The 275,431-nt window shown below is 42.4% G+C and overlaps 9 protein-coding genes and 2 long non-coding RNA genes across 31 annotated transcripts; 7 read left to right on the top strand and 4 right to left on the bottom strand.

Annotated features, from left to right (window-relative positions):
- The first annotated feature begins 24,455 nt into the window (after positions 1-24,455).
- On the top strand, positions 24,456-32,991 carry GCM1 (glial cells missing transcription factor 1). Its single transcript, XM_075049854.1, has 6 exons — positions 24,456-24,557; positions 26,356-26,608; positions 27,554-27,666; positions 28,661-28,789; positions 32,407-32,616; positions 32,704-32,991. The coding sequence occupies exons 1-6, from the start codon at positions 24,456-24,458 to the stop codon at positions 32,989-32,991; spliced, it is 1,095 nt and encodes a 364-aa protein (XP_074905955.1).
- A 16,854-nt stretch (positions 32,992-49,845) lies between these two features.
- Positions 49,846-73,303, bottom strand: FBXO9 (F-box protein 9). The gene is made up of 13 exons (XM_075049294.1): positions 73,039-73,303; positions 68,417-68,494; positions 67,286-67,444; positions 66,793-66,850; positions 61,756-61,855; positions 58,794-58,924; positions 55,815-55,929; positions 55,000-55,118; positions 54,621-54,711; positions 53,508-53,603; positions 52,649-52,742; positions 51,744-51,898; positions 49,846-50,419 (listed from the first exon to the last, which is right to left on the bottom strand). Exons 1-13 carry the CDS (start codon positions 73,039-73,041, stop codon positions 50,311-50,313), a joined length of 1,308 nt encoding a protein of 435 aa, XP_074905395.1. The 5' UTR covers positions 73,042-73,303; the 3' UTR covers positions 49,846-50,310.
- A 259-nt stretch (positions 73,304-73,562) lies between these two features.
- Positions 73,563-97,206, top strand: CILK1 (ciliogenesis associated kinase 1). Of its 9 annotated transcripts, XM_075049286.1 has the most exons (15): positions 73,563-73,810; positions 74,036-74,148; positions 79,128-79,376; positions 81,252-81,306; positions 82,834-82,955; positions 84,954-85,033; positions 85,149-85,281; positions 85,741-85,912; positions 86,472-86,639; positions 88,909-89,205; positions 90,292-90,482; positions 91,112-91,263; positions 92,679-92,807; positions 94,560-94,673; positions 94,810-97,206. In XM_075049286.1, exons 3-15 carry the CDS (start codon positions 79,276-79,278, stop codon positions 94,962-94,964), a joined length of 1,869 nt encoding a protein of 622 aa, XP_074905387.1. In that variant the 5' UTR covers positions 73,563-73,810; positions 74,036-74,148; positions 79,128-79,275; the 3' UTR covers positions 94,965-97,206. The 9 variants fall into 9 exon arrangements, with proteins under 9 accessions (XP_074905387.1, XP_074905392.1, XP_074905388.1 ...); XM_075049291.1 differs by having other exon boundaries at positions 73,563-74,148; positions 79,207-79,376; XM_075049287.1 differs by having other exon boundaries at positions 73,563-74,148.
- Positions 97,207-99,855: 2,649 nt separating this feature from the next.
- LOC142040901 (glutathione S-transferase 3) lies at positions 99,856-111,118 on the top strand. Of its 5 annotated transcripts, none has more exons than XM_075049283.1 (8): positions 99,909-100,093; positions 102,105-102,195; positions 102,671-102,777; positions 104,638-104,689; positions 105,444-105,576; positions 107,350-107,491; positions 109,635-109,766; positions 110,316-111,118. In XM_075049283.1, exons 3-8 carry the CDS (start codon positions 102,691-102,693, stop codon positions 110,457-110,459), a joined length of 690 nt encoding a protein of 229 aa, XP_074905384.1. In that variant the 5' UTR covers positions 99,909-100,093; positions 102,105-102,195; positions 102,671-102,690; the 3' UTR covers positions 110,460-111,118. The 5 variants fall into 5 exon arrangements, with proteins under 5 accessions (XP_074905381.1, XP_074905384.1, XP_074905383.1 ...); XM_075049282.1 differs by lacking the exon at positions 102,105-102,195 and adding an exon at positions 101,466-101,549; XM_075049281.1 differs by lacking the exon at positions 102,105-102,195 and adding an exon at positions 101,436-101,549.
- Positions 111,119-113,049: 1,931 nt separating this feature from the next.
- Positions 113,050-117,219, top strand: LOC142040806 (uncharacterized). The gene is made up of 3 exons (XR_012653302.1): positions 113,050-113,130; positions 114,867-114,918; positions 117,031-117,219. It is a non-coding gene; the product is annotated as an uncharacterized LOC142040806 (long non-coding RNA).
- A 7,570-nt stretch (positions 117,220-124,789) lies between these two features.
- Positions 124,790-137,217, top strand: LOC142041225 (glutathione S-transferase 3-like). Of its 2 annotated transcripts, XM_075049878.1 has the most exons (8): positions 124,790-124,858; positions 125,702-125,818; positions 128,423-128,529; positions 129,243-129,294; positions 132,979-133,111; positions 133,463-133,604; positions 134,656-134,787; positions 137,003-137,217. In XM_075049878.1, exons 3-8 carry the CDS (start codon positions 128,443-128,445, stop codon positions 137,123-137,125), a joined length of 669 nt encoding a protein of 222 aa, XP_074905979.1. In that variant the 5' UTR covers positions 124,790-124,858; positions 125,702-125,818; positions 128,423-128,442; the 3' UTR covers positions 137,126-137,217. The 2 variants fall into 2 exon arrangements, with proteins under 2 accessions (XP_074905979.1, XP_074905981.1); XM_075049880.1 differs by lacking the exon at positions 125,702-125,818 and having other exon boundaries at positions 124,805-124,858.
- A 5,199-nt stretch (positions 137,218-142,416) lies between these two features.
- Positions 142,417-149,444, top strand: LOC142041224 (glutathione S-transferase-like). Its single transcript, XM_075049877.1, has 7 exons — positions 142,417-142,588; positions 143,666-143,775; positions 144,740-144,791; positions 146,551-146,683; positions 147,556-147,697; positions 148,574-148,705; positions 149,032-149,444. The coding sequence occupies exons 2-7, from the start codon at positions 143,689-143,691 to the stop codon at positions 149,149-149,151; spliced, it is 666 nt and encodes a 221-aa protein (XP_074905978.1). The 5' UTR covers positions 142,417-142,588; positions 143,666-143,688; the 3' UTR covers positions 149,152-149,444.
- A 2,522-nt stretch (positions 149,445-151,966) lies between these two features.
- Positions 151,967-161,949, top strand: LOC142040899 (glutathione S-transferase). Its single transcript, XM_075049271.1, has 7 exons — positions 151,967-152,033; positions 155,188-155,294; positions 156,409-156,460; positions 156,713-156,845; positions 157,957-158,098; positions 160,641-160,772; positions 161,595-161,949. Exons 2-7 carry the CDS (start codon positions 155,208-155,210, stop codon positions 161,715-161,717), a joined length of 669 nt encoding a protein of 222 aa, XP_074905372.1. The 5' UTR covers positions 151,967-152,033; positions 155,188-155,207; the 3' UTR covers positions 161,718-161,949.
- On the bottom strand, positions 158,867-173,158 carry TMEM14A (transmembrane protein 14A). 7 transcript variants are annotated; one of them, XR_012653318.1, is made up of 6 exons: positions 172,222-172,540; positions 171,582-171,667; positions 169,711-169,812; positions 165,765-165,852; positions 165,490-165,589; positions 164,151-164,768 (listed from the first exon to the last, which is right to left on the bottom strand). XR_012653318.1 is itself a non-coding variant. In XM_075049273.1 (5 exons), the coding sequence occupies exons 3-5, from the start codon at positions 171,655-171,657 to the stop codon at positions 159,016-159,018; spliced, it is 390 nt and encodes a 129-aa protein (XP_074905374.1). In that variant the 5' UTR covers positions 171,658-171,667; positions 172,051-172,127; positions 172,222-172,540; the 3' UTR covers positions 158,867-159,015. The 7 variants fall into 7 exon arrangements, 6 of the variants coding, with proteins under 6 accessions (XP_074905374.1, XP_074905375.1, XP_074905373.1 ...); XM_075049273.1 differs by lacking the exons at positions 164,151-164,768; positions 165,490-165,589; positions 165,765-165,852 and adding exons at positions 158,867-159,227; positions 172,051-172,127; XM_075049278.1 differs by lacking the exons at positions 165,490-165,589; positions 172,222-172,540 and adding an exon at positions 173,007-173,158.
- Positions 173,159-205,247: 32,089 nt separating this feature from the next.
- Positions 205,248-206,170, bottom strand: LOC142040676 (uncharacterized). Its single transcript, XR_012653267.1, has 3 exons — positions 206,110-206,170; positions 205,948-206,021; positions 205,248-205,539 (listed from the first exon to the last, which is right to left on the bottom strand). It is a non-coding gene; the product is annotated as an uncharacterized LOC142040676 (long non-coding RNA).
- Positions 206,171-213,401: 7,231 nt separating this feature from the next.
- On the bottom strand, positions 213,402-274,505 carry AGPAT5 (1-acylglycerol-3-phosphate O-acyltransferase 5). Of its 2 annotated transcripts, none has more exons than XM_075049269.1 (8): positions 274,027-274,505; positions 257,213-257,282; positions 256,884-256,999; positions 251,166-251,255; positions 243,370-243,460; positions 232,829-232,990; positions 217,728-217,851; positions 213,402-215,964 (listed from the first exon to the last, which is right to left on the bottom strand). In XM_075049269.1, the coding sequence occupies exons 1-8, from the start codon at positions 274,243-274,245 to the stop codon at positions 215,739-215,741; spliced, it is 1,098 nt and encodes a 365-aa protein (XP_074905370.1). In that variant the 5' UTR covers positions 274,246-274,505; the 3' UTR covers positions 213,402-215,738. The 2 variants fall into 2 exon arrangements, with proteins under 2 accessions (XP_074905370.1, XP_074905371.1); XM_075049270.1 differs by lacking the exon at positions 274,027-274,505 and adding an exon at positions 268,172-268,371.
- Positions 274,506-275,431: the final 926 nt, after the last annotated feature.

Below are 275,431 nucleotides of genomic sequence, written 5' to 3'. Positions count from 1 at the left end.
CCAGTGAGCCGGCGGAGACCGGGCTGCTGCGCTCCAAACCCAGCCTTCAAGGTCAGTAGCATACGGTGACAAAATGTGGTGGCTTTATCATTGTTTGGCACCATGTAGATCCAGTGACTTTGTCCAAAACTGGCAGGAGATGTGGTCTTGGGAAGAGGTATAGCACCAGTAGCATTCATACCTGCAGGTAGAAGATTGTGGCTCCTGGGTACTCATACAGTCTCAGCAGCAACTCAAAAATGTCTGAGAGCTGTAGGGGTTAGATCAGACATCACTTTACCATAACTGACAACCAGACTGACGGACCGAGGCAGGAGCCTTGGGTCTGCCTACCTGGGTTGGCTTCCAACACGTTACCTGGCCTGGGGCAAGGAACAGCCTTTGGATTGCCTCAATTCCCCAAGCACCTGCAGTTTTCCTAATAGACAGAACTGTGGTTGGTGCTTGGGATTATAAAAGAGTCCTCCGAAAGGACTTTTTGAGTTGTAAAGGCTGGAGAGATGGAAAAAAGACCAATTGCTGCCAAGGGGATGGAGAGGTTTCATGTAAAGTCGGCTGAGGAAAATGAAACACTTCAGTACCTACTTGCAGAGTGAATGACCTTAAAGCTTCCAGCTGTTAAGATCTTGCACAGCTCATGAGCTGACCAAGTCCCTTCCTGTACTCAGGCCCTACAGCCTGAGTGATGGAGAGGGAGGTGAATACTTTTGTCAAGCTGTGGATGCGATAGGTAAGCTCAAGTGCCCAGAACGTAGCTTTTCTTACAGCGGTCCTGGCGTGAAGACCCTGAGTGCTGTGTCATGGATATGCAAAGCCACCCCTGGGGCTGGGGTCACTCGGGCGCTGGGATTCCTGAGTTGGCAGAGGGTAGTGGAAAAGCAGAGAACAGTTCTGGACATCCGGGATATCTTTGTGGTTGATTGTGTATTTTACTTAATGTAAGGCAGGTATTAAGTAAGTGCTGGAGCTTCTGATAGGACTTCTGCCACCAAAACTGGGGCAAAGAAATCCCCAAAGCCCCAAACCTAATGGAGAGCTGTTCCGGGGGTTGATTCTGCCTTTGATATTTGGTAGCTGTCTTGAGGTGTAATTTGATAGAAATGTATGAGACTGGAATATATGTTGCTAAAAGGTACACATTATTCAAAAAAGAGATGGAAAAGTAAGCTAGATGCAGAAGAAAAATATAAATAAAATCAGAGGCCACATTAACAGTGTGGGTACTGCTGGGAATCCCCTTGAAGTAATGCAGGGGGTGATTAAAATATGGATAGAGATCTCATGTTAGAGAAATGTTGCTGAGAGTTACGTTGGTACAGAAGATTAACCTTACATTGGCACTGTCATCCTCTTGCCAAGAATTACTGAACCTACAAAGGTGATTGTTGTAATCATCAGGATGTTGCAAGAACTGGTTTAAAAAGCAAATCTGAATTCAATTTTCAACTTTCAATCCATTTAATTTAAATAGATGGATATACAAAACAAGATCTGCATGTTTCTCAACTTTGGTAGAGCCAATTTGGATGAGCAGGGGAAGCTAGAGTCCCCAGGGGCTCCAGTGACATGACTGAAGCAGAGGTGTTATATTTTAAGTCAAAGGTGCTAAAATCATCTCAAACAGAAAGGCAGAAAATGAGTAACAAAGGTCCAGGTAAAAAAAAAAAAAAAAGTGTGTTTTGTTTAAGTCAGTCAAGCTGGGATGTGGAGGAGGAGGAAAAAGGATTACGCATCTTGTGTTTCAAGGATATATAATGTAGATACTGTATTTTCTATAGGAAAAATGTAAAAAGTAGTCACTGGTAGGCTTGATAGTCTGATTTCATTATGATGAAAGGTTTCAGAATAAATTAGAAGAATGGCTGAGTACAAAGTAGCAAACAGAAAATGGGAGAAAATGTAACAGCTTTTCTGGAAGTGATCATACCTGACTTTACCCATACTGTTGTTCAATAAAAAATACTGTGTAGACAAAGGAAATACACCTTCCATCCATCTGGAATAGGTACTATTTTTCATCTTGGAAATTATTATCTAAAGTAGAGGGTGTCGTGACCAGCAACAGGTTCTATGGACAAGCAAGGGTCAAACTGATGAGAAGATGGTTTGTCTCAATGCTTTCAGCCTGAACGGAGCCCATTAATAATGTTTTTAGTAATGACCTTGGTATAAAAAGTAGGAATATTTGCAGTGATGTTTGCAGATGACAGCATTAGGAAGCACTGTCAGTGCCAAGAAAGATTATGTATCCTACAGCAACAACCAGATGACCTTAATGGCTGGAGTAAGAGAGATGGGATTAGTGTAAATCCCCCTTAGGGGCCAGTAACAGAATTTCAGCTGTTTCCATGGGTATTTTAGTTGAAATGACTGAAGAGGAGAGAAGAAAAGATATGTGAGAATCATCTGTTCAACAGCTTGGAGCCGCTACTATGAGAAAAGAGGGGAAAAAATCTTTCTATTTTTGACTAGTTTGCTAATTAATCTGGTTTTAGTAGCAAGAGGAATGTGCAGGAGGGTGAGGCTGAGGTGCTGGTGGGACTTCCTTTTGATGAATACATGTTTTTCCCCCACTGTGGTCACCAGCTCTCAAGAGAACTGATTTGAAAAGATCAGCCATACAGAAGTTACTGGGATGGTCAGAGAAATGGAGAAATCTTGCAAAATGGGAGTGTAGCAAGACCAAGGTTGAGAAGCAATGTAATCGCAGCCTACACAGATATCATGACAGTAGACAGCGTGAAAGAAAACAAGCTATTTTAGTTGTATTGACACAAAACAAATGAGTATAAGCTAGCCAAGAGTAAACTTAGGCTAGAAATTGGAAGTGGGCCTTTGTTAGTGGAATATGGCTCTGGAGCAGTTTTCCTGTAAGAGCAGCGTGAAGGTCAGAGGGATTGCTTGAAGACAGGGCACTGGCTACTTTTACAGTTTGTAGGACCAGGGGATGGGACTCCCTGGTGTCCCGCTCTGTGTTCTGGCAAAAAAAAGCAGCTGTTGGTGCCTCTGTGAAAGTATATTTAAGATAGGCAAAACACTGCCCAGCAGAGAGAGGAGCGAGGATGAAGCGTGAGAAATGACCCTGCAGACACCGAGGTGAGAGGAGGAGGAGGAGGAGGAGGAAGAGGTGCTCCAGGTGCCAGAGCATGTGGAGAGGACCACAGCGGAGCAGAAATCCACCCTGCAGCCCATGGAGAACCACATGGTGGAGCAAGCGGCCCTGAAGGAACCGCAGCTTGTGGAGAGCCCACGCTGGAGCAGGTTTATCCTGAGGGACCGCAGCCCACGGGAAGGACCCACGCTGGAGCAGGTTTATCCTGAGGGACCGCAGCCCACGGGAAGGACCCACGCTGGAGCGGCGGAGAGGAGCTGCTATGGACTGACCACAACCCCCCCACCGCTTGGAGCAGGGAGGAGGTAGAGGGGTCAGGAATGATGGAGGGAAGCTGAGCCTTGGAGGAAGGGGGTAAGGGGAAGGTGGTTTACTTTTTGTCTTTGTTTCTCACCATTCAGGTTTATTTTAGGTGGTAATAAATTAAATTCTTTTTTCCCCAGATCTGTTTTCCTGTGACAATTACTGGCGAGTGACCTCCTTGTCTTTATCTCAACCCACAAGCTTTTCATCTTATTCCCCCCCCACCATCCCAATCCTGTTGAGGAGGGGGAGAGTAGCTGGGTGGGCAGCTGGCCAAGGTCACCCCACCCCACCTGGGCACTTTTTCTTCTTACAAATCCAACCGTTTGGGCAGAAGGCAGCTTCCTCCATTGTAAGGAAGATCTATCAAAGGCCATGAGGTACCAGAAAGCACAGCCCAAAGGGAATCGGCCATTCTGGTACAGCTGGAGCTCTTGGAGTCTGGGAAAACATGTTCCCTGGAGTGAAGCAATTGCTTTTTTTCTTTTACCTTGTTTCTTCCAAGTCTAATTCATGTTAAAGCAATACCTTTTGCAGGAATCTGGCCCATAATTCGTGGAAAGTTTTTAAAGGCAGTGGAGGAACATCCTGTTCGCTGAGGGAAGGTGCCGCAGTGGCACCGTGTGGAGGAAGCCCGTGGTCAGCAGAAAGGTCCTAAATTTCCTCGCGAGAGGAATTGCCTCACATCCATCAGAGGCAGCTGGAGCTCATGCTTTTCAAACAGGGATGGTCCGGCTGTGTGACAGCAAGAAATGCAAAATCGTTCTGGTTGCATTTCACTTGGGAACGGGTAAAACTTCAAGGGAACTGAATCTGTTGACATAAAAATGTCATCCTATATGAGTTGTCTCCACCTGTGCATCTGCTGCTCCTGAGCTGGTGTAATGGAGAATGCACAACCCCTATGGCACAACTGCACTATTACTGCCTTAGATTTGTCTAAGTGGATATTCCCACTGTTCCCTCTAGGATTAGCCAGCACCAGAGATAATGCTACATGGTGATAAATTACCTGGTAAAAGTATTTAAAGTGAAACCAAGTGGAATTTCTTCCATGCATACTGAAGCACGGTATTGTGGTATTTGTGTAGTGGATTAGACATATGGTGTCTCATCCCATCTAGTAAATGGGAGACATGCCTTCATAAACTGTTCTGTCAGCCACTAGATGCCAAATGTTTACTAAATGCTACTAATTCAATTTTACCAGCTGTTATAGGAAATCAGAATCTCAGCTCACATAGCAGAAATAGGAGCTTTTTGAAAAGAAAAAAATCTGTAGCCTATGCAGTTACCCAAGTACCTTGCTGCCTTTAAAATCAGTAGGATCTCGGTGCTTCGGGGTCTTTCTAGGTCTGAGTTCCTAACGTGTTTCTGTACCTTTAGGAAAGATTGCCTTTCTGAAAAATCTTCTGTTGATTTATCAGTTTCCTTTGCTTTCCACAGTGCTCGGGGTTGGGAGAGAGAGCGAGAGCAGCTCTCAGTGTGCTGAGCTATTAGGGAGTTGAGACATCTTGGATGCAAATGCACTTTTGCTCAGTAGAATAGTGATGAGTTTGCAGAAAAGACCAGGAAATACCTCCCATGCATACAGATGGCATAACTATTATCGGCTAACTATTATCAGCTTTGTTTTCTTTTTAAATTTTTTGCACAGATTTTTGCAAATCATCATGAAGAAGACCCCTCTGTCCTCAGAGGTTTAAATAAAGAGCTATAAGAAGTCATCGTTACATCTGACTCTTGTTTCAAAGCGAAGTAAATGGGAAGAATTGCTGCCCATTGCTGCTGTTACAGAGCTGTACGGGAAGATTTTGAAATGAGTGGGAACTCTTGAAACCAGACCAGACAATTTGGTGATGGATGCTCTGCGTGGTTGTCATCATTTTTCCAATATGCAATATTTACCTAAAGTTCCTTTGCAACACAGGAAAATAGAATAATTAACAACCAACTCTCATTTGGTCAGAAAGGAGCGAGATGCAAGGTTTTCAGAAATCTCCAGTAGTGTAGGGCCAACTACCTGGCTCCAGCTGGCCGGACCACTTCGAAAAAATGATAGTCAATGTGAGATTTTACTTTATGAAGTAGAAGTAAAAACTAGGCCCAAACCCAACCAAACAATTACGCCCCCCCCACCCTCTCACAACCAAACCCCATCCATCCCACCCTCCCCAAACAAACGAACAAAAATCCCCCGAACACAACTAAGTTAAATTTTGCCTTCTGGCCTCAAAACTGGAGCGAGCAGCTCTAAGCAGCATCTGTAGAGGTGCTTTGTCTGTTATGCAGACGATTTTAAGGAGGTTAAGGGGGGGCAGCTGAGGGGTGTGCACCCGAGGGGCTGTGCTATGAACCGATGCCTTCTCCTGGCAGCACCTCTGAGGGGACACCTGGGGACAGGCTGGTGCCTGCCTGCACGCTGGGACCAGAAGGATTTCATGAAAAGCTGGACCTGACACCAGTGACAAATATGCCAGCAGTTAGTACCGGCAAGGATGGCGTATAAATATTTACATTGTGACACAAGTTTCACAGCCAGCGACTTCTTCCTCGCAGTTGCACTGTAGTATGTTCTTCAAAGACCACGTTTAGCCCCTTTTAAAAAGAGGAGGACTGGACAAAAAGGTAAGTATTAGGTAAACAGAGCTCCTGTCCTATATTGGAAACATCTGCACAGTAGTTCCTGGGAGTACGGATGATCAGAGTATAATTAATTTTGCATAACGGAGACAAAAATAAAATAGCATGTTGCCCTTTATTTCACCGCTGCAAAGACTTTGTAATCAAGAGCATTTCCTAGTGTGGAAACGGGGGTCGTAAAGGAAGAGGAGATTAAAAGCAAGCGTATCCTATGTAATGGCTTTCACAATGCATCTGACCTTGATTACACAAATAACCTTGGGAGCACTGGCTTTCGGGGAAAAACAGGAGCTGTTTTGATTAAAATGATCAGAATGCAGATCTATGTATCCTGATACCCAGGACTATTTCAGAGCATTTTATAGGTAGAGGTGAATGAATGCGTTTAAGCAGGGAAGAAAAAAAGAACGTGCTCATTAAACTCAGCCCAAATCTCAAATCAAATGTATTTTTACATTAAAGCTTAACCTGTAATGGTTATTAACATAATACATCACCAGCTGTCCAGCAAAGACAAATGGCTGGTAATTATTTAATAGCATTCAGTATTTATCAGGCTTTATACTAGATGAAGTTGGGTGAGCAAAACCGAAAATGCCTGGCCTTGGAAGAGGACCAGGAAGGATGGTGTAAGGGCAGCAGCTCCTCTCTATTCTGGAACGAAGCATCCTCCCTGCTCTGACACCTCAGAGTTGTGTGGATCAGACTGACTCACCTGTGAGCAAACGTGAAAATGTACAGAATTATGGGAGTATGGCAAGAGTGCGCTTATAAAACAGCATGGTGAGCAATGGATGGAGGGATTTGGTTATGTTAATTCGAATTAATGATAATCAAGGTCCTGCAGTTGTCCAGAGATCACAGCTGGAGCACTGGGGAAAGACACTGCTGGCTCCTTCTGTTGAGCAAAGCAGGAGGCTATTTAGGAAAGAATGGGGGGAACACAGTTCCGTGCAAAATGTTCAGAGGAAGCAGAAGACACATAAACTGCCAGAAGAAAAAGCTAATGAGGAGAGAGGCACCAGCAGACAAGAAAGAAGGATGCCCTGGTGGCAGTTTTGAGAAGAGGGACAGGAAGAGAAACTGGAGAGTATGAACTGAATTGCTCTCATTTTCAGCAAGGTGAAAGAGATTCTGCATAGATGTGAACACGACACCAGATCGGTATTCTGATCAGCTGCATTTACTGTCTCTCTCAGCAGTAGGTGCTTAATGAACACCCAAAACCATCGCTGCTGAGCAGCTGCCGCTGAGGCTTGATGCAGGGGTAGGTTTCCTTCGAGCAGCACTAAGACACGTGCTCTCTGTCTTTACTCCTTTCTTCCTTTGACCTTATGTCAACCGTCTAGGCACGGTTTTGCTTCTCGGGGCGTTAGGCAGGGTCAAATGATTACCAGGTCAGCTGGCAATCATGCTGCCTCTCTTCCTCTTCTGTACAGAAACCTGGTGCTGGGCTTCAACTGCATATACTGATGTTGCTCTTTGCTGGTAGCACCTTCTGGAGTAGGCTACCTGGTAATGGTTTGCTTACTGAAAGCTCTTCTGCATCTTGTAACTCTTGTCTCCAGTCTTGACGGCTCTTGCTGAGTAGAATAATTTAAAATATCTATAGGTTGACATTCAGAGTAGCATGAATAGCATCCCAATACTGATGTTGAAACAAGTGCCACAACTCTTGGTGGTCAAGGGTTTCTTGACACCTTTCAGACAGAGCAGTTTGGCGAGCTGTGAGCTGGGGGGGGACACCTCTCCCCTGGGCAATGGGAGCTCAGCACGAGCTGAGACCCATCCTGGGGGAAAATTGAAATACAGTGGAGTACGGGGCAATGGGAGAGGAAGGAAAATGGTTGCTGGTCTTTCTCCTCTCCTCGGTCCCACTGACCTCCCCGGGCCCATCCTTAGCACCATGCTTTGCTGGAGCAGCCCCGGGGCAGCGAGGATGGCCAGCGGCTGGGAGCGAGTTTTCCTTCTCTCCCCCCAGTGATGCTCCTGCATCAAAATACTGTCCCTTCAGCTGCACTCCCTCCCGTGGTCTGGGAAGTGCCTGGGAACTCTCCCCTGGGGAATACTGTGTCCACTACCTGAACACTAGGTGCCAGTGAGGTCCTTTGACAACATTTCCTTGCTATTTATTTTAGCTGATATTTTTCAGTTATTTTGTTGAAAATATCATGGGGGTTTTCCCTGTGGAAAAAAATGCATGTCTCCATTTCTGTTGAAGTGATCTATGGAGAAACACAACACAAAAATACTCTCTTACAAGCAGTACTAAAACATAAACTGAAAGAGGACGTACTGTGTTAGGTGCCCAGGAGCCTGCTTGATGTTTACCATACCAAAGCAGCCACCTGTAAAACAAGCTTTGTCCCATCAGCTGCTGAAAGATCAATTTGCTTCAGTGCAGCAACTTTCTCTCAAAATAATAATAACAAACATATTTGATGATTGGACCAGAAGTGTGCTTGAGTTGCAGAACTGTAATAACTTTGCTGGCTGTTGAGATGCGAGTTCCTCCTGAGGGAAAGGTTAAACGTTAATCACTCATCGTATAATGTGAAGAAACCAGGTTATAAGGAGACTGAACACATTGTAAAAATAATGTAATCAGCTGGTGGGGAAATGAAGAGGTCTGCAAGATGCAAACTTAGAGGACACTCTGGCTTGACTCTTTTGTCCTTTGAAACTGAAGATCCCAGATCAAATCCTACCTGGGCCTGTAGCAGCATAAGAACTGAACAAGTAAAGGCAGCGTCCCATGTTTCACTTCTAATTGAGTGAGGTTGGATACCCAGCCCACTAATGTTCCCTTTTCCCCTGACTACACTGGGCTTTTAGGCAACTTGAGATATTTTGAAGTGGTTTGTCTGTACTTAAGATGGCTGGTTGTCCTCACTTTTCGAGGATGCCTATTGGCAAAGCATCTGTGTTTCCAGGTCCTCTGTCTACCAGAGAGCATTGACATTCAGGGAGCTGCAGAGTAAAGGGGGGGACACCTCATCGCTCTCCTCAGCTGCCTGGAGGGTGACACAGAGGAGGAAGAGTGGGCTCTTCTTTGAGGGGCACAGCAGAAGATCAAGAGGTACGATGAAAGGACAAAGGCGTAAGTTGCAGCAAGGGAGAGTCATATTAAGTATAAGGAAAAATCCTTCATGGTGAGAGAGGTCGAAGACTGGCACGGGCTTCCCAGAGAGGCTGTGGGATCTCCATCCTTGGAGATGTTCAGCTTTCAACTGGGCGCTGAGCAGCCTGCTGCACCTCTGAAGTTAGCCTTGCTTTGAGGTGGGTGATCTCCAGAGGGCCCCTCTAACCCAAATTATTCTGTGATTGTGGCAGTGCAGACAGCAAGAGGAGACAGACATTTGAGATCTTGTTTACAGGGGGAAGCAACTGCGATAGCTTCACTCCTCCGAAAAAGTGGAGCGAAGTACCTTGGGCTCAGCCCAAGCCAAGGATGCCTGCACAGGAGCTGCTGCAGTGGAAAGCCGGTGACAAGTTTGTGGCATATGAACTTCTTTGCATAGATGAACTCTAAGAGTCATTAAGAGATGGATGTAAATGTCAGCCTAAAGCAAACAGTTTGAAACCTGAACTTTTAAAAAAGAGCTTTGCAATAACAGGACAAATTGCACAACCTTGTCCTCGTCCTCCCCCTCCCCCAGCTGAGCAGCACTGAAACACAAAGGCTGGCACCAAAAGGTTCCTGCTTTTCTTTTCTCTGGAGTTAATGCTCCGTGGGCTGTCCTGCTCCAGGACCACCAACTCTTCTCCAGAACTAGGCCTTCTCTTCCTGAATGTTTCAGCAGAGTACAGTCCAGGAGGGCTAAATCACAATTTTCAAAATAGCTGAAACTTAGCTTGATTTTTACTAGCCTAAGTGGGTGTTCTGTAGTTTTGGGAGTTTCTACCCTGGGTCTTCCCCACTGGGCACAGCATAACTTTCACCTTTTCTCTGGAACTCAGGAAAGATGCTATCAGGAGAATATGATGGTCATAGCTCATGCTTTGCGCCCATCTGTCTTGAGTGGTTTGTTTATGTCAGGCTCCGCCACTCAGACTTCCACATTTCTTGCACAGGCATTGCTAAATTAACTTGGTTTTCATCTGTCTTATTAAACAACAAGTAAACAAATAATTAAAACTCAACTTCCTGGACAAGCAGACCATATTCATTTTGAGATGTTATATGTTCCATATTTTTTAATATCTATTGTTAGAAAAATTCACCCCCGCTTCCTAAGTCCTTTACTCTTCGTCCTGTCTCTGTTCAGCTACCTTAACATTTTACCAAAGTTTCAGGTTCTTAGTCCGTTTGCTCCTTTGATCCTTTTTTCTGCACTCTGCTTCCTACCAGTAAGGAAACACTTCCCCATTCAAAGCCACTTTGCCTCCCAAGGACCACATCAAGCTCATCTATGCTATAATGCATAGAAGAATAAAAGTGACAGTGGCCTGGTTTGTAACCAGTGCTACTGAACTTCCCTATTAGTAACAGTGGGCTGCTTCCTTGTACCTGTCTTCTGCAAGGATTCGGTCAAATAGGGAACTGAGCTTTAAAGAAAAGATGAAATAGAAAACAAAGCTGGAAGAGAAATGCCTTGCACACTTGGGGATAAGGAGACAAACTATTACTGAGCTCTTGCAGGTGATGTTTTTGGAATTTGTTTCACCAAGGGAACAGCCTGTTATCTTCTCTCAAGAGAAATAAGGGCATTTGTCAAGGATACATTGGTTTGCTTCATCCACGCTCTGCTGGATCACAGCGTGGAGATGCCGCCGCCCTCGGTGCCAGAGTTGTGGCTGATGGGACCTCCTATTCCTTCTGTTACTGATTACATGGTGTGCCAAACCATGCGTGTCACCTACTCTCAAACAGGCACGCCTTTCAAGGTCCTGACTGTCAATACTTGCTGCCTCCAAGCTTCAAGCGGTGCGGAAGGCAGCTTTGTTCCTGCCCCGGGACACTTTGTCCTCCTGCTCTGTGAGGGCCCCGCGGGAACATCGCTGACTCCTTCCTCTAATTGCCTACAAGTGGCAAAGCCAAAGACTCCCAAGAGCAGGGAGGCTGAATCATGCTTGGTGGGGTTTTGCCTTTTTTTTTTTTTTTTTTTTTTTATCTCTAGTCTCATTCTGTCCACAGACTGTAAACACCACAAATCTCTATTGGTTTAATGCTGTTAGGAAAGTAAAAGAACATGAAGGACGACAAAGAAAACAACACGGATGGGGCAGCGGGCAGGTTAGGTGCGGTGCATTCTCACCCATGAGCGCAGGGATTAAAGTGACTCAACACCGAGGCACGGGGAGCCTCTCCAACATTTCCAGCTAGCGAGTTCATTTATTGTAGTGAAATGATTCAGTGACCTTAAGAAGCAGCCAGAGGCGCTCTCTGGAGACTGCTAGAGAGGCAGAGTAATCTAATAGATGGGAAACTGCACTGAGTACATCTTTTCTTGGTCTTGTTAATGATCTCAGCACGCACAGCTCATTTCAGCTCTCTGAAAATAGTTGGCAAGTTGTTCTTGAGATTTTAAAATAATTTTATGGTTGGTACTCAGTTGCCACTGAAAAGTATAAAGCATATTTTAGCTGCGTAGTGTTTACTTTCCAATGTAATTTTTGAGATCTTTCATAACATAGGTGTCCATTTCTTATTTATTAAGATCATGACAGAATACTTCCCCCTAAAAAAAATCAACTCTAAGGCAAAACGTTGGGCATTTGGGCACAAACTGCATACAGCCTGGGGCAGAAAGAAGCAATTCAGCCAAGCAGTGGGTTTAGGTGACTGTCAAATTTTGTTACTCCCAGCTTTTACAATTCTGGAACATTTTTTAAATTTCATGTAGCTGCGCTAAATTTGAAGGCACGGAAACGGGAGCTAGTACTACCCAGAACAAGCAGATAATGTCTGCCCCCAGAACAGCCTGAGCACCTTATAAATGCCCCTTTCAAACTTGTACTTGGAAATTGCTGCTTCCAGTTCCCACCTGAGTGAAACAGGAATTTGCGCGTTGCACAGCTCAGGTGACATGGCGATTCCCGAAGTCATGCTGGAGCACCTGCAGCACTGTGGGGCCCTCCGTGCCATCTCTGTGGATACTGCTGATTTCTCAAGATCCTGAAAGTCAGGCCAGGTCTTCTCTTGTCTGTAGGCGATGGCAAAGCTCTGGTTTGCATACTAACAAAGAGCTGGTATCAAGGAAGAAAGGGAAGCAGGAGAACTGAAGCTGGCAGCTGGCTGTGCCACAGCATTTCGGAGGTACTTACTGGGCCTGTTTAGCCAAGGAAGGGTTTGAAGGTGGTTGGAAGTCATTTTACCTTGTGAACTTTCTCCACAGGTTGTCAAAGACAGTGACAGAACATGGACCAGAGCAATGTGTAGTGGCATATTGTGCATCCTGCACCTGCCCAGAGCCCTTTCCCATCATGTCCTCTGTTTTCCCTCCATGCTGCATAACATGGTGGGTACAATCTTAACTGTAGATGTTTATCCCAAATCCAGCCATCGTTTTGATTATTTTCCCCGAGAAGATGTTTGTTCTGAATGACTGATTCAACATTTTTTTCCTTTTGAAGAATTTGGTGAATGTGAGTGACAGCTTTCCCTGAATGAGTAACCACTTAAACTTTGCATTCCAAGTAGTTTAATGTTTCTGCTTTTTTTTTTCAGTTATGTGACTAATAGATTTTGTAGTGGTTGCTGTAGTCATGGCTGAAAAGTCCCTTTGCACAAGTCCTTTATATACAAATACGTGAGTTTTATGGCTTAAAAAAAAAAGCCCTAGTGAGCTCAGCTGTTGCCTGACAGCAGCAGTCTCCACCTTTGGGGTGGTTACTCATTAAAGGCCTGATAACCCAATCCTAATCATCACGTTCCACGTGCCCCTCTGAAAAGCTGCAGGAGTAGGTCTTCATGCCAGCAGACAGTATTGCCCCTTTTCTTGATGTTGCTTTTCTCTTTTTCTGTACAAAAACTTCTAGGGATTCATTTCAGTGATTTGACTGCCTTAAGGGACAATACATATTAGAATCTTGGGTGCTCCAAATATGCACAGTAACAGCAAGATTAGATGTCATCTTTATATGCAAGGTAATTTATAAGAGCATCTCTTGCTTATACCTATTTAAAACTTAGATAATTAAAGGATTTTACATTTTAAATGAGGAGGAGGAGGATCAGCAAAATGAAGTGGGTGAACAGCAGCTAAGAATGGATTCATCACTTGCAAAGCCATAGGACTTAGTGATGGCCAGTCCCTGTGGAAAGGAGAGAGGGCTCCTGTGGTGAGGAGCGGGTAGTGGGAATTTGTGTCTGAGCAGGGTGCAGGCAGCATGCTTTCAAAGAAGGTAGGAAAACTGCTGCCAGTTAGAAGCGCTAGGACACCACTATTTTAGCAGCCCTCCTGAAGATGTAATTCCTCATATGGAGCTTTCCAGATCAATTTGCTGCCTTTGCCAAGGTGAACTGGAGTCATGCACATACTGTGGAAGGAATAGACAAGAACATCCTGACTTTCTCTGTCTTTCTCATTTTGCAAGAACTTCTGCTTAGCAGCCTTGAAGTTATTCAGGAAGGGGTGGTGGTGCTAAAAGCAATTTTCACTGGTGTATCAGCAACAATAAAAAAGGCACTTTTGCCACAAAATTAGACTATCTCCAAAGAAGCAACTAGCTAAAATGCAGCTAGAAGAAAGGTAATTGAGAAACCGGCAGTAAAATTATTTTGGTCTCAGTGCTTTGGAGCGAGCTGTACAGCACTACAGGTACAGTTTCCGTAAGGTTAAGATGTATAAATAACACCACGCAGTCAGCTGGAGTTCCTGCCGTCCGCAGGCTGTGGGTGTCCCTGCGGGCTCCTGCCCAAACGAACACACAGTTCCGTGTCCGCTGCCGCTCCTCATTCACTGTCCCTGTTCCTGGTGGCCCCACAGAGGGAAACTGGTGTCATGGTCTGAGGTTTCAGGACAGTCAATGCTCTGCTTTTCCGTGTCAATGCTGACAGCAAGGTCCCTAGATGTGTGGGGCCAGGACGGTGCTGCACGGTGCCCTTCCTCGCTGCTGTCACAGCTGCAAGTCTGGAGGCTTTAGTTCGGTAACAGCCTGTGCAGAAAAAGCTGTTGGGATTCGTCTTTGTGAAGGACAAATGGACAAGTGAAATGCAGAGAAAACAAAAAGACAGGCTTGTCCTTCTGTGCTGATAGGAGCACAAGGTGTAAGGCAACCCAGTGATACTTACTGAGCTCCCACTGCAGTTCGTGCTGCAGCGTGACAGCGGAGAGGTAGGCAATCACTGGAGTGTGTCATCAGATTATCAGAAAATTGCTGCGCCATGTTATTAGATATGCTGAAGAGTGTACTGTATTTGGTTTCAAACGCAGGGTCCATCTTCTGAAAGGGCAGTGGTTTGTTCGGAGCAGACTCAGAACAACCTGCAATACCATGCCATGCATGTGGACGGGCTTCTATAGCAAGGCTGGTCTGACATCCATTGAACTGAGCAGAAAGGCAGAAAGAAATTCTCCATGTCATGATGTAGAGCAAGACAGAAAAAGTACAGCCAGCAGAGCTAAGTAAGCTTGGCAGAGCAACCTGGTAATCCAGGTGTACAGCTTCCAGTACCTAACCAACTACATTGCTTTATAGAGACATACTCAGCTTTCAGTGAACTTGGGGTTCAGGTTGCGTGAGTGCTTGACAAGGTGTTCAATCATTCTGCAAACATGACTCAATCAAGGCAAAATAGAGGAGGTCAGCCTGAGAGCTAAAGAACAAACCAGGCATGCTGGGCTACTAGTTTTGCTGCCTATTATTCTATAAGGAAAAACACTCTGGAAAAGCTGTAGGTATTGTAGACACTGTATTGTGCACTCTCCAGTTAGCTGGGGGATAGGTGAGTGTGAGTGGAGAAAGAAAACAGGGCAAGGGACGTGACATGGGGAGCAATGCTGCTGTCATCACTTTTGGGAAATTCATCTGTTAGCATGTGAGGACTTCAGCTGCAGTAGAGTCCATTGGATTTTTAGAGAACAAGGCATTATCTTGTGCCACTGGATTATTTTATCCGAGTTACAGGTGTCCTGATATGAATCCATGTTGCCAGTGAAACAAGGTCTGCAAAGTGGTTACCACAGCTAGGACCAGGAAGGGCCAGGAGAAAATAGAGGGAGGGTGCACAGGCCTTTTGTAGAGGAAAGCGAACCTATGGGTGTCCTCCTGCCCATGGGGATATCGCGGGCATCAGACACCAGCTCAGAAGCCTGAGAAACTCAGTTGTACACCCTGCTCCTATGTGAGATACGATAGCAAGGACAGGGAAAACTCATAAGAAGGTAGATCTTTTCAAGTCAGTCTTGAGAAAGAGAGAAGCTTAGAAATTCACTAATGTGATTGATAGATGGACAGCCAATGAGAGAAGAGCATGTCGGTCATAATTTTGACAAAAAAAGAGGCAATAATTACCACCTCATCGTTACAAGCAGTGACTGCCCATGCAGCTGGACATATCTGTCGGGGTTTGGCTTGTTTCCAGTTCCCATAAGGCAGAAGTGCAGCTGGGCTTCACCGAGTTTTGCTGGGGACCTACAGAAAGACATGCTGGGGACTGCTATGAAAGCTGAGGAGAAAATGTTTCAGTAGAGGATAATGGAGCAGCTTTTTGTGGGCTGGCTTAGATGAGGCCAATGGCATGGAGGGAGCTGAGGGATTATCACAAAATGGAGCGGTTTGGACCACTTAAAGAATCACCATCAAAGGTATTGGCAAAAGTTATTTAATAGGAATTTATAAAAGTGCAACTTCACAGAATCCGATGGCAAGGTTCACTCTGTTACTTAATACATGGATGAAACATACAAAGGAAAATTAAGTTAGAATCAAACTAAAATTATTTATACAGAGGCTGAAGACACAAAAGGGTAAGTGAGAAACATACAAAGGAAAATTGAGTTAGAATTGATTTCTCATGATTTGCACAGAGATCGAGAATATAAAAAGGTAAGGGAGACCCTCCCATTGAGTCAAGAGGTTCGGAGAAGACCCCCTTGCTTTCCAAACTCCTGATGGACCTTAGGTGTGGCTGGATCCACTCCTAGTCCCAGACTTGGTCAACTGTTTATCTCTAATGGAAGGGATACAAAAGGGTAAGGAAGACCCTCCCGTTGAGTTACAAGGTTCAGAGAAGCCCCCCTTGCTTTCTAAACTCCTGTCAGAGCTTAGGTGCAGCTGGATTGGTCAACGGTTTATGTCTAAAAGGATTACGAGTATAACAGCAGCCTGAGATTTATACACAGTTGAATAGAATTTACTATAATCACAAGAGTGACTTAGGCAAAGATTTGAAAAGCAATATTTGTAATATACTTGCTATAGGGTATTCAGGTTCATTTACATATGCATGCACACAGACACTAAGAGATATACATATAAGCAAACAGAAGAGGTATACCTGTTAAAAATTCCCCTCGAGCTCAGTGAAAATATTCAAGTCAAATGCTTCAGCATTTTTCTCAATGGGTGAAGGGTTGAGCCTCAAGGAGCGAAAAGTGTCAGCCCAGGTCCTGTCACTGGCTTTCAGTGATGGACCTCTGATTTTTGTGAACTCTGGAGTTCGCAAACTCTGAGAAGTGTCCCACTCAGGGATATACTGGTTGCAGTCTGCTGCGGTCCAGGAGAGCTCAAAGGGCCTCACTTTTAGTACTGCTTTTTATAGATTCGCGAGATGATTGGGTTCAGTCATCAGCAAATTACTAGGATTCCAGTAGCACTGCTACTGTTTCACATGAGTTACAATTCAGATAAGGAAGACTCCAAGGCTGTCAGAGAATGACTTAAGATTCAGATACGGGATGCTCCAAGGCTGTCAGGAGAGGACCGAGAGATGTCCCAAGGTTGTCAGGAAATTACTATTCTTACTCCCATCCCCAGCTTCTGCCAGGCAACAGGAGTCCTTGGTACAGTCAATGCAGCTCCCTGCCTTAGCCATGCAAGAGTTCCTGGTACGGTCAAGGGACGCTTAACTGCCCAACTCATTACACTTATGCTAAGGTCTAGCAAGACTCCCTGAGTTCATGGAGCGACCCAGAGGGGGGGCGGGCGGAATGCAAGACCACAGAGGCTCCAAGGAGTGACAGAAACTATCTCTGGATGCTATACCAGACTGCCAAGCCTATGCTTATAGCTGGGATTCCTCTCTCCTAAGAGCAGCAGAGATAGGACCTGGAATCAAATAGATAATCAAGTGTAATCTGGCACTCCCCAAACTGAAAAAGACCTGCACCTGTGTCACTGTTATAATTTCCATCAATCCCTTGGATACTGAGCCCAGCCCAGTTGGCAGAGTAGCTATGCTTTCTCATGACTAAAGCAAGCTATGCCCTGTTGCAAAGCAAGCGACAGCAATGAAACTCAGTTTCTCCCACAAGGTGCTCCTTTCACTTACCCAGGCTATGGAAAAGCTCCTCTCATTCATGAATGTATAGCAGACCAAATTAGTTAAAGCTTTATAATTCTACCTGAACACTTGAATCTGTGAGGGGATGTAGTCTGTAGAAAGGGGAACATGGTGTGCATATAGGGTCACCTCAGCAGCTGTTTATACCAGAAACAGTGGCTCTGCTGAAGTTAGGGCATGATTAACTGATAGGAATTTATTTTGGAATTACCTACAGCTGAGGATGGATTCAGTAGATATGATACTCCACCTGACCCTGGAGAAAAGCAGACAGTGCTGTCAGACACCAGAAATGAATCAGTTCCTACAACACAAAAATTAGAATGCATATTGCGACAACGGAGAGGGAACAAGGAAAACAATAATCATAGCAACATACCAAATTCCTGTTCTGAAGCAGACGGACATGAAAGACAACTCATTTAGCAATTAGACATTCTTTAAATCACAAAAGGGAAAATTACAGAATTGCAAGGAAGAGAAAAGCACCACGTTCAATAAGCAAGTGTCAATCCATGAGATGAGATTTTGGATGCATGTGATGTTCATGACAGGCAGAACAACAAAATGAAATGTATTTGCACCAGATGCAAACGCAAGATGAGAAATTGAATGTCCACCACAGCATTCCAATATTAATGCTGTTATGATATTACCATGATGGTTTTGTGTCTGTGGAATAACTACCATGAATTTTACCCCAGGAAGTAAATAGGATATCTAGAACATCACATACTTTGCAGAGTGTCTGATATGTTAAGAGGAAAAATTAAAGAGATCAATAAACTGAATAGAAAGCTCAACTTCACTGCCAAAGTATTAGAGCTCACAGCTTTATATAAAAAGCTAGCAAGAAATAAAGTGAAACATCTATTTGCATACATGCAAGCAACTCGAACAGATGATTAAAAAGAGCTCAGGCCCCAAACCTTTCAGTTGGAGCTATGTTCTTCACATGGCAGAGGAAGATATATTCTTAGCATTTGATGCTAAAACACTGCCCTGGGGAAAAAAAAAAGTCTTAATAGATTATTCATACTATTCTGTTCAATAGTAAGTCATACAACAACGAGGCTATCAGCTGAGAACACTGCTTGGGAGCTAATCCACAAGTGGATGAGTATCAGTCTCCTCAAAAAGAAGGACTGAGTAGCCTGGCAGAGATATTTACTATATGTGATACGAGCATGAGGACATGAAGCTCATGTGGCAGAGCCTCTGGCAAAACATGCCCACAACTGCATCTGTCTGCTGGAAACAGCCAGGAAAGTAAATAGGAAATGAAAAATGAAAATATTGCAGCTGGCTGAAGTATCATTCAATTGGCACAGAGGAAAAACCGAGATGATTGCAAGCTGTTGAGTTAGAGCAGTTGAAGAAATTACCATCCCATCAGCAGGATTTTAATAGCCCCCAAGAAAGGTGCTACGATGGTCTGTCTGCGTGTGCACCTCTGTTCTGTGCAATACAGACAGTACACAGGACCTCCCGACGGACTGACACAGCCACCCTGAGAGTCTGTACTGAGCAGTGACCTAACCCCAGGAGGGCAAAAGGAATGTGAACTACATATTTGTAGTCTGACAAAAAAAAAGAATCCAAGACATTCATCAGTGTTTGAGCTCTGAGGTGAATTCCAGGCTAATCTGCCTGGTTTATAATCTATGATGTAGACGTGTCTGTCTTATATGATGTGACCATCAGAGAACCTTGCAGGATATCTCATTTCAGGCAGCACTTCTAGAAAGAGGATGTCTGGACAAGGGTAGGAAATCAAACTTTTAAATTAAAAAAAAAGAAAGTGTTCAATGAATGTGACTGAAGCAGCAAAGCTAGAACTACACTACCCACAACTGACTTCTTATCCAGAGCGGTCCAGAATTCAGAAATATGGTAACTGAACAAAAATATAAGATCATCAGCTGGTTCTAATATCAAGGGCATTAACAAGACCAGTTTCAAGAGAAGTATTGAAGAGGAGCAAAGGACAAAAAAAACAACCAAGGATTTAAAAATATTTCCATCTCAAAATGCATCCATCTTTCTTTCAAAGAGCTGAACCACAGGGGAGAAGCTTTCACTTTTGGACACTGGGCAGTGCAGATAGTGTAAGCATTTCAAGTGACGTTGAATATAAAGGCAGCCAACTTGAGGATATGTCAGGGCCATCTGGGAACAAATGCTTGTCTCCAGAAAATGAACAGCATCCCCAGTGCACTTTTGCACCAGCTGAAACAGTCTTCTCATTACAAATGACATGTCTATTTGTAGTGAGTTTATGCTCTGCGTCTGGGAGTTTAATCATAGAATAGAATCATAGAATCATTTAGGTTGGAAAAGACCTTCAAGATCATCAAGTCCAACCATCAAGCATGCCCACTAAACCATGTCCTGAAGCGCCTTGTCTAATCATATTACTTCATCCTGCCGCCACAGTTGATTAAATAGCAAGGCTGAACTGGAAGATAAAATTGTTATTTTTAAGTCTATAGAATGTATCTGATAAAAAAACTTGTCGGGCCGATCCAGAGAAATATTCCACAAGGAGCACCAGAAGCATGTTGGTGTAACAGAGCTGTCATCCAAACATGTGTGTTCCTTGGTTCTTGCAGTGCAGCGCCATGAAACTCTGCAGTAATAAAAAGGGACCGAAGAAGGACAAGAGGCATGCAAAGGCCAACGCCGGCAGTGGAGGAGAGGCAGGAGAGCTCCCATCAGCAGGGAGAACCTTTCGGTGTCGGGGAAATCAGGCACTTGAAGGCAAGGCACAAGGGCAGCCACGGAAGACGGTGAAACACATACTGCTGGCAGGACGGGTAACTCCGCCGATGCAAAGGGCCACCGACCGCACCTGAGATCAGTTCAGGGTTGTCACTGTTGAAAGGTGACACCAAAGAGAGAAACAGTAAGACTGATGGGAGCACTGACAAAAGCACCTTCTTCGTGTGGGGGTAAAACAAGACAAGAAAGGAGCCTGATGGGGTGACCGCTGTGTGATCACCCCAACCTGATGGGGTGACCACCCCAACCTGATGGGGTGACCGCCTACCCCCACGCATTCCTGCCACCAGCTACCGTCCTTCAGCAGAGCCTGGCAGGCAAAGACAGCGGTGGGCAACCTCTGCAGCGACGGCTGCTTTCCCCAGGCGCCGCTCTGCAGAGTTGCACAGCCCTCTGAGCCTGAAAGCAAGAAGCTTTTTAGGGCTCCAGGGCTTTTTCCAGTCCTTGATCTCTTGTAGTAGATGACTGCTGAAGAACTGACATCTGTCTGCGGTTATCGTCTGCGAGGCTGTCCTTCCAAATCAGAGCTGGCAGATTATATTGAATTAATTTAACCTGTAGGCTCATGTAAATTGGTAATATCCATAATCCTCTTTAAAAATTCATAATACTTTTCCTAAGTGGTCAGCACCAAGTACTTCTAAGGAAAACAGAAGAAACCTTTCTAATCCTCGCTAGTTAAAAATTTCCATAAGTCATAAAATATGAGGCTTAGTATCTCTTTCTAAATGTACTATATTTCAGATGTTACACAGCTGTAAGTATTAAATAGCAGATCTTCAAATATTATTTCTTTCCTATGTTTTTGATCTCTTTTTCAGTCTTGCCTAGTGATCAATCTTCATGACATACTACAGCAATACTAGTAGTAATGCTGTAGCACAAGAGCCTAAAGAAATAAGTGGGGCAAGGTTTGTAGGGAGAGGAAATAGCTTTCATTAGACAAACTGATACTAATTATATAGTGAATGAAAAATGCATTTCTTTGCCTCACTTTTGAATTTGCCAGTTGTTTTCACTCTGTGCCCCTGGGCTCTCGGGCAGTTAAATGAGAAGCACCCCCTGCTTCCTCTACACGCTTCTGTATTTTAGATCATTTTTATAGTGCCTTTGCTTACATGTCTTTTTTCTAGAGTGAACAACCCCAGCTTTTATGGATTTCCTATGCCCTGAGCCTTTTCTCTTTCTGGGAAGGACTGGTCTTTTTGCACAGTACCATAAGTGAAAAATCAATGATGGTCTGTGAATTGGCAATACCACAGTTTATTGTATGGCTCTTCACTACAGTGTTTTTCTATTCCAACAGCCTGGTCGTTTTTTTCTGACACCTTGTGTTTGTGGAACTGCCCATATGGATCCCTCAGTCACTTCCATGAGTTGATTGAGACCAGTTCTGTAAGATAAATAAATACTTCAAATATTACCCTTCTAAACATGAATTCTTTTGTCAGGGTGAAATATAAGTAAATTCTTCTAAAGGATTAATTCAGATACATTTTCGTAATCTGTGCATTTTTTTCTCCCCTTCTGTTTTCTTCACTTCCAGATCATCAACAGATACATTAAACATTGGACCAAAACCAGAACCTTGATACGCCCTGCTGTTTACCTTCTGTATCAATAAGCATTTACAAGGAATAAGAAAACAAAAATAAACCAAAGGGCAAGAGAAGAACTACATTACTTTCAGTGTTTTACGAGCACAATGAATCACACCACATTCCAGTGCCAAACAGAGGTGCTACTTACATCGTTCCTTCTTAATAAAAGAATACCCATTTTTTCTTACATGTATTTTTCCAAATCAAAATAATTCAGTGTTGACATCTAAATTTTCACTTTTTTTTCTAAGAGGAGCAGAACAGTTTGTTCTGGGGAAGGGAAGGGAAGGGAAGGGAAGGGAAGGGAAGGGAAGGGAAGGGAAGGGAAGGGAAGGGAAGGGAAGGGAAGGGAAGGGAAGGGAAGGGAAGGGAAGGGAAGGGAAGGGAAGGGAAGGGAAGGGAAGGGAAGGGAAGGGAAGGGAAGGGAAGGGAAGGGAAGGGAAGGGAAGGGAAGGGGAGGGGAGGGGATGGAAGGGAAGGGAAGGGAAGGGAAGGGAAGGGAAGGGAAGGGAAGGGAAGGGAAGGGAAGGGGAGGGGAAGAGAGGAGAGGAGAGGAGAGGAGAGGAGAGGAGAGAAAAAAGAAAGAAAAAATATTTCAGAACTTACAATTTATAAAGCTGCTACACTTTAGTAATAATTAAAGCTATACAAACAACAATCATAAATTTAATATGCCACATCATCCTGTAATTATCACTCAGAGTTTTTGCTACTATTGCAGCCTTTGCCTGCAAGTAGCTAAATATGTATGATTCTCTGTAACTTCATTTTTTTGTGTGTATTATCATGAAATGGTCTGTGTCTTTCATTAAACTTTAAGGTAATATTTAATTATTGGTTTATCTCTATCAGTGTAACATAAAAGAAGAAATATTCCGTTTTCTGTAAGAAGGAAATTAAAAATCAATTTCTAAGCCATGTCATTTTGAAAAGTAATTTTAAAAGCAATGAGACTCTAATTTTGAATTATATAACAAAACATTTCATGTTTTAGCGCACACAATAGTCAAAGGTCATGTGTTTAGTAAATTCCACTTAGTTTTCCAATGCAGCTCATATTTCGTTTGTCCTGCCTTTACTACCTCCACCTTCATGGTAGTGCAATATGAATATATATGAAGACTTGATGTTTCTTACAGCTGCTTGTATTTCTGAGCAGTGACGTTCCCTTCTTCTCTGGTCTAGTATCTTATTTGAACCTGTGATGGGTGAGTTGCCCTCCAAGAACCAGCCTCTGTTCAAATTCCTGAGCACACTGGTGCTGACTACCAGGCATCCTTCTGTGGGGTCTTTTTCCACGGGGGATGCTCCGCCGTAGCCTTCTTTCTCCTTCCCCCCCCAAGCCTGAGCCACAGAGTGGGGCAGTGGGGCTCTGACTACACTGCCAGAGAACCATACAGCCAAACATCTCACGTGCTCTGCAAATATCCACAAACTCTTGCTTTAGAGATGATAATATAAAACAAGAAATTAAGATCACAGGTATTTTATAAATGGGTAAACTAAGGACATGAAGGCTAAGTCACTTTCCAAGGGCTGTGCATATGCAGGGCCAAAAATAACAATAAAATCAATTATGCTTAATGAAGTCTATGAAATAGAATCTCATCAAGTAGATTTTACTTCTCCCACTACTCAGTAGTCTTATACAAATCCTTAATTGGCATAAATTACAGTGACTTTCCTGAAACCATTGAAGCTTTTCCACTTCCCAGAAAGAGAAAACTGGCCTGTCCATGTTCTGAATTGCCTTTTCTCTCCTTGCCAGAGGAAACAAACCCCAAAACTTTTTCATGCCTGGGATCCCTGAGGATATGGTATTAAGCTTGGCTGGTACTGAAATTTGGAGTAGGGCAACCACCTGCTTTACAAGATTTCAGGCAAAACCTGTTGGTTTTAACAAACATACCTTGGTGGTTTTTTTTTATTTCAGTCTGCTGTTGAGATAGGAAAATGCAAGTAGCCCAACATCTTTTTCTACACTTCCCTCATGCAATTGGTAAGCTCTCAGAGATGCCAACGATATTTGAAATGTTTGAGCGCCATTTCATCTGAAATGATGTAGCAGTCCCCTCTTGTTGCTCGCCTTCGTCATGTGCAGCATGTGAAATATCTACTGGGTAAGCAGCGATTCAAAGACCCCTTAGCAGCCGCTGAGCTGCTCATTCAGTTTGGCTCTGGAAATATTGAGCCAGAGTCAGATCAGATGTTCAAAGAGCCTGTGAGCAGGGTTACGTGACTATAAACTTGGTATGAGAGGAGACCGAGCAAAACAAAACAGATGACAAAGGCACGATTTGCTTGCTGTTAACGATGCCTCTCTAACATCACAGGCTATCTTTAAGCTATATTTTCCACTGCATTGCTGGCTTGCAAAACTTTTAATGGAACAAGTTTTTCTGGCAGAAGAACACTGATTTTTATCTTTAATGAGCAGCCTCTCTATCATTTAGCTTCAGGAAAGAGCTTCCTGGTTGTAAACTGCTTGAGAGTACTGACAGTCAGTCAACTTCAAAAGCAGCCAGGAGAAACTTCTTTCTCGCTAACTTTGGGAGGGAATTAAAAAATGCTGAAAGGCACAGATGATGTTGTGATGGAGCAGGAGGACTCTGCTTCCCGACATGGAGAAATGACAAGTTGGGATATCAATGACATCAAACTTCCCCAGGTATGTGTCTATGTCTTAGAAATTTATCCAGTTCTGACCAGTTGTCACCATTTCACCGCTGATCTCACACTTTCTCAGTCATCTATGCCTCATTGCCTTTATTCTCTTTGCACCTCGAGGTATGGGACAGTGTTTTACTGAAAAGCTAGAACATATTAAACAAATTCTGAAGTTTCTATGTATTTTTCCTTAATCGTATTATTGAAAGACCTGCTGATACATGAAAAATAGCAATGCCGCAGATGCGTTGCCTTTGTAGTCTACTGGTGGATGAGGTGCAAAGAAAGAGAGAAAAAAAAATATCTCCTGCTGTGGGTGCTCAATTAGAGATGTCCAGGACCTGCTTTTTGTCCCAGGTAGTGTTTTATGAGGAGTGAGCACAGCACCCATGACTGCCTTGCAACTCTGGCTGCTCAGCCTAGCTGCAGATCGGGCTCCAGGCAGGTGGGCTGCCTTTCCACACAGAGGCAACACTCCTTTCAGGAGCAGCTAGGAAAAGCTTGCTTCGCGTTTGGGGAGATTTGCTGAAAAGCAGAATAATGATCTTTCCTTCCCTTGGTCCTTTTCTAGTCCTCTTACCTAAAAATTTCAACCATGCTCTCCACTGAAAGCCCACAGCACCCCGCACGCCAATGTCATCTCCCTGTCCCTCACCTCAGCATATTTGTGCCAGGTTCCTCCTGCTGCAGTCCTTCAGCATCCAGCTCTGCCTTTCACCTCCCAACCCTGTCTTCTTACCAGATCCCAGGCTCTTCCCTACTATCCCACTGCTCTTCACCCAAACCCTCCATGTCCCAGGCCGCCTCCTTCCCTGCCCTCCGCCCCAAGGTCACCTTCACCTGCATTTCAGCCCGGAGGCTTCCTCCACACCCTTCCCTACACTATCCGACGGCTCTGGGGGAGCGCAGGACTCTTCCTCATCTCAGCTGATGTTCTTGCTGCTGTAATAGCTCTCAGTGTCTGGTATCAGCAATTTCAAGGCAATTCCTACTAAGTTTTTGTACCCCTACAAGACATTTTCCCTCAAAACCATCAGCGGATATGTTAGATGCTTTACACTTACTGCAATTTACCTGCTGAGGTGATGGGTGTTTGGTCCTTTCTTTGGTTTTTTTTTTCATTGAGTTTTATTTTTATTGTTCCTTACAGTGTTGGCCTGGTTGTTTTTTTTTGCTTAGTCAGTAGCAGTGAAAAAAACCCTGATGAGGATGTCAGGTTTCTTTGTTTTGGACTTCAGAAAAATCACTGTGGAAGTCTTTCACGGTGTTTAGACCAAAGCAAACTAAAGCCCAGAACTAAAGATCTACAAACATGGGCATAGTCTCAGTGTGATGCAGTATTTGCCCTTTTTCCAGTAAGTTGAGCCAAATCAAGCTAAATGATTCAGTGTAACGCTGCTGTGAATAGCCTGAAAGGCAAAGCAGGATCTCTGCCATGAAAGCTAACAGAAGTTAGTCAGGCGGTGACTGCTGCCTGCAAGGAAAATATCTGCTATTTTATGTCAGGCGCCCTATCTTCTTCTCCTGGGAGGTCCTGCACTAGAGCTGGACCCATGAGTGAGTGAGAGGAACCTCCTGGCCAGGCTTTCCTGATGTTTTGGGGCTTGTGGGGATCCACGGGGAGCTGTGGGTTTTCTGCCTTCTCTCCACTGCTCCCTCCTGCCAACCAGCATCACCGGCCAGGGTGCTGGAGTCACCCGGGCTAGAGAACACCCAGCAGAGGACCAGGTCTTCCGGGCTCTTGCACAAGCTTTTCTCTTCCCCAGCCTAAAACATGGCTTGCTTTGGTCTCTCCACAGGACGTAAGACAGATAGACTGGTTTCAAGAATGGCCAGATTCCTATGTAAAACGTATCTACAGCTCAGAGGATAAAAATGCTCAGAGGCACCACAGCAGCTGGGCCATGAGAAACACCAACAACCACAACTCTCGCATCTTAAAAAAGTCCTGCCTCGGGGTGGTGGTCTGCGGCAACGACTGCTTGACTTTGGATGGGAAGAAGATCTACCTAAGACCAGCCATATGTGATAAAGCTAGGCAGAAACAACAGCGTGAGTATGAACATGGCTGTTTATTAAATGGCACTTCAGAAGTGAACACAACATGAAAGAAATCAAAGTAGAGGATACCCTTTGGATTATCCAACCTTCCTGCTGCCATTCCTTGTATTCAAATGCAAGTTGATTTTGCAACAATGCGTTTTACATTTCTTACTGTTTGGGGAGGAGTTGTTTGTTTTCTTTTTTTTTTTTTCTTTTTTAATTCCTGTTTCTGATGGTTAGAGATTGATTCCCAGCCTTCTCAGGCCCATGAGTGAGGCTACTGAGAAAGCTGTTCAGTGCAGACAGCTTCCTGCTGTGCTGTGCCTGCTGACCTGAGAGTTGGCTTCATTATTACACAGGCCCAAGAGTAACTTGGGAGGCAAGCCTTGCAGGAAAGAAGCTGCTCATAAACTATGATGACTGGAAAATAGGCCTCTTAGTCATGTCACCGGAGCAAGACAATGCAAATAGAGAATGCACGCACATTTTTAACGAGATCATTCCAAACAACTGTTCATTGCTCAGGAGAGCTAGCACATGCTGATTTCTGGATCTGATGAACATTTTGGCTAAAGAAAGGTATTACTCAAGCACTCAGTGAGGACAGAATGATGTCCTCCAGAAAAATTGGACAAGAACCTGTATGATATTCCAGACACCGCCAAGTTAAAAACAACTAAAACTGATGATGATAATAAATGATAAAATAATAAAGCTATAATAGAAACAATTTTTGCCAGTTATATTTAATAATTTAATAGTGAATGGGACAGAATAAAGGCAATTATAGTTTGATTTTTGCTTACATTTGAAAGTTTTTTGCATAGTTTTTCTCAGTGTAGTTTCTGGGCCCCAAACAAGAAGTGGCAATCCACCACCAGTGAACTGTTGTATCACGTGGGATTCATCTGATTAGTGTTGTACAGGAAATATTTCTCACCATCTTTGCTCCAGGGAAATGCTGTCCAAACTGCAGTGGACCCCTGCGGCTCCTTTCCTGCCGAGGCCATGGTGGTTACCCAGTTACCAACTTCTGGAGGCACGAAGGCCAATTCATATTTTTTCAGGTTGGTATAAAATTACCTTACATTATGCAAGGTAATTTTAAAGACTGTTTTTTAAGATTGTTTAAGGACACTTTTTGTTCCAATAAATAATGATCATTGAATATGAAAAGGTCAAATGACTGTAAGGAGAAAAACTTTCACAATGAGTGGGCAAGGCCCTACGCAACCTGCTCTAACTCTGAAGTTAGTCTTGCCTGAGCAGGAGGTTGAGCTAGACATCCAGAGGTCCCTTCCAACCTAAATTAGCCTACGTTACTATGATTTTACAACATATTATATTTTTGATTTAGGATCCCATGAAAACCTGTTGATTTTGAAGCTGTTTGCCTCAGATACATAGGAACCAATGAATCTTCAAAAAGTCAGAAATGTTATCTCAGCCTCTTCTCCAAGGCACCACACGTAAGCATGAGGCTATCTTAGAGCAGAAAATGGTTGCACCCAAGGAACTGTCTATGGAAAATGCCAGCTGTGCATTATATGTAACTTATATCTGGAAAATAGTGTGTGCAAGTGTTTAAATAATGGGCAGTAGTTCTGGAAGCTGTAGACCTAGTTTAGTACCATAACCACTGGCCCGTCTCCTATTTTCCAGTCTTTCACTTATATGCAGGTTAAAATTAATTGTCTGTGGAAGTTAATGGAAATTAATGTTCTGATACACGTCTAAAGTGTGAGAAGAATGGAAATGACTGCAGGGACACTGTAGCCAGGCTGCAGAAGACCTTGTTGCTTCAACTGGGACTCTAGTGTAGGGAGGCTCTTCTGCACATAAATGTGGTGCACTGGTTTCATGATATCAGAGTATTTCTACCCCGTCACACTTCATCTGAGATGTGTTTGTTACTTGAGCTCACATTAAATAAGCCTTATTAAATACAAAGCATTAAATCAGGCCATATGTGTGGTTTTGGCCTGTGCTACAAATTCTGGTCCCTTAAGATTAATAACAAGGTTGTTTCTAACTTTAACACATCATAATTCCTTTCTAAAGTCCAAAGGAGCTCATGACCATCCACGTCCAGAAACAAAGGTAGAAGCAGAAGCAAGAAGATCAATCCAAAAAGCACAGATGGCTTTTTCTCCATCTTCTCCAAGATTAAAAAGAATCCGGGAGATTGAGGTAACTCTTATCATCAATCAATGAAATGGTGGGCTCAGTGATCCATGGTTCAAGGCACAGTGGAAGCTATCTGGGCTTTGGGTCTGGGTGGGAGCAGGCTTTACATCTCCACATTCTGCCTCCCCGTGATCAGGCCAAGAAGGAGCAGGGCTGTCCTGAGCATCCTGCTCTGCTCAGCACTGTCATCCACTGCCAGCACCCCCCATCTGGAGCCTCTCGGGGCCTGGTGGCAGCAGGGGATTACATCTATACGGGTAAACAAAGCAGGGCTGGAGGGCAGGCTCAGTTATGTCACTATTCACATGGTCCCTGCCATGGTTTTGGCCAGTGCTAGCTCGTGCTCACAGACAAAATACCCTGGCACGGGTCAGGGGGACAGCATGTGCCAGGGACCATTCCCTAGCAGGATTTTGGGCAAGGTTGCATCACATTTGGGTCCCTTCACTGTACACAGCTGCCTTTGAACCTACCTGTGCCCCTATGTGCCACCATGGTACAAGCCATAGGCAATAAGAATCTTAAGCTGATGCTGCCCAAATTAGCCCTTGGTGGGCTGCAACACAGCCCTTGCATCATTTCACTTCAGGTCCAGAGGTCGTCCAAGGCCAGGATGCAGTGCGGACACCGCCAGGCCATGCCTTTTGGTCCCTGTTACCAACGACGGTCTTTAGCCTCATTTTATTTAGCAGCATGGACATAGCTTTAGAGCCCCAGTACTCTCCTTTTTTAAATGCAGGAAGTGTCTTAGAAAAAATTCCTGCAAGTTCTTTGTTAGTGCTTCTCCAGAAATTAAATTATTTACAAAGAAATCTGGGAATAATTAGATATTTAGTCTAATCAGTATTGACATTGAAAGAGAATATTAGAAGGTTTAAATTGGATTTAACTTATAGTATTGATTGCACCACCCCATGAGAAAATTTTGACAAATGAATGCTTGAAAACTGGGAAATACTTTTGGCAATAACTGAACTCAGGAGGAAGATTTGTGTATGTGTGTACACATACACACACACACTGTATACTATTTTTCTACAGAATACAATATATAACATCACCTCTATGATATGTCTATTATATACTGTGTATGGTATCTTGACAAAACAAACTTGTCATTAACAAGGCAAATCCAGAAATCCTTACTCCTTTTTCCTCCAGTCCCCCAACCTTTACTTAAGAAAACCCAGTTACTTCAGTAGCAGGCCTGGATTGCTTTATTCACAGACTTAATGCCCACCAGGGACAGAGATGCTCTCCTGCAGGGCAGCTGCCCCTGAGCAGGATTTGGCCACCTGCAGACCCTCAAGGGCTGTGCGGGCACCTTCACATGCAGGAGGCGCTGCCTCGCCTTTGGAAAGACAAGGGCAGGTCATGTTTTCTCCACATTGACGTGTGTCTGGAGGTCCTCCCCTGACATGGAGAAGGTGCCACAGAAAAGCAAAGGCACCCTCCACCTCTGCTTGTCCCTCCTGGGTTTTGCCAGGGTTGATAAGGGGAAGGTGCCTCACCTCTGCCTGGCGTGCCCTGCTTGCTCTGTGGATCTCCAGGAGGGCTTTGAAGGTAGAAGAGTGCTTTGAAGGACTTACAGAAGCACTGGCATTAACACATCAGCTGTGCTGGGTGTGCAGACACTTGTGAAAACATTTAGAGAGATCCCATGGACTGCCACGTGCCTGATGGAGGGAACCAGGCAGAGCAGTGAGGCTGTCTCCAGTGGCCTTCCTTGCAAAGGCTGTGTTATACACGACTGTACACCACCGGTCTTCTCATGCAGTTTGTCTTTTGAAGTGCTAGAGGTGGTGCATCCTCCCCAGCCTGGTGTTGGGGATAGTAATCAGTGCCCCTTCAGCTACAGACAAGAGGGATAATTGGGCTGGCTGGCGACAGACTTCTTAAATGGATGATGTGGGGAAGCAGAGGGATCCAGGAGGCCAAGAAGTAGATGAAAAGAGTGAACAGAGGAAGTTAAACCCATTTCAGTGGAATATGAATTTAGGAGCTGCAGCTATTTGTACTGGAAATACTCAGGAGGATACTAAAAACCAGAGATCAGGAGTGGCTCTCATGGAGACACACTGACTTGGGATGGGACAGTCAGAGAGTACAGGACGAACTGGTGGTGGCCTCTTGACACAAGTGCCTGGGAACATGAGCATAAGAAAAAGCAGCTGAGCCACTGTGTAAATCTCTAACAAATACTGAAACAACGATTTTCATATCACTGGTTTAATTCTGTCCCCATGAGCGCTAAAATAGTCCTCACCTAGGAAATGTTACTGAGCCACGTGGCTTTTTTTCTTTTATACCTGAGCCTACTGGTCTTACTGAGGTCAAGTTCCCTCTAGACGTGTCTTCGTCTTTCCCTTCCTACAACATCTTCCTGGTGTTTTCACTTTGAATTGTGTGGGAATAGGAACAGACCAAAAATGTCATAAATAGCTAATTGTAGATCCAGCTCTTCAGCTGGTCTGACTCTGTGCTGTCGCAGTGATACCATTTACCCTCAGCAGGCTTTCCAGTTTATGGCTCTCCAGCAGGTTTTTCTTGGGAATAACCCATCATATTCGAGTTCCACCAAGACTGGCTGTGATACAACTAACTCAGGAGTCTGATCTGACATGCAGAACCTGTGTCACTGAATCTGCAAAAAGTCTTCTGAAAAGATTCAATTTAATATGCTTACAAGAGACCAGGGAGGAGAACTTTAGAAAAATGTATGAGCCCAAAATAGAACAAGGGATAGATAGGATGTTTTCTCTACGGTGTCAGCGGGTCTTTAGCTGAAGGTGGGCTGGGTTCTGCATCAGGTTGTTGGAATTTCTTCTCACAGTGAGTGGAAAACAGCTGAAAGGAGCTTTGCTGCTCTGGCAGTCGGCAAAATCACTATAATTAAATGGATGCAAAAGCAGAATTTCAAAGAAGACAGACCTGTAAGTACTCATCAGAAATGATAGCACAAAATTAGTATCCTGAAAGGAATTCTGAAAGTTTGCAAAATTATAATCCAATAATTAGGGCAATTGAAGAAGTTGTGAAATATCCAGAACAAAAGACCCAGAAGAATAATTTTTGTGTGCAACTCCCTCCCTGAATTAAATTTCTGTTTGTGGGGTAAAAAAAATTGCAAAGATAGGAAAATCTATGAGTCAGAAATAGAAGCAGAGTCTTGAAAAGCTGAAGCACAATATTATTGTAGTGACCAGATCACTTCAAACCAATCAGTTTAAAAAAATCATACTTAGCTTTTCCAAATGCCACAGAAAAAAAAAATAAATGGTGTGTTAAATGTATTAGCATAATTTCATTTTCAGGTGCTTCTTCAGTATATGCTGGCAGTGGACCTCAAGGGCTGTGAATGTGAGGTCTAACAATTCATTCGGTGCAAGACTGGCTTTGGGCAAAATCTGGCGAAACAAACCCAGACCCATGATCTGGGAGCCCTGTTTGGTTTGCCCCTAAAACCCGCTGGCGCTACCCTGCAAGGAGGCTCTGCTACAGCATCTGCTTCTTTACCTGTATTGATCGAATGCCTTGGTGAGGGTCTCACACGGGACAGCTTTTATTTCGTGCTGCTGGACTACACCTTGTTTTACTAAACCACCCCTTGCTTTCCCAAGTCTCTGACAGGTGCAATGCCGATGCGGGAGGCTTTGCCTTCGCTTCTTTCTGAGCCGGATGCTTCCATGCCGCCTGCTCATTTCGGGAGACATTTAAGCAAAAACTCCCAGGAGCTGACACCGGGCAGCCACTCCCGGCAGCCGCCGTACCCAAGAGCATGTGGGGAGGACGGGGGCTGCGGAGAGGAGCCCACCTGGAGCAGGATCCCGGCCCTCGGGAGGACCCCCGGCCCCAGGAGGCCTCACAGTGGCCCTGCTGTCCCCGCGGCCCACCCGCCTTGCGCAGCCCCTTCCCAGCACGTCCTGCCCGTGACAGAGGGCGGCCATAACGACTTCAGGCCTAACACTGGCCCTTCGGGGGATGACTCCTGTGAGGAGAAGCCCCCGCCGGCCTACGGCGGCCGCTGCCTCCCTCCGCCGCCCTACCCAGCACCTCAGGGCGGGCCCTGCCCCACAGCGAGCGGGGCACACCACCTCCGCCAGCTTTTGGCTCCTCCGAGGAGAAGCGAAGGAGACGGAGGGCGCCATATGGGTCTCGGCTGCTGCAGTGACGACATGGTTTTTAACCTGTACCCCTTACGGTGACCGGGTTCAAATGTTCTCTCTCCCCCCTCCTCTGGCAATGGGCTGAATGCTCCGTGTCTGTTGCAATGCAGATGTGGAAGTGCTACCACACCAATTCCTCCTTAGCTCCTCTTGCAGGCCTCAGGAGGGGCTTTCATACCTAAAGACTTGTCTCTGTTCTTTTTTTTTTTAACTGTTATATTTTCCCTCACTATTTCATTGATCTAATAAAAGGTATCAGCTCTCCTTACAGACTACCTCGCTGCCATACTGGTTTGGTGGCATTTCAATCCCTCTTGAAACACAGTTTGTTCAAGCCCGTGGGACTTGTGGAAGGTGCAGATGGATGACCTCAAGGACCACAACTCTCCTGTGCGACCCTTTGCACTCTTCCAACTTCTGGCAAGAATCTGGGATCTAAGTCCCTCCACTGCACCAGCCCTATGAACACATTGTATAGAATCATCACAGAACAGTTTGGGTTGGAGAGGACTTTAAAAAATCATCTAGTCCAACCCCCCCTGCCATGGGCAGGGACATCCTTCACTAGATCGGGTTGCTCAAAGACCCAGCCAACCTGACCTTGAACATTTCCAGGGATGGAGCATCCACAACTTCTCTGGGCAACCTATTCCAGCACCCCTCTACCCTTGTAAAAAAATTTCCTCCATAAGTCCGATCTAAACCTACCCTCTTTCAGTTTAAAACCATTGCACCATTGTCACTACAGGCCTTGGTTAAAAGTCTTTCTCTGACTTTCTTATAATCCCCTTTCGTATATTGAAAGGCTGCAATACGGTCTCCCCAGAGCCTTCTCTTCTCCAGGCTGAAAAAGCCCAACTCTCTCAGCCTTTCTTCACCAGAGAGGTGCTCCAGCCCCCTGATCATCTTCATGTCCCTCCGCTGGACCCGCTCTAGCAGGTCCATGCCTTTCTTGTGCTGGGGGCCCCAGAGCTGGATCTGGTACTCCAGGTGGGGTCTCACCAAGCGGAGCAGAAACACTTCCTTCAACCTGCTGGCCATGCTTCTTTTGATGCAGCCCAAGATTCAATGGACTTTCTGGGCTGCAAGTGCACGCTGTTGGCTCATGTCCAATTTTTCATCCACCAGTATCCCTAAGTCCTTCTCTGCAGGGCTTAACCCAGCTTCATACATGTATATATTCAAGGTCCCTTGCTGCTTTTTCCAGCCACGTTTCATTTCTTTCATTGTAGACTGTAATGAATCCTTCAGCACCCTTTCCATACATCACCCCCCCTTTCTGACCACTACTGTAAGCTCTGTTTCAGCAGGAGCTACCAGTTCCTGACATTTATTAAAAAAGTAGGGTGCCAAATATGAATTTTCTTGCCTGAACTTAGTGGCCAGCTCAGAGACCTTTGGCAAAGATTCCTTTCTCTTTTCCCACAATTCACATCCCCACGATTTTCCTGCATGACTAGCCTCTGCTGCTCTCTGGACAGGGTTTCAGGGGCCGCTGGCCCTCACCCTGCAGAGGGAGGCACTGACACACGTCCCCGCTGCCACCTCTGCAAGGAAGAGCTGAGGGGTGTCATGTCTGGAGCCACATTTCATGGCTGGTTCCTTTAACCACCAAGAAGGTAGAAAGCCTCGGCTCCATGGGCTGCCCAGCTGGCGGTCCTAATCCTAAGCCTGCCCTGCCTGCGGAGCAAGCCGTGCCCTGGTGGTCTGAGGCAAAATAAACCTTTTATTGGGATGAGTCTGAGAGAATAGTATTACGAAACAAGTAGCAATAAAAACTTCACACTACCTCAGACTGTGGTGTATCTTGTGTCCATCAAACAGGTTCAGTCTTATCATTTGTCTTTTTTTTTGTTTGTTTTCATCTTTTTAGATTCCCTCTTTTTTTAAAAAAGACTTTGGAATGTATTAGTTGCTAAGGAAACCACTTTCATTGCAAAGGGTGGAGTTCAGAGACATTTACAAGACAAGAACAAATTATATTTATAGAGTGCTTCAAAATGTTTATTGCAATTTGTAAAAGAGGGGACGCGCAGTGATTTGTTTTATGTGGAAAAAATCTAAACGTAGATCACAAAATGACAGTCTGCTGTTGTATGTAAAGGTCAGTTCATCAAACTTTTATTTTAGTCTGTGAGTTACTCCCACGTTAATACCAAACTTTGTGTGTTTTATGATGATTGTTTGGATCAGTAACTTGGAGAAGGAAACTTTGATCATGGATAATAACAAGCTCCACCTCTGAGACAGAAAAAGGGAAATCAATAGGAGCCGTAAACACCTGTGCTTCAGGAGGTGAGCTGCAGGACGAGGGACAGACAGGTCCCCCAGGACTGCGTGTCCCATAGCCAAGATTCCTTTGCCACCGCCAAACCAGTCGCACCAGCAAGGGACAGCGCAGGGCATGGACCCTGCCCGCTGCCATGCTGCTCTGCCTCGTCTTGCCTCTCCCCTGAATTCCTTACCTCTCTGCTGCACCGCTGCCAGCATCACCTTTCATACAGACGTGTGGCTGGAAGACTCCTCAGACGTTGTTCCTGCACTGCTGTACCCTCAGTTCGCTTTACACACACCACCCCCTTCCTCTGTTTTTAAAAACTTCCAGCAAAGGGGATTTGATAACCCATCCCGTAACCTGCTCCGTGGCTTCACTGTCCCAGTCCCCACTGTTAGTATTTTTTTCCTCATGTCTGATATGCTTTCCTGCAGAGCAACCATTTCTTCAAGTCTTTGAAGATGGGCAGTGTCCAGTTACTGAGTTTCTCAGGTTTCCTACAGGACTATTACTACCAAACCTCTCTAAAAGACATTTAGTGCCAAACCTGTCTTCCTGCCTGAGATGCAGGAAGCTTTTTGTTGGTTTGCCTTTAAGTCTGAACCAAAAGGTTTCCAAAACGAAACCTATTCCTGCGAGCACAGCTCCACTCAGCAGCTACCTGCCATAGCAGGGCCGTGCCTTCTTGCAGCTCCCATGCTCGTAATTCTGTGCACCCGGGACTGTCTCACAGTTTGGGGGGACTCCCAGCCCCCATTCATGCAGTGTTCATCACACCCAGTACATTTCCGAGTGGAACACATTTCGTGCTCAAGGAGAACAGGTTATTCCTTTTTAAAAAGGAGGAAACTGAGACTTCATGATTTTTCTAAGGTTAAATGCAGAAAGGCTTTCTAGATTTACAAGCTGCCGGGGTCAGTTTGACCTTTCCATGTTCTTGCAGTGACTTCTGTGCTGGCAGCAACTCCCTCCACTTTTGGTGCAATCAGCACAGTGGGTCAATATAGTGCCAAATTTATATCCGTTTGGCTCAAAAGATGAAGATACCAAACTCAGCTCTGACCTTCACAAAAAAGACTTTTTGCAACATATTTGGGATATGTGAAAAGAAACATATGTATGTCGCTGCTTTAAGCCTCTTTTAACCAGCTCTAAGGTATTGTGCCCAATTGGGCGGTGATAAGAATCAGAGGTGAAAGATGGCACTAGATGCATCATCCTCTGTAATTTTAAGAAAATATACTGAACATTGAGGTTATTCAGGGTAGCTTCATGAAGAAACACTAATTGATATGTGAGAATCCACCCATAGGTAACTCTGTAACCTTACTTTCCGCTGCAGAAAATGGTTTTCTGTAAGGCACAGCTGCAGTAAAATGTTAGGAAGGCAGCAGAATGCAAGGAGGTCAGGATGTGGATGATTACACAGACAAAATGTTTTGTTCTGGCTTATCGGTGTTTCAGATGGCTGTAGCTACTGCCAAAGCTTATGCAAATATCCCTGCATGGCATGGATGGTCTACACTTGCTGCTTTCCCTAGGTCTTAGCTCTGAAAGAACTGGCCTCAATATTTAAGGGGTAATTCTTTGGGAGTAATCCCTGCACTTGCTCCGAAGCAAATATTTTTATATATAAGGGCTCTTCTGAGGCCATCAGACAACCACAGCAATGTTGCTCAGATTGATACATTAGCCAGACTGTATCTTACAGAAACACTGCTTTTTTTTTTTTGGGGGGGGGGGGGGGGGTGACTCATACAACATTTAAAGATGAAATCTAGACATATAATCAGAAGGAGTTATCTTAATAATACAAGGCAGCAGCTGGACAACTCGATTTTTTAGTGTATTTATCCTCAGAATATCTTTGTGAGAAAGGGAAATGCCTCTGTATCAGTCATACCAATAGTGAGATGAGAAGGAAGAACAGGGATTTGACTCGCATCTCTCCAGCCTGGGCATGTACCCTGCTTTTCTTCTGGCCTCCCTCTCCCCAGGGCCTCTACCTTTGCACATGAAAAGAATTGCAGGTCAGACTGAGCACAGCCAGGTGTTTTCATTTTCAACCCTTTGTACAAAGCCCCTGCCCTTTGGCAGATTGAGGCTACAAACCGTTTTATATAAACTGCAAGGTTATGGACTATTTTCTAAAATATGGTTCTAAATGCATTCTCTATATTTTTAAATGAAACAAGTGTGTCAAACTGCTGGTGGTAGAAAGGACTCCAGCTGAGGAAGCTTTAGTGGATACACTCCGGGTAATTGTATAAAGCTTTTCTTTCCTCATGGCCTTTAGGAGGTTTACTAATCCATGTGTCTGGTACTCCTGGAAATTTTGCTCCGCTTCCCCTCAATGTAGTCATTTGGGGTTTTTTAAGTAATTATGGTCAAAGAGTTAGAATGTGACCGTCTAATGTGTTTTGCTTTATTGCAAACAAAATGTAGAAGTGACCCCTGTGGTGGATCTCAGCAGGGATATGGCCTGTGTGTGCCAGGAACAGGCTTTACATGGCAGGGCAGCGACTGGCGTGGGGACCCAAGGGGGGCAGAGGAGGATGGGAAGGTGGCGTAGTTTATTTAAGAAGAAAAAATGAAGGAAGTCTGCTGGTGTCAGAGTAAAAATAGATGCAATCACTAATCAAAGCAGAGCGTGAATAGGGTATTAACATTGCACATCTGAACACCCTAAGCAATTTGGACCTGGCTCTTGTGCAAGCTCTGCAGACTGGCCCTGATTCAATACAGTGTGCCTTTCTCCCTGAGCTGCTGCAGTTCCCAGGCACTATGGGGTTTTTGACTTTCACGAGGTAAACTTCACCAACACTGCTCACCTCCTGGAGCAAGGAGGATTCAACATCCATGCAGGAGAACCAGGTTAGGGAGCACTTAAACAAACCTGACACAGGTAAGTCCATGGGCCGTTGAAAGGTCATGGTGATATGGAGAATTTCCTGAAGACTGGAAGAAATCAATGTCACTCCTCTCTTCAAGGAGAACAAGAAGGAAGATCTGGGGAACTACAGCCCGGCCAGCCCCACCTCAAAAATCTGCGAAGGTGATGGAGAAAATCCTCCTGGAAACTGTTTGCAAACACATGAAAGGCTAAAAAGTGACCGGGAGCAGTCAGCATGGATTTATGAAGGGGAAATTGTGCTTAGCCAACCCGATAGCCTTCTACAAGGAGATGAATGGCGTGGTGGATGAGGGGAGAGCAGTGGGTGGTTTTTTTTATCTTGACTTTAGCCAGGCTTTCAGCACTGTCTTCTATAACATCCTCACAGACAGGCTGATGAAGTATGGGCTTGCTAAGTGGACAAGGCTGAAATCTCAGCTATTCTGTGATTCTGGGAACATTTTGGATCAGCCATAGCTGTTCTCATACCAGACAGTTGCAGTGTCCAGATGCTTCTGCTTGAATTAGCTGTGTACTGCGTGGCACATCCAGAAAGTCATCCAGAGGCCTGACATACTGGGAACACCCTGGGGCAGCAGGACACGGCTTTTGTGGCCCTGCAGACAGCAGCATCAGCAATCTGAGTGCCACAAGCATCCTTTGCTCTCCTTGTTGGATTATTTGATTTGTGAGCAACGCAAGATGATCTCCTGTACAGCAAGTAGTTCCTGAGGCACAAATAGCCTCTTCAGAGGACAGGGCAAGCCAGGAAGGTCTTTGGCCAGCTTTTCACTCTGAGCTCATTCCTTCTGTTTCCAGTTAGTAACTGAGGAAGTAAAACCGCCTTGGAGGGCTTGTCTCAGATGAGTGTTTTTCATTTCTCAAAACCAGTTATGCCAAGATTCAAACTTCACATCATTTGGTAATTGTATCATCAGTGATATGGTTTAAGTCTTCTGTTACCAAGGGTTGCCCAATCTATTTGCTCTTCTAAAGACAGATAGTCATGAATAATACAAACCACAGCACGAGAGTGTCCTTTTTGCTCATTGCTTTCTGTGCCTAGTGGAAGCTGTTGAGCAAAGGCCAAAGCCATACGGCAACTGGGCATCCATCTCCTTTTTGCTTCCAGAGGAGACAGCAAATGCCTGTGGCAGGATCAGGTCCCTCGCCCCTTTGCCCCCAGCAGAATGTCCCCACCAGGGCACAGTGGGGACCGGCTGGTGAGGCCTTCTCCTGCCCCAAACATCAGGTGAGGACTGGGGGGGCAACGACATGCTGCTCTCCCCATGTCTGCAGCCTCTCCCCTGGCACCTGAGGGTGGCAAAAAGAGCTGGTGGCATCCCAACCTTACACGGGACTCGGGCACCTAAAGTAGCAAGTAACGGCTGCCACGTGAACAGCTGTGGTCAACCTAATGTCTGTGGATAGTGTAAACATTGGGTGTTGTGAAGAGCTGTTTGCCAAACATCTGGATTTCCTCTGCTCAAGTCACAGCAAAGACAGGAGGAAACCATCATCTTCAGCCCAGCCAGCAATGGTCCTGGGCAGAGCAGGATCCCTGGAAGCAGGGCCCTCCAAGCTGACAGCAAAAGCAGCAATATGTTTCGGGGGGAGAAGGGGTAGTTTGCGTTCATTGCCTCTGGACTTCCCTGATTCCCCACAAAGAGCAATGGGATTCCCTGTCTGAGAGGCCGGGGATGTAGGACAAGGTGGAACACGTGTAAATGGCATGACTGGAGACCCACTCACCCCTGCACTCAGAGGACAGCCTGGGGGCAGGAGGAAAAAGAACAAGTCTCCAGCCTTGGGGTGGGTGAAATACAGGATGAACAAACAGACCTTGGCCAAAGTGAGTTAAAATAAAAAGCAAATTGATGTTGTCTTGGGGGTTTGCTCCACTGGAGTCAGTGATCCTTACTGGTCTTTGTATGTGCTTAGGAGAAAACTTCAGGCCAGACTGTAAAGCTGCCCCGACCTTACCGCACTTTCATCCACTAAATCACCCCACCAAGAAGGACTGAACTTCCCAGAGGCCCCACTTAAGAGCCACCCCCAGAGAAATGAAAACCCAAAGCTGTTCCTCTTCATACAGCTGGGTTAGGGAATGCACCAGCCCTGTCCAGGCAGGGGGATGCTGTCTGCATCGGGGGCTGCTGCTCACTTTCCTTTGTGAAACACACAAAGCTCACCTGAAGAGCATCACCCAGCAGGCTATCGAGCTGCCGGGAACCTGCTCTCCTCTCCTCCTCTTGGCCAACAGGACAATCCACCACTGGGAATGGGCAGAGGGAGGGGTTTTCCCATCAGTTCAAGTGAGGTATGTTCTGGTTTTATTTCTATTTTATAGCTCATTAGTTAAGAATAGTTGTACAGCTAATTTAACAGGGGGTTCTGGCGTGACTTGACAAGCTCGAACTTAACTGAAGCGCTCGGACAAGGCACTCACCGAGTACTTCATAGCAATGATACTAAAACTCCTGCCATGCACCAGCCTCCTATCACAAACTTCCAGAAAATGCTCCTTGGAAGATACTATCTCATGTACAGCTTAACACTGCTCCCTCCCAGTGCCTTGTGGAGCCTTTCTTTTGGGAGCAGAGGAGGTTTGCCTGACTTTGTTAAATTACCACGTTCACTGTTAACTCCTTTATACACAGCAGTACTGCCGAATGTAAGGAAGAAAGGCTTATCTTCAGCCAGATCAAACTATCGTCCATAACCATGATTTGCATGAGGAGCCCGCTCAAAAACGTGTCTGTGGCCCTCCTGCAGTGTGGCTGTGAGCTCCAGCGCTCAGGGCGCCCGGTCCCAGCGCTGGCTGCAGGAGGGAGAGCTGGGCTGCTCCGTGGCACGCAGCGGCTGGGCTGCGGGGGCTTCAGCTGCTGGGTGAGGCTGCAGACTCCCCATACAGCGGAGATGAGGCATCTTGCTGTCGATAGACAGCACTCAGCCTCCCCTCTGGGTTCTCCTTCTGTGTTCCCTGATCTCACTCAACCCCGTGATAAAGCGTGGGATTTGCTCTTTGCTGTAAAACCAATGCTTTCTCAAAAGGTCCCTCACAGGCACCAAGGGAGTGCTTCAGTATTTTTAAATGGTTGGTCTCTCGGAAGCCCTATTCCAGTAAAAGAAGAAAACCTCATTTATGCAGCAAGAAGCTTAAAGTTTTTCTGAGTAGATCCTTTTAACACTGTCAATGGGTTTTTCTTGGCGCCCCCGCCCTCCCCAGGCAGCATATGGCTACTCTCCTCCAAGCCTGAGCACCCCTTCATCCTGGGAATATGGTGTCCCAAACTCCAGACAGCCTCCTCCCTCCCTCCTGTCAATGCAGAGTGGGTTTACATTTTTCCACACTTACTCTCAGAGGTTAATTTCACTTAAAAAACTCATTCAGAACTTCTACCTACTTGATTAAAACCACGGTCTTACAAGGCAGAAATTGTGAAGCTGGGGCTTGGCTGTCTCTGCCACTCTCCCTCGTGAATTCTTTGAGGTCTAATAATGGAACGGTATAAAAAACTATTAAAGTACTATAAAGATCATGTGTGATGATATAAAAACAGAAAATAGACATCATATGGCAGGCTTTCTCTCCATGGTGATACTAGCAGTGTCTCCTTCCGCCTATCGCCTACTTTCACCAAACCCGTTGGAACTTGGTGTAATTGAATCGTTGGTCCCTTTATCAAATTTATTTGGAAACTGGTCAGTGAGTTCAAAAGTTATTGGTGGAAACTGTTAGGCTGACAAGATGACTGCTTAATACTTCATTTCGTTAGGGAACTGGCTGAAAATCAACCTGCAGCAGTCATAAGGCTTGGAATCCAGGCAGGCTTTGATGACAGTTCACTGGAGGGTGAGGGCAGCACAGGCGTATTTGCTGCTGCAGGTAACTGTTATTATCCAGGTAAGCCATATAATGTGGACTTTTTTTCATCAAAATAGTCTCTTCGTCTTCATGATGACTGTAACTTTACCAGCTGTTACCCATCCTAGTCCTGGTGATAAATGCAGATTTATAGCAAGGGAGTGAAAGTCCTGTTTTACCTTATCCTAACCATGCAGGCTGGCTGTGTGTATTTAGTAGATGCAGACTTGTGGAAACTTGGAACTACCTCCACGGAGCTCAGTTCCTACACGTGATCGGCTCTACCTGTGTAACCACAAGACAACTCTTCCTCCAATTCGGGAATGAAAGTCTTTCTCCCTGTCTGGCTCTTGCCCGTTCAAGGAATCAAGCCGCCAGGCCTGGGCTTCAGGAAAGCTTCAGAGCAAAATGAGGGAAAGCTTAAGCTCATACACAGCTTCGTGCAGGCCAAGATCACTCCTATGTGAGATGTAGGTGGTTTGGGCATAGCTACAGTTAGGATTGCCTGGCCAGGTTCTCCATCATTAACCCCAAATGCCTCATGATGAAGGCATACCGCCAGTGCCAGGGAAACAGGTCAGCCAGTGTCCTCCCAAGAACGGCCCGGACTCTTGCACAGCAAGAGTGAGCCCCACCATTTGGGCTGTCCTCACAACTGCACGGCCTCTCCGTCCCCAGGGCAAGTGACGGAGAAAGATGGAGTTTGCATCACCACGCTTCAGCCCACCCTGCATTTAGCCATACAGATGCTGTCAAACCAGTAGGCGTGCTCTGTACATTTCTGAAACACAAGCATCCCGAAAAACTTGCAGACTCCCACTTTTATCCACATTTTCTCTAATACATCTGTGTTTTAGTAGTCCTGAAGTACTACAGCAGGGCAAAAAGCACAAAACTGAAGGACAGCACAGCGACTAGTTCTCTTAGATCTTTTGGAAAACTTTAACTCAGGCTTGACTGTAAAACTGGGGTAACTGATCTTTTCTCTGTTAATATGCCACAAGTTTAAACTTTGTTTAGGTTACAATTATTCTACAGCAAACCATTTTCCAGGACTGATGAGAAGCAGAAATGCAACTTTAGCATAAGATGATCAGGTACGCTGCTGTGCTGAAGCTCAGTGAACACCAGCTGATCAACAGTGCGCCCCATCGTTATTTTTTTTATTCCTGTGAACAACAGTAACCACACGCTGATGATACACCGTATGATTTTGGTCTCATAAAAGACTCTAAATTAGTGTCCTTCAAGAGGAAAGAAGAAAAACTTGATTCACTGCGTTGCACATACCCGGACAATTATTTATCTTATCATCAGATTACTTTTTGTGGTAGTTTTTCAGGTTCTACAGACTTTGGTGGGTTTTTATGTGAAATGTTTAAAAAGGCACACTTCTTAAAAAGGGAACAGTTTCCAAACAAAACTGCTGGCAACTGTTTTGTCGGCTGCTATGAAAGTTAACTGCCCCCAATCTTCCCACTTTATTACCACTGGGAAATGCAGCTGACTTTAATATCTGTAAGTGTATTTTTCCCAGACTTTACTTTCCAGATCACCATCTGTCTAGACACTGTCAATTACTAATATGTGTACTCAAGGTGAGTTTAAGGGTACTCAATATTTTCTTCTCCATGTGATTAAACTCCCAGGCAGCATTGAACCAACCCACTATATTCACATTTGTCATTTAAGGCAGACACCACATTATCCAAAACAAATTAAAGATCTTTTCACTGATTTTTACTGAAACCAAAGTACAGAAGTTGTGGAACATACCCTGAATTTCAGAGCTCTTCTTGAAAGTTTTGTAATAGGAACAATCTTTTACTTGTGTATCCCCCACACACCCCAAAAAACCCAGCAAGGTGTGGGAAGGATTCAGCTGAAATGAGTTGTGAGTTAACATTGCTGTGCTGCTTTTAGCTGGGATAGAGTTAATTTTCTTCAGGGTAGCTAGTATGGGGCTCTGTTTTGGATTTGTGCTGAAAACAGTGTTGATAACACAGGGATATTTTAGTTACCCCTGAGCAGTGCTTAACCAGAAACAAGACCTTTTCTGCTTCTCACCCCACCCACCAGTGAGCAGGCTGGGGGGGCACAAGGAGTTGGGAGGGGACACAGCCGGTACAGCTGACCCCGACTGACCCAAGGGATATTCCAGACCATAGGACATCATGCCTAGCATATAAAGCTGCGAGAAGGAGGAAGGGGGGGACGTTCAGAGTGACAGCATTTGTCCTCCCAAGTCCCCGTTAGGCGTGATGGAGCCGTGCTTTCCCAGAGATGGCTGAACACCTGCCTGCTGATGGGAAGTGGTGAATGAATTCCTTGTTTTGCTTTGCTTGCGTGCGCAGCTTCTGCTTTACCTAGTAAACTGTCTTTACCTCAGCCCACGAGCTTTCTCATTTTTACTCTTCCAATTCTCTCCTCCATCCCACCAGAGGGGAGTGAGCGAGCGGCTGCGTGGGGCTTAATTGCCAGCTGTGGTTAAACCACAACACACTGCTTACTAGAAAGAGAAAATGGAAAAGCTTTTGAGGAGCAATCACATTGATGACACCCATGCCTGTATTAATCTGTACAGAGAATGATTTGGCTGTGCCTGCAAAAGAACACTTACATTTAGCTTAAATACAGTTTCCCCTAAGTAGCTTTCGGTGCAGCTGCCCCTTTCTGTACACGCCAGTTACAGAGCAGAGGTCAGCAATTGCCAGCAGGTGCAGAGCCAGCTCTGCGTGCGTCGGTGCAGACGTCAGGTAGCCCAGGACTGAGCATTTTCATTCTGCACATTGTGACAGGCACGGTGGCCAAAAGATTAAGCTCTGTCGATGTTTTGATCTCCAGCACTGCTGCCCTTGGAGAAGATGCCAGAGCCATTGGGATAGATCAGCTAGAAAAACAAACCCTAAAACCCCTGATACATATACCCTTAATGAAAACTGATTGTAATTGATTATTACTTTCACACGTTTATCAAATTTCCTTTATAATATGAAGAGATTTGTGCCTTTTCCTCTACTGAATCCCATTCTCCACCAGCCCCAAGGTGTCTGCTCCCCCAGTTGTCTTAAAAACAAAGTCAGCTGTTTGTGTGACCACAGTTCAAGTCAGGAGACGAGGACACTAGGCTTTAGGGGGAAAGAGGAGAAAAAGGACCAGTATTTTGTACTTTTATATCTTCTTCAAATGTGCAACTGTGAGCTGATAAAAATTAATGTCCCTATAAACACATCTGAGTTGGCCACCCAGGTTAATAAACACTGAAGTGTGAAGTACTAGACCTGAACCCAATTTCTTAGCAGTGTAGGAAGGAGCTTCCTCAATTCCCCTTGCAGTGAGACACCTTCATGCAGTATCTTCCTAAAAACATGAGAAAGGATTGCTTCTTTTTGCTTCCCAAAGATAGCAGGTGATGCAACATCCAAGTTTGGGGGAGATCCTCATAGAAGGTAAACACACTTTCAGCTCATGGGTTCACCTCTCTCCTCTAGCTGAGGTACTCCATTCACATCCATGTTTACCAGTTCTATAGGGTTTCTGGGGAGACGTTGTCTTCCTTATTAAAGCTATTCTACAACAAATAGATTCACTGTACATACTGCAGGATAGGATGCCCAAAACCCCCCAGAAGATGTCTGCCTGGCCCTGGCTAGGGCCAACAACCTTGCCCTAGCAAACCTGGACTCTGAACAGAAACATTCAGAGCAGGGCAGGGACTGAAACGATGACCACTGCTTTGGGAACATATGCCCTCCAAGTGGCAGTGGTTAAGACACACTTCTTTTCAGCACACCATCCTTTGTCATATAAGGATGCTCCTGCTTCGCATATTGGCTGCTTCAGATCCCATTTGGAGGCCAGCCTCCTGGAGTCTGGGAAGCAAACTCAGGACTGAAGGCTCCACTCTGAGATTCAGATACTTAAAATCCCTTTGAAGAACTGGCCTTTCGGTCTATTGCCATTCAGTTGTGTTATCATGGACATCTTACTAGTGCAGAAACCGAAGGAGCTGAATGCTTGGCAGGCTAAATGTAATGATAAACTATTGCTTGTTGCATTTTCTCTATTTTTCCTGTAATGTTCTCAAACTTTAAATAAGCTGTAGGGAAAAATAAATATACTTGGTTTATTAAGTACAGAAGAAAACTTCAAACTGTGGCATGCCACCTAACGGCAGAACAGCAACATTGTGTATTGGTACCAGTAAACCCATCAGAAAACCCCATCCCAAAGCTCTTGTTTATTACTAAGCTGCAACAACCTGCAGGGGTATTGCTACTTTGGGGGGGGGGGGGGAATCGAGCAAGCAAATTCCTTTGAAAAAAAAAGTTTGCAAACTTAACCAGGCAGAACTTCTGTTTTAGCAACTTTAGCAATTTCTTACCATTATGAAGTAGAATTAATGACAAGAAATTTACTTCAGTTGTAAATTTAGCATGGAAACATGTAGGGGTCACAGTGCTTATACATATCTTCTCAAGGGAAAACGCATTCATTCGGAAATAAAATGTGTGGAATAAATGTCTACTCATCTTGGCTTTCCACATTAAAGAGTAATTTAATTTGGCAGGATTTACTAGTCTTACTTTTCTTAGCTTTGCATTATATCCAGTTATTTCTCATAGAGCATTCTGAGGTTAAACTAATAAATGTGCTACAGACAACTTCAGAAGATGTCAGAATACCTGCAGTTGCCAAGGTACGAAGGATGACAATCCTAAAAGATGCAGGAATATTGTCTTCACAGGCAGTCATGTTTCATGGGTTTTTTTTCTATTCATACTCTGAATAAGTGTTCCATAAAATCACACTATACTGTAATTTTAACACCTGTCTCTTACTGCCTTGAATGATAGGTACACATCAGCGTGGTGCATCTGGACTCTTTCAGATGGGCTATGCTACCAGAGCTGAAAGCAGTTTTAGCTAAAAGAGAATGCCACTTTTATACATCCCAAGAAGTTCCATTCAGTAACAGACTCTAGTTTCTCTTCCAAATCCTTTGATTCAGCCAACATTATCTAGGACTTGTGGTTTTAAGAATTATTTTAAGGACTCAGGAACTATACTCTGGACAAGACAGAGGTAAGGCAAAGCACTAACTGTTCCTTTTAAGCAAAAAATTATGCAAGTCATTTTACTAAGAAAGCTGCTAGTCTTAGCATAAAGGACAAAGCTTGAATCCAGACTGACTATCAAATGGAAGGCTTTGATTTCTTTACAGGTGTTATTGATACTAAATAACATATGTAACATTAATTTCTGAAATCCAAACTGTTTCACAAATGTATATCAGCTTTTACATTTTTCTCATCTTGGACAGTAGAAAAGACAAAATGGAGAAGCACCTCAATAGTTCAGCCATTTTAACGTCAACAGAAGTTTCCAAATACACTGGGACCCATTCCAGGGGAATTTTCTTGGATTAAAAAAATCAAAACGGACTCTATTGTTTTCTTTCTTTAAACAAAAAACCTTGTGTAAACACCACGTGTTTTTGAAATTCTGACCAGCTTGGCTCACGATTACTGAGTGAATCAGCAGCTGAACTTAGCAGTTGGAAAGTGTCTACTGCTGGCCCTTTGCTCAGAGCGCTGAATCACACCATCTCTACTTCCTCCCCTCATCTACAGCCCAGCATTACACACAAAGGTTTAACTGGTGCTTATCTCCAATCAGACTGAGTCAAATCGGCATAACATTTGATGATCTGAGCATCTTCTCTCCACAAAACTGTCCACTCTCCTGTCTTTAATCCAATGCATAAGAGATCTACAGCTCCGAGAACCATCTTTCTGTCACCTCTTGTAGCCCTCTTCCCATTTTTCTAAATGAACTTGTCTCAACTCATACAATAAAATCTTGGGAAAAAGGACTGCATAGGTGTATACCTTATTTTTTAATTCAAGTTACTTATATAATTAGTAAAGGATAATTTCCCAGCAGTAAACTAGTTATACCAACTAATGTCTCTATATGGTAATTAAAAGGGCTATAAAACTAAATTATAGGAACACAGAGCCTCTAGCAATTAAAGCCTTGGACTATTGAAAATCACCAGATAGAATGAAGGAAGAACAACTAGTCACCCATTTCTTTGCTGTAACAAGTACTATTTTAATAGATGCACGTTAAGACAGTATCTGCTGATAAACCATTTCAATAGACAAAACTAGCTCAACTTTCTTATATTGCTAAATGCAGAGGAACAAGCGTATTAATCACAGCTCAGTCTGAGAGAGAAGGCTCACATGATTTTCTTGGTGAAGGAATATTTCATACAATCTTAAAATAATCATTGCCTGAGACTTCTGTTGAATCAACATCTCAATTTATAACAGGACTTTAACTAGCTTTTCCTTTACATCCAGAGTGTATTTCAAACACATGGCCAAGACAAGATAAAACAAAAGCTCAGAAGCAGGTGAGTCTTGGTATGAAAAGAGCTTTGAATTGAAAGGCTCTTCTATTACATCCAACTTGGTTACTGGACAAAACTATACCTAAACAAATCATCTTCTGATTCTTGTGACAAAAACATCTGAAGTTTCTCAGCAGGCAGAATCAGATCTTTATCTTTCACCCTCAACAAAAGTGTAGGTAACTGACATCCTTCCCTGTTTACAAACTTGGCAATATTGCAAAACATGAAGCTGATATTCTAAGCAATCATTTTTCCCTTCAGCAATGAGAACACAATACACTCCTTATTAAACGTTCTGTTGTATGAAGTAATAGTGCAACTCCAGCCTAAGGACATAGGCCAATGAAAAGTTGCAGGCAGAGTCTCATTAGACAAGCTAGAAAAAGCTCAAAGTTTCCAATATACCCATCCTTACTCAGAACTCATGTACCTGAAAACTTCTCTACTTTTCTCACACAACCTGTAAGTAGTATAATAAAAAGTCATTAAGATGTTAATTCTACCTGTCAATCTTGCCTAGCATGTAGTTTATGCATGGTAACTCCTAACTAATAATCTTTAGCTGTATGAAAATAATGATTTCTTGGCAAAATAAGAAATTGCAAGGGATTGCATGTTCAAAATCATGATTTATTGATGTATTTTTAATCATGTAGCTCCTTGCAAAGATACACTTTATAGATTATGGAACAAGTATAGTACTTTCCACAGCTTTCACATTTTAGTCCTCAAGTCCAGGTCAGTATTTTGAAACAAGATGTTAAAAGGTAAAATACGCAAAATGGCTTTAAAAAAACTACACTAAAAAGCTTCAGTTCTTTCAGAATCCAAGATACATATATAATAAGCGGCAATACAGTGTCTGCACTACACCCCCAAGCGATATATGCAGGAGAAGCAACGTACAGTACCTGCACCAAACCTCAAGGTACACTTGATGATTAGCAGTACACAGCACCTGAACATCTACAGCAGCCTCAAAATTTATCTTAGTACAACAAATGCTCAAAGAGTTTACAGCATCTGTAGCAAGGTTAGATGAAGGGTTATAACACATTACAATCATGTCCAAGTGAGCCCTGCTTACCTGTGCATTCAGACCTGGCCAATGCACAAGCAGTACACACCAGCATTTCACCATTGCACTGTGACACTTCCCAAGCAGAGCCACGTACCCCGCAAACTCATCCTACGGTACAGGAGAACAACTCGCTGCCCATATCCCTCTCCCCTTCATGCCCATCCTGTCGAGAAGGAAGGCTCTACTGAATGTCTATCAAGATCCAATTACATTTATGATCAACTGACATCACTGCATTGGTGGGGATGTACCTCTGCGGTTAAATTTTATATTCATGCTTGCTTGCCCTCGATTGTTTTCTCTTAAGGTTGATGTTGACAAAATGCCAGATCTTAAAGGCAAACAAAGTAAGTTTAATTTAAAGAAAACATTTATTTGAAGTTCTTTTAAGTCACACAGTTTAACAGATAAAAGACAACTTTCTCCCCTTCACATTTCAAGCCTTCACCAGAGACCACACACACTGTCCCACGGACAGTGAGACTTTCCTATAACAATTCCTTTTGGACAAACCAGTGTCCAGACAGATGAAGACTCACATTTTAAGCAGACTGATTTATAAAATCTGTTTAAAAAAACCAACCAAATAAAACAAACAACAAAACTTTGTTATCAAATTCTTGTCACAAAGGTGTTTAATACTTATAAGCTTGATCTCAAAACAAAACCCCAGCCATTCATAATCAAATAAACATACTGCCTTCAAAAAATTCCCCAGAATTTTAAGATGTTCCAAATATGTACACATTTATAACTTAAGTGCTCATTAGCTACAACCTTTTATTCATGCAAGAGTTGTGGGAGGAAAAGGTGTTTCTTAGAGCGGCTTTTCTGAAAATGCAGTGAAACTCTTCACTCGTGCAAAGAACAAAGGGGTGTACATTTTGTCAATGTCGAAAGTAGTAACAGCTGTCTCACCAGTTGATCTGCAGAGAGTATCGTAAAAGTAAAATTAGACAGAAGTTGCTGTTTAAGTCCCTCAATAATGCAGTCACATCCCACAGTACAGTGTGTGCACCAAACTACAGCTGGAATATAAGCATCTTTCATACTGCCTCGTTCTGAAGGCATTTGAATGTTGGCTGAGTCACACTACATAGAATACAATTCTGTTTTAATATCAAAGAAACCACTTTCCCCTTTCATTCTTCTTATTAGCTCCAAGACTTGTAACAGCACAGAATGTCACTCAAGTCACCGTATCAATGTTGAAATAAAAAATCCCCTTTCATTTGTTTCACTTAGAACCCTGAATTCAGAACACAGAGTGACAGCAAAAACTTGTTTACAAAATGTTAAAAAGAAGAAACCCAAGTATTTCTGAACATCAGTAACAAAATGCATACGTTCTCCTGTGTTTTATACTCATTTTTATTCTAGTTTCAAAAGGACACCACCATACTGAGAGGTAGAGCAGAACCTGAGCAGTACCGAAACTTCATGCTGAAAAGAATGTCTGTGATACTGCCACTTCTTCATAAATTAGGTATGAAAATAGTTTTTATAAAAGCAATTTTTCTGTTTATGGAAGTTACCTATACTCCCAACCACCAGTAGTTTACTTCCTATTTTATATACTTACAGCTCAATAGCTGAGCTATGTCCCTATAAAAACACTGAATATAGAGATTAAGATGACTGGAAGACAAGGCCTAAATCCAGCCTACATGCCAACACCAAACATCTGGACAGCCAACTTGCCAGTAATTTAGAGTGTCAGGTGCAAGAACAGTGGCCATGGCTCTTGCTTGGTTAGTAGTCAGAACAGCTGGTCGCATGCCTGTATTTTGCACTGCTGGATTATATAGTTTGTAAGTATTACATTTCTCACATGATGGGTGCAGACATTTCTAGCTTGCACATCCACAGCGGAAAAGAAATATACCTTAATGAATATATGTTTTCCACACCTCTTTACTAGCACCACACAAAGTCATTCAACTCCGATTCAATTCTGAAATCATTCAAACACCATGCATAAATCCTTTAAATGGCTAAAATACTGCAGTTCTACTACTTAGGAAACCTCCCATACCATTATAAATAGTTACTAAAATCTTGGGATTTCTTTAAGTAAAAGTTCATTAAAATGTATCAAATCAGGACCAGTTACTGTTTTCAGGACATTTTGTTAAGGCCTCATAAGTCTCACAGTCTTTACATCTTCTGTACTTAGTACTGGACAAATTAACGTCACCCGTGTTTCTATAGTTAAGTATCCTTCTTTGATCTTATTCTCCATTTACTTACTTGTAAGTTATGTGACAAGAATGATGTATCCAGACAAGTTTGTTGAACCTCTGGCGCCCACTGGAGCACAACTGTAGTCCTACATGAAAACTGTGATCTGTTTCTTGTGCAGGAACACGGAGGAAATACCTGTACTTGTGGTAGTCCATTGGTTTCTGTACAAAGAGAAAAGAAGTTTCATGACCTACAAAGAACACATTGTGTAACTATTTATCCTGAGGCCTAGGTAACTGTGATGACAGACTGTTAAACTCTCCTACTTAAAAGCAACTACTGGTATTCCTTGAAAATACATCAATTTAGATGTTAATTATGGAAGAAGTTTTCACAGAAAGTAAGATAAGCATGGAGGACACCACCCAAACTATGCAAACTCACTGTAAAATAATGTAACACTTCTAACTCTTCACAAATTTCGCTTGACAGACACTTTGTTAATCAGAAAATTTTGTGATGTAAGTAAGTTGACCAAATCTTTCAGAGTTCAATTAATGAATACTGCTTATTTTGTTCTATTTAATGCTGTGGAACATAACTGCACACAGTCAAAACTAATCTCAGAAAATTACCTCTTCATCCTTCCCTTCTGTTTGTTAACAAGGTTAACAAACTACCTAATAGCACCACACATGGCAATTAAGCTTAAGGGGCAGAACTGTTGCTCAAATGTGAACCAGGTATTTATCTGTCTTAAAAAGATTATTACAGATTTGGGGGAAAAAAGGTAAGATAAATCATCATGCCTATTTATATTGTATTTTTAAACCAGTTAAAAAATGAAATTAGTTTTTTAATCCTCTGGTGTAATGCAAATCTTCAGGTGCCTTAAAATACTCAGTCTGAGGAAAAACATTAAAAAGCCCACTCTTTACACTGTTTTTCCTCTATTCTATTTTGCTACCTACCTCTTCCTTTTTCTTCATTATTACAGCAAATACTTTGGTTTGATTGTCTGTTTCCTGGGAAAGGCGATAATGGCCAAGCAAGATTGCATCCGTTCTGGAAGGTTAAGAGGAGGACAGTGTCAAGGACATAAAAATATTCTCTGTCTCAAAAGACTGATGTACTTATCAGCAATGAAAAGAAGACTGACTGCTTATCATAACAAAGGAAACCATTTATTTATTTCCATTTAGTAAAGTACCAGGCTAACTGATGATACGGAATGATGAAAACATTTTGGAAGGCTGCTTTTAAGTTTCCCAGACAGGACAGTAAACATAAGTTACTCAGTCCTACCTAGCCTACTGCTAAATATTTTCAGACTTATGGTGAACAGCTTACACCTGTTCTGAAGTCACAAATCATTTTCTATGTTTTTAACAAGTCTGTACAAACACCAAGAAGAAATCAAGCAATAATTCAGTCACATCCCACCAAAATCTTCACTTTCCTTCAAACAGTCAAGGAAGTGTGAGAAGGTAGTCAGTAACAAAATAGTATCTTTAAAAGGATTCTAAACCCACCAAGCTAATAGCATGTATTCTTCCATCAACTTCCTTTATAAGTTTAAAATCACATAACCCGCAAAGGAGATCTAATTACAATATCAGGACCTTAAAATGAAAGATATCTTTGCATAAAGACCAAAATTTTTTGAAGTTCTCAGAAGAGAACTATAAACATCTATAACACAATATAAATAACATTGTAATTTTACTCATTTTGCTAAGCCAGGATATAGAATATGAGACAAAAGTAAATAGAAATTGCCAGGTAAAACCAAGATGAAAACTGTAAAGCCAAATATTTCATTTCAACAACCTTGTATTTTTAGTCCGTAAGCGAGGAACTATAGATTGAGGATCCTCAGGAGTTGTTAGCATCATAACTTGACCATCTGGAAAGAATCTCAAATACCTGCAAAAATATAATTACACAATACAAACCTAGAAAACATAACCTTTTTCTGTTGTGTGTTTTTTGTTGGTGTTTTTTTTAAATCACAGGATGTTTCCCAGAAGGATATTGAACTTGATAGGTAATAGGATTTGAAAACACATTTCTTCACACATGATATAACAGAAAAAAAAGATTAGAAATCAAAAGTTTTGAAGATTAAAAGACCAAGTTATGAAGAGTTATGAAAGAGAGCAGGAGTTTCGCCACCTCTAATCAAAGCAAGAAGGCTACCGTGGAATCAAAACTGACCTCAAGTAAGTTTCTCCATTCCCAGCATCGATTGAGACAAATGCAACAAAAATCTTAATTACAGTATCAGTACAGAATGGACAATGTCATATGGATGTGTTCAGGTTCTGGGATCTGATCAATTTTTACAGTACTCGGATACTGTGCTGATGTTTGTGAGACTATAGAAAGAGCTATGAGATTCAATGATGTCTAGTAACAGTTTCCAGCCTCAAAAGGGACAACAGAATAGAACAATAAATGCTGCGAACAGCAAGACGAGGAACAGCAGAAAAACAGGCTGAGGAAACAAATGGCAAGGTATTTACAGCAAGTTGAGAAAGCCCAGCCTCTTTATTATTTACAATTGCTTACAAATAAGTTAAAAGACAATTCTTGTATAATCACTTGTTTGCCCTTTGCTGAAAGCAATTATTCTATCAGAAATGTAAAGCAGAAGTGATTTGGGAAAAGAAATCTGTGGACAAGTATTACTGTTGTTACTGTTTAAGTTTCACCCACATGAAATGGTGTAACTGAGGATGAAATGTGTTTCTAAGCCCACCTGTAATTATCATAATAAATCCTATTTCTTAAGACCTATTCTCAAAAAATATACATAGCTTTACACACTGTAGTAGTTCCACTGCGTTTTACAGAATGATTAATGTTTGTGATATCAAGCGCTGGATTTAAAGAATTTAGGAGAGAGAAACATTTCACTCACTCATTGTACTACAGTTCTACCTGTAATATTCCACTTGGTGCCACGCTCTATAGAAACCATCAAGAGATTGTTCTCCTTGACGTATGTATTTTGTCTTGCTGATATATACACCTACAGGAAAGGAATATATGAACAAAAAAATTAAATACATAAAATATTTAAGATTAAAAAACCAGTAATCTAAAACTTTTGAGTTTACTTTTGTTACTTAAATACATTAAAGTTTTTATTTTCACCCCTTGCACCCTTCCCTTCTCTTTACAGATACTCTACAGATTAAAAGTCCAAACAAATTCAGATTGTTATAAACAACGTTATAAACATCAAACCCACCTGCTGGCTTCTGTCATGGTTACATGCAGTAAAAAAACCCAAAACTATTTCCAAAATACACTTTACCATCAAATCGAACGCGAGGCCTTTCCAAAAACATTTCCCTCCAAGAAGCATATGGAACAAGTTTATTGCAGCTCCTGCCCCATATTTTCAAACAGACTTGATGCCAGATTTCAGGATCTCTAGTGAAAATGAGAAAAAAACAAATCCCATAACTTTCCTGCAAACCTTGTTTAGCTTTTATATATCAAAGTAACAAACTCCATTATTGAGTCTGGATGCAACTGAAAGAAACTTTCTTGAACAACAACAGCTCAACAACAGCTCATAATTTAAAATCATTGACTAATTTACTTAAGCCTGGAGCATTTGAAAGCCACTTCTTCCTCCCAGTGAAATTCAAGAACACAATGCCATTTTCAGCCAAGTACAGACCAACAACATTGCAGCAGCCTGGTACTTCTCTGTGTGGCCATATGAGGATGACAACACAACAGACATTATTTTGGAGACCTTGAAACTTGTGACTTTCAAAGAAGGTAGGGCAAGTAAGACTTTCAGCAACATTTTTTATTACAGAGAAGTCATCTACCTAACATACCATTTAGTGGTGTATTCAAAAGCTGATTAGCACTGCGAGGAGCATAACATGAAAATTGCTGTGGGAAGAAAAAGCAGGACATAGTCCTACATGTACGATTTAGCAGCCTAAAAGCAAAAAAAACCCCACAAACCCACCTTTCCAACACAGACAATTTTGCTCTATGGATTTATTATCCACCTCTATATACTGTTTACATATGCTTGAGCGTAAAAAAGCTCTTTTTGATTCTTTAGAGCAGAGAGAAGCTTCACTCTAAATAACTTATCTACAATACCTGGCGCAGATGTAAAATCCTCGACAAACAAGAGATAATTGCTCTAATGATCTTAGGTCCAAGTCACTCGAAACCACCCATCGGAAAATGTACATTAGTACTTCCATAGGCAACACTGCAAAGACGAAAGAAATCTTTGTTAGATGGTAACCTGTAAATCAATAGGTTACCTGTAATTCCAGATTTGACCATTAGTAAAGTTCTGACTTTCCATAAAAAATCCTACTTTTTCACATTGTAGCCAAACATCAGGTAACAAAAAAATTATCTTTAATTAAAAAAGTCACATAACAAAAGAATAAAAATCAAGAGCTGAAAGTGCATTATGATGATAGGACAAAGCGTAGTTTTAGACTACAAATATCCACAACTCTAAGGTGTTACACCAAAAATTCCACATGCACATTGCATATCCACAGTGCCTATGAAGCAGTATTTTCTTGAAACTGACCTAGTGTGTAACATTACCTCAAAGCATACTGCTTTTGCATGACAAGCTAAATAAGCTCAGGTCAGGGTCAGTATTGGATAGGAGGTGCTAAGAACAACCTATCCACTATGAAATTGATATGATATCACTCTATATTTTGTGGTACAGGTCCAATGATTGAAAATGGTATCACACAACATTGTTGTGTTGAAAGACTTTTTCTAATGTAATACAAGATTATGACAGAATCCTCATCAAAGCACCACAAGATTGTATGATAATTTTCCTAGCATTAAAAGTCAGCGATAAAGCCCTGCGAAATTAAGTCAGAATTCTTTCTAGTAACTTTCTGCCTCCCTAAGTTTTCTCTGTTGTTTCAGTTGGGTATAATCTTGTATACTAATCTTATACCATCAGGAATTACACTTCATTTATTTTCAACTACTGCTGCTTTCCAGAGCCTATGGCTCAAACCGTATCACTGCAGGCAACGAAGACTTGATGGTTTTAATCAGTGTAACTGCTTTGAGATCAAATGGAGGAAAGAGCTGAGCAGCGCAAAGGTACATTAAACAGTAACTCGCTCTAAATACTGTGGTAGAGACCGCATTTTAACAGAACTCTGATTTTTAGTGAAAAAACATGCTTCTCAAAAAAACTGCATTGCTGCACTCCACAAATCCAACAAGACTGTTTTTGCTATAAAATATGATGAAACTTAAGTTTCACCTTTCAGAATACTAGCATGATAAAAAGTACATACACCTCATTGGGCACCAGTTTCTGTATTCATTAAACACACATCCTGTCTCATGAATCTGACTTAATTCTATGTTTTATTGTTGAGAAGTCATAAATTTGCTATATTGCCTGTATTTGCAACCATTAATGTTCCAGTATAAACAAAAGTTGTGCCTATTATTGCTACAAGGTACAAAACAGTCTCTGGCAAATTATGAGCTCTTCAGTATGTGAACTCTTAGTGCCTTGGAGAATGGGAGATATAAAGGCTTAAAAATCTCTTACTAAGTGCTAACAGGTATATATCATCCATTCTGATAGTCACCAGTCAGCCAAAGCCTTTGGTTATCTATCTTATCAACCATGTTTCTAAGTTTCTAGTAAACTAGGGATTGTTAAAACACTTTGCTTCAGATACTGGGCACACCCGCTAGGAAAAATATTATAGTATTTCTGGTGGAGATTGCTATCTTGGTCTTAAGCTTTACTTGTGTAAAAGAAGAAAAAAAAACTACTATGAAATTGCTCATATACTAGGGAGGGGAAGTAAATATATTCAGTATGTCAGTTACACAGCATAGGTCTGATCCTATCCTGTACTAAGGGTTAACCAGTATTCTAAGATTATGAATGTCAATAAAATGTAAAATGGAACACAGGAAATCAGTTCAGCCAAATCCATTGCTTCACATTGTTTGAGTTCTCCTTCAGCTGCTGAGGTCTGCGACTACTGTTCTACTGTGATGACCCAGAGGGATCCTTTCCAGCCAACTAACTTCTGAAGCAGACATGATTTTAACAGTTTTCATTCTGCTATAAAACAGTTGGTAAGCAAGATACTGTAACACAGGACTAGCCAGAAGGCAGAAAATAAAACCAGAAAGAGACTAAGATTGCTGCTCAAAAGAGACATCTCCTGAGATCACTTTATAGTAATGTCTACAACACCTTGACTTTACTGGCAAAAAAAAGATGCTTTCCCAAGTGTACAATGCCACAGTTGTTTAAAAAAAAAAAAAACACAAAAAAATCCTGTTTTCTTTATGTTTTGACTTGAACAGCTTGCTACATTTACTTTATCTTCCTTCCTTGAGTAGAACAGAGGCGATCAGGCCAAGATTTCCAAGAGCAACTGATAATTTGGGATGCAAAACACACATGATTTAGAGGCATCTGATTTTAAGGGAGTTCATAACTTATATACACTCTCTACAACTCAGATCTCATAAGGAAGTCTCAGGATAACTGTCCTAGAACTGAATCACTGAAAATCATTAACCTTCAGAAGCCTTTCTAGCTATGTTATATAGTCTTGCTGAACCTGAAGACATATTTGTTGTAAAAATCTGATGCAGAATCAGATAAAAACAGGACATGCAAAGATGCATATTCTTCACAGAACAATTGTCTCTTATTCACACTTAAGAATTGTAACAAATATTTGCAAACCAAAACAAAAAAAATACACGTTTCACTTTTTCAAACATTAACTGGAAGGAAAACTGGAATACACTTACTTCAGCAAGTCCGCTCCTGGAAGTTCCTACTTTTGACTTTGATCCTGAAAAATTCTACTTAGTAGTACTACTACATGGAAAAGCTTGTGCGATAAAGGCAAACTCATGTATGAGAAAAAGATCTGTTTAGCTAGTTGATGATCTTTTTTCCTTCACATCTAACTAAATAAAGAGATACTGTGTACATTTCTTTAAAGGTGGCTTTAGAATGAAGGTGAAAAATGTTTTAATAGAGTGAAACATCTCTATAAATTCTGCCTCTGAACTCTTGCAGTGCATCTTAACTCATACCTGAGATATGGGTCTGGCTGACTTCAACCTCAGGCTGACAAAGTTTGACTGAAGATTCCTGAAGAGTTAACTGCTGCTGGAAATCGGACAGGAGATCAGCCATTTTGTCATCCTCTTTGTTGTCCTCAACACTACAAAAGGGGGAATGCCAACACTGTGATATTGGACAAAACTTACCAACAGATGTCCTTATCTTGGCATCAATCCACTGTCTTACCCTCATTCAATATAGCTGTTTCCTGTATGTTTTTAAAGCAATCTCATTTCATCATACGATAAACCAACTACTGCAATCTTATCAAGTTCATTTAGATTTTGCTGGAATCCATCTGACAGTAGCAACTTTTTCTTTTTTTTTTCATTTAATTCCAATTCCAGTTTCTTTTTGGATTTGAGAGTTCACTGTTCACTGTTTTCAGTGAAGTCACTGAAGAATTGCCTGACCCCATGAAAAGACAAATCTCATCTTTTACTTTGTCTAAGATAAGCCATATGCAGGAAATAAATTATCACTGACAGAAAGTTTTTTCTCATCCTTGTCACAATGTAAGCTTCTGAAAACAACTAAGGATATTTTTTTTTTTTACTCTTGTGTTATTCAGTGAAGAGTGATCCTCAGTGGGTTTATTCATCAATAATGAAGGAAAACTTTCCTTTAGGAAAACTACTTTTCACCAATTCCGTAAATAAACAGACATAAAAAATTTCAGGAGCAAGAACAAGATAGCAGAACAGAAACAATATGCTTGCTACTTGTCAGTAAACTTGAAGGATTACCAAGTGATAAAAAAACATTACCACACTCAAAAAAAAATCTAAATTTAAGTTGTATGTCCTAATATGATCCTTTAATAGGTGCATATTTCCTTGCACCAAGTAACCACAATCTACAGAACTCTTCCTGATTTCATCACAAAACACTTTCTTTCCCCTGACTTAGTATACAAGCTAGCTAAGAGATCTTCTTTTAATATTATTCAATTTTACTCTAAACAAGCTTAACAGAATGAGCTGAGAATATAAACGAGCAGCTAGTAGACCTACCAATGGGTTTTAAAGTATTATAGAGAAGACAATTATGTTTGGGCCAGTCATAACTAAGACTATAGTAAGATGTTGCACTGAACATACCTTCCTTTATTTTGATTAATATCGTGGCCAGTCCCAGTACCTACAGGCCACGCTGTAAATTGTTTTTTCAAATGTAATTGTGTAATTTGTTTTTTTTCACCAAGACTGTATGAAACACCTACAACAGTAATTCAGAAAGCAAAAATACCACAACTAGAATCTCTTGAAAGAACACACCGCTACAAATACTGCTTTTAAACAACAATTAAGAGTATTGGCTGGTTTCCCCTCACTGTCATGTAATGCTGGGGACAGTACAGCAACATTTACAAAACTGAATGAAAATTCATAGAATGAAAGAATCATTTAGGTTGGAAAAGACCTTTAAGATCACTGAGTCCAACCGTAAACCTAACACTGCCAAGTCCACCACTAAACCGTGTTCTTAAATGCCACATCTACACGTCTTTTAAATAACCCCCAGGGATGGTGACTCGACCACTTCCCTGGGTAGCCTGTTCCAATGCTTGACAACCCTTTTGATTAAGTAATTTTTCCTAATATCCAATCTGAAATTCCCCTGGCACAACCTGAGGCACCACCAGGTCTTTTTCTGCCAGACAGCTTTCCAGCCACTCTTCCCAAGCCTGTAGCGCTCCATGGGGTTGTTGTGACCCAAGTGCAGGACCCGGCACTTGGCCTTGTTGAACCCCGTACAATTGGCCTTGGCACATTGATCCAGCCTGTCCAGATCCCTCTATAGAGCCTTCCTACCCTCAAGCAGATCAACACTCCCATCCAAACTGGTGTCAGTGAGACTTACGAAGGGAGTAGACAAAATGATGCTAAAATGAGAAAATAATCCTAAGAAAACCAAGATTTTTACGTGACTGTATTTGATCACCCAGTATTTTTCCTAGGGCACAAATACACAGCAAAGATTTCATGCTAGCAATGCGTTCAGAAACTGAAGTAATGGATGTAAATAAAGCACTTATCTCATCTTACTCTCTTTTATATTGAGTCAACTACTGCACTGAAGCTATACTGCCCTGGGGCAAAAAGAGTCAGCTAGTAATACTACGGGGACATGGCTGTACTTTCCTCTTTTATTCTCAGTTTTAGAACTCTTGATTTCTTGTAACTATCAGCAGCATCTATGGCTGCTACTAGTAAGCAGTGAATTGGGAAGCTCTGTTTCATAAGCTTGTCTTCACTATGCTATCTAAGCTATGACAGAGGTTTTGGCCCTAACCTGAATCCTGTCCTCAAACATAAATCTTGGCCTCAAATTAGGCCATCTTAACCCACTACATATCTAGTGTGTTGAGGCTAGGGGTATTCTGATGCTTGTAATGATGGAAGACTAGACTACTCAGTCTACAATCTATGAGCTTCTAAATGTATTGCTCTACTTACTGGAAAAGCTCCCATTCGGCTGTGTTAGTCAGCATAAGAACAGTAGTATATTCCCTTGCTTAATTAAGAAGCGTATTCCATGGTACAAAGCTTTTAATAATTGATCTTTTTGCCATCTACAATTTTGTAGATGATCCTAAATGTATAACTTATAAATCTGAAAATCAGAAATCAAAAGTAATAAAGTGACTGATGCTTTTTTCTTTTTTTCAAGTAACATCCTTCCACTTGAATTTAACTAGCTCCAAACAAGCCTGCTACCTTCTTTGAACTACAGTATAGAAAAGTCCTCCTTAGACTAATGCATCTGTAAACTTTCTATGAAGCAGTCTATTCAGATGAAAGTAGACAAGTTTTCCAAATGTTAAGAGACTTACAACTGCATATCACAGTAGAGCATTCATATGCTTTAGAAAAAAAATTTCAGGTTTCAGTATGCCTATGCACTTAATTAGTAAATTTTCACACTTACCACCTCTTTCCAACTCCATCACCATCTGGGGACCGTGTATAGGTGATCTTAAACTCTATGTCAGGTACAAGCTGCATGGCTAGGCGATAAAACTTGATGGCTGAAAATAAAGGTTTAATGTTTAAATATGTCTGATGCTTATACTAGCTTATCAAAGCAAAGATTTTTTTCAGAGAGATAGCTTCAGCTAAAGAACTAAAAAGGTGTAAAATGCCTTCGTCTAATAAATCTTATTTAGTCTAAACTGATGTTGTAGTTTAAGCCCAGCCAGCAACTAAGCACCATGCAGCCCCTCTATCAATCCCCCTCCTCAACTGGACAGGGGAGAGAAAATATAACAAAAGGCTTGTGGGTCGAGATAAGGACAGGGAGAGATCGCTCAACCAATTACTGTCACGGGCAAAATGACTTGACTAGGCGAAAACTACCTTAATTTATTGCCAATCAAACCAGAGTAGGGTAATGAGAACTAAAACCAAATCTTAAAAACACCCTCCCCCCACCCCTCCCTCCTTCCTGGGCTCAACTCCACTCCCGATTTTCTTCACCTCCTCCCTCCAGTGGCGCAGGGGGACAGGGAATGGGGGTTGGGGTCAGTTCATCACATGTCTCTGCCGCTCCTTCCTCCTCAGGGGGAGGACTCCTCACTCGTCCCCTGCTCCACCATGGGGTCCCTCCCACAGGAGACAGTCCTCCATGAACTTCTCCACCATGGGTCCTTCCCACGGGCTGCAGTTCTTCAGAAACTGCTCCAGCATGGGTCCCCTCCACGGGCTGCAGTCCTTCAGGCACAGACTGCTCCAGCGTGGGCTCCTCTCTCCACGGGGCCACAGGTCCTGCCAGGAGCCTGCTCCAGCGCGGGCTTCCCACAGGTTCACAGCCTCCTTTGGGTATCCCCCTGTTCCGGTGTGGGGTCCTCCCCAGGCTGCAGGTGGAGATCTGCTCCACTGTGGACCTCCCTGGGCTGCGGGGGGACAGCCTGCCTCACCATGGTCTTCATCACCACGGGCTGCAGGGGAATCTCTGCTCCGGCGCCTGGAGCATCTCCTCCCCCTCCTTCTGCACTGACCTGGGGGTCTGCAGGGCTGTTTCTCTTACATGTTCTCACTTCTCTCTCCAGCTGCAGTTTCTGTGCCCCAGCAACTTTTTTTTTCCCTTCTTAAATATGTTCTCCCAGAGGCGCTATCACCATCACTGATGGGCTTGGCCAGCGGCGTTCCATCTTGGAGCTAGCTGGTATTGGCTGTATTGGACATGGGGGAAGCTTCTAGCAGCTTCTCACAGAAGCCAGCCCTCTAGGCCCCCTGCTACCAAAACTTTGCCATGGAAACCCAATACAACTGATTAGGTTTAAGTTCAATACTTAAAGAAGAGAGGCGCATTAAGCACCTGTTTTCAAAGCTAAAAACTTCATGTACTCTTTCAGAATAAAGAGTTCTCTCAGATGTGTTTCAGCTTTTACAGATTTACCTTAACTGCTACAAATTCAATTATGGAGTACAAAATTTTACATTCAAACATTACAAAGTCCTGATTTCATTTGTTGCCCTTACATTTGTTTGCACTTACAAAGCTTTCTCAACAAGCTGTAAAGATTTTAGGCATTATATTCATAAGTAACCCTGAGGATCATGAAAAAGAATTTGAAAGATAATGCAGGTACCTTAAATCCTCCATATAGTATAGTCATTCAGACATAAACAACATTATAAAGGTGAGAAAGATCAACAAAATATATTGCTGTAGTTTTAAAACTTCAGCAACAGACACAAAACAAGTAAATTTTATGGTGGCAAAACCCTGGAAATGACAGAAGGCACAGAAATAAGCCACTCAAAACACTGAGGGTGAGGAACCTGTCTAGAGGAAAACAGCCTTTTCAAAAAGCTATGTAGCAAGCACAAGACTACGGGGCATGAAGGAAAAACTGACAGATCAAGTTTCTTCTAGCACACAAAGTACTTCTGCCTTTAACAGTCCAAAGTGTTAAACAAGCACTAAGCAGAGAAATAGGTCCAGGAAAATCACCCTGTGCGAACAAACTGTTATTTAAGCTGCACAATGTCCTTCTTCTGAGTTAACTCTGCAGATCCTTCTTAATTTAAGTGGCTTCATTGTATGTACATTCAGTCTGTTTTAATACTGATATTAAGATCATATATGTATTTATATGTCTCTCTGTATTCCCACACGGTGATACCAAGATCAGAGGGCAACTCTCCCTCAGTTTGGACCCTTGAAAACAAAACCCAAAATAAAAGAAACATCAGTGAGCGTGGAGCTCAGAATTTGACACACTAATGAGTCTGAGAAGCCTAAGTTTGGGGCAAGTAAGTGTTCCTACTTCCTTGAGTTCATGTCAGGGCCGATGACTGACAAGTAGTATCCTTTAGCTGGTGAGGATGAGGAAGACCAGCAGCCAGCTAGACAGAGATCGGTCTCAACTTTAGCATTTGATCTTGCAGCAAGGTCTGTACTGTACTTAAACATGAACAAGCTGCTGCGCATAACTGTCTCACAATGTCAGGTATCAGCAAATTTCAGCAGCAGGCTGAAATGCCACTTGGATTCTGGTGACCTGGACCAGGTCAGCAGATAAAAGTGTGGCCTGAAAACAGATGTCCCAACATGTGGTCAGTAATATATCTGTGTCTGGTGTAGGACCTTGTCTCTAAGGTCTCATACAGATGTATGTGTAGAAACAGTTTAGTTTCTTTACGTCTCAAATCAAATTCAACCGAGAAATAATGGATGCATATTCATGCAATCCAGATGCCTAAAACACCTTTGTGAATGCACCTCTGTTAGATGTAGCTACTTCTCCGCTGCTATGTTTAACATACAAGGTGTACGCTCAAGCAGATGAAGCTATAGCTTTCATTTTATATACACAATGTTTAAGTAGACTGCTTTCCTCGCATGTTTTTTTTTAATTTACTTGGAAACTGTTGGTATGAAAGAACCTTTGCAATCTACTGCATGATTTCCTAAATGGTAGATGTGAGAGACTGAAAGAGTTTATGTCTCAAACATTGTGCTGAGGCAAGTTCTGCATAACGACGAACTCTACATAACAACGAACCCTGCATAGCAAGGAACCACAGGTGAAAAGAAGCCGATCAGCACAGATCAGCACAGGACATCAGCAACAGGACAGGGAGGACACACAGTTCCCTGTTCTGATATGCTGAGCAGGGCAGCTCACCATGCATGGCCAAAGATCAAACAATGGTCACGTCTGCAGGGAAGGGGCAGTTACTCCCCAAACGACCCCCAAGCCCACCAATCCATTTCCTGAAGGTTCTGAAAACACAAACTGTGCATGACACCTAATTAGCCTAATGAGTTCAAGTGCCAACCCGAAGGAGATGATAAAAGGACACAACCTGAAGGCCCATGTGTGCGTGACCTCTGGGACTGAACCCTTAGGCTGGTGGGACCAACACCGAACCCAGGGCCACTGAAATCTTTCTCTTTTCCTCTTTCTCCCTCTGTCTCACTTTCTTTCTCCCTCCTTTTCCATAATCCCTACACCTCACCCCTTTAAGACATAAACCGCTGATCACGTTTGGGACTAGCAGTGGATCCAGCTGCCCCTAGTCTCCTCTCTGAGAAGGAGCCTAGAAAGCAAGGGGGTCTGCTCTGAACATCCCGACCCAACAGGAGGGCTCTCCTTATTTTCTTCCCTGAATTGATATATATGTGGTTATGGTTTATGGAAGTAGTCTCATGCCAGTTCCTGTTGAGAGAAACCCCACCACCTACTGTTACACCTTCCAAGTTCAGGCTGCTTCTGCCATAAATAAAATGTTTAACTGATCATTTGGTGTCATTTCACCTTAATTTAGCCCATGGGGATTCTGAACTCAACAGGACTCCCTGGTCTGTCCAGCCTGGGTCGTGACAGTAGATTACATATCAGATTTAGTTCTGACATCTTTTTTTACTGTGTATTTAATTCTACACCAAATACACAAAATACATTAGCCTAAAGTTAATTTTGCCCCATAAAAACATGTAATAAATAAGAAATCAAACTAACTAATTTTATTACCTACTGGGGACCCATATTTCTCTCAGTTCATTTGAGATCTGGAACAACAACCAGAAATCCCTTGCAAGGGAAGGAAATCTCCCATGGTGGAGAGGAAATTTTGTATTCAACAGGTGGCTGAGTTCAGGAGCTTCCAGAGTACTCTCAGTTTTGCCTATCTTGACATTACTTTGCACCTGCACTTTAAGCAAGGTGGCCAAAACCTCTAGTGGATGAGCAGGATGGCACATATGTTCTGTGCTCCTTTTTTTTTTTTTTCATAAAAGAAATGGAACACTGGTATCTCCACTACTGACGTACAGGACTTGAAGTCAGGATGGGCTTCTTACTCTATATATTCTGATAACTAAATATGAGGAAGAAGACTTTGAATTTCCATTTTTACTAGTGCTGACAGCAAGAGGCCAAGCAAGCTAAGCATCTTAAATATTTATGGCAAACCTCATAAAATAAGACTTAAATAAGATTTAAACATTCCTTTCAGGAATTCTTAAAGAAGCTATCTTAGTATGCTGTGTAATTTAAAAAACAAAAACAAACAAACAAAAAAAACCCAAACCCAAAACATTCCATGGGTTAAGTAGTTTTGTTCAAAGTGGAATGAAGAAAACTGTGAGCACAGGAAATACAGTATATTGCCTTGATTAATTACTACGCTTACTTCATGTTACAAAAGCCATATAAAGAAGCATGCTCTATGAAGATGCAATCCAGTGCTTCATTAAATTGCTAGATTTCAAAATACTGTTGTTTTGTCTGAGAGGTAGAAACTCCTTCCTTGATCTCACCTTAGCTTCATCTCAACCTTACAACTGTGATATGATGGTTCCTTTTATAGCAAGTTTGTTTGCTTATCTGAATAACTGAGCTCTCAAATTACTATTAGCCTGCAGTTTAAGTTCACTGGTATCATGCAATTTTGCACATAAATCAGTGTTAGAGTCCTCTGCAATAAAGGTGTTCATTCTAGACTCCCATATTACCTTCGTAAAGGGCCCCATTTTGTTCTTCTTCCACTGCCTTCAGGAAAAGTTCTTTTGCCTGCATGATAAATTATACAGACACTTCTTAAATTCCTGACAAATACAAGCACATTGTTACTTGACTTAGAATTATTTTTCATCTTACCTACCCTATGAAGGAGATGAATAAAATAATTCTATAAATAGAATGAGAAGACATATTCGTGTGCTACAAACCATAACTGAAATTCCCAATCAACAAACTATCCAGGTTCCTGCTGCTCGCCCCTTACCTACAGTCTTTCAGAAAGCAGACTAGGAAGGTAACACAAAGCCAAGCATTAAAACTAGAAAAATCAGTGTAGGATTATAGAAAGACATCAGCATGAAGACAACGGGTTAATCACCTCTGTTGTTTCTCTAGATTTAATTCAGCATTAGCTTTTAGGATAGTTATACTGCAATACTAACATAGACAAAAAAATCCCCCAAATATACATCTATTTTTTTTTACCTTTTCCTCTTTTGCTATCTCCTGTTTTCCTCTGGCATCTACAGACTTTACTCCAGGTCCTCTTGAAGATGCTCTGCATGGCAGAGGTTCCAACCCACTAGAACTCATACCCGGGGCAAGCTCAAACATCCACTGAGCTCTGAACATCTGGAGCTCTGCCTAAAAAATCCGATTAATTCTGATTTAGTATCACATATTCAGACAGTATATCTTCTGAGGAGAAATTATAAAGTACAAACACAAAACAGAATTTCAAAATTATGCTTTACAATTCCTAGTCTTAAATGGTTTCAGTGAGTTTAGACACAGACAGTTAGCTATTGTTTTACAGTAAATTTTTTTTTAAAAGTGCGGAAGTACTTGTTCAATCTCATTGAATAACATAAGTGCTTTTACCTGGACTGTTCACCTCAGAAGAAAACCTGATGTTTCAAGAAGTGGTTGTTAGTACTATGGTTATGATCTAAGACTCTGTAGACAAGTATTATTTCTAGACATGATGTTTGTTCTTGTTTATGCAGAGTTACCTTAAGCAAGAAGTCAATTAGCTCTTAAAATTAAAATTTAGAAAACCTATTTTTTTGTAAACAAGCATACTAAGCTTTATGACAATCACAGCTGTCATTTATATAGTATACAAACAAGACCTTACACTCCTTTCTGTGAAGCAAGACAAGTCATAATTCTTGCCACACATTTTTTTTCAGTATCTTTGAAGTTACACTTTACATGTCTCTTGCAATCATCATGACTTCTGGGGAGCAACCTCACAGAAATCTAGTGGTGTAAGAGAACAAACACACTTTTCTATTAGACTGCTTTTATCAACTTTCTGCTCCGTAAGAGAGTGACAACTTAAACTGGAATTTGATCCATACAGAAACTGCTGTCCGATTCCTACAGTTCTTTAAAGAAATTCCAAATCTGCACAAACTTTCTTTTCGTCTACACAGATAACTGAAGACTGAATTTGACACCTGAACACAATGCAAAATCTATCTATTTCACATTTGGAGGGGCAGACAGATTAAGCATTTGTCAGATCAACAAATGTGTGGTAATTAAATGAGCATAAGTAATAAGTGCAGCAGTACTATGTTTTTAAAGAAAACACTAGCATGAGAGACATACCTGAAGATTTGCGTCACCGGCTCTTTCATTGTCATCGGTTCTTACCAAATCAGAGTGACAATCTTCTTCAGCTTCTGCCTAGTAGAGAGCAGTCAGACATGATTAGAATCTGCATAAGTCCCTGCAGCACATTCACAAAGCACAATTGTCTTGGATACGTATTAAAAAAATTTTAAGCATACTCCTTTTTCCCCCATCCTACCCACCTACCCCACAGATCAATCTTAACTGATGATAAAAATTAACCTTAAAATTACTGGTATTGTTTGAACTTCCCTATTAACCCAATGAAGTTGGGTTTTCAATCCAACATAGATTAGTTATGTATCACTTGAAGGCTTACATGCATCGGTACACTGCTATAATACCTGAATAAATACACTCAGTGTCTCAGTCAAAGCATAGAACCAAAGCTTCAGTATTAAACAGTAGTGTGCTTCATATAAGAAATTAAAATTTAATCACTATCTTCTCACTGTAAAGATAACCATAGTTTTGGGGTTTTTAATAGATACAAAAGCACAAAAAGACTAGTGCTTTGAGTAACAATAGATACTTTATGAAAATTATGAGACAATATGGGCAATCTCAAAAACTACATGTGAAACTAAACAAGAAAAGTATTGTAAAAGAAAATAAAAAGCTAGCATGAGAGCTTGACAGTTGGTTTAATTTACAGCACTGCTGTGAGACAACTTGAACAAGACCTTAAATAAGTCCTTTAACTAAACTTAACAGGGCTCTACATAGGAGTTAGATAGTTTAAGAACAAAATTTAAAGACACAAAAAAATTCTCATTGTGAAATATGTTGAGTTTTACAGAATCTATACTAAAACAAAGGAAAACTAATTCTGAGCATCGGTGACAAGCCACTACAATGACAACAGCAGCAAGATGCCAGTAAGGAAAAAAAAAACCCAAAGACTAAAACATTTGTTTGAAGTTCCTCCTGCAGCTGAAGCATCCCAGTTTTTCTACCATTCTGTGCTGAAATTCACATCTGTAGTTCTGCAAGTACATAATGCAAACAGAGAGTCTAAGAAGGTAAACTTGGCATTAAGATTACCACAACTACTTATAGAAGTTTTGTTTCCCACTACTTCCTATTGTAGATATTGCTCAAAGACTTCAAGTGACATTCTGTCAGTGAGATTCTTCCAAGTTCTCATAAAGAAATCTCTATCTCCTGCACAATTGAAGTGCAGAAATCAAAGCATTCTTGTATTCAGAAAATTTGTAAAATTTTTATAGCATCTGGAAGTTCAAGATCAAACTACAGAATACTGGCAAACCTCATGGGAAGGCAATGTTTAATCTCTTTGTCTTGGCGACAAGCACCTCCTAGCACTCATCTCCAGTTCCCCACAGGTCCCCCAAAGGACCACAGACTTGCTGGCTTGTCATCTGTAAATGTGTTTTCACTGATGTCTCAGTCAATTTATCTTTTACAATTGATGGTGTAGACAGTGTTAGTTGGTTAAAGTAAACAGATACTGCATCTGGTTCTACACTCTGATTTTAAGGCTGTACATTTTTAATTTCTCGGTGCAGAAAACAGGTAAGCCAGAACTAGCCAAAGCACTAACAGCATTAAATCTGAGCAAGGAGTAAATAACTTAGAAATGTCATGGGTTTTGATTCCAGAATTTGACTGCAGACAGTTAATATCCTATGAATTACAGCAGTCCTATCACATTATTTTAGCATCTGGGGATTACGTCTATGCTGGCCAAATGGAGATAGAGTCGGAATGAGCTAGCACTGAAATGGATGTCTGTAAGTGCATTATTATGGCACTGGGCTGACACAAATAAGGCCTACCTCTGCCTGCGCAGAGCACAGGGCTTCTGGTTTGCAGCTGAATTACGTCCAGTCAGCTCTCGGTCTGGGCAGAATAAGCCCGTTTTTATCTGCAAAATGCAGAAACCAGTAATTTCTAAACTAAATCAACACACTATCTTCTTGTGCGTAAAGGCACGCCCATTAAAACCTTTAACTCATGAAGTCTGTAGATAAACTAATTTAAGAGTTAAAATTATTTAGAAGGTCATGAAGCTAGCTGAAGTTTACCTCATGTTCAAAACCTTTTTGTTTCAGTAATCTGTTCAAGAGTCTTGATTTTCCTCCCCTCATCTCTGTTCAACTGCCCTACTTCTCCTTCATTTCTTAATCAGAGTCAGTCACGGTTCTGGACCAACTGCTTCCAAAATGTCATTCAATGCTCTTTATAACTTAAATGTGCTCTCAATCCAAACAAAAAATAAACCATACTATGAAGACCTAGTCCACAGCCTAAGAGCTGTCAAAAAACATCATGAAGTTGACTACAACTGTCCTGGTTTCAGCTGGGATAGAGTTAATTTTCTTTCTAGTATAGTGTTATGTCTTGGGTTCAGTATGAGAAGACTGTTGATAACACACTGATGTTTTCAGTTGCTTCTAAGTAGTGTTTAGACTGAGTCAAGGATTTTTCAGCTTCTCATGCCCAGCCAGCAAGAAGGCTGGAGGGGCACAAGGAGTTGGGAGGGGACACAGCCAGGGCAGCTGACCCCAACTAACCAAAGGGATATTCCATACCATGTGATGTCATGCCCAGTATATAAACTGGGGGGAGTTGGCCTGAGGGGATCACTGCTTGGGAACAAACTTGCCATCAGTCAGCAAGTGGTGAGCAATTGCACTGCGCATCACTTGTTTTGTGTATTCCAATTCTTTCATTATTATTATTGTCATTTTATTACTGTTATTATTATCATTATTATTTCCTTCCTTTCTGTTCCATTAATACTTTTCTTCCTGATTCTCTCCCCCATCCCCCTGGGTGGGGGGGAAGTGAGTGAGCGGCTGTGTGGTGCTTAGTTGCTGGCTGGGGTTAAACCACACAAAACCGAAGTTTTGACTTCCATCATTACCTCCTCTACCCTGAGTGCATGTGTGATCTCGAGTCTCTCATATCAAAGGTTTATCTTCTGGCAGCAGTGGCATCATAAGTGACTATCCCTCTGAATTTACCCGTAAAGCAATTCATTCACATTGCTACTGCATAGTGGACTGGACTGGAAAACCAATCTCTATTAACAGCCTTTCCGCTATTTTCTGATCTGCTGAAACCCTACAGTTTTGCTAGAACAAATGAGGATCTTCACCAGCAGACAGCTCATGAGAGCACACCTAAAGCAGGCTGTAACTTGTAAAAATTGGGTCCTTGCCCCCACTCTGACAATACTTAAATTGTAGTTATAGTTTCTGAAGCTCACAGAACATTGTACTTTAATCGCTACTTAGTGGATAAATCTAGCCTGTTCACCTTCACGCTGCTGGTCTTCCTCCTGCTACAAGCCAGCTGTCATATGGAACAGTGACTTTATCCTGCTTGAACATGAGACATCCTTAGTGTGTACTGATCAGCTCAAATAATTTTGCATGAGAAAAGTGCTAGCCAGTCAAGCCACTAAAAGGTCAGCATGTCAACAGTAAACATCTGAATTAGACTGCGACCTGTAAAAAGAAGTCAGCTGAGTAGATTTCTGATTTGTTTGCAAAGCTTTAGAAATTATTTGCCAAATGCAAAACTAGTTTATTTGCACAGCTTAAATTGTTTTGCAATCCATAATTGCACGTGGATTTCCTCAGAGCACAACAATCACTTACTAAACTAACTGCAATGTCAAGTCCTTTAATAGTTTGGATCTTTGTTTCAGCAAAATAAAACCAAGATCAGAAACAGTTCAAAGTTGACTGTGTCACCAGCGGAACAGGGCTATGTGTGAACTGTACAGAACTAAAGGAGAAGCAAGCACGACATAGCGACCCAGTGACCGACAGCTAATGTTCTTCTTGGTTTTCTAAGTAAATGAGGAAGTCGCTCCATTTTTCTGTCAATGGGGTAGAAGCAACACTGTGTTCAAAAATAAGAGTTTTAATCCCGGTGGTAAGGCATCTTAAGAGCTCCTGAATGATAACAAATGGTTTAACTTTGAACGATCAGGATCTCATCATGGATACTTGAATCCATGTTGAGATGCAGTCAGGAAAGCAATACTGAACCAAACAGTAGTTCTTGATACCTTAAATCACAAAGCGAAATAAGCAGCGTGCCCGGCCCACGGAGCCGTTTAAATTACCAACTGACTTTATGCCATCTGTTTTTTGAGCGAAGAAGGAGAAAGGTAGGGCACGCGCATCTGTAAGGACACAGCGATTTGTCCAGGTGGCTCTACGGAGAGCTAGATCGGTCCTGAATCAAGCAGCCCCCTCCTCAGCCCAAAACCCTCTGCGGAAGGCGGGGCCGTGTCTGCTTGCGGCGCAGTTACCCGGGTGGGATCGCGGCCAGGATCACGGCACACCTCCCTCGCTGCCCGGCCACAGGCACACAGGGCAGGGCTGCCGGGCAGCGGCACGGCTCGGGGGGGGGCCGCTCCTCCCGCCCCCGGGCACACGCACCCCTTGCCGCTGCCACCCCCCGGTCCCGTCCCGTCCCCCCCCTCCGCCCGCACCTGCCGCGGCGGCCGAACCGCCACCGCCTCCCCGCGGGGCGCCCGGTGCCTCGCCACCCCCCCTCCCCGCCCCAGGCCGCGCTGCAAACGGGGAGCAGGGCACGGCCGGCCCGGGGCCGCTCACCATGCTGCCAACGCTCGGGCGGCGCTGTCCCGTCCCGGGGGTCTCTGCCCCCCCCGCTCGGTCCGTGTGTCCTCCCCGCGGGGGGAAATTAGCAGAGTTCTCGGTCGGAGAAGCGCACCACGCAGCGGGAGTAACTGCGGGCCCTGCGTACGGCAGCCATCTTCCCGGCGAGTGAGGGGCAGGCGGACCGGGAGCAGCGGAGACACGCGACCAGACAAACCCGCAAGGTCAGAGCGCCGCCTGACGCGCGGGCCGCTCTGAGGCGCGGGCGCCGGCCGCGCGGACTACCCGTCCCAGCGCGCACCGCAGCCCCGCCGCGGCTCTCCCGCCTGGAGCGACGCGGCGCGCTGCCTGCTGGGAGATGTAGTCCCCGGCCGACGCCCCCGTGGGCCGCGGCCGCGCCGGCTGGGAAGCGGCGCTTTCCCAGGCCGGTCCCGCCCGGCGGCGGAGCAGAGGCTGCCGGGAAATGTAGTCGTTTCCCCCCACCCCGGGCGGCGAGCCCGGCGGACGGTCCGGGCGCGCCGGGGGTCGCTGCTCCGCCCGGCCTCCGCCGCTGCGCTTGAGGCCCGGCCCAGCCCTCCCGCGGTGCGGGAGCCGGGGGAAAGCGGCGATGTCCGGGCTGCCGGGGCGACCTCCTGCCCCCTCGGTGCGGCCCCTCAGCCCGGTGTCGGCAAGGCGCGGGGCTCAGTGCGGGAGCCGCCATTTCCGCGGTGACTGCGGTCAGGCCGGGGCCTTGTTCCAGAGAGATTAAAACCCGGGTGGCAAAGGAGTGGTTAGTACTGCGGCTGTAGAGATAATAATGTTGCCGAGGTCATCTGAATGTCATGGCCCCCTGCCCTTTGCCCATCCAGTTCCCTCAACAGTTGTTCCGTGCTCTCTGTACACCTCACCCCAGTTCCCTCAACAGTTGTTCCGTGCTCTCTGTACGCCTCACCGGCTTTTACAAAACTAAACCCATTCTTCTAATCTGTATTACCATCTCTTTTTTTTTCTGGAGGAGAACCACGTGTGTGGGCCTTCACGTGTGACCTGTGAACCCTTCCCCATAGCTACAGCCCTGAACGTTTTTAGGAGCAAAAGGAGGCGTGGGTCCGTTCTGGAGATGGGCAGGTGAGAGCTCACGGGTGGGCAGCAGGAGCAGGCCGCAGGGAAGGTGGCTGCGGCCAGGGGGGATGCCAGGGGTGTGGGAGCCGGCACCAGCAGCGGGTTTCACATCCAGGTGGGTGCAGAGCCCCTCTGCGGGGAGGAGAGTGCGGGCGGGCGGTGAGGGTGCCGATCCCTGGCTGGGTGGTTGGAGGTGGTGGGGGGGCTGGCGGACCCTGTGTGAACAATTGAGATGACAGCAGCGCAGGTGAGGTGTTGAGATGGGTGATGGTGAATACAACTGGTTATCTTTAATGCTGCTTCTCGTTTGGGGTTGGAGTCAAAGCTGTCAGGCTTTTCTCCTGCCTGGGTGTGTGTCTCTCCTTTTGGGAACGAAGCAGCCCTGCCTCTAACAACAGAAAACCAGGGTACTACGGCTGTCACTGGGCTGTATGTGTTTATGTACGTGAGATGTAACAGGGATGATTTAAAGCAGCAGTTTCTTCTGATGAAGTGTGCACTGCTCCTGCTGGCTTCACTGAGAGGCGTGCATGTCCCTAGGAGGGAATTTAACTCTTTTTTTTTTTTTTTTTTTAAATTTAAGAAATGTAAGTGTTCCAAAGACTGGCCTCTATTTAGATGTGGTGGCCCGGAGCATCCAGAGCTTTCTGGAGTTCCCTCATACCTTTTTTTAACAAATGCATGTCTTGTTAAATAAGTGTATTTCACTGTAGGATTGACTGATGTAAAATGCTCCCCGAGGGGAGGAGCTGGGTGCGCCATGCTCCTGAATTAGACCGCCAGCTCACCGTGTCTTACAAAACGCTGGGAAGTAACTCTGTGCTTTACTTTTAAAACCTAAATGAAGTAGCTTGAAAAGAAGCTAAGACTTACTGAATCATTCTTACAGTCGGATCTGATGATCAGTTAATTGCTCGAGGCCAGTTTTTTGTTCCTCGTTTACCTTTTTCTGCCTCTCCCCCCTCCCTTTCTTAGCTGGACCCTGCTAGAGCCGGGGAGAGCTGCTGGTGCCCAGGTGAGGAAGGCTCCGGCCCCCCGGGCAGCGCTTAAAATGTCGGTATTCTTGCTGCGTGTTCCCAATTTGGCGTTTCTGCGTTCAGTTCTGTTATTTAAACTCCTCTGGGGGAATGTGAGAGAAGCCAGTCGTCGGGGGGATTTTTATTATTTATTTTTTATGACGTTAAAACCCAGCTCAGCCGTAATCCCCTCTGGCAACGGTAATCAGGCCGAGCTGCTCCACCGTCTCTCGCCTCTCCCCCGACAGCCGCCGGCTTTTGGGGGGACCCCAAACCCCTCCCCGCCGCTGAGGCTCCCCCGCGGGCCCTCGCTGCTCTCCCTCCTGCCAGGGGGAGCGGCCGGGCGGCGCCGTGAGGGGAACCCCCTCTGTCGTGGGGCGTTATCCCCCCGCGGGGTGCCCCGCTACCGCCGGCGGGCGGGGAGCGCAGGAGGCCGGGGCGGAGGGGGGGGCGCGGCGGGCCGCGCCATGGGCTCGGCGGCCGGCGGCGCCCTGAGGGAGGCCGGCGGCCGCCGTGGGCCGCAGCTCGTCCGGGGCGGCGCAGGCTGCGGGAAGGGGCCGCGGTGGCAGCCGCCGGGGGCGGCGGAGCCGCAGCGCCGCCATTAGCGGCCTCTGGCGCGGCTTCCCGCAGGCCGGGGCTCGGCCGGAGGAGGGAAAACGCGTCCGCCGTGAGTACCGCTGGGCACGCTGGCGGCGGGGGGGGGGGGACCCGCGCTGGGGAGAGCGGTGTTTCGGTACGACAGAGGGCTGGAGCGGGGTTACTCGCCTGTCCCGGGGCCGAGCCCGGGAAGCGGCCGCCGCCTCAGCGTGAAGGGCCGGGCGGGAGCCGCGAACGGGGCTGTCGCGGGGGCCCGCGGGTCGCCTCCCCGCCCCGCCGTCGGCCAGGCGCCGCGGGTGGGTCGTCCTGCTGCCCAGGGCGATGCCTCCCCCTGCTCCCGCCCTTGGTTTGCAGCTCCCGGGGCACCCCCGCGGCCTTCACGAACGAACACGAGCAGTAGCGTCGGCTGAACCCCGCGGCTTTAGGCCACGCCTTGCCCTGGGCATCCCGCTAGTTACACCTTCAGGTTACGGCCACAGCACAGACCGAACGGGAAAAGGCGCTCGCTGGTTGTTTACTGTTGGCGTTTCTCAGTTTTGGCAGTTTCGCTTTCAGTTCTCGGCGCCGCAGCCCTTCAGACGGGAGCGGGTACTCGTTTGACGCGTACATAAGCGAAGTAGTATGTTTGAGTTATGCTAAACAGTCAGGAAGCAGTCTCGATGCATTAAATTGGGTTTGCTCTTGAAGGGGCTTTGCTGGTTAATTTCTGTGGGGAAGAACCGTTTGTGGGTGAGGTAGAGCCTGAACACGGTGTTACAATATGGTGAAAAGAAGGCTTTTACTTTTTTCTATTTAGCGTCAACACACTGTTTCACTCCAAGGCAGTTTTGCAGTTTGTATTTACATCCTCTAACGATGTCAGTTTGCCTAGATTGTAGTTGTAGACTAGAATCTAGACTAGATTATACATGTTGTGGCTCTGCAAACTGCTTGTCAGAGGCTCGGGCTCTTTTCAGCGATTTCAGTGGGACTCCACCGAGGTGAAACAGTCTGCAGACTAAGGTTTAGTTTATTCCCATAGTTGAAGGTGAGAGAGGGCAGAAGGTGGTAAAGACAGAACATAAATCTTGCAAAGTAAACCAGATGTTTAAAAACAACTTCACTGTTAAGCTCAACAAGAAATGGTACTGATTTAATTAACCAAAGAAGGCTTTATTTAGGTTTTGTTCAGTGGATTTGCATACGGGTGGATTTGTGCTTCCATAGGAGCTGTGTTAACTTCTGTGCATTCTGGCTTGTTTTTTAACATGCCTTCCTCACTGAAATCTGTATTTTCTGACAGCTTTTTCCTCTCTAGGTTCTTTGCCTTCCCTTTATGCCTCAAAATTTTTTCAATTCATTTGTCTGTTTTGGTCACATTTGACAGCCGAGCTGGAATCGCAAAGATAATTTCTTATAAGTTTTGTGAAGATCAGTGGCTGTGGAAAGGAGAAGGCCTGAAATTAGTATCCTCGGTAAGGAACAGGCAGATATGTTTGCCACATCGTCTTATTTAAGAGACATCAGGCAAACGATCTATCCATGTTAGCCATTGGTGATTATTACTAGCAGTGCCATGTGCTGGCAGCGTTATGCATCTTTTGGTTTGCTGTGGTTATCGAACAGGAGGCAAAGATGCTCCTCCATTCTGCAGTCACAGTATTCTGGAAAGGGATATGTGAATGGTAAGCCAGGGGTGACATAATGGTCCATGAATTGTAAGCCATTGCATCTGTTACAATTTCAGAACTCTGTCATTAGGGGAGTCCACAAGTCCCATCTGTTTCCATTTGAAGTTAGTGTATAAAATTATTTATTTGTTTGGATGCTAATAAATATTACATTTTCAGACTAGGAGACCATGCAAGGCTTTGTTGTTGTTTGATATTTTCACCAAGGATCTGAATAAAGGCCTGGGAGCCAAGGCTTCTGAGTTGCCGTCCAGTCATTGACCAGCTGGAGTAGCCAAAGCTTTTTAACCTAGATGCAGAACATTGCCTAAACATAGCTTTATGCTACGCAGGTGCACAGCCTTAAAACCAGCCAAAAAGAAACTGGTACTCCAAAGTGCCGTTCTTACGGACAGGCTCTGTGTTTCTTGGCAAGTAGTACAAAATGTGGGATTAGGTCTCTAATTTAAGATGCTCTGTCATGGTTCTCTGTAGTAGTGTGCGGAGAGAAACGAATACTGCCAGAGGGCAATTCCTCCTGCCTGAGACACTATCTGGTGTCTAAGATAGTGTTAGAGATGTGCTGTTTCTTTTTCATACACGATGTGTAAAATTGTCAAAAGGTGTATTAACATCATATTTCCTAATTTTTGTTTGTTCCTGTATCAGTATTAGTGGGGCTAATAGGCTTAGAAGACTGAAAACAAAAGATCTTTATAACATCTTGAATCTACAGGATTGTGGCTCTGCATTGATTTCAGTTCAGAGTTCAAGCAACATAATCCCATTACTTTTAAAATCATAATTTGGCTTTCTGAAATAAGGCAAGATGGAGGAGAGATTTAAGGCTGCTACAAAAGAAAATTGTGGAAGTGTAGTTTAAATGCAGGCTACAGAAGGCAAAAGTCGCCAGCCATGAATATCGCTGTCCTCTTAGGGTTGGATGAAAAGAGAATGCAGGGACCGAGCCCTCATTGCAGGGGAATTCTGTTTTATTCCAAATGCATGGTTAAATTACATAGAATAGATCACATTTGTTTTAAACTAAAGTGTAGGAAATACTAGCAACAATTAGATTAAATGAAGGCATAAGAACTTTTTTGCTTTATCAGCTGGCATTCTGTTGTTCATGCAGTGTCAGGACAAAAGGTTGGATAGATAATCTAGAGGCTACTAATTCTAGAGGCTGATTTGCGCTTAGGGCTATTGTAGTGAAGTGCTTTTGGTCTTACCTGACATGAGTATAATGTTCTTCCTCTGAAGACTTTGTTTAAAGGAATACATACAGATATATCTCTAGCATAGGACCTTATGGAAAGTCAGGAAATTAGTTTAACTGACAGCAGTACGACTTGTGAGATGGTGAATTACATGTTTGATAATTTGGCTAGAACAGATTCCCTCCTATCTTACTGTAATGCTTGATTTTTCTGATAGCAAACTATTTTCTGCAAGCTATGGGACTTTATACTCTGCTTTGAGTAATAGTTTCTCCCATTAGGGCTGCCTGCAAGGTTGCTGTAAAGTACGTCTATCTTTAAGAGTGGATTTGGGGAACATACCCAGTTACGTCCAGATACAGGGTGGCCCTTTCTGGTGAGAAACCCAAGACAAGTGTTTGCATATAGCTTACAAGGAATATCTCTTGGAGGAGAATGGAGTCTGCAAACAAACAATCTTGGAAGGGTACAGAAATCAAACGGATTATGTTCTGTGCTTTCAGACCAAAGGCTAAGTCTTGAAAACATGATTCCTGCAACTGTTCACACTGTCCTGAGTGCTCTATATTTATGCTGCCACAGAAAGAACTGGTTACACTCGGAGGAGAAACACTAAGGATGAAATGCGCTTGCAGCTAAAGTATCCTCATCATGAATAGGTACACAACTATCAGACAGCTTGGTGATGGGACCTACGGCTCTGTCCTCCTAGGGAGAAGCATTGAATCTGGAGAACTAATAGCCATTAAAAAGTAAGTATTTTCTTCTGTTACTTAATAGTGGATGGTCCAGGTTTTTCCATTCTATGGTCCGCATCACTTGGTCCTGCTGGTTTGAGTACTTAACATTCCATGCAACAATTATATTTGAAGTTGTGTTGGGGCAGCCTGCAAAGCTCAAGTTCCCTGTATCCTCCAAAGCCCCAGCAGAAGATAAAGAGGGTGAGATCTATAGGCTTATAGTGCCAGTGCTCTGCTACTATGTGCAGTCAAACATGTATTATGTATATTATTTAGAGTATTCTGCGATTGGAATCTGCAATCCCTTCCCTGCTGCTTACATGGAACATAACATTTCATGGTCTAATTTCCAGTGTAATGTTAATACTGCAGTGATAATTAACACAATGGATCTCATTGTCCATTGTCTGTATCTTTATAAGCTATTACATCTTGGTCTTTTCAGCTTAAGATTTTCTTAAAATTCCTTGAGAAATCCACTTGATTTTCTCTGCTGCTTCAGCAGTGACCTCAGTTTGTAAATGGCTTATTTGTCCTAGTCATGGTAAGAGACAGCTGTAAAGCATTGCAGGCACCTTCCTGAAATGCCGACCATGACCCAGGGACAGACTTGTCAAAAGAGCTTTCAGTACAATGCTGTTTTGTATGAACCATCAATAGCTGGCTTTAGGAACTTTCTAAATCCTCTGTGCTGAGAGTATTTTTCCTTTATCAAACCTTGCCAGAGGCACCTTTGATTTGAATTTTGCAACATGGTAGAAACTCAAAAATTTCAGAACAAACCGGAAGATGCTACTCTCTTAGCTTACACGTTAATGCCAGTCCATTATTAAGAACAGAAATGGCCTGGTGGCTGAAGGCACAAGACAGTAACTGCAAAAACACTGCTTAAACAAAAAAAATAATCCAGACCCCTTCACGAAATGAAGGGCTTGTAGTTCTTAAACTATTCTAATTATAAGAGCTGATTTCAAACTGGAAAGTTCCTACAGTAATAAATAATACTGAATTATTACTAAAAGTCTGACAGACTCAGATCTTCAAAGGGTCCCTAACTCCCTGTGAAATCCAGACTCTAAGCAGTTGGGTATTTTTGTAAGTTTAATATGTGCTCTTCATGTGTGCGTGTACGTATTAGCCTTTTTCCTGTTTGTCCTAAAGCAGTTATGTGTGAAAGAACTGAGTCATAATCAAAATGCATATGAACAAATAGGACCATACGTTACACACAAATATTATGTTCAGAACTGTATTCTGCCTTAGGAGAAAACAGATCTGCCACTCAGTTTGCTTCTGTTAGAGCAGAGCTGCTTATAAGGTTGAAAGGAAAGGCAGAATTTGAAAAGCAGTTGGCATGATAAATGCGACTCTCAAGGAGAAACATGAGGAGCAGTGAAAAATGAAGAAATACAACTTAGAGGGGAAAGGTATTGAAATTACAGAGACCAAAATATAGAGAAGAGGAGCAAGAAGAATATGATAAAACCGGAGACCCAGTGAAGTGATTTAGTTTGGTCTTCCTTAGATCCATTTCAAAACCTAGTCTGAGTTGTTCATAACTGTCGTAACCCTTGTTCTTTTTACAATTAGACTTAACTCCACCACATCGTATACTGGAAGGAAAAATAGCATACCCTGACTTGGTGAAGGCTCTGAAATTTTTGCAGCAAGATATATACACGAAAAAAGGCAATCCTGTGTAATAGTAATGCTTTTAAGTTCTACTAGAGTGTACCTTATCTAGAGATGTGAAGTTTTTTGACAAAGGAGATTACACCTTATATTTTGTTGGAAGAACTGAATTGTTAAGATGTAATGAGACTTATGGGTTTAAGACCAGCTGATGTTAACCATGTATTAATCATTTTTTCCCCTCTACTATTGCAGAATGAAGAGAAAGTTTTATTCCTGGGAGGAATGCATGAACCTTCGAGAGGTTAAGGTACTTGTTTAATTCAGTGGTTGACTTTAAATTAGACGATCCCTGTTGCATTTTGAGGTAGCATCAAATTCTTTCCACCCCTTTTATCAAAAACTCCCCCTAACTTGAGCTGTGCCATATGGCATTACAGTTCTGTTTCTTGGCTCTGCATTTGAACGGGGTATCTGTAGTCTTACTAAAATTCTGTAGTCTTACAAAAAATCATTTGGTTGTAGAGAGCTGCTTCCTGCTTGCTGTGAGTGGTGTGTAAGTGAGAGAGCTTTCCTATCACAAAACCTGGAGTTGATTGGTGTTTGTTTTTCAGAGCTTGAGAACACATGCCCTTTGCACAGCAGTAACCTTTGTGCATGCAGTTGTTTCTGGATAGTTGGTCTGTGGGCAGACATTTAGCATGAAATTCTGACACCAGCAAAGCTTTAGGGCTGTGTTCTAAGGACTCCCTTAATTTCTAGTCCTTGCTATCACTGTTGCAAACATGCAGAAAACCTAGGTCACTTTTCTTACAGTGCCACATACTGGTACTATGTTGCTACAGCAAGAATGAATGTAGAATACACTGAAAATCTAAAAGGGAGAACGAAGACCCAAGTATGCTGATTATGGCTGGGATAGAGTTAATTTTCTTCATAGCAGCTTGTATGGGTCTATGTTTTGGATTTGTGACCAAAACAGTATAGGTAACACAGGGATGTTTTAATTATTGCTGAGCAGTTCTTGCACAACCTCAAGTCTTCTCTGTTTTTCACACTTCCCTGCCAGCAAGTAGGTTGAGGCTGGGCAAGAGGCTGGGAGGGGACACAGCCAGGACAGCTGACCCCAGCTGACCAAAGGGAAATCCCATACAACATCATGCTTGGGGATTAAAGCTAGGGGAAGGAGGAGGAAGGGGGGGACATTTGGAGTGATGGCGTTTGTCTTCCCAAGTCACCGTTACACATGACAAAGCCCTGCTTTCCTGGGGATGGCTGAACACCTGCCTGCTGATAGGAGGCAGTGAATGAATTCCTTATTTTGCTTTGCTTGCAAGCGCAGCCCTTGCTTTGCCTATTAAACTGTCTTTATCTCAACCCACAAGTTTTCTCACTTTCTGCCCTTGCAATTCTCTCCCCCATTGCACTGGGGGGGGGGGGGGGGGTGCAGGGATGAGTGAGCTCAGCTGCCCACCAGGGTTAATCCACAACACTAAGGAAGAATTTGCAGGGTTATATTTAATCGTAAGTCTAACCTGACTATTGCCAGTGCAAGTACAAGGAGAGTGTGAATTCTGCTAGTTGGAAGTTACTTATAGAGAAAATGCAGTTGTTTTGGTGCCTACTGTGATGCCAGATAGCTGGCTTTTGAATCACCAGTACTGTACATGTAACTGGTAATACTTGGGAGATCTGGTCTTTGTTCTCAGAGCTGCCTGATTATTTAAAATACTGAAGAGTTTTGGAAGCCAAGTCTTTTGCATCAGTGAAATAGGTTTTTTTCTTTTTCATTAGAATAAGACCCTTGTGAAATCCTGTTTGTATTTTCTGTTTCTAGTCTTTGAAGAAATTAAACCATGCCAATGTAGTAAAGCTGAAAGAAGTTATCAGGGAAAATGATCATCTGTATTTTGTGTTTGAATACATGAAGGAAAATCTTTATCAGTTAATGAAAGAAAGGTATGTAACGGCATCACCCATTCCCGAGATAAAATAATTACTTGCGTAATGTGCTTTTAACACCCGTGTTACTTTTCAAAGAACTTTGGATTGTTTGTTTAGGCTTAGATCACTATGGCTTAAAGCTGTGTGTTGCAGTAAGAGCTGTGGCTGTCACCTTTGAGCATATCCCAGACAGTTTAGTGAGACTTTCCAGTGCCTCTTCCCAGATTAGCCTGGCAGATAAGTAGGGTACTATTTTGAGAGTTAGGAACTGTGGGCTTTTAACAGCCCTCACCCTGAAGAGGCATTGATTTCTAGGTAAGTACTCCAACTAGCAATGCTTTTTCTATTAGAAGGTGGTGTCACCACCTCTTCTGTTATGGCTTCCTCAAATAAACGATTAAATAAAAAGTGGTTGAAATGATAATCATGAAGGGTCAAATTCTGTATTGGTTCTAGGAATTTTTTTTCCTTGCAATTTGAACTGACGTGTCCCAAGACTGCTTATTTTATTTGTCAGCATTCTCAATAAAATCTAGCATTTTATATTTGCTGTAGCATTAATAAAGTCTTAATTTTAGCCTTTGGGCTATGATAGCATCCTCCAGAGGATAATTTGGGGCAAAATAGCTCCCTGCTTTGAATTGTTCTCTGAGGAGGCCATTTTCTCTCTATGGACCATAGAATCAGCCTGGGAGATGTCAGTAATTTCACTTGATTTAACAAAGTGAAGTTACTGTTATAACATATCTCTGTGAATACTACATAAAATACCTTTTTAAGCATAAAAATACTTATTATGCATGCACAGGTATAGAACAGTAACTAAATTGGGCACATATATGTGGATGCTGATATTTAATTATATGGAGTGATGAACCTTGAGAAAATGGTTCAAGTACATAACATACACACCAATTATCTTTAGGAATTTCTTAGAAATGCTTGATATATTACACCTCCTTATGAAAACAAAAAGGGCAGATGTCTGTAAAAGTGTGCTCCACATCATGTTCTCTACGGTTTAGCCAGACCTTGGACTGGTTAGACATTGTATAAATCGAACCTTTAAGGATGTGATTTATTTGCTTAAGTCTTATTTGAAATTGCCAGTCTTGCTGGAAGGGACTGTAGAGGAAACATGATCCTCTTTCTGCTGTAATTAAAAAAATAAGCAAGCAAATATGTAAAGCTGACTCTAGTAGCTGAGCTCACTTCTGAAATATGTGATGGTCAGGTTTTTTGAGAGGAATTGAGCTCAGGAAATTGAGTAAGGCCCAGGCCATCTTCTTCATTCACTGTTAGGCTTTTTCTGAATAAAATTGTCACTGATTGCCACCCCAGCCCATCTCTACTGTGGTTTGGCATGTGCAGAGGCAGCTGGTACAGAGCTGTATGATCAGAATCCTCTCCTGGTAAGAGGGGCTATCATTAAACCGGCTGCCATGGCTGATCTTGCTGGAATATTATGAGAAGAGCCTCTTGTTTTCAGTGGTAGCAGATGAGACTGTTCTTTCTGATAACAGAAGAGAAAGAAGTAGCACATCAGCTGTTAGGTAGTAACAAGGGAAAGTCAAAAGTATGGCTTGTATATGCTGTAGAAGAGAGGCCAAAAGAAACTGTGCATGAAAAGCACTAAATTAACATGAACCCTTGCTATCTTGAGGAGTGTGCCTCATGACCTGAACATGTTAAGATTTGTTCAGTTTGGCCAATTTTATTTTTTCTTTCCCCCTGCCTTTCTTTCCCCCCCCTTTCTTTCCTCCCCTTCTTTTCTTCTCTACCCCACATAGTCTTAACTTGATGTCATATACTCTTAATGTAATGTAATACAGCAGTTCTGCAAATACTGTGTAAATTTTATTGGAGAAATAAACTACATGAGAGCGCTTAAAATATATCTAGCAGTTTTATTGTCATTGTTACCTTTTATCTTTTGTTCATTAGATAGTAGCATAAGCTAATGTGTGAACTTAATCATGAATATTTATTTCTTCCCCTTTCTTTTATCCACAGAAACAAACTATTTCCTGAGTCTACAGTTAGGAATATTATGTATCAGATTCTGCAAGGGCTTGCGTTTATCCATAAGCATGGTAGGTTATGTTTTAGCTGTAAACATTTTGAATTAGAGTAAGATAGCGTCTGTGTAATTTTTTTAATGAGTACACTGGCATTGCAATGCACGTCAATATTTCATTTGAATTTTAGGGTTCTTTCACAGAGACTTGAAACCTGAAAACCTCCTTTGCATGGGACCAGAACTTGTGAAAATAGCAGACTTTGGCTTAGCCCGAGAAATCCGATCTAGACCTCCTTACACTGATTATGTATCCACAAGATGGTAAGTGCTAGTATTTGTGTACATTGTATGAAAATTACAGTCAAGCCTTTGAAAAAGTATTAAATTTGTGCTGCATGTAATACCACTTTTGATGCCTCCTATTTATGAAACTTTTATTTAAGCTTGGCATAATTCGAAAAGCTACAGTTAGTGCAAGACACTTTACAGATGGCAGCAGCAGAGGAACAAAGAGGGAGCCTGATAAGGCAGGTGGGACATGCTGGGGTTGCTGCATGTCAGAAAGGCATAAGAGAGCTTACAAGAGCTTATGTAGGTTTTAATTCTTCATTCTAGAAAAAAAATGAAGTCTTATGTATAGGATGGGAGAGGATAGGAGCTTTTTAAGGGATGTTTGCTCCTAACAGCAAAGAATGAATAGCTGAATGGTTTCATGTATGCCTATTTGAATCGTGTTGTTTGTTGGGATTTGTTTTTTCTTTTTTTCCTCTCTTTTTACAGGTACAGGGCTCCTGAAGTCCTTCTAAGATCCACCAGCTATAGTTCTCCAATAGATATTTGGGCTGTTGGTTGTATAATGGCAGAAGTTTACACACTGAGGCCTCTCTTCCCAGGCGCCAGTGAAATTGATACTATATTCAAAATTTGCCAAGTCTTGGGGACACCAAAGAAGGTAGCTAAAGTGACGTTCCACACTGCAGTAATACTAGAGGTGTTTTACAATACAGAATGGCACAATAGCAGTAAGCATAAAAATAATCAATTTTCACTCTTACTGCTATTGTATGGTATTGATCTCTGATATAGTAAACTAAATTAAAACTTATTTTCTGTGAAATAAGCATTATGTAATTATGCTATAAAACCTGACATTTAGAGCAGGAGAAATAGACCCCGAACGGCAAAGGAAGTCATTAGACTGTGATTTCGTTAGGCAGATATTTCATTTTCTCTTGCATATTGTGTATAAATCTATGGTTTAAGGGGCTAGAATTTAGAATCATGGCAAGACTCCTATCTCCTGATTCAATTTGTGCCTTTGACTTGGATGTAAAGCAAGACTTACCTCTCACCAGAGGCTTGAGGTGAAAATTTCTAGTGAAATTTTTAATATAGCCTAGGGTAAGCTGGAGACAGTCTATTACTGATAGAAGAATATATGCTAGTGTACTTAGGCACTATGATGTTTTATAGCTGAACTTTCTTTGTGATTGGAAATCTCATTCTTCCAGAACGACTGGCCTGAAGGCTACCAACTTTCAGCCTCCATGAACTTTCGCTGGCCTCAGTGTGTACCTAACAACCTAAAAACTCTCGTACCTAATGCTAGCAGTGAAGCGGTGCAGCTCATGAGAGACATGCTGCAGTGGGACCCCAAAAAGCGGCCAACAGCTAGTCAGGTTTGGGTTTGTCTTCTTATCTCACATCTGCATACGATGCTTCCTTTCACTGCAAGACACCTTTTATAGACAGTCATTTAACGGTTGCTCAGGGGTACAGTTCTAACAAGGGAGAAGAGCAGAAGCCAAGAACAATTTGCAGGACAAAGGGGAGTAATTAAAAGAGAGTAATCAATCTTGTACATGCAACATCAACTGCATGGGGTGTGTGCTCAATGATCAAATGTGTGACTGCATTGTGTATATGTACACCTGAATTACGTGTAGTCCAGTCACTGTAAATAGCAGGAGAGTGAAGGTAGGATGTATGACTGAAGGCTGTAATGCTGCTCTTTCATTGCTATTGATACGTGCCACAGAATCACAGAATCATTGAGGTTGAGAGTGGCCTCTGGAGGTCATCTGGTGCAACCCCCCTGCCCTAGGCAACATGTGCCGGTGTTCTGTCACCCTCACAGTAAAAAAGCGTTTCCTGATGTTCAGAGTGAACCTCCTGTGTTTTGGTTTGTGCCCATTGCCTGTTTTCCTGTCACTGGGCACCACTGAAAAGAGCTTGGCTCCGTCCTCTTTGCACCTTCCCTTTGGGTGTTTGCGTACTTTGATAAGAACCTTAGCTTCTCCAGGCTGAACAGTCCCAGCTCTCTTAGTGTTTCCTCATAGGAGAAATGCTCCAGTCCCTTAATCATCTTCACGGCCCTTCACTGGACTCTCTCCATTATGTCCATCTCTCTCTTCTGCTGGGGAGCCCAAAACTGGACATAGCACTCCAGGTGTGGCCTCACCAGTGCTAAGCAGAGGGGAAGGGTCACTGCCCTCGACCTGCTGGCAGCACTCCTGCTCATGCAGCCCAGGATACCATTAGCCTTATTTACAGCAAGGGCATATTAGTAGCTCATGTTTAGCTTGGCGTCTACCAAGTCCTTATCTGCAAAACTGCTTTCCAGGTGGTTGACCCCAGCATGTACTGGTGCATGGGGTTGTTCCTTCCCGTGTGCAGGACTTGGTATTTCCCTTTGCTAAACTTGAGGTTCCTGTCAGCCCGTTTCTCCAGCCTGTCCAGGTCCCTCTGAATGGCAGCATGACCCTCTGGCGTATCAGCCACTCCTTCCAGTTTTGTGTGGAGGTGTTGAACAGTGTTTGTCCCAATATTGACCTCTGGGGTACACCGATACCTATTGGCCTCCAGCCAGACTTTGTTCCACTGATCACCACCCTCTGGGCCTGGCCATTCAACCAGCTTTTAGTTCACCTCACTGTCTGCTCATCCAGCCCAGTGTTGCCTGGATAAAGCTAGCTTATGCAAGGCAATTTGCAAGCCAGTTTCAGCTCAGTTGCACTGTAGATACATCCCAACATCCTGTACATAAGCATAGCCCAAGTGGTCCAGCTGATGTTGATGGTAGCCACTGATTGCAGAGATCAGTACTGTAGTGGTTCAAATCTGACTTCATATCAATAGGACCATAGCTGAACCTTTGTGATTATATCAGACCTTCAGTACAAATTGTAATAAAAAGCTTTAAAGCAGTTAAAAAGTAAAATAGGTGAAGAACTCTCAAAGGTAATGAAAAGCAGAAAATACTAACTATAACTTGGTGTTAAGAGCCATTAAAAAATGTTTTACAGTAAGGTGCAAATATGGTGAGGAATCTGAGCAGTGAGAGGTCTTTGGGAAGGGAAGATAAGTATACCTGAAAAAGCAAGATGGGCAGAGATGAATCACATTTACTGACAACTCCTTAATTACTTGTAAGGCAGGATAAAGATACTTCTACCAACATATCTTCCAAAAAAGAGAGGCTAATTTTCATAAGGGTTATATTTCTTTCACTTGATTCAGTCCTGGAACTGGAGAATGGAAAGGCTGGGATGCCTCTGGGGTCATTCAAGTCTTGATGGCCGAATCTGTGATGACAGGTGTGCATGTGTTTGCACATGCACATGCATACACACACATGAAGAGACAGCACATAAGGAAATGTGCTAAATGCCATATACCTGGTTAAGTATCTTTACTTCTGCCTAACCTTTTCCTTTTGTGCAAGTCCACAGAGGATTTGATAACTTGGTATCTGTTCAAACTTTTCTACTATTGTGGCATTATTCTGAAGTGGATTGTGCTCACTAGAATCTGGTGTTGAGAGATGGGTCTTCTGCTGTTTCCCACCCCAGATAAAAGGAAATTAAATTTGTACCGTCACATAGGGCTAGAATAAGTTTAAAACTTTGGTGCCTTAAGTTGGATCCTAACATCTTCATTATGTTTTAGGCACTTCGATATCCCTACTTCCAGGTTGGGCATGCCCTGGGTGTTCAGGAGCTGGGGAAACAAAAGGAACTGCATAATAAATCGTGTCTGCATATTAAGCCTATCCCTCCAGCACAACCGCCTCCGAAACCTCACACCCGCATTTCGTCAAGGCCTTTTCAACAAAGCCAGTCTTCTCAGCACTTGGTGTACCCGTATAAGACAGACAACTCTGGGGCTGAGCATAGTAACTACTTACAGGAGGACAAGTCTAACCAGGTTCTTCTGCCTGCAATTCACAATAAGGTTCCTCAGCAGGTAAAGGTCCATCTAGCATAAGGTACACTTTGTGGTGTACGACTGCCTGATTTTCCCTTAATTGTGTTTGTTTTTCTTGTTCTCTTTCAAGGTTCTTGTACTTTACTGAAAGGACAGGAATTGGGAATAAAGAATAGTTACAACTTTCTGCTAGAAACTGGAAGTGACTCTATTGAAATCTAAATCCAATTGCTATAAAACAAGCAAGTCGATTTCTCATTTGAAAGCCATTTTATGCTTCCCTTTGTTGTAAAGCACCACTTAAAGGATGACACTGTGAATTCATATGAGTAAAAAAGATGTACAGTGGTCAGAATATTAATGGAATTGATGCCAGAGAGAAAAGTATTAAGCTAAATAGTATTGAAATGAGGGGGATGCGGCTATTGCCTTCATCCATTTAAGGCATCCAGTTTATGTGACTGAGAATAATACTGCCTTTGGGCTTCTATACTGGCCATGGAAAACAAGAGAGTCTTCTTTCAGCATAAGAACCTACCATTTCTGTTGATTATACAAGGAGACTGGATTCATAAGATAGATGACGAGAGCAGACAGTGTGAATTCTGCTGCTAAGAGATCAGTCTTAAGTAGGGTCTGTACTGGCCATATACAGAGTAGCACAAGGTTGAAATGTACTGATGAGCTTAAATGGCTGAAGAGACACAAATTTGTACCTGTGCTGTCCTGCAAGAAAAATAGATTGTATAAATGTCTGGGCACAGGCTTGTGGAAACATGAATGTGCGTGCAGTTTGTACTCCCAGGTCAAGAAATAAAAACTGAGTGTGAGGTAATTGTTTGGGAGGCGTATAGTGAAATGTAAATAGAATTGGACTTGAGACCTAAGAAATCTATTCTTCTGTCAGGGCAAGATACTTTATTACAGGATGAAATGCAGAAGATATGTAATAATGTCTACAGGCTACAGATTGTGTTAGCATGTTTAATGAAAGATTAGGATTCTGTTATTACAGCTCTGCTACCACTATTACTCTTTCAGACAGGAAAAAGAAGTCCTCTTTGTTATGTCACCTGGTTTATGGTGTAAGCGCATGGTTTTGTTTCTTTCCAATCTTTATAACAGAAAACATCTACTGGGACTGAGCATATAAATGGTGAACTTAAACAAAAAACTAGGCGAAGATGGGGACATCTTGCTAGAACAGTGAAGAGTTCTGAAGACTGGGATGACTTGGAAGACCTTGATTTCAGCTCTTCTGTCACGAGGATGGACTTGAAAAACAAGAAAAGGCAGGGTGATGAAACTCTTTGTAGGTAAGTTGGTTTCTTTTATGTCCATGTGCTATTTGGTCTTACTTCCTTAGGCTTTGCCTCTTTTTTCGTGATGTTGCTCTGTATGCTTTCTGTGGATCTAGAAACATATATCCAGGCGGGTAAAGGACAATGCAGCTTGTCTCTCTCCTGCTTTGCCTTGGCTGCTTGTTGAATGCTGACCTCCAAATTGCAACACGTTTTTTGATGCACAGTGCATACAATTCCGTGTTCATTTTTCCCCACTGAAAATGATGCTTAGCTTAAGTCTTCCCAAGTTAATCATTGAATATGTACTTTCTATTTCACAAATGAACCATTTTGACGTATTCCACACATATAAACTGTTTTGGGTGACTCTGCAGTTTCCATCGTTCATACACAGTAGAGAAAAACTTACTGATTTATAAAAACTTTAAAAGCAATATATAAGGGAACTAGAAGTGCAGATCTGATTTTCAGGGGCACTATGGCTTCAGGCTGAAAATATTCACTGTTGTCTGTGTGTTTATACTGTAGCAAATGCAGCATGAGGAAATGATTCCTGGAGATGGGATGGAGATGAGAAGGCCAACTGTGGATAAACATACACTGTAAGAATTGGACTAAGTGTGGCAATTTTTGGTTTATAGATTTGAAAGCATTTTGGACCTGAAGCCTTCAGATGCTGTAGGCTCTGGCAGCAGTGCACCTTCCCATGCGACCTTTCCCCGGCAGGACACTCCCACGTTGCGAGTTTCTGCAGCAAAGCAACACTACTTGAGACATTCTAGGTATCTGCCTGGTTAGTAAAAAATACTTCCTTGTTTTTCTTCCTGTAATTCCAACAGCAGTATGAAATAGCCATTGGTACATTAGGCTTTATCCTTTGAGCTTGTGGAGTGGGGCTACTGCTTAAAGAAAATGAGGAGAGCAAGAGCTCTGCTAATGTAGATGGCCATGATACAAACTACATTCTAGCAGTCTAGCAACTGAGATGAACCCTGCTTACAAGAAGGGGACAGGATTGTTGGTGGTACTTCCTCCTGCTGGATACTCTCTTATACCTTAAAGTGTGTTAGAAAATGTCTGTTGATGTGCCAGGCTATTCACTGTTTCCCTGAGAAGGGTAAGACTGGTCTTCTAGACTGGAAAAGAAAGTGTCCTATGTTTACCTCATGAGTATATAATACCATGAACAACAGAAGCTAACTAATAGTGGGAATATACTTTGCTGTAGCTTGGAGTTAAATAGAATGCAAATCCATGTCTCTGTAGAGGAATTACATGCCTGTCTTCATGTTAACCTCTGCTATACTGAGACCAGCACTGGGGCAGGATGAAGTACAGGAAGCGGACAGCATGTCTGCCTGTATTTAAAATGAGCTGAGTATAAATGTATCCCGTTTCATAATTTGTGTTTACAAAGGCAGTGTTAGGTGTTCATGCACTTGTAGTACTAATACTTCAAAATTAATTAAGTAAACTAGAAGGTATTGTGATGGTAAACTCAGTCTTTTTTCCTGAAACAATTAATTGCAATGACTTTCAAATTGGATCACTTAAGTAGAGTTTTGGTAGCTAAAAGTTGTGTTACTAGAGGAGGTTGTAAAACACATTGATCCCAAGCCTGCTTTTGCTTTACCGTAAATTGTGAGCACATCCTTGCATGTTAGGTACCCTGCTTAAATATGTGATGTTGATTAAATACAAATAATATGTGACATATGAACGAACTTTACTGCAAACTGTTTGCACAGTCTGTGGTTTCAGTAGATACACCAAAGAAGGGTACAGTACTATGAGAAACATAATGTACCATTATTTACTCTCAGGTTATCTTGTCACTGTTAGGCTAAAGGCTGTAAAATGCCATGTTTGATATGAAGCATAGATTTCATTTACGTTGCAAGGTTCACCTTCTGTGACTTGAGAATATTTGCGGCCTTGATGTCAGGATCCTGTTCCTTGACATAAGCAGCCACTGATGCTAGTGGAACTATTTACACTATTATCTTTGAGGATTAGGGCCTATGACTAGTCATAGCATTGCCATATGAGAGGATGGGAAGTAACCCAGAGGCAGCTTAAATGCAAAAAGGTTTTGGTTTAGTTCACTGAACTGGACATTTGCTCTAAGATTGTGCATCACGTGGAATGAATGCAAGCCTGTGTAAGAACAGAGATTTCAGGGCAGTAATTTTTGCATTTTTGCAATAGGAATAAGCACAAGGAATAGCATAGTCTCCACTTCCAACAAAGAGTCTGTTCCGTCTAATCCCTGGCCCAGTTCTGGTTTGCCTGGAAAAGCTTCCGCTTTGGGAGGAAGTATTAACAGGATGAATTCAGGTAAGAAGCTGTGCTTAACACTCTGAGAAAAGATAATAGGTGATGTCTCTGCAATTCCAGACAGCTGTACTTTGGGGTCACCCATTTCTAATACATTGTCAGCTCCGAAGATATTTGCTACCATGTCTGTTCTGTCTGTCAAAATCAGTTATGAGCACTGTTCCTTGGATTTGGAGACTACCTTAAACTGAAACCTAGTAATTTCTTCTAATGAATCCCCGAAAGTCTGGTTTGAAGTACCATGTGCATAGAAGGTTGGACAGCTTAGGTCTGTTCAACCTGAAATACTTCATCTTGCCTTCAGTTTCCCGCATCAGTTTTTCTAAGTCATATTTTCAAGTTTACAAATTATTTTAGCCCAGCTGGTGCATAAATGACTGTCTGGAAGCTGGTCTAAATTCAACTAGCTGTACACACCATTCTTCTCTCTCGTTATGTGAATAAAGCAAATAAAATCTATCATCATGTCTTTTAAGTGATGCTGTTTAAAATAGTGAAATAATTGTAGCTTTAAAAAATTCAGACAAAAAGCAAAACTCTTCAATTTTTCTTCTTCAGGTTTTTGGGGCATTTGGTATTTCAGGTATTTAATCCCTATTATTTGATTTGAAGTAATTAATTTGTAGATTTTTACATTAGATTTTACCAGATATACTTAAACATGTTGATGTTTCTAGATTGTATCTATGTATTTCCTCTCTAAATCTTTCTTGGCTTCAGGTTTTCATGTGTTGTTACAGTTTGCAGTGCGGTACTTGTTTTGCATATGGTGTTATGAAAACATTTGATTGAGAAAATTTCTGTTGAATCTTGGCCCAAAGAAACATTTTTGGCCTTTAGAAATTCTGGTTTAAAAAATAAAAAACTTAAAATTTTGGATGTAATTTCATCAGAAAATTGTTCTTTAAAGATTCAAGGTGGGAGGATGTTGTAAGTGGCTAAACTACATGAGAACCTTTACGTATGTAGCATATGTCTCCTTCCTGGCTCTTCTACAAGTTTTTGCTTCTTTTGTAGCTGCATAGGATATCATTAGATTTTTCCCTTTTTTACTTGCTATCATCATTTCCCACAATATGCTTTGCCACTGCTCTGCTGCTCTAGTACATTACAGCATATGCGTGATGGATCTGATCTGTGCATGTTAATTTGTTTAGAGTCCATCTGTGCTATGACTCTAGACTGTTTTATTTATAACTATTTTTGTTCCAATTTCTATGGCTGATCCAGGTCAGTCAGATCTGTTCCTGCTCATCTTAGGGACAAGTTTTGTAGGTGACTTTCCAAATTTGGAACATGAATCTGTCCCAATTTATGAAGTTGTACTCTTAACTGGCTTCAGTAGGAGCTTTGTGTAGCACCAGAGTCCCAGTCTCACTGCACAGAAATCAAGAGTGAGTATATTCATAGGACCCAGTTGCTGAAAGTTAAACAAAATAATTCCAACTGAAATGCTAAGTTTTGAAAGCTTTGAGAAACCTTGAAAAAGCTGAGATGTCAGAAGGGCAATTTCTGCTTCTTCCTAAGAGTACAATTTGTACCTGTTTTCTGTTCCTGATGCTGGCAGTCTCCTGAATGCAGCTATGTGTAGGATCTGTGGATTTCTAGTGTCTTCAGTGAAGTTCTTGTTTTCATCAGTCCGTGATCAGGCTTGATCTTGAATATGACCCGTCAGTGCACACCTCTGTCATCTGTTGATAATGTGGGAGATCCATTGTGTTAAGCTCAAGTGTTGCTTGCCATTTCTTTCAGGGCCTGTAGGATCAAGCGGTCTAACTAGTGGTTATATCCCTTCATTTCTGAAGAAGGAAGTAGGCTCTGCTGGGCAGAGGGTTCAGTTAGCACCCGTTGTGGATCCATCTTCTAGTAAGTATCGAATTCTATTAAAAAAGGAGGCTTATTTCCTGAAGAAATAAGGATCTGAACCTGCATCCAGTTGCTGTTCTATGTGGACAGCTACTCACTGAACCTTTATCTCATGGCATTTTCTTTTGTCCCTTAGATTATGCTTCTCTGAAGTCAGTAAGACCCCATCTTGGACGGCCATCATTCAATTCACCTACAAAAAGCACACCAAGGTTAATGCCTCTCCCACCACCAGCTCAGCCGATCCACGGGCGTGTTGACTGGTCTGCAAAGTATGGTGCTCACCGGTGACGTGTGGAAATACTCTCTGAACCAGTGCGTGTTTCCCATGAAATGGTGGCTCACATGAGACAATTTCATACTGCTTTATATACCTGTAAATTTAAAAGAAACAGATCTTCTATGAACGAGACGTTTTGAAGGGGTTTTTTACTTTCATTTGTATTACTTTGAATGCAATCCTGTACCTTTTTGTATAAAATTGTTTTGTTATATAATTGGGTCCAGTTATTTTCATAAATCGGATACATTTTGTATATATGGCTTTTAGGGGGTTTGGCATTTTTATACGATAAATTTTTATAACAAACTTTTGTAAAATTTAACTTTTCCTTTATTAGATTCAACTTTTTATAAAAAGTGGATAAAAAAAGCAAAGTGGTGCAATATTGCAGTGGAAGAGAAATACTGAGGAAGGGGCATTCATTAGACATTTTCTGAAGTTTATGTGCTAAATGAGGCTTTATAATTTCAGTGATGCCACATCTTGATGCCACGCTTCTGTTGTCCTATACTCATTTGCTTTGTAATGACATCAAAGGAATGAGTGACTAACAGTCTAAACTCTCCTTTTTAGTCACTGAGAGACTGCTGAAAGTCAGTGGGAGGCTTTTTTTTTAATTTATTTTTGCCTTTAAAAGGTTTTTGTTGGACTGCTGTCCAGCTTTCCAGCTTTTTTTTTTTTTCTTCTACCAAATTTGGGGAATCTTCTTGTTTGATGAAGGGTGAATACCCTTCTGTAGATCTGTTTTCTGACACAGCGCTCTTTTGTCCTGCTTCAAAGTTGCTTCTTGGCACTCTTCAGTATGAAACAGAATGTGGACCTACCTCCATTAAATTCATTTAAATGTTCTAATGATTTCTAAGGAGAAAAATCAGATTCAGTTTCTTCTTTACTTGTTGTTGTTTGGAATATAAGATCTGAAGACATATTTAAGACAGTATTAACGTTATAAAGCTGGTTTCAGAGTAACAAAGTATTAGTGACACGCCAGCAGCAGAGTTTAAGGAAACAGTATCTATGCAGCTGACTTCTTAATTTTCACAACTGTTTTAAATCACTTATGGAAAAAAAAATCCAGAGGAAATGAGTCAGTTTAAGCTCACTTCAGTTCTTTGTCACTTACTTACTTCATTACATCTTCACTTACAATGTGAAGAATATGTCAGCTTCTGTAAATAAGGCCCCCAGGCTCTACTGGATAAAATGGGACCTTACCTGGTCCTGCTAAAAAATGTTCTAAAATTGTGGCTAGTTTCACAGAAACTGATTCAGCTCTTTGAAGAGCAGTTTAACTCAGTTTGTAAGAGAAAAAGAGTTATCAGGTTATAGAGAAAAGAAAATAGCCCCACAGTCTGGTTTAATTCTGCACTGGAAAGGAGTGCCAGAGTCTAGCCATCAGCAAAAGATTCATTTAGATCACAGCCAGCATTTGGCTGTTCCTGCACCTCCTTCCACAGAAGGAAGATAAAACAGTACAGTGCTGTGGGAGAACATATTTTATAGCTGCACTTTGGAACAGCACCACCAAAGCTGAAGTGTGCTGTGAAAATGCATCTTCCTGCAGAAGTGTACAGAAATACTTACCTTTCTGAGCTCCTTTGATGAACAGATCAGACAAATCGTATATTTATGAGACTTAAATCCAGTCTAAAGGGATCAGAGCAGTTCTCAGTATCTGGCCATTTCGAAGGAGCCGAATGGCTGGTGTGTCAGTGAGATCCTGTCTGGGGGATCTGCTGGCACCCACAAGGGGCAGCCGCTGTGGACTGGAGACTGACAATGCATGCTGGCCTCTTCAGTACTTCCCATGGAGAATGTGTGGGACTTTGAGGAAACTGTACCCTAGAGTAGGCTGCTGGCTCAGTGCTACCAGGGGAGCTATGAGGAGCACTGGTCAGTGTTTGCTTTTATGGACTCAGTCCACTGTGAGACAGTACAAGACAAAAAGGGAGCAAAAGGGTCTATGCATTAAAAAAAAGTATACGTGTAAGACTTACACATGCCAAGGACATGTTCTGTGTCCAGCTACTCCGTTTTTTGTTCATAGCAAGTACTAACTCCAAACCATATCTAACTGCTTCCAAAGCAGTAATGCCAATGCCTAGCAGTAAAATAAAGCAGCCATTCGATTTCTAAAGCACACACTGATGGTGTCTTTGGCTAAGTGGAAAGGGAAGTATGTATATTTGTGTTAGAACTGGAAAGATAGTTGTTTCTCTTGGTGGAAATAAATATCTGTATTTATGTCTAGATATCATTTAATTTATTTTATCAGTGAATAATTGGTCTCAAGAGGGAACACCCTGAACCTCTCCTAAGTATCCCTAGACCTAAGTAGGCAATTTAACTAGTCTGTGCCATACGCTTAATTCCTACTAGTGGAAGCAGGAGACGAACAAGTCACGACAACGGGCTGCTGAGGCTTGGATTCATCCTACCTAACTGCAGGCACCTAAGTGTGAGCTCCTTTGTTGCAAGCCAACTCTTTAAACCGGTGGTGAGTGAGAATCATCTCAAGAGAAATTCAGCTCACCCAAGAACTTAGTAGCCCTCTGGAGACGCCTGGGTCCCTCCACTAAGGATGGGGACTACTCCACGTGTTTAAACTAACACAGAATGAATCTGAACCTGGCCTGTAATCTCTGAGCCTTTATCAGCCCTGCAGTGATTTTCTTGACTATGGCATTCAGGTTTTGGTCAGTCCAGCAAAAAGATTAGAAAAAGAAGTAGTACATTTTTTTGGCATATCTCCTCTTTCCAAAAGTAAAGCCTTTATTTTGGAAAAAAGCTAATAATCTTGATATTCAGAATCACTTCTGCTAATTTTAACTCAGTGGGACAGAAAATCAGCGAAGTATAATGGCAGCACTTGTAGCTTTTACTCAAGCAAATTCTTACTGAAGTTGGAAAAAAGTTCTTTTTGAGTAAGGACTGAGTTGACTGAGCTATGTATTTTACTGTGCTGTCTCGGTACACAATACAGATACGGAAAAGATGTAGGTCTTTTTTACACTGAAATATGGACAAGCAGCATTATCTTGAGAATTTATCATACGTAACCTACTACTATGTGTTTTAATATGTACCAGCATCTTCATGCAAAATGTTTTTAGAATTCTACTGTTTACATTTTCTCAGGCTTATGCATAACATGTTATAATGACTGTTGGAAATAAAGGAGCCTGACAGTGGACTCGTTCACCTCTGTAATCCAGATTTTCGTAAAGTATTGTGTAAGTGCCATGATGTTAGCAAAAAAAACCCCAAACCAGAAAACCGACTTCCATGGTATTTCTGTATCTAATGAGGCTGTTGATATGAGTAGGATGTTCCGTAATGTGAGGAGGAAAACATATCTCGAAAGAACATTTTTGAACTTATGTGGAAGGAGAAGGTGGAATTGTCAGAGTGAGTAAAGACATATCGGTTCTTGTTTATTCAGTGTTTTTGTTCAAAAACGTTACAAATGTTTGTTTCACTCCTGTGTCTCCTGCCCAGAATAAAGTTACTCTTGAAATACTGCCTGACTAGAGTCTTGATGTTCTATTCATTTTTTAATAAAAGCACTTTAGTTTGGCTTTTGTTTGTTTAGTCATGAGGGGTTTTTTTAAGTAAGCGTTACATTTGGTGCCTTCTCGGAGGGGTGCTGCCTCCTGGTAGCTGTGCTTTTACACGCAGGTTCATTGGCCACGTGATTTGAGTCTAAGCATGAAATTTCTGTAGTATACCGTGAGCTTCGTGTAAAGCTAATAGTTTAGTCCTTGGATGTCAACTCCTCTGAAACTAACTGCAATGCTGAATTAAACCAGAAGATGTATAACACCTTGGAAGGACAGGCAGTTGGACTGGGTAATCACTGGGTCCCTTCCAGCTAAAATACTCTATTCTGTTTTGGTTTGTTCTATAATTGTTCTGAGTGTCTTGTGTCACCTCAGCCTTCTCCCCCCGCTTTCAAGGCAGGAGAAGCTGAAGACAGTTGATAACTCACAAAGCCAGTCCTTTTGCTAACTGTTCACGTGGGCTTAAAATGAATTGTACAGGTGATGAACTAGGTGAAAAATAACATTTACAAGTTCAAGGATGGTAGATTGTAACTGGCGTGTGTGTAAGGTGGGGAGCTCAAGGATTCGTAAGGTGGGTAGGGGATGGAAGTGGGAGGAGTGATAAATGGAGGATGGCCTTAGGGATGCAAATAAAAGTTAATTGGAATTCCTCATTGCACACATACACACGCCCATGTAGTGTGAATAAGGTAATACGGTTAGAGGGACTGTCCGAGGGGAAATAACTGTTTCTGGTGTGGTACAAAACAATGGCAGACTGCCCCATGCAGTGCCTCACTTGGATGTGTCTGCAGTCTTGGAAGCTTGACTACCCTACGTTCTCCTACAAATGGACCTTGAGCTTGTTTGGAGGTTCTAGCAGGGGAGCGCAGCTACCGTATACCCTTGACCGATGAACGGTACGTCTCTATCGGGGAAGGTCGTCCTCTTCGACCGAGCGCGCAGCTTCGGGAGGGACGCACATGGAGCGGTGAGGGAGGAAGGGGACACCCGCCTAGCCAGCCAGATCAGCCGAATCAACCCTGGCGATCAATGGGGTGACAGATGTCGCAGCCAGATCGCCCTCACATCCGAAGCAATACTGCGACCGTAACGGTATATAAGGGCCAGGAAATCGACCCCTCCGCGGTCACGGCGACACGCCGACGCGCAAAGCCCAGCGACACACACGGCGGAAACGCCTCTCTCTAACACCGTACGCTCCGGGCTACGGAGTTCAAACTCTTTAACCGTTCGAATTCTTTGGTTTTTTATTACGTTTTTCACGCAGAAGCCTTTGGGAAATATGTAGATTACCGGCTTCCTATTGGCGGTTATCCCTCTGGTCGCCGCTACGTAGCGCTGAGGCTGGGGGCGGGGTGGTGGCGTCTGCTGGCAGGAGAGGTGGGTGTGCGCCGGCCTTCGGCTCGGCTCGCTCGGCTCGGCTCGGGCGGGTTCGGCTCGGCTCGGCTCGGCTCGGGCGGGCTCGGCTCGGCTCGGGTTCTCCTCACGGGGTGGCCGCCAGCCCGCCCGCAGCTGGCGGCCTGTGGGGCTCTGCGGCGGGAAGCGCTACTGCCTCGCTGGTTAAAAGCTCTGTATGTTCGCTTGTTTTTATTATTTTTTTTTTTTAATTCTCTGTGCGAATAGCGTGGGTTTCTGTGATTTCTCTTTTCCCATCACCACCCTGCTATCCTCTGGCTCGCTTGCCTCTGGTGGTATGTGGCTGGGGGGGGGCCGTGCTGGGTTCAGGTTGGCATTCGGGTGTCCGGTGAGGGGATAACCGCCCGGGTCAGGGCCGGCTCGCCCTGGACTTACCGGGCACTTGTACAAGGAGCGTGTACTCCAGCGTTACTCATCTCTTATGTGAGAGCTTGCTCCGTTCTGCTCTTTGCCTCCAAGCCCTCCCCCCACCGCCAGCTGTCAGCGCGATGGACCCCCATTTCGTAACGTGAACCACTCTTCGTCTCGTGTCTGCGAAGGACTTGTCACGGAAGGGGTTGGAGTTGATGGCCCAGGAGGGTATGGCCTGTCGTAGCCTGAGTAGGGGGCTTTCCCCCACAGGTTGGCCTTACGTGACGCAGGGTAGAAAAGAGCGTCCGCCGTTGGGCTGAGGGCTGCAGTGAAAATCAGGTCCTGGAGTCTTGGATCCGCAGGACATGCCAGGCGGAGCTGGTCATCTGGGTCTTTTCACCAGTGTTCTTCTGGTCTGTGTGGCTAGGATGCGAGCGATGACTTCTTGTGCAGATATTTGTGTTCCTTCTTTCCCCCTGTTAGCCCAGGTGGCCTTCGTAAATCACGACAAGGGAGTAAATTCAGATCCTTTTTTTCCCCAAAGTCCCCTTTGTTGTTGAGATACCAGGCTGAGCAGAATGGCCAGCAACCTACCTGCGATTGCGGCTCTGGGCTGCAAATTGCCATTTTTCCTCCTTTACGTCTGGTGAGAAGAACGGGCAAGGGAGAAGATCTTTGCCCGTTCCCAGGGTGCTCTCTTTCCATCAGATTTCAGTTGACAAATTGGACTTTCTCTTCCAATGTTGCATGGCAGGCTCAGTCTTAGGAACCAGAATGCTACAGCTTGCTTCAAAGCTTGTTGATCCCCCTGTATTTACGAGACGAGCATCCGCCATGTCTTTACCTTCCGTTTGCCTTTGCTGCATTGATGTGTGCTTGGCGACAGTGACTTGCTTATCTCCTGTGACATGTCAGTTGGCCTGCTAGCAGCATGTCTGAGGAAGGTGCACTGAAGAAAAGTGACTCTTCTGTTTCCTTAATTTTTTAAACTTCAAGTTAAAAATTACCTTTGGCTTTTTTTTCTTCTTCTGTGAATTTAGCTGTATTACAAGCAACTCCTGTTTCATTCTGTTCTTGCATGTAGTTCACACTGGTAGTTTTCTTTAGTCTTTTTTGCTGTTTCTCATGCACTGTTATATTTATTAGCAGTATAGATACTACTCAGCAATGTTTTAGTTCCCAGTGACTTCTCTGGGAAGAAATGGACGCCCCTAAGCAGGCATGAAAGGCGGAATAGCCTGACTCATTTGAATTCCCATGGTAAGATGCAGTCCTGTATTTTATGTTCTGTTGTCATGCCTCTTGGCTAACAAGTGGATTGCTTGCCTCGCATATGCTCAAGGTCCTTCAGAGGTCACTTTTCCCCTCCGCTTATGAAGGAGCTCTTGCAACATTGGGAACTGGAGGTTATTCACATGCCAACAGCCTCTTTTCCAGGATTACATGAATTGTGGACTGGAGTGAGAAGAAATCTCCCTACAGAGGGAAAACAGCTCTCAGTTGCAGCGAGGAGTTGCTATTATGGAGTTCTGCATATGAAATGCCAGTATGATGAAATTTGATGCTCCTTTGGCTTATGGCTCTACAGTGGAATCCAATTCCTGCTGAGACCTAAACACTAGTCTGTTCAAAAAATAACAATTAATAGCCTCGTTTATAAAGCCATTCAAGAACTAAAATGCTGCTTGCAAAGCATGGTGTATTTGGTCAACTGAAAAGTCTGTAAAGTTTTGCTTAGCAACAGGGTTTATTAATAGAAAAAAGTGCCACCAGTAGAAGTGGTGCAAAAGTCTGAATCTTTGTATTTTAATCTAGATTATTACAGAAGAAACTGGTCATTCTTTTAAAAGTTTCTACTGATTCCAGATCACATACTTACCCTGGATCACCACAGCTAGAAAGAAAAGTGAGAAGCTTTGAAAATACATTCCCATACTTCACCTAAGTATGCATAGAATTAATGTTTACGTACTTCAGCATTCTTTGATACAAGAACTGTCAGATTTGAAAAACCTGTCTAGTGCCTCTTCTCCCCTTTGATTGAAACTTGGCTTTCAGTGGTGATTGAGTAACTCCAGTGCTAAAACTTACATTTTCTAAAAGTTTTAAGGATTTCCTTAGTGGTGACTTTATTTTTTTCTGTTATCTCCTACTTCCTTGATGCTTACTTTTCCTGAATTTCAGGGGAATGAAAAGACTATGAAATACTGTGACTTGACTGTGCAGCAGTAAAACCAAATCAGTTTAGACAAACTTGACTGAAATGTTTTGTCAAAAATTAACTTAAATTTTTGTCATGTGAGTGACCTGTTAACCGTTATTCCAGCTGCCATCAGATTTTTGTATCACTATTCACTTATTATCTTTTATTACTATTTTAGGTAACAGGAAGTTTGAAGTCATGGCCGGAAAACCAAAACTTTACTACTTTGATGGAAGAGGCAAGATGGAGTCAATTCGCTGGTTGTTAGCTGCAGCTGGGGTCGAGGTTTGTTTTAGTGTTTTTAACTTGAAGCTGAACATTGGTAAGTTTGTCTTTGAGGCAGATCACACGTTATTAACCAAAAAAGAAAAGGCATCCCAAGACACAATAGTAAAAGAGCATTGGCTAGTCAGTATAATTAAACACTCTTACTTTAGGCACACAAAAGTATGGCATCAAGTTACATGTCTTCTGAGCAATGACACTGTAAACCAGTTTCTTGCTTAATGCAAGAATGCGTAATGCTTAATTAAGCATTCGATTACTGACCCAGAGCTGTTGAGCTGAATGATAGATGTGTTCCTGGCATAACAAGTATTATCTGTGCCAAGTAAAACAGCAATAATTTACTTTCTCTAGTCTTTCTGTTTTCAGTTGGATGCTCGTACAGATTTTTATTTTATTTTTCACTCCACTGGCTGCATCCTCCACAATAAGCTATAGCACAAAATAGTTTTTGTTTTACTTGCATCATTTAGATGAGGCTTAACAGGGTGAAGTGAGCAAACTGACCCACATGTGTAGGGAAATTAGAAGTCTCAGAGCAGGAAGAAAAATATTTGGGTAAACCAGAGAAGCAAGACACCACTTTAAAATTGTTCTTTTTAATGGGATATAGTTTACTTATTCATTTGCTATCTATCTTGGTGATAAACTGATAATTCAGTTTGAGGACAGAAAGGACTAGTAGTTGCTCCAAGCGTCCTCTTTAGGACTGCAGGCTGTTACACTTCATGTGGTTACCCCTGTACTGAGCCAAGGAATATGAGTGTTTCAAAAAGACTGCCAGTCTTTATCTGAAGGCCTTACAGCAGACACAACTGACTGCTTCCTGCATCATTTGTTCCTGTGTTTTAATTCTCTCTCTCTTCTATTTTTTTCTAAATTAAAAAAAAATATTGACAGGTATCAATTATTACATTTTTCCTTGAGATATTCTTTTCCCAGCTTTTCATCAGCAGAAACCTGGGTTCTGAATTTTTGACTCAGTGATCACACTTGGTATGCTTGAACATTGGCACTGTTTTAGTATGCCTAATCTTCTGGGGTTTCCCTAGTATAGCAAGTCTTAATTATTAACATAAGTTGCACAGAATTTCTGAGAGAAGTTGACTGAGGAAGGATCCTTGGGAGTCCATAGCTAGGCATCTAGGGGTTGGTAAGCTCAATCATTTTCTAGTCTGCATGGTCTACATTGACTATAGACATGTATGGAACGTGCAAACATGTACATGTAGACATCTAACTTTGGTGTTTTAATCTTGAACTGAATTCCTCCGTAAGTGGCACTGATTGGACCAGCCATCCTCAACCATGTTGAATATAACTACATCATTCTGATCACGGGCAATTCTGTATCTTTTTGTTTCTCATCTAGTGAATAATTCATCTTTAGGTATCCTAAACATGCTTCTGTACTAAACTTCCTCCTGGGCGTACTGCTTTTACATTATTTTGTAAAAGCTTCATTTTAACTTTCTAAGTCCTGTCTAGCTCCCAAATCAAAATATCCCACAGCAGAGCTTTTTTCCCACATACTAGAAAGAATTTTAAGGACAGCCTAGTCTGTATTGTTGACTGTCTCATGTTAAATTGCCCGTTCAATACCATACAAACCATCCTCACTCCAGTTCTTATTGCCTGTTTTTCTGTTAGGGTTGCCTTTAGCAGCGTTTGTCAAAGATGACAGTCCAAGAAGTTTTGACAGTGCTTCTGCCCTTAGTATTTTCTTCCTTAGAGCCATATCTGGAATGGAAGGAACCATGATGTGTATATTCTCTTCCTTTTATGATGCTTAAAAAGTTTATCTGTTCTAGAAATGTGAGAAGATGCTAATTTCCTTTTCTTCCTCATTCTCTTTGTCAGTTTGAAGAAGAGTTTTTGGAAACTCGAGAGCAGTATGAGAAGCTCCTGCAAGGTGAGTCAACGCGAAACTTCAAGAAAAGGGTGGCCAGACTTTACTTAGTCTCTGAGAAGACTTTGAAGACACTGTGGGACTTTCTTTCCACACAGCAGAGAGGGGAGTAAAACTGAGAGCTGTGAACAGCTGCAGAGGCTGATTTTTTCCCCATATGTGGACAGATGCAATGGAAAATTTAATTTCTTTCCAACCTGTAGAATTCCCCAGGCTGGCCTCTGGGTTGTTCTGTTCTCTGTTTGTCTACGTGTCCTACCTGGTCCCACAAACTTACCCTGGGCTTCAGTAACTTGAAAAAACGTATCCTAAAAGTTCATTGAATGTCCTGATTTAGCTTAAGATACTGGTTTTAAGAGAGAAATTTTGGAATCTGACATTTGCTTCAACTGTGTTTTAAATAATGGAACAGAATTTTTTAACTGTATTTAGAATTAGTCACTTTTTACTCAGCTGATATGTTCAGTGTGATTGTCTCCACTGTATTTCAATTTCAGCGTAAAAGCTGCTGTACACAGTCCTGACTGCAACTTCAGTGAAATTTTTTAAAAGCAAGCCTGTTAATCCACAATAATTGTGTTCCGCAGTTTAATTTGTCTTCACCACTGTAACTTATTGTTTGTGTGGAAGAACTCCAGTTTAATATAATGACTACCCACAGCAAGCTCACCATAAAAGTAATGATATTCTGAAGACAGCAAGAAATCTGATGTGGAGTTACTAGATCCAGTAGAATAATGTTTGGCTTTCCCTTTAGGTGGATCCCTGCTGTTTCAGCAAGTGCCCATGGTGGAGATCGATGGGATGAAGATGGTGCAGACTAGAGCCATTCTCAGCTACATAGCAGCAAAGTACAACCTCTATGGGAAGGACCTGATGGAGAGAGCCCTGTACTGTAACAGTACTACTCTTGTTGAATTTATTATAGTAGCTTAGATACATCTAGAATTAATTGCATACTTGGACACCCAGAGAAGCACCTGCGTGCCTCAGTGACACACAACTTGCAGTAAGCCTGACAGGCCACAGTTAGATGCAGGCCAACTGATCTGTTCTAATTTGATTATTTTTACATAAAAAATTTTTGAGGCAGGGGTTTATTGTGCTTTAATACAGCTTGACACAGGTATTTGAGAGGTGACTAGCATGTAAATGTTGAACTACTTTTGTAAACAGAGAACTTTTTGGAAAGCAGTGGTTAGTTTTTAACTTTTGGCTGCAAAATAAGATCTGTCATTGATGCTATCTGCGATTGCATGATGTTCCACAGCACTGTGAAAAGTGCATGGTTTAGGTCTTTGAAAGTTGGGGAAAGAACAGCTAATTTTGAAAAACTTCTGGTTTCATGTGAAATTAAATCCCGGTCTTGATGTGTCTGTGTGAAGGAAAAAAAATGTGATTGGGCTATCTCAATATGTAGCCTTTAAATGTCTATTTGCTATTGTTTTTCAAAAGAAGGAAAACTAAAGGTCAACTAGTAAGGCATCTAACTTTAATAGATACTTTAAAATAAACTGCCATTAAACAATGCAAATGGTTGGAAGAATTGGCTGAAGCAGGTTCAGGGAAGTAACAAAAAGAATTAATATTCAGGCAGGAGCCTCAGTCATAGTTTATCAGCTTCTTTACGTTGTTAATAAGCCATCATTTCCTGTAGCTTGCATTCCTTGCATACCTTTTGCTTCAAACAGAATTCTCTTACATCAAGTTTCAGATTTAGCCTGGAAGCTATTCCTGCTGTTTTACCAGCAAATATAAATGAAGTGTATTTGTTGATTTGTTCTTGGGCAGGGGGAAGGAAGCATCAGTGTTTCGAGGAAGGCTTGCTGTTATTAGCTCCAGGCTTAAGTACTTTGGATAGCTGGTCTTGTATAGTATGGAAGTGCAGTTTTGGAAGACTAGATTAGATGCAGGTGAGAAGCTGGCATACATTAAGGCTTGCAGGAATATCTGATAGCTTCTTATTGCATGTAACTTGTTTAATCCTTACAGAGGCTTTTTTGAGAAGCTGTTGCCTGACAACAAAAACTGCAGTTAGTCTTATTACACAGCAGGAACTCAAATCTCTTACCACATAGGATCGTTAGAAGACTTTGTTAGACTATTTTACCAGACACTTTATTCATATTCGTGAGGACTTAATTTAAATTTGAGTCTTGTCTACGGTACAAAACCTACTGTCAGAGCTATGGAAAAATGGATAAAAGGAATGATCTGAAGGACTGCTGTACTAATAATTAAGCTAGATGTGGAACCTGGTACAGTTCAGGTTTCCAACCCCATAATTAATCTATTTGGTACCACTTGGACTTTGGATGAAGCCCTGAAGGCAGGATACATCCAGACAACTAAACCAGTTGGGGATGACTTCTTGTGGTATTGTGTGTTTCTTTGGTGATTCTAAAGTGATCTATAACACCAAAGTTAAACTTTTTTAACCTCTGTACAATCCTGTCTAATCCTGCACAATGAAGCAAGTAAAGTGCTGACAACACTATAATTATGAGTGAGACTCAGACTGTGACATATTTTCTTTTAACTCCAAAAATAATTTTCATGAGGAGGGTGGGAAGTTCAACTTCTACTATCACAATGAAAATCTAAGAAACTCTGCTTATGAAGGTGCCTTCTTATTTAAGGTTTTTGTTTGCTTTTGTTTTAAGGATTGATATGTATGTTGGAGGAACTGATGACCTTATGGGCTTCATTTTGATATTCCCATTCTTGTCGGCTGAGGATAAAGAGAAACAACATGCTGTTATAGTCCAAAAGGCAACAAGCAGGTATTTCCCAGCATATGAAAAGGTATGTAGAAGGATCATTTCCTTCCATTGTTCTGGAAGCATAGCAATGGGAACACCGGGTATTGTACCAAAAGCAGAAGAAACAGAAAAGTATCAGTGCAGTATTTTAAACCAGGACATCACACTGTCTGCAGGCTGGAGAGATGAGAGGGAGGACAGAGCAGGTTAAATGCAGAAATTCCTAAATGAGATTTCATGGTCTGAGCAGCATCAACATTCAGACTGAAGGGTCCAAATATCCCCTTTGGCTCAAAACTGTTATGATCCAATGAATGTGTAAACCTAGCTATATACAGTTAAAAAAGCAATTCCTGGTTTTAGGAAAAATGAAACTGTGTAACTATTTGGTTTGTGTGGCAAGGTTTCGGTAGCAGGGGGGCTGCAGGAGTGGCTTCTCTGAGAAGCTGCTAGAGGCTTCCCCCATGTCTGATAGAGCCAATGCCAGCTGGCTCCAAGTCGGACCCACCACTGGCCAAGGCCAAGCCCATCAGTGATAGTGGTAGTGCCTCTGGGAGAACAGATTGAAAAAGGGGAAAAACCTGTGCAACAAGCTGCAGCTGGAGAGAGCAGTGGGAATATGTGAGACAAACAACCCTGCACACCCCCAGGTCAGTGAAGAAGGAGGTGCTCCAGGTGCCAGAGCAGAGATTCCCCTGCAGCACCATGGGGAAGACCATGGTGAGGCAGGCTGTCCCCCTGCAGCCCAGGGAGGTCCACAGCGAAGCAGATATCCACCTGCAGCCTGGGGATGACCCCACGCCAGAGCAGGTGGATGCCCAAAGGAGGCTGTGACCCCATGGGAAGCCTGCGCTGGAGCAGGCTCCTGGCAGGACCTGTGGCCCTGTGGAGAGAGGAGCCCATGCTGGAGCAGTCTATGCCTGAAGGACTGCAGCCCGTGAGAAGGACTCACATTGGAGAAGTTTGTGAAGGACTGTCTCCTGTGGGAGGGACCCCATGGTGGAGCAGGGGACGAGTGAGGAGTCCTCCCCCTGAGGAGGAAGGAGCGGTAGAGACAAGGTGTGAGGAACTGACTCCAACCCCATTCCCCGTCCGCCTCTGCCACTCAGGGGCAGGAGGTAGAGAATTAGGGAGTGAAGCTGAGCCCAGGAAGGAGGGAGGGGTGGAGGGAAGGTGTTCTTAAGATTTGGTTTTATTTCTCATTATCCTGCTCTGATTTGATTGGTAACAAATTAAACTAATTTCCCCACGTGGAGTCTGTTTTGCCTGTGACAGCAATTGATGAGTATCCCTCCCTGTCCTTATCTCGACTCATGAGCCTTTCATTATATTTTCTCTCTCCTGTCCAGCTGAGGAGACAAGTGATAGAGTGGCTTTGGTGGGCACCTGGCGTCCAGCCAGGGTCAACTCACCACAGTAACTTGCATTGCAAAGGCAATGCCATTTTAGAATAGCAAACTGTCAGCTTTATTTAAATTTCAAATACATCTACTTTTTTTTTAACCACAGTAATAGATGGCTATCATTGCTGTCTTCCAGTCTGAGTGGTCTGCTGCTTAAGCCATACTGGAATCTTGGTCTTTCTCTAACTGATCTTAGAGAGGACCTAAGAGGTGCTCTCAATGGAAATTAACATACATAGGCAGGATGATCTGGCAGAAATAGCTGCTTTTCTGTTTTAAAGACTAAAGGGAAGACAGTTTCCAACCTAAATACCAGCTCTCCTATAGATGGCTGCCAGAGTTCATTCTACCCTAGATTCCATTTGTTGCATCCTAGCCCCAATGCTTTAGGCTGATCACCTCTCTTTTACATTCTCTATTTTCCCACTGAAGCTGTTACATACAGAAAAATTCAAGATTGATTACACTGGAAAGGAGTGAATACCAAGGAGGTATCTAACCCTGTAGTCCAGTCTGTGGGGTTACCTAGGGCTATAGGAGAAACCCTGGGATTCTAGACTGCCGCTGTGAGGACTGCTCATAGATATCCCGTAAAATGGTCAGTGATCGCAGGCTCTGGGCCCACATTCCCCACACTATTACTATCCCTACTTGCATAGGAGAAAAAGGTGAAAAGAAGAGGAGGCAGTAAGTATTGTCAAAGAAGGTGTGCTTGTGCATTTTGAAAACATCAACCCCAGCTGGCTATCCACATCTGAACATTTTTATTTATGACACTTCTAGGTTTTGAAAGACCATGGGCAGGACTTTCTTGTTGGCAACAGTTTTAGCTGGGCAGATGTTCATCTTCTTGAAGCCATTTTAATGGTAGAAGAGAAGAAGTCAGATGTGCTCTTAGGCTTTCCTCAGTTACAGGTACCTTACACTAACAATACACTCATGGCTGGAAATGTGATAAATGATATTTCAAAATCTGTTGTGTGTAGATAATTCCACAAAACAAGAGCATTTGTCACTCCTCTTTCCTTGTAGTCTTGTTCTTCTTGCTTTAGGAAGAACCTCGTAATATGTTTCATCTAGAGAACCTATTTTCTGGAGTAATTCCTGTACAGATCTGAAGAATTCCACCCTCCTTTTTTTTTTCCATCCCCTCACCAGTTCTGTGATACCTTTAAGCAGAAGATATTTTCTGGATCACAAGAAGTGATCTGTGTAAAGTACACATCTGAAACCACAGATAACTGTTTCCACTTCATCCCATATCAATACAAGACAGAGGGCTGTTTTATTACTCTTTAACAAGGTTGGGGGGGGGAGTAAAATTCATCCATGGCTAAAACTGTATTTCCTGTCTTGCCTTCACATACAACTTTTTGAAGGATGTTACACAAATCAGTAAAATTGTTTTTTCTTGTGTTACTTCCTGTTCTTTAAATACCATGTACTTACTGTTTACCTTTTTAGGCATTTAAAGCAAGGATAAGCAGCATCCCCACAATCAAGAAATTTCTAGAGCCAGGAAGCCAGAGAAAACCTGTTCCTGATGATAAATACGTGGAGACGGTGAGGAGAGTTCTCCACATGTATCATGACATGAAAGCGAATTAGTGTGCCTGGCTAAAACAGCAGTTGTGCTCAGTTTAAGAGAACTATCAGATTGCACATGTACAATTATACTGCAGAGAGAAGGTGAAGGGCTGTTTGAAAGGAGTTTCAATGGGCAGTATCTTATGTTCTTTCATACAAAATACAGTAGGTGGTATCTTTTATAACACTTTACTACTAGCCTATTTTTTCCTTCATTCTTCTTGAGATTTTTTTTGGTAACTTTAAGCAAGTGAAGTGGCGGCAAGCGTGCTGTCTTCCTGGAGACTTTGGAAGAGCGAAAAAGAAGGAAATGTGAGTTGCTGACTGGCAGCTTCAGCATATTCTGCTACTTCTGAGAACTTTCTTCTGAGATCCAGATCAGATTTTTGTATGATGATTGCTTCCAAATCAGGCCTTTATTATTTTTAATATCACTGTAGGCAAATGAAACAAGTGGGTTTTAAAGAAAGTATGAGGAAGGTGTTTCTCTTGCCAGTTCTATTGGACATCAGTGACTTGTCTGAAATATCAGCATTGTGCCTTTATAACTAAGCTGCACTTTTCTCTCATTACTGAATTAGGAAACAAATTGACTGCCAAATGGCATTTTTTGTGTAACTAAACTTTTGTATCTAGAGGATCTGTTCTAATCAAATAAACTTTTTACTTTTATGTGGTCATGTTGTCGTGTTGTGTCATGAATGAAAGTTGGGGCTTGCAAACTCCATTTTTACTTTTCTTGGAGGATAAAGTCTTTATACTTCATATGAAGAGGATCCTTGTTAATCCATATGCCTCATGCAAAGGCATTTCATTTGCATTTATAAACCAGAGAAGGGACATGTGAAGGAGAGGTAGTAAACCGTCACACAAACCTGGTATAGTTCCTAAGGTTTAATACCTTCCAAACTTAAAATGTTATTTATTTTCCTCCCTTTTTTTTTTTTTTTTAAAATCTATGGTTTCAGCAGATGACTTGACAAAGGAATTTCAAATACTTTTAATCACTTCAATAAATTGCACTGATGCTTTGAAAAGCTGCTCTGTAGGATGTTGTCTTGGGGTTTCACATCTGTTATTTTTAGTTCTATATTAATGATACAGTTTACAAGAAAAGACTTGTGTGCAATCCCTAATGGCATTGTTTAATTCCTGTGTTAGCTATGGGTTGAGAAATAAGATGCTGCTTGACCTTGGAATGCTGTGAGTACACTTGTCTGATATTTGATGAATGAGTTGCCCACTTGAGAGCTCATCAATCTCCCCAGCTTCAGCGTGACTGAAGTTCTCAGCACCATAAATACTTTTCCTTCATTGCCAGGAATTACAAGGTTTATATTGACCTACAGTGTCTTATCTGTCACCTGCCTTCTTAATGTCAATTGTAATTACAGTTTAGTCCTTGGTTTAATCCCAGATTAGTTTTATATGAAAGTTTGGAAAACCCTGTGGTTGATCTCAATTCCTTTGCTAAGTGAACTTTTTCACCAGAATATGAGGAAAGTTGTGGTGCAATGCTGTTCAAACAAATGTTCCACGAGCAAAGATGCAGAAGACATAGGAGGTGACTGTCTGCCGGTACTGGTCGGTGATAAGCCTAATAGCTGATGGTCATGTATGGTGGGTTGATCCTGGCTGGATGCCAGGTGCCCACCAAAGCCATTCTATCACTCCCCTTCTAAGCTGGACAGGGGAGAGAAAATAGAAAAAAAGGCTCATGGGTCGAGCTAAGGACTGGCAGAGATCACTCCCCAATTACTGTCATGGGCAAAACAGACTTGACGTGGGCAAATTAGTTTAATTTGTTACCAATCAAATCAGAGTAGGATAATGAGAAATAAAACCAAACCTTACAACACCTTCCCCCCACCCCTCCCTCCTTCCTAGCTCAACCCCACTCCTGGTTTTCTCTCCCTCCTCCCCCCGGCGGCGCAGGGGGACGGGGAATGGGGGTTGGGGTCAGTTCCTCACACCTTGTCTCTGCTGCTCCTTCCTCCTCAGGGGGAGGACTCCTCACTCGGCCCCTGCTCCACCGGGGGGTCCCTCCCACGGGAGACAGTCCTTCACAAACTTCTCCACCGTGGGTCCTTCCCACAGGCTGCAGTCCTTCAGGCACAGACTGCTCCAGCGTGGGTCCCCTGCGGGGTCACAAGTCCTGCCAGAAAACCTGCTCCAGCGTGGTGCTCCTCTCTCCACGGGGCCACAGGTCCTGCCAGGAGCCTGCTCCAGCGCGGGCTTCCCACAGGGTCACAGCCTCCTTCGGGCATCCACCTGCTCCGGTGTGGGGTCCTCCCTGGGCTGCAGGTGGAGATCTGCTTTGCTGTGGACCTCCCTGGGCTGCAGGGGGACAGCCTGCCTCACCAGGGTCTTCCCCACGGGCTGCAGGGGAATCTCTGCTCTGGCAACCCTGTACTGCTCCAGGTCTGGCCCAACTGATGGGTCATTTCCTGATATTTCAGTAAATAGTTGATGAGAACTTGTATTCTGTTTGTTTATTTTTTATTTATCTTCTTGATTTGGTTTGAGGTGAAGACACCTAAACTTGTTTATGTATGACCTAGTGTGTACTTCTTCTAACATGTACAGCCATTTTTGCTTATGCTATCATTGCAGGCCTACATGGTGTGACACAGTCCTGTGGGTTAACCCTGTCTAAGGATGCAGCATTTCTTATGTGGATATTCCGACACAGGTTTGTCAGTTAGTTTCTAACCTGTACGGAGTGTGATCTTTCAAATTTTGGGCAAACGAGGGAGGAAATCAGCTTACATCTAAGTCTTTTGTAAAAGATCCCCATACTGAGTATCCTTGAGTCCTGGTACAGCTCTCTAGCAGTAATTATTACAGTCTTTAGCTGACTTTGGTAAAGCTTTTAAGACACATCAGAGCACCTGAGTTCTGTTACCAGCCTTCAAGACAGTAGTGAGCAAAGAAGATATACAGACGTTTGTTGCCGTTTCTCCTATGTGTCTCGATGTTGTTGGCCCAATAATTCCTGGCTCAAAAATAGTTAAGAATGCATGATAACCTCATGAATTCACTCTTAACTGTGAGGTTCACTCTTAACTGTCCAAAGCATTTAGGTGTTAGACAGGCAGTTTTGATGCATTTTCCAAGAAGGACTTGGGTTTGTCTTCAACCCTTGCTCTGGTAAGACCTATTTAGGTACAAATCAGCCTGCAGCATTATTCCAATAGCCAGGCAAAAGTTATGCTTAGTGGGAGTAAGGATTGTGGTCCTACACAACCTGTTTTTGTTTAAAACATTCGCTGTCAATGAAGTTGCAAGTCCATTCCCATTGAAAGCACTGGGAGAATTCTCATTGATTTAACAGTGAGTCCAGAATATAGGCTTTAGTACAAGTTAGGGTTTCTGGTGACGGTATGGGATCTTTATAAATTACTCTGCATTGTATTTTGGTAGGCTGCAGTTAATTCCAATGGATCTTTAGTATTTGGGTGAGCACTTCTGAAGGGGCAAAAGAAGTGCCAGGTATTCACAGGGATTTTGCAGATCTCCTGCATGCTTCTTGTGGCAGTTCTTCATACCCGAGTATAGCAACACTAACCAAAAAAAAAGCAAGATGCCAAATTCAGGCAAAACTATTAGGATAAACTGACTGGAGGGTTCCTAACCCTTACAGCAGGCATTCAACAGATTTTTCTATGCTTAGTAGAGAGATACAAAATCCCCTGCAAGAGCTATACTTTATTTCTGATGTCTTTACTGTGTACCCTATTCATAGTGAATAGTTCAGGCTGTGGTTTTACAGCCAACTCTCTCACCAAAAAAAACAGGCCTTCCTTGTCTATACCATCTCCTTCCCTGCTTTTCTTGTCTTCCAACATAAGCTGAACCAGTTGAAAACTCTAGACTATTTATTTTAAGGGTGATTTTTTACTGGATCAGACATTTAATCACACAGTCAGCTAGATTGCTGGTGCCAGCACAAGTCAGGCATTAAGAGCAAGTGTCTGCGAGCCACAGAGGGGCTATGACCACTCCCTTAATTGCACTCTTTTCAGTTGTGTAGGTCAGCTTAAGCATTTCTAAAACTACTGCCAAAACATACTGGATACATGAGTACAGCAGTCAACATGGTCCTACAAAATAACTTTTTGTAAGTAATTTTCACTTAGTGAATCACTTTCCTGATCCCTGAGAGGATCATCACTATGCTTCCTATACAATGCAGTTACCACTATTGCTGTACTTAGGCACAGAAATGCACATTTTTAAAAAGATGTATTTTATGGTGAGAATTTTTTGGTTTTACCTCAGTAAAAATCACCTTTCAACACTAAAATGTCTTTGTTCCTGGCCCATATTTAACAGCATGCTGTGTCTTTTTCCCGCTGTTTAGGGCCATAGGAAAGTGGCTGCAGCCTGAGGTCCTTTCCTAACACACTTACCTTGTTACCTTTCCAGTTTAAAGGAGAATTTCTGGAAAGCAGAGACCAGTCTAGGAAGTTACTGCAAGGTAGGATGTTTGACAGTCTTGAATGACTTCTACCAAATTTTGTTACCTTGCGTACTACCATGCAAACCAGTCTCCAGCTTTCCCAGCCTGAGTGAACATTAGCTCAAAATGATCAAAGGAGTGTGCATTTAGTGCTTAGGCTCAGGCTGCTACCTGCCATCTTTTTCCTTCTGTCAGTAGTTGTGATGGGGTGACCTTGGTGGGCTGCCAGATGCCCCCCCAGATGCTCTCTCACTGCCCCTCCTCAACAGGATGGGAAGAGAAAATAAGATAAAAAAGCTTGTGGGCTGAGATAAAAACAGGGAGATCACTTACCAATTACTATCATAGGCAAAACAGACTTGATTTGGGGAAAATTAGTTTTCATTTATTGCCAATTAATAGAGTTGGATGGTAAAAAACTAAGACAAAAGCTTAAACACCTTCTTCCCAGGCTCAACTTCCCTCTTTTGTTCCCGACTCCTCTACCTCCTCCCCTCCTTCTCCTCTTGTGTTCACAGGGCTGTTTCTCACAGCTTTTCCCTCACACACTACCGTGCAGTGTTTTGCCCCTTATTAAATATATTTACGCCAAGGCACCCCCACCTTGTCTGTGGGGCTGAGCGGTGCCCTGGGGTGGGTGGGTTGGAACCGGCTGGAACCGGCTGTGTCCGGCTTGGGGCAGCCCCGGCCTCTCCTCACAGAAGCTGCCCTGCAGCCCTTGCTGCCAGTAGCTGGGTGCCTACACCCCATACATAAGTATCTGTTTTTATGTGGTACAAATAAGCTTGCCCCTTGGCTGGTGTTATGGGTTTGTGTGGTGGGGTTTTGGTCGCGGGGCAGGGGCTGCAGGGCCGGCTCCTGTGAGAAGCTGCCAGAAGCTTCCCCGGCTCCGAGTCGGACCCGCCGCTGGCCCAGGCCGAGCCCGTCAGTGACGGCGGTAGCGCCTCTGGGAGAACAGAGTTCAGAAGGGGAAAAAACCTGCCGGGAGTGAGGGGATGGGAATGGGAGAGGAACCCCTGTGCAGATCCCGAGGGGAGTGAGGAAGGAGGGGAGGAGGAGCGGGGGAGGAGGGGATGCCCCTGCAGCCCGTGGGGAGACCAGACGGCAGGCTGTCCCCCCCCAGCCCAGGGAGCGGAGCGGGGGAGCAGATGCCCACCTGCAGCCCGGGGAGAGAGGAGCCCACGCCGGAGCAGGGGGGTGGATGCCCCCCAAGATGGCCGGGACGCCAGGGGGAAGCCCGTGCTGGAGCAGGCTGTGCCTGGAGGACTGCAGCCCGCAGAAAGGACCTACGCTGGAGCAGTTCGTGAAGGACTATCTCCCGTGGGAGGGACCCCCCGGTGGAGCAGGGGCCGAGTGAGGAGTCCTCCCCCTGAGGAGGAAGGAGCGGCAGAGACAAGGTGTGAGGAACTGACCCCAACCCCCATTCCCCGTCCCCCTGCGCCGCCGGAGGGAGGAGGGAGAGAAAACCGGGAGTGGGGTTGAGCTGGGAAGGAAGGAGGGTGGGGGGAAGGTGTTCCAAGGTTTGGTTTTACTTCACATTATCCTTGTTTTGATTTGATTGGTAGTAAATTAAATTGATTTTGTTTATTCCCCAAGTTGAGCCTGTGACCATAAGTGGTGAGTGATCCCTCCCTGTCCTTGTCTCGACCCACAAGCTTTTCTTTGTATTTTCTCCTCCTCATCCCAGTGGGGCTGTGGGGGAGGAGTGAGCGAGCGGCTTCTTGGTGCTTTGTTCTGGCTGGGCTTAAACCACGACAGCTGGTTTCCAAACAGGCCGTGGGGATTACTGAAACCTGCTGGTGGTCTTGGAGCTAGTTCTTATGTGCGTTGACCACTGCTTTGAGGTTCAAGAGAGGGAAGTTTGCATTTCAGAGGAGATGCGTAGGAGCTGGACATCGGGTCCCTGCCTGTGTGCTGCTGGTGCAGAGTAGTCCTCGGCACCCAAAATTCAGAGTTGCATTAAACCCCAGTCTTGCTCCTAGGAAAGGCTTTTCTATATCATTTTTGCTGTGGGGGGAAATGTCAGCTGCAGGCAACTACTAGGCACGTTTCATTTCATTCAGCTCCATTTCAACAATGCAAGAGCTGTGGGCACTGAATTAGGCTGATGTTACTTTTTTCTGTCCCCAGATGGGGCCCTGCTCTTTCAGAAGGGCCCATGGTGGGGACTGGTGGGACGAAGACAGTGCAGCCCAGAGTCATCCTCAGCCATACAGCCTGAAAAGTACAACCGCTATGGGAAGGACCTGAAGGACAGAGCCTGCTACAGTAACTTTAAACCTCTAAGCGCTAGATATCAGCTTTTGAACTGTGACTGCTTTTGTAGTCAATGAGAAGAAATAAATATCACCAGATGCCAATTTATCTGGTTAGGTTAAGGCATCGTTAACCTCTTAGTTTATAACTGGAAGCATGTCTGCCAGCCACCTAGGAGTGCAGGGCAGAGATCAGGCATATATATATACATACATATATATATATATATATATACACATCTCCAGCAGCCCCTTCCAGGCTTTGACCTGTAAAACTTTCTTTGTTAGTGTTTGTTGGAATTTCTCATGCTGCAACCTTTGCCTGTTGCCTCTCCTCCTTTCACTATGCTCCTCTGAGCAGAGTCTGGACCTGGCCCCTCTGTAACTATGTATTAGGTGGGTGAAGACAGCAATTAGATCTTTGGCACTTTCCTGTTTAACATTTTTATCAAGGGGCTAAAAGAAAAATTAGCACAGTTCACAGAAGATAAAAAAAATAAAGTGACAATAGGGAGAAAAGGTGAAATTCAGTGATCTGAATCAGTATGCATACTGGGAATGAATAAACAAGATGCATCTAGTGTAGCTAAATTCAGTTTACCTGATTTCCCATTGATGTGAGAAGCAGGAACTCAGAGGAGAGAAGCTGAAGGACATGGTGGATAATCAGCCATATATGAGCTCCCAATGTGGTACTGTCATCCAAAAAACCTAACATGACCTTGGCGTATAGCGGAAACTTTCAAATAGCATGGTTGTATAACTCCGTGTCCAACTCTGACATTGACCCATGAAGTACCTAGCTATAGACATCAGTTCTTAATCCTAATGCAGAACTGGGGACAATTTTCTGGTTATGCTTCAGGTACCAACTCATTTATGTTTCTTGCCCTACAACTGCTACTTTCCATTTCAGACCAGTTCCTACACTGCAGCAGAACCTCTCATTTCTCACATTTGGAAACATCATCCAAGAGAAGATGGAATGGAAATGTTATCCTTTCCGGCAAGAGAAAACCAGCTTCACCTCATCCTTCAGCCTTAGATGCCATAGCTTAGCACATATGACCCCAGCTGTGCCAGCCCACTCGGATACACATTAGTTCAAGCATAGATCATGCCTCCACTAGCTTTCTCAAGGAAGTAGCTACCTTACTTAACTCTTGCCATTATTCAGCAGACAGTTTTGCTGTAGGAGAACTTTACTCAAGGGACGATCTGGGAGAGAACTGTTTGTTCTGGATTCCTTTGAAAACCTGCTCCAAACGAGTATTTCTCTAAGAAGGGGTTGCACAGAGACAGCTTTGAAATGAACAGCGTAACTCTCACTTTGCAGAGTATCTCACTGCTTACGTTCTCACAAAGTATGCCCATACAACAAAACAAAGGTATAATAGGAGCATGTGTATCTTAACCTTAATTAAACAAGCACACTGTTTATTTTTCTAGTGCCATGGTACCTTCTTGCTAATAGTAACAGGCGCTAATATGAAGCGGTGCAGGGTTGAGGCTAGAGAACATTCATCTCCAGGATCCAGGGATCATTTTTGCCCTACAAAAGGGACAGAGTAAGACTTCACTAGTTGGAGAGTGTTCTTCACCTCTTCAAGCCTGAATACTGAAGACAAGCATATGGGTTTGGGCCCCAAAGATTGATCTGTCTTTTCTGCTCATTCCTGTGTAGAAGACTAGGAATCTCCACATTCAGCAGTGAAACATGGCCCCATCAACACTTTCCTAACATGAGTTTATTTACTTTTCACAACTTTATTACCTTGTACATAAAGACCATACACAGTTTCAGTGTGGTTCTCAAGCACACCAAAGCTGCCTTTCAATATTCCTGCTATGGCAAGGGCAGCTCAGTTCTATGTATACATACATTCAGTTTAACCTCCCACTGTGCAGGCTAATGAAGAGAGGCTTATGTATGTGTAAGTGAGATATTGCCCTTGTGAAGTGAGCACTGAGGTCTATAGCACTGCTAACTAGCTGGGAAAGAAGAGCCAGATTCCTATTCCCTTACCAAAAATTGCATTGAAAACCTCTCCTTGAGGGCAAAGGAACAAAAGCAAGTGGAGATTTTTATCTATCTGACCCAGTGCACAGATGACTAACCATGTATCTTTCCCTCCAGTTTTAATATATCTTATACCATACCTACAGTTTCTTCTGATCATTTTTTATTCATAGTTTTTATGGAAATGTAGCAACTGTTGTACATGTGCAATTTATAAAACTGTCCAGGGTTGCAGAAATAAACCTGAAATGTAGGTTTAGGTCATGAATATCTCCATCAACTCTGTACTGGAGCAAAACTGAGAAAAGTAATTAGGTTTTTAATTCCTGTAAACATTTTTCCTCTTGAATCAAGCTAATTACAATCTTTCATGTCTGTCAAACTTCTGTGGGTAGAAGTCCAGCAACTGATTGACGCTATCCTAATGGTAGAAGAGAAAGTGCCCTCCATTCTTTCCCAGTTTCCTTTTCTGCAGGTAATTAAATCAAATAGTATTCATTCAAAGTTTTGAGGAAGACAAGTTAAAATGCTTGGCAGTTTCTTGCACTCTCACAGAACGCAGAAGCAATCAAGTGAGGACCAGGAAATAGAGCCAACAAAGTAAAATACAAAGGAATAGAAAATGAAAAAGCAGAGCTGAGAAATGCACGAGAAGTGAATTACAGTCCAATTTGTTTAAAAAATTATTAGATAAATTATTTTTTATGCATGTGGTCCCAGTAAGAGAGACAGAGAAGGGCTTTCATCTCCCCTATCTTATAACAGAAGTGGAATAAGACACTCAATGAAATTAAAAGCAGCAAAATACAAGCAATGAAGGCAACATTTTCACACTAAGATGGTGGAAATCATTGTTAGAGGATATCATTGAGGCCAGGAATTTAAAAGGATGGAACTGCTATCAAGGGTATAATAATAAATGCTGTGAAATCTTGAAAGATATTGAACATTCAGGTGTTAAGCAGCTCTCTAGTGCTGAAAGATTAAATTATGAAAGGCAGTGTCGTGGTTTCAGCCCAGCTGGTAACAAAGAACCACGCGGCTGCTCGCTCACTCCTCCCGCCCCGCTCCGGTGGGATGGGGGGAAGACGGAGGAGTGAAAAGAAAAAAAACCTGGAACCTCGAGGGTTGAGATAAAGGCAGTTTACTGGGACAACACAAAGGAATTACAACAACAACAACGGTACTAATGAACGAGTATACAACAAGAGTGATGCACAGTGCAACTGCTCACCACCCGGGACCCGACGCTCCGCCACTTCCCCCACCGAAAGAAGAGACCACCCCCCGGCCCGCTCCCTATATATATATACTGAGCATGATGTCACATGGTATGGAATAGTTCCTTGGCTAGTTCAGGTCAGCTGTCCCGGCTATGCCCCCCACCTCCCAGGTTCCTGTAAAAACTAACTCTATCCCAGCTGAACCCAGGACAGGCAGATTATCCCACTACTGATCATTGCATAGTTTTATACCTGGCCTTGTAGACTGGTACCATCTGACTTGCACCTACTTTTCTCTGAGATTGTACTGTCTGCTCCTAGGAAACGGCCTCCTCCCTCATCATGAGCCCTGAGCCAGCATCTGATGAAGCTGATTTCGCAGGCTTGTGTACGCTTGTCATTAGAACTTTTCCCACCCCTATTCTTAGAAGTTGCATTGTTTTCAATTTTAGGCTTTTAAAGCAAGAGTAAGCAACATTGCCAGAAATAAGAAGTTCCTCCAGCCTGGCACCCAACAAAAGCCAGCACCAGATGAAGAAGCTATAGCATTAACAAACAGATTCTTTACCAGGAAATGAAGCCAGGTTCCATCTGTTGTCATTTTTCAACCCCTTTTCCTACTTAAACCTTGATTTTTGTTCTTCTAGATTTGTACAATCTTGCACATGCAACATTAACAAATGAATCTCATGCTGAAAACATTGTTAGAGAGCAAGCCAAGTTACATTTCACAAACTGTTACATTACCTGCAAGAAAAGTAAATGCAGAGTTAGAATGTTACTCATAAATGTCAGTAAAACCCATACATTTTACAATTTTGACCATGATACCAAACAGTGAATAAAGAGTATCTTAAAAGTGGGATAGTTCTAGATTGTATAAATAATGTGTTACTAATTTTGTTTCATTGAATCTTTTTATGCTGACAGATCTGTGTAAGAGGTTTTAAGGGAAGTAGAGAATATTTGCCTTTTGAAGATAAATTAATGCTGAAATCTGTATTAGGGTTATGGGGTCTTATGAAAATTCTGATGAACTCCAGGGAAACACGAACTTCAGTGAAAACAAAAGTGTTTTATGAGAGAAGTGGGCTTGTGGTCAATAAAACTTATTTCTCCTTGTGTGAGAAGTATAAATAAATCTGGTTTTATTTTAAAAAGGACCAAAACAAACAAAAAATGTTTTACAAGATGAGAGCTGTTTTTAGATTTTTTCAGCTGATCAATTTTTATCTTTCTTTTATTGCAAACCCCCCCTTGTTTTATTGGGAAAAAAAACCCAAATTGTTGTCCAGATTTATAATTGGTTAACATCAGATAAAAATAGGATTGAAATTTCTGCTCTACTTCTTTACACCTTCTTCTGAAAATAAAAAGATTCTTTAAACCTAATCTTAGTTTATTATTAGTTTTAGTTGTAACAATGCACATAAACTGAAAGTCTTAGAAAGTTTCACAGCAGACACCAGAGACTAAACGGAGGAAACATACACTTACACAAGTTTCTATCAAAATAGGATATCATTATAATACATGAGTTATTTAAGGTAAATATTTCACAATGAAATTCGTACTGCTAAGGTTATTTTTCATATGCCTTTGAAGCCTTGATCTTGCCTATCTTGTGCCTATATAAATCAGCCTTTTGACCGTGTTAGGATACTTAGATCAATAAAGACTAAACGATCCGAATAACATTCTGTAAACTGGCTCTCCATTTAAGCTCTCCTCGCCAGCAGCACAATGACTATAAATCAGAATTAGGATTACTCTTTTCAGACTTTTCTGTGCTGGTGGTCCGGCAAAGTGGCAAACAGCTTACAGAAATATGTGTAAGGGTGAATACAGGCTTGGTTAACCTTGCCCTCAGGCAGTCAGTAAAGCTTCCAGGACAGAATCAGAGCAGTCGCTGAAGGTTTGCAGCAAGTCTACGCTTGAGTGATGGATGACTTGTTCTGACTATTCATGTGGACTCTTTTTATCACAGTGGTGGTGTGCTTGAGTTTAGGAGCTCGATAAGCAGCATGGGGAGAATCCTCCTAACCCCCCCGTTTAATTCTCTGGTGGCCGTTAGTTGCATAACCTGTCCCCACCTCTAAGAGGATGCTGCTGGAAGCTGGAATTGGGCACGGTCCCCGAAGCCAGCTGCTTAGTGGTTTGTGAGGATTGCAGGCAGGTACGTTTCAAGAAGACTTTGGAGTTGTCTAACCTACAGCATGATGAAGCGTGTCCACAGAGCACAGTGGGAACTCGACAGGCCAGACCATGGTATATGCACTATTTAAAATCCACCTGTGCCCAACCCAAGATCACTTAAGTGGTACCTGGGCTCCATGCCAGCTGCCTGAATACTCACGGGCATGGCTTAACAAATTATTTATAAAAGAAACTTATTTTATTTTCTACTCTAGAGGTTTACTGAACAGCTATTCAAGTTATAGATAACAGTAACCTCATTGATATAATACCTTTAGATGTCAAAGGAGCTTTATAATTACATTATGAAAAGCTGTGCTGGAAGCAAAATAAAAAGAGAACAAGGGGGAAAGTCTTTCTGGCAAACAGGAATGTGTGGAAGTGGAAAAACAGTCAAAGTTGGATGTGGCCACATTCAGCAAATCCAAAAAGCATCAGAATGCTTTGCTTGCCCCCTCATCCCTAAGCCTCAAATCAGAGACCTCTTCCTCCCCTTCTTTGCCATCAAGCCTATTGCTGCCATCGGCAGCATTTAAGATTGCAGAAAGGACAAGGAGACAATAGTTACTTGCATGCTCTTCTGGGTCACTGTTCCTGAACCAACTCTTGCACTCGGGTACATGCTGATATCAAAGACCTCAAAAAGCAGGAATAGATTAATCTTGTTTCAATGCTGCCATCATGGACAGGTATGAACAAACACTCCTTTCTTACTCAGCTATCCCTTCCTGCTTGTGCCGCACTGCTATTGTAGCCACATCTACATTAGTGGTTTAGGCATACGGGGACCATTGGCTGGCACTGCTGCCTGCTAGCATGGTAAAGCATGCATTTAGACCACACTCCTAGCTTCCAAAATAGGGTGCCATACCCACGCTGCCCGCTGGGAACAGTTCTGGGCTGATGTTGGACTTCCGACCCATACTTGGGAATTTTCAGGGGGGTGGTAACTGGGTTTGACATAGAAACAATACAGAAGTTTGTATTTATTGCTCTGCTTTATTCACTAAATGATGAACCCAAGGAGAGTTAGAATTAGGCAAAGTGTAAAGAAGCACCATACAGTTGTTTTTTGCTGACACCATCAACCTTTGAAGCACCTAAATTACAAATTTGCAAGAAGCCTCTAGTGGAAGTGCATTCTCTAGAAGAGACTGCCAGCAATTGCCAGGCAGAGAAACCATAACGAAACTCCAACTGTGAGGAAAAAAGAAAGTAGCAGCTTTGGGGGGATTTCCTCAAGATAGTTACCTAGAGATTTTTGTCCTGAGATTCCCCATCTTGAGGTGCTGTGTTAGTACAGCCACAGCTTTAGTCTGATAAATACAATTTTGATAACAGTGTGGGTTCTGTGAACAGATCTTCAGATTAGCTGTACTGACATCTGCTGCAGGGATGGAAAGTGATGCCCAACATCACATGTGGGTCTATGAGATGAGAATCTGACAGAGAGGTGAGAATCTGATCTTTGGCACCCAAATCCCATTTCCCGTCTGCTATGCCATCCTTGTGTCTGTTCACATCCAGTTTCAGTTTTGGTATTTTTACCTGAAATGTAGATAGCAAAGCTGAAGCAGTTCCTTTTCATGGAAACAGGGTAGGGAAATCATGAGTATTGGCCACATACACTCAATTTCCAAAATTAATGCTATAGCCTTAAGACATGGGGTGAGTTGTGACATAAACTGTTCATCTATTTTTTATACCAAGTTATCACTAAGTAAGTTTGATACTTGCAAACTGTATTTCAAAGTAATGGAGCATTGTTATCCCATACTTTGGGTATCTTTTCTGTGCCAGCCATACAGCACTGAAAATAAAAACCTGTTTTTAAACAGTAACCTGGGTTACTGTTAAATGGTGAAACAAGCCTAGAAACTTCAGTGTTTAGTCTTTAAATGGTTACTATTACTCTAAATGTGACCTAGAAAAATCTGTTATTTTCTCAGCATTTTAAAGTGTCTCACCCTTGTGTTTGGGTAAAATACCCCAATAATTCCAAAAGAACTGTTTGAATGGATGGCTACCAAAGAAACTATGAGGCTACCCACATGGTATAGTCAAATCAGCAAACTGAAAGACAGTCTCTGCCTTGGGTGGCAATTTTCACAGATGTATGTCTTTAAACTGGGTAGTGACAGCTTAATAGCAATGGGAGATTTTGTCTCTAATTGGGTATCCCTGGAAACTCCCCCAGGCTCCAAAGTTTAAACACCCTGGGGGAACCTGACTGTGCTGGGTGGAGGCTGAGTTAAGGTCAGAAGGTAAGTACTAACTTATAATTTCCTTTTTCTTAAAGCATTTGAAAGACTATTTATAGTGAAGCTACTTCCAAATTTATTAGGGTGTCTGCTTGGGTAATGTAAATTCTCTGCTCTCTTAAATTCATGTGCCAGGTAGACTAAGCATGGCTCGATAGTTACTCACCAGCTGGAAGCTACAGGAGAGAGAAAGCAAAAGAAAGGTGTTTTTTAACAAGGAAATGAATCCTGTGGTGCAGTTCAGAGCTGAACAAGGCAACCGAGAAACTGCTGAGGGGACAATGTGGGGGAAGGCAAAGGTGGGTGGGAGAACACAGTGCAAGCCTCCAGCACCGTGGTGGTTTCTTCTGGGTTTGAGCAGGAAAGCTGCCCCATTTGGTACACTGGACTCTGCTCCCAGCTCCAGGGCTAAAGGGCACTTCACACTGAAGGCAGGTAATGCTGTTTCTGAAAGACCATGCCCTCTTAAAGGGTTCTTACTTTGTTGAGAAGCATCCTCAGAGAAATTCAGGACAGGCGTGTCATTAAGGCTTACTAAGAAATAGGATGGGAATATGGAGTTTAGACAAAAGCAGTAAAAACATTTGTATATATGTTACCGAAAACTTGGAATAAAGAACTTATCAACACCAATTTAGTGTAGATAAGCAGACACTTCTTTATTGACGGCCGGGTGCGAGGGTGAGTCCTCTCACAAACCAAGCACACCTGTACACCAAAATCATGCACCTTATATTGAACCTACTCATGCATATTCATGCATATTCATTAGATTTCCAGGAAGTCATTTGCATATCCATCAGATTTCTGGGGAATCATTAGCATATGTTAATGTCCTTCACGCAGGCGCACTGAAGGTCTCTGGTGGTCTTCTAGAGTCCTCTGGTGGTCTTTCATAGTCTTCCTCACTTGTCCGCTTCTTGACCTCCTTCAGGTGATTCTGCGCAGTTTGGCCCCTTGCAGGTAACTAACTGTTTCTTGGCAGATAACTACAAGTTGCTTCATTCAGCTCTTCTCAGTTCCCATTAATTTGAAATTTCTGACATTTTATACATTCTTCTAAGCTATAATATACTCCTACAAGTGAACATTATATCCATATTATCTTAAATCTTAAGCTTGTTATCTAAGTTCTAAATGTTCCTGCTAGGTGATTTTGGCCAGTGTTCCTCCAGCCTTGGTACAGGGCTATACAGAGGATTTCACAGTAGCCTAGGTGATCTTGACCAGAGTTACTCTGACCTTGGTACAGGGCTATACAGAGGATTTCACAGCAGCTGTTAGTTGTGGGTTAAATGCAATAGATACATAATTTTACTAAAATATTTCTTATAATTCTATATTCCTATTAATATTAATATGATTAATTCTAATCAATAACAAATCAATGACAAATCAGTAACATATAGACAAATTTTGTGTTGAGGTCTTTCCTAAACATTAATTAAGGCAAAAGGTAGTACATGCAAGATGCAGTTACTTATTTGGGTGCAGCAGAAATTCCTGGCATGAACCAATTCTTCAGCAGTGTCTGGACTAGTGCAGCAGTCCCAAAATGCCCCGGATGGTGATGCATTTTTGCTATGGGAATCAGGTATCGCTTAGGTAAAATGGGAAGGTAATGATACCACCCCCAGGCAAACTCCCCCCAGTTTTTTGTTCAGCATGACATCCTATGGTCTGGAATATCCCTTTGGCCAGTTTGGGTCAGCTGCCCTGGCTGTGTCCCCTCCCAACTCCTCGTGCCCCTCCAGCCTTCTCGCTGGCTGGGCATGAGAAGCTGAAAAATCCTTGACTTAGTATAAACACGACTTAGCAACAACTGAAAACATCAGTGTGTTATCAACATTCTTCTCATACTAAATCCAAAACACAGCACTATACCAGCTACTAGAAATAAAATTAACTTTATTGCAGCCGAAACCAGGACACAATCTTTGGCTTTTTTAGCTAAAGGAAAAGTCTTATTTACTGTAAGTTTCTGCATGTTACAAGTTGGGGCAATGTGTGTTGAAGTGATACAGACTGCAATCTATCTGAGAAGTATAATGAAAGAGGCACTAGTTAGCTGTTGTGAACTACATAGATAAGCTGCTCTGCCATATAGTGAAAGCTAGTCAGACAATGTGCAGAAACTAAAAAACCCACTGTCTTAGAGGCAAAACATTGTAATTAGCAACAGCTATTTGCACTTTAAAACTGGAGTTGATAATTTTTTCTTTTATGTGTATTTTACCCCAAATATCCCTATTTATTGTAGCAACATGACTTGGTTCTCACCAGAATTGCTCAAGGGAGAACTCTGAATCTGATTGTTCTTTAAAATCAAGTTTTGGCAAAATATGTTCCAAATGTACTTTATTTTAAGTACACTTACAAAACACTGTGATTTGAAGAAAACATCACTAGAGCGTACTTAACCTGATTTGAATGGGAAATGTCATGTGGATGCAAAGTGTGACACACGTAATGTTGCAGCTTCGGCTTTTAGCTCTGGGAAAATGGGGGTCATCTGTAAAATTATTTTTTTAAATCAGGCACTCTACTCTGGTTTCTGAGCCATCAGGACATGATTAGGATACCTATTTCTAAGCTTTTCTTCTCCCACTCATTAGTGCATAATACTAACATCTTTGTGAAGGTGGAATGCTAGTCCCATTTTTTTAGTAATTAGAGCAATGAAGCACAGAGAAATTCAGGCCTGGATTTGCAAACCCTTATACTCAAGTATTAGCACAAATAGTCCAGCTGGTTGTCCCTATGTATGAAACAGCTTAATACAGATGCACTCTCCGCCACACGCTCTATTGCTCATGGTGCAGAGAGAGGTGCTTCAGACAGCCTCCGACGTGCTGGTCCCGTGGGCACGCAGGTCCCCGGTGCCCCGGGGGATACTTTTGGGGACACCTGAAGCCAATGCCGCTAGGTTCCAGAGCTAGCTTTGAGGAACACCTCAAGGCTGCCATAAGCAGCAAGGAAATAGGCTGTAGCCACTCAATAGGACCCCAAGGAACCTCAGCCTGTTTCATAGAATGAAAGATGAACAACTCATTTGCCCCTGCTTGAGGAAAGAAGTGGATGGCAGTTGAAGCTGCAAAATGTGCTCCGACAACTGGCAAACAATGCCAGACAAATTTCAGCCTACCAGTAAAACATGTGTTCCTTCTTTTCATCTTTTCAGTGAGGATGATGGCAATGAGGGTAAGCGAGTAACTTCCCTGAGGATGTGGTAGGATTTTCAGTGGCTTTGTATAATTGTCTTAAAACGCAGCAAGGTTCTCCTTGTTGCTCAGGACTCATACCACTTGTTGAAACATGTCTGTGTTTGCTTATAATCAAACCAAACCTCCCTAGTAGCACTGGGGAAAGCTTTACAGATCTGCACATCTTTCCTTTCCTAGCACAGGCTGTGTGGTGTCACTGGTCCATCTCTCATTTTATGTTTTAAACCAGATAACGTTGAAACTTCATCAGGCACAGTGAGAATAAAAGTCTCTCTCTCTCCTCAGAATAATGATACTTAAACCAGTTTTTATGAGATACTGTTTTCTGCTTAATATTTCTCAGGGCACCAGAAGCTCAGAAGCATGTCGGGGAAGCCCAGGCTTACCTACTGTAATGGGAGGGGGCGAATGGAGCCCGTACGGTGGCTGTTGGCAGCAGCCGGCGTGGAGGTTAGTTGATACTCAGTACAGTGTTCCAGACTGGTGTTTTCAACTGGCCTAAGTAAGGAACAATTTAACATGCACGTGAAGCATAAACGGCTGCAAGAGGGTGGCTAAATTCATTTGGCCAGTGGCACTGCATGTTTGTAACTACCTTGTTTGGTGGTTAATATTTGGGATGCAAACTCAGCGGAGCTTGGAGTTTGTTAGAGCTAGCGTCAATGCCCTGAAGTAATTAATCATAATAGGTCAAAATGGGGATTTATTTAAAGGCTCTTAATTAATCTGAGTTTTCCAGCTGTGCAAAACCACCTTAACTCAGTCTTACTTAGTTTGCAGTTACAAAGTGTGCGAACAAAAGAGTGTCATTGACTCACATGCCCTGGGGTGGGGTTAGAAATAGTTGATTTACCTTGTGCTTCCCTTGGCACTGGCTGCAACCTGTCATCCCTCTGCAGATGTCTGTACTCTGTTTCTACCTGCACTTAGGTTATTTCTGCATTGGTTCCCTGAGGCAGAAGTGGCCAGGCCCTTCTGTTCCTCCCCAGCTGTAAGGATGTGGGGGGGATCTTCAGGACATCTGCGACCAAACAGCACAGCCGAAGATCCAGCCCATTACCTTTTGCTCATTTCAGTCGTTCTGCGCGTGGTTATGTGCAGTCACTCACAGAAGAAAAAGGTTCAAATACAGCAATGTAACACTATTCTCTCTTCTTTTCCAGTTTGAAGAAATTTTTTTGGAAACAAGAGAGCAGTATGAAAAGTTAATCAAAGGTAAGAATCCCGACGCCTGATGCTTAGTGCCTCAAAAAAATTGCTCCAATTTAGCTGATTTTGTGGTTTAAAATTAGTTTATTGCAAACTGAACCTGATTTGAATGGGAAGTGTCATGTGGATGCAAAGTGTGACACACATAATGTTGCAGCTTTGGCTTTTAGCTCTGAGAAAATGGGGGTCATCTGTAAAATTATTTTTTTAAATCAGGCACTCTGGTTTCTGAGCCATTAGGACATGATTAGGATACCTATTTTTAAGCTTTTCTTCTTATTGCAAACTTCTATGTGCACACCTAGAATACTGGAATACTAGTTTTGAGTAACCTGTTCTTTCTGTGCCAAACAACTCCTATAAGCTAAAGGCCATAGCTTCTGTGACTGTGTTTATTGTAGTACATTAAACAGGGGTAGCAAACATTCCTATTTAATGCAACTTAATTATCTATGTTATTGAATGGTTAGCATGGTTCCTGGCACATTTTTGGTCCAGGGCAAATAGCACTCCCTGAAGTAATTCCTAGTAATCATTTGGGAGTTGTCCCAGGCCAAGGGCCATTTCCAAAATGTCAATTAGATGTCACCACCATGCTCTATAGGCAGAGAGAACTGAATAGAGTGAATTTGGCCAGTCTGTGCCAGCTGGCCTGACCTGTTGTTGAGTTGACTAGTGTAGATGTACCCCTGTGTTGGTTCTGAACCGCAGTAAGATAAGCCAGTGAGATAAGCCTCTAAATGAAAGGCTGGCATGGCACCAAAATCCCCAGGAAAGCCAGTTTTCCTTTGTGTTAGGTTCTGTGCGAACACCCTAGTGACAGTCCTAAGCAGGATAAACCTGAGCCATGAAGCTTGCCCCAGTTAAAAAACAGGGAGCCAGCAGGGAGACCTGCAGAAAGTCTGACATGGTCAAAGCAGCAAGCCACAAAGGCTTCATGTCAACCTTGGGGAGTGAGAACAGTTCCCAAACACCAGTGCATACCCGCAGCCACTGCCCTTGATATTTGCCCAGATGAAATCCAGCAGTGAACCCCTCCACAGCCACCCTGGAAGGAGAAGACCTTGCTGCCAGGGTAGGGAAGGAGTTGGGACTGTGAGGAGCACTACAGAGTGCACCCACCCCGCAGTTTACCTGCTGCCCAAGACACGTAAGAGAAACCTCGCAGCAGGCTGAGCTTGCCAAGACATGCTAGGAGACTTGGAAGAGGACTCGGCTGCATTCTGGCCACTTAGAAAGGAAAAGCTGTGTTTAAAGAAATTCTGACAAGAAAACTAAAATGAACAAAAATAAAAAAGAAGTGGTAGCAAGAAGATCAGAATTAAATTTGCATGTCCAGCTGGCTGCAAATCTGACAACTTGGAAGGGCAGTGCAGTATGAAGACACCAGTTATATCTCTAAATATGATAGCTCAGGTACTGAAGGCCCAAAGCTGAATTTGCTTCACAGGACTAATTAATCCAGACAGAGTGGTACAATCCTGGATACAGCATCCAAGCTTATCTATATCCAGAGAGAAGAATTAAATGGTGATGAAAAGGATAGGGAAGTTTTATAAAGAAGATTAAGGGTTTTTTATGTATATATACTGAGCCGAAGAGGGTTAGAACGCAAAGAAAAAGGTGGGGTTTAATACAAGGGGTTGAAGAAAGACAAATTAGTCATCCTCATAGAGGGACCTCTGGAATGCTGCCAGTCATGCAGGGCAGGACTGAACACAAATAACCCCGCATTACCTCTTCCTCTAATGTTTTTTCTCTCCCTACCAACATGCTTTTTGCCAGAGTATCCTGTGTTTAGACACCACCACATTGTTAGAACGGTCCAGGCGTGACTTTGGCCCATGCCACCTGATGATCTTCTAAGCAATGCCCCAGCAGTGTCCAGGATGAAGCCTGGGCCAGGGGCTGTTCCCAACAGGCAGCTTGCGGACAGACAGCTGTTTTGGAGGCTGAAGGAGTTAAATAGCATCAGCCTGGCCAGACCTGTACCCGCTGGCCTGAGAGACACTAGCTCGGCTCTATCTGCAGCCACAGGTTGCCCAGGTTGCTACCTGGATATCAACAAGCTCTGCTGGTCAGTGACAAATAGTAGGTCTAGATGATTGTTTTTTAATGTGTGCTCCACAGACCACCTTCCAACAGCACAATCCAATCCGCAGAATGACTGGCAAACTGCTTTTAATCCTGCATATATATTCTATGCAGTGGTTGTGTGAAGTATTTCTCACTGCAAAGCAAGGAGAAGCAGTGACCTACTGGACATAAGAGAGAAATCCCTCTTTTCTTCACTCACATTTGCTGCATCACTTTTTGTCAAGGGCCAGAAAGTCAGATTTTATTTTTCGCTTCACATCTTTCTGCTGAAAAGTTCCTTGCAGAGTTGTTAGTTTTCCCATTCTACTGTGTTTTTGCTAGATAGATACCAAGTAATATTTCCTCCTTGACCTGCAGAGCTGTATTCTGGAAAGACATGAAGATACACTATCTTTCTGTGAACGTTTACAAGAAACAAACACAGGCTATTTGTTGCTGCGGAGAGAACTACTCTTTGAATTTAAATTATAAATTAATAATATAGAATGAGTGAAGACTGTTTACTAATTCTAGACTAGCAAAGTATTTTAATGGCTCTGTGGAGAAAAAAGCAAACAGATGTGCCTGTTAAAATGAACTCTTACACCTGAAAGAAGGATGCACTGAATGGATTAAAATTGAGCAATTAAAATAAATGATTAATTTTGAGCAATGCAAAGTGGCAGCTGCCTGGTTGGATTTGGAGTTTTGCTGTGATTTTAACAGGGCCGGATTGTTCTCTGGATGCCCTTAATGTGTAAATAGATGAGGGAGCGTCTCCAAAGACAGTAATTAGTCCAGCAGAAAACGGGTCTAGAAAAGAGTGCCTTTGCTGTGCTGAGTCTCTATGTCAGCTTTGCTTTCAGAGCTGCCTCACTGAAGGCTCAGACAAACGCTCCTACCAGCACCAGGAGAAAATGGACCTACAAAGATGTACCTAAATAGGCTTAAATTGTGGAACAACACTGAGGATAGGCCTGTAATGCAAATCTATGGGGACTCTCAAACTCTTGTCCCTGGAGTGATGGTGTAAAACTTACTTAAACAGCAACTGCTGTCACAGTCCCTGCCTCTAACTCTGTAGCTTCACGATGTTTAAAGTGGCCTGACCTCTTCCTTTATCCCAGTAGCTCAGTCCTGCTGCAGTACTTCTCCGCTCATTCTTTCTCCTCATGTATATGTCCCTGAGAGGGAACTGATCTGCATTCAAAATAATTGGAATTTTTTTTTTTTTAAAGTTCACACTTAACACAGATCTTTATTCTCCTCTGATCCCTTGGGTTGAAATTGCTGGTTCAGGCTGCCAGCATGAGGCAGGGTCCAGAAGTGCAAAGGAGCAGGCAGTGCCAGCTCCCACCAGCCAGTGAAGCCCTGGCGACGTTGTAAAGCAAAGGGCCCAGCTGCACTGTGATGACCCAGCTACAAAAGGGCGATGCAGGCTAGTTGATATTTGATCTTTCCCACAATGTTAGTTTACTGCATGGAGTTTTACAGTTAGGGCAAGACATCAATAATCTCCTACACTGCAAAAGAAATGTGCTCGGTCTCTCGCTGTCCTGTAAAGCTAGCAGTCTAGAAGGAATTAACAAGCTTTCCCTCAACTTTCCACCCTAGATGGAGTCCTGATGTTTCAGCAAGTGCCCCTGGTTGAGATCGATGGGATGAAGATGGTGCAGACCAGAGCCATCCTCAGCTACATAGCAGGGAAATACAATCTCTATGGGAAAGACTTGAAGGAGAGAGCCCTGTACCGTAACACCTCTTTTCACTTAATGAGCAATCTGTTATTTGATAGCTGCATTATATATAACAAATTCAATCCTGTAAATCCAGTAGAAAGGCATGAGAAAGGCTAATACCATAAAAAGCAAGGACTCTAGCCTTTGCTTAGGTTTTAACCACCGCTGCTGAAATGCTGCTGAACAGAAACAAGCTTTTAGTCCTTTCAAAAAATACTTGGCTTGAGTTCACGTTTAGTTTCGGCTGTGAAAATTGGCAGTGTGGTGGTGATATAAAATTCCTGTAAGTTGCCTTAGTTAATTGGAAAACAGATGAAATAACTTCTGTGCTCTTTTCTACCATCTCCCCCCACTAATAGGATTGACATGTATGTGGAAGGAATAACAGATCTGATGCAAATGATTTTGATGTTTCCTTTCTCTCCACCTGAGGCAAAGGAGAAAAATCTTGACTCAATTAAGGAGAGAGCAACTAACAGGTACTTCCCAGTCTTTGAAAAGGTAAGTGACAGTGAGGATGTGCCTATAAAACTTGTATTTACAATTACCAAAAAGTTTCCCCCAAATAAGAACATATTTGTAGTTCAGGTCAGTTCCAAATCCTCAGCTTTCTTGGCTCTCACAAAGAAGAGGAAATACAGCAGCACATTTTCTCTATTTGTTGGCTTGTGTTGTCAGGGCTGTGGTACCCGAACATCTACAAAGCAAATAAAGCAATATGTTCTCAGCTATACAGCAAAACTTTTCACTAAAGTAAAAGCAAGCACATAGGTTTTCTTTTTTCCTTGAGGGGATAATTCCACATGTACATTTATTTAGAGCACATCTCTCTGCTATACTTAATTTCAATTGGAACATTTTCATTAGAAGAATGCAAAAATCCCTTGCAAATAAATCAGGTAGAGAGATTAGAAATACTTTAGTAAAACAACAGCCATAGATTTCTGCACATCCCACTTTCGAAAACAACAAACCAAACCCATATGACTCAAGCATCTGGCAACATTTCTCACTTTCATTAATGTTCATCTAGTTTTGATGGAAAAGAGTAATAAAGGCTGAACATCCTAGAAGTCCTTATGACTATAATAACTTATTCACAAAGGCAGGGATTTTCTTTGGTTAGCTATTGTAATTCTGCATTTCTAAGTTTGCTTCCTGGTATCAACATTGGACATAACTTTAAATGAAATATCTAAATGGCAATTTTATAAATTCTCCAAGTTACTCTTTAGTTGCTCCATTATCCCTATTTCTAATTCTGTGACTGTTACTAGTCTACTTAAGCGCGTGGTTTTGTCACTGTTCCCAGTGCGTATCATCATTCATCATTACTGAGTGACCAAAGTTTATAGTCTGTGTACTACAAGAGTTCAGATTTTTTTCCCAACAGTAATGAAGTGATTTAGGCTCACAGCTTCCAGCTGAAAATTCCACCCTGACATTTCAGATATAATTGCTGTTCAGCTCCACAGCTGTGCTGTGGGGCTTAGCTGCCAGGCATCATGTGTCCCAGTCTCATCTGCAGCTCGCATTCTCTTGTATTCTACAGGTTTTGAAACAGCATGGCCAAGACTTTCTTGTGGGCAACAAATTCAGCTGGGCAGATGTTCAGCTAATTGAAGCCATTTTAGCAGTGGAGGAGAAAATACCTGCTGTGCTGTCGGGGTTTCCTCAGTTGCAGGTAATTTTGGTCTTGAGCATGCCTGTATTCAGGAGCTCGAGGGCAATCCTGAAGGTGATCATCTCTCCATGCTGTGTAAATCAGGAGTGTGGGCTCTTCAAGGAACTGCCGCTATCGTATGGTTGCTTAAAATCAAGCACAAGAAGGAACTGATTTAGTTGGTTTGTTGTAAGACACTGTGCTCCTGATTAACCCAGTTCAAGTATGCCTATCCCTCTTTGAGTAGTATATGTCTCCTCAATAGAAATAAATTAATGTCATCCCAAGGGAATCACTTATCTAAGCCACCCTCTTTTGATTTTCCTGCTGCCTGCCAGTAGATGCTATGTAATACCAGATAACAAATTAAGTCTGTGATCCAAGCTGACATGTTACAATAAGGTGCAGTGTGCCATTTTCTGTAGTGGCTGGTATTACAATTTTGGGATCCCAGTAATCTCACTTCACTTCGGCCTTCTACAGTATAACTAGAAACTCAAACCTTAGCATTAAGCCACAGTTTTCTTTCAATAATCAACTCAATAAAATTAAGGATGAATACTCTGCCTTTGTACCATGTACAAAGTCTGAAATCAAGCAGAAGTGAGGCACTTTTCCTGTGAGACTTGACCAGAAATCAGAAGCCTCTAGGCTTGCAGCACAGCGTATGGGGCATGACTTGCAGGAGTCATTAAGAGTTGAGATACAGTGGACCTAAGTAGTCTGCGATTGGAAAAAAGCAGTTAGTTGTCAGTAGTCCTCCCATATGCCTGTAATAAAGCAGCGTAGCAAGTTTGGGTTGATGATGCAAGACTTGAGGTCATGCTTCTTTGTGCTTACAAACTGTTAATTTGAGGGGTGCACTCAAAGACTTTGGCTTTATTCCCATTAACAAAAGAAACAGTTCAGCATCAGACTACCACAGTTAGGTTTTCTGCTTGGAACTGATGAGGAAAAGGGCTTTGATTTTTTGTTTGTTTGTTTGTTTTCCTTAAGTGTTTTTTAAAAAATTTTAAATCTCAACCCCAACAGTTTAAGTCTTAATTTAGTGTGACAGAATGAGGCACTTCAGCCACAAAGTGGACAGTAACATGTGTCAGATTTTATCCCGCATGAAGTTTTGCAGCCTCAGGTAATTCTTGCCTCTAGCTCCCATCTTCTAGCAAGATATCTTAGCCACTAGGCATGGGCACAGTTCTGTTGGAGCCATGCCTTGAATTATGGAGGGATTCCTTTACTGCCAGAAGGGAAAAAGTTTCTAAAATTGGTGGTTACTTATTTCACAGCTTTTACTTTTCTTGCTCCTTCTTGTATTTCGCCCTTATCCTTCCAGTGCCTGTAAGGAAGAGGAAATTATGTTCAAACATCCACCAGCAAGAGCTGGCTGTTGCCCTGTGAAGCTCCTATCCATTAGCCCCATTGTTAGAAGAGGTTCTTGCTCAGCTAACTGTGGGGTCTCCAGCTGCTTGCAACCTGCACCAGTGAGTCCTCTCTGACTGTCTGCACAATGAGATGTCTCGGGATCCTTGAGTCAGTTGCCTTAACACAGGCATTTCTTACCACCTGAGATGCCCTAATCCTAGTCCTGGCCTCCAGCCGCTGCTCCAGAAGGGAATAGGTCTCCCCGAGGGACCATGTTATATCTGCCAGCCCTATGTAGATATTTTGGCTACCCTAGGCTACAACACAGTACAAGAAGCCTCTACTGGACAACTGAGTTGAGCCAAGGATGCTTCCAGTCATTTCACCTTCACCAACGCAATCCTAGAAAAGCTGGGAGAGTGGGACAACAGTGGCCATGCTAGATGCAAGCAGAGCTCAGATACTTACATAATATAGTAAAAATGGAAATCATGTTAATGTATATCGTGATTTGGCCACACAGTAGTTTGCACCATCAGAACTAGTAATGAAAAGAAAAAGGTCATGAGCTGTGTTAGTACCTTCAAAACTACACGCTGGTGCTCCCGGATATTGGATTTTTGCCTTCAGTTTCTTTCAGGCAGCAGAGATTTAGACATTGTCTGCTCCAGTACTGCCTTCATTGGTAAGAACAGGCTTTTTGCAGCAGCTGGGTCCTCCTCCTGTTGGACAGGAGACTGTGTAGGTGGCATGAGATCCGAATGAACGTTAGGATCTCTTCTAGCAGCAGGGGGAAGCAGTTCTGTGCAAGAAGCACTGTTTGCTACTGGAGTAGCTGGAACTTCTCTCTTACTCTGTTGTTTTTATTTTTTAGGCTTTTAAAATAAGAATGAGCAATATGCCTACAATTAAGAAGTTCCTGCAGCCTGGCAGCCCAAGGAAACCCCCACCAGATGAAAGTTATAGAGAAACTGTGTTGAAGATTTTTAGGAAATGAATGCCTTGCTACCTTCAGTGAGACTCAAAATACTGAACAACCCCCCCCCGCCCCAAAACCCCAAACCAAAGGAAGTAGGAAGCAGGAAGCTCAGTAAATTGGTATCATTGTAGTTAAAACCAATGGTAAAAAAAAAAAATAAAAAATAAAGCATTCTGATTACTCTGGCAATGTGACAGCAGATTTGTCTTTATTGATATCACATGCTTGGCAAACCATGAAAACAAACGAGTATGGAAGCAAAGAACTATTTGTAGGGTAGGGAATTCATTGATTTGGAAAAAGACTGATGCAGTGTTAGTATTGTCAGAATGTAACTTGTTGAAGAAATTTTCTGCATGAAAACAGGCTTCAGAATAAGAGTTACAGAAGAGAAGAAAGAGAAGAAGGGTCACTGAATCACTTGTCCTTTAAAGAAGTAGGCTTGTTTCAAGAGCAATTTTGGTGAGTAAGTACTTATATTGCATTATTTTTACAGTATTGTGTGAGTGAAACTTCTAATTTAGTATTAGTTTCATCTGTTGTTACCAAAGCCAAAACTCTTTGGTTTCTCAAACTTCCTAGGTCTTGCCTAGGAATCAGCTTTTATAACATTCCATTATTTCCTTCCTCTGCCTTTTTAATGTGATTCTTCCAGGCATCTTAGTTCATTGTTCCCAGTGCATTGGAGTCTATGCACTTATTCACGTGATGAACTTCTTCAAAGGATGGGGAGGGCAGAGCCACATCCTCAAACAGACAATCACTCAGGTTCAATATTTGTTCATGCGTCTTTCTGCGCATTTGTCTGCCATTTGGGGGGACTCTCAGCTGCTTCCTAGCCCCAGTTCTGGACACCAATGGCCAGCTGTACCTCTTTGTCCTAGCAAAACAAGAAGCACCAGACTCCGTTCCCTGGCTCTGAGGCCACACATACACTATTAAACTCTCCTGTTACCCAAAGCTGTGTAAGCCCATCTGAACAGCCTGCTGCGGCTGGGCCCTGGCGTGGACTGACTGTGGCTGGGAGCCATCTGGGTTAGAGCAGCGGGCACAGACCAGTAACCCGCGCGGGAGCCGCTGATGATTCCGTAACACAGACGACGTCTTCCAGCACCCGTGCCCTGGCACTGCCTCGTGTTTGATGTGATCTTCAGGGAACTCCGGAGGGACAAACTTGAGCCTGAGCTGCCACTTTGCGCGGAGCGAAATGCGGGCAGCCTAGGGCTGCTGCTGCTTCAGCGGCACTGTGGGGCATCACCCGCCCTCGTGGCAACGTGGTGGGACCAGTGGCACCGAGGTGGTCATGGGTCCTCCCAGCGAGGGCTGTCTGCAGCGGTGGAGGTGATTCACACAGTGCCAACGGGGAAGGGAGGAGTGGGGTCGCAGAGCAGCGCAGGCTTCATGGCTAGGAAAGCTCAGGGGCATTGAAGGCGTAGTACAGTTGCCTAAATTTCTCTTGGCAATCTCTCCTCATACAGGTAAGTTCACGAATCATTTAGTGAGTCGTGCTCATTTCCTCTATCCTGAAAAATGGTTTAAGGTTTCTTGGAAAGTGACTGGTTGCTGGAAGAAGTTGCTTTTCCAGCATTCTGGACTTTACCGGAAAAGTACCTGAACTTATTTGTTAACAGTTGGCAATGCCATAGGCGAACTGCCTGCGTGGCTGCAGTGCTGTGCTGCATCCTGCCACCTTGGGTCACCAGCCACCTCTGTGCTGTCCCAAGACGAAAGCCACTGCACGCCTGCCCGTGCAGGGACACCACCTCCCTAGCAGATGCTACCGCTGCGATGTACATCTCCATGCAATTCGTGTCGCTGCTACTTCTCCATGCTGAGCAACAGGATGGGCTTTGAACGTGAACGTGGAACTACTGTGAGCTGGTTGGTACATCACTTGCTTACACACCTGTAAAAGGCCAAAATGTAGTCAACGTTACCATCTTTAAATTAAGGCCTGTGGGTGGATTGGACTTTTTAAGATCTCCCTGCAACGTTTTCCTTGCAAAACTTATTATTTTTCTTCATAAATAAATTATTTCAAACCTTGCGTATGATCTCTACCAGCATTTCACGTGCAGGTTACAAATATATTATCTCTTGAGAACGAAGTGTTGTGGAAGAAACACGCTATCTGTTTTGCAGATTCAGGTAAGGCAGAGGTGGATTATTTCTACAGCTGTAGGACAGAACACAGAGCAACAGAAGTTCAGCTTCTAGGTAACCCATTTGCTCTTCAAAATGTTTGGGAAAACACCTAATGCTTTTGACATACCTGAGGCCAAGTGTTAAGTCAGCATGAGGATCACTGGAGAAAAGGACATTTTCTGTCTTTTAATTTCTCTCTTCCCTCTGCAAAGCTATTTTTTGTAAACATATTCCTGGGTTTATAAGACGGTTACATTGCACACTTACCCTGGTGGGTTTGGAGGGTGTAATTCAGTGTGGAGAAACGTTTCATGGGACATAATGTGTGACCTGCACTTTTCAAGTGTGCTGAATGCAGGCAGCGCCAGTTTGGAAAAACAACAACAAATGGGACCTTTGCTTTAAATAATATGAAACACCAAAGCTGCACTTTATTTCTGCAGCAAGGCAGGACTGGGTATATCCCAACAGGTCTCATTAGCCACAGATGAGGCTCCCTTCTCTACAGTCCCTATTTCCCCTGCTAATACAATAAGGCACAACAGGTTTTGTGTGTGCACTGATTTCCCTTGCAAGTACATTTTAAATATTGCCTCATAATTTTGAACACAGCTCCAACCCAAATTAACATAATTCTGGTATGTTTTATATAGAGAGGAAAGTTCACAAAGCCTGATGGCACAAAACATTTTCCAATGCTTTGTCAAGAAATCAGTATCATGTCTGAAAAAAACAATCTAAATAAAAATTAAGATAGTTATACGTTATTTTATTTTGAAGGAAGAGGCTAAATGGAAACAAGCTGGTGAGCAACAGCAGCAGCTGGGGAGAATATTCACTCCTAAGTTACTAGGATATCTTTGACATTTCCCCTAGTTTTAACTCCTGGATGGTCAATCTGAACCTAGATGTTCTTAAGAGATCAGATGCCTTCAGGCATGCAAGATACAAATGACACTTCTACAGCATTTTCCAAAATACTTTACAAGCTTAGTGAAGTGACATTTCCAAAAGCCCCGTTAAGTTAGGAGACAGACTGTATTGTATTTTCCACTTTTATTTAGGCTAGTAACTGTGTTGAAGAGGACTTGCCTGAAATCTTGGTGGATAACTCTGATAGGGTAAGAAATGTCAGTGTTGGAATAAATCACCCTCTGAAGACTTCTAATCCTCTCCCCTGTCCCTAAGGGAAGGCTGAAGGGACTGGTTTCATCTAAACTTTTAACTCCCTCAGTTGAGACAGCATCCTTTCGAGTAGTTTGGATATCAGCTGTAGCCCAAGCGCATGGTGAGGGATTCCTCCTGAATTTAGACCAGAATTTAGATCTATTTAAAGGAGACTAGACAGCTAGACTAGATGTAGGTGTCTACGAAGTTAGGTGAGATGAGTTTTCCCAAGTTGTCTACACTGTGATTAACTTTCATGCTTGAACTCATGTTTTCTTACCTTGCAGTCCTCTGACACAGTGGATGTGAAGTCCTTGTAGGAGTAGTCACTAGACCTGGGATATCTCCTAGAGGTTATCATGGCCAGGCCTATAAATGATTAATCCATGCAAGCTACCTAAGAGTGAATATGGATTTGTGAAACACTACCAGACACAGCTTGGTGCATACCTCTATGTGGGGAGAGCTTCAATCTCCCACATTATCCTAGATTCTGAGTCATAAGTCATGTCTGTCCAACAATGCTGGAAACACTGTTTTCAGCAGTGTAGTTTGACCTTTTATTCTTAAAAAAACCTGTGCTAACAGCAAAAGTCAGCACTCCCAGAAGCCTAGAGGGGAAAGCAGTCACCTCTCGAGCAAGCAAATAAAACATTCCTATGCAGAGTTCTGTTTCATTATAAACCACAAATTATTCCAGGCTGGATGTTAACAGAACACAAAACGTGGGCAGCCTGTGCTTCTACAGCGATACCAAGAGTGGGCTTCTGCTGCACCGAGGACAGACAGCCGTGGCTCTCCGTGACAGCTCTGCACGGCTCACCATCCCGCCATGGCACATGCCGCTGACCTGGGCTCTCCGGAGCAGCAGCTGGAGGCCAGCGGATGTCCTGGAACATGCACCGTGGCATGGACACCTCTGTGTAGGGGACTGAGCCCCACTGCAGGCCTTCAGAGGCTGGGGAGAAGAACCTCCCAAGATGTAAGAAGGGGACAGAGGGAAATAAGAAAGAAAAGAGCCTGAACCAGAAGACTAGGTGCCTCCTAAAAGACAAGACGTTGCAGTGCTGACTGTTTTGATGCCTTGTCCTTCAATGGTTCTAGCTCTAAATAAATAATCAAGCTTATTTTATTGTCAAGCATGGAACACATTGGTCTAACGGGCACCAGTGGTGGAGACTGATGGAATGAGGATCATTTTCAGCTCCATAGCAGCAAAGCACGTCTACAGGAAGGACCTGAAGGAGAGAGCCCTCTGGACTGTAACAACTCATTTTTTTGTTTGGTAGACTACAGTTCATACAACTTCCCTGTGTAATACAAGAACACCCCAGCTCAGTTATGTTCAGAGTGATTCAGCAGATTTTTATATAGTACACTGACCTTGCCTGCAGGTGATGTCTGCAAGAGTATTAACCAGCTAGATTAGACAGGCAGGATGGTGCATGGGAGTTCATGCTGTATCGACTCTTTGAAGTCAACAGAGTTATCAGAAGAAAGCAGTCAGGAGTGCAGAGGGCAGTTTGTCTTCTGATGCTGCTCTTCATTCACTGCCTCCTACAGTTGTCTTTGGTGTGCATTTTCAACAGGCCAAATTCAGGGAAACATTTTTGACAGAAACAGAAGAAAACTTTCTATGTCTAGGAATGAAATTCAGGAGAGAAAACATCCTGAAGGAATATCCCCCATCACTAAGGAAGGGAAGGGAGCTTATGAAGGATTCAAGCTGAATTAGTTGATGTGACGTATGTAAAGCAGCGCTCTGTTAAAAGTAAAAAAACCCACAGAAAATTAAAATAAAATTTTGATTGCTATCATAGTATTTTTTTAAAACATGGGAGCTTTTCAGCTGTTCTGATTATTTTTAACTATCAGGTTGCCAAACAATGAAAATAGGAAGCATACGATTTTCTGCTGGCACAGATGTTCCCAATGATCATGACCTCTCATAAATCTCACATTTGTACATAGTCAGCATTAGTCAGGAATTTATTTTCTGTAGGTGAGAAGTGACTAAACAGACCTAATTGGTTTTACTTGTTTAAGAAATAGGAGTTTCCCATTGGCAGAGAACTGTTTGCAATTCTCTTTGTAGGAGGGGCTACAGAACTGTATAACCTCAAGGCAAAGCTACTGACTGAGCTTAGAGTGAGTTATACTGTGTACAAGGTAAGCTTTTTGGATTTTGGACTTTGGACATGCATAGGGAATTAGTGTACTTGAAACTAAGTCAGTGAATGGGTTTTATGGGTTGCATACTTGTATGTACTTTCTTTACTAACATGGTTATGTGCATCAAATATTAAATCATTAATCAACTTTCTAGGTGTACAGATTTAAGCAAAAGAAATGTAGATCTCAGAAGTGTGGAGTGCTTCCTCTCACACCCTTCTTATTGTAGAGAAAATGACATGTTATTTACAAAGGGAATATGCTTTTTTTTTTAGCCATTTTCTTTTGCTGCTGTTAATGCTTCAGTTTTATTGTTGACACGGTGTTAATAACTGCGAAGCTAGTATAAACTAGGCACTGTCTACATGTTTGCTGCTGATGTGCACGCACAGGTTCTGAATGGGGTGGATGACAGTCTGTCTAGAAACCGTTGTTGGTTTAAATTCCAGCAGAGTTGGGATTGGACCAAGCAGGTATTGCACTTTGGCTCTGCCTGTGGTAAAGGCAATCTACTGTTACCAGAGACAAAATTAAATTCCATGTCCTCGGGTGCTTGCCTAAAGAAATGAGAAGAATGGCGAGTGTTGCAAATGAGATCGAACACTTACAATGGCGGGGGGGGGGGGGGAAATCCTTCCTGTCACTTTTATAATGGAGCATAACGGCTGCTGGAGAAAGCACAGCAGTTGCTGAGTTTGTATTGTGTATCTGATTAAACAGTAAACTGTATCCTGAGATGATGCCAAAATAAACAGAGCAGTGTATCTTGCACACCCTGCTTTTCGGTCAGAGCAGAACACTTTGGGATGCAAATGGGTTTTGATTTGCTTTTTCTCTGACATGGGCCAATTGCTCTCAGTACAGGGTTCTGCTTAACTATCCTGCACATATAAAAGACATTTTAAGGCAAAATGATACAATGCAGTCTCTCAATATAGTCTTCTACCTCCTCTGCTAATCTGATGAGAGTCTTGGACCATAAATCATTCAAACAAGACAATTTTGATCAATGCTTGAGAACCAGTTAGAAGCTCAAAACCAGCATTCTGAATCTTTATTTTGCAAAACTTACAGTAGGAAATCAGGCACGTGGAAACATGTCTGGGAAACCCAAGCTCCACTACTTCAATGGACGAGGCCGAATGGAATCAATACGTTGGCTACTAGCAGCAGCTGGGGTTGAGGTTTGCCTCTGTTTTTTATACTAACATCATGTGACAAATATGTATTTTTACTCTTCCTTATAAAAAATGTGACTGACCAGCAGTTGCAAGCTCTGCATTTAGTGCATTGTTGACCAAGCCAACTATGACCACTAGTTTACCCTAAGCAGGGGGGCAAGTTCCTGTTTCACTTCCAAGCATCATGTGCCAAGCCTACTGGTAGCACCACAAATGCCTCTCCCCTGTAGCTAGTGAAAGAAAAAATTTAAAACCACAGCAGCAGACCCTGGTTTTTTATCTTCTGATCACAGGGATCGAGCACTTTCAATTCTGAAGAACTTCAGTTAAATCCCAATGTCCAAAACAGAAAAAAAAAAAATTATGCCTACTACAATGTAGCTTACCCCTGAAGGTACTGTATGTTATAAAACACACAGTAATTGTTTTTACCTCTAACGGGTTTTGATATTAAACTGGAGAGGGAGTGTGAGGATCTGTGTGTTTTAAGAGCCGTGATTTTTTTTGTCATGGTGATGGGTAATGTGCCAAAAAGCTGCACCGGGCACGTGATCTCTTCTCTTTGTCCCTCCTTTTGCCAGCTTGTGGCAAAGGAGCTATACCACTGTTCTGCTGCTGCAGTGTGAATTTACCTATCTTCCTTTCTCCCTGAACCACCTATTGCCAGCACTGACAACTGAAGCAGCATGGTCATTGTTTGCTCAGCAGACAGGGTTTTGTGCCTTTCGGTCACTTCAGCTTTACCCAAAATCTTACCTGCACAAAAATATGAATCACATGTGAAAGGGAAGAGGAGAGGATGTGACAGAGGCAAAATAAATTTTTAAAGATATCACTTTCAAATCTGATGTCTTTTTTAAAAGATAAAATTCCCCAAAACACAGCTCTTTGTGCTGTCATTGTTTCATGCAAAGCAGAAGCTAAAATTTGCAGTGACAACACAACTTTTCTTCTGTATTTCCTGCAGTTTGAAGAATGTTTTCTGGAAACAAAGGATGATCTGACAAAGTTACAGAAGGGTAAGTTTCCTTCACTTTTTAATGATTAGATAATAATAATTAGAATTGTTTCTCTTAGAACACCTAATAAGTCTTATGTCTCCTAAAAAGAAAATCTAGACTGGATTGTACATGAGGTATCACAGATACACACTGCAGTGTGTTAGGTGCTATCATCCACCCAGTTGCTTCAGTCTTCATTGAATCACAGAATGGCTGAGGTCAGAAGGGACCTCTCGAGATCGTCTGCTCCACCTCCCCTCTTCAAGCAAGGCCACCTAGAGACAGTTGCCCAGGACAGTGTCTAGTTGGGGTTTGAGTGTCTCCAAGGATGGACACTCCACAGCCTCTCTGGGCAACCCGTGCCAGTGTTCAGACACTCCCACAGTAAAAAAGCCTTTCCTTAAGTTCAGATGATTGACTCTCCTTTGTTTCAGTTTGTGCCCATTGTCTCCTATCCTATGACAGGTTTTTGTCATCAGATCATCTTGAAATTCATTAGCATTTTAGGTTGACTACAAAGTTGATTTATAATCCATATGAAATCAGAGCTCCAGATTTCTGAGTTTGACCTGTACTTCTGATGCATTTCTGTTTCCCAAGGCAACTACTCACCTTGCTATCTTTAACTTCCATCTTTGTGAACATGATATTTGCATTTCCTCCAAACCGAATTACATGTCTGTGCTCTTATTTGGCTTTTCAAAGAACTCTGAGCTAGGGTTGGCATTTGCAGTCCTGGTCTGCTTTAGGAACAATGACTTGATCCCCCTGCCACCTGCCAGCTTTCAAAAATTATTTTGAGACACGAGCATGAATGAAAATATGCCCTTAATAGCAGACAGTTTCTCTGCATGATTGCCTTACAGCAGATACGAAGACGGACGTAGCTGATCAGTTATCTGAGTCAAGAAATATGAATCCATAAAGCAAATACTCTGACTCACTTTTCTGATCAGTTCCTGGAGGTATTTTGACTTCTTCCTTGCTAGAATAAGGCTTCTGCAGGCTAATAAGGGATTTACACAGCTACAGTCTCACACCAAGTGATATTTGGCTCTTGCAGGAATCTCATGAAACCCACTCATTATTCCCTGCTTCACAACCGTACAGATGTATTCCATTCTATAAAGCCAACAAAGATATTATTTGCATTTATATTCACATTATATTTTGACAAGCCTTTAAATAGTCCAGATTTCCATAATACTTACCAAAGCATGACAGGAACTGGCTGGGTCATATCCTTCAGTCCTTCTCATCTTTATTAACCTCCATAAAAATCATCTGGGTCAGGGCCATGCAGCACAGGACATGTCTTTTTCAGTATATGACTGCTTAGAAGTTCTGCATTTGGGTGCTTCCTCAGACCTGAAGAAACTTCAAGAGGCTGATTGCTATAATATTAAGTTATTAATGTTACTAAGAAATGGTTCTTGGTTTCATGGTAAGCATTTCCATACCTTGTTGTGAGAATCAGGAAGGCTGCCACTGAAAGGGCTGTCAAGCATTGGAACAGGCTGCCCAGGGAAGTGGTTGAGTCACTGTCCCTGGGGGTATTTAAAAGATGTGTAGATGTGGCACTTAGGGACATGGTTTAGTGGTGGACTTGGCAGTGTTAGGTTAATGGTTGGACTCAATGATCTTAAGGGTCTTTTCCAACCTAAATGATTCTATGATTCTAAATAAAAAATAATACACGTGGTTACTTTGCCACCCACCTACTAATGGCTCTCATTCAGAGACCAAATGTCTCCTTGTCTTGTCCCCTTTTCCCTAGATGGATCCCTGCTGTTTCAGCAAGTGCCAATGGTGGAGATCGATGGAATGAAGATGGTGCAGAGCAGAGCCATCAGCAACTACATTGCAGCGAAGTACAACCTCTATGGGAAGGATCTGAAGGAGAGAGCCCTGTACTGTAACAGTACCACCTTTGTTTGTTAGACTACAGTTCATACTACCTGTGTAACACAAGAGTATCCCAGGTCACGGTTAGATTCAGGGTGATACAGCAGCTTTTCATGTAGCACGTATTGATTGAGACTGCAGGTGATGTCTACAACAGTAATAATCAGCTAGATTAGATAGGCAGCATGGTGCAAGGGAGTTCATTAAGATCAAAGGTCAATACAGTTATCAGAAGAAAGTAGTCAGGAGTGCAGAGGGTGGGCTCTCTTATGGATGCTGCTTTTCATTTTCTGCAGTTGTCAGCAGTAGGCATTTCCACATCAAATTGAGGGAAATGTCTCTGATGGAAACAAAAAAATTGTCTCTCTAATAAGCAGGAATTAGAATTAGAATTAATAACTGGTTATTAAAGGACAGGGCTATTAGGGCACATGGTTTGACCTGAAGTATTTTTAAATGCTTCCAGTTAATTGCCACCAGTAAACACACGTCAAGGTATTTCTTAGGAATTGTACAGACCCACTGTTCAACTTAGCATGTCTGATTGGATTTTTAACACAAGTTTGGATAACACACATGCCAATTTTGTGTTCAGGTTCAAAAAAACTTAATACAGAGAAGTGTCAGCCCTAGTGAAAAATGGAAAGGGTACAGTCTTTTAGTTTTTGGTTAGGCACTTTGCACTTGTCTTTCATCCATGCTTGCCCCTCGCCCGTGTCCTGAAGCTACTGCTCTCGAGGGGTGGGCTGCTCCAAGCTATGCGTGCTGGATAGAAGAGGTGGAGAGTTCCCAACATCTCAATGGGGTTATGCCAGTAGCTATGGTGCTATTCAGACCTACTGTGTTTAGCTTAACCAACTGGATCTATTCCTTTCAGAATTGATATGTATGTGGAAGCAGTAATAGATCTGAATGAGTTACTCATGACCCATACTTTCCAACCAGCGGATAAAAAGGAGCAACATTTTGCTACTATTGTGGACAAGGCCACAAACAGATACTTTCCAGTCTATGAGAAGGTAGGTGGCAAAGAGGTAGTAGCTTAATTAATATTGTTTCCCTGAAACTCCATCCTGGACCTACATAAACAATTTTTATTGAGGAAAAGAGAGAAGAAGAATTACCACTTAAATATAAATGCTGTGGTTTAGGTGGGGCTGGAATGAGGGTGGAGACAGGACACTACAGAAGGGACAGAAGGCACTACAAATCTGGGAGAGATGCAGAGCTGCAAAAACCCAGGACACACTGATCTCCCCAAATGTCCATGTTTCAGTCTGTATATTGTTTCAGACAAAAGACACTACAGCATCAGCTTTTACATAAAGTCTCCTCCTGAAGTGCAGAACCCCCTCTACCATACATGCTATGTAAAAGCATTCCAGCTCCTTCTGTAACAAAAGGGAGGATGGATTAGCTGGGTTTCAAGACCATGAGGCACAGAGAGCTCCCAATCCAATATTCCCAAAATTGAAGAGGAAACAGGTGAGAAGTAAGGGAGCTGCCCATAATTTGAAAGAATCCAAGATATTCTTACTATGCTATCTGCTGAACTTAAGCCTCTTGTAAATTTTGTATAGGCATTTGCAGTGGTGGTTGTATCCCATAAAGCTTAGCCTCCAACTCAGCAGTGCTAATTACATGAGCTACAGAAGTGAAGGCAAGAGGGGTATAACTGAGCTGCCAGAAAGAAATGCTGAAGAGAAAGGACTGACAAATTATGCCTAGGATGACAGTGGGGTCAGATCATTCGTTTGTACTACAGATGTTCTTACTGCATTTCCTTCTTTCAAGGATAACTCTGTGCAGCGTATGACCTTGCTTTGAATATATCATATTAAGTCACAGAGAGGGGAAAAATAAAAAGACATCTAATTCTGGTTCTCTGTTTTTAGGTTTTGAAAGACCATGGGCAAGACTTTCTTGTTGGCAACCGGCTTAGCAGGGCAGATGTACAATTACTTGAAACCCTTTTAATGGCAGAAGAGTGCAAGCCTGATATACTTGTCAAATTTCCCCTCTTGCAGGTAATTGAATGGACATTGAATGGCCAATGAATCAAAGCAGGACCACTGATCTAAACTGGCTGAGAAATACGGGAGAGTGGGAGGGTGAGGAAAGAAGTGAAAGACAAAATCAAAATCAAATATCCTAAGTACTTTTAGCTGGCCTCAAGTACTGATGATTATTGCCACCTTCTGTCACTATAGCCACAAAAGCATAATAGGATGAAGCATATAGATTCTTCTGCAGGGTCAACCCATAATGTTACTTTTAGAGCATGGATAACATCTAAATGTCTGACAGTTACCATGGTTCTTAAGCACAGTGATGTTTTGGTTTTGTTTTGTAGAGTTTTAAAGCCAGAATAAGCAATATCCCCACAATAAAGAAATTCCTGCAGCCTGGCAGCCAGAGGAAACCACCACTACAAGAAAAAGATGTACCAAAACTGATGAAAATTTTCCACTGAGCAGCAACCAAAACCCACAGAAACTCTATTTCATTGTCTTTGTGTTTGCTGATACTGGCAAAACGAAATTAATGAAAGTAGTGAAAAAGTTTTCAATCTCTCTTTCATTAGCTACAGGACTGGTTTTAGCCTACTGCAAACACTTCCAAGGTAAATCTACATAAGCGTACCAGCAAATTAAATAGTTCACTGCATTAGGGGGTACACTGGACAACACAGGATGTCTTAAATTACTTGAGAGAATACCTGAAATAAAGTCTTACTACTGACAGTCAAACCCGGTTTGTTCAATGACTTCTTGCTGCTACTTATATACCTAAGGACTCTCTGGTTCTGCCTTTCTGGCATTCCCAAGAGTTGCTGGAAAGTGAAGAGAGCTTAGTCCAAACAGTGGGCGATGTATCTGTTCCAGGAAATGTCAGGAAAAGCCTGCAGGTTCTGGTTTGATGGGGATGACGGGTTTGGATTCAGCTTTCCTCTGACCTTAACTTGGAGTATGCTGGGACCAGAGGTCCTACTGCACCTGTATGTTGTCACTAGACATTTAAACTCTTGTGCTGTAGCTTCACCAATATTTCCTTTAACATAAGGTCTACTGTAGCAGCTAAAAGCACTTTGCAGACTCAGCTGAGAAACTAATGTTTGTTGCCAACTGTAAAGTGGAAAACTTATTGTTAGAGGAAGGAGGAGTCAGACTGGTGTCAGGTGCTAGTGAGACCTTGAAATGTAGGACTTCATTGTTGACTTATGTCACTTTATATTAAACTCAGTTAAATGTAAGTTGTACATTATAATCACTTAAATCAAGCTCTACTACTGAGAGGCTAGCAAGACAGTTGAACACATAAATATGTATATTATTTCAACACCAAATCAACAAAGTATGTAAATGCAACAGCCAGTGCCCTAAAAACAACTAATGATCTAGTACTGGCAGTTTTAAGCTGGGCAAACTCAGGGCGCTAAAACTCTTGCCAGCACCCACAGTTTCCTTGTAAGAAATGCCATGTGGCTGGAACCAGTTTTTAGCATCAAGAAATTAAAAAAACCCAATGTTTTTCTGCACCAGAGCATGTATCTAATTAGAGTTGTTGCAAGAGCTGTTTCCTCCCGCCTCACTGAAGCATTCGGGCAGCACTTGCAGCTGCTGAGCACTGTCAGAAATTTGAGCCAGAAACTCTGGCTGTGGCTGCCAACTCTCTGCTGTGCAAGTTCCTCTACACAGCCAGGTGGTTTTAGGAGCATGTGCTCATGTTGTCCCACAAGCGGGGCTCGATGCGTTGTATGCAATAAGCCAATCTTACACATAGAGCTGAGATATTTATTTCCTATTTGTGCAAAGATGGGTGCTAGGTGATAATTCCACAAAGCTAGTGCCCCACACCAAGGAACTATAATGTATTTATTCTGTTACATGATTAGTAAAACCCCACCTAAATTTATGTTCATGGGTTGGTAGTCACCATCTCATCTACTATTGGTTAGTTATATCTAAATTAGCCTCGCTTGGTGTGCAAATTAGCAAGCATACTCCTTGGCCGGGGGGGTGGGGGGGAGCCTTTCCAGTCTTTAATGGAGTCGGAGGTGGTGATCTCCCCCCTGATGCCTTCACGTTTCCCCTAGTTCATGCTTCTTTGGCAATCATCCGGCCTTCGGTTCCTTCTGGAGCAGGGTGTGTCCTCTTTATCAGTCTTTAGTTCCTTCTTCAAGGACATAGTCCCTAGCAAACCCTGCATCGTTTACACAAAGTAACCAGGCCTACGCAGTGCAACCACTGAGTAATGGTCCTCCTTAACGGACAAGGTGTCGTGTTTAACCCTAACCTGAGAGGCGTCACCACTGTGACATGCGGAAAACAGACTCCACAATCGGTGAGATTGTAAAGTAGGTATGTTCATTCAGCGCTGGGCAACACGGGGGTAATCCCACCAAAGTTGTGCGCGCCTGACTTGGCAGTTTGCTTTAAATGTATACAGTCAAGTGTTACATATACATAGAGTTTTGCTATACGCCTATACATAGGCATTACCTATCCCCGCTTCATATTAAAAATAGCTCCAGGAAGTCATTTCCATAGTCTCCTCTCAACTGCGCTTGTGCAGTGCCTCCTTATGGTGGTCGCTGGTGGTCGTGAAGATGAAGGCTGTATGTCTTCTTCATGGTAAACTCTTAACCTTCTGTCCCTGTGCAGACTCAGTTGTCCAAATCACAAGGCTGGTCTTGGCTGGTTCTTGGGGTTGACTCCTGCTTCTTATCAGGGACTATCTCCTGTCCCAGCCAGCCTCAACAATGCAAATGTTAAACATCACTTCTCATCCCCTTGGGCCATGTCTACCTCTACTGAAACTTCTTTAACTTCATTATAAGCTAGATAATTATTAAACAATTCCTATCTACATCCATACATCTACTAAGGTTCCTTTGGTTCCTCGTCTCTTAACGATTAGGCCGTAACTCAAACACACGACGAACGCACAGAGACCCGGCCTTCGCCCACCCAGACCCCGAGCCCCTGCCACGCCGTCGCCGCTCCTTCAGCCGCGCCATCGCTGTGACCCCGCTGCCGCCTCAGGGGCCTCAAAGCCCCTTCTCCCGTCCCCTCCCGCCACCTCCCCCTGAGGTGCAGCCGCGGCACCCTGCCGGCCCCGAAGCCGGCCTAGTGGAAGAAGTCGCTCCACAAGGCCTCAGCGACAAGGCCGAGGGGCCTTTTCCCCTCAGCGACGCTCGCAAGGCTCAACCGCCGCAAGCCTCCCCCCTCGGTGCCCCAGGGCGGCCTGAGGGAGGGAGGGAGGGCGGGCGGTGGGCAGGCCGGCCGGCGGGGCCGCCTCTCGGCGGGCCGGGCGGTGAGGGCAGTCCGGGCGGCGGCGGCGGCGGCGGGGCAGGTGCGGCCGGCTCGGGGGGCACTGGCGGGGGCCCGGCGGCGGGAGGGGGGGCGGCCGGGCCCGGCGGAGGGTGTAAATTTTGCCCGCCGGGGAGCGGGGGGCCGGCGGGTCTCTCCGGGGCCACCCGCGAAGGAGCCCCCTCCCGCTTGCTGGGGGCGGGCAGCCGGGGCCCCTGCCGGGAGGGAGAAAGGCGAAGGTGCGTGGCCGACCGGTGTTTACTTCGGGAACACGCTGGAGCGTGTTTGTTTGTGCGGGGTCGCTCCCCACAGGGACCCGCGCCGGGCGGGCTGGGCCTGCGGAGAGGGAGTTCGGGCCTGGCTCTGGGGAGGGTCAGCAGGGAACCCGACGAGGAATTGCTGTTTGGAGTTTCAGGGTTTTAAAATCTCCGGGGGGGGGGAGGAATTATTTGCCTTTCGCCTCGTTCAAACTCTCCTCCTAGCTCAGGGGGCGGAAGGAGCGCTTTTTGAAGCCAGACCTGGCCCCAGTCCCAGTGGAAACCGCACGCTGGTGAGCAGTTACAGTCTTAAGAGCGTCTGGAGACTGAGCCGGGCTCGATGGAGCACAGGGCCTGTGCCGTAAGGTCATTCTGCTTGAGCAGCCCTGCGTGAGCTGTGCTCGAGGAACAAAGCGTTGCAGAGAACCGTCTTGGGGTCCACATCCAATTAGGAAGAGAGTTTAGGATCTTGCAGTGGATTAGGAGCTTGCTGTTAAATTCACTTACTTGTTTCTCCATGGAAGGCTGGTGCCTGAATTGTTTTGGACAAAACAGTGTAATTTTTTAATACAGCAGTCACAGCGGCAGCCGTCACTCTGACAACTGCTTGGCTGAGGTCCAAGGAAGGTCTGATGTACTAGAACATCAAGAAAGTTTGTGATTTCTTTTCAGGTCTGTTATTGCTATTAAAGAAAGATAATTTGCCAACTTTGTTACTCTTTCCTATCTCACTGCTTTACAAAGGGATATTCATTGCAGAGCAGTAACAGAGTCACCAGACTACTTAGCAGCCCTCTGTAAGTGTTCAGCCTAAACCCCAAAGTCAGTCCTTAAGCAGTGCAGTTCCAGGAAAGCGTAAGCATTTTCTTAACTGCACAAAAAGCCTCAACCCTTGGCCAATCCCCACAAGGACCTGTGATGAACAAGTACAGGTTATATTGATACCTGGACTTTTTTCCACTGACACTTGCTCTGCTCCTCAGCTTTCCCAGCTGTTTGGAGTGGAGCACTGAGCTGACACTGGCAAGCAGGGCTCTGGCTGGGCTGGTTTTTATCAACTCTACCTCTGCTTCAGGGAGAAGTCAGGGAAGTTTGCTCTTTCTGCTTATCCTAGCCTCTCTTTGTAGTGTGTTTCCCAGCCTTGGTCCCATGTGCTGGAGGTTAGAGTACTTGTCCAGTCTGTGAGGGCCCAAGTGCGGTTCTCCACTCTGATGGAGTGGAGTCGAGACTGTCACCTGCTTCCTGAGTGCCAGGGAATGAAGTGGTTTTGAAGTGTGGAAGGTTGAGAGCTCTTTTGCTTGGTATAGTGTAACACACACACTTAAGGGACCTAGAAATGGAGCGTAGGTCATGGTCTTCTGTGTGTAGGGCCTGGTAAGGTAGCTGTGATGAGGCACTTCTCTAAGTGCCTTGTTTATGTGCCCTGTTGCTGTTCAGGTATTAGGAATCTAGCTAGGCATCCAGCAGCTCTAGACTAGATGCCAACTCTAAACTGTCAAGACATAATCAAGCCTTTATTAACAAGTACATGTTTATGTATCAGGAGAACTTCATTGCAAGAGACCGAGGTGTCTGGGGATATAGGCATTGCCAGGGCTAGGTGGAACCTAAGCAGCAGTTTCGAAGACCTGTATTTTGGACTGCGGCACCAGGTTTCTCCTGTGACTCCAGCCCCTAGTAGAGTAATGGCTGTTTGCTACAAGGCCTATTGAAGATACCGCCCAATACAAAGGGCTTCAGTGAAGAAGGCCAGGGATGTGGTCTCCTCTCTCACTGTTGTACTGTTTGTGCCTCTTCATTGATGCTTTTGGGATTATGGCCAAAGTTTCTACTTTGTGACTCAATTACGTACAGTGAAGTCTGTGCAAGAATAAATAAGCCTGCCTGTTAACAGATAAAACCTTGGCTTAATGATGAAACACTCTCTTAGTCTGTGACTGTCTTCTTGTTAAATCTGCTTCATTCTTCTGGGACCTATTAGTGATAAGAGTACAGTGTTAGCTTTGTTTCCAGCACCAGGCAAGCTCACATCAGCTGCTGACTTCATACTATGGCATGTGACTGCACTTGTTAGTGAGATTTGAAGAACAAAGTGTTTCATCCCAGTGCCATCATCTGATGGGCTGACTTCAGCCCCCTGCTGCTGGGGGCATTGACCAGGCCTTACCTGCCCAACAGGTTACGGTCTCGTTTGTTTGGTTTTGATTTTAAAGTTAAGTTTTCAGAGCCAATAAGATATAAATCCCTGTTACAGTTTAACTGTTGTTTGTAAAATTGGAATGGGTCTTGAAGTCGGTCTGCGTTCTCTATAATGGATATATTGTGATTTGGCTAATGGTCAAAACAGAACTAGCTAAATATGGAAGTCAGCAGGCCTGGTGAAATATATGCAGGGATATATATTGCTGTTATAAGCTCGTATTTGTAAAGGCACAGCAGCATGGGGCTCTGAAATGTCATAGTAAGAGAGGTGAAGATAATGCTGGTGTCTCTGGGTTGGTGGTCTTGAGAAGGAACTCATTTGACAGTACATTTTCAAGTCTGGTATGACATGGATGCTGTCACAAAACCCAACACCTACTGAAGAGATTGCATCACTACTAGGTTGAAAATGTATTTATTCAGGAATACCCTACAATTCTGTTTTGGTTGTAAAACTCATGGGCTCTAATATTTTTAAGGATATGTACCTGATTTAGTAGATGCTTATTACATTCTGTCATGATGCTTTTTTCGAATTGCTGCATATTCTCCTGGTAGTGTGTACTTTTTTTTTCACTAATCCACAGGAAATGTGGTTGCATCAAGCCCAAGTATCTAGGTCTTGATTGCCCTTCTACTTTCACATTCATCCAACTGGTTTTAGTAGTTTGGAGTGGAACGTTTTAAATGCTAAGTTAAAACATGCTTCCTGTAAGATCATCTTCTTGAATTTATCAGGAAACAAGATCTCTGAAATCATGTCGGGGAAACCCAGGCTGCACTATACCAATGGAAGGGGGAAGATGGAGTCGATCCGATGGCTGTTAGCAGCAGCCGGGGTTGAGGTTTGTTTTTTTTTTTTTTTAATAAGGTGATCAGATTAATCTGTGATTAAAATAAGTATTCTTGGGAAAGGTTTCCCAATTACATCTGTGCTTAAAGATATGCACAACATTAAATGTTGTGATGCAGAATACTTAGATTCAGTGATGCACTCTCTTATGTTGTATTTATTTGTATTCCTTGAGCAACAGTTGCCCAGTAAAATGATTTTAACATACAAAGAGAATTGTTAAGTGTCATTTTTGAAACTTACTTTAAGCTGAGGAGATCTTAAATTGTTGCTACAGACCAAAACTGTGTATCTCTGGCTTTTTCTGAATGCTCATTACTTCTCTGTGTCTCATGATTGTTCTCCACTGAAAGACCATGCGTACCACATGAAAAACTTAGAACGTTATCTCCAAACAAAGTGCTTTTCATTCTTTTGGTCAGGACCGGAGTAGGATAAATCAGCAAAGTTGCCCTGAAGGCAGTGAGGGAGCTATCTAGATTCACATCAGGTGAAAACCATCCTAAGGCATCTTAATTTCTACATGCAGTTTTTGCTTGAATACGGTACTTTGAAACTGTTTTCTCAGAAACTGTTTATATTGCATTGGAAATAAAAGGCTTTTTAACGGTGCTCACTTGTGAATGTTCCTGACAGAGAAGCTGCAGAGCACGAGTGCTGAGGAAACAAAGATCTTGCCCTCATTCAAATGTCCTTCTCATTTAAAAAAAAAACAACAAAAAAAAGCCAGCACGGGGAAAGAGGGAGATAAATGCTGCATAATAGAGGCATCACTTACTAAAAATTTCTCAATATTTCACGTGGCATCAGCTGCTTTTAAGTGAACAATTTGGTGTCTGGTAATTGTGCAGGCAAGTAGGCTGGTCTTTATAATAAAGGAAGCTGGTTTTGAAGTGTAAAGCATTGTACATTATTGTGGGGCTGGGGACACTATAGTCCTGGGTTATTTGCTGGAGCAGATATGAAGAATAGGGGGTAGGGGGTCAACACAATCATGAGAAGTATGGGGATTAGTGTGGAGAGGTGGAGTCTAACTTCCAGACTCCCTTCCACTTCCTCATTGCCTTTGCAGTGACACAGCATTGTTTTCTATCTTTGCTTTTCAGTTTGAGGAAGAATTCATAGAAACGAAGGAAGACCTAGAAAAATTACGCAATGGTGAGTCTGTAAACTGTACCCTAAACATAAATTCACACCAGTATAACAGTGGGACAACAGGTGAGATTTTTGTAAGACCTCCAATACGATGTGACCTGTAAAGAGAAGATTTGAGAGACCTTCTTGCTTGCGAATGCTTTCGTCCCTCAGAATTGGAAATGTCTTGATGTGTTACCAGGTCTCTTTCTCAGATTCAGTCTAGTCTGAGTAGTCTGCAGCAGTCTGAGTAGTTTGCTGCTTTTTCTTCCTTAGATGGAGTCCTCATGTTCCAGCAAGTGCCCATGGTGGAGATCGATGGGATGAAGATGGTGCAGACTAGAGCCATCCTCAGCTACATAGCAGCAAAGTACAACCTCTATGGAAAAGACCTGAAGGAGAGAGCCTGGTACAGTAACAGTGCACACTGTCCTTACTAGTACTCTTCCATCATTTTTAATATTTATGAGAAGAATATTGCTGTGCAATATCTACATGTAAAGGTGCATACACATCTCCCAGTGCTTTGTCTCCTTAGATCCAGGGATTGGGTGAATGGACTTTGTGATTGATAAATGATTGTTAATTGTCAACATAGCGAGAATGTTATGGCCCCCTTCAGGCTCATTTGATTTCACAGAGGCCAGAAGTGCATTAAGTTTCTGGGCAACTGCAGGACCTTAATACAATAATAAAGGCTAAGTATGCCTTTTTTTTTTTCCTCTTTAAACAGGAAAACAGTAGGAAAAACTACAGCTGCCTGAAAAAAAAGAAGTGTCTTTAACTGTTCTAATTTCCTTTTTTCAAAATGTAAAGAATCTTCCATAGCTGATTTAAAAAAATACATGTTCAGTGGCTTAATGCTACTGAAAGTTAAACCATTATTTTCCTAATATTACTTTACTATGTAAGCTGTGAATACTTTCCATTGTTATAATTAAAGGGCTAATGCAAAAGCAAAGATCCTTGTTTATTCTTTCTTTAAAAAAAAAAAAAAGGTCATGCAGAAGTTCAGTTAAGTTCTTAACCTAACTGACTACCACTTACTGTAAAGGGTTTATTCTGTGATAATGGAGGGGCAACTCTGGAGATTTTGGGGATTATTATGGACTGGTGTGTCTGAACTGGCAATTGGCAGCCACTTGTTGTCAGGATCCTTTCACGATTAGACCTCAAGACTTTTGTTTTTTCTCTAGCATGGTTTGTATATGTGGTCTTTTCTCCCACAGCATAGATTAATAGGTTATCAGTGGAAAACAGTGTTAACTCCACTTTAAATACATTAGTTGCAGATTGTTATATACCTTCCTTGTTGCAGACACTGTGAGCCTGTTTATAACCTGTGCTTTGAAAAAAACTGACCTGGAATCAAAGTGGAAGAACAAGAAAACAAACTAGTGTTGTATGTTACATTCACTAATAAGCATTTTACTCAGTGATCACTTCAGCATTGTATTTCAGGAAAATAACCAAAATGGAATGTTCAAATGATAAATGTGGAATAAAAATGTTTGTTTCAGGATTGATATGTACGTGGAGGGAACAACAGACCTGATGGGAATGATCATGTATCTGCCTTTTCAGCCAGCTGACACAAAAGAAAAGAATCTTGCCTTAATCATTGAACGAGCTACAACCAGGTACTTTCCTGTTTATGAAAAGGTAAGTGATAAATCAACAGTAGTCCACAAAGACAGTAAAGTGGTACAGGTTCCCCCCCACTCCACTCCACTGGCCCCACGCACCTACTTTCCAGAAGGCAAGTTACAGTACAACTCTGGAACTGTTTGATGGAGCCAGCATTCAGCAAAGTGGAAAGAGGGCCACAAAATAATATTCAGCTGGTTTCAGTACTGAGTATCTTTGCTGTTTTCTTTAAAAGGACTCCTCAAAGAGCAGATCCTACTTTTTAAACCTAGCTTAGTGTCTGATAGCTCCTAGCATTTTGCATAAATGCACCATTTAAATACCTGTGCCAGCCTTCAGAACTTATTGCCTGGAAGTCTATATACTCTTGCTGTTCAAAGTTAAATATAATTGTGCTTTATAATTAAGGACCTAATTCTGCGATCTTTCTCAAACCCATTGCTTAAATACATTCTACTTACAGACTATTACTGTCTTTTAATGAATCACTATTTGGGCATCCTTAGGTGTGCACAAAGAGGCTCTGCAAACAGGATGTATCTAGCTTAAAAGCATAAAGCAATCATTTACTGGCTAGCATGCACTAAAGAGTTAGCCTCTAATGAGCTACAAGGTAAAGCTTTGGTATGCTTGCCACCCCCACAGAGCACATGAAGAGTCTTTCTTGGCTAGGCAAGAGTTGGTTAAGAGGGGACAAGTTGTTCTTTGCTTCTCCCTGGAACATAGCCTGGATGTTATTGAGTTGCCATTTTCTACGAACTTGCTGTTTGTTCTGTTGTTCTGTTTTGTTTTTCCCCTTAGGATTTTTTTTTTTTTTTTGTGTTAACATTTTCTTGTTTGAATTGAGCCAGCCATGATCATCATCTCACTATCCTACTTCTGTTTGTAACTTTACCTTTTGTACCTTGTATGATTGTACTATACAGACTTTCTCACAGTGCTTTTTCAGAGCGTAGCAGTCTCCTCGGAAGTCTGTGCCAAGGGTACAAAGCTGTTGTTGTTTCAGAGCCGAGCAGGGTTTCTAGCTTGAATCCTTGGTTCACAGGCAGCTGAAGTCCATTCAAAAAATACAGGACTTGATGCAATTTCATGTCCCTCTTTGTGGGAGCCTTAAATTGCAGAAGCAAAACCCACAGAGGCTGCCCTGTGAAAAAAAAAAATTGCACATAAACAACATAAGCCAGCACTCCTTTAATCAGAGTTCATATAGATCCACTGCCATACCAGTGGAAGGCTGTGCTGAGATTGATTGCACACATTAATCTTTCAAAGATTTGAAGTCTGATAACAGAAGTGTTTCAGTTGTTATAATAATAAAAAAGCAAACTCAGACACTAATATTCTCTGAACTTGTGTCTAGGTGGCATAAACTACTGTTATGATATGTTTTAGTGTGTATGCTCACTGGAGGAGTCTTTAAAATAATCCTTGTTCACTTATGGTAAAGACACAGGTAAACTTTTCCATGATTTTTAGCCTAGTTAATTTTGTTAGAATGATTACTAATTTTCCTTCTGTAGCAGCTGTTTAAGTTGTCTATTGGTTCAGCTTAGCAGGCTTTGCAGTCCATGTTATGCAATCCTGACAGAAAATATCCCTAGCTACGAGTGTTCTCTTTAAACACTCGGGAACCAGATAGAGTGGCAAAAGGTAATATAAAGCACTGCAGGTAATCTGGTTCTCATGCTCTGTTGGGGAGTTTCCATATGGCTGTGATAGGCAAGCTGTGGTGGACTTTGCTAGAGCAGTATAGGAAGTAACTACATGAAGGTGTCAGATTTGCCTCTGTCAGGGTTACTGCCTCTTCTGTAGTAAAATAGATGGGACTGGAGAAGGTATCAGCTTCCAAAGTTACAGACTGATGTCCTGGTTTCAGTGCACATTTGTTAGTTGTTTAAGTGTAGCATTAGAGCATATTAGGCACAGACATGTTTCCTTCTCTTGTTCCTGCTGTGAGGGTGATAGTCTTCAGGAAGAAGGCAGGCTGGAGAGCTGGTAACTACTCTGAACCTGTGCTGGAACATTCACCGCAATTTGTCTATTACAGCTACTATTAGCTTTGGCAGTCTATGATTCTTCCATCAGCCGTTTGCCATGAAAGAATCCTTCTGTACAGGAAGAAGGGTGGAAGGGCCGTGTTCCTTCATACCTGACCTATTTCAAACTATAATCAGCAATCTCAAATTTTGCTGAAAGATCTAGGAATTCACTTGACTTTTTTAAAAAAAATCAAAGTATGCTACAGGTAAACTGTCCTGACTACCTCTTCCAATGACTTAAGTCCTATTTATTTTGTATGATTTAAGTCTTTCTTGTGGTACTGGACTTGCTACAGCAACCTGGTGCAGTAGGGCAGAGTGAGTGATAGGTCATGCATACTGAAACATGAGTTCTGATTTAATTTTTTGTCATGAGAATATCTATCACTTTCTAACTTTATGGGTTCTTGCATGGATTTGCTCTGCTGTGTGTTTTTGTAGAAATCTGTCTGTAATGAAATATCTAGGTAAAATCGTTACATCCTATGTGACTTTTTTTATTTGTTCGTGTTTTGTAGGCCTTAAAAGACCATGGGCATGATTATCTTGTTGGCAACAAATTAAGCTGGGCAGATATCCATCTGCTGGAAGCCATTTTAATGGCAGAAGAATGTAAGCCTGATATATTGTCTGCATTCCCTCTGCTACAGGTTAGTAATCATCTGATCTCAATGTGGAATGTAACATAAGAATTTCACTGCCCAGTTTTAAAACCTAATTGATGTTTAAATCTTTTGAGCCATTGTACTATATTACTGACAGTTCTCTGGTCTACTGTTGATTTTATAACCACCTGAACACAGGCATGCTGCCTTGTCCTCAGAGCTGCTGGGTACTCACTTTTCTCCAGCCTTACTTTTCCCAGCTGTTCTCAGCTGGCAGGAATTCACCAGTTTGGTCCTGTAACTGCTACTTCTATGTCTTCAAACACCAGAGTGAGCATCAGGAGGGGAAGTCTGCAGCCTGTTGTGTCTGCAGTTCCTGTCCTTCTCTTTTTGCTAGCAAACTTATATTTTGAAGTTTCTAATGTCTTGTCTTCCGTGGTGCTTTGCACTGAGGTGTTCCTGTCCTTGCCTCTTTTTTTGCCAAAATACATCTGCATGATTTGGATTGAGGCTGTGGTTTTTGCTTTTTTCTTTCCTTTTTTCTTCCACCTTTACTAGATGAATCTGAACTCTTTAATTTCTCCCATCCCCATCCTGGAAACTAAGTTAAACTTTATAGCACCAGCATTGCAGATCAGAATATTCACACCTGGATTTTCCAAGAAGACTAGGTGTTGTAGGTGTATTTTTGCCTTTTTTTTTTAAGTGGAAAATGCCAAGTGCTGAGCTGGCTATAAGGAACTACGACCTCTCTCTGTTTAATAAGTATGTCTAAGAAGTAAAAATCCAAGTCACCTGATTTTTAAGCTGTAACAGATGGAATTATAATTTCCTTATTTTCATTGGCTTTACTGCTGCTTCTTACAGGCTTTTAAAGGAAGAACAAGCAACATTCCAACAATCAAAAAATTCTTGCAGCCTGGCAGCCAGAGGAAGCCACCAACAGATGAGAAGTTTGTTGCCATTGTGAGGAAAATATTCAATATCTAGTTATGAGGCTGCTGAAGATAACACAACTGTAGTATATTACCAGAGCTGTGCCTTATAAGTGTAAACTGCATAGATATATTCTGTAGCTTGCATCCTATAGCCAGTCACATGATAATCATTGAAACAGAATACACTTTTACATTAGAGTAGAAGGCTAATTTGGACCTGTTAAGTCCAGAAAGTGGTATTTCATGGAGCAGTTGTTACATGAAATAAAATATACTGATACTTTTGTGTTTGTTTAATTACAGTACATGCCTGGTAGGGTAAAATGTTTCAGCTGTAGCTTCCAGAGTGCTGTAGAAAGCCTCCCCCCTTATAAACTGCAGGAGAGAAGAGCCACTTCATAAAAATGGGGAAGTAATTTAAATTCAGGCCTAGAATCTTTGGTTTTGCGCTCTCAGTGGTCTTCTAGATCAAAGTTCACTGTTCCCCTGCTCTATTTCACTGCTGTCTCTGTACTTTCAGAGCTGCAGTTTAATAAATAAATAAAAATATTAAAACTCATGATCTTCGTAAGTTTATGGGCAAAAGTAAGAAACTTGGTTAATCCCCACATGGATCTCTTAGAAGCAATTTTGTTCACTAAAGATCAAAGTACTTGTGTTTATTAGCCTGATGTGGTTTTCATCCACTGAAAGAACCTATTCCCTTGCTCTTTTTGCTGCTTGGTTAGATGGCCACAGTGAGGAAAATGCCACTTGACTGTTTTTTTGTAAGGTTTTACCTTCTCCAGTCACTTCCCAAGTAGTTGTAAAGAGAACTGCACTGGCTGCTTACATTTTCAGTAAAAGAGTTAAGTTTTATCTCAACAGTACTTAAAGCATTTACTACTATTTCAGATTCTTTACCCTAATTTCATGGGAACCATCACTGTTCCCTTTAAGAACAGTGCCATAAACTATTCTTCTTCCTTGGAGTTAGTTGGTTTTTTTCAGTAGGACTCAAACTGATTAGGCAGAGAAGATGGTCAAGCCAGTGTATATACAGAATTGCTGCCCAGCAAAGTTAACTCCTTTTCCAACTTGTGCATAAGACGAGCCACATGATGCATCTCAGAGGTACAAACTGGAAATGCCCCAATCACCTAGGCACTGCCCACATGAGGTCCTAAGAGGTTTACATTAAAATTACCTAGGTAGCTGGAAGCAATAGTTTGCCAAGTTCCATTGAGCTATACCTCTGTTCCAAGTAAGTGCTACGATTGCTGAGCCATCACAGAGACTGGCAGGGGACATCACCTTGGCATTTTGTGAGTTCTCAGTCCCACAGGGCTATGTTGGACTTGCTGAGAACACTGCTTGTTTGGCCTGCTGAGGAACTTCAGCCAAAGCTGCTGGATTACAGTTGGGCTTGGAGGTCACCCCACCCTCCACCCCCATGGGTAATTCAGAGAATGCACAGAAGGCTCAACTCTGGACATGCTCAAAAATACAACATCTTACTGCATTTAGGATCTGGGGTAGCAGCAACTGCAGGATGGCTTCTGCACTTCAGCATGAGGTTGCGTAAACTTTTCATTGGAGCTTAATCTAAGGCAGGATGCACCTTGTCTACAGTACAAATATCCAAATTGGCGTTGGGCACCCAAGCCTGTTATGTTACGTGGCAGTTCCAGTTCCTCTGATGTGCCCTGAAGTTCTACTTCAGGATGAAAGGAACCACGTGTCCAGCTGTCATCCCAATCTGAAATCTGTAACATACCAGCTCAATCACCTGTAAGCCTGGCAACACCTGGAGGTGACTGATGCCAACATTTGTTAGCAAAAGATTCCAGAGCTGGAGGCTGTGGTTTAGTGGATGGGGTGGGGGTTTTTTTTGCCTTTTTTTTTGTTTGTTTTGGTCAGTTGTACCTTAGACATCTGAACTGCTTACAACACCTTGTCACCACCTAAGCCCCTGCCAAGAATAATAAGCTTGGTATTCCACTGACAGATTTGCACAGCACTGAGATCTGATATTTGATAGCCTTTATAAGCAAGCTCTGCATGAAAAAAATTAAAAGAAGAAAAATTTCTCTTTGTCTTCAACAGTGCGCTCACCCATACTCAGTTTCCTAATGATTTGGCTGCACAGTCCTGTGCACGAGAAGAGTCTTAGCCAAGCTTTGAGACCAAGGGAGTATTTATTTTCTCTGCAAACCAAAGCAACTTCAACCCCTGAATAGTTTATGCCTGAATAGTCTCCTTTGCTTATGAGGAGGACTTCAGCAAGATAATCTGTGTGAGTCCACAACACCAAACGTGTTAAAAGAGTATTGAGACCGAGTTTAGAACCTATTTGTGCAAGACGGTGAACCTTCCTCAGCTGTGGTTCATGGCAGTGGGAATTTACAGCATGGCACATGTTTTAAACCGGTACTAAGTACAAAGCAGAGGACCAGACTCTTCCATTGACAAAATGGCTCACTAGTCTGCATAAAAAACTGAGCAGTTTTGAACATTTTACATTTTATTTGAACACTGATACCAGTTTTTACATTTAGAACCAGTGGAACAAGAACATATGTTTGAAAGGAAGGTGGGTTTTCTAGTACAACAGAGTACAGGCCTGCACCTTTAATGGTTAGTAATTGACAATATGATTAGAATCAATTACTTAATCTCAGAAGCTACAAAATTATGATTCAATATAATCTACCTTTTAGCATAAACATGTATTTATATATATATTTCTCTCAGAGACACAGTGCAAGACTAACTCAATTTCTTGGGGCACTAAGCACCCCTGAAACAGATCAAACTTACAGAGAAAGATCCCTTGAGTTAACAGACTGCTTAAACAAAGTAGATCAAAATATATCATCCACAAAATGCTTTAGTTTAGTTTAAAAAAAAAAGCTTGCAAAATATCAGCATATCTCAATAATCAAATAACAGGTACAGATCTTTTACAGAAAAGATAAATGCAATGTAAGATGTGTTCAAACTTGTCTTTCAAGTATGGAGAGCTTGCCTGTTTGTTCGGTGGGCATGGCAGTCATACTTTGGTTCTTAAGTTGCTAAATTCTCCTACAGCAGCATAAAAACAAGCCTCAAAATCATCAAAAGGCTGCAAAAAAACCCAGAACAAAACCCATAAATATGGTTGTGCATGAACAAAACCAGTGAAAGTCATCATTAAATAACAGCACATTCATAAATACCTGATACTAGAGCCTCTAGTAAGCAATCTTAAAATGTCTAAATCTACAGCCTCAGTGTCTGTTAAACCACACAGTCCACCTAGGCTTGAAAAGTGATCCAGAATGGAAAATAACGTTTTCCAGCTTAAGTCCTGATTCTTAAATTTTGCATCTTGACAATTTGCGTCTGATTTTTTTCTTCCCTGTGTGTAACTGGAGTAAAACAGTTAATGGTGTTATATTAAATCTGGTAACAACAAAGCAACAGTTATTCCTTCAGAAGATGTGAGATTTTCACTTACAGTTGTAAAATGTTTTGAGTTACAGACCCACTGGGGAAAAAAAAAAATTCAATTTACTCCATAATTTAATTCCAAAATATAAAGTACAGAAAATTATGTCTTCTAGAATGACAAAACAAGTAGCAGCAATAAAGCAGTCAGGATGGTTAGAAACATCATAATCTGCAGTAATACTGACCAAAGTTTTTAGGTCAGGTCAAAAATGTCCTAGTTTTCTAAGATGCTGTGCTTCCAGTAGTTTTGAATGCAGCACTTCTAAACCAGTGTTGGTGTTTTTTAAGATGACTGTGTTGTATGAAATTAGATGACTAATTTTATGCATGTGTTTGAAAACACTGAGGCTTACCTCAGGTTCTTCCAAGAGCCTTATCAATATGCATTAATATTTAATTGCAGATCTCTCCTTTCTGTGCTGAGAAAGTCAGTCCATTATCAGATGTATCCGCCTAGTGAGATGAAAAAGCTGTTCACTTGAAACAGGACTGTGACCTCCAAACTAATTTCACTTAAACCATACAGTTGCTGGATGATAGTAACTTCCACTGATACTGGCTTGAATCGGACGGCAACTATTTGAAAATCAGTGAAATCTTTACATTAAGATCCTCAATATATGTTTACCTCAGGCATGCTACTAGTCCGGCTGGCATTAATTTCTTGGACCTCTTGAACCTCATTCCCATTATAATGGTCAAAAGAAAAGCTGAAACTGTAAAAGACAATTCAACATATTTATGTTCTCACTTCTCCTGGTGGACCATTCAGGAACATGGAGAGTTATCAAAGATCATTGCTATTTTTGCTATGACTTGTAATTTAATAAAACATTAGATCAGAGATAGGGTCTATAAAAACACTCTTGCTATTCCAAAATACACTGCTATGATTTCTTTCAGCTACAAGTAAGGTTTCCACATGCATCAGAGTGCTAAATCCTATTCCACAGATACTAAGTAAGTTTGTCAGACAGTGAATTCTACTCCCCCATATCTACATTCATGGCGATACAAATAAAGTAGGAAGAATCTTCACTGTAACAGTAACATATATTCTGAATTACAGGAATAGTCTCATAAATCCCACCGCCCGGATGTTTTCTAACTATTCAAGGGGCTAGAGCACTCAACTTTATCTGTTTTCTTTTGAGAACACTAGGTCTTTATTTGCTGAGCCTTAAAAACCAGATTGGAAAGTTTGCCACTTGCTTTTGCTACAGAATATGACTATCAACATCTCCTTCATCATAACCACAAGTTCCCTTGTTTCCTTTTGCTACAAAGGAACCATCCTTGTCTGTGACAAGAGGCGGGCAGCCGAAGAGGGCAACAAATGCAGAGCAAGCAGCAGAGAATAAACATCATGAAAGGAATTGCATCTTCTTCCTAGAACAGTTTTACCTAAAAATGGAGGTAGCAATGAACTCATCAGGCATGGGGATTTCATATCGAACTATGGCTGCAGAGTGCTACATAAATGAGAAGACTGATGAGAATACATAAAACTGCAAAGACAGCTAGCTTCATTAAAAAACTGTCCCCTGAAACGCTTCCTAGAAGTGGGCAGAGAGGCAGGACTTCTCATGGGCAGCTGGGCTTTATCAGTCTTGCAGCCAGAGTAATGGCAGTTACACAAATCTCTTCCCTTTTTTATGGAGCAGTTAAACCATCTGGCTAATTCTCTTCAAACTCCACTGTCTACTCCTGTGGATAGTCCTGTGCTCACAGGTGTCAAAAATTAGTTTTAAACTCACTCCAGCATTATAAAACAAGCTCTGACAGTTATAAGCATCTTACAAAACTCTACCAGCTATGCATGTGCACTCATTAAAGATACCCTGCAAAAAAAAACCAAAACAAAAAAACCCCTCCATTATCCATTGCTCTTATTTTCTAGTCTCATAGACTTGATCCTCTCAAGAATGTCTGAAGAGTGGGCTATCCCACAGCATGTGTCTTGCCAGAGCCCTGAGTGTATTTACAATTAAGTACAAGCTACAAAGCATGTTCACTCTATAATGTTGTTCCTTCCATTTACTAGTATCTGGCTTTTCACATGTGCCAGTGAGTTTTTAAGATGTTCAACTTTTAGACCCGAATTTCAAAAGTGCTAGATATTCACAGTTTCACCTTAAATCAGCCAAAGAAATTCAATAAATTAAGCCAAATTTAATTCAGTAAATCAGATTCAGATCAGAAATTCAATAAATCAGGTGCATTGACTTGCACTTTGAATAACACAAACTGTTGCATACTGAAGTCTGAATTCCTACGCCTACTCCAAACACATAAAATTTTATTAAAGTGTTCAAGAAAGCACAGAGTTAATTTCAGGGGGAGTGGGAAAATGCCTGAAAGAATAATTTATTAAACAACTAAGAAAATTTGCCTGGAGTATCTGTATGCTACATACTCTTTGCATGTAGGACAAGTTACAAGAACCCTACTATCAAGGTCTTGTACTGAAACATTACCTACATTATTGTGTAGGAGACTCTTGCATAGGTGACAAATACTATAGATAATTATGGGTTTGGAGGGGGATTGTTTTTATTTTTTATTTAATCTCCTAGCCTTTTAAAGGTTTGGGTACTTGCTTCATTTTACATTGCAATTTACTCTACTGGTTTCTAAGTTCAGAGCGGTCACTTTCTTCCATGCCCTTAATTTCCTTCTTTCATTTGTGCTCTAGTTGCTTTTGGCACTCCAGGAGGTTAGGCCTAAGTGAAAACATTCTGATTTTCTACAAAAGCAACACACCTTTATTTCAGAAAGCCCTCATTATTCTGAAAATAGCAGATACAGTAGCCACCAACAGGTTTTAAGGTGTGGACCTGTAGATATTTCCAAGTGTGTCTAATTCTCCCTTCCTCTGAAGTCTTTGTACTGAGTTATTTATTCATTTGAGATACCTATGTATATAGAAGCCAGAAGACACCCTTTTCCAGAATGAGATACATCAGCCTGGAAGAGATTAAAACCAGTCTGAATGGTTGGCCCTGGCAGAGTACTTTGTTTCAATACTTCCTAACTCACTTCAGGCAAAAATTACCACAGTTAGTTCAGACCACCTTCTTTGTTTCATTCAGTGCAGGTGGACCTTGAAGAGGCCACCCATTCATAGCCAAGGTTAAATATATGTTTATGTTTTAAGCAATTAAAACATTACTTTGTAAACATTCTAAACTAAGACTGCTTTGAAAAGTCTTTGTTCCTTTTACTCCACGTAATAAGAACTTTCCAAGGAAGGTGTAGTGAACTCTCTCTCATCTGTATCGCTATAATGTCCATTAAATCAGTAATATACGTTTCTCCAGTTGAGAGAAAGTCCTCACCTGCCTATAGCTACATGAAACGCACAACACTGACAATATTTTAGTGTATCTGACATTCACAAGCAGATTAGCAGAAATTTTGTATTAGTCCTTTCAAACCCAGGGAACTGGGAAACAGGCAACATTTAGTAAGTTTTAGTTAGTCTTCTCTTCCACAAATTCTGTATCCAAATCAGTGATTTAATTGACCCATAGAAGTACAATACCAAATGCTACTTACTTAAAAGCACCTCATGCTGAATGATTACAAATTTACATATATGTAAGGCTATGTCTTCATTCCAAAAAAAGGTTTGGTTTTGTTTTTAACAGTGGGATAACTTAATCTGAGCAAGGTCATGGTGGCAAAACAGAAATATCCCATTTCAGGCCATCTAGGAGCAGATCAGGTATGCCATTACCACCTTTACTAAAGAACTCGGTGGGAACATACTTTGCTAACAATGCTATTCAACATTTTTCTGAAATGGAAATTTTTACAACTGTGGCTCACGTAAAGCACAAAGCCAGCATGAACAGTATACCGTAAATTCTAAGTTCAGAAAAAGTGATTGTGTACTCACATTATCTGGAAAAAATGTATTTTAAATGCATTTCTGCATGTGAAACCACTGCCTAAGACACCTTTGCTAAAACCACGAGTGAGACAAGCTCCCAGTAGCTCTTACCACAAATCAGTTGAGTGATGTCCCCCTTAAGAGACTGTAGTCCCTTGCCTCCCTGAGGGTTTCATGGCAAACTAGCTAATGGGACAATTTTTGCATAGTTTGTATCCTGTCTCTTAGCAGCAAAGGAAAACCACCAAGTCAAACTATTTTTTTCATTGGGAGCCGAGGATACATTACATTATGCAAGACTGGATCCCACACCTACTTTACTTCTCAAATTACATGCTAATCTGTAGCGCTAATGATTTTATTCCAGTACTCTCCCATGTTTCTCAGCTGGATTTCACAATATTTGCAATGTTAGGTAACCATCTAATAAAAGGAGGCACTGCCAGGTGGTTCCACACACCTGCTGGCTTTGTGTGAAAGATCTTACCTTGCAAATGGTTCCACAGTTAAGCTTTTTTATTTTGCAAGCTAAGTTGAAGTGTCAAACTCTAAAAAACTAACATTTAAACCAAAGCAATACTCAAAATTTAATAAAAGAGAGAATTTTTAAAAAGCGGTTTCCTGAACTGCATGTGGTTTGGTTTTTTTGTTCCTTTGATTACTGTAGTAAAACACTTACACAACGATATCTTCACATTTCTCGGATCACGTGTTACGCAGTAAGCTCCATAACCAGCCACAGAACCAAAGGTGAGACCAGCAGCTAAAGAGATTTTACTACCTGCAATAAATGATTCAAGTGTTATTTCTCAATACAATGTCTTTAAGCTCAAACTTTACACAGTGGTTCTCTCTCTACACATTATCCAAATATTTTAGAAATAGAATCAATTTTGCCACAGTGCACCTCACTTAACCAGCGTGAACAGAGAGGTAATACTTCTGTAACTGGGTCATTCTCTTGCATGGCATTAGGGGCAAAGTTGACTGAATTAGAGGGAGATGATCAGGATCTAGTAATACCTGCAATTTGGGAAAAACAGTCTTTGAAGCACAAACCTAAATTTGGCTATTTTCTCTACCATACATAACTTTAGAAGCATTTTTGTAATTTATCTGGACTGTCTGTTGATTTTAACTATATCTTACAGCACTTGGGAGTCTCCAAAAATGGTAGAAATGTGTCAATTATATATAAAGGGTAAACTGGACAACACATGTAGTCATAAGCCCTTCAGTCTGATATCAGTCCTGGACAAAGAAATGGTATCACCAACATTACATTTAATTAATAAACAAATAAAAAACAATTAGATGGCAATGAGGATGAAAATACAGCTTTTAAAAGTAACTCAACATCTTCTTTCAGTGCCATTACAAAACTGGTTTGTAAAGTCCACAGTTTCAGTAATGTACTTAGGTTTCTGAATAGGCATTAGACTCGGTAACGTATGATAAAAGCATAGAATCATCACAGCAGGCATTATCTGTATTAAGCTCATCCCCAAACATTTATAATTAAAGAATTCAGACCCCCAGATGTAGTTTAGCTCCCAGGCCTGTTATATTGAGTATTTTTAATCAAGAATTTGCAAGAACACAGAAATCATTACCAATAATAATAATAAAAAATATCTAGATTTGCCACGAGGACTGACCAACTACTAAAGAGCGAAGAGAACAAGCGAATGGGATGGTCAGCAAGTGCAGCTGGGTGCAAACAAAAAATAGAGGAAGCATTTTCAGAAAGTCAGATATAAAGCCATGTGTTTAAGAGCAAAGCATGTGCATACTACACAGGGCAACAGTGACCCTGAATCACAAGAATCGGGATGGATAATGGCCACAGCGAAGAAGATTGATGTGCTGCTGGGACATGCACTTTGTGGGAGAGCGAAGGGGGAGCAGCCCAGAGATCCCTCCTGCCTGTCCTTGGTACCACTGCGACCTCTGCCGGGATGCTGTCCTTGGCTCGGGCAGGGCTCTGCCGGCTGGAAAGGACTACAGAAATGACTGAAATATGGAAAATGCGCTTTTTAGTACACAATAACCTGAAAACTGGCTGGTTATCTTAGAGTGAAAATGCACAATTCTAACAGGATGAGATAATTAACCACGCAATCAGAATACGCAGGTAAAGCGTTTTCTTTCCAGTGTGCACCTGGAAATCTCAGAATCAAGCCTGGATGCCTCTGTAAAAAATAAGCTTTAATCAAAGATCATCTACTGTGGTCAACACAGGAATGATTAAAGGAAATGAGAAGGCCCAAAATATACTTAAGGTCAAAGATAACATGACAGCCCCTTTTGCCCTGAAAACAAACTCATCAGTTGGATTAACAGAAAAAAGTGACCACTGAAATGCTTCAATTGACCCAAGTAGATCTCATGAGACTCAGCTCCTTTATAGCAGCGCACGATAGATTTAAGATGCAGTCATGTTCATTATAGCAAAGTTTTCATGTCTCGCATCAATTTTCTTTTTCACAAAGCATAGTGGACAGGAAACTTAAGTGCTTCATTTCCATATCCTGCTGTCCCACTATTCACCTTTATGAGTGTATCCTACAACACCTCCAACAGCCAGCAATGCAGCATATGCAAAACCAATCCAGTCAATAGCCATGGTCCCAACTCTGGAGAAGAAAACATATTGCAACTGAAGACAAGTAAGTTCCTTCCTCCTGGTAAAAAAAAAAATCATTACGAAAGTGTTCTAAATAACACCACACTCTCCTAAGTCGTGTTTGACTGCTGTGCCAAAATATTCAAAAGGTAGAGGTCTGTCTGTTGGCTATTGTATCATCTTTTCACTACCTGCTGCCCTTCCTTAGACCTCCATATCTCGGTATACCATATTTCCATTAGGGGAAATTGGTATTTTTGGGATGTATGTGGCATGCATTTTTCCCAGTCAAAAATACATGTGTGCAAGCAAAAAGCTTGACACCACCCAAAGCACCAGTTTTGTTGCACTCGTGCCATATAGCTGATCTGGGCATACGCTAGGGATACCTACAGGTCTTCTGAGCACACAGCTTAGTGCCCTTTCAACCAGACCGTGCTTGGGGTACTTCAACCAGAATGTCCCAGGCCCTGCAACACCAGGCAAAAATATGAATTTTCAGAGTTTCCAGACACAAACCTAGGCCATCTTCAGGAAGCTGTGCATACAGAAGCTTTATCCTACCTCTGCCTATACTCCTTTTGTTTCACCTTTAGATTTCGACGCATTGTCCGAAGTTAGGCTTCTGTCCTCCAAAACCCACTTAAGTTACTGTTGCAGTCCTGATCCCTCCTTCCCCAGCTGTGCTTTGTTACGGCATGAGCGGCGGTGGTTTGCAGCCGCACAACCCCAGCGGCACTATGGCCTCTGTCCCACCAGCTGGCAGGATACACCTTTCCCCTCGTTCTCCCAAAGTCTGTACTCAATTAAGTTTATCCTCCTTTTTACCCGAGCGGCCGTGTCCTCGACCACCGTGTTAGAGCGGCGGCAGGAACGAGCACACACTCACCATTTCATGTCAAGCCTTTAACATCAGAGCGAGCCCCCACCCCCCCTCCAGCTGTAAGCCCCTCAAGAACACAGGTGGGTTTCGGGGCCCACGGCACCCACGAACACGAGGCCTGCAGAGGCAGGGCCACGGCTCAAAGCCCGGCCTTTGATCCACCCAGCCTTCGTGGCCTAGGCAGGCAGGCCGAGGCCGAGGCCGGCCGCTCTCCCTCGGGTGGGGACTTCCACCTCCCGCCCCGGGCCGCCGGCCACATCCCCCTCTCGCCACTCTTCCCCCGCCTCCGCTCCGCGCAGCCCCGCGCTCGCTTCCTCCGGCCCGCCGCGGCGGAGCCCGGGCCAGACGGCAGGTGGCCGCGGAGGGCAGCCCCACCGCCCTCCCCGCGGCCCACTCATCCCTCAGCCGCCCCCCGACCCGGCTCGGCCCCGCGGGCCTCGGCGCCCCTCACGCCCCCCCGCCGTACCTCGTCCCCCCTCCGCCGCCCCGCCAGACCTCGACCTCGTCCCCGTCCCGCCGCGCCCGCCCCGCCGCCCTCCGACCTCCCCCGGCTCCGCCTCCCGCGCCCGGCGGGCACCGGGAGGCGTCGCGGAGCCGGCGCCGCGGTCCCGCCGAGGCGGCCGCCTCCCCGCCGCCCTCCCGGGCTTCTGCCGCCTCGGCGGGCCTGCGCCCCGGGGGAGGGGAAGGAGGGCGCCTGCCGCCGTGAGGGCGGAGCGGGAGCGGCGTTTTGCGGCGCTTGGCTGAGGCGGGGAGACGGGCCCCCGCTGGCGCGGGGCGGCGGGGGCTTCGCACCGCGTTTGTCGGGGCCCCTCAGCGGCGGGGCCCAGCTCCGGGCTTGGCGCCTGCCGCCTCTTGAGACTCCGTGTCCCGCCCTCGGTCTGAGAGGGCTCCACGGGCAGCGGAAAGATCCCGTGGCTTATTTTAGCCTTTTAAGCCTAAAAATCCTGCCCTGCCTAAAAATCCTGCAGAGTACCCCCGTCCCCGAAGGGCGCGCGTCCTGAGGAGACCCGGGCAGGGGTGAGGGTCTGCGGCCTGCGGCACCCCAGAGACACCCTGCCACGGGCGCTCATTGCTGTGCCAGGCACCCCTCACACACGGGGCCCGTCCTCTCTCCTTCTTTCTCTTCACCTGCATCTTTGAAACCTCGAGGGTCGCCTGCATGCAGTCAGGTGTGCAGGCACATAGACCGGTCGCTGGTGTTACGTGTTTGTTGGGAGAAACCAACAGGCGCAAACCCCAGGACTCAGATACGACACCCGTAGCTAATTTATGAAACTGCTTGACATGGTTATTTTAACGCCTTGATTTCTTGTCTGCTAGCTCTGTTTGCTGGAGCTGTTCCACTACAAGCTATTTGTGTCTGTATTTTGTCACCCTCTGCAGTATTTCTTTAGCTTTCTCTCAGGTGAGCCATTCTTGACCAGCGCAGGACGTATCCTTCAGCGGTAATTCGGGGATGCCTGCCTGTGACATTCCCCACGCTTCTCGTTCCCACGAACAGGCTGAGCATAAACATGGCCATGACAGGGAGAGATGCACAATGCCGTGTGATGGGACTTGGATACCTGCCTTCTTCAGGGGTCATTTGAAAAATCCCTGCCAAAATCTTGTGTTTCCTTTAGATTTCTTTGCTTAAAGGTGTGGGAGTTTTCCGCTCCAAAGAGCTTGCTGGAAAGCGAATCAGTATTCTCATTAGGGTTAACGTATTTAATTTCCACTCCTAAAGTTCCATTTGTTTTTTCTGTTAGTGTTTAACTGCTGTGACACAAGCCCACTCCATGTGAGCTGTCCAAGTCTGTCTACTCGGTGGAAAACACCACTCTCCTTATCTCTCCAGTGTCTGTGGGAAGGAAGACGAAGGTACAGGAACTTTCGAAAACAAACATACGACACTTGAGGGCAGGACAGCTCCAAAATGCAAACCAAAAGCAGATTCATAAGCTGAAATCCAGAAATCTTGGATTTTTTTATGGAGTATTCTGAGACTTGCGGCTCTTGAAAAGCACAGTAAAATAAACAGTGGATTAAACGGAGCAAAACCATGCAATTCTATTTGACGAGGCTCCAAAGCACAACAAATACAGTGTCTTTTGGCACCTCTAGGATAATGACCAGTTGTGGTTACTGATTCAATGATACTCCTCACTAAAGTAGACTGGATAACCCTGAAGTCTGGGCTAAATTTGAATTCATGTAATTATATGCTGCTTGTTATGTTCCCTTCCATTTTCAATTACAAAAAGTATTTGGTATTGTTTTCCCTAAGCTGTTACTTAAACTATTGTCCGATGTGAAATGGTTGTTGTATTTTACAGCACAGGTAGGCTCCCGTGGGAGGTTTCTAATGGGTGGAGAATTCACTAAATTAGTGTTGGTAGCACGATAAATCAAACCCCTCAGTCCTAACAGTGAGGTATAACAGAGCTAGCAGCAAAGCTAGTGTTAATGTTGCTAAGCGCTTTCTATTCTAGTTTTCAGAACTATTCAGAACTATTTTCTAGTTTTTGTTCATAGCTGCCAGTCTGAGCTGAAATTTCCCCTGTTGGGTGTCTGCTTCCAGCTGTTTTATTTTAGCTTGTTTTCGTTGTTTTGTTTTGTATTATGATTTGTTTGATTTGGTTTTGGAAAGTTCCATTTACAACAATCGAGCCAACTACGAGGATGAATTTAGGGGAGAATATATGGTTTTGTCCATTATAAACATAACCATTTCACTGAACAGCCTCTAGCATCTCTCTGGTTTGGAAAAACAGCTTTCAAATTTGGCAAGTAAATTGCTTTAGTTTCAGGGATATATTTTTCCATCTTCATGAAAATGTGACCTGAAGAGAAAAAGGGTTAAAAATGTTGAGTGGAGGCTTCTTAAAATTGTACAGTCCAGTCCTGAGAAAATTCCACCAGTGTTGATCACGTGTGACCTTTTGTTAGGCCCACCTGCATTCACATCTGAATGTGTGCACTCTCCAGGAAAAGGCTGAGCTTGTACCTTGTTTTGCTAGTGTTCTGTATAAGACAAGAAGCCTCTAAGGGGCTTGTGTAGTGCAGCCCAGCTCCCTCCCCTTGAACATTTCTGCCCAGGCTACCTGTTGTTAGGGAGGGTGTTGGCAGGATGAATCGCATGAAAAACCTGTCTCCTGCTGTAAGCTGTTTGTGGTTTTTGTTGGTCTTCCTGTTTTAACATAAGGGCTACTCACAGTTGTAAGCTTCAAGTAAGATTTAATGCTAACTGCTATCCCAGAACACAATGTGATACCAGAAAGGATCTGTAGAATGGAAGAGTGCCTCTGAAATACCAGAGACAGAAGAAAAAGTCCTGAGTGAGGGAAAAAGGAGCAGCTAGGTACCTTGAGACAGCTGTAATTCTGGAAGATTTTTGTGCAGAAGATGTTCTTTTCATCAGGTGGGACTATGGAAAAGGAAGAGGAGCAAAATACAGTTTTTAAGATGCCAATTCAGAGGTCTCTGGTTTAATACTCTGTAGTTAAATAAGGAAAAAGTCAGTTATCATGTTCCGGTACAAAAAGGGGACTTAGAAATAAATTCTGTAAGCTTTCATATGTACACACATATGTATATAAGCAATGAGAAGGACAGTGGTGTTGAAGTAATAGAAGGTTGTTTTAAAAGGCTGAGGAGCCTGATCTACAGCCTCATTGGGCTGTCTTTATGTGTCAATACCCTTCAGTCCTGAGGTATCACTTCCTTGAAAATTTAGTATGAAACTTAGATCCAGAATCATCCCTGGCAATTCAGTGAACTAGTAAAAAGCAGTGATACTGCTCTTTAGAATAACCATGAAGTAATCTGGCAGAACATATACATTAATAAAGAGCCACACAAACTAAGGCCTTTTTTGTGAACTAAACATATATGAACATGGACTAAAGCCTGCAAAGGAAAAAGAGATAGGTTCTTGGGCAGTGATTTCACAGGAGATGGTCTCAAATTTAACAGCTCACTGCTGCCAAAACGGCCTCTTCGTTTCCAATTCTGCTTTCCAGTCCCTTGTTTTGTGCAGTAATTGATGCGTTTTGCTCCTTCTCTACAGTCCTCGATGGCTGAGTCAACTCACTAGCCCAGCAGAAAGATAACCAGGCAGAAAAATACATAGCTTTCTGCTGGATTAGTTCCATCAGTCGTTTGTTTCAATTAGTTAAGTCAGGAGGGTCTAGCAAGCATCAGGGCACAAAGGAAGAGCTGGGACTGCATGACTGGGAGGGAGGCTGGGGAAGGCTGCTGCAGGCATCAGCAAGAAGGAGTGAGATAACCTGAAGCTGTGCATTTCCTCTGACTTTTCAGGCAACTTTGCCTGTGAGAAAGCATTACGGTATGGCACTGACTGAAATTCTTGGTAAATTCAGTGAAATGCAACTCAGAATTATGGTTGGTTGGTGGTATCTCAGGAATCTTCCCAGATGCTGAATCCAACAAACTAGCATTTCTGCAAGCTAGCAAACACTGAAATAAAGTACATGCCCACAGAAACCTACCTGTGGGCCCTGGAATCTGACAATACCCAATTTTACTGTGAGCTGACAATATCCATGATTTTAGTGTGAGGTCTCCAGCAAAATTAGATTCTAGCTACATTTAAAATTGGAGAGATTAATGGGAATGAAATGGAAGAATGTGATTGTGATATGCAGTGATTTGGGAGAGCATATGTAAAACTGTTTCTGCCCACCAGGCATGATCAAAGGGTTGTAGCAGATGTTAAGAGCGAGTGATTAAACTGCCTTGGGTTCTGATCAGTGTAGCAATTTGGTTTTCCTAGCTGAGCTCTCAAAAACTGAGACTCCTTCTCCTGAAGAAATTGAGGTTTTTCTCTTCAGTATCTCAGGAATCCTTGGTCTAAACAAATCCAGATTAGGACTGCTAGCTGTGCTCTGCTTCTGAGATATCCCAAATTTCCCATCTTTCTTAATAAGTATGTGGATTTTAAAGTGGTTCAGGAAGTCAGAGTGAAATCCCAAAGGATTTCAGAGACATTTGAAGTGGCTTGTTCATCATTGTGTGATGTTTTCAGCTGATTGAAAACAACTCATGAAGATGAAAGTTTCTAGGCACGGAGGAGGCATTTTTGTGTGTGTGTATATTTTCAGACCCTTTCCCTAGTATTTGTCATCCTGTGATAGACATCAGATCTCTGATACCTCTCACTACTATGTGCTTGGTACACAGGGGTCTGTTTTCAGCTGCACACACTGAGACACAAGAGTTTTCTAGACAACAGTTCACTGAAGGACAGAGGCACAGGATCCCTTCCCCTTTCCAAATTCTAGCAGATACATCGAGGCATACCTAAAACCTGTATATGCCCCAAGGCAGCTTCCTGGGCTGAAAAATAATTTGAAGCTAGGAAAGTTTTAGGGTGAAAGTTCATATATGCATGCCTTGTCCTTAATCTTTCCTAGACATCACTTCATGCCCACTGTTCTTGCTGTTTCTCTCCTACCAGCAGCCATTGACTGAGACAGGAGCATGAGCTAGCTGGACCTTTGTTCAGGTCCAGTATGGGCAAGCTTATGGACAGGAGTATCCAAATCATAAGCATCCTTCAGATCATTCTCACACCAAAAAAGAAAGGAAAGTAAAATACAACATCCCTCCCCGAAGGAAGAGGTCTGCGAGTTCCTAGCTTTTATGGGGTCCATAGAGAGTGTCTCAAGCTGTGATTTTGCAATAACTTATTGCAATTGCTGGCTTCCCCATTTCAGTCCCTTCCTTGAACCACCTCTGGCATTCAGTGAACTCTGTGCTGAGCCATGATGATAAATAATCAAATAATTTAGCTCACTGTTGGCATTTCTGTTCTGGAACTGCAGTCTTAGAGAGCTGATCCTTGCTCATGTGTTCAAGAGGGGAGTGAAAGGCAGAGGGACAGTCCCGCTCAAAGCCACATGCCTTACTGTCAGGCGGCAAATAGAAGGGAGTGAGGCTATCCACATCATGAGCTTCAATTTAGAGAGAGTGGTTATGATCAGGATTTATAAAATCAAGGCAGTGGGTAGAATGAATGCAGATTTTTGTTCTGCAAATCCTGCAGTACTAGAACTAAGGGGCTTTCATTGAAACCAATAGGAGATTGGTTTAGAAAAGATAAAAGGGAATACTTTTTAATGTAGCAGGTATGGCGAACTTGTGGAATTTGATGTTAGCAGAGGTTTTGGAAGCAGATAGGTCAGCAGACTGGAAAGGAGACTAAACGATTAAATGGACTACAGGTTCATAAAGAGATACTACACGGAATGAGTAGGGATGTGCTCCCTAACATCCCTAACACAATGATTGTGGATGCTGGAGGAGAACAAAGGAAATGTATATGCCCTGCTTGCATGTTCTCTTTAAATAGCATCTCTTGTTACTGGAGAAAGGATACTGGGGGTAGCTGGATGTTGGTCTGACCCACCAGGGCATCCCTCGTGTTCTTTTCAGGGCCCTGGTTTTCTGTCCACAGGTGTGTGAAGACAAATGTGATGTTGGTAGGAGTTTGTATTTTATTTTTTGAAGGTGATATCTCAGGGTTTTCTTTCCTCAGTGAAACCTGATGCTTAGATCACTAGCACTGTGTTGTACCCTATTGAGGAAACATGCTGGTTTAGGACAATTCATATAGTATTAGCTATTAGAAAGGGACCCTTAGACTAAACTATAGCCTTCTTGATGTTGCACTTTTCCACTGGGGTCCTTCTGCTCTGTCTGCACGGAACTTGATGAATACTCATGTCCCAGGAAAGATTTCGTAAGCTATGATAGATTTTTCCCCCAGGATATTGGTGTATTTTGGATATAATATTTGAGAGTCTTCTGCTGGAAAACATCTAGTGCAGCTGAAGGAGAGAGAGTGCCAGATTAGACAGATTACTAGGCACGAATCCCAACCCTTATTTGTATGAGTATTCCTTCTGCCTTTGGATAATCACATTAACATCAGAAGTATTGCTTACACAAGTACTACTGAGAAAAAGTGGTGAACAGGCTTGGGCTCTCAAAGCAATGTTCTTGTTCCAGCACTTTCCGAGTGAGATTCTGATCTTGTTTCCTCTTCAGAACTCATTAGAATTGGGACATCCAATAAGGAGGACTACCCACTACTCAGCAGCCTCCAGTAATTACCAACCCACCTTTTAGACCTATCAGAAGTAACATTTTTAGCAGTTCAAACATTGTTTTCCTTCCCCTTCCAAAGCTCATCCCACACTTAGATACACAAGGGTATATTGGACAGCACTATATTTCATGCTTGGTTGATTATGGAGCCAGATCTTTGGTCTCTGCTGAGGGTTTTTTTGCTGCTACTCCAGTGCAGACGAGCCAGAAACTTTCCACAACCATGTGGTAAAGGAGGCCCCAGTGGGTGTAAGACTGGTATCTCATGGTGGTTGTTATCAGGCAGCGTGGGTTATGGTATGTCTCCTGCCAAGCCAGCCTGGAGGACCACAGCTCAGTGAGACCTCAGGGATCTCGCCTAATAACAGCAGTGACCTAATTTGAAAAAAAAAGAAAAAAGCTATCTTCATTTTTTGTGGCTAATAATACCCAAAGGAGTATCACTGGGTGCAAAGGGAGGATTATAAACCTCAAATGATAGAAAGTGTTTACACGTCTGCTTTTACGTGCAATTAATCAAGCTTGGAAAGAATGAAGTAATTTTCATTTGTACACCTACAAGGAGAAGCCAAGTTAAAGCAATTATATAGATCAGCCCCCCCAAATGAAAATGTGAGAAAAATAATGGCAGCAACACTGCAACTTAAACTCCAGATTTCAAGCCAAGCACCTATGAAGGAAGAAGTATTCCATGGAAAAATATCATATTCTTGCCATCTTTCTGACCACAGAGTTATGCTCGTTATGGTAAGGCTATAATTACAGCATTGTGAATACAATGCCGCAGGCAATGGCCTGCCAGTGTTTTTCCACTATAAACCCTCATGTGAGGTTTGCAATTTTGTGAAAGACAATTATCTTTGGCTGGGATATCCAGCTACAATCTCAGCCCAGAAATAGATTTTTTTTTGTTTGTTTGTTTCCTTTACCAAGTTGTTCAAAGTTCATTGTTTGATAAGTGTTAGAGCCTTCCTGATTGATTGCCTGCTTATGCCCAATCCATACTGTGAAGATGTGTGGAGAGTTTGCTGTCAGTGGTAGTGCATCAGTGCTGGGCAATATTCAGGGCTGTGAGGCTATCACAAAGTCCACACTTTGGACTAAGCTGCCTACATTTGTATCAGTGCAGTCTGGGAAAGTCAGGACAGCAGGGTTATAGCAAATTAGCACTGACTGCATATCCAGGCATGCACAGCAAAACATGCTTTAGGGAATACTAGAGTATGTTATTACAGCTATGGAAGGAGGGAGAATTGGCCAGGCTGATTAAATGGGTAAAATTGAAAAGATTTGTCTATCTTACAGAAAAAGGAAATTCTGAGTTGACGTTACCAAAAAAACCCCAAAACCTATAGGATTAGTGAAACTCTGCAACATGCAAAAAACCACTGGTAGAGTTACAATTTTTATTCTTTACTGGGGCTTAGCTAAGGCTCTTCTCTGTCAGATTGTGGTAACTGAGATCCAAATCCAGCCCAGTTTATTCTTTCCACAGACAACTCGGAAAATATGGTGCAAACAGTGAGTGCTGATCCCCAGATTGAAGCATAACAGCATGTTTAATTATGAATGCTAACCATGTAAAATCTGTGTATAAACTCCTTGGAAATAGGTCTGAAATAACCATATGTGTAATGTCTTTCTTCAAAATAATTATTTTGAGAAAAATACTGCATGCACTTAAGGGATCTCACCTGTATTTAGATGTGATTCACTAAACATGAATTTAATCTTTACGTGAATTTATTCAGTTTCAGTGCTCTGGAAGAAAACATAAAATCCTTGTGCTACAGAGATCGCTGGTTGCTTCAGCAGCTTGTGAGACTTTGTGGGGAAAAACTGCTGAGTCCACATAGTTTAAAATAAATACGGATCAAAGCAGTTTATTGCTTTATTGATGGTATGTAATTAACCAGTAATCAGTGAACTATGCATACAAGAGCAGTAATACAATAGGCAATCCATACTAGAAATTTCTAAACAGTGTCCTATAACTAATCCCAAAGCCTTCTTAGTGTACACATACACACACACACAGAAACACATAGACACATGCGCACAGAGTTGTACGTCCCCCCTCACTCATGGGCAGTATGGGTTACAAAAACAAGCCCCCTTCCCAAAGATTGCAGATCTCCCTGTTTACACATGCCTCCTGCGGGAGATGGGGGTCCTCTACCTTTATGCAGACTCCTGCAGCTCCCTACAAGTTGTTGGCTGAACCCCACACCTTTGAGAAAGCTGTTTCCCCTCCAAGGTCTCTCCCTCCTGTTAAGAGTCTTCCTGCATCTTTTATACTGTTTTTCAGTCTGACTCCTGCTTTGTGTCAAGTCTCTTTGTAATTCTGCAGTAACTGTTTAATCTGGCTGATGGTCATCTTCTGTAACATGATAATTTTGGGTAAATGCTGACCAGGCAGTTTGGTGTATTTGATCCACAGACACACACGCACTTTGGACACATCTTTATCTTCACAGGTGACATTATCTATGCCATTTGTCAAGGTGGGTGGGCTGGGCATCCCCATCAGGTCCATAGGGAGAGCCATCCTTGGGAGGCACGTGGGCCACAGGAGCAGGGAGAGCAAGGGGCACGGCCAAGCAGCTGCTTGCAGCCACGTGGCTGACACTGCTCAAACCAGAGAGAGTTGTGATGTTCTGGATGCATCCCACACGGTTGAAGGTAATGATAAGTGGGCAAGCAAACCTATTTCCAGACTCTCTTCAGGCTCCAAAATCCAAAAATAAAATTAACAGTTGCTTTACTAAATGTCTTTTGAACACCTATTATGATTCTCAATAAAAGGATCATAAATGGGACGGAAGCAGCAAATTGGATCATTGGAAAAAATCTGCAGAGAGACCATCTGGGCCTGGTGCTTTACTGGATGGTGAAGAATTTACATTTCACACTCCCACAGTTTACATTTTCTGAGGTGATAAAGACATTTGGATCATTTTATTTTTTGGATGTTTTACATAAAATGAAGAGCCATGATTGAAACTGGAACTGGAGTCAGGAAATAACCAGACTGTGTACAATGTGGTAAAGTGCTAACAAATGCCACGTGTTACGTGATTAATTTAGTATAAATGCCAGTTATGGATTTGGTTTGTCAGCAGTTGGCTCAGGTTTTGTGATTACTGGCCAATAGTTTAACTGATGATTTGATCTATAACAGAATCCTCAACTTTTGGGAATGGAAGAGAATTGCATTGATAATTTAATGCATTAAGTGTACGAAGAGCTGTTAGCTTCTAGAAAGGACACAGATAAGTTCTGGGGTCTTAATGTAACCAATGAATAGCCTTTTCTTTCAATACAGCATGATTTATGGTGGTAAATCAGGGTGAGGGGATAGAGCTATGTGACTGCTGCTGTTTCAATATGTCTTCAGGTGGCGTTTTTGAATTGCAGATAGACATGCAAGGAAAACTCTGGGTCTGACTATAAATACAGCTGCAAAGTATGGCACCGCTCTTGCTTCTGAGTCAATCTCTAATCGCTGTTCTTGGCATATCAGTGCTGGGCCATAGGGAAGGGCCATCTGTCAGAGGTAATTGAAAATGGAGGCACTGACCATCTGTAGGTATTTAAGGTCTCCTGACATTTTTTACAAGCTGAAGGATAATTTATAGCGTGTCTACCTATTATCCTCTACATTTTTCAAGGGAATACAGTATTCTTGGTCTTTTGTCTTTCACTTCTGTGGCTTGTCTTTATGTCACAAACTTACTTCCCCCATCTCTGCAGTTCACTGTTGGCTGTAAATCCTTGTAAGTTTGAGATTTTTTCAAAATATGTGCTATGTAAATTACAGGTCACTGTTATTGCTGGAGCTAAAATGCAAGCAGAAGCTTTCCCTAAAGCCTTAGGATTTTGAGTGGGCTAAAATGGAATACAGATCTAGTTTCTACTTTGCAAAAGTCAATGAATGCTGTATTCCCTTGCTTTCTCTTATCCATATGGTGTAAATCATTTGACAAATGCAAATGCCAGCTCTATTCTAGAGAAGAGATGTATAGATGTGTAAAGGTACTGTGCCTGCAGACTTCCTGTATGTGCACAGCTATAGCTGGTTAACAGTAAATAATAGTGTATACTATGTGTAGGATCAAACTCTTGGTTCCATTAAGAAATTAAGAAATATTTTTAATGGTTAGTTTACATGTTGAACGATTGAATTTTACATACACATTTCTATTTAAACATATATTGGGTGTGTCAGTGTGAAGGAAACCAGCTCTGTCACATGCATGAGCACACACACACATGGAGTAAGTTTGGCTTCTTCCAGAAAAAAAGGTTGTTTGAATATTTTTGTTAATTATCTTTCTAATCCAGGCATTCAAATACTGTACATGTGCCGAGCTCACATGGAGAGAAGGGGAATATAAAGAGAATTTTTAATAAAAATGCAGTCCCAGCAGGATTTGAAGTACACTGCTTTGAAATACAAAGCCAGAACTTTATTATCCAAGCTAAGCAAATTTTCTGAACATATTCAAGGTGTTGTTATGGTAAGTGAAGGAAGCCTGTGAACTTGCTTGGAGTTGTTTGAAACTGAGAATAAAAAGTAAAACACATTTTCATTTCAGCGGATGGTTGGCAGAAATCAGAACAAAGTCCATTTTTCTAGGCAGGATCTGCATACACGCAGGCTACAGAGGGATGAGACTAATGGCTCATTTGCTGCGCAGACTTGTGCTCTTTATAGGCAAACACCACATCAGCGTTAGGGAATGGGGAGATGAGTATGGGATGCAATATGGGCCGCAGAGCAGCTGAGCATGAAAGCTATGCATTTGTGTCCCAGAGAGGCAAGGCGGGGAATATGCAAGTGTATTCCACCCCTTCCACATAGCATCCTCCTCTCACATTTTCTCTTAATATAGAAGTACCAGGAAGAGAGTGGAGGATATGCAAATTGCTAAGTAGAGAAGGTGGAGACTGCCTATGGCATGCTCAGCCCTGGCACCTTAAAGTAACGGTGGTTTTGTCAGCCCTGGGTCCCGCAGCGTGCTGGGGCTGCGATGCTCTGCACACCTGCATGAAGCAGTGTCTTTTGGACCAGGAGAACTGTGACCATCTGCCTGTTCATTTTCAGGGCTGGCAGCTGGCTATAGTGCTGAGAGGAAGGTGACTTTCATAGAATCATAGAATGGTTTGGGTTGGAAGGGACCTTAAAGATCACCTAGTTCCAACCCCCTGCCATGGGCAGGGACACCTTCCACTAGACCAGGTTGCTCCAAGCCCCATCCAGCCTGGCCTTGGACACTGCCAGGGATGGGGCAGCCGCAGCCTTTCTGGGCAACCTGTTCCTGTGCCTCACCACCCTCATAGTGAAGAATTTCTTCCTTATATCTAATCTCAATCTACCCTCTTTCAGTTTAAAGCCATTACCCCTTGTCCTGTCACTACATGCCCTTGTGAAAAGGCCCTCTCCAGCTTTCTTGTCGGCCCCCTTTAGGTACTGGAGGGCTGCTGTAAGGTGCTGGTCATGCTTCTTTTGATGCAGCCCAGGATACAGTTGACTTCTCTGGGCTGCAAGTGCACATTGCCAGGTTGTGTCGAGCTTCTTGTCAAGCAACACCCCAAGTCCTTCTCTGCAGGGCTGCTCTCAATCCGTTCTCTGCCCAGCCTGTACTTGTGCGTGGGATTGCCCTGACCCATGTGCAGGACCTTGCACTTGGCCTTGTTGAACTTCATGGCATTCGCACAGGCCCACCTCTCAGGCCTGTCAGGGTCCCTCTGGATGGCATCCCTTCCCTCCAGCGCGTCGATCACACCACACAGCTTGGAATCATCACAAACTTGTTGAGGATGCACTCCATCCCACTGTCCTTGTCGCCAACTAAGATGTTAAACAGCGCTGGTCCCAATACCGACCTCTGAGGAATGCCACTCATCACTGGTCTCCACTTGGACGTCAAGCCATTGACCGCAACTCTTTGAGTGCAACCAGCCGGCCATTTCCTTATCCACTGAGTGGTCCATCTGTCAAATACATGTCAACTCCCTGTTCCTGCCATCCCAAAAGCCTGCCTCTAAAGGCCTGAAATGACCTGCCATAAAACTTCTATGAAAGACTTACTCTTTCTTAGGGTGAAATTGTTCTTCAGGACAACACCACAGGATTTAGACCAACTGGTTTTGCTTTCCAACAGAAAAAAAAGATCTATCTGGATTTTAGTGATACTTTTCCTCCCTAAGGAGCCTTTTACGATGGAAATGACTGTGTGGATCCAGTGTTAGAATAATTAGTCTGACACCGATTAGCTATCAAACTCATCACTAGAGTATCTGAGCAATTCTTGGGTACAATATTGCCTCACAGAAGCTACCGTTGTCTGTCACATTCCTACTGCTTTTCACTGGCTCCAAGGGAAGGAGTTTGCACTTTTCTTTTGTGGGGTTGGTTCAGAAGCTTTGTAGAGGAAGAACATAAAATTGGTTCAGAGCCTTCAACCACAGACTATACAAAGTGCTTGTATTTCCAGCATGGACATGGTGTTCCTGATCAGGTTCACACTTCTAATACTACAGCTATGTTATCTCCAAGTCACTATCATTTTTTGGAACTATAAGTGTCTAACCTCAGCCCAGTCTATTAAAAGCTCAGGTGATCTGAATTCCCTTTTTATAGCTTTGCATAGAGCAACATTTTAGCTGCTTCTGGTAACAGTGGTTTTGTGAGGAGAAAAATAAGGAAGCAAATTGTCACTCTTGTTTATGGTTTCAGCCTCTTTTTGAGAAAAGGTTCAGTGCACCTACATTTAAATGTAACTCAAGGTTCTTCTTCCTTCCTATTTCTGAAGCTTACTTTTCATGTATTTTATGGAAGACGGATGTTACTAGCACAGAACAGTGTGGTTGTTATCTATTATACCATGATATATTTACTGAGAAAATTTTAATAAATAAACCACAGGCTTGAACCTCTGAACCCTTCTAAACCAGCTGATTCCCATGGGGGGTTCAGGAGTTTTTATGGACGGATACTGCGTTCTCATGAGAATTTTATTAGAGCTCATAGGCTCGAGACTGACTAGCAAGAGAATTTATGAGGTTACATGGGAAATATCACATCTTTCATTCCAACACCCTATGAGTTTATAAAATGAACCCTTCCTTAAACTGTGTTATTAAATAGAAGAGTTTTAATGCAACTTTAATAAAGTATCTAATGTTATCAATGATTTCTCATCAGTCAGCACAGCTGGTTAATTTTACTAGCTTTTCAGTTTTCAATTATCCTGGGTTAGAGACCTGGGTAAAGGGTTTTTGCTGAAAATTGAAATAAAGGCAAGGGAGGGAGGTCATAAGTTGCTAAATGCATCAAAGAACGCTTGTCAAGATGGATAATAGGAAGGGCGAATAGTGTCCACTATGTATTTGCTTAGCCTCCATTCTGTTTACTCTCTTGAATACTCTCTAAAATTCCTCCTGCTATTTTGTTTAAATTTAGAACAATGTTGAAGTTCTGTAGCTCCTCATTATCCCAATTGAAATTTAACTTAAAATGTTATTTTGCATCATGTAGTTCAGCTGGAAAGCTGCCCAAGCCAAGAATTGAGGTCTGTGGTAGTGAACTACAGAGGAAGTGGTCTAAGCAAGACTCTCTTCTGGGGATATTCCAACATTTCATTACATTGTGTGTACTAATGAGTAGAGCAAAGGACTGAGAGCCAGGAAGGGCAGAGTTTTAATCAAATGACTCATGATATGGCCTTCAGCAAAATACGTGACCTTGTAATTCAGCCATCTTAGCTATAACAGTGGGTAAAAATAGGGGCTCAGTGTAGTGTTCGGGCAGAGATACAGATGTGCCTGTTTCAGCTGCATTCATGGTCTGCAGTTTTTTTCCTCAACTTTGGAATAGACACCATGGGAAGACAGAAGAACTCCTTTCAGCTACTCCAGAGAAGCTCAAATCAATGTTGACATGTATTTTTCCTCGAACAAGAGCTTTTAAAACTGTCAGATGGAGGTCAGTCCCTTGCTCAGTCTGATTCACCTGTGAGTGATCAAATTTTTTGGTCATGGTGGTGATCAGGTGTCAGGGAGATGAGACACAAGGAAGATGAAGACACATGTTTTGAATGGTGGGTTCAAATCGGACGTGCTCCTAGTGCAGTTTGCCCAACCAGCTAGAGCTAGGAGACTGTCAGGGCTGCACAGTTTGGGACACTGGAGCACAAAGAATGTTCTTTAATTGGTACATGAAGCAGAGCAGATTTCCAAGTGGCACTGGAAACGCTGGCTTGGCCATCATCCCGACAAACTGTGGTTGTTTAAGACATCACAGGCCTTGGTTTAAATCAGGAGTAGATCTTTGGTACTTAGCTAGCTCTGATCTAGGTAAGAGTAGCCTGCTTCTGCTGCCGCTCCCTGCAGCTTCAGCTACGTATGTTAGTCCTTACAGCTGTCTCAGATCACAGCCCCAGAACTCCACCTGGGGAGCTTCAGAAGTGTGTGAAAGCATTCACCTGTCCCTGAGATACTTTTGGATGGGAGGTGCCATACAAAAGTATCAAGAAGAGCTATCTATCCTGTTTCTTTATAGTTCAGGCCCTAAAAAAGGAACAGGACTGTCTCACTTTACAAAATTTGGAGCCATCCCTTTTATTTCAGTCCCACATTACACATCTAACTAACTGCCCTTCAGAAATGGGCGGAAGAAAACCCAGTGGGATTTGACTGCTTACCTGAGCAGCTTTCATACCTTAAAGCCCTGTTGTGATGGCAAAGCACAGGGAGTCAAAGTATCCTTGGATGTTAGTCTATGGACTTAGTAGAACTGCATTTTTATGATGATTGTTGAAATGTAGGGAAAACATAATAAATGCATCTCGTGTTTCTAATCTTTACTATCTCGGGACAGGAAAGAATGGACAAGTTAGATGCTGTACTGCCTTTGGTAAACCAATTGATCTATGTATTTTCAGATGTTTATGCAGAACAGGTTGGCTAAGCCTCTTGTGCTTCAGAGAGAAAGTATCCCTGAGCTAGCATTTCACTGATCCTGTGAAGATAAAAATAGGAGGAAATAGCATACAAACAGGACTACAAATCATTGGAGTTACTTAATAAGAGAAAAGCACTAGGTTGGCTCAAAACCAATCTGGAAGGGCTCTTTGTTGAAGATACCAAGGTGACCACATAGCCAGATAAAATTTCTAGCCTCATTTTTTATATCTTATGTACTTGTATGACTTTGTTTCTCTTCTGTTTGACATTTCACATTCACTGGATTTTTTCTTTTTCTGTTTCGGTTCATGTGAGCACAGCAGTTTGGAGTTGGATCATTATTCCTCAAGTTCTGCAGCAGTTAAAAAGAAAATGTAGAAACAATTTCAATTTCCATGACACTAGAAGAGAAAAAGCTTTGAAGGTACAGGGAACTTATGAACTCAACTCCTGGCATTTTTAGTGGAAGTTGCATGCTTTTGAACATCTCCATGATAAATAATTACGATATGGTTGATTTTCCATCTCCTTAAAGATTTGCATCATACCCTGCTTGGTTCTCTGTGCAGTGCCTAGCCATTGCTATTATATAAAATTAAACAAGGACCAATCAATGTAAGTCCAAATATTTTTCTCACAAAACATGTTCCTATAAAACAAATACAAATTTAGCCAGTGGTCCTTGGTACAATGTCAGGCCTCTGATGTGTTAATGAAAACATTCTGGTTTTCTTGTATTCTTTAACAAGAACTTTATGTTTGTCTCTTTTTATCAGTCCATAGCATAACAGGAACAAACACAGAGGCTCGTTTTGTAGCTCTGAATGACCATCAGGTTCTCATTGGAATACATTGCAAACAATGCTGTAAACTGTTAGGAATGGGTGAACAACAGTTTTCATGGCGATATTTGCTGCCTCTGGCAAATCAAAAGTTGTTCCCCTCATAACAGGTAGTCATACCACTGGTTATCTGTATCCTCTTCCTGCCAGCCAGTGCCCTAGCAGAGGTGGTGGCTACTGAGCCCATATCTCTACTGGAACTGCCCTACTTTGTGCTCTGAACAATTATTTCAGGCTCCAGTGAATGTGTGTTTCCACAAACATCTGGCCTGTGAAGTGTGCCTGCTGACACAGAGGCACACTTTTGTTACCCTGTGCAGGTTTTCATCCTGCCTTGCTGCCTGTTTGCCAGCCCTGCCTCTGCCAGCTTCTTAGGCTTCTTCAACCAGCGCTACAAAACACAAAGCTTACTAATAACTCTTTAGTATTTTAGAGTTAGTTTTAAATGTTGGAAAATAAATTTTATTGCTGTGACCTGGCCAGGAATTTTGGTTGCAAGTTGTGCTTCCAAATGTGCTTCACTGTTTTAGATATTTTCTAGGAAGAAATTATTTGACCTTTGTCCTATCTGTCAGTGATTAATCTCAGTCCTAATCTAAGATTCTCGTGCCCTGTTCATCCACCCTGTTTTTCTGCTAGCAAGAAAAGCACTGCTTTTTTCCCTACCCATCCACAGAGAAGAAAAAAAAGCTGCGGACCTTCTCATTAGCAAAGTTCAAACTGAGAGAAGGGATCATCTGAGTATCCTTTCAATGTGGAAAACTTCAAATGAAAACAGAAGAATTGAGGAACCTCTAAAAGAGTGTTTTCTAATGATGTGTTTTTCAGTTGGACTTTGGATTGAAAGAATGGGAGAAGGAACCTCCTTTTGTTGAGCTAATTGATGTCGTGGAATAGCACAGAAATGTTTTGGAAATACTAACCAGCCATTTTCCTTCACAGCCAAAGAAGGAAAACCCAAGGGAACTGTTGCTTTCCTAATTGTGGAAAAGTGCAGGAGTACAACTCAAACATGCTTTTTCCATCTTCATTTTAATTGCGCATTATAGTTTAAACTTACTTCCATAGTGTGCAAAACAGTAGAGAAATTTGAACTCTAGGTCATGAAAGAAATACACATGGATATTTGCAGAAAGTGTCCTCACTGGGTGCTGCTTCAGACTATCATTTACATTTTTAAATTCCCCACCCTTAGGACAATTACTTTGTAGAAAGTCTGTTTCATCAAATATACTTAAAGTTTATAAAATGTTCATTAGATAATGTTTAAAAATAGTGTGAGAAAACCTGTTTCTATTGGCACTGCCATTTTATTCATCTATCTTTTCAGACATGTTTTTGTTGGCATTTTCATCTATGTTTGGCCTCCTTTTTAATGAACTTTTAACTGCTAAACAGTGGTTATCTGGGACACAAGAATCAAAAGTAGTTAAAGTTCCTCAGAGCTAAGAAGAATAGACAGAAGTACTGCTCAGCATTTTACACAGTAAGCTGTGGAACAATGAGCTATAATTATCTCCTGTTAAAAACAGCAAAATAAGAAATATGGCAGTTTAGATTTGAAGTTGGCAGCAGTTCAGAAGATTGAGAGAATGAGAAATTGTGGAAATTCACTGCATTATTTTTCCCTTCATGCCTCTTCTATGTGAGTTTTTTTGGTTGTGTGCAGATGCTCAAAATTTATTTGCTCTAGAAGCTCCATCTTTCATTCCCTCATCATTAACAGTGGTAGCATGAAGCCAATAAGAGAGGCTCAAAAAGATGTCAGTTGTCATTATTCTAGACACCGAGCAAAATGCCCTTCAGCCTGACTTAGTAGTTACAGACAGTTCAAATAGATGTGAGGAACAACGAAGCATTAGCATCCTTGTTTTACAGATAGGGAATTAAAATAAAAAGATTGCAAGTGTGTGGCTCATCTCACTGACCTTAGCCACATGCAAGTTAGATGTTTAACACTGAACTAGTTGCTTAAGTTCCTTCCTTAGTGGAGACAGATAGCCCTCAGTGATTTATCCCATCTGTCTTAAAAAATCTGTATGAGAGTAGGTACAATGGGTTATCCTTTGATAAGGGTCTTACTCTCTCTCTCCACTGACTGTAAGGGAAGCCAAAGGTGAAAATTCCTCCAGCCAATCCCTCCACTGGTGGTAATGATTAAAATGAGCATAACTGAAACCCCAGATCTTCATGAACCGGTCTTGATCAGTCTCAGAAGCAGATGGGCCAAACTCTGCTTCTAAGGTTTTCCTAAACCCTCAGATGCAAATTTTAAGCATTCTTCAGTCCAGAAAGGAACTGGTTGGATGGTCGGGCTCTGCAGGTAGTGGCTGATGGTTTGTACTCTTCCTGGAGGTCAGCAACAAGTGGGGTACTGCAGAGGACCTGTCCTGTTTAACATCTTTGTCAATGACCTGGAGGAGGTGGGGAGGGAGGGAGGGCATTCTCGTCAGGTTTGCAGATGACAACAAAGTGGGGTTAGGGGAATGACCACTTGGTACACTTGACGGCAGGACTGCCATTCAGAAGGACTTAAGACAGGCTGGAGGAATGGGCCAACAGGAACAATATGAGATCCAACAAGAACAAATGCAAAGTTGTGCACCTGGGACGGCAACCATGAGGCAGCAGTGTGCCCTTGCAGCAAAGAAGGCTAATGGTATCCTGGGCTGCCTTCGGAGGAGTGTTGCCAGCAGGTCGAAGGAGGGGATCCTTCCTCTCTACTCAGCACTGGTAAGGCCACACTGGAGCGCTGTGTCCAGTTCTGGGCTCGCCATTACAAGAGAGACACAGACATACTGTAGCAAGTCCAATGAAGGGCCACAAAGATGATTAAGGGACTGGAGCATCTCTCCTATGAGGAGAAGCTGACAGCTGGGGTTCAGCCTGGAGAAGAGACGGCTCAGGGGGATCTCATCAATGTGTACAAATACTTGAAGAGGGTATGAAGAAGACGGAGCCAGGCTCTTTTCAGTGGTGCCCAGTGACAGGATAAGAGGCAATGGGCGCAAACTGAAACACAGGAGGTTTTAGCTGAACAGCAGGAAACACTTTTTCACTGTGAGGGTGGCCGATCACTGGCACAGGTTGCCCAGAGAGTTTCTGGAATCTCCATCTTTGGAGATGCTCAAAAGCTTGTCTGGACGCAGCCCTGCACAACCTGGTTTAGGTGACACTGCTTGAGCAGAGGGATTGGACCAGCTGACCTTCAGAGGTCCCTTTGAACCTCAACCATCTAGTGACTCTGTGAAAAAACCCTGTCAGTGATTCAGGCCATGGCCTGACTGCTTGGGGGGGCAGCTCTGCTGAATAGGCCATGGGAGTCCTGGTGGGCAGTGAGTTGAGCCTGAGGCAGCAGTGAGCCCTGGCAACAGGGATGGCCAACAGCATCTGGGCTTGTAAGAATAGGAGCGTGGCCAGTTGATTTGGGGTAATGCTTATTCCCCTTTACTTTGCACTCATTAGACCTCATCTAGATTACGATGTGCAGTTTTTTCCCCCAGTCCTCCCCTTGCAACACATAGATAAACTAGAGCAACTTCAGTGGAGGCTGCCAAGATGGTCAGGGTTGGAGCCCTTGCCCTGTGAGGAGAGGTTGAGGGAGCTGGGCTTGTTTGGTCTGCAGAACAGATGGCTTCAGAGGGACCTAACAGCAGCCCCCAGTGCCTACAGGAATGGTGCCAAGGAGATGGAGCTAGTCTCTTCACAGTGGTGCATGGTGGAGGACGAAGGACAATGTTGTAAGTGGAAATGAGAGAGGTTCACACCGAGTATGAGGAGAAACCTTTTGCCCACAAGGACAGCCGAGCAGGGGAACAGATCGGCCAGAGAGGTTGTGCAGGCTCCATCCTTGGAGATTTTCAAGAACCGCCTGAGCAACCTGGTCTGACCCCATAGCTGACCCTGGTTTGAGCACAACGTTGGGCTAGGGGCCTCCTGGGGTCCCTTCCAACCTGAACAAGTCTGCAACTCGCAGGTGACGATGCACTCTGACTTCTCCTTCATGCCCTTTCTTCTTGTCAAGGCCAACAAAGTCAGATGTTATGAGGAGAGGAGCTGAGAACAAAACTAAACACAGCATTGCGTCACTCTCACGATCTACGTCGTCCCTGGGTTACTGAATGCTCTGCTTAGGTCCACTCGCCACACTACAGAATAGATGTAGGAGAAGCGAGGAAGACACAGAAGAGAGCACTGTGAGGAAAGACTAATTAGGCTAGGTTCTGCAACTTGAAGAGAGATGCTGGGTCTGGATGCGCTACAGGCCTAGGAAGTGATGATTACTGAGGAGATACTAAAAAGGGAATGATTAGTCACTGTTTCTTGGAATACAAGAAGTAGAGAGCACTCAACAAAATGACCAGGCAGCAAGTTCAAAAACAAACAAGACTTGTTCACAACATTGTGAAAGATTTTGTGGAGGCTGAAAGTACAAGTAGATTCAAGAACTGTTTAGATGAGTTCATGGAAAATATATCCATTGGTACACAGGGATTTGGATGAAACTGTCACCTCAGGAAGTTCTTAAATGGCTGTTTGCTGGAGGTCAAGAGGACTTGTCAGGAGAAAGTTCAGCCTGTGCATGGCCTTGGTTGTGCCCCTGTGCGTCTGCTGCTGTCCACCACAGAGGAGAGTCCTGTGCTGGATGGACGTTGGCCAGTCTGACAGTTCTTATTACGACCTCCCCAGTAGCGACCATAGCCCGATCCTGCTCCCTGATGAGGGTGGATGAAATGGGCAGGTAGAGGAAGAGACACCACAAGTTCTGAAGGAAAAGGAAGCCATGTGAGAGAAAGGCAGGGGATTAGGAGACCATACCTGTTACTGACCTGCGGCTGCTGGATAGCTCCAGACTAGCAATTATTTTTTTTTCTTTTTGTGCCACATTATCCCCATCTATAAAATTTGTCTTTTTGAATCTTCTGTGGGGGTTATTAGCATAAAAATATTAGTAAATATGAAACACAGGAGGTGCCATCTGAACATCAGGAAACACTTTTTCGCTGTGAAGGTGACTGAGCACTGGCACAGGTTGCCCAGAGAGGCTGGGGAGTCTTCATCCTTGGAGATACTGAAAAGCCAGCTGGACATGCTCCTGGGCAACCAGCTCTAGGGCACTCCGCCTGAGCAGGCAGCCTGGATCGGATGACCTCCAGAGGTCCCTTTGAACCTCAAGCACTCTGTGATTCTGTGAAATAGCAATATTAGTAAATATTAAATATCATTAAAATGCCAGGACTATTCATGTTAAACAATTGAACCTGCCTGGAGTTTCAACAATGTGCCTGAGAAAGAAAGGGAGCCAGTCTCTGTTTAAAGGGAGTTTTTAGCCATGTTTTTTGACATGACCAATATTGCAGTGCTCTGTGTAACCTTCTCTCTTATGAGGATTGTCTTGGATTGTATTTGGATGCTTCTTTAGGTACACTTGGGTGAAATCATAGCTGCCATCCACCAATGTCTTCTTTAAAATGTCTCAGCAGGGCAGACTACTCCTAAGCAAGTATATTAGATGACTAGAGGGCCACCTTATATTCAAAGACAAGTGCCGTGTTTATACAACCGTATCTTCCTCTCCAGCACTCTGGGCACACAGCTACTTTCACTATCTATGTATTGTCACCAACTTCCCTGTTTGGAGCTTTGTCTTTGTTCAGCTTTGATGCATTTATCTGGGCAGATGCCCTTAGCTGAGCTCATAAACACAGCTGTAACCAGACAGCGTGAATTTTACCCCGGGGAGAATACAGAAGTGTTTTGTGTGTCGGTAACAGGTCTCCAGCCGTGGACACCTTGGTTTACACCTGTCCTGACTGCTGCTCTGGGGTTGTGCAGGGCAGGTCTGCACCGCAAACGCCTTGACTAGCCACTGCAATGGTACCCAAGCCATGAACGCAGTGTTGCTATTTTATCTTTCTTATTACATGAGTTTTGCAACCTCAGTACATAGAGTTACCACACCTGGTTGCCTCTAAAACCCAAGTTCACATGGGTAACTCTTTATTACGCTGCAATCCATACATCAGATATCCCCAGGTGTACATACAGCATGCCCTTACTGTGGGCCAGCGTGGGCATTACGCAACAGTAGTGAGACTACTTTGCAGTTGGAAGAGTATATGGCAATGCTGGCTTATCCAAAATAACTAGATAGGAAGACAAAAGATACTTTTTATTGCTACTCATTAACAGAATGAGTCCCTGAAACATTGCAGTTTTCCATTGTCCATTGTGTCAGATTTTCCAATGCCAGTTAACCTTTTAATTTTATTCTTCCCTAAACAGCAAGGGTCAGGAGGATGAGAGAAAAATTCACTTTTATCTCAGGCTTTACCCCAAAGCAGTGTTACCATATAAAATAAATACCTTGGATACTAAGACATAGAGATTCGGGTCCAGACAAAAAGAAAATATAAACAAGTTTTAGGTATGTCTATCTGAAGCTGCAGTTCTGAAAATTACCCTTTCTCTGCCCCTAAATTTGGAAGATTCAACAGGATTGTAGCTTTATTAATTTCAAAGCATTACTTATATACAGGCAGATATACGTGTTTGTACCTACAAACACACATATATAGAAAGAGATACATATGCAAAGACTTGACAAACTTGAGCAGCATCACATTTGGTTCACAAAGAGTGGGAGCGGAGAGCGAGGGTCCCTTCCACATCAGCTCCCGCGTGGAGTCTCACGGCGTTCCCTGGCATGGAGTGAGCTTCCCACAGCAAAGAGAAGTAGCTGCTTTTTCCTTAAGAAACTCCTGTATTTTACACAAACACATTAAGGTTAGTTGGAATTCATGTATTCTATGTGAAGTATATCCACCTTATTTAAAAGCAAAGTTTCATCCTTTAACCGTTTTAAGATGTAAATATATCGGGCCTATGTGAGGTGGCAAGCCGATGACAGTCTAACAAGACAATGTATAGACAAAGAGGGAAGAAGAGAGTTAAAGATAAAAATGCTGTTTTTCTGTGTGTTTGACCCCATGCTGAGCTGTAAGGTTTTGTTTCTCGCTCTAGTCTTTGCTTGGTATCTCACTTGTTATTGTAACTTTGCCTAATTTTTCTCTCTCTTTTCTTTCTTTATGCTATTTCTTCATATAAATACAGAAAGCACAGCAGTAAGCATTAAAAACAGCAAGATCAGAATGACTTCAGTTGGCTTACAGCAGGGATGAATTTTGTCCCTTGCCATAGGCTAAGCAAAGAATAGAGGAGATGAGAGGAATGGATTTCTTTAAAGTAATCAGATGCAGACTTCTCACATTCATGTAGCTTTTAAATCATCAAGGCCACGGTGTTTATCTGTCCACTCTTTCTCATTGTCCGTTGCCCTCATGACCAATGCTTTGGTTTTCTTGAGACATACTTTATGTCACATTGAAATGACTGAGAGATGGTTTTCTTGGTGCAATTCATTGATTAGGAAATTAATACTAAAGGCACAGCTCTCTATGGCTTTACATGTTGCTTTGGAAAGCAGAAATGAAACTTCACAGAAATGGCACAGCAGCATTATAAACTTACCTGGCAGCATTAGTTTCCCAACCTGAAACGAACAACAGCAGCGAATTAGGCCCTGAAGTTTAATGACTGGAGTAGGCGAGGGAGAGCGAGCGCCCTTTGTATGCAAGCCAGGAACCGGTTGCCTTGACAGTCAGTGAAAGTCAGATCAAAAGGCTGTTTGAAAACCCTGGCTTTTAGAAGCAAAGATGGGAAACAACATCTTTCTTTTCTAGCTCTGGAGTTGGGAGATAGAGGAAACAATAGCTATTGTATAGACAGAGAGTTATTTGAATTCTCCCTGCTACCTCTATACACCTGATCAAACAGGCGGTGGTTGAAAGGCTGAGGTACCATCAGGCTTCCTGCCTGATATGAGCATGATAAAAATTGTTGCAGCTGAAACATCTAAGAGCACAACGCTTAGAAAAAAACAGATCCCAGGGAGGAAAAGTGAGGCAACACAAAAAGAGTCATAAGTTGGGACCCTGTCATTCTGGCCTGCGCAGGCTTCAGAGGAAGACCAAGGGGAGGAGGGAAAATGGCTTTTCTCCAAATATACCTTGGATAGGCTGTGCACAAGCACTAAAAAAGACATACTTCCAACACCACCTTTTCTTTAATACAGTCTTATCCCACTACACTAGTACATCAAGCCCTTGTACCCCTCTCCTGTTAACACCCCCCTCTCAGTCCAGGATTCTACTCTTCTACCTGCTACCCTGGGATCCCTAACATACCCCAACCTTCCTCCCTTGCTTCAGCAGCTGACATGTCTTAGCTCACCTCTCTCCACTTCACCCTTCTTTTTCCCACATCAGTACACGTTTCCTACTTTTTCTGCCTCATACCTTCTCCTGCAGCCAGACTCAGGGTGCAGCCGCCGTGTCGATGGCCACCGTAGGGTGGAGAACAGGGGTCCATCAACTGCTGGCCTGCATGCAGGGGCACACCAAGCAACTTGACACAGCACTTGCCACCAAAGTGGTACACTAAACCCTAGCACCCTAGGAACCAGCCTTGGAGATATTAAAAACCCGACTGGACAGGGTCCTGGGAAACCTGCTGCAGGTGACCCTGCTAGGTGACCCTGGGCTTGGACTGGACAATCTCCTGAGGTCCCTTCCCACCTCAACCTTTCTGTGAGTGTAAGCGCTGAGCTCCATGATGAGAGAGACAAGCGGAGGGAAATGAAACCAACTGCCCTGTTCAAAGTCATGAAGGTGGAGTTTGAACCACATCACCAAGTGCCAAGACTTTCCTTTAACCACTGGAGCACATTCGCTGTCTAAACAAAGTCTCTGTGCAAACCTTGGTATATTTTTCCTCTGAGAAAAGGCAGCCAGGAGAAAATATTACATTCCCTGAGACACTTGGCCAAGGACATCTCCCAGTGACCTAGGCTGCTGGGCAGCAGGAGAGAGGTGCGGGGGCACTGCTGGCTGGGGCATGACAAGTCACGCGAACTGATGGAGGGATGGGAAACGGCAAGGACATGCACGGGGACAGGTGAAAAGCTGAAAGCAAAATTCCAGTTCAGCCAGCACGTACAATCCTGACAGCTCTGGACAGCAAAACGTAAGTCAATACCGCGTCTCCGGGGCAGCGCGGGAAAGCCATGCTACTGTCTGCATTCATTAGGAAAATTAACTCTTAAACATTCCTGCTATGAAAAATATATTCATTGTAAAGTGCAAAGGAGCAATTTATTTTGGTGAAAGAGCTGGCAATTCTATTTAAGGGGTGGTGTATTCATATCCCCATTATAATCTTCTCTAGGTAAAATAGATAAAATTACTGCATTTTCACTAGGAATGTTGTCAAGACAACCTTTAGTGCAGCTATTTTGAGAAATTTGTAATACCATGCAATTTAAAAAGACATGATTTCATATACTTCTACATTGTAGCCACTTCCTCAAGTCCTTTAGCCGGTCACAGAGCAATTTCAATGTTGACAGCAATTCTGATCCTGTGTGAGCAGCAATGCGAAGTGCAATGTGTGATCCCCACTAGTTCCCGTCACCCCTGGGGAGGGCTACGCTCTGCTTTTGCAGTTCTCGGAGGCTGATGGAGATCCGCGGCACGGCCAGCATCCATTGGGCTGAGCAGGGGCACCACCGGGCATTCAGCAGGTCGGCTTTGCAAAGTCGGCCTTACAGGGCCCGCCTACCAGTTTATGTTGTTCTTTTGCTTCTGGTTTTCTTTTGATTTTTAAATCACTATGTTGGAGAGAGCATTTGAACACTTGAAAATTGTTCTTCAGCTGGAGCCAAAAAAGAACAGCCATACACTGCAGAAACAGTGAGGGGATATGTTTATCCTGGTGGCCTGGGGACTTTGAAAGGGCTTTGAATGACATAGGGAGTTTTGAATATACCTAATGGGAATTGTATAGGATGAGCATGTTTCAGATATTAAATCATTGCAACTAAATAAGGATGGATTAGACACGACTTCTTGTGAATGCATACTAATAAACTGCTGTTTGGAAGCCTTACCCTATTTGCAGTCACGCTGCTAGCAGCATTACCAGCCCTGCAAGCTCAGTCATCAGGAAGGTGACTGAAATAACTGACAGCCTGGCTCAGATACTCATTGTTATTAGGTCTGGTCATTTAATTTTGCTCTCACATTTTCTTTTGCACAGTCTGGCAATTAAGCCACCATCCTGCTGACCCAAGTACAAGCCAGGGAATAAACTAAGGCAATGTAAGGTGTTGTTGTGCTGTATTACTGCCTCACACTAGGGACTGGACTGAGAGTGCTGTTTTCAGAAATAGAAATCATCTCCCTAATCCCAGTACTTCTCTGTCTTTAACAAATGGCATCGGCAGACTCTTTGAACAAAAGGACAGATGTTCATTGTGTGTCATAGCCCAGAGACAGATAACATGGGCAAAAGAAGAGCTCTCTCTCATTGGCCATGGGGAAAAAAGGCAATATGAATGCAGGTTGTGTAACATGAGTTTCCCCAGACATCTGTAGCCTCCAATTCACTTCTAGTACCTAATGTGGGACTGTGGCTAGTGGAGGAATGCATTACTCTTCCGTGAGGAAGCTGGGAAGTCGTGCAGGTGATCTGACCCTTTATTTGCTTGGCTCTGGAAAGCTCAAGTGAGTTTACAGTGTGCCGAGTCTGCACATCACAGTTGTGCCAGCAGGTCTCCTGCTGCTCCTGGGTCTAGCAAATCTTGGCAGAGTTTTCCCTTTGCAACACAGAATAATTTAGCTTAAGGATTATTGTAAGCTTTCTCTTCCTCATTTTGCCACTTTGTACTATCTGAGTCCTGATCTCTTCCAAATTGGATTATCCTCTTATTCTTGCTGGTGCCCCTGAAATCAATGAAGTCAATGTAGTGTAAGTGATGGTAAGACTGTACTAGAGAAGATTAAAGAAATGCAATGGGTTTTCCATGCAAAAATAACAAACCAGTCCAAGTAACAGTATGTAAGCCAGGATACAAAAAGCACAAGGCAAAAACAGGTGGGGAAAAGAGTACCCAAAGTGAAGAGAGGTAAAAGACAGAGGGAAGGGGCAAGACAAAGTAACAGAAGTAGCAAGGATACAAGAAAACAACACACAAAGATATACCCAGTGTGCCTGGCTAAGAGACCAGTGATCTAGAAACCACAAGGAAGAGAACAAAAAGAGGGAAGACAGCATGAAGTGAGTGGGATAGAAACCTTTAGGAAAACTGAACAATAGAGAAACAAAGTTGAAAGCTGAGTGTGTGGGAGGCTTTCCCATTAAAAAAAAAAAAAAAAAGTACAGAAAAATGTAATGAAATCGTGTGCTGAATTCATCCTGTTAGGCTCATTTTCTCAGCAGCAGTGATTACTGCAGCAACCAGCAATGGAGGAGCTCTCAAGGTCATCTCATCTGACTGCCTGCAGAGCAGAGAGCTTCTCAGAGCCAATAGTGTCTTTCATTTGCTTCGCCCAGCTTTTAATAATGACTAAATATAAACTGAGCTGTTGGCAATATGAGCTATGTTCTCAGTGAGCAGTAAAAGCCTGTGTTAGGTCCTGAAGATACGGGGTACAGTGTGGAGGTGAGGGAGGCTGTAGGTTGCAGTAAGTGTATTAGTGAGGACAGAAGTTACAATGATTGCCTGTTTCTAGAGAGGCGATTCCAGTTTGTCGGTCCTTCCACAGTTCACTTGAGAAGACAGGCCCCAAGGTGCTCTACAAATAAACCTGGCTCTGTCATAGCGCCCAGTCCTCTAATGCAAGACTAGAGAAATTCCTCTGGTTTCTGCTCTTCGATTTTCTTTGACCGTGGGCTGCACAGACTGAAATATGCACAGCTGCATATGGTATGTTGCTGAATACACACCAGGATGCCTCGGACATTCTGGCTCCACTGCAGGTATTTCATTATATCAGTTTGAGAAACGCTATTATAATGTAATATAATACAGCCCCGCTCTCATCATGCATCACTCCGCGTGGAAAGTTAAACAACAGAAATGCTAGGAGATCATTAACACCACAGAGCAAGTGATCTTCCCTGAGAGGAGAAATAAAACTTCTAACAGTCCAGTGACTCCAAGGTTTAATGCAAGTTTGTTGAAAAGTGGATAGGAGCGATTTACCCTGAACCCAATGGGAATGATGTGCCGCAGCTGAACACAGGGCAGAGTCTGTGGTCCCAGCTGGCTCACCGCGCTGAGCTTTCAGCTTGGGTGACGGTGGTAAGCTTTGGGGTTTTTTTTCTTGGTCATCCTGTAAGTGCACCACTGACTGCCCTGAAATGCATTTTAGAAGTTTCCAAAGTAAGGTAGAAATAGATGTAACCATGGTTTAGATTTTTCCTGCTAAAAGTAGGCACATAATTGCACTTTCTGGGCTTCCTGTTTGCTTGGGCAATAGAAATTTCTGGATCGGAGCGTGGCATTTAGCCACATACTTCACTAGATGCAGTACATCAAACATTGCCTAACAAGACTGATCTTTTGTATGGGAACATTGCTAAATATAACTCAGCTTCTGTCATTCTCCACAGTCTGACACGATTAGCTCCATATCAGCTGGTTATCAAGACAATAAAGAGGCAGAGAAAGCAGACCCTACGAGAGGGCAGATGTCTCCCCAGGCCCATCCCCAAAAGGGAGGAGGGTGGGATACCCCATGTGAGGATGTCAAGACAGAGAAGCCAAACGACTCACACGTTGCTTAGGTGCGGTACTTTGGCGGCTCAGCTGTCGTTTTTAACGGCCCCCAGGAGGGTGGTATCCCCACGTCAGCCTCTGCACCCCAGGCCAGGAGCTGAGGACGGCAGGAGGTGACCCCTCTGCTCAGGGGTGGCTGCACTGCCTACAGCCCCTTCCCCTGGACTGCGGGCACTGAGATATCTCCTGTCCTCCAGCAGAAGCGGGCGGACAGGGGCCAGCTAAGCTCATCACAGGCAACCGCCAGCATGGACGTCGGTGCCTGAGCTGCTCAGGCTGGGCTCTCCTGACAGCCAGCAGACATATAGTCAATATAATGAATCAGGCGAGGCTCCACTTCATCTCGTCCTAGAGTGGATGTCTAAAATTGTTCAGATGAAGGAAACACTGGCCATGCATTTACCTCCCAAGTGACAGTATAGAGAAGTAAAAGGGTCTGGGCTCCTCTGTCTCCTATGAGGCAGTCCAGCGCAGCTGTAGCTGTGGACATTGTGGACATCTCAAGCTATCTGAGAGGAATGTGCTGCCAAATGCTTTGTCTGCTCAGCTACAGCTCACAGGCCTGCCGATCACCACCCACAAATTTAAATCAGACGCCCTCTTTCTAGCCGGAACAGCCAAGAAGTGAGCGAAGGAATGCAGGGAGCTTGGCACGGGATCCACAGGCAAAGTGGTCCACACTAGAGATCCCTCAAAAATGGGAGGAGAAAGTCTTTGGTTTTTTCTGGAGGAGGTGAAAGTCAGAGGACAGGGATGTCTCCTCCTCTCCCTGGTTTTGCTGCAAAGTAGGAGGTGGAAGGGGAAAAAAAAAGGAGTTTATTCCCGTAGGCCAGCCACAGGTTAGTCATTACACTGAACCTGATGTCCAGCTGACTAGGCTCTGTGTGGGTAAACCAGGTGTAAAACACTCAGCTCATGAAATGAGCATTTGTTTAGATACTTACTCTGTTTTCCGAGGGCACTCAGTAAGCATCACTGGGTTGGCATTGCCTTAGACCTCAGCCCCCCTTCCGTCTGGTTCGGATTGCAGCTCACTAACCCCCACACCACACCCCCCTGAGACCTTTTCTGATTTATTATCAGGCTGGGGAGAATCTCAAATGTAGAAATTAGTCCATTGTGCATTAAGCGAGTTTCCTACATAAAGCGTGGTGCATTAAGGTTTGTTCCTGTGTCACTAGTTTCTGAAAGCCACTAAAACGAAGCTCAAAACTGCCTCACATATTTTTAGTAGGAAATCATAAATTTTCCCCATCATTTTGGCAGCCCTCTTCCTCCTCTGCCCTCCTATGAAATTCTGTTTTCTAAACTGCTTTCCACAATTTCTTTCACTGTGAATGTGACTTTCTACTGTTACTGGTTTCATGTATTTTACCATCCCACAGGAAAAGGCGCAGGGAGATTGGTTTTTTTTCCTCCCTCCAAACAGAGGGCATTTATGCCAGTGTTGGAGGAGAAGCATCATGTCCTCTTGCACCACCCCTCAGGACTGAGGGCTCCTTGGAAGGCAGGTCTCTTTTACTAAAGTTTTGGGAGCCTGGTGACTGTAGGCGAGCTCAGGTCTGTCGGATAGACTTTCTCGGGCTCGTCCTGGGCTGGGCACGTATTGCACGTCGCCTGTGATCTCCAGGGAATGAACCCGGTGGTGCTTTCCCTTGCCCTTGGGCAATCCCCTTCAGTGAGCTCAGGGCATCTTCTCTGGGGACCAGGGACAGGGCTGACTCTAAAACGTGAGGATCAACTCGCTGCCCCCTTCCCCTTGCTATTAATGAAGAAGTGGAAACGGCACAGAGCTGGGATCTTCTGGTTTACCACGAGATGGTGGTAAATGCTAGCGCTGGGCTGGTGCCGGAGCATCGCCGGGCAAACTCCGGAAAATCACACCGGAGTGACAGATTTAGGCTGGGCACCCACAAATGCTGGCTGGCAAGGCGCTCTATTTTCATTGTAGCCTAATTTTCTCTCCTTCTGACTCCTTTACCTTTTTCTGTTACCATCCCTACCCTGGGTGTTCAGACTTACGCTCCCTTTTTCCCCCCGTACTGCCGTTCTCCCTGCTACCAGAGCCGGGGGTCCGCTGCAGAGGCCCCTGCCAGCCTTGTTTCGCGCACTCGCTGTCTCGCACCGTGCAGGGAAGACAAGATGCCAGCTCTCACCAGTGGCTACACCTGGGGTTTGTTGGGGGCAAAGCAGGATTATCTGCAAAGGGCAGGCAGTGGGGTCCATCACACAGCCCGGACCCCCCAGCGCTCTGGCACAGGACTCCGGAGGGAATATCTGTCTTACGGTAAGCGCCTTCTTAACGTGCATTGACCACCTTAGAGCAGCCACTGCATTACAAAAGCTGTGCCGGCAAGACAACTCGGGTTTGAAGCTTCATCATAAACTGCACAAAAGATCCGGGGTTGACTTTTTCACTGCAACGAAAACCGGTACGCCCCTTCTGCATTTGCAGTTTAATGTGGAAAAACATTGAAGAACGGAAAGAAAAAAAAGACCACCAATCCCTACGCCCAACACACATGCGGTCCCCCATATGTCGGCGTGCCCCGCTGTGGGCACCGAGGCGCCCGCTGCCCAGAGTCCCCCGGGCAGACACCACTGCCGCAGTCCTGGAGCGCGCTCAGCATTGGCACGTGCTTGCTGCCGAATAATAAAGACCCCCCTACAACTCTAACCCCTTAGCTTATAAACTGTGATATCTCTTCCAGTCCTGCGTAGCTCAACGTAGGAGCTTCACCCACGTAAGAATTTGGCGTGAAATGTTACAACCCCCCCCCAGGTAGCCCAGATCACTGCAGGGGCCCAGGGGATGGAGAGTCGGATCGGACGGGGTGTCCAGCCCCAGGCTCCTGCCTCCAGGGGAGACTGAGCGTGCAGGGACAGGGTGTCACCCACTGGTGACTGGGGGTGGCTTGCTGAGAGGCAGACGAGTTGGAGTTCCTTTGCACTGGGAAAAGTGGCTGGTACCCCACTGGTGGTACCCCAGCGCTCATCGCTGCAGCCTGGTCGGTGATGGCTTCAGAGGTGACACAAAAGGCAAGTTCCCCACGGCAGAGGAAAGGAGGGAGGGGGTCCCCACAGACCCTTGCTAGCCGAGCGCCTCAGGAGTGGATATGAGCAAGGGGAGGCTCGTGTCAGGCAACCTGTGAGACAGCATCCGCACCACATGTGTCAGCTGGGCTAAAATTCTGGGGTCTAATCCAAGATGCTGGCTGAGCTGCTGCTGTTGCGAACAAATTAGGTACTAACAAGCACCAGACAAGCCTCTCGACTCATGTGTCTTGCCTCCTGACCGAGGCCTCTGCTGTTTGCGTGAAGCTGCTCCTTGGCTGTGCTCCCGTCCAAACTCAACAGAGTCACTTCGATGGCGGGTGGTGTAAGAGGCGCGCTTTGATCTGGAAAAGAGAAGGACGTGAGACTTGGCAGAGCGCTGGGGTCTTACAGCCCTGCCTTTCACAACCGACGCGCACAGCGTAAAGATGCAAACTGCAGCTGCCTTGGCAGGCTTCTCTTAGGGGCTATGGAGGATGCTGAAACCCCCAAAAGAAGACCCATGAGCCTGAACGTACAAGCTATGTGGCTGTTGCTGAGCACGTAGTACTGGCATACTGTACGACCGAGGAACTGTGTGCTGCAGGGTCCGCTTGATGACAGAAATCTTTTTTCTTTTTAACTAAAGGCTGCATTCTTCCCCCAGCCTTAAGTCTCCTGTTTCTAATGCATTTTATAATCAAACTATCAAACTTTTTCCAGGCAGAAGTTAGTAGTATCAGCCAGTTTGGTTATAGCAACACTGACCTTACCTGGGTGGGAGGACTGATTCTGAGCACTTTAGAGACACATCGGTGCTGGACGATGAAGGTATACTCAGGGACAGCTGTTAGAAATTAATACTCAGTGAACAAAGTACAGTATTTACTTACATGAGGAAGCAAAATAGTGAACAAAGTACAGTATTTACTTACATGAGGAAGCAAAATGCTTAGATATCCCGTACATGACACCTACTTTCTGCTTCAGCCTGTTGGTTTAGTTAAACCTTTATAACCTCATTTGTATAGCCAAGCTGTCTTAGCACATTATTGGGTTTGGCTCAAGTAGCCAAACTTCATTACACAGAAAGCAGAATCTGAGATACGTGCAGTCATAAAATGGATTCACTGAAGACACCCAGTTAAAAACAAAGGCTGAGCCAAAGCTGGTCCAAACCACAAACAGTCCCACATCGATCCTTGAGTCCAAATTTTCTCAGAGTTCAAGGTTGAGGGAGGGAAAGATACAAGTTACATACATGGCTGGTAGTGCAACCTATGGTTAGGACTGCCCAATGCATCTTGCTGTCTCGATGCTGGGTTATTTGTGTAATTTTTTTGCCCAATCAGCAAATATTTACACCAAAGCTTTCCTTGCCAGGTGTGTGTTGAAGGTTTTCTTCAAAGTTTTCAGCCAAAACAGTTCCGCTTTTCTGAGAGGATCCTTTTTCCTTAACCTAATCATGGCCAGGTTTAAGGCAAACAAAAGCCCACACCCCCCTCCCAATACTCTGGCAATCTTCTTCAAAAAGGTGTGGTGCTTTTTTTAGTGGAAGAGGGACTTGGAACTGGACAAGAAAGTAACCTTACTGCTGAGATGGACTTTTTCTAATCTTAGTGAAAAGTCTGTCTCAAGTTGGTTAATTCATAAGGCTTTGGAAAAAAACCAAGCCAGCTGTAGTTCACATGTGCTCGCCAGAGGCCAGCTAGAGCTTGCAGGCTTCGTTCTCTGGTGAGTTCGTGAGCATGGGACATGCTCCAGGACTTGGAGCAGGACTTTCCTAGCAATTGCAATTCCTAACTGCTTCAGGCCAGAGCAGCTCTAAATCCAGGTACTCAGAGTCAAAAGCATGGATTTTTAAATTATTTTTTTTTACCTGTTTGTTTCCAGGCTACCTGAAGGACGTCAGCTGAACTGCATTCAGAGGAGGTAAAACATGCAACATGAGGAGATAGTTTGGACAAGCAGACAAAATGAACCCTAGCAGAGAGCTGGGAGGTCCCAAAGTGTGTGGAGACTGGGGGGAATCAGAGGACAGAGAGGAGACTGAGGCATGGCAAAGCATGGAGTCCGGCAAGGCAACTGGGAAATGGCACGCAGGGAAAGGATGTGCAGGACCTCATTTCAGCCTCTTCGCACATTATTCTGAGTTCACTTAGGAACACTTGAGCTCACCCAGAAGGCCTTCCAACACCTTACTGACTGTACGTTAAAAACCCTGGTTACGAAGACAGAATCATACATTTCCTCCTGATCCCGTCATGGTGAATGTTATAAAAAAATCTCCAAAACTTCACAAAACAAAGTGCTCGTTGAACATCCCCGAAATGCAAGGAGGGGCATTACCATCGTATTACAAACACAAAACCAGAGCCTGGAAGTATTTCTTGATTATTTGATCCAAGAAGTACATTTGCTCTACCAGGAGACTGCTGTACAGTTGTGTGCGGAAGTACTTTATATGTTCCTGTTGCCTTCTACAGCAGATGCAAGTCCTAAATTCTTCTGCAAACTAGCCTTAATTTAAGTCAGGCGTCTAATGAGTAAGGGATGCAATACTCATAACTGCATGTGGAAGAATTTGGCCTGAGCTGAGGAAGAAGGGAGAGGTGAGAACCTGCAGCCTGGCAGACCCTTATCCAATTATTCTGTGGTATCATTTGATATCAAAGTTACTCCAAACTTTGAGGGTTTGGGAGCACTCCTTCCATTCCAGGATCTCATGAAATTTGGAGAGGGTTTTTCTTCTAAAGCTTCAAATTTGTCCTACTGAAAAAAAAAAAGAAAGAAATGCAAAGTCTCTATTTACTTCAGCTGAGCCTGGTCTGGCACCCGGAGATGCTGCCTGTGCCAGCGGTGCTGCCAGCGCCCACCGCTTGCTCTGAGAGTCTCTGTTCAAACAGGCACTTCGTCATCTCACCGTGACCGCAGCTCCACCATTTGGTTGAGTTCCCATTCCCAGCTTCTGCAGGGCTTGTTGATGGGTAACCTAAGTTTTATCACTGTGACCAGCATTCTTGGTGATGGTACGTGTCCCTGCTCACACCTTTGCTTTTATACATGTTGCGCTGCCAAGAATAATTGTTAGTTTTAAACTGGCTCCGAAAGCAGCAGCTGGCTTTCCAAAAGGACGCAGAGGACGAGCTAGGGACAGCGGCCGCTTGGCATTTCCAACCCTGTGGTGCAAAAGGCGATGTGTTTTAAATATTGTGACTTCTTGAATCTCTTGTTATCTTGTCACAGAACAGGAATACAATTGACAGTATCAGGATATGTACACACGATCTCTTATTACTGTTTAAACATATAAAACAATACCATATCCTGTGCTGGCAGGAGTACTATTAGCTATGCAAAATTATTTGTCAGCTCTTTGGAATACCTTTCCTTTTCTGGACAATAAAAACACCATTTCTTCATCAATTTCTACTTTTCTATCTTTAAACAGCAGCGTAGATTCTGTTAGTCACCTATATTTGTTACTCTCTTGTTAGAAAAGCAGGTGGCCCTATGATTGCAATCAAGTCCTATCTACAAGTGTGTGGTTCCAGAAAGAAGTAATTCTGCATTTTAATTTGTCCTCCCTGGCTATTAAAATAACTGTGTGTGTTTTTTAAAAATCTTTTCAACATTTGTCAATATGTGACCATACTAATGCAATCCTTTGTGGTCAACAGGAATTTATTAGAGCACCTTGATGTCAAACCAACTTTTTTTATACCTCACGCAACAAGAAGTGAAGACTTCTTAGTTTATAGAAGCCAGAAAATGCTCATAGATTATACAGATTAGAGGCAAATTTTTATAGTCTCTTTATCACACAAGACTTTAAAAGACTTGGGTGCAAACTAACATAAAGGCAATGCCATTTGCTGGACCTATAATGTTTCTGCTCAAAGTGCAACATTAGACTATAGGAGATGCAAATGCCGGCTAAACCATCAGTGAAAACCTTAACCAGGGACTGTTACGCATACAGCTTGAAAAGCAATTTAACTTAATACCTCTAGTTCAGGTTTCAGCCTTGAGAACTCTGCATATTCTTTTTATTTTTGCCTAACGATGTTGTACAGCATTTGATACTTTTTGGGATCATTATAGTGTTAACTCTCCCATCTTGGCCAACTGCAAATTAAATTCTCTCCAGCTCAGTTTCCCCTGTGGTCCCAACTGGATGAAATAGTTGCACAGCTGAGCAAGGCCAGGGGCTGCCTGCATCCAGGAATTCAAAACTGCTTTGGCAATTTCGGCCTTCGTGGGTGTCTCTGAAGAGGACAGGAAAGCAGGGTATTGGAGTGGAGAGTGTGGGACCACCACAGGCATAGTGGTGACAAGGTCTGCTAGAGCCCATGAGGTGCCAGGCTCACTCCTAACATGGAAAGGCACTTCAAAATGACAGCACTTTAAAGCAGAACCCTTCCTCATTTCCTCATTTTGTAACAACAACGTGGAGGCTACAGCTGTCTGCACACTGGTGTGAGCTCCTGGGGCCATCTCTGGTTCCACCTGTCCCTAGGGCAGTTGTTGTGGTTTAAGCCCAGCCGGTAACAAAGCACCAAGAAGCCGCTCGCTCACTCCTTCCCCTGGCCCCGCTGGGATGATGATGAGAAAATATTATAAAGAAAGGCTCGTGGGTCGAGACAAGGGCAGGGAGGGATCACTCAGCACTTATGGTCACGGGAAAAAGACAGGCTCAACTTGGGAAAGAAACAAAATCAATTTAATTTACTATAAATCAAATCAAACCAAGGATACTGAGAAGTAAAACCAAACCTCAGAACACCTTCCCCCACCCCTCCCATCCCTCCCGGGCTCAATCCCACTCCCAGTTTTCTCCACCTCCTCCCCCCGGTGCAGGGGGATGGGGAATGGGGGTTGGGGTCAGTTCCTCACCCCTTGTCTCTGCCGCTCCTTCCTCCTCAGGGGGAGGACTCCTCACTCGGCCCCTGCTCCGCTGTGGGGTCCCTCCCACGGGCTGCAGTTCCTCACAAACTTCCCTGGTGTGGGTCCCTTCCACGGGCTGCAGTCCTCCAGGCACAGCCTGCTCCAGCGCGGGCTTTCCCCTGGAGTCCCGGCCATCTTGGGGGGCATCCATCCCCCTGCTCCGGCGTGGGCTCCTCTCTCCCCAGGCTCCTCCTCCCCTCCTTCCTCACTCCCCTCGGGATCTGCACAGGGGTTCCTCTCCCATTCCCATCCCCTCACTCCCGGCAGGTTTTTTCCCCTTCTGAACTCTGTTCTCCCAGAGGCGCTACCGCCGTCACTGACGGGCTCGGCCTGGGCCAGCGGCGGGTCCGACTCGGAGCCGGGGAAGCTTCTGGCAGCTTCTCACAGGAGCCGGCCCTGCAGCCCCTGCCCCGCGACCAAAACTCCGCCACACAAACCCAAAACAGCAGTTCAATTTTGGGTGCCGAAATGCCCCAGGGCTGAAGCTGAATGCAGACATGCATGTACCCAGCCTTCGGCACCAGTTACAGTCATGCTGGCCCTACAAATCTCGAAATCTTTTGTGACCTTTGCCAGAGCACCCAAATGAGTGAAAAGAGCACTGGCACACCTCCCTGAGGACATGGGGTGGTGGGGAAAATACTGTAGCTCTGGTCTTCTTCAGGCCAAGAGAAGTTGAGACCGTATCTCCTACTTCCCGTTGCGGTGACTGAGCTTTGCTGCCCTGAAGTAGGACATCACCCTCCAACTCAATGTCCGTCCATGCTTCAAAGCACCAATGAGCCCCAGCCCACCTTTCGGAGGGACTCTCTGGAGGGTCCAGGATGTATCTACCAGGTCCTGGATACTTTACAAACAACTCAAGCGGGTTTTAGGACCTACCTCTCTCTGAAACCCTTCGTTCTATGGTGATGCCTGTCTCAGTCCATGGTGGTGGGACTGGGATTCGAGGGGCTCGTTTACTGCAGAGGCTTTGTGGGGACCCTGGCAGCTCCGACCAGCGGACTGACAGCAACTTCTGCCCTTAAACGTCTGCATCCTCTGGAGTATCTCTTGGCCAAGCCGGCAAACAGGTTGAAATGGTTCTGGTTTGAATTAGTCACGCAGGGAACACAAACAGAGGCATCAAAATGTCCTTCGAAAACAGTTCCCACACAAGATGAAAGGGAGACGGAATGGCTGTGAAATAGTTTGTACAAGCATAACTAATGAAGTTTTGACATTACAAATAAGACCCGGGAACAAGTCATTATTTTTCAGGGTAGCGCCTAGTCTTTATGTTTACTTATGGCCATGCAAACTGTCCCTCGGTGGAAAAGCACGCTCCGGCAGAGGTGGGAGGGAGATCCGTCTCGGATGTCCAATACAGAATTACCAAGAACCTCTTCTCAACAGCAACATCTCCTTCCAGCCCACCAGTAACAGACCCCAGCCTCTCCACCGGCATTTGCCCACCAAATGCCAGTCCTCAAAAGGAGAACGTAGCTTGAAGGAGGTGGGTGTCAGTGGTCCATCAGCAATTTATCAGGCTGAATACAAACAGGGAAATTCTTTGGGTCCAGGAGGAGAATGGAGGAAACCCAAGATTCACATCAGTCTGAAAAGTGATGAGGGACTCCTTGTTAGGAAAATAACAGACCAGGCAGTCCAGAGTAGGGCTGCAGATCTGGGACTGAAAGAGGAGAGGTAGGAGAACTACTCACCATGCTGACAGGGAAATTGGTCCCCGCACAGAAATCAAATCTTCCCTGGAATCTATCAGATGTGGTCATGCCTGACTGGAGCTGATGTTTCTAATTTTTTTTTTTTTTATTAGATTATCACTGCTTTTCCTTCTCTGGACTTGTTCTGTGTTTTGTTTTACTTGTGTGACTTTTGCCATTATGCAAACTTCTTTTTTTTTTTTTTGTCTTGTTCTTAGCAAATTGTGCAACACGCTTCATTGGGACCAGAGACCTCCAAACTGATGAGACAGGCTAGACCATGAAAATGAGGACAAGAGAAGGCCCACCGTGTTCACTTCAAGCCCTGTCATCAGAGCCACTCTGCTAAAAAGTTTCCTAGAACTGCAGGTTAGGACCAAACTGGTTTCCATATTTATAAAGGAAAAGTCTTTACAGAGCAGGTGCCAAGATCTTGACCCTATTAACTGGTTTTCTATTGCTTTTCTGGGTGTGGTTGAAATGACTTCCATTAAAAGTGCTTTTTATTAGGAGCTGGTGGGGGGAGAACTCTCTTTTTTCATTTTTAACGCTAAGCCAAAAATCCCGAACCTGCTCCTCATCCCCTTCATTATCCAAACCTGAAAGTTACCACTCACTCCCCCAAAGTGAGTATATATATTCTATGCAAGCTAAAATGCCAAAATAATCAGGGCAAAATTTTTAAGTACTAAAAATAGTTTTACAGGTATGCTACGTTCTACTGAAAGGAGAAAAAACGAGTATTACGCCAAGAAAATGCTTCAGAGGAGTTCGCAAAAGACTGCAGCAGGCTGCAGCCCTCACATGTCCTACTCAGTCATTTCTTCACTGTAGCATCACTCAGTGCTTTAGTTTTCTGTCCCACTTCACTTTTTGTGTTCTCCATTATTTAAGTTAATGCTTCCTTACTAGCCCAATTCCTTCCACAAAAGTAAACACAAGAATAACTTAGTGCAACTAGCACATAATACTGGTGTTGCCAACTATAAAAAGTTACATATAGTCTACGCATATGAACAGAGCACTGCTTGTGTGGAGGGAGGTCGCTATGACCAGAGGCACTGATACAGCTGGAAAAATAAGTTTTTGAAGGTGCAGGTCCCTCTCAGGTTTAACGCATTACTACAACTTAGGTGGCACTTGCTACCGAGATATACTTCATGTGTTTGTTTGCAATACCTCTTCCCACCCCCGGGTCTGTCCACACTCTCTGCCAGCGTTGTCTGTGCAAGGCCCTATTGCCACGGAGCCCGATTCTTGGCCAGAACTGGGGTACTGCACATTAATGAACATTATTAACAAGCAACAAGTGGTGCAGGTGTTCATGGGTGAAAAGCTATTGCAATCCAACCAACCTGGCGGTGTGTTGTGTTGGAACAAGCACAAATCAATTCTAACACATTTTTTAGCTGCATGGAAAAAAACCCACAAAGTTGTTTTCTTTCCATTGACTGCTTCTCACAGAAATCCTTCCATCAAGGACTTAAAATGACATGTGTAGCCTTTTTGTAAGCAGTTCCTGTTAACCAAGTTACAAACATAAAAGTGCAGAAAAAATTGAACAAGTGGACAGGACAGAAAAGTTGAATGAGCATTGGCTCTTCGTATTTTAATGAAGAAATATTTCAAGTTAATATCAGTGCATATTTAGAAATAGCATGTGATACTCCCAAGGCCAAATACATCAGCAAATTACAGTTTCAAAACTTTATAAATTAATGGCAAGAAAAAAATAATTAAGATTAACATAGAGAATAAGGTTCAAAATAAACATCCTGTTTGTTTGTTGCACTGCGTCAATTATATTCCTGGCACTTAAACAGCAAGAGAGATCCAGTATTTCGTGGTAATTAAGATCTCCAAAACAGCAGTTATTTTTCTACAAATGAATTAAGCAGTTTGCATTTATTTTTGATGTATAATTAAATGTTATTCTTAGCTGTTACAAAGAAATTTAGTCATGTCAGAGTAAAATTTCATTCCATGATTGAAAAATCACACTAACATAGCAACACTGCCTTCTGGTTATACCCACTGGAAACAGTCAGCTGAGAATAGGAAGAACTACATGTGAGCACATTTGGCTGTTACATAAAATGGCTTTTTTTTTCCTGGTTTCACAGCCTCATAACAATACTGTTTTTCAACATTGTTCCCAGTCATTGTTTTTAAAATGGTTCATCAACATATCCTGAATCAATCACCGATATAAATAACTCTGGTGACAAAATCCATTATGGAAGGACACAGAACTGCAAACTGAAAGTTGTACTGAATGATTTTAAGGTGGAACTGTAATTACTCTATAAAACTCTGTAAAAAAACCACCACACAGTAAAAGCAGTATCTTTAATTAACTGGCAATGGTGGAATCTGAAAAACTGACTTATAACCTTAAGAGACATTTAACTCACAATGGACTCTAATGCAAGACAAATCGTACTGAAGCTAGAGAGAGATGCACATTTAAAGCTTGCAAGTGTGATATAAAAATATTCTCCAGTTCTTTCATTTTGATACAGGGAGTCCAGTTCCCTAATGGAAGAAGATAAAATACATCTTCTTTCCTACCCCATCGCTGTACATACAGCGTATTCCCTTGATATCAAGAAATAGCATTTCCCCAACAAAAATACCAGCCATGGGAATTGCAGACTTTGTGGTAGTAAGGGTTTGCTGATTTTGCTTTTTGAAGTATATTTTCAAGCAGGTGAAATACTGATAGGATATGCATTTCTTTCACTACTAGTCTATTGTGGAAATTGTGTACATCAACCCCGTAACTTCAATCCAACTGCAGTATGCATTGCCTAGAATGATTCGAGAATCTAGTGTGATGTTACAGCACAGAGGTGACTGCCAGATTGTGAAACATCAGGCTAGATCAGATTAGTAGGAAAAGGCACATGCTTCGGATTTAGCAGGAACATCTGAAGGTTCCTCGTTACCATACCCTTACGGTCCTGAAGTTACAGTAATTCTGTGCATTACCCAAACGACAGAGTTTGCTTCCAGAAAATCGTGAGGTAACAGGGAACTTCTGCTTATGGCACATACACATGAAAGGTCTGTGAGCTCAGCTGAAACTCTCGAGGCGCTAGGGATAACGCAGACACAAGGTAGGCTACGCTCTGGTTAGGCCAGAAACAAAAACTTAACACTTCATTATACTGCATACATTCCTTTTATGCACAAATACAGGGTGCGCAAAATAAGCTGTTTGCTCAGTAAAATTTAATGTTTTGCATATGTAAAATAATCAGCTAATACTGCAATATAATAAAAAATCATGCACTAGATAAACAGAGCTTCTTCCCCATGAACCGTAGTTCTCAGGAACATTTTATTCTGCTTCAGGTGACATCTCATGATTTGCCAGCTTACATAGTCCCTTTTAAAGAACACAGTATTTAGCTAAAACTGAAAAGCAAAATAAAAAAAAAAAAAAGAAAAAAGTTTTGATTTTAGTTGCGATACAGCTGGGATAGATGCAACTGAGCTGCTGCGATGCACCAAAGAGTAACGAAAATTCAACATGAATATCAGAAGAATAAATATATACCCTAGATTAATCTCTGTAAATACATTCACAGGTCCATTTAAGACACCCTTATGCATAACTCATACTTCATCGAATCTGCAGATAGAGATGGATGTTAGTTCATGGGGAAAGCAATTTATCATATGACTCGGTTTATCTGTCATTATTCCAGCAAAAATCAGTAGTAAATTTGAAAATCTACATTTATTTTCCCCAGACCAACCACACAGAGGCTTAAGTCACAAATTCTATTATTTCCAATGTTCGATCAATAAGGCTTTATTTACACTTGTTTACTATAAAGTCAGGAAAAAGTTTGGTGCAATGTGCAAGAAAAGACTGCACATTTCACTGATTGGAGACTAACATCTGCTTATGGTTTAATGCTAACCCACAGGCAGCCAATTAAAGTCCCATATATCCATGTTTTTACATAAAGTTTCCTTCCAGATTCTGTCAGAAGCATACTAGCAGTCAGGCCACCTAAAAACAGCAAAGATGGCAAAGTTTTCTTGAGGCTTAGTTTGGAATGAACACTTTTCCCAGGGAACTTATTTCTTCTTTTAGAATCCTTCGCATCATAAAACTCTATTAGTAACCTACAAGCAGACAAAAGAAGATGGTCAGTTATACAATAGTGTAAGAAGTTTTAAGCAACTTACTTTCATCCAATAACTGCTTCTAAACACACATGATTTAACAAATGGTTTCACAATATGTAGCAGCTCAACTGTAACAAGTTCAAGCAATCAGTATGCTGTAAGAATATGATGCATTCAAAGTAACATTGCATGTCAGAGGACTCAACCTGAATCCTTGTAAGCAATAAAAGCAGATTTTCCTTGGGGACCAATTTTAACACTGAATATAAAAATTGAAAAGAATCTTTTTCATACAGCATTTAGCAGATAAGCCCAGAGTACTGGCCAATATCACGGGACAAAATAGCACACAGTTAATCATTGAACACCAAAGGAGGGGGAAAAAGTATCTTCATAAAATAAACTAATAAATAACGAGGGCTCACAAGACACTAAGTATTTTGGAAGCCAAACACGCAAGTGTAAAATGCTACACCACTGGTGCAGTAGTAACTTTTTTCCTCCTATTTTTCAAAACCATTAATAAATGGATTTGAATATTCTGGGCTTTTAAGTATCTCTGTTGACCTGACAGACTGCTTTGGTCTCAGGAAAGATGTTCCAGTCAACAGGAGTCTACAATGAGACATAGATATCAGGGTTCAGTTGTGCTGGTCAACAGGAGTCTACAATGAGACATAGATATCAGGGTTCAGTTGTGCTGGTCTTCACTAGAAGACTACTTAAGGGACACTGGACAGCCTTTTATTTTATGTATCAGTCTTCTGTCTACAAAATGAAATTCAGACTTTCTTCCTCTCAAAAGTGAAGAAAATTACTTAGTGATCCTGAACTTCTAAGACACTTTAGTAACAGTGCCACGTTTACAGATAGTCATGTTAACTTTTACATGGATTCAAAGATCACAGAACAAATTAACATGTTTTACTTCCATGGAGTGTGAGACTGGCAGAATAATTTTAAAGCAGAACACACCTGAAGAACCAGGGAAACTTCTCTCTCACACAATGTATTCAAAGATTTAAGATAGTAAACAGATTCAGCCCCCTTAAGCCGGACTTCAGATGTGACAGATTAAACCATCATTTCTCAAAGAATACTTAAATCCCACATCTAGGCACAAAGTCCTTCCGGAGCACAAGGGCCCCAGGATCTGTTGCATATGCTCAGATGACCTTATCTGGAGATGCTGGTGGGTGCCAGGCACTTTAGTTCTGCCACGATTCAAAGATGGACAGATGAAACTCCTACTTCACCTAATTTCCCAAGTGAAGGTAGGGATCTTGGGGCTACGTCTGTTTTTATCCAATCGCTGTCTGATGGAAGATACATAAACAATTTTGGCAGAAGAGATTAGATCAAGACCTGCCTCTTTCTAACTCTAACCTAACACTGATTATGAGGCTAGAATCAAACTGCTTTTTGCTGGCTTGCCTACTGCGGGCATCTTATAGTCCTGGCTGCGCATGACAGCTATAAGAAGATAAATGGAAGGTATTCAGATGAATATGAGTCTTGCCTGGAACATGGACGTGCAGCTCTTCAGCCTAAAGAAGGTCTAAAACCCAGGAATCCCAACCTCCTGAGCAAAAGGTTTAACCACAAGGTTATTATACAAAATATGCACAGGATTACCAACACCACCTCTCTTCAGAGAGCCCTACAGCTTGCACTGCTGGTAACACAGAAATCATGGGTATATCTCTTAGATAAAAGAAGACAGCTTCTTGAAACAGAAAGTTCTGCATAGTGCTACTCACTTATCCTTTATTTCAAAACGTTCATGAAGCCACCTTCTCATATACATCTGCTCTTCTGGAATGTCCTTCAGTTCAATTCGATCAATGAAAATATGAACTCTTGGGCATTCCTTGCAAAGAAACTCTGAAAAGAGAGCAAAACAACAGGACTGAGTTACAAAAACACTGTAGGGCATTTATTTGTCTAAAATACACCAAAAATCTGACCTTGTAGGTGTAAGTGCCTTGGAAATCTAACTTCAGTTCTCAAAAGCCTCCCCTCTTCATGTCTGGATCCTGAGCACTTCACTGAACTTAGAAGCCATCTGGCCTACACAGTTTTGAAATGGTGGCCCATTATCATGTGCAGCATGGAAAAATTGTCCTAAAATGCACCTTGCTAACTGTAAAATGTTGTGCTTGAAAATGTTACAATTCTACCTCAGCAACAATCTACTCATTCTGTAGTGTGGGATGCAATAACTTTGATGTCATCAAGTTATCCAGCCCGCAATTTTAATTAAGGTTAATAATCCTCTTTGCTTGTCCTTTTTGAAATGTAAATTTTGTTTGCTCCTGGATGACAAAACCAGAATGACAGTGATTTCCCAAAGTATCTCCAGGAGGAAGTGGGCTTCAGTTTAAATGATAACCTATAATTAAAAAGTATAACAGGGCAAAAGACTCAGAACAAAATTCTGCTTTCCATTTTGCATCCCTTCATTTTTCTTCTGTCTTACAAAGCTCTAGACAGCCCTATTGCAATCCCCCTCCCCCATTTCCCCTATTTGTCCCTAGAAAAATTTAGCTAGCAAGTGTTAATTACAGACAAAACTCCATTACTCAAACACCCGTGTGGGATTTCTTACAACTAACAAGTGGTAAAAATACTGTACATGGAATGAAAAACCCACCAGTATTTATGTATTAGTAATCATTTGCATTTATCAGTAGCAAAAGGTATTGCAGTAACCATAGCATCCCTGTACAGAGATGCATGATGTGAATGTGGAAGCCCTTAGAAATCTGGACAATCTTCATATTTGGAAAAGGGACTAGAAGTGCCTTCCTACAATACAGACAGGCAACAAATGTAACACAGACTGGGTGGTCCCTTCAGGTTGTTGACATTTTTTGGACAGCAGTGCAGATGTACATAAGACTTTGACCCATAACCGTTAAGGGTATCTTGAGGAATGACTGTGCAAAATAATTGTTACTGCATGTACATCTTTATTATTATCTGTCAAAGCAGACATCCCTCTATTTGTTTTTCTTCTTTACAGGATTATTGATTTTTAAAGACTTTGTTGTAAAAGCAAGCCTTATCACATGCTAGAAATTGCCTTGAAGAATTTTAAAAGCCTGTTCATGCAAATGTGTTTGTGTGCTTGTAGAGGGGGAGTGAAGAAGAAGAGATAAAGAGATCAGGAAAGTCTTACGGCATTTTGATGCAGAAATTTGTAAGTTGCTGTGTGCAGTTTTGTCTAGTCCTCGGGCAAAGAGACCCCTTCACTGAATGGCACTGGAGCGTAAAGGGAGCAACATGGCCCACACACCATCAACTGAAGAAAGGGCTGAGGGCTCTAACCAGAAACAAGTCCACCTTTTAGCCATGGAGTAGCAAATACAACTGTCGCTAAAAAGTTTGTGGTAAAACCGTCTCCCAGCTACAGCTATTAGATGGCAGGAGTTAAGTAGTTCAGAATGATGGTTTGTTCAGATGTTGTCTTCAGGTTTATGTGTAACGCTTTTACTACCCACAAAGAAATCAGCGTTCATGTATCTGAAAGCAGGTTTTTCCTCTTGCTTTTAATGGGAAGAAAGGATTTTCCAGAACTATTTCTCTGAGGATACTATCCAGGCCACTACCTGAAGGTCATTCACTATATGAGCATCTAAAAGCATACTATTAATATTTTAAAATGACAGATGTATTATCCATGTCTTAAATGCTTATAATATTCACTGATGTACAAATCCTCTTTTTGAGTGGCATTACCTATTAAGTCGAACATTCTAAAAATATGCAAAACCGTATCTAGAAAACAAATGCCTGAAAGCCAGATGATATGGTCTTTTTTGTAGTAGACTCCTATAAAAACCATCTATGCTATGCATATTCAGCTGGGGCTGAAGATCTAGCTTTAAGAGATGTTTGAAACATTCTGTGCATTGTATAGCATACGTTTGTTTTGCTTCACAGCACATAGGTTATTCTGTATAGGAACAAACAACTCTTTCCTGATGTTATTTCTAATCTCAGTTATAAATTATCAAGGAAAATTATAAACCAGGCAAAATTCTAAGTTAGATGAGATAGCATTATTAATAGTTATATGGTATTTTTAAAACTAATGTTATGCTACTTTAAAAAAAATTATTTGGTCATTCAAAGACAGCAACAGAGTATATTATCAATAATAAGCTCTAGTTAACAAAACAGGAATAAGACCTAAGTATTTCAAAAGACACACCTTCTCCCACCAAAGCTGAAATGTAGCTACTCTACACATCTGCTTAGAAAGCAAAAAACCCTCTATAAATATCTGAGCGTTGCTGCTGGTTTTCTACCTTATGCCCAAGTTCCTATCCAAGTCGACTCTTACTACTTCCCACACCAGGCTTCTTCAACCAGTCTAAACCGAGTCCCCATACGTGAAGATCATAAAACTTCATCTTAATTTCCCACCTTTGTAAATCCCAATGCTCTTCTCCACTGCCTTCCTCTCCCTTGCAGTTTGAGACTTAGTACAGCCTCGCCGAAGGCTGTGTGATCTGCAACCGCAGGTGCTCCCCTAGAGAGGGTCATGATTCCTGCTCTTTGGGGTTTGTGTGGCGGGGTTTTGGTCGCAGGGCAGGGGCTGCAGGGCCGGCTCCTGTGAGAAGCTGCCAGAAGCTTCCCCGGCTCCGAGTCGGACCCGCCGCTGGCCCAGGCCGAGCCCGTCAGTGACGGCGGTAGCGCCTCTGGGAGAACAGAGTTCAGAAGGGGAAAAAACCTGCCGGGAGTGAGGGGATGGGAATGGGAGAGGAACCCCTGTGCAGATCCCGAGGGGAGTGAGGAAGGAGGGGAGGAGGAGCGGGGGAGGAGGGGATGCCCCTGCAGCCCGTGGGGAGACCAGACGGCAGGCTGTCCCCCCCCAGCCCAGGGAGGGGAGCGGGGGAGCAGATGCCCACCTGCAGCCCGGGGAGAGAGGAGCCCACGCCGGAGCAGGGGGATGGATGCCCCCCAAGATGGCCGGGACGCCAGGGGGAAGCCCGCGCTGGAGCAGGCTGTGCCTGGAGGACTGCAGCCCGCAGAAAGGACCCACGGTGGAGAAGTTTGTGAAGGACTGTCTCCCGTGGGAGGGACCCCCCGGTGGAGCAGGGGCCGAGTGAGGAGTCCTCCCCCTGAGGAGGAAGGAGCAGCAGAGACAAGGTGTGAGGAACAGACCCCAACCCCCATTCCCCGTCCCCCTGCGCCGCTGGGGGGAGGAGGGAGAGAAAACCGGGAGTGGGGTTGAGCTGGGAAGGAGGGAGAGGTGGGGGGAAGGTGTTCCAAGGTTTGGTTTTATGTCTCATTATCCTTGTTTTGATTTGATTGGTAGTAAATTAAATTGATTTTGTTTCTTCCCCAAGTTGAGCCTGTCTTTTGCCCGTGACCATAAGTGGTGAGTGATCCCTCCCTGTCCTCGTCTCAATCGACAAGCTTTTCTTTGTACTTTCTTCTCTTCAACCCACTGTGGGTGGAGGAATGAGCAAGTGGCCTCGTGGTGCTTTGTTGCTGGCTGGGCTTAAACCACAACACCCACCCATTGATTCAAGGCCATTTTATCCAAAGCCTGGGCATCTAGGACATCTGCAAATGACATCATAATGCATGCAATCAAGCTAGTCAGGGAATCTGACTAGTCTTTAATTATCCAATTCATGTCATGGTTTAACACAACTAATCCAATTTATTTTTTTTTAGATGCACAATGTCACTGCAATCACGTAAGAACACCAGTGGATAAGAACAACATACCGAGAGGTTGTTTTTGAGAAGAAACAGCTGGATTTTATCACCACAACCTCTAAAGGTTTGCGGTGCTCCCATGACCCTTAATTTCATATTAGCTTAACTCCCAAAGGACTTAGTAATTAAGCTAAGAAACAAAATTTTATTCAAGCAATTTATTATGTGCAAATTACATCCAACTTCAGGGACACTAGCCCTTAAGGCCAACATCTGACAAGCTTTTCAGATCCCTAAACGTGGCAGAATTTGTTGTAATTAACAGCAGGACAAAGCAAGCCTGAACTTTCCTTCAAAAGATAAAACATAAGTGCAAATGATGCATTATAATCAAACATTATATTGGGGACAGCATTAGTCAATCAAGAACCAAGTATGATTTGGGTTAAATGAACACTAACAACTTGTGTGGGAGCCAAGTGGACTGACTTTCGTGTGGGAGATAATTTCCTAATAAAACATTCTATCTGGCTAAATAACAGATACAAGTGCAGAATGTTTATAATGCTTCTAGTGACCAACCACAGCAGAAGGAAGGAATTGAAAATTATAAAGTGGATCGAGCATTTTTTGTTCTTAAACTGTGACATTGTGGCCCTCCTTCTGCAGGACAGGATTCACCCTAACACAGGACTGAAGGATTCAGTGCAGAATTAGGATTAATGAATGGGGTACAACAGCCTCCAGGAAAGGAACTGGATCCAGAGAGTTTTTAATTGCAAATGAATGTTTTGGGAGGGTGTTTTGCTCACTGGGGCTTCCACAAAATTCTACCAGTTTCAACTCCTCACCTTCAAAAGCCAATTAATTCTGTTTTGAATTAACAGCATTACCAGAGAAAGTGAGGGAAGGAGAAAAGCTCCAAAGCATAAACATACCTGTTACTGAGAAGGGGCATACAAGTGGCCTCAGACCACCTTCCCCTTAATGCTACCATAGCAGTTCATTCCATCACTCCAAATTGTTTGCCTTGCCCCTTAAGAAAGTTGTGACAGTGGCATTACACTTAAATAGATATTCCAGTTTTCAATTACTAATGAAGTCTATTTTTATATGCACTTTAAATACAACAGCAATAAAGTAGCTCAGATTTCAACGTCCTACATCAGCTCTCCTACTGCAATGTAATTATTGCCAAAGTCCTTCAAAATTAAGAAAGGACAAACTGAAGCTTGATATAGTTGTGTCTACTTAAAGAGACCCCAATTCTCTCCTGTTTAACAGATTCCTGTAACGTTTGTAATAAACTGAAAGTGGTATCACAGGAAACTGAAATCTGAATAATGTATATTTATCCTAAGTAACTAGTATTTCAAATGTGTAAGAATACGTCTCTTCAGTAACAGAACATTGCATGTTGTGGTGCGTATAGTTTTACAGGCAAAACCATGATAGCATCCTCTCTGAACTGTGGATGCTCTCTCCACTTTTTAAATTTTCATTAGTCTGGACTTAAATGTTCAGCCACCAAACCAGTTTGTAAACTATCTCCTCCTCAAAGAAAGAAATCCCATCTCTCCACTTCCATTTACTTCGTACACCAAATTAACAATCAATTGGCAAAACAAACATAAATTTAAGTGCTGCGTTCTCAGCTTCATGCTTTGAGCTGACAGGGAGCTATTTCACAGCTTGCTCTAAGAAAATAAAGCAGTTGTACAGCAAAGTGGCACTAGATGGGAAAGCAAACATCCAGGGTACAGCAAAGGTTGTTTAGATGGGTTAACATGGGGAGCAGGGGAGGAGCAGGCACCACCAGTACCTGCTGGTACTGCTGATGCAGGGGAGCATGGAGGGGATGTTCTGCAGGCTAAATTGAAGCCTGCAGCCAGGAGACAAGCCTGGGACCTGAGGAATAGCACTCATAAATACTGCCAATCCCCTGTGCAAGACCTGAGATGCACACAAAGAGTCCACTCATGCACGAGGGGCACAGCATAGGAAGTAAGCACCTTAGGAGCTGGGGAACCTTTTGAGATGAGAAATGGGATACGCCTGAATCATTATTAAGCCAGGCTGCTGGCAATGAAAACTGAAAAAGTTAGCATTTCAGCTGGCAGTTGGGGCAAGTTGAAGGTCAGGAAAAGCATCTGTTCAGATGGACGTAACATATGAGGTGGATGTGGCTAAAATTCAATGTGAGGGCAAAATTCAGAAGTGCCTCTGTACCAATATGAGAAGCCTAAACATGAAGACAGAACAAGAATTATTGGCACCAAGAGATTGCCCATGTTAGGGCAGGTGTCCCGCTGGCCTTGAAGGAGCATGCAATGTTATCAGGCTATGAAATTTATAGGAATGACAGACTAGGATGTACAGGTGAGGGAATGGTAGCATCCATGAAGGATTATATGAAGTATAATAGCTTTAGATAATAAGGAGACAGAAGCACAATAAAATCCATGTGGATGGAAATCCGAGACTCTAATAAAATATATATTAGATATATTAAATGACTTCTTGTTAAGTTTGATAATAGTGACCAGAAACTGTGAAGCCAGACTGAGAGCTGCAAGTTCAGGACTGATAGCAAGAGTGTGAGATTCCAGCTACCTTTATCAAACTGCATCGATGCTTCATCACAATGAGGTGTAGAGGGGAAAAAACCCAAAACTGACCCAAACCAAAACAGAACAAACCATTGAACCAAACAAAAACACCAGAGGAAAAAAAAAGAGATTGTTTCCTGGAACAACTAGTAGCAAAACCCACAAGAAAGAGTCTTAATGAATCCAGCACACAAATGCAGAATTAAAGGAACTATGTAATGAGGGGGGGAAAAAACCAGGCAAACTGTCAAAACACCCTAAAAGAAACAGTCCAAAAGGAGGCAGCCTAGAGGCTGTAAAAAAAAACAACCCTCAATACCAAACCCCAGAAAAACTTGTATTAGAAACCCACATAAAAGATGTATAACACTGCAAAAGAAAAAGTCTGGGTGGGTCTGAAACCCACCTGTATGGCATAATGGGAAAATTAAGGAGGCTACCACTATACTCCTACCTTCTCCTCTTTGAGGAATGGAAAGCTTGTCCAAATAAGGAAAAGACACAAAACCGCTCATGCCAAATATAAACATAAAATTAAGAGGACTAAAAAGGAACTTGAAAAATGCAAAGGATGCTCTAACAATTTTAACTTTTTTGAATGTATTAAAAGCAGTAAACCAGCTAAGGCAGTGGTGGGACTGCTGGATGACAAAGGTGTGAAGAGCAGCACTCATGGTAAAGTATAAGCCCATGCAAGAGAAGCTCGACTATTTGTTTGCATTATTCTTTCTTGCTGAAAATGTTTGATTCCTACACCCATTGCATTCTTTGTACCAGATCACTCAAAGGAACTAGATCAATAAGTAAACAGACAGAAAGTATTAGACTAAATAAACAAGTTGGATGTCAGGAAGTCACCAAGACCAGACAGCATTCATCCAAAAGCTCTTAAATGTGGAATTTAAAAACAAAGATGTGTAACCTATCATCACAAACAGCCATTGTGCCAGAAAAATGGGGAGTTTCCCTTCTACAAACGAGGACTTTAGAGATGATGCTGGGAAATAGAAACCAAAGAGTCTTACATCCCTGGGTAAGATAGCAGGGTCTATAATAAGATCACTAAGCACAGAGATAATCACAGTCTGTTGGAAAAGAGTTGGCGTGGATTCTGTAAAGGGAAATCCTGTCTCACCAGTTTGCTGGATATCTACAACAGTGTCAAGGAGCAGGCGGATAAAGGGGATTCACTGGACATGATATATTTGAATTTTCATAAAGCCTCTGATAGGGTTCCACACTGAAGGCTATTAAAGAAATTAAGCTGCCATGGGATTAGAGGAAATGATGTTTTATAGACCAAAAGCTGCTTAAAGGAGAGGAAGCAAATGGAAGGACTTAATGGTCACTTTTCAGGATGGAAAAGACCCAGCAACTGGGGTCCTCCAGGGATTGATGCTAGGACTCATTTCATTCTGTCATGACTGATAGGCTGAAGAAGGGAGCAAACAGTGAACCCTCCAGTTTGTCATGTCTTTTTCAGAAGATCCTAAGCTGTTTTGGGTAGTCAAACGCTGGCTGGACTCCAAAAGGACCTCAAAGCTGAGCAAACAGGGTGAAAATGTGGCAGCCGAACTTCAGCATAAACAAACCTGGGGAAAAAACAACTGAAACCCTGATTACATGATGCTTAACTTGTAACTGGTGGTTACAATTTGGGAGTTGCTGACCTTTCTCTGAAACCATCCTCTCAGTTGTGCAGCAGCAGCCCCAAATCCCCCCAAATACTGGGCAGCATCAGCAAACACATTGAGAACAGGGCAGTGAGTCATTTTTCAGATATATAAAAAGATTGTGAATCCACATTTTAAATACCATGTGCAGTTCTGGTCTCTGTATCTGAAGGAGGATGTAGTGGACTCAGAGAAGGCCACCTAAAACATTTAAGGAGAAAAAACACCTGCATTACAAGCAAGGAGAGATTAAAAAGGCCGAATTTTTAGTTTGGAGAAGGGAAGCACAGGGAAGAATATGACAGCTTAACAAAAAAAAAAATATTAAAAAATCCTGAAGATGGCAGGTAAGAGCTACAGCTCAACAAATCCTTCAAATTCAAGGGTAAATAATCATATTTCTGTACCTTCCTGAAGATGCCCACATCTAAAGAATCTTTAAAAATTATTATTAGAAAATGGTACATACAGTTTTCTATACTGGCATTGGCACTGAAGAGCAGTGGAGTGTCATTGTAAGCTGTCTTGCTGAAACAAGATGGTATTTGGTGAAGACCTATAGTACTTGCATGTTATAGTTCACTGAAACAATCTTCCAGTGGCTTTAATCTGTTATTTTAACAGATGCATTCTGGCCTTTGTACTGGTCTACAACAATTTGTAAATATTGCATGTTGGCCAAGTCAGCAGGAGGTTTCCTACAAAACTGTAACAGTTTTGATCAATAGGCTGCCAGCAGCAGATCCTGGATCAGGGTAGGTCTGTGGATTACATCTAAAGGGTATCCCATCACTGGTTAACTGAAAAGGAGCAAATTTAGGAGATATCTGTGTCTTCCTTGGAACATTTTTAAAGTTTCAGAAGTGGAAAAAACCCCATTGAACTATGCAATTAAAAAAAAAAGGGGGGGGGCAAGAAAAGATACAAGGATTGGACCAGTTCAAAACAATGCTCTCTCTAGCAAATAAACAGGATCTGTTAGGAGCTATGCCAGTACTGTGAATATTGATGTTTTTGCCTTTCCTTCAGCCAGTCTGTTTTCATAAACACAGAATAGTACCACAAACAGAGTTAGAAGAAAAGGACTGTGATGCACAAAAAAAGCAAAAATAAACACAGGCTCTTAAAGCAGCAACATATTTCTGGCCAAACCTGACAGTGTGAAGAAATTAAAGTTGTTTTTGTTATCCTCAGGGTTTAGATACACTATTGCATAAAGATCAGGAGTTCCTCAAGCTGTTGTACATAAATGCTGCCTGGGGAGCAGAATGCTTCCTCTCACACATGCATGAGGCCCAGGGTACAGGGTAATTTTACGAATCTCCAGTGTAAATACTTTCAAAATCCTCTTTGTGTAGCAGAGCTTTTCTGATGACTGTGTGCTTTCCAATCACAAATTCCTAAAGGGAAGCTACAGGTACCTGCCTTCAGCAGGAGCTGCTTGAGAATAACTGAGACACACAAGGTCCTAGTTTACAATCAGAGGAACACACACTCTGGACTCGAAGGGGTGCTGAAGGGGGTTATTACCCCCATTGAGGGGGTGTTATTAACACACAGATGCAGCACTCACAGGTGTTTGTGATTTGGGAAAAGGAAGAATCATTTACACTTGCCTTATTCTTACACTCCACTCCCTCCTTAGGCATCCCAGTTTGGTTGGTGTTGGAGACAAGAAATGGTGCTACAGGGACTCCAAATACAGTCATCTTCATGTTCTGGTTTTGAGATGGGTAAAGAAACAGAGGTGCTACTCATGCTCAGACTGACCTTCGTTTTCTCTGATTTTTGGAGTCCGATGAAGAACAACAGCAAGGCCTGCATACATTCCCATAAACTGATGCTGCTCTTCAGTGAAATGTCATTATTGTTGAGCAGAAGCACAATGTTCAATTGTTACAGTATGAAAATACTTTGCATTTACCCAGACTGTCCTTATCTTCAGAATACTGATGCATATGTCCACATCTGTGTTCAAAGTGCCATTTCAAATAAGTCATCCACAAATTAACAGATAGATTTGCATGTTACTCAGACTACTTTTAATAGGAAATTACAGGGGTTCTAAAATGACAGATCTAGTCCTACAGACAACAAGTGAAAATGCATTCAGTTTAAATCTGAATGATAGTTCGTTTACTTTGTGGTACCTGGTGAAATCATGTTATTAAAAAAGTTGTATTTTAATATTTTACACAAACTAAACCCACGGTTTTCCTTTAAAGGAAAAACATATGAAAGAGTATCATAGAACTATGTTGCCAACTAGTGTAGTTATCAAAATTCCTACAAATATTTCAATGGAAAATTTACAATTTGAAATACGAAAAGTAGTTACTTAAATTTTGCTTGAAGAGATGCAGAATGACAAGTTCTTGATGTGGGATTCACTATACATGTTAAGAAGTCATCCCACACTTGATGCAAATGTCACCAATACTGATGTCCTGCCTCAGTTCTAATCTACATCCTTTCTTCTGCTGCTCTAAAATAATTGCCATTTACTTTTCAATATTCTTTCATGCAATAAGAACACGACAGCTAGCAGAGATCTGAACAGATTATTAGTCATTTCATCACTATAACTCTTACTTTGGGCTGTTTTACTATCAGTTTATTAATTTAGTTTTTTAATTCTTTCAACTTATCTATAACTATGTGCTTATTATCATTCTTTGGACCTTGAAAGACAAGGGATGTGATCAAATCTGGGCCACAGTCAAGACAAAGACTGCTTTCTATTGCTCCAGTTTCTTTTCTATTGTCCTGTACTTCACTGTCTGTCTGGGTCCTAACAAAAGTGCAAGCATTTGGAAAAGTGTAATTTCCCCTAGGGAAGTTAGGCCAGTCTGACCTCCTCAAATTATACCAATCGAAGTGATGTACGGATTTTCAGATATGCACACATACACATGCTTTCAAAGTGTTTGTTCTGGAATTGATATACAGCAGAGTCAATTATTCTCAGGAATTCCTGACTTCTTTAAGACAGAGTCTACATGTACTTGCTATTTTTATTCAGTGTTTATCATTGTCACATGCTGCTATTTCACACACACTTTCATCTACAATGGCCAGATAAATGCCATCTGGTTATGTTAAAGCCTTCAGGCAGAATAATAAAGATGCAGAAGTGTACGTAATGCTCTTTCAGGTGCAGGAATGACAACAGTTCCCACGTCCCACGAGACCTGCCCCTTAACACCAGGCAAAGCTGGATGTGAACACTTCAGACATTCATTCAGAAGGGGGAAAACTAGGTTCTCATTCTTTCTTCCCAAGCTTATTTCTGCTTTTTACTTAATGACAGTGTAGTAAAACAATGTCAACAAATCCAGCAGAAGAGCTTCTCCCCGTCCTTTTCCCTTCTAAATAGTTCTTCCAGAATTCAGTACCTGAGATGTACTTCAGCTGTGCTGCAGTGCCCATATCATTATTTGCATCTTATTCTAATGACCACAAATAAATACTGTCTAGTAGCATGGTCCTCCCTAAGCAGGACCGTCACATTCTGTCATTAACGACCTGGACAAACCATCTTCAGTAGTGAGAGGGGAGAAATTTGTGGGAAATCGCTGTTCTTTGGAAAGGCTGCCATGTGCAGGACAAGCTTCCACTGGAAACGTACCAAGATCCAAACTTGTTGGAATGAAAAGGAATGAATAACAAATAAATGGTAGGAAAAAAATTGCATCTGTTGGTCACAACTGGATGTGAAGCAACAGCAGAAAGCAACATCCCTGTCTAAAGCTAATCTAATCTTAGTCCCTGTCTAAGACTAATCAAATTTGATGTCTTCTAAAACAAACAACTTGCAGCTGGAAAGTGCCAACAAAACATTAAAATGCATAAATAGTGACAAAAAGTTTAACACATTTGAAAGGATATACTATAATAATTTGCCTGCTCTAAAAAGGCACTGTGTTGTCAGGTGTGTCTGGCATTCACTGTTCTTTTCAAAGCACTAATGCAGAAAGGATGGTCAATGTGTATCTTCCAGTTGCTAGTATACTATGTTTTGTTTTAATCCTGTTGAGCAAGTCAGCATTATGATATTTAAGCTTGCTAGACCGAAAAAAAAAAATTATCCAATTTTGCTAAGAAAGGCTATTTATACTGAGCTCCATATTACAAAATTTAAAATGCAATTGATTTTTTCTTCAGAATTTTTTTCCCATTTACAGTTTACTAACACAATTTCTCATAAAGCATGGTAGTACTACTCACAGTCACCAAAATGTTCCTTTTAACCTGCTCTGTTTACTACTGGAGACAGCAGCTAAGAGCTGACCATATCCCTGGGTAGGTATGGTTTTTTCCAGAAGTGGCACAGGCTCTTCTAAAGAACTGAGATTTATAGAACTGAAAGTAAAATGCATCTCAAGAAACACATTATATCCATGTGGAATTCAGATTTCATTCACATGGGAAATGTCATACTATGGGAAATACAGTCCTCCAGTAAAGTTGTGTTTATCAAAAGTTTGTTTTCCATGCAATAAATTTCAGTCAGAGTTGCTAGATTGAAAAAGACATGTCAACCTTATCTTTTAAAAATTACCAGGATTGCACTGCTATTTTATTCCGATGAGAATGAAAAACAAAATTCTCATTCAGCACTAACACAAATATGAAATGTTCATATGAAATGCGCACATGAAAATGACATTTTATAACTCATTTTAGTACTGTAAAAGAGCAATAATGCTAAAAAATCTCAAATGCATAACAACGTGTAATTCAATTCTTGTTGTATTATATTCCTGAACGGACCAATTGTTGGACTTCTGCATAACAAATGGTGAAATGATCTTGACCTCTTAGAACAGAAACTGTTTCTCTTCCACTTTGTGCCTGGAGGGCCTAAAAGAATGACAACTATGTTCCACACTGTAATTTATAAAGTGTCCTTAATCTACATAATTTATATTATATGGAATACATGTGAATGCCACAATAGCGTGGAATGCCCTGGATGGATATTTCATTTATCTACTCTGTAATGGGTAACAACTGGTTGGCTGCATTTCATTCTGTGTTACTGCCTTTATTTTTACTCAAGGCTGAGACAGTAATTACCCCAGCCCTAACAGTAAGGGTGGCTGAAAGATATGCCTAGACTGCCTGCTGTGGAGTCTCCAAAAGGCTGGATGTGGAGTAGCCACCCCAAACCGTGTGATTACCACTTGACACTGGACACAAGGAACAGCCAACAGGGAGATTCAGTTGGTTCCCTTTCCATAATTATATCATGCTTCATGCAAACCAGAAGGTTCAATAGGTGAAGAGGTCTTACAAGGAATTTGAACATTTGCCATCTTATCATTAGGTAATGACAGTTCAATAGTTTAATTAACCATCAGGCACTGAAAAGTCCAGCATGAGAATGGTTGAAACTGCCTAATAATTAAGTCCTGAAACAAGATATGCTGCAGAGAAGGGGAAACAATCCTATTTGTTTTGAAGGGGGTCTTTGAAAAGGGTTGGGTGACAGGACAAGAGGGAGGCTGCCCAGTCTTCAAAGGAGTCTGTAAGAGGGTCATAAGGTATTTAAAAAAAACCCAAACAAACATTAAAAACTTTAAATAATAAAATCTGTAAAATTAACTTCAAAAGAAAATTATAAATAAAAAATGTTAAATCATAAACCCCATTTGATATTTAGCCATTAAAAATGCCTGTTGGGAACAAAACATACATAAAATAAACCCATCCTAAGATCTTACAGTACAACACAAGAGTTGAGTTAATACACAGTATTAACAGTTTTGTTGCTCACTTATCCAGAAGAATTTTAAACAGGGTGAAAATGTAAAAACAGACAATTCCAGAACTTCTAAGCAACTAGCACCTGGAAGGAGTTCATGTGAACTTTACACCACCTTGAGGAGTTACACCTACTAATGAAGTGACATGAAAACAGCTGCACTATGAACTATTTTTAGCACCAGAAGGAACAAGTCCCTGTGACACTGGGCCAGCTGAGGAGCGGGGAGTTAGCTAAGTTCCCTGCAGGTTCCCAAAGTCAACACTGATCCCTTGCTCAAAAGTACCACTGAGTCAATTAGCAATATACAGTCGTGCACAGATATGGCTGAGTAACAGGTCAGCTACAACAGGAAAGAAAGATGATGTCTGACTCTCCACTGACAGGGCAGGTAAATGAATTACTTTTAAAACAAAAACAAAACAAAACAAATCAACCCACCACCAAGCATAATTAAAAAACCCAGCAAACCCTAAAGCTCTCTGTCCCAGAGTTTTCGCCAGCAGAAACCCAGAACTTATTTTCTGGTTAGATTACTTGAGGAACAAAAAACTAACTTAGACTATTCTCTTAAGGTGCTGTAGGTGGTTTAAAATACTACAGCAACTGAAGCCCACTTGCACAAAATGCTGTGAAGTGTTTGTAAGGTTACTGGGTATGTGTAGCAATTTGAAAAATTGCCAGTAAAATACTACTACTACTACACATTTTCCCTTTAAAATACATGCATTTCAGCAATTAGATCACATGTACACATACGTAGCACAGTAGAGGGAAAGAAAGAGAGAATTTATGATGATGCCAAATCCCAGTGCTAGAAGAAACATGAAGGTAAATGGCACCTGCTGCCTATGGCCCCAAGTTCATTTTAATGATTTTCACGCCAAAGAGCGCTTGCATGCAGAATGTGACTACAGAAATGTTCTCTGTGTGGAATAAGGAACGGAAGGAGAGGGCAGGAATGTCACAAGTAACTATTGTAAAGCCTAGGTACCAATGAACGATGCCCTACCAAGGCATGGCAAGATGGCTGAAGCACTGTGGAGATCACCTTCAGAGCATTACAAAGCACCTGAAGTTGGTTCTGTATATTAACAAGCATATGGGTGTAGTATGTCTAATATACATCAACTCACCTGTCATAGATGGTGCCAGTTTTCTTTGCCCTTTGTGGTCCACAGTACCTTCATAAGCTACAGTCACATCATACACTGCATCCAGATAGTCTTTCATTGTGTCAATGGCTACATGAGTTGCCTTCACACGTGGCGTTAATACATGCTTTAATATAGCAAGCCCTACAGGGGGAAAAAAAAAATAATTATAGTGTTTGAAAGTAAACTGGATTATATTCACAAAAGGAACATCATGCCAAGGAACTTCAGCACCCCCACTCAAAATCACAAAAGGTTTATTTTTAATCTCAATTCTCAGTTGAGAGAGCGAGCGTGTGCACACTGCATAAGCTGTACTGGGCACATGTAGAAGATGAAACAGAAATCCTTTAGATAGTAATGACAAAATGGCTGCTCAACAAAGTCCTTTTTACAGCGCCTGCTCTAGAAGCAGTGATGGTTTTAATGTTACCCATAAGTGATGAAACAGCACTTCTCTTTAATGTTTATGTTTGTCCAACTGAGGTAAAAAAAGAGCAAATTAACTGAGAAATAATAAATGCACAGAACATCACCTCCTGAAATTCTGCATCAGAAACAGATTTGGTAGGTGAGGCATAAGCACAGATAATTTTAAGCACATCTAATGCTCATCTGGCATTTTAGTTCCAAAGGAAAAACCGATTTTGTTAACATAGTGAATCCTAATACTGCCCCATGGTAACAAAAAAGTGTTGTCTTAAGCTACACATGGTTAAACAGGATGCCACATTTCTCCAAAGTTACCATACTGCCAGAAATTTCAATATGTCTTGTTATTTTCTACTATAGATTCTAGCCTTCCCTGCTTTTGCTTCCTTCTCCTAATGGCACTTTCTGGGACGTTAGATATGGTTACTCTGAAGGTCCTCACTTTGGGAAAGGTCTGGGAAAGTAGACTCAAGACAGCTTCAGCTCACTGCAATGACTTGCTGCTAAGAAAACGGGACATTCCACTTTATCCTTGCAGTTGTTTCCCTGACTGCTCTCTTCTGTGTGCTTGTTCCTGCTGCTAACCTTGTATCGCTCTGGCACTCCCTCCCACCAGCTGATTCAACTCACTATCCCAGCAGAAAACTAAGCAGGGAGGGGGAAAATACAGCACCAACAACCAACAGCAAGGAGGAAGTCTTCTCTGTTTCCATGCAAACAACCTATTACAATTGACTTGGCTACTAACAAATCCATAGTCACAGAAATCAACTGTTTTCTTTAACCATCCAGGCCAAGACAGAGATTGGTATGTCAAGGACATAAGAACACCAGATTTAACAGCACTCCGCAAATTTTAACAACAGTATTTCATATCCATGTTTGCTTCAGCTGACCACTTCCACCTAAAGCATACTTAAGAACATACAAATACACTGGGCTCAAAAGTGTACTTCATTTCCAGAATTTTAATATACAATGACTTTCAAAATGAAAACAAGCAAAAAAACCCACAAACCTTCTCATGATCTGAACACAGTTCTTCCACACTTACCTGGAAGTTCTTCCAGGAAAAAAAAGCATATTATGCAAAAATTTTCACTATTTTGCTGTATGATGTGTATCTTTCTCAAAAAGAAGTGGCAGAACTAAATTGCAATTATTCCTTTCTAGCTTTATTTTTCACTGGCATATGCTTCAGTCCATTTTTAAAGAACCATCCTTTGGCGCTATTAGTTCCTGATGGAGAAATTTTTCTAAACCAAAGTATTGCGGTATTGCTTTTGATATCTTTCTTGCAAAATCAATTCAGAAGTTATTATATTATGTCCTGATTTTGTACTGAACTTCTCTCCCTTGTTGGGCAAAGCATACTCTGATCTAAATTTATGAAAGTATCTACTGAACACTGTGAGATAATGCTGGTTTCTTAACTGCTGTAACATTCTTTGAGTTGAAAATTTCGGTATCAATCATTATCTTAATTTCTTAATATTTGCTAAGAATCTCCTTGTCTGAACACAGAGATAAAAGGTTATTTACTAGCACTCCTTCTGAAGTCATTGTTCTAAGCTTTACCGGCAATAGTGATAACTGTCGATGCAAAATGTTATATGGATCATGTAAATATTTTGAAGCATAACATGGTGGTAGTGTTTTCTTAGCTTGTGAACTGGTACATCAAACAGCTAATTATGTTATGTTTCCAAATGTTTACTCTGTAAATGAAGCACTGAATATTCTAGTGTTGTGTCAGCAATGATATTAGTGTGGACATTACATTCAACACAACTCTTGTTGAGCCAAATTCCCAAACATTTTCTAAAAACACTGTCATTCCTTTCCTGCCCAACTCATCTTCCCCTTAACCAAACTATTACTGTGGGGAAGAAAAGGGAAAAACAGGCTTCAGTGAGAACTGAATCCTCTAGACAAATTAATTTAGGTATCTAAGACTATTCAGTGCTGAGTTTTTTGAATTCATGGCCAATTTTGGTGAAGATGGTCAGTGACAATCTATGAAGTGCAACTGTAGAATAAGCCTCTCTTACTCCATGTGCTAGTGCTACCAGTGAACTCTAGAAGGTTTAAGTACAAAATGAGCATGCATCTAATTAAAATCAATAAAGAAACTCCATAATCCATTATTTAGAAACACTCCAGTGCATGACAAACATGCAGCACCACCAGGAGTTCAGCACATCCTTTTAAAGAATCTGTTTTATAAAAACATTAACCACACATTCGTGCAATTACTTGATGATCTTTGCTAAAATCAACATAACAGAATTTAAACCCAAGTAGTTACAGTATAGTTACCTTGGCAAGTTGCCTACATCCAATTCACAAAACACACTGTGCTTAAACTGTTTTTAGTGTTGTGCAATACTAACTTAGGACTCTCAGTCAAAGTATTTGAGGTCATGAGATTTTATTTTAAATGCCAAAGAAAATGAACTAGACGTCTAATAATATAATACTCTACCTTAAAATGCTATGGCTTTGCTCTTCTATATTAGCTAACTTTTAAATGATAGAGACATACACAAAAAAGAAAACAATGTGAAAATTTGAAGAAATACGGTGAGCAATGGTACTTCAAATGTGATCCATTTACTAGACTATAGTAAGATGCAGACTTACTTCAGAAAGTCTGCAGAAAACTGAATGAAATAAAGTAAGGTTTTAGTTTGGCAAGTGCAAAGGCCCAAATCATTAATGTCTATAGAACTGAATTTTTCATCTAAACACAAAAGAACAAAAAACACCAAACAAAACATCATTTATCTAACTTCTAAGGTGAAGTTACATATATAATAGCTGAGTACAACTCCACGGAGAAGATCGCTCTTCCTCTTCCCTTCATCCAGGCCAAAAACTCACAGAGCTGTTCAGTGCAGGCAGGCCATCTACATTTTCAGACTTGGATTCCATTAGTCATATTTGTACTCCTGGTGTGCACACACCACATTTTACAATGAAAACAACAAAAAACCACCCAGGTCGAAATCAAGAATACGCTATGAATATTACATTAGCATTACCACATTTCAACAACAAAAGTTACATGCTCACTGAAAGTGGATGTCAGAATAAGTTTGAGGTCCCCCTCCCCCAACCCATGTTACTTGACAGTAATACAAAAACTGAAAGCAGGGTGAACAATAATTAATTGATTTCAATACCAATTAGATCTTTCTATCCTTATTTTTCCTTTTGTGTGTGTGTGTGTGCAGTAGTGATATTAGACTGAAAGCTTTGCAGTTACATGGGGTGCACCAAGTACCCAACACTGAGTACCCACCAGCCTTCTGGAACGCCCCCCCAGTGATCGAAGCCTTACTTACTGAAACCAGAGCCCAGAGTTAGACTTATAAAATGACATATGGTGGGAGAGCCCATCCATTTGTATGCTACTATTCCATCGACTTACATACATAGGACTCAGCTGATGATAGTATGAAATTGCAGGCTCTTGTAAAAAATGTCTTCTGTTACCATGAACTAAAGTACAAGAAATGCAAGGAATCCCCTCAAGAAGAGTATAACCATCCCACAGCAAAACATGAGAGACACCACACTTTGGTACACTTTATTCTGTGATGGCTATCTACAGAAATAGAAGGTAGCTTCTTGCTTTCCTAAACTTAATTTCCTAAGGACTATTTTTAATAACAGAAACCCTTTCTTCATCCTAATGGTACGTCTCTCAAATGCTACTCAAGGTCCACACCCTACTCTTTTTAAAAATTATATCCTCTTTCCACATCTCACTGTGCACTTTTACATCAAGCTTGCTTACGTAAAAGTGTGTGGAAAAAATACCACCAAAAGCTATTTTCTCTAGAGACAGTTCCAAATAACATTTATGGATATTAAGTACTTCAGATTGCTTTAAAATACAATCTAGAACCAATGCCAAGACCTAGAAGGGAAACATTTTCGATTAGCTCTGTTGAAGTACCTCTTTTTTACATGACCTGTAAAAGCAATTTCGAGATAAGCATATCCTGCACGTACAAACATCTTAGCAGAAAGCATGATACTAGTCAAGATAAACTTAGCATTAAAAAACATTTACATTTGCCACTTTTCTGCATAAAAACAAGGGAGATAATAAATGAATACCTGAAATGTTTGCTTGATTAAATGACCTCTGTTAGAAATCAAACATAAATACAAAATTCCATTAAAGCCTTTCACCAGGGAAGATTGTTTTGTCTTCATTCAGCAAAAGCAAGCCAAGTTAAATTTAACAAGCTTCTTACCCCTTTCTCTTTGACTTTTCAGAGTTAGTAACATTAGGAGTAGGAGGGTTTTGGATTATTCCTATTTATTTTCAAATTTTTAAAATGCCATTTCTTAACATTTGGATAAAGTCCATATTCTACTAAACCTAAGAAATTTGTGGTTGTTTGGAACATTATATAGGTCTAACTCCTAGAAAATGATCAGAAATCTATGCATACATATTTTGGGAACATGTAAATGGAACAAATTTTATGCCAGAAGCTGGTACAAAAAAATAGTAATCCTGTATTTTGTGGGTTTTACAGAAATTTTGTTCTATAATCCAGTACCATTAAAAAGACCCAGCCTTAAAAGATTTCCAGTTTGAAATAAATACATAAAAAAAAATTTACCACTTCTAACATTATGACAAGATTAGAGTTAAATCGCTATGAAAATATGAGTGTGACCTACATATTATAATTCTCTGGACTCAGCAACTCAAGCCCGCTGAGTGGTGTGGAAGAATTGCTGCACTTTTGAGATGCCTAAACTAATAGATCAGAGCCTAAAAGGGGTCACCAATATGTAAGTCAACTGGATGACTGCATCAGATTTTGAAGACGGGAATCACGTTAGCCGACTACTCCCGTACAATGGAAGACTAAAGGGAACTCTAAGCTCAGATTACTGACTATATACTTAAGTATTGGAAGGCAGAAGCTCAGGAGACAAGGGGCAAAACACATGCTATTGCATTCTTGGATCTTCGAGAGAGGAGAGGAAGAAATATTTAATTTTATTATCAGAATCTTACAAAATGTCATATTAGAAACACGAGTCACCAACCATACTGAAACATGGAGAAAGAGAGAGCTCATCCTGGTAGCAATTGCTGGAATCATCTCACACAGCCACCCGCTTTCCATCAGGAGAGGACAACTAGGTGTATCAGGTTCAAATCCAGCTACACGGCACATATCCCCATGGCCTTGGAAGTGGGGGGTTTCATTTGCCTCTGACAGAAATGAGAACACCTGACATATTGTCATGGTTTAAGCCCAGCTGGTAACAAAGCACCACGAAGCCGCTCGCTCACTCCTCCCCCACGGCCCCACTGGGATGAGGAGGAGAAAATATAAAGAAAGGCTCGTGGGTCGAGACAAGGACGGGGAGGGATCACTTAGCTCTCATGGTCATGGGAAGAAGACAGGCTCGATTTGGGGAAGAAACAAAATCGATTTAATTTACTACCAATCAAATCAAAACAGGGATACTGACAAGTAAAACCAAACCTTGGAACACCTTCCCCCACCCCTCCCAGGCTCAACCCCACTCCCGGTTTTCTCTCCCTCCTCCCCCTGGCGGCACAGGGGGACGGGGAATGGGGGTTGGGGTCAGTTCCTCACCCCTTGTCTCTGCCGCTCCTTCCTCCTCAGGGGGAGGACTCCTCACTCGGCCCCTGCTCCACCAGGGGGTCCCTCCCATGGGAGACAGTCCTTCACGAACTTCTCCAACATGGGTCCTTCCCATGGGCTGCAGTTCTTCACAAACTGCTCTGGCATGGGTCCCTTCCGCGGGCTGCAGTCCTCCAGGCACAGCCTGCTCCAGCGCGGGCTTTCCCACAGAGCGGCGGCCATCTTGGGGGGCATCCATCCCCCTGCTCCGGCGTGGGCTCCTCTCTCCCCGGGCTGCAGGTGGGCATCTGCTCCCCCGCTCCCCTCCCTGGGCTGGGGGGGGACAGCCTGCCGTCTGGTCTCCCCACGGGCTGCAGGGGCATCCCCTCCTCCCCCGCTCCTCCTCCCCTCCTTCCTCACTCCCCTCGGGATCTGCACAGGGGTTCCTCTCCCATTCCCATCCCCTCACTCCCGGCAGGTTTTTTCCCCTTCTGAACTCTGTTCTCCCAGAGGCGCTACCGCCGTCACTGACGGGCTCGGCCTGGGCCAGCGGCGGGTCCGACTCGGAGCCGGGGAAGCTTCTGGCAGCTTCTCTCAGGAGCCGGCCCTGCAGCCCCTGCCCCGCTACCAAAACCCCGCCACACAAACCCAAAACACGCATGGCTTCATCTGATATTCTGGCAACATTGCTTACGTGGTTTGCTGTGGCTGTGAAACCCCAGCAAATATTGCTATTTTGGCCAACAAAGATAAATACTGGATTAATTTTCTCAACTCCACAGAATTTAACTTTTTCTATGAAAAACTCCCACATTCATTCTACCACAAATAACCAAACAACTTAGTTTTAGAGAGGTAATTTTTGCTTTTGTTTGTGAATGTCAGGAAGTGTATCTTTCCTTCCCCAATGCAATCAAACAAATGTATTTTGAGTTTAAAATGCTTCCTGTTCTATCCTGGGTAAGAATCTGATCTGATTGGAATTTTCTGGCACTTGTAAAATGTGTAGAATGAGTAATCTTCAGTTTCTGAGGATATTAGCATTACCCTTAGATGACAACATTCTCAGTTCCTCACCATAAAACCAGTATTCCTGAAAGTAACCAACTTTCTGTATCTTATTGAATACAATTGTGGACACAACTTTATCGTACAATTGAGTTCACATTAATTAGAATAGAGTTTTGGTGTGTCAAATCTATTAGTGCTGAAGGCTGATACCCATGTGTCAGTCTCCAACATGAAAACCATCAATATTAATGCTCTAATTTTATTAATTTTTACCTCTAGATGTTTCTAGCATTGTTTAGTTCTAAAAAACAAAAACCTGGCAGTACATTCAACTTGAACTTGGCAAGGTAGTTAATGACATATTTGAAAGACCAGTCCATGGATTTGATTTTTTACTGTATGATATCCTTTATTTCCTTTTAAAAATAGTAAGAAAGTACATGGTCCTACTCCTTCCCAAGAAGTTTCTCTGTGCTTTGTAGCCTTCAGTTTCAACTCACTCATACCCAGATCTACGCAGACCTATTGGATCTACCCTGTGTGTTTGATTTGCCTGTGTTTCAGAAAGAGGAAAACCATCTGCTCTTGCTAGGAGTCTGATTTTGTGTAGAACACAAGTTCTATGGCAGAACAAACTGTAACATGAAGTATTATCAGTATTTTAAAAAGTTGCCTCCCTTTCAAGAGCAACCTCAATCACCTTTAAATTCTTTTGGTGTTTGATATCCTTCCATCCTATTCATAGACAGATAAGATTTGTTTATATATTTATATCAATGAGGAAAGACATAATAGTTGAAACCAGCAATGTCAAAATATTCCTTGGGATGTTAACCTAAGCCTTTTTGTTTTTTTTTTTTACATTTATTTTTGTTGAACTGGTCCTAGGGCCAATTGTAAAGAGGCAGTAACTGTGTCCAAAACGGGTGTTTACTTAAAAAGAACATTAAGATATGAGATGCAGCTCATCAGCTGGTCACACTAAAACCAGGTAATTAAGTTCAGCCCAATAATTCTGCTTAAAGCAATGAGCCTTCTCTAGAAGACAATCCAGCCCATGGAGAGTAAAAGTAAACACAAACCTTTTCATACTCCCTCTCTGCAAAACTACTAAATCATACACACACACTTATGTCAAAACCAGTATTTCAGACAGCGTGATAAACATGAGTTCTGCTTGTGCTCTAGGAATAGCTTAGTTATCTTTGGGTACAGTATCTCTGGTCCTAACATGAATTTGAAGTTTAAGTCTTCTTAATTAAACCACTTTTTCCAATATTATACTTGCACTATTTTCTCAACATAAAATTGTGCAAAAATCTAGGGAAAAAAATAATTATAAAGCTTACATTTCAAGGTATAAAGCAAAAAAATTCCCCTGCATGTCTGTAAAGCCACCACTGAAGCAGTGTGCTCTGTGACAAATATACTAAGGTGACAAGACTAAATTATCAGACTTCTTTATATCCCCACGAGGAATGAAGTGCAAATTTTAAACTGTAAGTTACAGTACGTCCTCATTTCTCTGACTGGCAGAACTACTGGGCATTACTACCTCTCCTAAAACTGTAGGAAATAAGAAGCCTCCGGGATCTTTTAGACAAGCATGCAATTGTGCGGTTCTAGCTCAGCTCAGCAGCGTCACATAACAGCCCTCGCACGCTTACAAGGAGCACGGCCAGCGCTCAACCTACACGCGACCAACCGGTGAGGCATTTGGTCACGGCTCCCGTGCTGCAGCCCCAGCACACGGCCAGCAGCCAGGACTGTGGTGGCACTGGGGCTGCTGGGTGGAAGCCGCAAGCCAGGGCCAGCACCACTGCACGGCGGCACGGTGGGACCCCAAGGAGTCATCATTATCTCCTGCCAGCGGCCACGCAGAGCACCCCGTCCTCGCAGCTCCCCGATGTACTGGTATTTGCCTTGTACTGGCATGTGCCTACTGGCTCTTAGTCACCAGAATAGTTTGGTACGCAGCTTCCAGTGTCAGCCACCCCTGCTTCTCAGCATGCTTGTATGAGGGATGCTCTAATTCAAGTGAATATCAATCTTTGCATGAACACGCAGGGGAGCAGGCTCCCATGCAGACTGCTTCCCATTCTCTCCATATAAAAAGTTGAAGAGAGACCAACAACAAGAGGATTTAGCAGTGGGGAAAAGCAGATCAAGAGGATTCTGCGCTAGAATTGGTGATGTTTCTTGTTTAATAAATACTTGTCTTGAGAGTTTTTAAAAGGAGTAACCCTTACAAAATAAAAGCAGAACAATACCAGAGAGAAAAGCACGAGAAGAAACGAACAGGTGCTGTGAAAGCACAAAAGCAGTGTTTTACTGTTTTGCAGATTGTAATTAAGAGGTTTATTGAGGTAATAATAATGACAACGAAAGGCCTTTCTTTCCCCTGAAAAAGGAGGAGAGGGGAAAAAAAACCCTGTCAAACACCCTCCTCTGAACTCTCAAAGAACCACCAACCTAAATGAAACATTTGACTTTCATTTCCAACAGGAAACTGAAGCGATGAATACATTATGACTTAAGCTCTCCTGCTCATAGACGCAAACAAATTCCATTCTTCCCAAGGAGGAGAAGAAAAGCATGTATCCTTTTAGACAAGAGCTAACAATACTTAATAGCTTGATGATATCAACAGGCTGATTCACAGACTTGTGAATTCATTTCAGTGTGTCACAGAAATGAATTTACCAGACCTATTTGTTATTCTTTACCTTCAGAGTGAATTATTTCACTTTTCGTCAACAGGAAAAAACAAAACCAGGAAACATGTTCACTGAACCATTGGACTTAAAAGTTTACGTGTATTGTGCATATGATGTGAGAAAAAATGAAAAAGCTTGGGACCCCTAGATTTCTTGCAAGCCTTTCCAAAGATGAAGTAATTCCATCTGTGGTTATAGAGACAATGCCAACAATCAAAGTGACTACAGAATAAAGTTCAGTCAAAGAAGGGTGAGACTGGAAGGTGAGAGAGGAACAAAACAAACAAGCCATGGTAGTACTAACAGTAATTAAAAATAAAGTGATGGAAGACTCTCTCTTTTAAGGCACAACAATCTGTATGCAAAATATTCTTTATATCAAGTAACAACTGTAACTGAAGTTACAACGTCAACTTAGATAGAACAGTGCCCTTATGCAGTGCAGGTAATTCTTATGTCCCTGAAGGAGCAAGAAAAGAAGTGTCCGTAAATACACAGATATAGACAGAAACTAAACAGAGCTTTCTTGAGAATTAATACTTTTGCACAATGTGAACTACATGAAATGTCTATATATAAGCTACCTCATTTTACTCTGTGGTAAGAGAAACACTGGTTTATGCTATTCTAACCCTCCAGTATCAATCAGGTAGGCTAAAGGCAGGATCATCTTCATATTATATAACATATGTTAACACCATAACAAAAGGATGATTTCAAAACTTTTTTTGCTTACCTTCCTTTTCAGCAAATGATTGACTATCTGCAATGACTTTTGGTATTTCAGGATTGTAACGAGTCCCCTCTGGAAAAATCACTAAATACATCTGTGGGATTAAAAAGAAACAAAAAAGACAAATTCTTATAATGAATGTAAGCCAGTTCCTTTTATAGAAATTATCATCACTTGATAGGTCCATATTGTATTTACTTCACACCATCGATTACTGTAAAGATCCAAAGAAAATCAGAATACTTGAGCTAAAATTTCTTAGCTCTAAGAAACTTACTGTCTGAGGTTCAAAATAACTTTCTTTGAATGTACACCACAGAAAGTTGCCCAGGTGATTTAGGAAGGGAGATAGCATGCATCAACAAAAGTGAGCAAGTCAGGAGCAGCTGACATCAACAAGAGTATTGGTTTTGTTAACTGGGATAAGAGTAGATTTTGAAAAGAGTCAAATATGTCACAGATGACCTAAATTATATTTTTTTCTTTAATACTGATCTTGCATCTAGTCTTTCCTTATACTGAAATATACATTTAATTCCATTCATAATCAGAAATACTATTAATTGAAATTACGATAGATCAGCTACCTTATGTGCCTTTATGCATCTCACTGTATTAGATATTAAATATATTATGAACTTAAGCTCATAGTTCAGCATAATTTGAACTTCAAGTCACATTCCTTTAAGCATTCATGCCTGCAAGGTTAGATTTCCCAAGTAAATTAGTTTTCTTGCCTATTCAGCAACAACTGTCTATGGGTTCTCAAATTATTACACAGGTAAAGGCTGCCTAAGTATCTGCATATCTGACTGTAAAATTATGTACCCAAATAGAAGCAGTGAAATTTGATGAATTTTCCATTTGCTTTTGAAACAGAACAGAGGTTTCCATCTCTCTTTTTTTTGCGTGTCTTACATAATCTCCTACATACAAAGTTTATGCAAAACACCACTTAAGCAGTGAAAATTTCATATTGGGAGCTCATCTGCAGAAGAAAAGTCTATGGCCAAAAGTGGTAAGTAGAGTGGAGTTGAACATGACACATTCACAGTAAAATCATGCCTAATATGCCTAGACTAACTACTTAATTTGTTGTCCTTGCAGAAATGAATCTCAAGAAATACTTGAGAGATAGTGGATTTACAAAACAGTACAAGGAGGATTATCAGGGAGTACAGGAAGACACTGACAAGTGGGAATACACATTATGAAAAGATGCAAAGTTAAATAAAAACTCAGAGACACACAGGAATATAACTTTGTGCTTCTGGCCCATGAAATATCAGTGTGTGCCGGTATTTGCACGTAATGATTGCAGAACAGCTAGAGAAAAGGCTGAATGCAGAAAGACAGGACCCAGCAAGTTAACTCTCCAGAATCACCCCACAGTGAGGAAGGTTGAAAGATGTGCTAAAATGCAGAGGAGGGAAGAAATCTAGGAACTGTGCCAACCAGTGAAGCCAGCAGGAGATCAAGAAAGAGGAGAACTGAGTACATAGCCTAGAATCTGGCAGGTGGAAAAGGAAAAAAAAGAAAAAAAAAGAATGGCAAAACCAGTGTCAGCAGAGTGGAGTAAAGAGAGCTAGAGGAAAGGCTGTACTTGTCATGGCACGTTTGGGGAGGAGGAGAACTGGCAGATTGCAGAGGCAGGTGAAGTCCAAGAATATTCAAGGACCAGCAGAAACCCAAGATGTATACAGATTTGGTGGGGAAAGAACAAAAGAAAATGTGTTTAAGAGGCAAAGTGCTTACTTTTTTATAACATGACACTAGCATAAGCACAGGCACAAGTACAGAATCCTTAGACCCAGCTGCAGTCCACACTTCCCCCAGTCACGTATACATTTCATCTATAAAGTACACTGTTGAGATATTTAAATGACTAAGTAAAACTTTCAGCGTTAGCTGGAAAGGACATAATATTCAAATCCAGATGCATTTTTTTTCTTTTCATAAATATGCTTATTTCAAATAACATTATTTGGATCCTTAAAATAGCACTTCAAGATGAGGTTACTACCCGCTCCCCTCCTTCCCCTCATGAAAGAAAGACTGAATGCTCAGCTCCAAAGGGTAATACAGTGGCTGTAACACGTAATCATTGACAGAGTAAAGAAAGTGAAGCACACAAGACAGGAATACTATTCTTGGTACTGAGGTCAGCACTTAAAAGCACGCAACAACATTACCAGTCTTCAAAGCAGATAATCAGCCACCAAAAGCTGATTACACAACAGAGAATAGGATCTACTTACTCCAGTCCTATGTGTGTAATACAATGCAGGGCTTGAAATTATATTTTAATTATTCTTGTAAACCTCTAAAACACAGGCTGCCCAACAGGTGTGCTGACCAGAATCTGAGTATTTGTATACCAACAAGACACAGAAGTGGCCTTTGCTTTAAATTCAGCATATATAAACCTAATATGTAGCTCATTAGGACTACCTTCCCTGAGTAAAATTCATGAATGTAAATAGATGTCCTACTTACGCTCACGTAAAGTCCTGCACAAGACAAAGATATTCTGCCAGTGCAATTCAGCCTACCAAATCTGCTTGTATGATTGGCTTTTCTCTTCTCCCACCATAGGCAGCAGAAGCTAAATCCTTAAGCACTATTTCCAAAGATTGTAAGAACTACAAATCTGTAAGATTTTAATAACTAAATAAGCTCTCCTGAACTTGGATTAAGAACTGTTGAGTTGAAGAAGCATTTTAATTGCCTCGAAATACTAGCTGCAGCTAAGGCAATTTTTTATACAGGATTTTTCATTTAGGGCAATTAGCTACATAAAAGTTAGGCACTTTATCGCGGTGACTGCAAAATACAGCTCTTGTGTTCAAAATGGCATAGAAAATTTTGCATTACCATAGTCCCTGATTCATTGATACACCAATTTTAACCCAAGCAGAGTAGGTCCCTATGTTCAGTTACATGGTACTTTAATGCCTGTTTCTGTGTAATGGGTAAGTGTCAATACACTCACTATCCCTCGTCCATTTGAAAGTTTCAAGGAGTGGATCAGGATTCATTTAGTAGAACCCTACTGATTCTTGTTGGAGCCAGAAAACCAGAAAAGAGGCAGGAGTTATCCACAGAGTCCCCCGCATAATGTCGGTGGACTTGCCACAATCCACAGATAAAATGCATGGATGATGATAACTGCTTTCACTTGAATAGCAACTCTATCCGTTTCCCCAGCATAGTCAAGGTCTCCCGGGCAAAAAGAAATAGCAATGGCACCAAGAGGGGCCGTGCTTCCAGAGTGGGGAGCAGGGCAGCTGAGGAAGTCCCTGAGATAGATCAGAGTGCCACAGAAGGCGCTGGTACGGGTGGAGCAGGGGAAAGGGGCATGAAGCAATGCAAGTCCCTGGAGTACAGAACAAAGTCAGCCCAGATACCATAAACATACAGCGAGAAGAGGCAATAAAGAGAAGAACTGGCTGAGGACAGGGCTTTGGAGGGTGTCCTGGAGAGAGTAGCTGCCACTCTGTAGAAGAACACAGGGCATCAAGAAGTGGTCACTACCGACTAACGGTATCTTGAATTTACTGTGCTGTTCCCAGGTGGGTGACAAGGGGAAAACAAGTATTTTTATTTACAAAGTTCAAAATTATATTAAACAACACATTTCCTTAGTTTTACTATTACTGTTACTGCATCCTGATAAGTAGACAGATTCATATCTGAATCCATTTAGACCACTGCCTAGAAGATATGCTTCTGGTGACTTAGATGAGAAACATTAACACTCAGATCAATAACTGAAAAAGATATGGTACGAGAAAGCATATCTGGTATAATTGGAATGAAATACAAAAGGTGATGTGAGGAAAGCAGGCAAGGACATCCAGGATTTACAAAGAAGTTGTCAGGGATTTGCAAATTAGCAACTACATGACAAAATAATTACATTAAGCCTTACAGCAGTTGTATTAATGTATCCGTCCCCTCCGGGTTTTTACCATTTGATTGGCACTGCTTCACATAACAAAGATTTATTCTGTGACTGAATGAATGGCAAAACCAAAACACATAGAAACCAGCTAAATATTGGCTGTAGTGGGTGAAATCCCCCATCTCAGAATGCAGATTTCCTACTCTCAATGCATGATAAAAAGAAATGTAAGTTATATTTTCAGTTAGCAGACTGAATAGTTTGCAGTTCAGAAGAGTTAACTTTCTAAATCTATTTCTTTCTTGTTTCTTTCTAAAACAAGCAGACTGAGTATATCAAGTGCCAGCTGGATATATTGTTACATTGAGAAATGCATTTATCTTGTTATGGCTTACATTTAAACAACATTAACACAAAAGAGTCCTTCAAACTGTGTGACAGCCTCTGCTCTCACAATAAGACATAAGTTTGCATTTTGTTAACAATCAGCAAGATTTTATGGAATTTTAAACAAAATCACATTGTTTCAAGTGAGTTTTGCCAACAAAATGCCCAATAATGAACCATTTGAATGTGTACTTCAATGACAGTTTGAGAACCAAAGTAATTTCCAGAATTAAATAAGAAATTTTTTTAGTTCAAAATCCCCAGTAGGAAACACAGGTGCAACAGCATTTCGGTCTAGCATCAGAGTTTTGTACACATCTAATATTGCTGCACTGTATCTAGGAAGAAAGGTGGACCAACTGTGAACAGCAGGGCAGGAAAAGGGGCTGTTTAAGGCAGGCAGGTAGAAGTTGTTAAGACAAGGCGAGCAAGGAGCATAACGCAGTCCACTGTCCCTACACAAAATGAGGCATACCAGATCACTAATCCAGTTCCACTGTGACTATATGAGAGGCCAAGAGGCAGCCTTATTTATCCTGTCCACGTTCCACCACCAGTTTATTAAAAAAAAAAAAAAAAGAAAAAAAAAGAACTCCAGTAAAACAGTAAAGGGCTTGCTACACTAACGAGAACAGAAGCCTGGTTCTGCCTTCCTACACGTCTTCAGTTTCTTAATGGGAACAGCAATGGCTCCAAGCAGACTGAACATTAATCATTTGGATTCTTTTGTTTAAACTGTATGTGGAGAGAAACTGTAAATAACAAAGTGACCCTTAACACAGATTCCCGTCCATCTCCTCTCTATTAGCATATAATTCTTTCCTTAGCAGCTGAAAGGCATGCCTTTCTCTAATGCTACATTAAAAAAAGAACTCCACCACGTACAAGCAGAATGACTAAGCAACAACAGCTGCTCACTAAACTGAGGAAAAGCCCACCCTGAGCTGTAGCATCCAGTGCATAAATTTTAATAAAAATTCCAGAGTAGTAAGTTAATTATTTTTGCAGGAAGCTGATGAGTTCAGGGCGTTCTTGCTTTACTGATTAAAATGTTTTCATTTTAAAAGCAATATGGTTGCTTGTGAATGTCACCCTAAGTTGCAGAACTGCAAAGTTCCTTCATGAATAATGTAATAAGGACACAGGTTATCACGTTCTTCTCCCAGTAGTAATTATAGGTTAAAGGCCATTTACAGCATCTACATTTAAATTCTCAGATAAAGTGGATTATAGAAAGTTTAGTCTTCCTTCAAATGACAACTCAATGGTCTGTGTCTTTTATCCCAGCAGATGCAAACATTTGTCTCAGTAAATAGGCTTTTGACAGCTTTGGTTTTGTGAAACTTAAGTGTCACTCCCTATATGGTTTGACTGAAAGAGATTTAAAACAGAATGCATTTCTGCAGCAGTTATGCTTATTTCTCTTCTGTAATGCTACCCCAGATAATACAAGGAAAATGGTAACAACTGCCTGGTAAGCATGTCCAGGTTCTATGCCCATTTCCAACACCACTGAACTTCCAGACAGCCAAATTACATCAAAACCCAAACATACCCAAGTGGTCCCAAATTCATTTGGCATTAGCTTAGATAGGTTAGGTATAGGCTTTCAATCCACACACAACTGAGGAGGGAGAAAAAAGATGATTCCAGAAGAAAAGCCTTCTGGATTTATTTCATTTATTAATCACATGTAGACATCCACCACGGAAAGCAGAACCCACAGCGGATATAGCTTTAAATAAAAGCTTTATGCTTAAACCTCCCTTGACATTCCAGTTGGGCTAAAGTCACACACTAGCCTGTCCAGACAATTTATAGCTCTGCAGCAACACTGAACATCATTTGCAGGTTTCCAAAGACATATGGAATTAGATGAGTTTCTAGGCACATCCTCCTAAGACTGTATTAAAAAAAAATCCACATTTCTATACAGGAGACTAATTTAACGCAGAGTTCAAATCAAGACTCTTATCACAATCAAAACCTTATTATTAGAACACACCCCTGCACTTTAGGGGGTGCATAAGGAAGCCAGAAAGCCAGACTCAACCAGAAGCTGCCTCTTTGGCTAGCAAGAAATCCATGGGCCTATGCAGGAAAACACCCTGCTAAGATATTTCATCCAGATGAACTAAAGCAAACTCAACCAGCACTCTGCAGGGGGAGCAATTGCTTAGGGGGATGACTACAAATACGTTTCATACATCCTGCAATTTGTCTTTGCTTATGCCATTACACTGTAAGTTTTACAGAAAGTAGAATCTCTGCCACAGACATACAGAAAATAACCTGACACAACACAACCTTTTCACATCCCAGGACCATCCCTGGTAATGCGAGCACAAGTTACCACTATTGAATACAACCATCTTCTCCATGTGGACATCATTAGATTAGACACTGGACAGCAAAAGTGTAGTTGTCATAATGTATTTCTGGCCTTTGTAACTTACATGCTAAAACCTGGAAATAGATCCACTTTCTTATCTTAATTAAAAACAAAAAAAACCCTGTTCATGCTAAATCTTAGTTCAAGACAAAATGAGTTCGAGCACTGTCTTAAACAGGGACACTTTACTCATTTAAGCCTCTCAGCAAGTGTACGGCCAGTTTACTTTTTCAACACAGACACATGCACAAACATAAACACGCTATCTCCAAAAAAAAGAAAAAAACCCCAAACCTATTATGAAGGTCAAAACAACCTATGCACTCCTTTTACCCAAGCCTCAGCTTATAGAAGTTTTGCCACTTAGTATTTGGAGTGGCAAGTCCTAATCACATCATTTTAAATAAAATGAAAGTGTAACTGTTCTATATCAAGGCTTGCTGAGCTGGTTTTCTTAAGTCTAGCCAAAAAGGCAGAAAGCATTTTAATGCACAGTAAGTAATGGAAGCGAAGCACAGTGATTCTAACCACTGAGCCACAAACCATACAGGGAGTCATGAGAAAAGTCACTTGGCACTAACAATCATTCTTCAAATAGAAAATTATCAAGAGTTCAGGGTTTTTTTGTTTTATTTTCTCCTCCAGGAGTAGCAGACAAAGTCACTCAGCTCTAAGATGTCACTGCCATTAAAAATGACTGATCATTGGGATGACTAATTAAGATTCGGTTAGAATGGTTCTTGACTTTCAGAAGTCAAGAATACCAGTCTTTGGCAAGCATACAGTAGTCAAAATGTTGTCTTTTGAAACACAGGGAACACTAGCAGTTGTTTCTCAAGGAAGGTGCTATAGCTCATGCTCTAAGATTTAGTCCAGATCCCCCCTGCCCTCTACAGACAGAATCATGAAGTTCATTCATAAATGCCTAGTCAATTTTCCTAAGTTTAATTAGAGGTATCACTCTAATCACAGAAAGTAACCGTAAAAATGCAGACGGAAAACAAACCCATGATTACTGTCTTGTAGTTTGTAGGTATCAGGCATGGCTCATTTCTCCAGTAAGCCTTTGTCATTAAAAAAGTCAAAGAACTGAGGAGAAGGAAAGTATAATCTTACCGGAGTCTCAGCTTTCATCTGGGCCCGCAACTTTTCTCTCATCTCTTTTTCATTGAATTTGGCACTTCTTTTTACATAGACTCCTCCGTGCTAACAGAGGAAAAAAAAAAGTATTAAATATTTAAGTAGTTTAATGTGGAATAGTTGACAGAAGAACAAACAAGACAAAAATGACAAGTCACCTTTATGACTCATGCTGCAAATTGCCCATAAGACGTTTTCTCCTAAGAAGAAAGCACCTGAAATTGATTTTACATTTGCATGTACTTAAGTTCACAAAATCTGTTTAAATAAAGATAAGATCTAAAAAAAAGAAAGCATAAGACACTTGAAGTGTCTTGTTTAAAGGTGTTAAATAATTAACTGGAAGATGGCATTGGAACACGCCCCAGGGATCTCTCTATTCCTGACAACATTGACAAGCAGCTCAACTTGTACATCAAGGGAAAATCACACAACTGAAATTATTCACGTACAAATACTTATAGGTCAATGTTTTCAATTTTATGTGCCTGCTCTTAAATAGTGGCTAATGCAAATACTGGAATTACAAGTATCGTACCTCTACATACAAAATTTATAAATAGCACAAAAGTAACTACCATAGGTCTTGAAAACTTCCATGCACCTTATTAGAGAATCAAACTTTTAATAAAGAAGTTATATACTGAGATAATAATTGAATAAGTAACACAAAATCTTTAGAAGACAAAGGATTTTTACTGAAAACCATTATAAAAAGACCATTTTCTGGATAAGATTCATTTTATAACTTGTTCCACACAATTTGTCACAAAATGTCCATGAAAGGACTATGGTAAAGTACAGACAAAGAAAGAAGGTTATAAAGAAACAAAATTTGCCTCATCATTTCCTTCTTCCATCACTTTGTTTTATCTACAGCGTAGCTACAAGGGGTTGTAACCAAATATGCTCCAAAATGAACTACTGATACAATGAATTCTGGGAAGGAAAAAAAAAAGCTTCCAAATAACAGAATTTTATTTTTAAGGTACACTGTTTTTATGGGGTTTCTAACTGATTCTCTAACTTGGTAATACTCTTTTCTGCCCACCTTGACTCTTGGCATTAGAATTTGGCAGATAATTTCTGTCTACTTATGGTTTTACATGCTCTTAACAGAAAGGTGACAGTAAGATTAAAACTACTAAGAGATGAACCTCATTCAAATGTCTTATCTCAGGAAAAGATAGAGTACGTTGTAGAAACAGGGGTGGTGGTGTATGTGCAGGGAGTTATTATTTTATTTGCATGGCATGGACAGGAATAAAGTTTGAGGGGTTAGGACGAGGCAGGCAGAAGAGGCAGTTATGAAAAGTGCTTTCAGCCTTTCCTTTTTGTAGCATGGACAGTTGGCCACGCAGCTGCATAGCTAGTGGTATTTGACATGACTTTTAAGTTGTTCTCCAAAAGCTGCAGTGAAAAGGAACAGAAAGTCAATGGTACATTAACTCCATATTAAATATTCTGTCTTAACATTATTGTCTGTGGTTCCCTTCCAAGGTGAAGTAGCCAGCTGAAACACTCAGCTGTGCTGCTCTGGCTGGCAGGGGACCAAAACCAAGAACAGAATTCCCCAGTCCACTGAGCTTGGCCTTTAGCAGGCTGGAGCATCGTATCAGCACCATCCCACAAGCAGTTTACCAGTCCTGGACAGATAATGGCATGAACAGAAAAATGTTCCACCAGCTGTGCAGCAAACAGAGCAACGTTATCTACACACTCCACATTTAAGACCGTTTTTAAGATCTGACACCATTAAAGGGAAGTAGAAGTCTTATTCTGTACAGTGACACCACAACAACCGCTTTCAGGAAGGGCAAACTCAGTTTGGTGTGAGAAATAACACATACAAGACTTCCATGTAATTGGTAAATCATCATTCTGTGTGGACTCAGCTAGGTCAAGCTTTGATAAATGAGGGAAGGCTGGAATCAAAGTCTTCCCTTATTTGTCAAATTACTAACCAGCTGCAGTAAACTAGGAAAATACTGAACCCCCTTTTCGTTGTTTAACTTGTGAACCTGGAAAAATCAAGTTACTACTGCACGGTTTGCTTAGGGACACCACAACACCAAAGACAGGTTTGGTGTCCTCACCTCAGACTTTTTAATGCTCAGGAACAGATTTGTACTTCTCAAGTAAATACAAGTATACAGCCATGTAACGTAAGAACAGACGAATTACGTATTCTAAGACCATCATTCACTGCATACACCCCAACTACATAAATGTGTCAGCTCCCCTGTGGTGCAGGGTTACAAAGCTAAAGAGAGGCAAGATGCCACACTAGCTAAATATTTGGCTAACATTCAGTAACAACCAAAAGGGTGAACAAGCTGATGCTGAATAACAGAAAAGACAAAGACATACTTCCCATGTTAAAAAGTCAAGCAAACTCTGGGATACCAAAATATTTATCAAAATTACACCCCAACCTCACCAGGTGGTATAAGATGAATAGGAGGTAGCTGCATTTTGGTGGAGAAGATAGGGCAAAAAAAAAAATTCAGATCCACCCCAAAATAATAAAGCCAGTTTTATGAAAAGAAATACCTCTACCTAATAAATCAAACCTGGAACATAACAGGTTAATTTAAGTGGTTCTTTTCTTTTCTTGCTATTAGATAGCTGCCTCTGAAGAAGAATGCTAGTTATGCAATTGTATATAGCTCAAATTCCCCAATTTGTATTGCATTTCCTTTTCAGTAAGAGATCAAATATATGAATGCTTTTCAAAACAGATTTCTGGAAGTACTGTTTTTAAGGTTATAATTTTTTTCCGCTGTACTTTAAAAGCCCTCTCTCAGTCAACAATGGATTATGTTTACAAATATACTTCCTTTGTGCCTGAATTTTGCTCTCCTGGACATCCAGACCACGTTTATTTCCAAACAGGATGTTTACCTGAGGTAGGGAATATGAATTCCGTGAGCATGGCGTAATTACGTGGCTCTGGAAACTTTTAGTGGAGTGTAAGTGACATCACTGACAGAACATCAACAGGAAGGGCAGGAAGTGTTTTATGTTTTTGCACTGTTTGGTGTGATAAAAACAATAAAAATACCTATTAGCTTGCACTGCAGTCCTGCTGCATCCCGTCTCAGTCATTTAAACACACACACACACATCACCACTGTTAGTAAGATGCCTTTCATTTGTGTCACTGAATTAAATATATATATATAAAAAAATATATATAATCGTCCCCCACTAAATATTTTAGAAGTTTTATGCTTTGAGGAATTCAAAGCTGAACAGATTTTATTTAATATATATGTTTTGATTAAAAATGTAGGCTACATTCAGATTAATTTCCACAGGAACCTTCTTTTAACAGTCAATATAGCAGTCAGGAAACTGAGCACCGGATATTCCAGATAGCAATAGTAATTTTCCAAAATCTTGAAAAAAATCATTTCTGGACACCTCGTGATAGCGGATGGAATATATATCCTGTCTGTATTTTAATTAAAGCAGACTTAAATCACCACCAATGTAATGACTACAGGCAAGGACAAAGAGTAAAATATTCCCATGAGACAGACCGGTCACTTTAGTGGAAGAAAAATGTAGAGAACCAGAGTCATTAGTGGGGACAAGCATTAGACAACAGACAAGTCCATTTTCTCCCAATGGATACCATCAGTGAGGTATGACAGGGTGTGACAGTCCGTATTTATTTAGGGGACTAGGACAGCAAACCCACCAATAAAAAGAAACTGAACAGTTTTCTTATTTTCTCAGCAGCATATTCTTTTCTAAAAATAGCGATTTTAGGAGAAAGGATGGCAACCACCCATGCTCCAGCCTAGATTTATAGCCTACTCACTAAGGCACTCATGCAGAAGCCAACAAACATTTTCCACCATCAAGCCAAAAACATCGTACCTGGATTTCCCAATATCTCGGGGGACACTCTAGCCTCTTACACACTGAACAGACAGCAGGAACCTCAACCACTACCTGTGCTCTAAGATAAAATGGTGAGATAGTTCACACACCTGAGCAATGGGCACCTTTTGTGACATGATCCAAGACTCTGAACCTCTGTTCCAATTAGGTGCCTACACCCAAGCTAGAAGGCAACATCTGATTGCTGGGAAAGGCCACTGTTTAAAGGCATTTCCTATTCTTCAGCATATTAATTAGGCGGTTCATAGATCTGTACCTCCCCTCATGCAATGCCCTCTAAACCCAATCCAACTTACATTAGCTTCTTGAAGGCAAAGTTTCAGTGTCAACGGCCACACAAGGGCTATTCTGCCTCCTCCCCTCTTCCCACCCATGGCCATATACTCAAAACTTTCCTCCTTTCGCTGGTTCTAGCAATCAACTGATCTGACTTGACTTATGGATGCAAGAGCGCAAGCGGTGAGAGACAGAGGAATGTGCAGCCAAGGATGAGGGAGAGAGTAAAGCCTCCTATTTGGACTTATGTCTGTAGTTGCCTACTCTTCATATATTCCTTTACAAACTAATATATAGTTCAAATCATACCCAGTTTAGTATTTCTCTTAATAACCCCCACCCTCTGGGACAGGGCTGACAGCCAATTCAATCAAACTGCCTAATTCCATTACAAATATTTTTCTAAGTGTTTTTTGCTTTTCTTTGCCTGGGTGGCAGAGGTGAGGGGCAGAAAGCAGATTAATGTTCAGGGAACAGGTAAAAATCAAAGACAGAAGCCAAAGGAGAAAAATCTTATTGAACAGGCATTTTGGAAGAGTTACCTAAAACTTAATCCATTTCTATTCTAACAACTAAGCACCCATCTACATCCTGAGATAAATACTGTGAAGACATTTCTGATCACCTAGCAAAACATACCAATACTTCCCAGAACAGCTCCCTCTACATTTTATTTCATTTGTATATAGAAACAGTCCTGCTTTCAGAAAAAGCAAAGAACAGACATGACAAATTCAGAGAGATTTTTAGGGCAGTAAAGCCATCGACACTGCTCTCCACCATTTTTGATTAAAGATCACATCCACTCAGTATATTGGCTGTACAGTGACCATGGCCCACTGTTCCTTCAGTAACTGTGTAATTTTGAGTCACATCAGGTTGAGCTCTCAAACTAAAAGGAACAACAGAAGCATTATGAAGGAAGAGGGGAAAGTAAAACGTAGTAATAGGAATCCTGTTAGACTCAGGTTTTTGCTTAACTGAAGTCCAAAGCAAAACCATCAACACTTTCATGGAGGCTGGGATCTGCTTTTCCTCCACACTATACTAAGGTCCAATTTTCCTCTTTTATATTGTGCTAAAAGCAAACAACTGAAAAATAAGTAAGTACACGGCAGCAATGTCAATTTATTCCCAATTTACAGCATGATAAAAACCCCCATATATAGAAAAAAAAGTCTGTTTACACCTACTGCTAAGTGGGTTTTTGGATTGTAAAAAGAACAAAGTTCTAGAATATTCTGAAATACTTCTAACAGACTCTACAGTTTTAATTCTAGTAGTAAACACCATCCATAAGAAGTATTCATTTAGAAAAGTAAACCGATTATTTAATAACTGTTTCTCAACTAAAACACACATCTAACATCCAACCAGCTATTTTCATGTTTAAATAAACAAATGCCAGTTCAGAACCACATGTTCCCAGCACATATAATAAACAGAAGGAAAGTACATCTTACAAATTTGACACACAAACAGCAAGGAAAAAGTGAATGGGCTTACCTGTGAAAAATACCACCCATAGAGTGGAAGCCATTTTAACCCATCTTTCAAGACATACCGGACATGCCCAAGAGCATTCTGCCTAATTGCCAGCATGTCCGCAATAATCCAATCAACTGCAAACACAAAAGCCCAAAATGTTTTGTTAGTTTCTAACCGCCACTCATGAAACAAAAAGCGCATGTTGTACATATAAATATCATTAAAGGTTTCTGTACTAGAAGTTCTGAACTAGAATTTCTTGCTCCTTAGGTCAAGGATGGAAAGAGACACAGTAAACAGACAAGCAAATCTATAAAAGTGCTAAGACAAACAAAAAAAATACAAACCTGTACACTGATGATTTGATAAATATATTACATTTTCTTTATTTTTTGGCAAATCCCCATAGAGTATTACCTAAAAAAAAAAAAAAATAATTAAAAAATAGTGTTACTTCATTATTTATTTTCATTGCATTAGACAGTAATGAGATCCAATGCAGTAAATAGCTATTTACTAGGAAACCTGCCAGCAAGGTAGCACCATTAACAGAAAAACACCTCATCACTGCATCAGTACCCATCATGCATACAACTAACTTATCAACAAAGCAGTGAATATTAATTAATGAGGGCTTAAGAAAGCTATTCTGTTCTTGTGCCTCAGCCCTTGAACTGGATCCATGGAAGGTGACCTACATCAACAAGATCCCTACATTAATATAATTAAAGGTAAAGAGGAGTCATAGACATGTACAAAACCACCACTTAAATTTATACATTTAATGAATAAGACATGCTTCGGCCAGACACTCATTATTCAATCTAAAATGGTAAGTTTTCCTGGATTACATCAAGAACAAAATCTCAACCATTTGCCATGATTTTAACCATAAAGAACGAACGAAAAGCATGAGGTTGAGGGGTCTTCAGCTTCCAGCCAGCAGGTTTTGTTATGGTTTTTTTCTCCATTATATTAAAGACAGCTTTTACCCTTGTAGTTTCCTGCCCCTGAAAGGTTAATTGCATACTAGTGAAATAACCTTCTGAGAGCATGACTACAAAGCAAGATGCTGAAGCAGTAATCCAAGTCACCTTTTAAAATCAATTAATTCAATTACTTCTATTTCAAATACAAAATGAGAAATGAATTAAACCAATTCTGAATGGAAGAATCCATGCAGCCATTTAATTACCTTCAATAAATATTTTCATTATCTAATGAAGCTTAGTTCTTCCAACTAGTACATTCTAGGCAGCATTCCCTCCTTGGTCTGCCAATACCAATGGCTGTACTCCTTGTTTCTGGAAGTTAGCTGTATTAAACATACACTCTTTGAAGTGACGCCATTCACCAAAACCCAAAGCACTACTTGGAATGTTTAGCCATTTATTATGGTCCTAGTCTGGACCATCTGGGAATTTCATCAGGAAGATCTAATGAATATTCAGATCTTGATTAATATCGGAAGGTCTCTACGAGCAATTCTGGAAAAGCTGCCCACCTGTGAGTTAACCCGTGATACTAGATGGGTAACGCCAGGCAAAAACCCCACATAAAGCTGTATGTTTTAAATTCATGCTGTTCCTTCTTTGAAAATGCAGCTGCACTGTTGATCAAATTTTGTTTTCAAGGCAAGAAACCAGATATTGGCAAACTGAGATATTCAAGAAATATGTGAACAAGAGGTCATCCACCATACAGTAAAGAGAACATTACTTATTTGAATTTTTTTTCAAAAAAAAAAAAAAAAGGCATGCACAATAAACTTTAACTGAACTTTATTTGTAAGAAGTCAGTTGACAAGTATATTCTGAACAGTATCCAAGAAATTCAAACAAGATTTTGCTGTAGGAGTAATTTTCTCATTAAAGTTCCAGGAGAATTTATAACCTTACTGCTGACACTCTAGGTACCACACACTATTTAGTGCAAGGTAGCAGTCAGAGGGTCTCACCTTACAGTTCAGGTGCAAAAATTCCACTGAAATAAAAAATTATCTTGATATTCTCACTTATGGAGTTAGAGCTTCATTTTTCAAGTGTACACTTTTCCAGCAGTGTTACACACTAGGTCCATAAATACTGTTTTCTTTAATTTCAAGTTAAGACTCCACTATGCAGTTTCTGACAAAGACTGTTTTAGAGGAAGGGAAAAGGCCCAATACAACACATCGCTAAACCAGAAAGTCCTGAATGTTATCTGTGCTTTTGTAAAATGTAAGAAAATAAGAAGAAGAGGAAAACAAAATCTGCCCTTGACACCGTGAGAGCTGCCCCACACAAGAAACAGGATTTGAAATACACAATTTATAATTTCAACTTGTAAAAATTTCCACTTTAATGTACAAAGTCTAAATCTCAGTGTAATCAGACCCACAATTCAAAGTATTCACTTGTGAATATTGCATGAGTAAAAACAAATATACAGGATCATTCCCTTAAAAACACACATATGATTGTGTCTGCCAAATGTAACAGTTAATCTGTATTATTTTTTATTTCAGTAAGATTGGATCTAGTTCACTTTTTAATCCCAGAGGGACACCCGCTCATTGGTACTGTAAGCAATTTCTATATACAATATTATGTCTTACCATAACAGTTACATATGTTTACATGTAATGGACCAAAATTTTTTACTTATGATAAAACACACAGCTATACTGTTGTACAGAACTAAAAAAAAAAAATTATTTTATATATATATATCTTTTCCTATTTATAGTTAGTTCTCATTAAACACCGAAAAATTGGATATTTTATTTCAAAGCAAAGGAAGGAGTGAGAAAATCTGGAAACTCTATTTTGTTTGCTCAGATGGCTCAGCCTAAGAGGATGCAACAGCTTTAGGTGCAAAATCATTCACTTCAGCACTGACCATTTCAGTAATCTGGAGAAAAGGCTTATACAGTTCATGAAAGGCGAGCGAATAGCTACTCAGGTATCAGACATTCACAGCTAGGAACTGAGAGCTACAAACTTACGATACTGTTACTACAAGCAGGTAAGAATGGCAACTTCCAACCTGCATTCTCTAGAGGCTTCTTCAGATTTCACAGGAGACACCTACTCTGTGGGCAGCCACCCAGCTCTCCTTCTGAGAATGAAGTGGTTTTGCTTTATTGCTGTGTTTCTGGAAATTCTCACAGACCTGACACAACAGAGGGCTAACAGTTAAGAGCGTTGAATCCTGCAGAAACCTTGCCCTTTTCCCTTTGAGATGATGTCTGAAGAATTCAAGGGCCTGTGGATAAGCAGGGGAAGAGTCCCCTCAGGGCAAGCCTTCAGTTTCTGGAATCTGACAGTTTTAGGTGAACCACAGCACCTAATGTATATTATAGCTGCAGAGGGAAATGATAGATGGAGTACTCTTCCTCATGGTCTCCAGAAAACCTCTAACTCCTTGCTGTTTTTTGTAGCTAACTGCAGAATTCCCTGCTGCAGAGACTGGGCAGCCTCTGGCTCCTTCTCAGTCTGCTGGTGCAGAAGAGATCTGGGGACCACAGCAAAGGCAAGCGCTTGAGTGATTTTACCAGGGACAGCAATGCAGGAACAAGTGACCACAGCCCCAGGGTGGGTGCACGCCCCTTCTGAAGCAATCCGAAGAGATGAGAGCAGCCACCAGACTCCTAGCCCTCCTCAGAAGAACGGTGCCGATCCCAGGGTGTGCAGAGCACCAGACGGGGTGGTCTCCCCCTCTGCAGGGCACTCACCAGCCAGCACCAGGGAAGCAGTGCCGGACATGCTTGGGAGGCAATTTCCAGTTTCAGAAGCTAACATACCCAGTGTTTCACCTATTTTATGCACAGCTCTCCAAATGCCACAGTATACATACATTCTACCTACCTATCAGGTTGAGAGACTGAGAAGATGAATGTCCTGTCTGCCACAACGAAGCAAGTGAGGAACCTATTCATTTGAATGGGTGCTGCTTTGTTAAAAAAATAAAAGGCATAACGAAGTCAAGCAAAGAAAACAAGTTAAAAGGAGGAGCAACACAGCAAGCCAAAGTAAGCAGAGATTTGAGGGAAAGTATTTAAAATGCAGATTTACAGTCTAACATTGCACACATTACTTGGGTACAGAACATTAAAACGTGTGCTTTTAGCCATGTTCTGGTTGCTTCACAGCCCAGTTCACGAGAACGGGTAATACAGTTACTGTTAATACGGGTCTTTCACATCTGTTTACATAGCAGTGCTGCAAACTCAATTCGGTGAGGTCTCAAATAGAGGAGACTGGATGCTGTTAGATTCCCTTCTGTGGGAAGACTGGTACCCAGCTTCCCCGGATGCCACACACCAAGCTGCTCACACACTCAGCGGGCACAAGACACATCTCAGAGTGTCATGGCCAGAGAAAGCTCTGATTCACTAGCAGAAGGTTACAGCAAGTTCTCCTGGTGGGAGAACTTGCTAATTCAGTGACAGGCTGATCTAGGCATGCAAATGGAAACTCTTAGGTGATCTGGTGACACCGGTTTCAGCTTCCCTAGCAGCCTCTGCTGCTTCCAGTGCAACATATTCAGCTGTGCTCATGTGGTAGGTCACGTAGCAATGTAAAATAGTCCTGCACCGCAGCCACACCGGACTAACTCATAATTTGCATAGGTTTTCACTGCAACAAGGTGGATGCTCCCAATTGAGAGTTTTATTTCTTGCTTATGAAACCTGTATATACCAAAGAAAATTAAATAGATAATTTAATCACATCCTAGCTACATCAGCTCAGTAAACATGGCCATGACAAAAATAACTCAAGAGGTAAAAGTAATCATGCTATCAGAAGACCTGCTTGCAGGTCAACCAGTGATCACATCGAACTCCTAGCAAAGAGGCTACCTTAATATGATAACTGGATGTGGCTGATAATGGGAGCAGTTCAGGAGCTGACCTGCAAGCAGATGTGGCACTTCTGCTCCAGTGGCACTAAGGCAACACAGCTGGTTATTGGTGGTAAAAACACAGGCCATCTCATCTGATGTCTTATCACATGTCTACCAGCACACTTACTCTGGGTTCCTGAGACTTCTTAAGCCTCCTCCCTTCTCTATTCAAGGAAACTAGGTGTGAATTGCAGCATGATACTCCCTTCTTTGCTGTTACTTCAACAAAACTGATGTGCACTGGGGCACTTTGTCGAGAAGGTGAAGCATTCCGATCAGGAAAAATGTCAGCTTCAAGCTTAGACCATAGCAACTGGAAAGAAGGATAAAAGCAGGAAAACATTCCTTCCCTCTCCTGGAAGAAGGCAGGAGAAACAGAACAACCAAGCAAACTTCATATACTCAGCTGTGCTATCCTCACAACATGCACTTCTCTCCATTTCGCCATTTCTTCCTCACTACTTTTATAACTGGGACTGCATGCTCTTTGGGACAAGAGCATCTTTATTAGCTGGGCACTACTACAACGTTGAGTGCTTGTTAAAATAAAGAGTATCCTAGGATGTATTTCTCATGTGTTTGTTAAAAAGTTTAGATATAATTTTGTGAAAAGGCAGAGCTTGCATCAACAAACCACCAAAAGCAACTACCAGATACGGCTTCTGAAATCAACATGTAACCCTGTGCAAGCTGACTTCTGCAGCACTGCTGCAGGCATCTTATGGGAAGTTGTTCAAATTCTCTCTTAGTCTAAAAACCTGCCTGATGACACAACCAGTCCTTTGAGCTTCTAGAAAAAGTACCTCAGATCACAGAATCCATTTACCCTGCTTGAGAAGAAGCAGGCCTAAGACAGGATACAAATGGGGAGCTTGTACTTGGTGCTGACAAGTTTCTCAGGTTTTCAGATGTCCTACTATAAGAATTTAAAATGTTTATTTTTCTTCACGGAAGATAGAGAAGCACTTTTATTTGTGTTTAACAGAGAGGCGTTTCACTTGCCTACAGCATAAGGAATATGAATAGGACAGGAGAAAGGACTTTCACATTTTAGTTTTTAGTTGCTTTTTCTCTATATCTAAAAAAAAAAAAACCCAAAAAACAAAGACAAGTTTACCTTTAAGTATCCTTTTTTCTAAAAATACCTTTAGGTCACATACAGTTTTTAGGTAATGGTCATATTATTGCTACACCTCATAACCTCTTTAGTTAAAGAGACTATCTGCTCAACGCATAATTGCGCAAGTCTGAAGTCTGCTGCTCAGGCTCAGCATCAAACCATAAAAATCACAATGCAATCCATTTTATTAAAGCCCAGAGTTCACTCAAATATTCTGCAGCTATGTATTTTACTGGGGTTCAGTGAAGAAAACCATTGCCAAGAGACTGAGCTCTGGGGAATACCAAGAAGATTCCTGTATGTAATTCAATTTTATTTTAATTTTTTTAATAAATCATTCATTTGATTTAACGAGAAAGCAGATAACTTCAAAAAATAAAGTTACTGCAATTTTATTTCCTTTTTGTAAGAAGACCGTATTAGCAACCTATATGGATTACGCAGGACTGAATCATATCATCTGATGTTAAATATGAAGTCTGTACATTTTTGCTTTCATGCTAACTTTTAGTCTTATGGTCTAAATTGACAAACTGTTAAAAACATGAGTGGTTATGCTTCATTCAATGGCACTAGCTACATGTATAGAAGTCTAGTTCTGATGCTGACTGTAAAGGCTTTACAGTTTCACAGATGAATTAAAGATAATTGACCCCTGAATTAGGGAAAGCTCCTTCTAGCAGAATCAGAATCAATAAAATCTTAAAGGAAATGCAGTCACCTTGTGAGCTAATGAAAACATATATTAATATTTATAATAAATTTTATAATATCTATGTCAGTAAAAATACAGCTTTAGAGTCTTTTATTCTGTGCATATTTGACTATTTTTTGTATCTGAGCATAAAAAAGACTTGCAAATGTTTAGGCTGTAAGAAATTAGTTGCCTAATTTTCTAGAGTTTTATAATGAATTAAGTAATTTTCACTGCAGGCAGGCCATCTGAAGAAAAATCTTGGTCGCTTCACTGCCATCAGCTTATTGAAGGAAATCAAATAAACAGCAACAGCTACCCCACTGATTTTAGAGCAAAAGCTGAAAGAGTTTCATACAGAGAAAAGTTAACTAAAAAGTATATACTCAGACCATCTAGTTGCAGCAGCAGGCTAAATGATGCCAACATTCCCTCCTGTTATTCTGAACACTCTTAACAGTAATTCTAAAAAAACCCACAACCCCCCCCAATCCTACAAAAGGAATGAGACACTTGTCAACAGATGAGCATTATCATGTGTTTAACCATTTTCAATGCCCACCTGCCTGCAGCTTTCACAGATGCTGCAGAGAGGACTGAAATGTGAAAGACTTAATCCTACATGAGCATTATGCACCTTTCCTTGCAGTCCTCCACAAAGCTTCAGATGGTGATTTAGAGCAGGACATCACAAACCACTTCATTCACACTAGTCTAACATTACCTAGAAAGTTATGTATACAGTTTTGCAACTTCTCAATCAGAGGGTGGGTGATTCAGGTGGTGATTATTTAGAGAGGGGGAACATGGTAGCACAAAGAAGTTCTGGGAAATATCCGCAATAACTGGAATATCCAATCTGAGCAAAAGGCTAATTTCAGAGAAAATCAGTTTCCACAATACCACATAAACTGGAGCAATTTCTGTTAGTTTACGCTTATTTAAACAACAGCCCCAGACTAGATTCAACAAAACCACTCCAGTGGTTACCCATGGCACATCAACCAGAAGCAGAAGCTCTTGGCTTCTAAGTGAGCTCAGTGCTGCAGAAGGGGATTCACAAAATCCGTGACGGTGAGCCTGCCAGCTTTGAACTGCCAGAATCTAGCCTACGGAAAGCAGATGCAGATCCTAAATCCTGTCCCGTCCTAACACACTGCTCACTGCTGTAAGAAGGTAGATCTATGGAGCAGGGATCCTCTCTTCTGAAAACAAACTGCTAAATCACCTTTTTCAAAGAAGTGGTGGAGCTATGTGCATGTAGAGAGAATTGAACTGATGCATCCTGTAAATTGAGTTTGTGCTCTAACTCATTAAGTTAAAGAGAGGTACCATAATTTATTCCTTTTGGGGTTTTGTTTCTTTGTTTAAATGGGGGGGGGGGGGGGGAAGAGCTAAAATTTTTTTTTTGTGATCCCCAGTCCTGCCAGCATTAAGTTAAATATCATTTGACAGTACTATGTAGACTATGTAGATTCAGGAGCTTTGCTTGATCAGGGCTATACATGGGTTGGGAACTTTGCCTTAAGCACACACAATTACTTCATTCCTGCCTGTACTCCTTAGCCATCTGAGGAACCTTAAAAAAAGGCATCTGTATAACTCAACTGTTTCAGTCTTGGTGACAGGAAAAAGCGGGACTTATCATAAACATAATTTTAAGATTTTGCCGCCTAAATTCTGAATAAATCCTATTTTCAGTGCCTAAATAATTTACTGGCTCCTTCTGCAAATAACTTGCTTTTGATTACAGTGCGGTTCTACGGCACAGACCATGGAGCAGCCCACAATTACAATCAGTGACCACTTGGGAAAGTCAAAGTTAGAGCACGTAAATAACTTTTATCATAAATCACCAGTAGTTACTTTTTTTTTTTTAGCAAGTACTGCACATATTTCAAATATATAGAGCACATGTGAAAGGAGATTACTTATAAGCTGAGATTTCAACAGGAGGGTTTTTCTGAACATCTGGCATCTTGGTATCGCGCAAAACCTGACCATGCCTTCCAGCACAAGAGTGGAAAGAAGTATTCCATCTGTTTCATTAGGAGAGGAATAGTCTCCCTTATAAGCCTTTGGCATCTCTGAAGATGTCTTCCTGCAGATTTTTGTAATTTACTTAAAAGAAAGGAAAAAGTGACCCACATTTAATGTAGCTATTGTTTACTTCATTACTCTTCTGTAGTGGAAAATACATAACGTCCATGTCCCATCCCGACCATCCCCCCCCCCCCCCCCCCAAAAATAGCAGCTACAGTGCCTTGGTACATTAAGCACATTCTCAAATGTTATCCTTTGTGCACCTCACACCAGCCAGAAGCAGGAAACCTTGTGGCAAGCTTGCAGTGTTCCTCTAGCCAGAGCTCTTTATAATAGGAACTTTGTTTCTAAATGCCAAGGCCTCGTAGGAGGAATTGATCGTATCTTTATTTGTAATACTCATATAAATGTTTTTATCAAGTACAGACAGAACTGGTGTGAAGTTATCAGTGAGTCGACACGCATGGGAAAGGGTATGATTAAGAAACCTCTACACCCCTACGTCCTCTGCTTGTGATTGTGGAGTAAGATTTTTGAAAGCTCTTCTACACATAATTTTCAATAAGTACTTAGAATTTAAGCACTATGGACTTTCAAGGTGAGGCAAAGGAATCATTACACAGCAGAAGAGAACATGCAGGGGGGTATCTGAGCTAGCTTCAACTAATCTGGCTCTAGACCTGAACACAGTAAACTTGAATCAGCCTCAAAAAATAGCCACTGTTAAAATCACTCTAATATCTGCTCACCACCACAGCGTGTAAATGAGCCAGTTCACCTGCAGCTTGCTCCGGACTGTGCACTATGTTTGCTTATGCAAAAAGAAACAAGCGTGCCCTCAGATTTCCAAGTAGCATTAGAAAATGGAACGGGATAACTCTGCAAGTCAATCCATAAGTTCCAGAGGAAAAATTAGTGCAACTAACACAATATAGTTCAAAGTCACCCAAAATAATTATTTTTCTTCACATCCAGTTATGTGCTCAAATACAGATTCGACCAAATCACAGGTAGCTGATTTTACATTTAAAAATCAAACTAGCACAAACTCTATGATTTCCTAGTCCCACACTGAGGAGCTAGTTAGAAAAGGGAAGATGACAAGTAATATGTGACAGAAGTGAAATGAACAAAAGAAGAAAATAACTCCCCTGGTTTTTTATCCTAAATCTCTTCATAGCATAAATTCAAATTGACAGAACAAAGATTAAAGAATATTCTTCCCCTGAGAAGACATGCTTCCTCATAATTGTAATGTCAAAATCCCTGACATCTGAGCCTACTTTAACTAAAACAACTAAAACTGAGGAAAAAAGGATACCCTGTAAGCCTGAGGTAAACAGTTTGAAATAATTGGAGTCAAATGTTTAACTATGAATAGAATCTCCTCTTAGCAAGAACAATGTCTGATGGTGGAGTACCAGGAGAAAAAACTTCTCAATTAACAATCATCCTTACATAAAGTATCTGGACATATTATGTAAGCAGAAGGAAAGGGCATGGAAGAACACTGTAAAACTCCATGGCTCAGTATCTACCAAAACACAGTTAAATGCAAAAAGAGGAAAGTGTATAAAACTCATGCAGGTTTAAAAAAAAAAAAAAAAAAAAAGTGGAATTTAAAAAAATGATAAATACCATTTCTATTTTCAAATGCAACAAATCATGCAAAATCAGGACAACTTATATTAAGAACTGAATATACTAAAAATCTTAAGGTATTCAAATTAAAATATATTTAAACAGAAAAATTTAAAATCAAACCATGAGATTGTAAAACTTCCTGGGCCAAGTACTTGGAATCAGAATTTGTAAGTGCATTCAAACCTGCCTTTGACTCCTCAGCTTTTCCTACCTGACAAATACTTGACTTTTTGAGATTTTTGTAAATACATGTATCTAACTTTAAAATGTAAACATACATATTAGTTTTAAATTGTAGACTGCAGTAGGTAAGGCTGATACAAAATTCAGATTAATTTGTGACTTGCAAATTAGACAACATATACCAGCCAAATCTCCACAAAAAACATCTAATTTATGAACCCAAACAGCAGTTTTGGTTCAGGTAGCTGATACTTGATTTCTAAAAATGCTAACAGACCTCAGTTTTAATTTATTTCTTTTATTTTTCATATATCGAGCAGGAGGTGGGGAATGGTCAGGACCAGCACCAAATACGGAATCTCCCCATACTAAATTCTTTCCAGATTGCCCCAGAGCCAAATCTGCAGCACACCAGAACTGTAGCTGATATCCAGACGAACCAGTCGTAAAGGACTTAATTTTCACCTTCAGAACAACAGCCGAAGGCAGACAGAACAAAAATTAAGATATATGCAAATAGATATCTTTTGCAGTATCTAAAAAAGAAAGAGCACAAGGCTTACATACCTAATGTATCTATTTTTGCTGCCTCACACCACAGTTGAACCTTAAGAGTCTAAAATTAGGCATCCATCTCAATTTGAAAGCCGCATCCCTCAGGCTTAGCAGGTATCACTTAATTTCTGCTACAATAACACACAAGACTTTGTTGTATACTATAAAAGACATACATGCCTGGAGACAGCTGTGCATTGCAATCTCTAATGACACGAGCCAGGGCAAACCGTCTTCATGGAGCCAATATCACTGCAGAAGAATTTCACTGGGCTTGCTACAAAAGTTTACCACACAGAAGTGATTCACTTCACTACGTTCTCCAGTTTCTTTTCAATCTTTGCACCGCACCAATCCCCAAATTTCTACCGCTCCCCCGAGTCCCTCATTTGATATTTCTAGCATCACAAATAAATGACAAGTTATGATAATCTTAACCTCTCAACACTCCTCCCAACAGCTAACATAGTTTCGCAAAGCAGCAACATAAGCAGGTGCTAACAAAAGTTGGCGGCTGCAAGCCACGTGGAATGAACTAGGAAAGCCCAAGCCCTTGGAGGCTGCTCAGCTCCCACCCAAGCTTGGAAGTTTGCCTTGCCTGCAGCTCTGTACCTTCCCACTCAGTTCCCACACCATCCCAGTACTCTCCCACTACTGAGCTGCCAGACTGGGAGGAGAGCTCAGGGAACTCAAATGCAGGTTCATAAAAACAGGCTCATGCCAAAACGCAATTGTCAGCACCTTCTTCCCAAACCCAACTGGAGAAGGGTGAGAAGTGACGTCTCCTTTTGACCTTCCAGTTATGGCATTTGCACGGGAAATGGGTCCTCACCTCGAGGGGCGTCAGACCCTGTCACTCACATCTACCACCAGAAAGCAGCTCAGACAAACCTTCGCCCTGTCTCGATGAAGCCTGGTTATGATGCCTGCCCCACTGTGGAGAGGCAAGAACCAGGTTCCTAAGAAATGACAACCCACCTCACCAACAGCAACCAGAAGCACCTCCCTGATGTGAGTACGCTGCTTGACCATTAGACTTGCACTGCCTCTTTTACTTCCCACCTCCACCTTGGGCCCTCCCGAATTACCTGTTGGATAGCTGAACAGCTTCAAAAGGGAAAGCAGGGAATAAGTAAAGATAGCTTTGTCTGGGAATGCTGCTGTCCTGGGAACAGAGATGGGCACAGACCTCATAGCCCTCACTTCCAATGCAAGTTGGCGAATAGCTAGAAGACTAAGTGTCTATCCCAAGCTCAGACACCGAGCTCTCCTCACAGATTTCCTAGGAAGCCAAGACATGAAACACAGCATGGGCTCTACTCCACTGGAAAGCATCGTCAAGAGTTCAGCAGCACGATGTCCCCACAAAGTTTTAATTTGCTCTAATTGTAAGTAGTTTTCAACCTTGCTGGGACACATCAAGTCCAAGCTTCAATACCAATGCAGAAAGCACACTGCGTTGTTTAAAAGGGATCTCTTGTACTTTCTAAAATAGTTAGAAATGCTACAGCTCTGCTAAACAACACTGAGGTAGCATCTGATTCTCACAGCCCCTTCCAGAGTCCCGTAATGACAATGAAAACCAGAATTTCATGATGCCTTTAATGAAAGCACCACTTCCAAAAACTCCTATTCAGCAGGAAGCGGTGATAGGGAAGAGAGCTGATGCAAGCACTGAACAAAATCCATGCACATTAATTCAGTCATGGATTTTATTCAATTGTCAAAACCTTTCAGATGGAAAACGATCCTTTAGGAAGCAGATGGAGGTGATGATTTCTTTATTATTTCTTCACTGCCACTCAATACAAAATATCAAACACAATTACAAAAAAAAAAAGTTGAAGAACATTTAGTCCACATGTGATCTGAAACACGTGCACAAACACAACAGGCATTAATTTCATCACCCTGACAGCAACTGGGATAAGATGCTAAGGGTCACAGAGAAATGACAGCATTCATCATATTGAATTACTAGTTCTTTCAGCCCTTCAAACATCCTAATCACAGGCGTATTTGCAGTCATTTTGGTTTTCACATTCTATGGTACGACGCAACCAGTTTTTGTCTGCATGAAATGTAAGAGAGCAGACTTCCCTAACACAGTAAAGACAAAAGCAGTAACACAACAACAGTTCACAGGCTACTTGATTTAGAAACTTGGGGCCAAATCAACTATTAGCACAAGCAGATGCAAGTCCTGCAAAGCACTTGAATTGCACCTGTTTGTGTCAGTGACTGTTTTGGCTCATCACTGATAAAATTAACATCCTTTGCTCTGTAAGACTTTCTACTCACTTTACATAGAGTTCAAGCATCTCCTATATATTCCTTCTAGAAAAGAGTACTGTAGCGCTTCTGCAGCTTACAGCAGGACAGGTGGGAAGCAACACAACTACATTTGCATCAAAAGCGACGTAAGGCCAAAGCAGGGCCATTCTCTCTATGCCACTTTCCAATGGACTGCATTTACAAATTTTCATTACTATGAGTTTATAATCCTGGAGATTGTTGAAGAGCACTGTCACAATGCTGCATAGGAATTAATTTTATATATTTATAGCTCCTTAATAAAATTCATGGATATTTGCTAAACTGCAGTTGCATTGACAAATTTACACAGCATCATAGGATTTTACTTTATAGTCATACTGGCTTTGACCAGTTTACCTCATTTACAGGACTGGGTTCTGGGTTGCGTTTTGTACTCTAAATACTGGTTCTTCGATTTTCTACAGCTGACTCTTGCATGATAGTCACCAAAAGGGCTATTTTTGGCAATTCATTAACAGAATTCTAGTATCATTGGAAAACTTAAACAGGTGTGACCCAAAATTTAAAAAGGGGAAGTATTTACAGTATGAGAAAGTAAGAAACTTTTACAGTGACTTCAGGAGCCACTCTCTAGAACATAAATACTCAGTAAGGGTTCACAGCAATTGTAGTTCTGTAATTATTTTAGATCTCAAGTCCACTACTTAAGAGAAAGGGAATTACTAGTCTTCCAAGATTTTCTGTCATGCTGATCAGGTTATCACCTTATTTAGTTACATTTCACAACTGAAAATAATTTGCTACTAAGATAAAACGCCTTCCTAGTATGAACTAGAGTTTTTGTTTTAATAAACTTGGCTAAAAATATCCAAGTCAAGGAGAACAAAAAAAGAAGAAAAATAATGCTTGTGCATTCAGTCGTGAGGGGGAGACAGATATAGATACTTGATGGACCAACAGCAGATGATACACAGAAACATCACTTCCTGACAAAATAAATTAAAAATGAATATCAAGATACAGTAGTATTTCATTCAGTCAAAAAATAATCGACATTTATGATCCAAACCAACTTTACTCTATTAAGGCCCCACTCACATTACTGGGAATTTCAGCAAAATTAGTATTTTAAGATCAGACATCTCAAATGATGCTCTAAGGCAGTTGTGAGTATCGTATTGAAAAACCACAAACACTCCAAGCATAATAAACCAAAGAATGTACATAACATTAAAGACTTCTTATATAGGGTAAGACAGTGGCAGTGCTAAGAAAGTCACTTAAGGCTTTGATTAAGTCACTTAAGCATCTGTATAATCCCAATTACTTCAGTGAGACTACGCAACAAATTCCAGTATTCTGATGGATGAGGTTGTTGGCCTCTCATTTATCCAGTCACAAAAAAATAACCCAACACACTTCAAACAATTGAATAAATTAACAGATCTGAAAGAGATGCTGAACTTCTCCCACCCATGGCTACTATGATGCTTTAATGCTGGTAAAGCCCTACAGCTGCCTTTATGAAGCCACGCAAGTTACTATTCTTGCACTGTTTTTTGGATTAAGCGATTAAGTTTAATGATGCTACACTTCTGCATCCAATTACAGGCCTTAAAACAGCCAATTCATAGTAGCTCTCACGTTACCATCCCAATCTCAAAACACTCAGGCACGTGCTTAACTTTCCACTGTGACTTTCAAGTTAAACGTGTTCAGTGTTTGCAAGAGCAGGTCTGGAAGGACACACTGTTTCTCCTCCTTAAACAAATGGGGGATATCTTCCAGTTAAACGATACGTGAATTTTAAGGATTCTACCTCTTACCTCTCTACCCATGTATCATATTTTCCAAGTTTTTATTTACCTTTCAGCCTCAGTTATTATTTTACTTATCCTATGACATATGCCACATTGGTTTTGTGGACTGTCGTATTTGTTTCTGTTACCCTTTATTTCAGCTTTGCATGTATCATCTCCTCTTAACATTGTCTGTTGCTTACTGTGACAAAGCACCTCTGTTTTAATAGTCCTAAGTGATCACCTGTACTGTCTCCCACCATTTTTTTGTGTGTGTGGATGAAGTTTATCAATGCAATAAAAGCAGAAGTCAACAGATGATGGCTGCCTTTTTGTTTCTTTTGGTTAGCATTTTCCTTTCTGTACCTTTATGTCACAGGCATTTTTTTTTGATAAAAGTTCTTATGTGGTAAAGTTCTTATATGATAAAAGTTAAAAGTGGTTGCTACTCAGTGCACACTATTTGTAGGAAATTTGAATAAGTTTTCTGTTACAATTTATATATCTTGATTTTTGGCTCTCATTCTTAGAATGGGTTGAATTTAACTACTATACTGCTACTTTCAGCAGCTAATGACCAAAGTGTGTTACCAGACATCAAGATATCTGCATTAAAGATACTACATAAAAAAGAAGGCAGATAAAACAGTAAGTACTTAATCCGCTTCCCTTTTACCTCCTTTTTTTTTTAACAGAGATGTAAATCGCAACACAAGTTCACTAATTTGGACAACACGCAAGAGTGAAGTTACAGGAGTTACAAGCTGAATCAAAAACTAATTACCACTTAAGTAAGATCTCACTTGTTTTGTATCCGTTCTATTTAGCCTGATGTCAACCTGTGCAATTCTTCTATCTTTAGCTAGCTTTGGGGGTTTCCATGAGAGCTGGTATGAAGTGAGGCCTACAACTGCTCAAGAGTGGGAATTAGGGAGACCTAGCCTGATTTTGAAATAAATGCTTCATAAGAGAGTGGACAAATGGTTTAGCTGTAAATATGAAGGGCTTATTTGTATCAGTCCTGTCACCTGCCAATCAACATGTAAGCACTTGTTATTCTTTACTCTCAAGCACCTACAGCTGACACTAACTTCAAATACAATTCTGTATATTCAGATAACTTTGAAAGTCAGGTTTAGGCACAGTGAGCACCTGTCATTTATGTAATTATTTTTTAAGCGTAGAATTAAAAGTCTCCTTATTTACTCTTCAAATTACAGACAAATATTTAACCTTTCAAACACCTAACGCTTCGTGAGATAGGTGAAGTATTATTATTTGAATGCAAATACCCCTCTGGCCACACAAGAGAGGCCTCCGATCCCAACTTATTAACCTGAAACCTTGGACTTCAATTTCTGAGAGACTGAATAACTGCAATCCACGGCTGATACAAAATTTAAGGGCCAGAGACTGACAGGGGGTAGACTGTGTGAAAACTGGGAAGCTGTAATAATTTAGATGTTAAATAATCCATTTATTACAAGCTCGTATGCGTATTCAGTGCAGTTATCGTTGACTACAGCTTTCTTATCTGCTGCCAATTTAATACTACAGACGTGCAACGCAGGCCACAGGGTTCGAGTGGCCAAAGCAGGCTGCCACTCGAGCGCTGGCAGAGCACGACCGCTGTCGCATCCCTTCCGTTTTCCCGACCTGCAAAAACGAACACAACACCAACACTCCGTGAAAACCGTCGCCAGAGGAGCGACGGCGGCTGCCGAACAGGACTCTCCTCTCCTCGACGGCTCCGCAGCCCCCGCCGGGGCTACAGGCCACGGCCCGCACCTGCTGCCAGCGCCGGCCGCTTCTTCCCCGCCGACCTCACTCACATGGCGGCGGACGGGCCCTGCCAGCCGAGCCGCCCTCCCGCCCGCCGCAGCGGCCTGAGGGGAGGCAAAGGGGAGCCGGCGCCGGCCAGGCCGGAGCAACCCCCCCCCCCGTCCCCGTCCAGCTCACCTGCACGCCGGTGTAGTTCTCGAAGAAGAAGAGCACCATGCTCTGGTAGATGGTGTAGAGGCGGTCGTCCACCTCGCGGTAGAAGCGGGCGGGCAGCACGGCGGAGAGCAGGCGCCAGGCGCCCCAGGCCAGCACGTAGGTGGGCGCCGTGCCCATCATGACGGCGGCGGGCAGGACGTAGCGCATGGAGTAGGTGTGCAGCACCAGCGACAGCAGCATCTTCCCGCTACAACCCCCCTCCCCGCTCTCACCGGGACACCCACATGGGCAGCGCGCTCACACACAGCCCGGCCGCCCCGACGACCGCATCGCCCGACCGCGCCGAGCAGACCCGCCGAGCCGGGCGGGGAAGCAGCAGCAGCGGCGGCGGCGGCCGCCGGCAGAGAGGGAGAGAGGCGCCGGGAGCGGGCACCGGCTCCGGCTCACGGCTCCCCCCGCGCCGCCTCCTCCACCGCCACCATCTTGCTCCAGCGGAGGAGGAGCCGCGCCGGCAGGAAGGCGGCCCCGCGGCCACTTCCGGGAGGGGCGGGCGGCGCCCTGGCTCCGCCTCGGCCGGCACCTGTGAGGAGCGGGCCCGCCGCCGAGGCTGGGCCCGCCGCCGAGGCTGCAGCGGCCGCCGGTGGGGGCTCCCCACGGGCAAAGGCCCGGGGCTACGTCCTCGGTCCCCTCTCAGGCCCCCGGGCACGCAGAAGTGGGTACGGCAGCCCAGCGGGGTGCCGGGCTGGTCCCTCACGGTGCGGTGGAGGGCTGCTGGGCGCCGTGCGGAATGAGGTGCCCGCGCTTGTAATGGATATGCTGTAATTAGCGTTGGTTTTAACTTAGTATAGGTTAGAAGAAAATTTACTCGCCCCCCCTCCCCCCCTTCTGCCCTGAGTCCAAAGTGGAGCACTAAGAAAACCGTACTTCTCAATTTTTCCAGCTACAACCACAGCGATGGGCAGGGTTTGTACGCGTTTCGTGCTTACCAGTTTGCGTTTTCGCTCCCCCAGGTACTCGCAAAAGCTGGCAGCTCCCTGCCCCGCGTCCTCCTCTCCGACCCCCGACAAGCCGGTGACAGCAGCAGCCAGGTGCACCAGCTGCTTTTGCAGAAAATGCAAGAAGTCTTGCAGAAAACAACAGTGTAATAACCTTCCCAGAGGGAGTTTCTTACTAAGCTCTAGCCCACAGTGAAGAATTTATTCCTTGTTTTTAAAAACGTTTTATCCTGAAGCTTGTTAAGATCTCACTGTTTTAAAAGAAGTGGATGCTCAATACCTTCTACAATCTGTTTCCTTTGCCAGGCTTTAACTGGGACAAGCTTTGCCCTTTGCTGTTGTTTACCTCATGCTAGCTGTTTTTTAATGTGCGTTGGAAATTGTAACCTGAACAGTTCAGCAAAGTAAGCCTGGGGAATGATACTAGGTTG

Source organism: Buteo buteo, chromosome 17 (genome assembly GCF_964188355.1).
Source record: "Buteo buteo chromosome 17, bButBut1.hap1.1, whole genome shotgun sequence".
Classification (NCBI taxonomy): Eukaryota; Metazoa; Chordata; class Aves; order Accipitriformes; family Accipitridae; genus Buteo; species Buteo buteo.
This window is presented reverse-complemented; position numbering and strand designations above follow the sequence as displayed.

What these genes read in the sequence shown, in the direction of transcription:
- FBXO9 (XM_075049294.1), bottom strand. An exon ending in CAGCCAGACCCATATCTCAG is followed by an intron (nt 55,930 to 58,793) that starts GTATGAGTTAAG and finishes TCGTCTTTGCAG; the next exon opens with TGTTGCCTATGGAAGTACTA. An exon ending in GGATTTTACATCTGCGCCAG is followed by an intron (nt 55,119 to 55,814) that starts GTATTGTAGATA and finishes CATTTTCACTAG; the next exon opens with AGATCCTGAAATCTGGCATC.
- LOC142040901 (XM_075049280.1), top strand. Translation starts at nt 102,691, where the DNA reads ATGGCCGGAAAACCAAAACTTTACTACTTTGATGGAAGAGGCAAGATG. An exon ending in GTATGAGAAGCTCCTGCAAG is followed by an intron (nt 104,690 to 105,443) that starts GTGAGTCAACGC and finishes CTTTCCCTTTAG; the next exon opens with GTGGATCCCTGCTGTTTCAG. An exon ending in GACCTGATGGAGAGAGCCCT is followed by an intron (nt 105,577 to 107,349) that starts GTACTGTAACAG and finishes TTTTGTTTTAAG; the next exon opens with GATTGATATGTATGTTGGAG.
- TMEM14A (XM_075049272.1), bottom strand. Translation starts at nt 172,265, where the DNA reads ATGCGTCGAAATCTAAAGGTGAAACAAAAGGAGTATAGGCAGAG. An exon ending in CAAAAGGAGTATAGGCAGAG is followed by an intron (nt 171,668 to 172,221) that starts GTAGGATAAAGC and finishes TTTCTTCTCCAG; the next exon opens with AGTTGGGACCATGGCTATTG. An exon ending in TGTAGGATACACTCATAAAG is followed by an intron (nt 169,813 to 171,581) that starts GTGAATAGTGGG and finishes CATTTATTGCAG; the next exon opens with GTAGTAAAATCTCTTTAGCT.
- AGPAT5 (XM_075049269.1), bottom strand. Translation starts at nt 274,245, where the DNA reads ATGCTGCTGTCGCTGGTGCTGCACACCTACTCCATGCGCTACGTCCTG. An exon ending in AGAACTACACCGGCGTGCAG is followed by an intron (nt 257,283 to 274,026) that starts GTGAGCTGGACG and finishes TTTTTTTTTTAG; the next exon opens with GTAATACTCTATGGGGATTT. An exon ending in CGTTTTGAAATAAAGGATAA is followed by an intron (nt 215,965 to 217,727) that starts GTGAGTAGCACT and finishes GTCTGCTTGTAG; the next exon opens with GTTACTAATAGAGTTTTATG.
- LOC142041225 (XM_075049878.1), top strand. Translation starts at nt 128,443, where the DNA reads ATGTCGGGGAAGCCCAGGCTTACCTACTGTAATGGGAGGGGGCGAATG. An exon ending in GTATGAAAAGTTAATCAAAG is followed by an intron (nt 129,295 to 132,978) that starts GTAAGAATCCCG and finishes TTTCCACCCTAG; the next exon opens with ATGGAGTCCTGATGTTTCAG. An exon ending in GACTTGAAGGAGAGAGCCCT is followed by an intron (nt 133,112 to 133,462) that starts GTACCGTAACAC and finishes CCCCACTAATAG; the next exon opens with GATTGACATGTATGTGGAAG.
- GCM1 (XM_075049854.1), top strand. Translation starts at nt 24,456, where the DNA reads ATGCTGAAAGGCACAGATGATGTTGTGATGGAGCAGGAGGACTCTGCT. An exon ending in GCCAATTCATATTTTTTCAG is followed by an intron (nt 27,667 to 28,660) that starts GTTGGTATAAAA and finishes TCCTTTCTAAAG; the next exon opens with TCCAAAGGAGCTCATGACCA. An exon ending in CCACCTGGAGCAGGATCCCG is followed by an intron (nt 32,617 to 32,703) that starts GCCCTCGGGAGG and finishes GCCCCTTCCCAG; the next exon opens with CACGTCCTGCCCGTGACAGA.
- CILK1 (XM_075049286.1), top strand. Translation starts at nt 79,276, where the DNA reads ATGAATAGGTACACAACTATCAGACAGCTTGGTGATGGGACCTACGGC. An exon ending in ACAATAAGGTTCCTCAGCAG is followed by an intron (nt 89,206 to 90,291) that starts GTAAAGGTCCAT and finishes TCTTTATAACAG; the next exon opens with AAAACATCTACTGGGACTGA. An exon ending in CGTTGTGGATCCATCTTCTA is followed by an intron (nt 94,674 to 94,809) that starts GTAAGTATCGAA and finishes TTTGTCCCTTAG; the next exon opens with ATTATGCTTCTCTGAAGTCA.
- LOC142041224 (XM_075049877.1), top strand. Translation starts at nt 143,689, where the DNA reads ATGTCTGGGAAACCCAAGCTCCACTACTTCAATGGACGAGGCCGAATG. An exon ending in TCTGACAAAGTTACAGAAGG is followed by an intron (nt 144,792 to 146,550) that starts GTAAGTTTCCTT and finishes CCTTTTCCCTAG; the next exon opens with ATGGATCCCTGCTGTTTCAG. An exon ending in GATCTGAAGGAGAGAGCCCT is followed by an intron (nt 146,684 to 147,555) that starts GTACTGTAACAG and finishes TATTCCTTTCAG; the next exon opens with AATTGATATGTATGTGGAAG.
- LOC142040899 (XM_075049271.1), top strand. Translation starts at nt 155,208, where the DNA reads ATGTCGGGGAAACCCAGGCTGCACTATACCAATGGAAGGGGGAAGATG. An exon ending in CCTAGAAAAATTACGCAATG is followed by an intron (nt 156,461 to 156,712) that starts GTGAGTCTGTAA and finishes TTTCTTCCTTAG; the next exon opens with ATGGAGTCCTCATGTTCCAG. An exon ending in GACCTGAAGGAGAGAGCCTG is followed by an intron (nt 156,846 to 157,956) that starts GTACAGTAACAG and finishes TGTTTGTTTCAG; the next exon opens with GATTGATATGTACGTGGAGG.